The 287,486-nt window shown below is 47.5% G+C and overlaps 6 protein-coding genes, 1 long non-coding RNA gene and 1 pseudogene across 12 annotated transcripts; 4 read left to right on the top strand and 4 right to left on the bottom strand.

The window, feature by feature from the left end:
• Positions 1 to 12,214: 12,214 nt before the first annotated feature.
• Positions 12,215 to 12,837, bottom strand: LOC118607879. Its single transcript, XR_004952900.1, has 2 exons — positions 12,746 to 12,837; positions 12,215 to 12,582 (listed from the first exon to the last, which is right to left on the bottom strand). It is a non-coding gene; the product is annotated as an uncharacterized LOC118607879 (long non-coding RNA).
• A 195-nt stretch (positions 12,838 to 13,032) lies between these two features.
• Positions 13,033 to 17,611, top strand: RPS4X (ribosomal protein S4 X-linked). The gene is made up of 7 exons (XM_036226850.1): positions 13,033 to 13,112; positions 13,775 to 13,852; positions 14,272 to 14,452; positions 14,876 to 14,973; positions 16,127 to 16,298; positions 16,913 to 17,070; positions 17,437 to 17,611. The coding sequence occupies exons 1-7, from the start codon at positions 13,110 to 13,112 to the stop codon at positions 17,536 to 17,538; spliced, it is 792 nt and encodes a 263-aa protein (XP_036082743.1). The 5' UTR covers positions 13,033 to 13,109; the 3' UTR covers positions 17,539 to 17,611.
• Positions 17,612 to 21,545: 3,934 nt separating this feature from the next.
• PIN4 (peptidylprolyl cis/trans isomerase, NIMA-interacting 4) lies at positions 21,546 to 63,873 on the bottom strand. 2 transcript variants are annotated; one of them, XM_036226852.1, is made up of 4 exons: positions 63,723 to 63,809; positions 61,992 to 62,065; positions 59,079 to 59,198; positions 21,546 to 21,635 (listed from the first exon to the last, which is right to left on the bottom strand). In XM_036226852.1, the coding sequence occupies exons 1-4, from the start codon at positions 63,763 to 63,765 to the stop codon at positions 21,546 to 21,548; spliced, it is 327 nt and encodes a 108-aa protein (XP_036082745.1). In that variant the 5' UTR covers positions 63,766 to 63,809. The 2 variants fall into 2 exon arrangements, with proteins under 2 accessions (XP_036082745.1, XP_015986149.1); XM_016130663.2 differs by lacking the exon at positions 21,546 to 21,635 and adding an exon at positions 58,527 to 58,704 and having other exon boundaries at positions 63,723 to 63,873.
• On the top strand, positions 36,351 to 53,762 carry ERCC6L (ERCC excision repair 6 like, spindle assembly checkpoint helicase). The gene is made up of 2 exons (XM_016130648.2): positions 36,351 to 36,471; positions 49,739 to 53,762. The coding sequence occupies exons 1-2, from the start codon at positions 36,404 to 36,406 to the stop codon at positions 53,349 to 53,351; spliced, it is 3,681 nt and encodes a 1,226-aa protein (XP_015986134.2). The 5' UTR covers positions 36,351 to 36,403; the 3' UTR covers positions 53,352 to 53,762.
• Positions 41,498 to 41,613, bottom strand: LOC118607987 (annotated as a pseudogene).
• Positions 63,874 to 74,237: 10,364 nt separating the features above from the next.
• On the bottom strand, positions 74,238 to 203,925 carry NHSL2 (NHS like 2). 5 transcript variants are annotated; one of them, XM_016130677.2, is made up of 9 exons: positions 203,616 to 203,925; positions 187,334 to 187,402; positions 92,850 to 93,005; positions 89,960 to 90,087; positions 89,482 to 89,677; positions 87,640 to 87,771; positions 84,123 to 86,438; positions 82,677 to 82,809; positions 74,238 to 81,857 (listed from the first exon to the last, which is right to left on the bottom strand). In XM_016130677.2, exons 1-9 carry the CDS (start codon positions 203,635 to 203,637, stop codon positions 81,533 to 81,535), a joined length of 3,477 nt encoding a protein of 1,158 aa, XP_015986163.2. In that variant the 5' UTR covers positions 203,638 to 203,925; the 3' UTR covers positions 74,238 to 81,532. The 5 variants fall into 5 exon arrangements, with proteins under 5 accessions (XP_015986163.2, XP_015986173.2, XP_015986182.2 ...); XM_016130687.2 differs by lacking the exons at positions 187,334 to 187,402; positions 203,616 to 203,925 and adding an exon at positions 133,944 to 140,476; XM_016130696.2 differs by lacking the exons at positions 87,640 to 87,771; positions 89,482 to 89,677; positions 89,960 to 90,087; positions 92,850 to 93,005 and having other exon boundaries at positions 203,616 to 203,911.
• Positions 93,134 to 97,343, top strand: RTL5 (retrotransposon Gag like 5). The gene is made up of 3 exons (XM_016130724.2): positions 93,134 to 93,241; positions 93,392 to 96,389; positions 96,815 to 97,343. The coding sequence occupies exon 2, from the start codon at positions 93,445 to 93,447 to the stop codon at positions 95,116 to 95,118; it is 1,674 nt and encodes a 557-aa protein (XP_015986210.2). The 5' UTR covers positions 93,134 to 93,241; positions 93,392 to 93,444; the 3' UTR covers positions 95,119 to 96,389; positions 96,815 to 97,343.
• A 67,440-nt stretch (positions 203,926 to 271,365) lies between the features above and the next one.
• On the top strand, positions 271,366 to 273,321 carry LOC118607768 (uncharacterized protein CXorf49 homolog). The gene is made up of 6 exons (XM_036226577.1): positions 271,366 to 271,485; positions 271,640 to 271,802; positions 272,128 to 272,207; positions 272,417 to 272,462; positions 273,057 to 273,098; positions 273,200 to 273,321. The coding sequence occupies exons 1-5, from the start codon at positions 271,366 to 271,368 to the stop codon at positions 273,095 to 273,097; spliced, it is 450 nt and encodes a 149-aa protein (XP_036082470.1). The 3' UTR covers position 273,098; positions 273,200 to 273,321.
• Positions 273,322 to 287,486: the final 14,165 nt, after the last annotated feature.

The raw sequence follows: 287,486 nt of genomic DNA, 5'->3' as shown, positions 1-287,486 counted from the left end.
ACCTCTGGAAGTCTGTAGGATAGCGAAGAATTAAGCAACTTTGATTTTTAGAAGGATCCCGCTGATGGTGCACGGTTAGACCCATCTAAGGCTGCAAGCAGGGCTGGTGACGCAGCGGTGGAAAAATGATGAAGGAATGGAAGCCAGGGAGCTGGAGGGGAGGACAGGGCGGTGGAGGCCTCTGGTGTGTGTGCCGGACAGGCCAGGGCAGGATCCGGGGACGGGAGGAGGGGAGCTGCGGCCGCCAGGTGGGTTTCTGAATCTGGACAGCCCTGCGCCACAGGGCAGGCTCTAAGGCAGAATGGCAGGATGTGCAGGGGGCCTAGACTCCAAAAATATGGAGGGTTCCAGGGTCACTCCCCTGCTGGGGACTTCACCAAACATGATTCTGGCCAAGCGAAATAGTGGAGCAGGCACCGACCTCTGTGAGCTCTGGAGCCCCAGGGTGCAAGCCGCCTTCGGAATGGGGAGAAGCCCAAGCCAAGGGAATCTGAATGAGGAGAGAGGGCAGAAACTTGCGCACGGCAATCCTGCCTCCTGGTGCTGGGGCCAGAAGTGTGGCCAACCTGAGCAGCCTCGAGTCCAGAAGGCGGGGGGCGGGGGGTGGGGGGTGGGGGGCGCAGGGAGAGGCCAGGCTGTGCCCAGCTGAGGAGTGGGACGGCATGAGGCAGTGACCGTTGATTGCTGGAGAAGGCCCAGCAGGGAGGGCATGTCACAGGGCACAGCCGGGAAAGACAGGGAAGATGCCTGAAGCCGAATCCAAGCCTCTCCTCGAGGGCTAGGAAGCGAGGGTCCCAGGTGCACACAGGTAAAAGATGCAGCCTGGGACTGGGTGTCCATGTGTGACTCAGAGCGCCTCCTAGAGACCAGGCCCTGTGCCGCTCCCTGGGAACTCCCAGTCCAGTGGTGGAGTCAGCCATAGTCATGAGGGATAAACTGGATGTCCATAAGGCAGTGATGCTGGCGGGGGGCGGACGGAGGGGACAGCATAGCCTTCCTTGAAAGACAGAGAACTGAGAGAAGATGTAAGGTAGAATCAGATCTCGGGATGTTTCGACTTTATCCCGTGCAAGGGGAACCTATCATCCCACAAACATGGACCGAGCACCTGCGATGTACCAGGCTCACGCTAAGCGCCGCGAACATGTGGCGAGCACATTGCCTTTTAAGTTTAGCAAGGAGACAGCCGACAGTGGAGTAATCACGCAGATAATTACAATTACCAATCATGAGACGCGAAGGCAAGAAAAGCTACATACAGGTGCTGCGAAGGAGCGTAATAGGGGCTTAATGTCAATCGTAGTACATCAGGGAGGGCTTCTGCGGTCGGACCTTACATGAGGAAAATGAATCAGGCTGTAGTGTGCATGGCAGATTGAAATTATGGCGGCGCTACAAAGGTGTCACAGCGGTCCAGGCAAGAAGTAATAAACACAGGAAATCAGTCCGTGATGAAAAGGTAGTATTTCAACCGCGATTTGTTCACTGAGTATGGGGTTTGCAAGTTAAGGTCTAGAGATCCGCTGTTCAACAGTGTAAATAAGTTAACACTACTGAACTGTACACGTAAAATGGTTAGCATGGTAAATTTCACGTTATATATTTTTTTAACCACAATTTTTTTAAAGTATTATTTCAAAGTAAGTAATGATGGACTATTCAATAAATGCTTTGGGACAACTGGATACACTATCTCACGCTTTACACCAAAATAAATTCCAGTTGGACCAAAGATTTTAAAATAAAAAATGAAACCAGAAAAGTACTAGAAGAAAATATGGGGGGATTTAAAAAGAATATGTTGAAATGAGGAGGCCTTGCCAGGACTGACACAAAACCCACAAGCTATGGAAGAAATCGATGTATGCAACTTACATAGGGAAAAAAAGCATGGCAAAAAGTATCATCAAAAAAGGCAATGTCAAAGAAAAACCAATAATCTGGAGAAAACGTCTGCAACCCACAGCGAAAACAAAAACAGCTGTTACACATCAACGTGTCAAAGACCACCAGCCCACTGCAAAAAAATGAGCAAATAATGTCAACGGATAATATCAAAATGAAACAAAAAAAGAAATTAAAATGGCTTTAAAACTTATCAAAAGATGCTCAAATTCGCTCAGGCTAAAATAGTATTTTAAAATTATATTAGCGGTCTTCTGGTTCCAGAACGAGATGATATAGACTCAATTTCCCCTGCTCCTCTCCGTCAAATACAAATACATTCTTTAGAACTTATTCAACAGACAATGATGAAAGGACTCTGAATGCAAGAAAGAACAAAGTGGACTGGCTAGAAACTTCAGGGCTTGAGGAATGACAAAATGGTGAGTTTCCTTGGTTTTCTTTTTATCTCCCTCCCATATACTCCTAGACTGGGTGCCAAGGAGGCCTGCAAGCCAAAACCGCCAACACACACACACACACACACACACACACTGACTGCGAAAGGGGAAGCCAAACAGAGACCTATAGTCAGGGAGAGGTCATGCCCTGTTCCACAACCAGAACCCTAGAGGGTGACCCGATCTCCTTGCAGCAGCAAAGCCCTGACCTGCCTCAGTCCCTACTCCAGAACAGGGACACCAGCAGGCAGCCCCGTATCTCCCCACTGTCCACCCAGTGGCATAAGGAGACCGAGGCACGGTAGCTTCAACAACCTCCGAGTTCCTCAGAAGATCGCAGCAAAAACAAGCAGCTGAGGGAAGCGCCCTCTGCCCGTGCAGACAGCACCAGCAAGGATGGAGGGGGAGCCAGAAGGACAACAGAAGGATGACACAGGCCAAAATAACACTACAATGCCTTGGAAAATTCAACTATCATTGAAACCGCAACAGACAGAAGGAGACGTGAGCGTGCATGCTAAACCCAAACAGGAGACTCCCGATCCTAACACAACCGAAATGTCAAGGATATCATAGGAAACCACTCATTATAACGAGAGCCGGGAAAACCACAATTTGATGACAAAGGACAATCACCTGACACCAATACCAAGCTGGACAGATGCTAGAATTACCTGACAAGGGTTTGAAAGCAGCCATCATCAAAATGCTTCAACAAGAAATTACAAATTCACTTGAAATAAATAAAAAATGTATTTCGTGAAATAAATGAAAAATTGGAGATGACAGGACAGAATCGGTGAATTGGAAGACAGATCAATAGAATTTAGTCAATCCGAACTCACTTGAATACCATTAAGTTGTGATAAGTTATATACATTTATGATAATACTACCTATAGCAAGCAGTAAGAAAACTATACAAAGTAATACACCCAGAAGCATTATAAAACAATCTAATATAGAACTCTAAAATATGTTCAAGTAACTCACATGAAGGTAAGCGAAGTTAAACAAAACAATGGGAAACAGAAAACAAATGATAAAATGTCAGGCTTAAGCCCTGACATATCAATAATCACCTTAAATATAAATGGACTAAATATGCCAATTGAAAGAAAAAGATAGAGTGGATTTAAAAAAAACACAATCCAACTCTGTCTTATTTGCAAGATGCTCACTTCAAACAGCAATATAAGTCGGTTGAAAATAAAAGAATGAATAAAGATCAGTCGTGCAAACATTAATTAAAAAAAAAAGCAGGAGAGCTTATATTAATATCAGATAAAGTAGACTTCGGAGCAAAGAAAATTACTAGGGACAAAGAGGGACATTACATTATGTGAAAAAGATCAATCCGAGAAGGTACAGCAATCCTAAATGTGGATGAACCGATGACAAAGCTGCTAAGTACATTAAGCAAAAACAGAATGCTGCAAGGCAAAATATCCAGATCTGCAATTACATCTTCAGAGTTCAACGCGCTCTTTTAGCAATCAATAAAACAACTAGATGAATTCAGCACGGATATGGAAGAACTCAACAACACCATCAACCAAGAGGATCGAGTTGATATTTAGAGAACACTTCACCCAACTACAGAAAAATATATATTCTTTTCAAGTACTCATGGAACATTGACCGAGGAGATAGGCCATATCTTGGGTCATCGAACAAACTTAGTAAATATAAAAGAATGAAAATCATAGAGTATGTTCTCTGGCTATCATAATGGAATCAAACTAAAAACCAATAATATAAAGATAACAGGAAAATCTCCAAATGCTTGGAAACTGAACGACATACTTCTAAATAATTTATGGATCAAAAAGAGGAAAGGTCTCAAACCAGTCGTCTAAATTCCTACTTGAAGAGCCCAGAAAAGAAGAGCAAAATAAACCCAAAGAGGAAAATTATAAAGATAGGAGCTGAAGTCAATGAAATTGAAAACAGGAAAACAATGGAGAAAATCAATGGAACAAAGTTGATTCTTCAGAAAAAAAAATCAATAAAATCGACAACCCTCTAGCAAGACCGACACAAAAAAAAAAGAGAAAAAAACCCACAAATTACCAGTATCAGGAATGAAACGATGTGTGGGGTGGGGTGGGGGGGGGGGGTAACACAACTGATTCTGCCGCTGTTAAAGGGTTGATAAGGGAATATTACAACAACTTTAGGTTCATAAATTCAGTGTGGAAGAAAGGGACCAACTCCTCAAGAAAACTCTACCATGATGAAATGGATCCTCTGAATAGTCCTATAACCATTAAACAAACCGCATTTGTATAATTAAACAGGTTCCAGGAAAGAAACATCCAGGTCCAGATTTTTTTTTCACCAAAGAATTTTACAAAATATTCAAGGAAGAATTAACACTGATTTTGCACAATGTCTTCCAGAAAACACAGGAGGAAACTCCTCTCAAGTATTACCCAGATTCTAAAACCAGATAAATGAAGACAACTATAGACAAATATTTTTCCTGAACTTAGATGCAAAAATTCTAACCAAAAATTTTGCAAATCCAAGTGGGATTTATTTCAGGTATGCAGAGTTGGTTCAACATTCAAAACTTAATCAATGTAATTTCCCCATACCGCCAGACTAAAGAAGAAAAAAACATATGTTCATATCAGTTGCTGCAGAAAAAGCATTTAACAAAATCCAACACCAAATCATGATTTAAAAAAACTCACTAGGAATAGAGGGGGTTTTCTCAACTTCAGAAAGAGCATTTCAAAAAAAAAAAAAACCTACATCTAGCATCAAACTTAATGGAGATAAGCTAAATGCATTCTCTCTAAAATCAGGAATGAGACAAAGTTATACATTCATCGCTCTTATTCAACATAGCCCTGAAAGTCCCAGTCCCCACAGTAAGGCAAGAAAAAGAAATAAAAAACATACAGACCAGAAAAGAAGGAGGAAGGAAGGAAGAAAAAGAAGGAAGGAAAGGAAGGAAGGAAGGAAGGAAGGAAGGAAGGAAGGAAGGAAGGAAGGAAGGGAGGGAGGGGAGGGAGGGAGGGAGGGAGGGGAGAGAGAGACAGACAGAGAGACAGAGAGAGCAAAAGAAGAAGAAAGAAAGAAAGAAAGAAAGAAAGAAAGAAAGAAAGAAAGAAAGAAAGAAAGAAAGAAAGAACACTGTCCCTATTTGCAGATAGCATCATTGTCTACCTAGAGAATCTCAAGAAATCTACAAAAATGCTCTGAGAACTAATGAGTGAGTTCAGTCAGTTCGAAGGATACATACCATGCAAAAAGCAATTTCATTTTTATATACTGGTGATGGACACATGAACACCGAAATTTAAGACGATACAATTTATAATCACTATACATATATACTTAGGTATAAAGCTTGGTCAGGATCTGTATACTGAAAATTAGAAAATGCTGATGAAAGAGATCAAAGGACACCTAAATTGACCTAGAAACTTAATGCAATTTCTATGAAAATTTCAGCAAGGATTTTTTTTTTTTTACAGACGTAGTCACGCTTATCCCAAAATGTAGACAGAAAGGCCAAAGAACTGGAGTAGCTAAAACGATTTTGTTAGAGAAGAATAAAGTGGGAAGAATCACTCTAATTAACGTTGAGGCTTACGATATAGCTCCAGTAATCGAGACAGTGTGGGAGGAGGGACACAGAAATCAATGGGACAGAGTAGAGAGCCGAGATATAGACTCCCACAAATACGGCCCAGTGAGTTTTGACAAAGGAGAGAAAGCAATTCAAAGAAGGAGGCTATAGCCTTCTCAAAGAATGCTGCGAGAGCCACTGGACATCCATAGGCAACAAACAAACAAACAAACAAACTTCTGCTCTGTGAAGGCCTGTGTGAACAGGATGAAAAGACAAGCTATAGACTGGAAGAAAATACTTCCAAACTACACATGTGACAAAGGACTAGTATCCAGAATGCATAAAACATTCTCAAAAGTAGCGTATGTGAAGAATTTTCCAAACCCAGCAGTAAAACAAACAAACAATCCAATTAGAAAATGGGCAAAAGAAATGCACAGACATTTCACGGAAGAGGATGGACAGATGGCAAATAAGCACGTGGAAAGACGGTCAGGATCATTAGCCGTTAGAGAAATGAAAAATTATAACTCCAACGCGATAACGCTAACACATCTATCAGGAAGGCTCAAAGAAAAAACAGGGATGACATCAGATGCTGACAAGGACACAGAGAAACTGTGTCTCTCACACACTGCCGGCGGGAATGTGGCACAGAGTATGGCAGTTTTAATCTAAGTAAACATGCACTTATCATACAACCCAGCAATCTCAGTCTTGGGCATTTGCCTCAGAGAAATGAAAAAGTATGTCCACGCAAAACCCTCAGCGCAAATGTTCCCAGTAGACTTATTCCTCAGAGCCCCAAACAGCTTGGATGTGCTTCCAAGGGCTAAACAAACAGTGGCAGAGTCATGCGTTGGGGCACCATTCAGCAAAAAAAAGGAATGACGTGGATTGTGCTCGGTGGAAAACAGCTCAGCTCTAAAGGATACATATTGCATGATTCCATGCATGTAACATCCATGAAATAACATAATTATAGAAATGGAAAACCAATCATGGGAGGCTAAACTGTTAAGAGCATAGACAGAGGACGTGGAATTAGATTGGCTTCTAAACCTAGCTTCAGGAAGCGCTAGCGGGAGTTAGGTTAAATTGCTTAATGTCTCTGAGCCTTCATTTACTTGTGCATAAAATGATTTTTATTCATTTATTCAATCAGTCAACAAGCCTTTAGTTTTAGGTATTAAGGATAGCGGTAAACAAGACATACAAAATCTTTGCCCTCAACGAGCTGCCATTTGGGGAGGCGCAATAAACAAAGACACAAATTTACATACCAACAGAAATCTGCCATAAGGAAGAATGAAAGAAGGTGAGGTAATTAGCAGTATGCTAGTACTAAGTGTTCAAAAAATATCGGTCGTTAGCCCCTTATCAGAGATATTGTTTGCAAATTCCTTCTCCCATTCCGTTGTTGCCTTTTTGTTTTGCTAATGGCAAAGCAAACTAACTCACAGATACACACAAGGAAGGGCAAAGGGCTCTCCCGGAGGCCAAGGGGGTAGGGTGGAGGATGAAGGAGGTGAAGTGGCTGACACTTATGGTGACTAGACTGGGTGGTCGGCACACCCTGGAATACACAGATGACATATTATCCCGTCGTACGTTTGAAACTTGTATAATGTCATTAACCAATGTCACCCCAATAAACTTAATTTTAGACGTGTAAGTTGTTGTTACACGTTGTTATTCATCATCAGAAAAAAATGCTATTTGTAAAGATTTAAGTGTTGATAGAGAAAAGGAAAATGAATACTCTCCTGCGCAGTTGCAGGGTAATTTGGCCAGTCTTTTAAAAATAAAAACGCGCATGGGAATTGAACCCTGGAGCCAAACTGTCTAAATTCCAACCCTGGTTTAGCTATTCACTAGCTGTGTGACCTTTGGTAAGTTATTTATCCCTCTCTGTGCCTTGGTTTCCTCATCCATAAAACAAAAACAAACGTGGAGTTTGTGTGAATCGAGTGAATCCATGTATGTAAAGCATTTAGAACACTGGTTAGCATGTAATAAGTGTTTTATATGTGTTTGTTGCATAAATTCCACGTCTCAGTATCTCCCCAGAGAAACACTCGTGCAGCAAAACCAGGTCCACGGGTGCTCATCTACAGCGTTGTTTATAGCAGTAGAAAAAATGGAAACTAACCAAACAGGCATCAATTAGCCGGTGGCGGAACAAAGTAATGGAATACTAGGCAACAGCTAAAGAAAATGAGGTGGGTCGTTACATTCTGACAGGGAAAGAGCTCTGAGAGATGCTGCTATGTACCAAAAGCCAGATTCAGAATGATACGTATGTGATGATTTCGTAAATGAAACACGCAACATTTTAGATGCATATATACACACACGGCTGCTACTTTTTTTTTCCCCAGTGGAACATAAGAAGCGTTGGTGAAGATCTGGAGAAATCTAGGAGCCTCGTGCATTGCTGGTCAGAATGTAAAAAGGTGCAGCCGCTGCGGAAAACGATTTAGCAGCTCCTCAAAAAGTTGAGCATAGAATTACTGAATGATGCAGCAATTCCACTTCTAGGTGTAGGCCCCAAAGAAATGAAGGAAGGGACTCAGACAGATACTGTACACCGATGCTCACGGTGGCAGTGGCCACACTAGCCAGGAGGTGGAAAAGATCCAAGTGTCCATCGACACATGACTAGGTAACACCGTGTTTACCTGCAATGGAATGTTATTCAGACTTAAAAAGGAGTGAAATCGTGACAGAGGCTACGATATGGACTAACCTTGAAAACATTATGCTAAGCAAATTAAGCCAGATACGAAAGGACAGATATTGTATGATTCCACTTATATGAGGTGCCCAGAGTAGTCAAATTGAGAGACACATTCACATAGGGCCAAGGTGGGACAGAGGTCGCCAGGGGCTGCGGCAGGGGGAAATGGTGAGCTATTGTTTAATGGGTTTCTGTTCAGAAAGATGAAAAAGTTCTGAAAATAAATAGTGCTGTTGGTTACACAAAACTGTGAATATGCTTAATGTCGCTTAATTGTACACTTAAAAACAGTCGAAATGATAGGTTTTATGTGACATATGTTTTATTACAATGAACAATTTGTTTAAAAAAATCCGCTGACCTTAACAGGTGTTGGTGGGCATGTCCATAAAAGGACTTGTATCCAACTGTTCCTAGCAGCTTCAGTTACAATCACCCCAAACTGGAAACAATGCAAATGTCTATCCGCGGGCGAAACGATCGATTAATTGCGGTGGAGCCTGCAATGAAGTGCCACTCGATGATAAAAATAAACCGCCGATACAGGCAGCGACATGGGTGCGTCTCAAAATGCTTATGCGGGGTGAAAGGTGCTGGACAAAAATGAGTGAGTGTTGCAAAATTTCCATTTACTTAAAACTTTAAAAAATGCAAATGAATAAACAGTGAGTGAGGGGTTCCGAATGGACATGACGACACATTTGGGGGTGATGGACATGTTCGTTTTGTGACAATTAGTCCAACTATGTACTTTACATACGTGTCATTTATTGTATATCAATTATTCCTCAATAAAGCTGTTTCAAAACTAAGTTTAAGGAGGGAGTAGCTAGGAGCACTTGAGAGCTCGCTTCCCAGCATGTCATCTGCTTGGCTCAAATAAACTCAAACGCTCATAAAAATTCAAAAAAAAAAAGGGAAAAAAAGAAGAGAGCAGGCAGGGTGGCCAGAAAGGCATGAGAACACTAATTCATTAAATCACTACTATGTTCTACACCGTTGATACACCGTCTCTGATCCTTGTAGCGGACTGAGGCGTGGAAAGGCTACTCTTTAGATGGGGATCAGTGGGCTTGGACCAATCCGCTCCTGGCATGATTGATGACCATGAACCACTCCTACCTGTCCCTTCCCTCTGGTGACCAGGGGAGGGACGCTGGGGTTGAATGTCTCAGTTCTCTACTCACCACGGAGCCCGTCTCCCATGCCCACACTTACAGAAATAGAATCATGTGCTATATGATGTCATGTGTTACCTGCTAAAGCACTTCCTACAAAACAACAAAGAGAAAGATCATTCCATGTATTATAGTGAGAAAATCAGTCAGCCATTTGAAAAAAAATAGAATTTTCCCTGTCTATCTATTTATTCTATTTATCTTAAACAGCCCAAGCTGATAAAGAATTAAATGCACGTTATTAAATAGAATTGAGTATTTGGCAGATCTCTGAACCTATGGTAGCCTTCTAAGCTTTGAATTGACAAAGAATTACAGATTTGGCTACGTACAAATTTGAAACTTTGTATGTAGAAAAATATAACCGAAAAGAAAATAACCAAATGGTGAAAAACATATGCCCGAAGTGTGACACGAGACAAACCTCTATGGTCCGTAAAGCGCTCATGCAAATCAATCAGAAAAACATGTCCCAAGGAGATAAATGGGCAGATACAGTCGCACAAGAGGAAATGGAACTAAAAAAAAAAAGTGAGGCTAAATGTTCAACCTCACTAGTGATTTTTAAAGTGCAACTTCAAACAATTACATTAGTAAACAGGAAAAAGAAGTAATGGCCAGGCTGGCATGAGGGCAGTGTGCGTCGCTACTGTGGAAGTGTTGGGACCTTCCCCCCTGCACCCAGCACAGAGGCGCTAGTTGTCCTAAATGCGGGTCCACGGCCCGGGTCAGGCACCCCAGCTCAGACCTATGTGTACAGACGGCTGCAGCCCCAGGCCTCACACCGAGCATGCCAGTGAGCGCGCCACTGAGTCACCAAGCCGGACACCTGGGAATCGGCCGATTACCTCCCTGTCCCTCACCCCTGTATATGCGTCATTTCCAGTTACACCCTGCCAAAGCTCCATCCGCGATGTCTTTTGAATCTGCCCCTTCATCCTCCACCCCACATTGAGACCTGTGTCTGGCCCTTCTGTGTTTTGCTTGTAATGTTGAAATAGCCCTGACCCATGACTTCCAAGCCACTCACACGGCCTTCAAAGCATTCTATAAGGAGCAGACTTATCTCTCCACAGCGCAAAGCTGATCCTGTCCTCCTTAAAATCTTTCGGTGGCTTCCCACTATCTACCTCCATGCTAAAGTCCAAGGATCTCAAGATTTAGCACCTCCCCGTGTTCCAAAGTGCCTCGCCACCATCTTTCCTCTGATGAGCTTCTCCTGGCTTTCCGCCCCTCCCCCCAGCCCGCCTCTCCCATTGTAATGTGCATTCCTTGAGAGCGGAACTAGATCTTAATCATCTCTGCATGGGTTCGTAATACAGAGCTTGACACAGAGTAGGCACTCAGCAAGTGTGGGGTGACGGAATGCATTGAGTCTAAGAAATCATTCGATTGAACGGAAGAGCCACGTGAAGGAAACTGTTCACTGTGGCAACAGTTCATAATAAAGAAGTGCAGAAAACTAAATGTTGAACAATAGAGAACTTTTATTAATTGTGGGACATCCATTTAATGGAATGTGATGCAGCTGTTAAAATACTAATTATGAAGATCATGCAGCAACCGAGAAAGTGTTTGTAATATGATAAAAGCGGAACGGAACACGGTCTGTATCCTAGAATTAAAATTATGTAAAAGTATGCACGCACACAAACTGATCAGAGTGAAAACAGGAACAGGAACAAATGAATACGTATGATGTGTTTAGGGTGCTCTGGGAGGTACTGTTTGTGATTCTCTTAGCTTTTCCCAAATTCCCTTTATTGTTCTTAGAATGTCATTTGTACTTAAATACGGATTGACAGAAGAAAAAATATATACCAAAAAAGGTGCTTTGATTTCCTCAAATCCTTTGATAAGCTGGGGGTACAAAGCCAGACCACTGACCTGGGAGACCAGGAACCAGCCCCCCAGCCCCCACCCCTAACTGGCTGTGTGATCTTCAGCCCTAACCAGCCATTTATCTTACGCTCTCTAACCCAAAGTCCCGTGGTTATTCCCAAATCAACTCCCATCATTCCTGCTACAGCAGCAGCACCATCTTCCCAGCGCCGTGGGCCTGATGACCTCAGGACCCACCTTGCATTGTCGCATCGCCTCCTCGCTGGCTCTAATCCCCAGCTGCAATCAATTGCCCCTTCTTTTACAATAATCAGTTATGGACCTGGTCTTACTGAGACAAAGGAGCGCCTGCCCTCTGACTTGATACCGTCTGGGTGACAAAAGCTAGCACTGCTTGTCTCTTGCTCCTCTGCAGACTGCTGAGGGGCGAGTGGAGGGTAGAGATGGAGACACGGAAAATAGAAGCTCCTGAGTTAGGAGTCTGACCCCGTACCCTCGCCGTGGGAGTTCAGGCACAGGCTGGATAGTCAGGGATTAAGTTCCGTAAGACTTAGGACAATGAGTGGGTGTTGACTGAATTTATTCATTTACCAAGTGCTGGACACAATGGCAGGCTCTCTGTTAGGTGGCAAAGGAACCTCCAGATTAATTAGGGGAGGTCCTGTCACAGAGATGCTCACAGCTTGGTGGGGGACATTGAGTTTGAACAGAGGGCTCTGGGGCAAAAGAATGCGGGACCAACCCTCCCTGTGGGGCTGGGGACTCACAGAGGCAGAGGGGTCTGAGCTGTGTGTATCATCCAGGCTGAAGAGTGACGTTGGGGCCCAAGGAGGAGGTTGGGCTGTCCATGGCGGTTCCAAGCCGAGGAGTGATCAGGTCCACAGGCAGGGCGCTTGAAAGAGGGAGCTTTATCAGAGCAGCAAGGGTCTGGAGCGGCTTAGGCTCTGAGGTCTGGGATGCGGGAGCAATGGGTGCCTGGGCAGAGAGACCCGAGGGGACAGGAAGGAGGGCGAAGGGCACGTTCAAAATAGCATGACTGCATTAGCTTTAGATACCCGGACGATCTGTAAGGTCCCCTCTCTTCCCTGAGACGTTCTGATAAGTGCCCAGCGTGCACTTTGCAGCCTGCTGGAAGGCAGGGCGTTCGTCCGGCTCGTCTCGCCACTTCCAGCATCCCGGACGGAAGCGGGCGCCTCGGAGGAGGCGTGAGCGCGGCGCTGGGAGGAGACCGCCCTTTCTCCGCGGCGGTTCCGAAGCGCCGGACCTCGGACCTCCCACCAGCAGGTGGCAAGAGAGGGTCCCCGCGCGCGGCGACCGGGTGGCCAGGGCGGGGCTCCGCCGTCGGCGCGCGCAGCCTGCCACCCCTTTTTTCTCCGAGCACCGGAAGAAGGCAGTCCTCTTTCCGTACCCAGCGCAGCCATGGTAAGCCCTCTTTGCGAGCTCTTCGGACACATCGGCTTCCATCCTCCCGAGGCCGGGGCCGCCAGGGGCCCTGGGGCCCCCTCGCCGGGTGGCCGGATGGAAGAGAAGGCAGTGCCGCCTGCCGAGCTGGCCCGGGCGCGCTGGAGAGCGAGGGCGCACAGCAGCCCCGGAGGCGGGGGGGATCGGCGCCGCTGGCGGGAGGGCCTGGGTTTCTGTCCCTGCCACGCAATCTGTGAGCTTGACAGGAGCGGCTTTCTTCCCAGCCCGGAGCCGCGGGTGGTCCCGGACGGCAGACGATGGGCCGGGGAGGGTGGGCAGCGGCTCCGGCCGGCGGAGAACCGTTCTCTCCGCCATCGTCTCTTCGCACGGCCTGACTAGACTTAATGTGGCCGGTGAGCATCTGTTCACAGCCATTGGCGTGTCGCTGTGCCGAGGTCAGCCACGCACCGGACACTTAACGACGACAGAGTTACATCGGGAAAACCTTTCGATTGACAAGTAAAAGCACAGATTGGGTTCTGGTCAATTTCCGTTGCTGGCTGCCTATGTCCCAGGACGTCCGGCCCTGGCCATTTCACCAGCAAAGTGTCCTAAAATAAAAGCCTCGAGAAGCACACACTTTTAAGCAATAACATGAAAATACTTTAAAAACTGCCCCTTAGGCTCGTGGTCCCAAGAAGCATCTGAAGCGAGTAGCAGCTCCCAAGCACTGGATGCTGGATAAACTGACGGGTGTGTTTGTAAGTATCATGGTGATGTAAACATTTTATACATTGTATCTTATCTTTTCCTGCTTTACTGAGATAGTTACACATTGAGGGTCATATTTTAAACTGTTATTTGCGGGGGTCGCTGGCTACTGTATCCATAAATGTTGCGGTGTCCCGGGGGAAGTCCCTCCCTCATTGATTTCACGCAGCACGTGGTGCACTTGGTGAGGCCCACGTGTGCGCGGCAGGCCCCGCCCTCTGGAGGCAGGAAGTGCTGTAAAACTTTAGAAGGCTTGGAGTGGTTCTGTAAGCTTTAAACACCTTGCTGACCCAAACTGGGGGGCGATGGACAGTCTGGGGTTTAGTTAGTGCATGTCAGGACTTCGGAGGTGGCCTTAAGGGAATCGCAGCAATCACTGAAGATAATTTTTTTTTGGCTCATTTTACAGGCTCCTCGTCCATCTACCGGCCCCCATAAGCTGAGAGAGTGTCTCCCTCTCATCATTTTCCTAAGGAACAGGCTGAAGTATGCCCTGACAGGAGACGAAGTGAAGAAGATCTGCATGCAACGCTTTATCAAGATCGATGGCAAGGTCCGCACTGACGTGACCTACCCTGCTGGCTTTATGGGTGAGTGGCTGGCGGTGGCTCCTTTGATTCTCTCATCTCCTGCTCCAGAAGTTTGGTCGTGTTGAATACTGGTGGCCTTTTATCTTCCTCAGAGCATGGCTTTCCTCCAGGTGTTTTACGTACATACTGTAAGGCCGCAAATAAATATACGTTGTTTTTCAAAGCCATATTTCAATCCACTTTAAATTTGACATGTCATGAAAACAGGCTTTTGAAACATTACAACATTAAATTTACATTAGAGCATTAGCATTAACGATACATTAGAAGAGCAAAGCTAGCCATCATTAGTCTCAGGAATCGGTGTTTGAAATGGGAAGCACTTGGATCCCCGCCCCCCGAAACAGTGCTGTGGTGGTTACTCAGGCATGGGTTAGTGTGTGTATGTGGGCTCACTGTAGTAACCTTACTGTTTGGTTTCAGATGTCATCAGCATTGACAAGACTGGAGAGAATTTCCGTCTCATCTATGACACCAAAGGTCGCTTCGCTGTTCATCGGATTACAGCTGAGGAGGCCAAGGTGAGTGTTGCAGGCAGGCTGGGTCTTAGTCCAGGAAAATGACTTGGTTTGATGTTACAGTTCGAATCAAGTACAGGGGCTGGGCCATTGGGATGAGGGAGGTACATTACAGTTACTTACAGTCTCGTCCTTGAAAATGGCCAGTTAATAATTTGGTGAGATTCTATTTTATATGCATTTGGATATCTAATGATTGACCCCCGTTTGGCATTAATTTCCTCAAGGGATTCTCTTTTTCTGTGGCTGAAATGGATGCCTGTTATACAGGAACTTCCTGGTTGTCATTTTTAGAGGCAAAGAGTGTGGTTTGGGGGAACTTTATGAGTACCTAAGGGAAGACAATCCTTTAAGGATAAAGGACAAGAAAACCAGGGTCTCGTCCAATCCAGCTGGCCCTTTGTCATGTCTCCATTTGTGGGTCTAGCTTTACTCTGGAGAGGAAAGGTGTCAGTGGAGAGACTTCAGGTTTGGGGGGCACTAGTTTGAGATAGCTCAGGAAAAGCTTACCAGCATTGATTATTTAATCCACTTTGTTGTGACGGTTTTACACAAAGATTTAGGGCTTCTTGAATTAGTGGCTATAAATGAAGGTTAATTCAATTGGCTCCTAATTTCCTTAGCTTCCGCGCTATCAGAAGGCTGGAGGGCACGTCCGTGGTCAGGATGATCTGATTGACTTTAAGGATGTCAAGGAGGGAACAATCCAAATGTGAAGTGCTTTGCGAACTAGTTGGTCAGATGAACTTCTCACACGGTTGCAGTTTGAGACAACTCAGCTGCGATGTGGACGGAGTGATAGGGGGTGAGCTGGAGGGAGGGATCCAGAGGCCCCAGGAGGCGCGAACCGCCTGGGGAGAGGAGGGCGCTTGCCCTCGGAGCACGAGGACAATGGGATCGGACAATGGGATCGGCCCAGGAGCCTGAGGTCGTGGGGCCTTTGCTGCTGGGGATTTTCACAAGGAAAATCCACGAGGGTGGGAAGGACAATCAGGGGACACCCTTTGCAGTTCCAGAACCAGCTTCCACGTGGGGTATTTGAGGTGCTGGGCACGTTTATAAAAGCTGGTGGCTTTGAAAAGGAACCTTTTGGTCCACCTGCAGCATAGTGCGTGGGAGCTAGACTAAACTTTGGTCAACCCTTGTGTGTTTCTAGTACAAGTTGTGCAAAGTGAGAAAAATCTTTGTGGGCACAAAAGGAATCCCTCATCTGGTGACTCACGATGCTCGCACCATCCGCTACCCCGACCCCCTCATCAAAGTGAACGACACCATTCAGATTGATTTGGAGACCGGCAAAATCACCGAGTTCATCAAGTTCGACACTGGTAAGCAGCCTCCGCTACCTAGGCGTTCTCTTTCAAGCCCAGGTATAAGAGCTGTGTTTTTGCTTTTCTCTGCCCGCTTCTTTCCTTTATTTATCGAAATTTAATGGGGTGTTGTGACTTACACAGAGTTCGGCTCTGTGTATTTGAGCTCCCCCCCACACACACACACAATTTTACGGTACACGCGACTAGCGGCCAAAACTGGATGTGTCTGATGTAGCCATGGATTGGGAAGGGGGCGGCTCTCCGAGTTTTGAGAAGCGCACAGGGCACAGGGAGTGTGTGGAACCGGACGGTGTCTGGGTGGGCGTGGCTTCGGTGGCATTTAGCGTTAGAGATGCGGGTATGTTCTGAAGGGCAGGTGGGGAGCGGAGCTCAGCTGCGTGGCTCAGCGGGGTGCCATGAGAAGTGCAACAGGTTTATGTTGGGGTGGAGGGCAACAGCAGAAAGATGACACCCCTCTGGAGCTAGCGTCCTGGCTTAGGTGACAGATCTGCAGAGTAAATTCAAGTGGGAGATGGATGGATAAGCTCCCTCTGTCTCCGTCTCTCAGTACATCAGCGTAGGCATCCGCGCAGAGCCTTGCTGAGCACATTGTCCCCCCTCCTGCCTAGGTAACCTGTGCATGGTGACCGGAGGTGCTAACTTGGGAAGAATCGGCGTGATCACCAACAGAGAGAGACACCCCGGTTCTTTTGACGTGGTTCATGTGAAAGACGCCAATGGCAACAGCTTTGCCACCCGGCTCTCCAACATTTTCGTTATTGGCAAAGTAAGTCCATGTCTCCCTTCTCCAGCCCAGGGGACCCGTGAGGGCTGGCTGCACCTAACCCAGTGCGAGCCTCTTATGTTCTTCCTTTGTGTCGGGCGGGTGGGGAATAGAGGGGCTCACGAGTAGCCATGGGCATCATCGGAGTACTTCAGAGATGTTAATCACGAAAGACGTGGCGGCCTTCATCTACGTGGTGGCCGGTGAGCTTGGGACAGTGGCCCCAGGCAGTGAGTATTTCTGATCGGGCAGCATCTGAGTTGTCTGCAGATCGCCTGGCCACGGAGCGCGCTCGCAAACAGGCTTCTGTTGCTTTTAGTGAGGCGGCACGTGTGGAAGGTGGGATTTCATTCTCGTCGTCTCCTTTAGGGCAACAAACCGTGGATTTCTCTTCCCCGCGGCAAGGGTATCCGCCTCACCATTGCTGAAGAGCGAGACAAGAGACTGGCGGCCAAACAGAGCAGCAGTTGAAGTGATGTCTAGGTGACATGATTGGAAAAGTCTTCGTGCCTAATTAAATCTCAAATTACCATGATTGATGGCATTTTTCGTGTCTGAGGAGTTTTTGTTTTCATTTAGTTTCTTGCTATCTTACTTTATAACAGGACACGTGGGTTGGAGTTTCGGGCAGGCTCAGGTGTCCTGTGATGTAGGTCTCCCGGGCTGGGTTTGGGTGCCGTGGGTGGGGAGAGCTCCCTGGACTTGGCAGAGGGTGAGCAGCAGCCCAGTGAGAGCACCCCTGACGTGGCCAGGAGGACACCTAACCCTCAAGTCCTCTTGGCTTAAAAAAAATCCAGTGCACTCCTTTCTCTAGTCTCTCCTGCTCCTGCGGTTCTCAACTCTGTCCTCGGGACTCTGCAAAACAAACATGGAGAAAATTAACTGGTCCTGCTTGCCTGACCGAGTAGGGTCGGGTCAGGCTCACCTGCCAGTCTTGAGGTGCCCCTGCTGCGCGTGGCCAGCTCTTACACCTGCTCTCCACCTGCAGCCGCGGGTGCTCTCCGGGAGTCCGCATCCCTGCACCTTGTTTCCATCACCCTGCACAGTGGTTCTTGCCAGAAACCAGAACCACCTTTGCCTCGCAGCCGGGCTTCTCCACCTCCAGGCTATCGGGCCAGATAACTTGCGGGTGGCTGTTGCCTGTATCATGGAGGGTTGAATAGCATCCCCCACATCCCTGCCCCTCCCCAGTAGACCTCACAGCATGCCCTCCCTCCAGCTTTGCCCACTTGTGATAACCAAAACATTCCTGATACCACCAGACACCCCTGAGGAGCGCAGCTCCCTGTTAAGCATCGCCCTGTGGATGCTGCTGGATCTCGCCACCAGCTCCACGCAGACCCCCAAATGTACTAAATCGACCCAGTGTGACAAGTTTGGGGGCACACTTTTAGACATCTTCCACCTGGGCATGGTGAACCTGTGTAAAGTCATTTTGCACATCAAACCGGGCGCGCCTGCTGGTCCCTGGTGCCCAGGCCTGTGGCTCGGGGCAGCACCTCCACCCTCAGCTGGGTCCTGCAGCAGCATGCTGGTCTGAGAGAACAGAGCAGTGTCCACAGCTGTCAGCCAAAAGGCAGGTCCAGGAGCCACCGCAGCCCAGGTGACTTAGGCAGTAGGCGTGTCTGTGGGAATTGGGCCCAGCCAAACAAAGCTGGCGGGAGGGGGGTGCCAGATGCACACACAGCACATTACTAAGTGTCAGTTCAGCAGATGATGGAAATGATTTGAATTTCAGCTAAGGAACCAAAGCAAATGGGAACGAGAAGCCTCCAAGTTGGTCGCTTTCCTAGATGCCCGTTGGCTGGCCATCTCGCACAGCTGGGGAATTGGTGTTTGGCCGCCGTCTCCTCAACATCGGCAGAATTTTTTACAACAGATTTGCTTTGGTTTTGTATTTGTTAAATAAACTAGCACAGCCTTTTATTTTATTTTATTTTATTGGCAACTAGCCCCCATGTGGGAAAGATCGCCATCCTAACACCAAGTCGAATCGGGGGGGACTGAGCCAAAGCTCCCTGTGTCATCACAGTAAGCTACAAGTTTCCAAGTAAAATGGTTATGTCTTCATAGGGCTTTTTAAGGCTTACAACTTGATTCATCAAGTCTTAACAGCTAGAAGGGACCTTCCAGGCAGTCTCAGCGGGGACACGTGGCTTCGGTTCACGTCCGTTTTGCCTTTAGGGGCTAGAGCAGCACAGCTCCGAATGACAAGCAGAATACCAATGTGAGGCCTTGCGCAGTGCTTCACAGTTCACAGGAGTCATCTTGAGCTTTTAAATATCCAAATCCTTTGCTCTTATTGCTAAGCCAAATATTACAGAGAGAGCGATGCCCATCGTGCTGCCCCCTGACCTATGCCTGTCAGTTCTCACCAAGCCTTCCCCGTCTTGTGTCGTGACAAATTCCTTCTCACCACTTAGGCCGAACACTGGACATGGCCTTGATTCGTCTCCCTTTCCTCATGGTCCACACGTAATTCTATTAGAAACTCCTGTTGGCTCTACCTTCAAAATATAGGCAGAGTCCATATTTGGTGATATTGAGAGATGATGGAGTTTTTTGGTATTATAATTACAGAGTCCTTGTCTTGATACACAGAAGAAACGAGAAGCGGTCTGGAAGTGGCTTGAGAATCTAGTGGGTGCGCGGGCTTCAGTACACTTGTCACATTTGTCATTTTGAACATTTTTAATAATAAACGTACTAAGAAACAGTACAGTGTCTGCCCTTCCTCCCAAATAGTATTGGACCACTTCTCGTCACCTGCCTTGCTGCCACACGAAGTCCTACGAGGTCCCGACTATCTGGCCTCTGACCTCATCTACTCCCTACCCCCAGCTCCATCTGTTCCAGCCATACTGGCTTGCTCTTTCTAGAACATGAGAGGCACTCTGCTGTCTTAGCACCTAGCACTGACTACTTTTTAATATATGTAGTTTATGTTATGAACATTTTCAAATATACAGAAAAGTCAAGAGTACAGTGATCTGTGTAGACACCGGCTAGATTCAATAATTGCTTTATTTCTCTAGATAGGCATGTACACACATTCTGAACCCTTTGAAAGTAAATTGCGGACGTGACCTTGAGTTTCCTGGTGCCAAGAGATGGCAAGCGCTGGCTCGGGCTCCACCTAAGGAGTTAACTTCCTTCCATGTTACCTGGGGCATAAACTAGATCCCAAGACAGACGTTATCTTTTCAGGTAGGAATTTTCCATCCTGAATCCAATCCACACATCTGCCCCAGGTGGTTGGTCTTGGAAAATTCCTCGAATCCAAAGATCAGGCCTAAAGCCCAAAGAAAGGATGAAAAATGCAAAGGTTTGATAAACTCAGGCAGGAGTTGTAGGTTGATTTTCTCTACCACTGACTTCTGAGTGTGCTACCCTCAGCGGCATAGCTAATAGTAACAGAGTAGAATAATTAAGAAGTGATGAGTTTTTAGTGTTTAGTTATGCCCTTTGTAGTTAATAGAATTTACTTAATTGTGAGTTTATATATTAATTTTTTAAAAATATTTTAAATATTTATGTATTTTGACATTTTTCATAACGCCTTATTTTAACAAGTGGCTCAGAGAATTCCTGAAAAATGAACACTTGGCTCTCGTGAGCTGGTAGGCGGCAATGCCAGCATGGCACTATGTGCCACACTATAAACCCAGCACCTGCCAGTCCTCCCCAGTGTGGTCCTAAGCCGTTCTCGGTAGGACAGCAGAGCAGCCCCCGACTCCGATGTCCCTCTTTGCCACGACTACTTTCTTGGACATCAAAGCCACATAGTACCTGCCACCTGCACACCTCCTCTTTGATGGTCCCCAGAGGAGCCCACCCTTTTCCTCTCCCTCCCACCCCACAGTGCTTCTATTCTGATAGGCCCTGGTTTTGTTTTAGGGCCTCAGATTTACCCTGTTCCCGTCGCTGTTCACATTCTTTGGACAAGTTTTTTTTCCAGGAACTCTTTTATCCCCCATCCCCCTGCTTGCCCCTTCCCCTAACCTCTTTTCTAGATGATTCTCACCCATTATTTAGGTCTAAGCTGAGACGTTCCTTCCTCCGGGAAAGCTCTGGGAATGCTTGGGGCCCACAGCACACCATGTCTCTGTTATTCCCGTCATAGACTTTCCCACGCTGTATTAAAATTGTCTGTCGACCTGTCTGTGTCCCCCAGGTCTGTAGGGCTAATCTTGCTCGATGCTATATTACCAGTTACTGACTGACACATCGTGGGTGCCGAACAAATGAATGAGAGGTACAGCTCACGGTTCCCCTCAAACGCGGCCCTCTATATGTCTTGTCTCCTCGCCGGTCCCCAAACACATCTTCTACTTTTTCACTTCCCCAAAAGAAAAAAAAAAGCCGTAGTTTTTGCTTGTGCTTGAGGGGACAAGGTCAGAAAATGTCACCTTCTGAAATTGGAACTAATAGAATCAACATTGAATAGACGAGATCAGCCATCTGCAAAATAATCCACTTTAAGGGTTGTTTTGTAAATGTGGTACCAATGAGACAAGGGTGCTTCTCGGGTCTCTATGGTGACCAGCATGTTGCCACAGGCTGGGAATCTGCCAAATATAAAGAAAGCGATAATGCCAATCAATCGTAACTGGATTGCTGGAGATAATGCTGTATGAGCAGGAGGGCCCTTGTCTACACATTTACCGCGTTTGATCGTCATCAGGTGTGACGTGCAGCCCCCTGCAGTTTACAAAGCGCCTCCATGGGCCACCGCGGCATTTAAAGATGGCAAAAATGAAGTCGAGGGAGTTGAATAGGCTTGGCTTAAACCCTCCACACCCACACTTTTCACTAAGCCCACAGGGAGTGAGGCGGTTGTGAGCCCAAGGACAGAAATGCCTCCAGGGCGAAGAAAGTTGTGGCACGACCAGGTGGCCAGCCCTGCCGCTTTGGGTCAGGCCGGGTCTGTGCTCAGTGAGCAGCTTTCGCTGTGATGGGGTTCGGCTCAGGCGCGGGGTGGGGGCGAGGCCTGCTGCCAGGCCCGTCTCCCGCTCATTCAGCAGTGTCGAGCGCCTGGGATATAGTGATGAATAAGACACAGAGTTCCTTGCCAAGATGACGGCCTAATTCCAGGAGTCTGACAAGGAAACAAGTATAAATATGGTGCGATAGAGGCTCTGAGAAGGGAAGCATAGGCGATCGGGGGGCCTGTGGAAGAGGCATCTTCAGTGCCCCGGGGGACGCCCCAGGAAGGCTTCCCAGAGAGGTCCATGCCTGAGCCTATACGGAAGGGGCTAAGCAATCAGAGGACGGGGAGAGAACTTTCTAGGGAGAGAGAATAGAAAAGTTGGGGGGCAAGACTGTGTGGCAAGGGAATAGAGAGTCGGGCATTGGGCGAGAGAATCATCAAGTCCAAACGAATGTAGTAATAACGTAATACAATACAGCGAGATCCATGATGTTTTTTAATCACAGTAATTCGTCACTCGTTGATTAAGACGATGATAATTTATATGGCAGGCACCGATAACTTTATAATCAATCGTAAGCTCTAACATGCAGTGAATGACGAACAGTGACCTATGAGGAGATGCAGCCATTATGAAAAACAGTTTGGAGGTTCCTCGAAACGTTAAAAAGAGATCTTCCTTATCACCCAGCAATCCCACTTCTGGGTACTCATCCAAAGAAATCTAAAACACTAATTTGAAAAGATCTATGCACTACTATGTTCACTGCAGCATTATTTACGATAGCCAAGATATGGAAGCAACCTAAGTGCCCATCAGTAGGTGATCGGATAGAGAAGAGGCGATACATTTATGCAATGGAATATTACTCGGCCATAAAAAGAATGAAATCTTATCATTTGCTATGACACGGATGGACCTAGAGAGTATTACCCTGAGTGAGATAAGTCAGAGAGAGCCAGATGCCGTATGCTTTCGATTTTACGTGGAATCTCAGGAACAAAAGAAACAAACAAAACAAAAACAGAGTGATAGATACAGAGAACAAAGTGATTGGCGGATGGGAGGCAGGTCGGGGGGCCGGGTGAAAAAGGAGAAGGGATTGAAAAATATGAATTGCAAGTTACAAAATAGTCATGGGGATGTAGAGTACAGGATAGAGAATATAATCAATAATATTGTAATAACTACATATGGTGTCAGGTGGCTACAAATAGTGACAAAATAGTCATGGGGATGCGAAGTACAGCATGAGGAATACGGTCAGTACAATTATAATAATAACTGTATCTGGTGTCAGATGGGGACTAGACTAATCCGGGGGATCACTTCATCAATTATATCAATGCTCAAGCATTTATATACTGTACATGTGAAACTAAAAAACAAAACAAAACAGAACTGAAAACCTCCACCAACATTCACTAGCCGTTTGACACTGGACCACCGAATCCGCCTCCATGATTCGCAGCTCGCCCATCTGCGAAACGGGGATACAACTTGTACCAAGCTCACGGGGTTTGTTGTGAGGCCGAAATGAAATAGAACTTTCCCCTGGTAGGTAGGAAAGTCTGTTGAGTGTTTGCAGATCCTGGCCGACGAGAATGTGTCTGACTCGTTACAGTTTCCAAATCCACATTCTCCAGGACCCGATTGCTTCATAAAAATGCTTAGGGTATTCAGAAAGCAGGAACAACAACAAAAGTGTTTGGGAAAAGAAGATAATACTTGATTTTTCCAAGGACTCCATCAAAGTAGTCATCACAGGAAAAAGCCTGACTTGGTTGGACTTTCTTCCCCGTTTTACAGCTTGGTATAATTTCTAGTCTGACTCACCTAATGAGAGCGGTGCTATTGAGTGTGTAGCGCGGGCGGAGGGTCGAGGTAGACTCCGCATCTTTTCAGTACTTAGAGCTTCTGAGTCATAGTGTCAGATAATCCCATTTCAGCCTCTCATCAAGCCTGTGAAGGAGGTGTCATTATGTCCTTCTTTGTAGAGGTGGAAAATAAAGCTCAGAGAGGTCAAGAACACAGCTCGGTAGGGACAGGCTGGGTGGGAACCCAGGCAGGGTGCTGTCAGAGTGTCCCTTGGGGGGGGCTGGTGTTCCTGGTTCTGGGGGTGGGGTTCGTCGCCTGGGCCTCCTGCTTTCAGGGGAGGGGAATTCACAATATTACAACGGTGGGGGCGGGGGGAGTCAGGGGACCTGGTGACAGGGCCAGACTGGCTGATTCGGGCCAGAGGCAAAGACGGCTCTTGAGGCCTTTTGGAAAGTCCCCTTCCTTGGGGACCATATGCTCACACTCAGTGTGTGTATGGCTGGGGGTGGGGGGTGCTGTGTTGGCCAGTGGCCAAGCCAGATGTTATTCGTGTGACCGCACATAGCACAGAGCTCAGTAACCCCTCACCGTACTGGGCATTTGTGCACTGTAGTTACAACCAGCTCCATCCCGTAACTGAGAAGGTTTCCAAGGTCCTCAGGGCCCAGGCAGAGCCAGGGAGGCGGGACATTGGCCTCCCATCCCCTCCATCCCCCCTCTGGGGCCCTGCTCCTTGCACAGGACTCGCTTTCCCTGTAGTCCCGCAGCCTTTCCCCCTGCAGGACCTCCGAGGCCTGCCTGGCCACTGGCTTTGTCCCCCAACCACGCGTCTGCCTAACAAAGCCCCACAGGTTGTTGACGGTCCCCTCCAATATTCAGCCCTGCTGTGACTTCAGCTTCCGCAGAAAGGGCTAGGGGGACAAGGAGGTAAGTACCCAGACAGCGCCTCTCTGTGCCTGCGAGCTTCCACGGGTGAGGACAGCCCAGGCCAGAGATGGAAAGCAACTTGCTCCAGGCCACACAGCTGAGAACGGCAGGGCTGTAGCTCATTGGAATTCCCGAGTCCCTATGAACTTGAACCCTCTCCAGTTCGTACCATGCCGTCTGTCCCAAGATACGTCCTCCTTGATCACCTTTGACCCCTCTAATTTCATCTCGCCTCATATCCAATCCATCAGCAAACCCTGTTGATGCCGCCTTTGAAATATATCCAGAATCCAACACTTGTCACCATCTCTCCAGGTGTCACTGTGTAGTCTAAGCTCCCATCACCTTTCACCTGAATGAGTGCAATGGTACTGTAACTGCTCCTTGGAGTACCCCGGACTACTACATGTCTCTTCTCCATCCGTCAACCGTGCATTGCCTGTCATGTCACTTGTCCTTATGTTGGCCCGTGTGAACTGCGGGCGGTCCCCGGCTCTTTCCTAGCACTTTGTCCCCCGAGCGCTCTGCTCTGGCCTTCGTATGTCCTGTTTCTCCTGCCTGGAACATTCTTGGAGATCCGCGTGGCTTGCTGCCTCGCTTCTTCCAAGCCTTGATTCAGATGTGAGACTTTCGCCATCTCCCTGTCCCACCGACACCAGTTATTCCCAGTTTCCTGCTGGAGTCGAGTCTCTTGTGTGCACTTATCACCAACTGTGATGATTCATTTTGTGTCAGCTTGACCGAGCCACGAGGTGGCTGGGTATTTGGTTAAACATCCCTTCTGGTTGTGTTTCTGGGTGAGAGTGATATTTGAATCCATAGATGGAAAAGAGCAAATCGTCCCCCGCCACCTCCCATCCACCCCCCACCGTGTGGGCAGACGTCGCCCAGTACGTTGAAGGCCTGAGCACGATGGCAGGTGGGGTGAGAAGGAAATCTGTCTGTCTGTCTGTCTGTCTGTCTGTCGTGGAGCGTCACACTCAGGCTGCAACTTACAGCATCAGCCGTCCTGGGCCCCGCTATCCGAAAGGCCTTAAAGCGAAGAAGCATTTCCCTTAGGAAGCATCTTGCTAACAAATGCCGAAAAGAAAGAGGGGAGGGCAAAGATGCCCTCAGAGCCGTCAGCTGTGGCGGCCTCCTGCGGGGGTTTGAGTGTGGTTCCGGGGAGGGGGCTGGGCGGGCTCCCACTCAGGGTAAAAAAGGCCGAATGTCCTTTTTGCTTTTCGCCTTTTTTTCCAAACGCGAAAAGCCTTTTTGGATTTCCTCCAGTTAGCGAGGATAAGTACTAACATGGGTCTTTTCTAGAAGCAAAGTAGCAGAAGGCTGATTTTTGCAAAGCACAGGATACCCGGATTGTCCGCTCATGTTTTGGACTTTGCGGTCAAAGGTGCGTGAGCCACTTCCTTAGAGTAAATCTCTTTCTGTGTGTGTTCCTCTGGAGAGCCAGGCAAATATACTAGCTAACTGTGCTTGTGGTAATTCCTAAAAAAAAAAATCTGTCTTCATGAACTTCAGTGCTGTATCCTGAAGCACCATGCCTGGCATATACTAGGTACTTAAATACAGGTTGAATGAATGATGGCCCTTCTAATTGTACATCGTTTGAGTGTCCTGGGGTTTTTTGCCTCCCAGGACTCTGTGCCCCTCCACCGGCAGACCTGGCAGAGTGCCTGCTACGTGTTGAATGAACTGCCTCACTACGATCCATCCAGAGGGACATTGGAGTATGCAGAACGACACAGGGCAGAGCGCTCCTGAGCACCCGCTTGGGGAGGAGCACGTCTCTGCTGTCCCCAAGCCCCAACGGCGGGCGAGGACGGCCTGGGCGGGGAAGGGCGGAAGGCGGATATCTGGGGCTGGTAATTGTTGCGAGTAAATTGGAAGTGGCTTTGCACAGGGCTGAGTCTCACACAGGTCGATTTGTATGCTTCCTGGGCACTTGTGACACTCCAGAAATGCCATGGCAACGGGCCTGGCGCCGCCGGGCTCCCTGACGGCGGGAGATAACGCGGGGGGTGGGGAGCGGGGGACGGGCGAGCTCGCACCGAGGCGGCGGGCAGGGCGAGGGCACCGCGCGGCAGGGAGCCGCTGCCTGGCGGCCGCCACCTCTCCGAGCCTCGGGTCCCCCGTCGGCAGCTCGGCAGTAACAACCCGCACGCAGGCTGTTGTCGGGCCGGCATGAGATAATGGCTCCAACAGTTTGCAGGACGGTAAACCGAGCGCTGCCTGTTAGCAGCGTGACTACCCTGCTTCGCGGTTTTGTCTTCTTCCCACTTCCCCCCGCCTTCCTGCCGCCCCCCTGCCCGCCTCGCCCCCGCCCCAGCCAGTTCCTGCCAGATTCGCCGCTGCGGGAGCCCGCGCCTGCTGGCATCCTTTGTGCGGTGCAGAAAGCAGGGCCCCGGGAACACCTTTCAGCGACGAGGCCCGCAGAGACACCGCCAGCTCATCCCGCGGGGCCAAGCCACTGATTAAACTGTATTCACTCTGCTTTTCGGCCATTCACATCGGCTGGGACGAGGCCAGCTGGAATTAGTGACAAATTTGAAGCAGAGAATATTGACAAAGAAAGGCCATTTTATTGCCTGCGGTGACACGCGATCGTTCCAAGGAGTGTTTCCAAGGAGAGTTTAGGTCGTGAATAGATAAGACTTTTTTTTTTTTTTTGCTAATTATTTGGATAGACGCAAACCTCAAGTCCTTAAAATCAGTTTTATTCCCTTCCTTCCCCGATCACCTCCCCTCTTTCTAAATCTCGCATTCTGACCATGAGAAGGCCTTGAAAACAAGAAAGCACTATCAAACTATTCATTCATTGCAGATATTTTCAAAGCACTTATTAAGCACCAGGACTATTGTGGGCCTTGGAGCTACAGACATGCAGCTGGTGTTCAGGGGAGGAGCGCACACTTCTAAATCTAAAGGACACAAGCAGGATGAGAGGGGTGGGCGGGTACGTCAGGAAAGGTCTCACCGGAGACACTGCTGAGATCCGAACAGTGAGAAGGAGCCAGCCATGGTACGATGTCACAGAAAAGTGCTCCTGGCGGAAGGAATAGCAAATGCAAAGAGCCTGTGGTAGAAATTGTCCTGGTTGTCCGTAGAGGAGAAAAAAAGCCAATGTGCTTGACGTAAAATGAACAAACAGGGTGAGATTTGCATGGGCCGGGTCCCTGGGGACTTGGAAGCCACGGTACAGAGTTTGGATAGTATTTATTTCCACTGCATTGTGAGCACATTGAAAGGTCTTAAGCAAACGTGGGATGTATTCTGGTTTACATATTTTAAAAAAATGATTGGCTGCTGTTTGAAGAATGTATTCGATTTTCCTAGTCAGCAAAATGGACTGAGTGACAAGAACAAGGGTAGAAAAGCCACTGGTAAATGCCAGCTGGCTGAGGCTTGGGTGCTGGCAGTCAGGTGGGCAGAGATGGAGACACCCAGGATTTCTTTTGGAGCTAGATCCCGCAGGGTTTGGTGGTGCATTGGCTGGCAGACAGAGAAGAAACGACGTTTCGAGTTTCTGGGTTTGGGGCGTGAGTAGCTGGGTGGATGGTGGTGGCATTTATAGAAATGGCGAAGACTGTGGCAGAGCTTGATATAGGAGGCTGGGGCTCAAGCGAGAGACCTGCATCGAAGAAACACTCTCGACAGCCTTACTAGTCAGCTGAGTTGTTAGGATTCTCGGAGACTGGTTCGAAGCTAACTGTAGGCCCAAACGGCAATGTGGGGAGAGACCAGTGTCAATCTCTGCCTCCGAAACAACACCCTTGCCCTCCGCCCCGGACCTGTGTCAGTGAACACTCACTCCCAGGAGACATGCCAAATAAAACTGCGAGGTACGATGGCGCTGTAAGTTTCCATGAAAATGAAGAAAGACACATATGCTTTGACTGAACAATTGAGAAATTACCCTACGGATTTGCTCACATATACTCACAAAAATGCATGTCCCGGGGATACTTGCAGCTGGTGGTGTTTGTAATGACAAGAGGCTGGAGACAAATATCCATCAATGGGGGACTGGTCAAATACCACAGACTCTTACAATGGAATATACGCAGCCATTAAAACCGAGGAAGCTCTTGATTTTTAAAAATCGACATGAAATCACCATTAACATTACATTCACTGTTTCAAGCATTTTAAGTGGAAATTTTAGTGTCTTTACGTTTTGAAAGGAAATGTCCTCCAAGGCATATTGGTAAATACTCACCCTCAGTCACCTGTTCCCACCTGTCTACCTCTGCTGCTGAAAGTCGGAGGGACCTTTTCTGATGAGCACCTTTGCCAAGTGTCGGTGACACGGGAGGCTGTCGCTAGGGCAAGGTGGTGGAAATGTTAATCACTGCTTCTTGGAGCAGATGCACGAAGATTTAAAAAACGCCCTTGCCCAGGCTGCACCTCTGGAAATTTTGATTTAATTAGGTGAGGGTGAGGCCTGGGCACGATTTATTTTTAAATCGAGGTATCATTTACACACAGTAAAATCCATAGGTCTTAAGCGCATAGTTCAATGAAGTGTGAGAATTGTGGGTGCCTGCGTAGCCGCAGCCCCAGTGAAAACAGACCATTCCCACCACCGCACGCGATGCCCACACCCTGCCTCAGATTCGTTCTGATTGTTCTTCAGCTGCGTGTAAACGGAACAAAGCAGCGTGTGACGTTGAGGTCGGCGCCTTCACTCAGCAGAATGCCTTTGACACTCATCCAAAGCCCATTTCCTGAAGTTTTTGTACCAATTTGCACTCCCATCAGCAAAACGCGAGATTTCCAGTGGCTCCGCGTCCTCGCTAGTACTTTGTATTGTCTGTCTTTCTAATTGTCACCATTCTCACGGGTGCATAGTGGTATCTCATCATGGTTTTAAATTGCACTTTCCTAATGACTAAGTCTGTTGATCCTGTTTTCATGCGATTATCAGCCACTGACATATCCCCTCTCATGAAGCGTCTGTTCAGTCTTTGGCCATATTTTTGGGTTGTTATTTTATTGATTTGTAGGGGCTCCTTATATATTCTGGATACTAATCCTTTGTCAGATACGTGTATTGCAAATGTAATTATTGTTTAAAACATCCCCAGTGACTCCGACATGACTCTGGGTTGAGAACTCCTGGTTCACTTCAGAGCAGTCCTGGAGGCCCCGGAAGGCTGGCTCTTCACTCCACGCGAATGTCCTGGCTGTGGGGATTTTAGGGCTGAGGGGTGCCGTGTGCTCTTCCTCCTGTGGATCTCTCTGGCTTTGGACAGATCCCTTCAACTGGAAGGTTCTCTCAGCCTGTGACGTGAGCCCTTAGGTAATTCTTTCCTTGTCTCCACCCTAAAATTTTTCACGTGTGCGACTTGGCCTTATTGATCCATTCCTACCACCTGGAGATGGCGTGTGTCAAAGAGACAAAGACCTGTTTTCTCTTGGATGGAGCAAGTTATGTCCTAGGCATGGAAGGAGTGTGACTCCTCCCAGCCATTGTCCTCAGGCTGCCCTACGTGCTCACTGAAAGGAAGAATCGTTTTCCAGCAGCCTCAGCAACTATTCGCCAAGAGGCTGGGGAGTTGATGGCCCAGTGGTGGTCTCTGCGTGACGGAGCCTTGGCTCCTGCCGCTGGTAAAGGAGAACAGCACCTCCTCTCTCGTTAGGGAGGAAGTGCCCGGCAGAAAGCAGGTGTTCACCAAGCCAGCGGTTCCCTCTACAGGGCAGCCGGGAAGGCTTGGGCACGGGAGCCGTGCCGCTGGCCAGTGGGAGGCACTCCCTGCGTGGGGACTTGCCACGCCCTCGGTATGCTGCGTGTCATATATCTGCCCCTTCCCGCCACAGCTTCGGAGGCCCACATTGGCCCTGATCCTATGCTGTGTTGTCCTCACCCTGCCTTTCTTGGCTAATTTGAACAGAGCATCCCACGAGAGTGCCTAGATTCTTCAAGCTCAGAGCAGATGGCTGGGAAGCCAATTCTCCAGGACACACAGTTCCTGACTCAGATCTGGGCAGGGGGCCAAGGCCTTCAAAGAGCCGTGAAAAATGTAACCCTCATCCTTTCTCGAGAACTTGGAGTCTTTACTGACTATTTTAGTGTCAAAGAGGAAGAGAAAAGGATCACAAAGGTTAAGATCAGGTGCCCCTGGGAGTCCCTTCCTGGGCTGGTACCAGGCAGGAGACTCGACTCCATTCTTTGGGAGAGGTGCCCACGTGGCGTAGGAAGGGTTTATCTGCTGCTACAGGAGGAGGGTGAGGAAGCTGAGGAAGGACTCGTAGGGAACTCCCAGAAATGCCCTTGACCTGGGAAATAGGGGGTAAAGGGCATCCAGAGAGTCCACCAACACTAGGCACTGGCTGGAGCCTGTCCATCTCACGGCCAAGCACAGGTGGCTTTGTCCCAGCACAAGATTGGGGAGTGTCCCACTGCTGGGTGTAACTCAGATTTCTCTGAGCTATTTCCAGGTCTGTCTTGAGGCAGGTCCAAGAGAAAGACAGGAGCATTGCTGGGAAGAGGAGTGGCTGGGATGGGTATGCTTGGACCTTTCCCCTTCTCTGATTCCTGGTCCCCATTACTGCTTTCGATGTAGCAATCCCACCCACACCCTCATTCTCTCCATCCTGGTGCCCATTGCTCCCATTTAGGATTAGTACATTGATAAATCCATCCATCCATCCATCCATCCACCCATCCATCTGATAAATCGTTACTTATCAGCTACTATATGTAGGCACCATGCTAAGCTCTGTAAAGCTGCAATTGTGAAAAAGAGAGCTCTGTCCTTCACAGGGCTCACATGATCATGGGGGAGCCATATAGGTTACCAAAGAGCCAAATTCCATGGATAAAGTCCGCTGATAACGGCGGGGAGTGTCACATTGTATCGCAGAGGACAACTGTTGGCAAGAATTATAGAAGATCCCCCCGAAAAAGGGAGACGTGAGCTGAGAGCAGAGGAGTCAACGAGAGAGATAATGGGACACATAGGAAGGGAAGAAAGTCCACGCAGAGGAAACAGCAAGCAAGAGGGCCGAGGGCCACAATCTGGATAAGAAATGGTTCAGACTGAGGAGACTGGCGTGTGTGTGCCCGTGCGCATGTGTAAGGCCAAGAAGAAATGAGGAGGCAAGTCTTGATTTTGAGGGAGAGGAGGAGGCTTTGAAGGGTTTAGACACAGCCATGACATGACCAGATGGGTGTTTCTGAAAGATCACTCTGGTGGCTGGGTGCAGAGACAGTGGAAAGCAGGCACGAATAAAAGCAGAAAGTCGAGAGGCGAGAGATGATGGCGGCGTAGACCAGAATGGAGGCAGAGGAGATGGGAAGAAGTGTTTGGGGTTGGGGGGGAGGTATTAAGGATGTATTTCCCGGGCCTGCCAGACTGTCTCATTACATGCTCTCCGAACTCCCTGGAGTTTTCCTTGTGTGCCCTCATCACGGCTTGTAATTTTCCACAAGCTTGTGGGATTATCATTTCAAGTTAACACCTTTGCCCTGCCGTAAACGCCTTGACAGCAAGGACTTGTCTGTCTGCTCTGCTCGCCGCTGTCCCCCCACAGTCAGATCCTTGCCAGTCCATCATCTTGTAGAGGCTCAACAGATATTTCTTAAATAAAGGAATAAGTGAATGGGTGAATGCATCCCTCTCTCTATCTCAATAGGACTTACTGGCAGATTGGGAAGATGCCTCCCAGTTTCTGACTTGAATAATTGCGGGGGGAGGCGGCAGTGCTGCTCACGGACATGGGGAATATCGAGGGAACAAGTCCATGGTTTTGTCCTGCCTTGGTGCCGCTTCAGCCTAAACCTTGGGAGGCAGGTTTAGAAAGCAGTTATCGAAGACTGTGCAATTTAATGCAAAGACCCTGCAGATAATCGTAACTCTTGGCTCCCTGCTTCCCTCAGGCCCTGTCATCTCCACAGCATCTTGGGACGACTATTAGTTTCCAGTAAGATTTTGTCCAACCCCGGGGGCCAGGCCACCTGCCATTCTTAGGAAATTTGGTTTCTAGCTCCCTCTGCTGGCAGAGCTGGAGATGACGCATGGCTGGTTGCCGAGCAGAACGCAGCGCCCTACCCACTGCTTCCTGAGACAGACCCTCTCATCTCAAAAGAGGGGATGAAGACCTCAGCCCCCAGTCCCCTTTTCTACCTCCTAAAAATCCTCACCCTCTTTAGAGCCCTAGCTATAAATGAGGGGAGCCCAATTAGGTATACGGGGATCGAATTAAATTCTTGCTACTTCTAAATCACTTTCTTCTCTTTTCTGCTCCAAACCCACTCTTGACCTCCTTGCCTGCGAAGATTTCATTTGGTTACTTATAACTATCTCCAAAAACGCTCTCCCCTATCTTAGTCCCCAAGAGCAGCGTTTCGGTGACACCCAGTTGGCCTCCATCCTGAGAGGCAGGGAGGCGGCGGGCTGGGCTGGAAAGAGTGCTGGGCGAGGGAGTGGAGGGGCGAGACACCTACGTTTGAGTCCTGTTTCTGCCACTGATTCAGGGTGTCACCTTCGACCAGTCACTTCCTTCTTTCCCACTGACAAGCCCCTCGCTTGTGACACTGAACTGGACTCCAGAAAACCATTCCAAGTCTAAGGTTCTAACCTTTTTGGTTCTTCCCACATTGACCTCTCTTCTGCCTCAGGACCTTTGGCCATGCTTCTCCCCCTGCCTGAAATGCTCTTCCCTTCCCTTTTTTTTTTTGTTTAGTTAACTGTTTCTTATCTTTCCTCTCTCAGCTCAAATGCTACTTCCTCAGAGAACCTTTTCCCCAGGCCTGCCGGACTGAGTCAGGTACCTCATCCTATCCTCTCAGCAAAAAAGGGATAATGGTAATATACTAAAAGCCTTCTCAGAACTCCCTGGAGTTTTCCTTGTGTGTCCCCATCCCGGTTTGTGATTTTCCACACTCAGATCCTTGCCTGTCCATCATCTTGTAGAGGCTCAACAGATATTTATTAAATAAAGGAATAAGTAAATGGGTGAATGAATCCCTCTCTTCACCCATCATTTGCTTCCTATATCTAACTAGCAGATTCTTTAGAAGCAAAAAGTCAAAGCCAGGATGCCTGGGTTTGGACCCCAGCTTTAACTCACAAGCTGTGTAAACTTGTGTAACTTATTCAGTCCTTCTGTATGTCTCTTTATCTATAAAGGGAGGGTAATAATAATACACAGTACTTAACAAGGTCGTTGTGAGGATATATGTAAAGTGCGCGGAACAAGGCCTGGCATTCAAGGGCTACATTAGCAATAGCTATTATTCTTATTCTGCCTCATCCATCTCTCCATTTACCCATTCCCAACTCCCCCGTAAGACCTCATTATCTTATTTCCGGTCTATGAGTGTGGGTGACTCAGTGTAATTTGCAGAATAGATAGCAAAGGTTTTTTAAATTTGTTATTATGGAAAATTTCAAACATGAAGAGAAGTAGAGAGAAGAGGATAATGAACCTCTGTTACGAGCTTCAACAATTATCAACATTTTGCCAATCTATGTTCGTCTGTTCCCCCCTCATTTTTCTCCCTACTGGAGTATTTTAATGTAAATCCTAAATGTCATATTTTATCTGAAAATACTCCATTATGTATCTCTAGCAGATAAGGACTTAAAAAAATACAATACCATACTGCACTTAAAAAATTAACAGTAATTAGGGCAGGCTTTTCAAATCCCATCCCTTTGAGAGAAGCTGGGGGATGGAAGCCTCACTTCAGGGCAAATGTGAAGTGAGAAACAGCCAGGAGAGTTATTCTAAGTAAAAGTGCGTTGGACGGGGTCCGACAACACAAATGGGATATAGTAGTAGCTATAATTTCGATTCTCTTTTATTCTCTCCATTTATCCACTCTAAATCTCCTCCCACTTCTCTCTTATTTCCGGTCTGCAGATGCGTGTAACCATTTATTTACAAAGGGGGACTAGGAGCCCAGGGTGGTGAGTTTCTTGGGTCATTGGTGGCCCAGGGTGGGGTGGGGACTCCAGGGGGCTCTGAAGAGGGTCCAGAGGAAGCAAGCACTGTGGGCTGTGGGAAGAGAAAGAGAGCGGGAGGAGTTAGTGGGTTTAAAGAAGTGGGAAGTATGAAAATGGCATCCAAGGAAAATCCAGCAGCCTAAAGGCAGACAAGCAAGAGGTTGGTTCTTTCTTCCTAGTGATCAGGGCCTTTGGCAGCCAGGAGCAGGGAGGCGATAGCCCTGCTCCCGAGGGAGTTCCTTTCAGCTTTTCTCCACAGCCCGCAGATGGGCAGCTGTGTAAGACAGCGATCAGGGCTCTGCTCTGCTTCATTTTGAGTAGTCAACAGTTCCAAGGATGTAAGTGATGACGGCGGATCCTGAGCCAAAGCGCAACTAAAGATGGGCGACTCAAGATGAAGATTACCATGCTCCCATCTCTCTTTCCTTTCCTGTGGCATTCTCCCCACCAGCCCTTCTTCTCAGCACCCTCATCCTTTGGGCGCCCATGGCACCTGCGCACTCGACCTGCCCCAATCCCAACTTGCCGCCAGGAGAAGTGACTGCAGCGGGGTCAGCGAGCGCCTTCAAAGTGGCCTCCAACCACCTCATCAACCTTATTCTCCGTCGCTTCTCCCTTCTTTCCAGCACGCGATAAATGAGCACAGATTTGCGTCCATATAGAACTGGTATTTAATTCTGGCTCTGCCACTTCCCACCCAGCTCTGGAACATTAGGCAAAGTCACTTTATTTGTCTGAGCCTCAGTTTCTATGTCTGAAAAATGGGGATAATGGCAATATACTAAAAGGCCTCTTGAGAGAGGGCCTAAAGCCATATATAAACATATAACTTAAGGTCATACAAACCAGGAAAATAACCCATCTTCCCTAACAGTCTTTAATGCCTAATGGTCTGTGAAATTTCCAAAAGGTTAAAACTCTCTGGACAGATGGTATGCATATGACTGGGCCAATAGGTGACTTTTCAAATACTGAATGTTAATTAGTGCCTTAATTAATCTTAATGTCCATGTTCTTAGTAGTATAGGAACAAGGTCAATTTTTGTCTCACAACCACCTTAGCAATGCTGAAACAAGCCATGAAACTCAATCTCCAGGTTCCCAAATCCCTGAGCTCTGTCTTGAAAAACATGACTGCATCTCAGTTGCAGAAATGGTGACCATAACCACTGTGCTACTCATTTCTTAAACGAGAGCTTCGGCTTTGGTTCTTAAAGACCCTTCTTCAATGTGAGTTTAAGTTACAGGGACTATGATCCCCAAGGTATTTGAATTCAAAGCTTGCTCAGTGCCAGGCGTTGGCAAGCAAGGAAGGGAGGCTATTTGGGGTGCAGGCTGTGGAGGAGGTCTCTAGTGGCTAGTAAAAATAATCACTGAGATCTATCACGCAGTCTGCTAACTCAAGCGGATCGCACACGCACACGCACGGATTTGCCCGTGCATGATTTGGATTGGATCGAAAATACTAGAGACACGCCCGCTCCCGCCCGCCGCGGGATCTGGACCGCCTCTTAGCTCCAGCGCGCATCGGCGCAGGCGCACGACCTTCGTGGGCGGGGCCGGGCGGTGGCGCAGGAGCCCGCTGTAGCTGATTGGACAGCCTGGAGCCTGGCGGTTGGCGCATCACGCTTCATGCGCACGGCGCATGCGCAGGGCGGGAGCGAGCGAAATTCAATTCCCCGCCGAGATAAATTGGAGGCCAAGCTGCGGGTCATGGAGATGTCCCAGGGTTTAGCGGAGGCCCGGGTCTTAAGCCCAGAGCAGGCTGCCCGTTACCTGAGGTATGTCTGGGCCGCTGGGCGGGCCCAGCCGCTGGCCCTGGCCGGGAGTGGGTGTGGGGGCCCCGGACCCTCGCAGCGGCCCAAAACGCGGAGGCGGAGCCTTGTGAGACACGCGCCCGCGTTCTCCGACTAGGCCTGGGGATCTGCTCAGATTTCTCAGGTCGGGGGAGCCGCCGATGCCCCCCTTCATGGTCACATAACTCTGATATGAACTCCTTAAGAGCCAGAACTTTCTCGAGTCTTTCCAGCCTACCAAGCCCCAGGCTTAGGGAGCGGGTGGAGATGAGTCAAACGTTGGTTATGCTCGCCGATCGCTTTTGATCTAGCGCTGGAAAGGGCGAGGCTAGGTAAACATAATGTTAGGTCAGTGCCGTTAAGACGTGTAGTGTGCAAGGCCTGATGTGGGCGCAGACGACGGAACGGCCAGTGACAAGGTTCGGTGAGCTAAGGGAAAGCCTCACAAGAGGAAGACATATTTGTGTATTTGTGTTGAGAAATGAGTAAGGAAGCATTCGCCAGATGGCTGGGTGGGGCGCAGAGTGACCTGGGAATGAATATTGTGATAAAATGCACACAACATGAAGTGCACCATCGTCACCATTTTTCAGTGGCCATAAGCACATTCACATTGTCCACCCATCACCACCATCCCTCGCGCAGAACTAAAGCCCTGGACCTGTTAAACAACAGCTGCTCATTGCGCCCCCTTACCCCTGGGAGCCATCATTCTGCTTTCTGACTCTGATTCTGACTCCTCTAGGGACCCCACAGAAAGTATTTGTCTTTTTGTGACTGGATTATTTCACTTAGCATAATGTCCCCAAGGCTCATCCATGTTGTGTTACGTGACAGGATTTCCTTCTTAAGACCGAATAAATAATATTGCATCGTATCCAGATATCACATTTTGTTGCTCCCCCGATGGACACTTGGGTCGCTTGCTTCCGTTTCTTGACTATTGAGTGCTCGTGTGAGCATGGCTGCGCAAATATGTCTTTAGGATCCTGCTTTCAGTTCTTTTCGATAAAAACCCAGAAGTGGGATTGTGGGATTGTATGGTAGTTCTATTTTTAATTTCTTGGGGGACTCCGCACTGTCTTCTAGAGAAGCTGGACCAGTTCACGTTCCCACCAGCAGTGCTCGGGGGTTCCAGGTTCTCCACATCCTCGCCAACACTTGTCATTTTCTCTTTTGTTATTATTAGCCATCCTAAGGATAGTGAGGTGGTATCTCATTGGGGTATCAATTTACATTTCTGTAATGATTCGTGATGTTGAACATTTTATCACGTACTTGTTGGCCATTCGTTGGAGAAGTGGCTATTCAAGTCCTTTGCCTGTTTTTCAGTTGGGTAGTTTTTTGTCGTTGTTGACTTGTAGTTCTTTATATATTCTGGATATTAACTCCTTATCCGATATATGATTTGCAGATATTTTTTCCCAGTCTGTAGCTTGCCTTTTAACTTGGTTGTGTCCTTTAATGCATAGAAGCTTTAACTTTTCATGTAGTACAAAGAAATAAATTGGGGCATTGAATAGTTCTGTCTCCCTTTTCAAAAAAAATGTTTAAGGCTGTTGAAAGCCAAAAGGTCTCCTTACAGAGGGGTAAAAGTACGTGTTGGACCGTCGCATGACTTCCTTATGGAAGATTTGGGGAAAGCGGAGGGAGGCCATGCGGTATGGTAGAGTGCTGGCTTTGGGGTTGGGCCATTTGGGGTTCAGCTTTTGGCTCTGCCACTTGCTAGCTGGGAGACCTCAAGCAAGTCACTTGACTTTTCTGAACCTCAATTATTTTTCATCTGAAAAATGGTGATAATGAAACCCAAGTCCTTCAGTCCCTTTCCCCCGTTCCCCCCAGGCAGGCGGCCCTCTGACTTGCACCTGCTCCCCAATACTGCCTCTCAGCTGGCATGCGTCTCTCTCATTCCCTTCAGCAGTCACCCCTTTCTCTCAGTCATCTTCTGCTGCCACAGCCCCCACCTTCCTTTCCGTGTCCCTGTCTCCCCTGACATCCCATCTCACAACCCCTCAGCTGTCGTAAGTCCTCTGTCTCTCCTGATCCCTCTCAGTCTGTCCAGCCCTCTGCCAGGTCCCCCTTGCACAAAAAGCCTCGCCTTCTCTACCTTCTCTCCCTCTTGCTCCTCCTCTCCCCTTCTGTCCGTCTCCTTACCTGTCTCTCTGCCTCTCCTGCCTGAGAGCTGAAGGGAAACTTCGAAACTTGCTGTCACACACTCTGCGTAACTGGTTTCTTTTTCACACACCGTCATCTTCTGTCACGTATAGTGACTGTGACACACTCTCCCTTTGGGATGCCCGCCCACCAGCTCCTCTCTTGACCTCACTCTCATTCACTCTGATGCCCCCCATCGTCCCCTCTGTCTGGCATTATCTCTCTTCCTCCCTCTGTCTCTGTCACCCATTATCTCTTCCTCTGTGTCACCCACCTCTGTCACCCGCTTTCCCTCTCTGGCACTCATATCGTCTCTCGCTCTCTGTGTCACCTACCGCCCCCTTTCCTATGTCGCCTGCCTGTTCACACTGCCGTCCGCCTGCACACACGGTCGTCTGTGGTCTCTCACCCTCTTACTCTTTCTGTCTCGGTCGTCCTCCCCACTCTGTATGTCTGTCACCCATGATCTCTGTCACTCACTCTCTACCTCGGTCTGTCTACGGCCCATTCTCTCTATCACCCAGCCTTTCCCTGTCACCCACTTTTCTTCCTGTCACCCACTCTCTCATTCTGTCACTTACCCTCTTTTTTCTCTCCCTGTATCATTCTGGGTCCAATCAGGAGGTAGAAGCCAAATAGTGTATCAAAACATGAATTTTAACATAAAGAATTATTAAACTGATGAGTGACTATAAAAAATAAGGAAGCCACATTCTGGAACCCTAGGACTGGGGGTACCCAAGGGAAAACAGACTTGGAAGGGACCCTCTGTCTAGGGCCCGCGGCTCAGACTACTGTGGAGGGCGCGTAGTCCTGCCCGCTGGATGGCAGAAGGCTGTGCCGGCCGGCCCAGGCGGGAGCTGCTCTGCATCCCCCGGGCCAAGGGAAGCGACCTTCCAGAGTGTGAGTGGGGAACAGGCTGTCGGCCACCATGGCTGACATGTGCAGAAAAGGAGGAGGCCCGGGGAGCTGCTTCCCATGTAGTGGGGGCCGCAAGGTTATCTCCAGGCAGGCGCAGGCTCCAAGGCCGCTGAGGGACTGACTGCATGTCCTGGCTCTAACTGTGGGCCACTTCGCTGGCGTGTGCGGCAGCCGTGGCTTCAGGAGAGCCCCTTCCTCCTGCGGTATCCCTCGGGCGGCCTCTGCTGAGAAAGCTCAAGAGCGCGCTGCATCTGGACCTCTCTCCTGTCACTGCTGTGTCGCCGTCTCTTTCCATCACCCACTTCCTTGTACTCTATGTTGTCCGGTCTGTCTTGTCACCCATATGCTCTCTTTTGCTATTCTCTATGTCGCCTACTTTCTCTTACTACTCTGTTCGTGCTGCTTTTGTCAAGATCAGCAAGGAATTTTGTAGAACAGAACCAATGGGCAGTTCGTGGCGCTCGCCTCCCTCTGCCTCCCGGCAGCGTTTGATCACACGCTAATTCTTTGATATCAACTAATACACAGCCTATATTTATTTTTTTTTCAGATGGCCTTAAGTCTTTTTATAATCGGTTGGTTGGAATTAGGATCCAAGGAAGGTCCACACTCTGCATTTGATTATATTTCTTAAGCCTTTTTTGATCCAGAATGATCCCTCCACAACTTCTGCTTTCATTTCTATGCCAAAGATTTGGATTAGTCCGATGTCTTTCTTGTAGTGTCATTAGCTTGTTCTCATATCTCCTGTGATTTAAACTTAAAGGTTTGATGAATGAATGAATAAGGAAAATGTGGCCCATATACACAACGCAGTATTCCTCCACCATAAAAAAGAAGGAAATCTTGCTATTTGTGACAACATGGATGGACCCTGAAGGCATTATGCTAAGTGAGATGAGTCAGACAGAAAGACAAACACCTTCTGATCTCACTTATGTGTAGAATCTGAGAACAAAACCCACCTGACACTCATAGATACAGAGAACAGATTAGTGGTTACCAGAGCAGGGGGTGGGGTGTAGGGGGTCAAAAGGTATAACTTCCAGTTATAACATAAACAAGTCATGGGGCTGTGACATAGGGCAGGAGGGCTCCGGTGATAACTGTACTGCATATTTAATGAAAGTAATTAAGAGTAAATCTTAAAAGTTCATCACAAGAAACAAATTTTGTAACTATGAAGGTGAGGGGCGGTAACTAAACTGAGTGTGGTGATCTTTTCACAGCGTGTATTAATGTCGAGTCATGTCGTATGCCTGAAGCTAATGTAATGTCGCGTGTCAGTTATACTTCAATAAAAAATTAACAAGAAGCTATTGTAGAGGAAAAAAAGATTAAGGTTCAGTATTGTTGGCATGAATACTTCATAGTTGAGGCTGTGTACTCTGTTACATCATATCAAGAAGCATATAATGTCTGATTTTCCTACTTTTAATAATGTTAAGACTGATCAGTGGGTTCAGGTGGTCATAGGCTGATCACTCCTTGGCAGAGCTATGTTTTACCCTTTATGATGGCTAAATTGTCTGCCGGAGATGCTTCAGCCTAATGGGAATACGTGTTCCCTATCAACCTTTCATCCGTTGATAATCACTGCCCAAATCCGTTAATTCATTAGGGATTATAAAGTGGGCTTTTCTCATTTCCCCATTCTTTCTGTAATCGTTAGCTGGAATTCTGCAAATGTTCTCAATGTCGGGTGCCATCTGTTTAGTTTTGTTTTTAAATTATACTTCTTTCTTTATTGATCTTATCCAAGTCATTGGCTTTAAATCCCATCTTTACACTGAGAGTTTTCGTTTTTGTCTTTAGTCCTGACCCCTTCTGAAGGCCAGGCTCTTGCATCCAGCTGCTTACTTGACATCTCTACTTGGTAATAGACACATCAAATTTAACTTCTTTATTTTATTTGTTTATTATTTATTATTATTTACGCCTACAGCACCTGTTCTTCCTAAGTGGTCTCCCATCCAAGTACTAACCAGGCCCAACCCTGCTTAACTTCCGAGATCAGACATCAGGCTTGTTCAGGGTGTCATGGCCATAGAGCATGGACCGTGGCTCCACTGGGGCGTGAACCCAGGACCTTCTGCATGTAAAGCAGACGTGCTCACCGCTACACTATGGAACCACATCCCAAATTTAACTTCTTTAAAACCAAAGGACAAAAACCATGTGTTCATCACAGTAGGTGCAGGAAAAAAGTGACAAAATCTAGCACCCTTTAATAGTAAAAACATTCAACGAGCTAGAAACACAAAATAACTTCCTCAGCCTAATCAAGGGTATCTAAAAAACACCCCACAGCTAACATACTTAATGGTGAAAGATGGAAGCTTTTCCTCTTATATCTGAAAACAGACAAGGGTGTCTGCTCACGCCAGGGCAGTTAGGCAAGGAAAAGAATGAAAAGGCAGGCATATTGGAAAGGAAGAAGTAAAACTAGATTTGCAGGTGGCATGATCTGTTATGTAGAAAACGCTATGACTCCGCAAAAGTGTAAGAACTAATAAACGAGTTCAGCAGAGTTGCAGAATGCGAGAGCAATATTCAAAATTCACTTGTATTTCTGTACGTAGCAGTGAATGAAATTAGGAAAGCGATTTCATTTATAGTAGCACCAAAAAGAATAAAATGCTTAGGAATAAATGTATCCAAGTAAGTGCCAGACTTTCACACTGAAAACTACAAAACATTGTTGGAAGAGGTTCAAGAAGGCCTCAGTAGCGGAAGGACAGACCGTGACCCTGGATTGGAAGACACCCTGGGCGAGACGGCAATACCCCCGAAGCGCTCTACAGATTCCTGTGCCTTAGCTAGCAAATTCCCAGGTGTTTTTTTTCCTTTTGTAGAAATCAACAAGCTGTTATGAAAGCCTTAAGGAAGTGGAGAGGACCTAGAGTATCCAAAACAATCTTGAAAAAAAAAACAAAAAAACAAGCTGGAGAACTCACAGGTCCTCATTTCAGAACTTAGCCTAGAGCTGTAGCAGCCAAGGCCATGTGGGATCGGTGTAAGTACAGACGAGCTCAGTGGATTGGAATGAATCCTCTAGACTCTTTCCTGGAACAGCATAAAGTGCCCATACTTCAGGCATTAGTTATGTATAGGGGATTATGGTTATTGTTGTTTTGTGTTTTGTGTATTTTTTTTGTCCGCTCAGTAAGCTTTCATATCCAGTCTTCTGGTGGTAGATCTTATCCTCCAGCCACTACAATGGGCAAGTAATATTCGCTAAAACATATGTCCTGAATTATAAGACATATGTAGGAAAATTTATAAAACAAATATTCAGTGTAATGAATTATTATTGAAACCACAACCTAAGGCAATGTTTTGTTTTTAGATTTATATTCTGGTCTTAATGGAAGGTCTTGTCTACTTGCCCACCAAAGAGGCTGGAAGGTGAACTACAGGCACACAAGAAGGTTCGAGACTTTTCTCCAAACAACCATAGCTTCCTTCAAACTCTGGAATAAGTGCTTGCTTGAAGCCCTCGAGTTTTGCGCCCCAGTGTGGTGGTTATCCAGATAACCTTGGGCTGGAAGACGGGGCTGGAGGCACGAAGGTCACTATAAAAGAAGTTAGGATCGTTCTTGGGGAATTTTCATTTTTAGCTAGACTTTATTTCTAAGGACCAGTCAGGATGGTCGGCGGCAGATGCTTCTCCAGATAATAAAACCATTTTCCCTGCTGAGGAGCATTGGCTGGTATGATCTGTTTGGATGGCGAAGCACATCTACTGTGCCAGAAAAAAGGATAATTTTGGTTTGGGTGCAATTATTAATTTGCTGGTTTTTTCTGGAGTAATTAGCCAGCAGGTTCAGCTGCTTTCTGAGGGCATGTTGACATGCGATGCTGTCTTCCTGTTTGTTCTGGCAGAGGAGTGTTTGGCCAGTTCCACCAAAGTTACAATGGAGGGGACTGGGCCCCTGCCTGCCTCTTCCCACTTTGTTCTGGGCCTTGCTCTTCCTGCCCGCTTGTATTTTCTTGTGACAGGGTGTGAAGGACCTACCTGCAAGAGCGCTAAGAACCTTGGCTCTCACTGGGGCCATACGCTTTGGTCCAGATAGTTCTTGGCTGTGGAATCCGCAGGTAATAACAACTACAGAAAGCCTTATGCTATTTTAGGTGATTGATCTCACAGGTAGACAGTGTTAAGCCCCAAACCAAACCTTGTATAGGCTCCTTTGTGGAGAGCCTTCAGCCTCTTGTTTGTTTGTTTGTTTCAGAAGAAATCATTTGCAGAGGAGATTCAGGCAAAGTCATAGCTGAGATGAATCAGAGCTCACAAACCAGTAGCTCATGAGCCATGTTCACAGATAAGTTTCCTTCGCCCTGCCCAGTTTTGGCAAACATACACATGAGGTAGCATTTAAACGTCAGGATAATTCACATAAATTCATAATGCTCATTCTTCCCACTATCAGAAGAGCCTGGTAAGCCTGGACTCTTCCCCGCTGTGTGCAGGCACTGTCCAGGGGTGAATAGCCGCTGGCCCCCTTTCCGGCAGGGCAAACATTGCTTTTCATGCAGTATCTTCGCTCGCTTGCTTGCTCGCCGTGTCCCTGCTTAGGGGACAGTACACTTAGGGCGCTTTCAGCAAGGGCCGAACCCGGAGAGGTCCCGTAGAATTCTGTGAGGCTGGAGGCCCCCGGTGTATGCTCTAATAGCCCGTCATACTTTTCCTTCCTGGCCGTCTTTGCAGTTTGTAACTAGGTGATTTACGTGATCCTTTGATGAATGACAGTCCCCAGTACTACCAGCTGCATGAAGGCCATATCTCCAGTGTGTCGCACAAACCTTGTTAAGTGCTTAAGGCATATTTGATGGACAGCTGAAGCTTATTTTGGCCGCTCAGATGTCCTCCAACCACAGGTGATTATCGCAGGATGCGCAGCGGGACAGAGCTTTCTGGGGTGTCGCTTGGGGCTGGCGCCTCCATGCCGCCCGCAATTAGAGTTGATTCAGGGGCAGTTTTCTATTTTTCTCTATTCTATTTATGTTTATTTTTTATTTAACAAAACAAAATGCGTTAGGTTTGACCACTACGTATTATGTTTGCCATCCATCAGCTGGCTTCACAGTCCTTAGGATTCTGGAGGAAAGAGTGGGGTCACCACCTCCAGGTCCCTGCATCGCTTCAGTTGCCACCAGTGTGTTGCAACAGGTACATGACACTGGCTAACGGGGTCCGGGTTTGCTTTCGACAAGACTGCTCCCGAAAGCGCTGACGTTGTATTAAGTGACTCCCTCCGAATTCTGCGTTGTGTGCTGTCTCGACGGCCGCGTTTTATGCGCCGGGTCTCAGGCGTGGTGTCGTCTGCGAGCGCTTGGTCACTGGGAGAACTCTAAGGCAGCGTCCCTGGAGGGCCGCAAGGGCCCGGGAAGGCGAAAGCGTGCGCAGCGTGCGTGGGACGTGCGTTCTTTTATCTTTTGAGAATCGGATCTCACCATTTCATGCTTCAGCAAACGCTTGCTAAATGCCTCCCGTGGAGCAGCCCACACTGCCGCTCGCTGGAGATGCACTGGCGGAAAAGACACGTGTCCTCAGTGTGGTAGGGAAGAGACACGACGGAAAGTTTCCATCTGCTCCATATAAGTATAGAGGATACAGCTCTCATCCCGAATTCTGGGATTTGGGGTGAGTGTGAGTGTGTGTGTGTGCGCACGTGCATGCGCTGGATGGGAGCTGCCAGAGGAGGCTGCTTGGAAAAAACAGTACCGTTACTGACTTTTAAAGGACGAGTGGCAGTCGGCTAAGCAGCGGAGACGAAGCCAATGCCCTGGGAATAGCAGGCAGTTTTCTGTGCAGTGTCAGAAGCAAGGGGAAGCGTGGCCCCTTGAGGGCAGTGTGGGACCTTGCTGAGGAAAATGGACTGTGGACGCAAGATGGGATGCTGGATAGAGCAGTGGCTTTGGAATTTTCAGACGTCAGTTAAAATTCCGCTTCTGCCAAATCCGTCCCCTCCATCCACTTAACCAAATGGCGGATTCAACAATGCCGCTCTTAGGTACGTAGCAAAAGAATCGAAAACAGGGATCCACACAGCTGTTCATTGCAACACGATCGTCATAGCCAAAAGTTGGAACGACCCACGTGTTCATCAACAGATGAATGCATAAACAAAATGTGGTGTTTACATGCAGTGGGGTATTAGACTTAAAAAGAGAACTTGTGACATATGCTACAACATGGATAATGCTAAGTGAAATAAGCCGGACGCAAAAGGACAGATATTGTATGATTGCACTTAGATATCTACAATAGGCAATCTCACAGAGACAAATTGGGACAGTGGTCCCCAGGGACTGGGAGAGGGGGAATGCGGAACAGAGTTTCTATCTGGGGAGACGAAAAAGTTTTAGGACTAGATAGTAGTGATGGTTGCATAACATGGTGAACATAATTCATATCATTGGCACACAATTAAAAATGGTTTAAGTGGCAAACTTTATCTTACGTAGATTTCACCACCATAAAAATTCCCCAGAAATTGACTCTCGCATGGTTCTGGAGGCCCGAAGTCTGAAGTCGTCATGCCATTGGGGTTGGTTTCTTTTCAGACACAGAATCTGCAGTCCGTGGAATTCCTTGGCTTATAGCCGCATCGCTCCAGTACCTGCCTCTGTGTTCACATTCTCCATTCTGTCTGTCTGTCTGTCTGTGTCCAGATGTGCTTCTTATAAGGGCACCAGTCATGTCACTTGAGGGCCCGTGCTAATCATTTTGGCACGATCCCATCTGTGAGGACTCTCATTCCAAGTAAGGTCAGCTTCACAGGCTCCATCCAGGTCCGCAGGAAATTTGCAGGGATACCGTTCAACCCAGTACGAAGCGACTGCCGTGGATAAAATCTGGGGGTGGGGGAGTACGTGGAGCCAGAAGGGCGGTGACAATACAGAGGTACTCAGAAATGCCAGTGTTTGTACGGGGGCAGGTAGAGGGAGAGGAATTCAGGGTGCAGGCCGAGAAGGAATGGTTAGAGACGCAGGAAGAAATCCAGGGCAGTGGCGTGGGCCGCGGGACCAGGAGGGGACAGCTTGTGTGGGAGGCAGCGAGGCTCAAGGAAGATAAAGACCAACAGGTGGCTGTTGGATTTGGCATATGAAGGTCACTGGTGCCCTCGGTGACAGCAGTTGTGTTAGAGTGCTGGGATAAGAAGCCGCGCCGCAGCGTATAGACTCAGGACTCTATCCATTCTGTGCGCCCCCAAACAGGCCATACTCTCTGGGCAGAGTGGTCTTTTTTTTTTTCTTTTTGGATCCATCCCCCCCCCCAGATCCTGTTATTCATGTTTCAGTATACTCGTTTTATCACGCATCTGTCATCCTAATCCATCCGAGTTTGGGGATGCATTTCAGAGTAAATCGCAGACATCAGGACACTTCCTGCAGGCTCAGTGTACAGACCAGTCACGAGATTTCAGTATTTCAGGTCATTTTTTTTCTTCTGAAGTAAAATTTACATAAAAAGAAATGCACAAATCTGAAGTGTACATTTGCCGAGTTGTGACAAATGCAGACCCCCATCAAGATATAGAACATGGTCATCACTCCAGAAAGTTCCCTTACACCTCTTCCCAGGCAATTGCCACTCCCACTCCAGCTCCAGAAGCAGCCACTGCTCTAATGTCTTGCCTATTCCAGAACTTTAAGTGAAATCACACTGCTTCTACTCTTCTGCCCGGCCGTTCTGGCCCCACACGTTTTTGACATTCGTGCATGTATGAATTCCTGCCGTGCCACAGGGCGTTAAGCCAGACACTTGGGTGGTTTCCAGTTTGGGGCTGTTAAGAGTAAGCAATGTAGTTTTTGTTTTGGTTTTGGTTTTTAGTTTTTTAAAATGTTTAGTTTTCAACTACAGGTCGCATACAATATATTAGTTTCCGGCGTAGAGCATAGCGGTGAGACGTTGATGTCACTTACGAAGTTGTCCCCCGATGAGTCTCATCCCCACCTGGCACCACACGGGGTTATTACTGCATTACTGACCACATTCCCTGTGCTGTACTTCACATCCCCGTGACTGTCGTGCGCCTTAATCCCTTCACCCAGTCCTTCAGTTTGTTCTCTGTATCTCCGAGTCTCTCTGCTTTCTTCATTTTGTTCTGTAAATTTTTTTTGAGGTTTACATGTCCATCTGACAAATGGGGCAAAGCAGGGACGAGCTACTTGTTAAATAATCAGTAGTGCTTGCCGTTTGACTGAACTGTGAACCATAGTCTCTAATCTAGCCCAGAAGTTGCTGTTTAATAATATTAAGCTCATCCTTAGAAATGACTATGACAGACTGTTTTCCACTTTGATTAAAATGATCCTCCCTGGAAGTGAGGCCCAGGGGCGGCCCCAGAAGAACCAGGCTGCTTCTTCCATGACCCAGGCTTGGAAGCACAGGTTTCCAGCATGCAGGTCACCTGCAGTTCTTACGTCAGCCACACACGTTTTGCTGTTAGTGACAGAAACGGAAGGCTTGCCAGTTGTGTCTGAAACATGCACATCCACCTTGACAAGGGGGTTGCACACGCAGCAACCTGCCAGTGCTACGAAGAGCAGACCTCATTTGTCCCGGGCTCCATTGTAGGGAAGGAGTCTGTCCTAGGCCCAGCTTTGTGCGTGGGGCGGATAGGGGGAGGGGAAGTGCTGAGACGAGGTGTTGGGCCCGCTAAGGAGGGTGGACCAGGGACCGGGATGGCAGCTCGGCTGACTGCAGGGCCTCAGCCCAGCCAGAGAGTGGCGGCGTCCGCGGAATACTGTAAACTCGCATTCCAGGGAACCGGTAGGACCCAGCAATGAGCGTCTGAGGCTGCTGCTAAGAAGTCTGGTTGCCATTTAAAAGGTCGGTGTATGGTTATGGGGACTCTGCCCGGAGCTGGGGTGCAGGGGCAGCACTTCGCTGTCTGTGGCGGAGGCCTGGCTGCAGTTAGAAGCCTGGGCTTTGCCGGGGTCCGGAGGCCAGCTCGCTCTCAGGAATGTGCAGAGATTGTCCTGGTAGCACGGGACATGTGTTCTCCTTCAAGCTCCGGAACACAAACCGAGGCAGACACCGGTTATCTGGACAGAGGCACCCTGGGTTGACAAGGGCGAGGAGGAAGGGGAGGGCAGAGAATGGCTTCGGGGCCTGGCACTCAGCTGCATGAGTCCAGCGGTCGCCACTGTGGCCTCAGTGCAGTGACAGGGAATGGAACTTAACTCTTGACGCCCAGCAAGCAACAAATGCTCGTTGGCCATTTGTATGTCTTCTTTGGAGAAATGTGTCTTCGGATCATTTGCTCATTTTTAATTATGTTCTCTTAATTATTGAGTTGTAGGACTACTTTATACTTTCTAGGTACAAATACTTTATCAGATGCATGATTTGCAAATATTTGCTCCCATGTCTATGGCTATCTTTCCACTTACTTACTGCCACACAAATGGGGAGGCATGTTTTCAGACCTTGTAAAATAATGATTTTCGTTTGCGGTGAGTTGAATCTGAGGCGCCGGTGAGCCTTTCCAGATGTTTAGAAGGCAGTTGGATTATGGGTGTTGACTAGAGCTCGGGGAGTCCCGAGCACCGGGTGGGGTCAGGAGCTCTGGGACAGCCCGAGGAGAGAGAAGAAGGCCCAGGACGGAACCCGTGGGAGGAAGGACAGGAGCCCAAGAAGGACCCAGGAGAAATGGCCGGTGATGGGCGCGGAAACCAGGAGGAAGCTGTGGGATGCGGCAGAACGAGGGCGTGATCCGCACTGTCAGATGCGTCACGGGGGCACGAGGAGCAAGGCCCGGGCAGGGCCCTGGACCGTCCTTGTGCCCATGCGCCCGCAGCGAAGGTCGGCTGTTTGGTTTTACAAAACATATCAGTCCGTAGTTCTTATGGTTGGCGGTGTTTTTAATTTCGCACAACTAGTGCCCGAAGGCGTCGCCGGCAGTGTCTGGTGGGTATTTGTGTCTTAAGCGGTGCCGGCTTTCACTGGCATCTTCTGCGCTAATCTTTCCCACCCTGATCGTAGGATATTAAAAGCCCAACAGCTGTTTGCATTCCAAAATGGACTCTCGAATGTTCTTACACTGAATGTTCAATCTGTTTCCTTTCTTTGTAATCATATGTATATGTATGTGTGTATGTATATATGATGTATATATATATATGTGATATATATATGTCTTTTTTTAACCTTTTTTCCCCGCAGATATGTAAAAGAGGCCAAAGAAGCAACTAAGAATGGAGATCTGGAAGAAGCATTTAAACTGTTCAATTTGGCAAAGGACATTTTTCCTAATGAGAAATTGATGAGCAGAATCCAAAAAATACAGGAAGCCTTGGAGGAGCTGGCAGACCCCGGGGATGACGAGTTCACGGACGTGTGCAGTTCCGGCCTGCTGCTCTATCGAGAACTGCACAACCAGCTGTTTGAGCACCAGAAGGAAGGCGTGGCTTTCCTCTACAGCCTCTACAGAGATGGAAGGAAAGGCGGCATCTTGGCCGATGATATGGGATTAGGGAAGACTGTTCAAATCATCGCTTTCCTTTCCGGTATGTTTGACGCTTCACTTGTGAATCACGTGCTGCTGATCATGCCAACCAGTCTCATCAGCACATGGCTAAAAGAATTTGTCAAGTGGACTCCAGGAATGAGAGTCAAAACCTTCCACGGTCCTAGCAAGGATGAACGTGCCCGAAACCTCCGTCGGATTCAGCACAGGAACGGTGTCATTATCACGACCTACCAAATGCTAATCAATAACTGGCAGCAACTCTCAAGCTTGGATGGCCAAAAGTTTGTGTGGGACTATGTCATCCTTGATGAAGCGCATAAGATCAAGACCTCATCTACTAAGTCGGCGCTGTGTGCCCGGGCCGTGCCCGCCAGCAACCGTATCCTCCTCACAGGGACCCCGATCCAGAACAACTTACAAGAACTGTGGTCCCTGTTCGATTTCGCTTGTCAGGGGTCCCTGCTAGGAACATTGAAAACTTTTAAAATGGAGTATGAAAATCCTATTACTAGAGCACGGGAGAAGGATGCCACCCCAGGGGAAAAAGCCTTGGGATTAAAAATATCAGAAAACTTAATGGCAATCATAAAACCCTATTTTCTCAGGAGGACTAAAGAAGAGGTACAGAAGAAACAGCCAGGCGACCCAGAGGTCAGACTTAGTGACAAAAATCCAGGTTTTGATGCCGCTTATGAAATGCCTTCGCTTTCCAGGAAAAATGATTTAATCATCTGGATCCGTCTTGTACCTTTACAAGAAGAAATATACAGGAAATTCGTGTCTCTAGATCACATCAAGGCATTGTTAATGGAGACACGCTCACCTCTGGCCGAGCTAGGCGTCTTAAAGAAGCTGTGTGATCATCCTAGGCTGCTGTCTGCGCGGGCTTGTCACTTGCTAAGTCTGGGGGATGTCACATTCTCTGTTGAAGATGAAGGTGAGGATAAAGAGGCTTCAGATGTGGACCATATTGATCAAGTAACTGATGATACGCTGATGAAGGAATCTGGGAAAATGATATTTCTGATGGATCTGCTTGAGAGACTGCGAAATGAAGGGCATCAGACTCTGGTGTTTTCCCAGTCCAGACAAATTCTAAACATCATCGAACGCCTCTTAAAGAACCGGCACTTTAAGATACTGCGAATCGATGGAACAATTACTCATCTCATGGAACGAGAAAAAAGAATTAACTTATTCCAGCAAAATAAAGATTACTCTGTTTTCCTGCTTACCACACAAGTAGGTGGCGTTGGCTTAACATTAACTGCAGCGACCAGAGTGGTCATCTTTGACCCTAGCTGGAATCCTGCGACCGATGCTCAAGCTGTGGATCGCGCTCACCGAATTGGACAGAGAGAAAATGTTGTGGTTTACAGGCTCATCACTTGCGGCACTGTGGAGGAGAAGATATACAGAAGACAGGTTTTCAAGGACTCGTTAATAAGACAAACCACTGGTGACAAGAAGAACCCGTTTCGGTATTTCAGCAAACAGGAATTAAGAGAGCTCTTCGCAATCGAGGATTTCCAGAAGTCGGCGACCCAGCTGCAGCTGCAGTCGCTGCACGCGGCGCAGCGGAGGTCCGATCGCAGGCTGGATGAGCACATCGCCTACCTGCACACGCTGGGCATAGCCGGCGTGTCGGACCACGACCTGATGTACACCCAGGACCTGTCTGCCAAAGAAGAGCTGGACGTCATCGAAGAATCTCAGTATATTCAAGAAAGGGTCCAGAAAGCTCAATTCCTTGTTGAATTCGAGTCTCAGAACACAGAGCTCTTACTGGAAAGAGAGAGAGCTGCCCACCAGGGGCTGTGGCGCAGAGAAGCAGAGTTTCCTTCTCAGACCAAGGGGAAAGGCCTAGAGTCGAAGAAGCCGCAGGCCGAGCCTTCACACCCTCCAAGCGCCCGGCGCACATGGGAAGAAGAAATCAGCTCCCAAATGGCCAGTGTCGCCCTTGGTGATCTGCCCGAAGCAGGTGACAAGGCAAATGTGCCCAGTACAGAGATGAGCGTCATAGTCCTGCAAGATGCAAGCCTCCCGCGAGGCACTGAGCTCGGGGCCGACTTTGCAGAGGCCTCGCCCGCGGGCTCAGATAGTGTGGAGGACTTCTCATTGGGAGTGGCCGTGCTGCCAGAGAGCCCTGTGCAGAGTTCTCATTTGTCACTTAGCACGTCCGCCACAGCTGATCTTGCGCCAAATGCTGATGAAGTGCAGGATGGCACGGTCTCACAGCGCTCGGATCCCTGGGCCGCCACCCCAGTGACACGAGAGCCGCAAAGCACGGGCTCTGATGCCTCTGGCATGGATGTAGCCGCCACCAGTGAGTTGTCGGCGCCCCGCAGTGCGCCAGCCGATGCAGCTGCGGCCGGAGGGGAGTCCGCAGTGTCCTCACCACAGTACGCGTGTGACTTCAACCTTTTCTTGGAAGACTCTGCGGATAGTGGGCGGGATCCGTCCAGTCGGTCTTTGGAGCTTGCTGAGAAAGCAGGTGGCTCGGCAGCCCGTCCGGGAGCAGAGTTTGTGCATAGCCACACATGGCTGAGCGCGGGGCCCTCCGGGGACGATGAGGAGCCCGAAGAAGTGGTGACTATGAAAGGCGGGCGGAAAACCAGGAGAATCGTCTCCGACGATGAAGACGACAGTGACAGCTTTCGAGATGCTTCAGGCACAGATTCACTCAGCACATCTCCCTCCCGCTTACCTGTAAAACAGTTCGATGCTTCAACTCCCAAAGCTGACGTCAGTCCACCTAGAAGGTTCTTTTCCCCTCTGCTGAGTGATAGCTTAAATAAGTCTGTGAAGTCTCGAAGGTCCCTGGCTTCCCGGAGGTCTGTCATCAACTTGGTGTTGGACCACGTGGAGGACATGGAGGACGGGCTGGAGGGCAGCGCCGAGGCACAGGGAGCTGCGCCGGGGCCGCGGGCAGGAGCGGAGGGAAGCAGTGGCGAAGCCTCGGACTCTGCGGGAGAGGAACCTTCCAGAGAAACGCCGTCTCCAGAAAACAACTCCAGTTGGCCGACTGTGCCTCAGCCTGCTGCCCTGGTTGTGGAGGCCTCCCCTGGGGGTCCGGGGGATCCCGAGCCCCCCGCTGCCATGCAAGCGGTCGGCGGTCCTCAGAGTGACGCGGTGCAGGCTGCCAGTGACTACGAGAGCCTCGTAGCACGTGGGAAAGCGTTGAGAGAGGCAGGAAGGCTGCAGGAGGCCTTGAGCTGCTTCGTGGAGGCCCTCGACATCAAAAGTGCAGACCCTGAAGTCATGCTCATGACCTTAAGTCTGTACAAGCAACTTAATACAACTTGAGAATGTCTCACACAGACTACAGTTACGGTGGGACTGAGTACGAGGTCATCTGCTCTCATCCAACACTCTGTATGCGTGAAGTCTTCGGGCTTAAGGCCAGAGCGCACTCAGAAGGCAACTTTCTGTTTGGAGCTTTTCTGGAAATTCTGCCTTGATCCCCTGCTCCTGCCCCCCACCGCACTCCAATACATGGATTCTGGGATTCTAGGATTCTGAGCGCTAGGTGAATATTACTTGATTCAATTATTCTTACAGTTTTCTTATAGGCATGCTCCATCAGCTTAATTCTACTGTGTTATTTCTAGAGAACTTTTCATAAAATGATTCTGGCCATTCCTAACTTTATTTTGAGAAAGCGCTTTTGTCTATCACAGTTCAGCTGAAATTATTAAAGTTACTTTTCTCAAGCGCTTTCCTTTCAGTTTCTTTCACTGAGCTGGCACTGGCAAACGCCTGTGACACCCGCTCGCTTTCAGGAGCAGCTCATTAGCATCCAGGTCCCAGGCCTGTGCGTGACCATGTTTCTCTGCTCCCTGCCAGCCGACGGCCCAGGTGCCTTGCCCGGGTGTCGCTTGGCCACCACTCGGGTGTCCTTCCCTCAGCACCAGCTGTCATCTGAGGCCCGCGAGCATGCTGTATCTTTAGGCCATAGATGGAAAAGGAGTTTGCTTCCTTTGGAAGCAAAGCGCAGGACAGCGGATATAATGAAGGTTGTGGACGGTTCATTACTGGGCCGTGATTATCTAAATGGCCGGCCACAGGGGATGAATCCAGTCTCAGCTCCTCTCCCATGACTGAGGCCAGGGCCTGCGGCCAGAAGTTCCAACCTTCATTATATCCGTCTTTTTGGTGACCGGCTCCCATCCTGAAACTATCTAGGCCTCCCCTACCCTCACCAGTCACTGGTACCATGGAGAAGATGCTCTCGGTCACTGGAGAGTCCAAGGGTTCCAGGAACTAGGGCAGAAGCCCAGCTCACTCTGCTTGTTATGTCACACACATATAAAAGTTACTTGTATGTTGCATGTATATGCTGTTTAAAAATTTCAATTTCAAGATCTAATCGGCTTTATGAAGTGACTCAGGAATCGAGCAGCATCCCGCCCAGCAGGTAGGACAGCTCTGATGGGTTGGGCAGAAGGGCAGCTTCTTACGGGAGGAGTGGTGGGCAGGGGAGTTCTTAGCAAAAGGGAAGAAAGGGTTCTTTTCTACCAGGATGTCGTCTTTTTTTGGGCGGGGGGACAGGAAGGCAAGGGTGTTATTTTATACATTGTCTCTTTTTCCTGTGGGGGATGGAGGAGGCCCAGGTGCTGTCCAGAAAATTCCAGACTGGTTGATTAAGATTACATTTCTGGTGAAAGTCGAGACTTCAGTTCGGTCACCTATCAAGTCCGGGTTTGGTATCGTGGGCTTAGTACAAGTGATACCACTTTGGGCCTGATTTTCTCTAACGAGTCACACTACTGAGGCAGGAGTGGGCAAATTCCCCCGAGGGTGCAGAGCAGGCCCTGCACTGAGAGATGGGTTCTTGGCGGCGAGTGCAGAAAGAATTCCATACGCACACCACAGTCGGGGTCAGAAGGGAAGTTTGTTAGAAAATGGGTGACACTCAGAATGGGCGACACTCAGAATGGGCCCGGCCTCCCCTCAGAGGTGCGGAGTGGCAGCCTGAGGGGGACGGGGGGACAGAGGGGGAGAGCTGCCCCCAGTGCTCGCGAAGTCGGCGAATGTCGTTCTTCAGTTCTTGCCAGTCACAGTGTAGAGACGCCATGTACCGCGTCCTTCGCTCTGGGTGCGGTGCGGAGGGGAAGGTGAGCAGGCAGCCTGAACGCCTGCTGCTGGCTTCCAGTAGGTTCCCCAGGGTTCTCAGCCACAGATGATCAACGGATTTTGTGTAGGGTGCTACTTAAAGACTTTCCTGTTTTCTCGTCACCAGTTTGGGGAGTGGGCCTTTAGCAACCCCAGCAGGAATCCTCCTTTGTCCTGCAGGTGGCCCAGTGGCCCGGCTGCAGGGTGATCAGCATGTTGTAGTCTCTGAATGTGCTGACTTACCACTGGAGTTCTGTCGCCTCCTCCCTACGTTACTACCATTCTCATATGTTATGTGTATTGCAAAATGAAGTTTGAAAGAGATGAGCTGAAGTTTAATGACACGTTACTTATCAATAGTGCAAAATTTTGCTCTTACCAAAAAATTATTAGTAATACCTTAAGGAGGGTGATGTGATTGAATATATATGTCATTTAAAAAGTCTTGGTGGTAACACTGATTCAGCAATTCATATTCCGCATCTCGGCCAGCTCGCGGCTCCTCTAGGGGACTGAGTGGCTGGGCCGCCATCTCCGTTCTTCATTCCCTCCCATCACACAGACTAATGTTTGTGGAAATTCAGCTAATAAATTCCTCTCTCCCCTGATGTTAAAAAAAAAAAGGTGCAGCTCCACGTAATTAATTTGCCTGCTTCAGGCGTTAGGGGCCCACATCCATTTGATGGGAACAGTGATGCTTAAGTCCCAGGAGTACAGGCCTGTGCCGAGTCACTGCATTCCAGTCAACAGACTGCACCTATGACGTGGCCCCGCAGGATTGTGAAGGAGCCGAAAAATTCCTCACACACGATGAGCGCACCTTTCGCTTGCGTCACCTGCCCGTGTCGATTTCATCTCGTGGTGTTGCGTGAACCGCGCGGAGCCCAGCGTCGGGGCGCAGCGCTGTCCTGGGCCCTCGTCGCGCGCCCCCCCGCGGAGCAGCTTCCGCCCCGCACGCCCGGGCCCCGCACCCGGCCGCCGTCTGCGCCTTTGCCGCGGGGTCCTCGCCGCACCGCACCTGCTGGCACCTGCTGGCACCTGCTGCACGTGCGCACGCGCTGGGGGCGCGGACACGGCCCGCGGCGCGCAGCGCGGTCACGCGCCGGCCAGGCCGCCGGCCCCGGACCCAGCCCCGCGCTGCCCCTTCCCGCCTCGGCGTGGAGCGGCCTCCGCCAGCCAGGTGTGCGTGAGCGCGCGCCGCGCTGGCCACGCAGGGACGACGCTGCCTCCCAGCGCGCGTCTGACAATGTGTCCCTGTCACTCGGCGGCACGTGACTTTATTTCTCACTGACAAAATACTTCTTGTTTGGATGTGTATTATGACAGTTTGGGGAAAAACACACGCACATGGTAAAACAGTATCCAAGGCAGGGATTTTAAAACTGCAGTTCCTGGATGGAATTCCGACGTCTGTCTGAATGCAGGCAACACGCTGCAGAAGCATTAGCAGCACCTGTGACTCGGATTTCATAGGTATTGATTGCAGCTATCTGAAAATACTGCTGATATCACGACTACAAACTCACGGTGGTTTTTAGAGCTACCACTAGATCTTAGTAAATTAACAAAGATATATACACACAATTTTAAAACTATTTAGATTACCGTTTCAGTATAATTGGTGTCCTTCATAATCCTATGTTTTTACCGTATCCACTTAAAATCAACATTGTGAGAAGGGATCCATAGGCTCGGGCAAACTGCTAAGGGGCTCAGTGGCACACAACAGATTACAACCCCTGATCGAAGGGTATGAGGTCAAAAGTCTTACCTGTTCTGCCCCCAGTTCTGGGCTGCCATTCCAAGAGATAGTCTCTGTATCTGTAAGCACCAGTATATATCTGTATATATTTGTTTTTACTCAAATGGTAATATATAGTTATATACCTTAGTTCTTAATGCAGATGCATGATACTCCAGTGAGTAGATAGACCACAATTTATCACCTACTGATGGACATTGTTTCCAGCTGACGTTGTAATGAATATCCTTGTACCTTTTGCACATGTGATTACATCCGTAGGATAAATTCCTAGAAAGTTGCATGCATACGCCACGTGTGTAGATCTGTAGAAACCCTTTTTTCATTTATCAGTTCCTTCGGGACCGAACTTGCCAGTCCAAAGCTGACTTCCCGAAGGGCTGCGTGGCGTCAGGCCTGTGCCTGCCCTGCTTTCTCCCAAGCTGGCCACAAGTGTTCTCCTTGTGCCGCGGAAATCAGTTTGCTGCTTCCAATCCATCTTTCCAGCACTCCACCTACATTCCTTTGTGGGCGACATCCACTTAGTATCCTGGGTAAGCCAGTGTCCTTAGCTAACGACTCTAGCTAGGTAGTGTCTGCTGCATATAATAAAGCTTTTCAGAATTTTCTTCAAGATTTTCAGAATTTATAGCCCTTATCAAGAGACATTGCTGTGAACGTGGTTTATAAAGCAGTTTCATGTCACCTACTGTTCTGAACATGTCTGTACCCTGCGGCACACCTATCCCGGGGCGGCCTGTCTGCTCAGTGGGGAGAATCCCAGAGGCGTAACCTGATGGGGCGCTCAGAGGTTTCTAACATAGGGACTTAGGCCTCTGTGTAATGCTGCCACCATGCGGGCCGGGCCGGTCAAGTGCAGGCGAGAGTTAAGAATCACACAGTTATGTTTGCAAAGTTTTATTTTTTAGCACTATAGTATTTTTAATATTCCTTATTTTTCTATATTATAAATATGGAGTTATAAATTTAAAAAGTAGATTCATAGAACATTGGCCCCAGAAGGGACGGTCATAACGTAAATCATACATGTGAAGGTGACAGAGTTTGTTCACACTGATATTTCTCCCTTTAACCAACACTTGGCAAATGGCTGCTCAGTCGAGCACAAACAACCAGTGGAAGAATCGAGTGTCTCCTCCCCTCCAATAAGGGGAGTTATTTAAAAAGATGTTACTGTTGAATGGCCATTACGTGACATGCACCATGTTGAGACAATGGAGCCGATAATCGTCCTGGCAGCTCAGAGTTGGCTACCTTAGAAAACTAATGTCTAGGAACTTGTTTTATGATTTCCACATGCTGATCTGTCTTTGATGCCCACTTGCGTGTGTGCACAGTGTGAGTTGGCACTTGGCTTCCCTAGCGGTGATTTCTAAATTAACTTATGGGATGCACTGAGATTCAGGTAAGTTAGTTCTGGGAGGAATGGAATGACAGGTTCAAAGTAATCGGCCCGACTTGGTCTTTGAGAGGCAGCGACTGAACAGCTGCGGTGTGCGCTCACCTCTGCCCACCTGACCGTGCTTACCAACCCGCAGCAACAGCTCAGGGAATGCAAGGATGGTTCCACACCTTTTAAAGCAATAAGCAAAACGTATAAAACATTCGATCTTACATACAGTTTTATTTTCTCCCTTCGACCATAATAATATGATATCCAAATTTTGTCTTAACCGGAGGGTCTGTAAACACAGGCTTGTCCAGCCCACTTACAGGCAAGGCAAATGCTGCTTCTTGAAATGGCCCCACCATGGACCCTCTGGTCATCCAGCCCAGGTCGCCCTGCAAAACCCAAAAGGTGTGTGATGTCAAGTGGCCCTGAAGCAGGTTGTACTATAGCTGGAGCATTTCCCCATGTGAGCACTAAGGTTCCCAGCTTGGTTCCGCTGGGCTAGAAAGCAGGAAGGGACGAGGACAAGCAGGTGGAAGAGAACTGGGCGCTGAACGCGGCAGCAGCCACAGTGTCGCTGTGGGTCTATTAGCCATGCAACTCTGCTCGTGCCTCAGTTTAGATGTACGGGATTCACAGTCAACCATACACAAGTTGGACCCTGCTGCTCTGAAGATCTTTAAATGAAGATCTGGCAGAACATGGGAAGGACCCTCCCTCGCCTGTGTGTCCTGTGGGGACAGAGTCAAATGATAACAGCACATACCCCCTGCCTGGCTTTATCTTCACTGTATTGTGTGGCCACTTCATTGAATCTCATTCCGGACTTCAGCTTTTCCATGGCTTCCATGATTTTCCCGTGTTTTTCGCACAGAATGTGCCTGACCTACAAGGGAAAGGTATGTTCACGTGAGCCCTGGAGATCGAAGGGCTCATTTCCTCACAGGACAGCAGTCGTGCCTGGGCCGCCCTCACAAGGGAAAAAGCGCGTTAGCTCTGGGCGACTTCAGTCCTGGAAATCTGCCCAGTTAGGCAATGACTACAAACCCATTTCCTGTACCAAGACGAGCTCAGCACCCCGCCTGAGGTGCAAAACGGGCGCCTGGCTGTGGGAAGACCCCGTCTTTTACCACGTACCTCAATGGTAACAGGAAGAGGAAATGTGACAATGGCTGAAATGTGGGGTCTTGGAGTCAAACCCCAACTCTATCACCGTTAGACATGTTTTTAAACACCGAAGTGTTTCTCCCATTTGAGCGCTGGGGGAGGTGACTACAGTGCCGGCGGGTTCTCATAGGGTCATGAAGACTGCGATGACGCAGCTGGCATTCGGCACAGGCTGCTGCTTCATCAGCGTATTCCTCAGGGGAAAGGCCAGACCCTCCAGGAAACACTTTCTCCCAGGAAAGGCCCCACGTATGAGCCTCCACACGACTCCACTTCGAAAAAGTATCTCATGTTGAGTATTAAGAGCATGCAACCCATCCATAGTACTCAAATTTGACCCGTTTACATAAAGCCATGCATTGAAGAAATCGCTATCCTTAAACATGATTTTGTCCGCATACTGGTTGTGCAGGCTTTCCTATTTCTTATTCCAACAGAAGCTACGTGTTTCACATTGTAACTGATAGGTGGGGGTGGGGCTAAGGTGTCTCCCTTATAAATGTGGAGACAGACCCAGCTTGTCCTCAGAGTGTGTTCACCACTTTCCAGGGGAGGCGGGGACAGGGACGCTTCATCAGACCTCAACACTGCCTGGCTGGAACAGCTTCCTCCCTCTGGTTCGGTTCTCAGGACAGCACCCCTGGCATGCGTGGCCACAGGAGGGGTATCCCCGGCCCCTCTGGATCCAAATAAGCTGGCATTCTGCTCCAGACACTGAGGTGGGACACAGCAAGTGTGTTGTGCCAGTGGGACTGACCACTGGCACCTGTGTAAGACGCATCTTAGAAGACAGCCGAACTAGGCAATTTGGGGGCGATCTGCACGAGGGGGGGGGGAGAGGGCACCCAGGCAGCGGATGAGAATGAGGAGAGGCGGGAACAGGCCAAGGACGTCCTGGGAGAATGTGGATGCTCAAGCACTAAGCGGAGAAGGCCGCTTGGCCAGGCCAGTCCAGTCCAAGGTGGGTGCGGAGATGGCTGTGTCCTCAGAACCCGAGGCAAGAGGAAGCTTCCCGGAGGACACGACAGGGCCAACAGTGTTCAATGCTGCAGGGCCCTCAGGTGAGTACTGTGGATTTGGCTGGGGCGGGGGCAGGGGACAGGAAGCGGGGAGGGAATGTGCTAGACAACGCAAGAGCCGTGGCTCGGAGGAAAGGGTCGTGGCCGGGCACGCATCTGAGAGTCTGGGCTGTTTCAGAATGAAGGGACAGACGCAGTAAGCGGGGAGGGTGAAGCCAGAGCAGACAGTAGGTGGCGCGAGACGAAGGGGCAAGCCGTGGCACTTGGAGCACGGTGGCCAAAGTCAGCGGGGCTCAGAGGAGGAAGAGAGGATGGAGATGCTGGCGAAGAGAGCTCTGTCTCCTGTCGCAGGGGCTGAACAGCGCATGGGGTCCTGACCACAGGTCTGGTCTGTTTCCTTATGAGCATCAGAACGATACTTAAAGGTGACCGAGTCCTTGACATCTGCTGGGCATGACACCCAACACTGCACACGCGTTATGCCATGCAGCCCTCACACCAACGCTGATGCCAGGCCGCTGTTTCACCACCCTGGCGGCATGTCAGGGTCACCCCCACTGCTTCTAGAACTGTAGCAAGGTTAGGCCATGTTCCCAGGAGTCTCAGGTGGCCGGGGTGTGGCGGGCCCTCGGCCTGGGCAGTTTTAGAAGTTGTCCTGGTCACTGTGCTGTACACCGGGGTGAGGTTCTCTGCTGATGGGCAGGGTGCTTTGGTTGGATGCTATGTAGGAATGAACACAGGCCGCCTATGGAAGAGCAGACCCATGTCTCCCACCTGTCTCTGGGGCACAGGTTCACAGACTAGGGGCCGTCTCTTATCTGTGTTTTTAGTAACACCCAGAACTCTTTTTTTTATCAATGCCCTAACTTCTTTTTTAATAATACCCAGAACACTAAATCCTCATTGAATGAATGAATTGGACTATGGGACCATATCCTGACCGAAACACGGAAACTGCCTTGTTACACAGCACTAAGCAGTACAGTTTTGTTGGCAGATTCTATTTTCCAGGGCAGGCATTTCTCTGGGACTGGATCAAGCCCTCCGAGTAATTATTTACAGGGGTCTCCCACCCCCATTTTCACAGTCAGGCCCCTGGCTTGTAGCTCATGAGCAGGGGAGCTATCTAATGAGACGTGTGCCCTTGCCTGTGTGTCTAAGCTCTTGGTTTTACAAAATATTTTGTCCCAAGAAATAATTCATTCACTGACTGAAAGATCTAACTTAATACATTTTAAGAAACAATACTACAGTATGAAGAGATTCTGGGTGTCTGAGAAAGCATTTGAAAAATATTTAAAAAGGAATTCCTTTTCATAAGTGAAATTGGTCTATGTTTTCCAATTCTGTATGATCTGGGTTTTACATCAGTGTTAGACTAGCCTCTAAGAATGAGTTAAGCATAATGTCTTTTCCTTTTATGTATACCAAAAGAACACATGTGTGTATACGTTATTTATATTTATCATGGAAAAAAGGAACTAGTAACTCACCTTTACTGCATTGCCACCACCTTTGGGACCCTGAGACTTCTTGTCAGAACTGTCACTCCCAGAAGCTGCTCCCCCTTTAGAGAAGAGATGACAAGTACTCATTTCAACTGCACCTTGATATTTACAGAAAGGTCCAACATGATAGGAATTCATACTTGTCACAGCACCAAGCTTCAAAAGGCACCTCTGCTGGCCACATTACTACTCATCAAGGTAAATGAATGATTCTGTGACTCGCCTCTCTTAAAACAGGACATTGGTGCCCCATATAAACCCTTCAGAGAAAGAGAGATACAGAGGTGAGTGCTACTAGCTGAATGCGAGTGCAAAAGTCTGGCGTCTGGACCCAGTGTCATATCTTGCGTTCTGAGGGCGAACCCCCAGCTCTTGCATGATTTCTAACAAGCACTGCAATGGTGTATTCCAAAGAATTCCAATGTGCAAAATCTCCACAAATATTTTAAATGAAGATCAAACTGCCCACCACCCATATTTGGCTAAAGAATGCATTCATGTCCAAATTCCTGGAGTCTACTACACTGCCTTTTGATACTTTCTCCAGAAAAGTCACCGATAATCAAATTAACAAGCAGTGGCAGGAACTCCCATTTTACTAGTCTGTCATTTGACTACTATGTCAACTTGTGTCAATGGCAGCATACTTACCTGTTAGAGGTTGATGTTCCTAAAAACTACGGCTGGATTAAGTGTCCAGTTCAGTATCACATTTCCTACGTGTCTACTAAGTTCCAGGCACTGGGAACGGTAAGATGAACAGGCCATGGCCACCTCCTTCGGGGAGCTCATGTGCTACTAGGGGGACAGGTATGTACACAGACCACTTTGGAATGACCTGTGATCTGTGGACAGGGGCCGTGGGAGCAGAAGGTACATTTTAGGCAGTCAGGCAAGGTTTCCTGGATGAGTAGGCGCCGACCGGGTGAGGAGATGGTCTGAAGTGGGGGAATGGCGGGGTAGTGTAGGAAACTGGATGAAGCCACATGTGGGGAGGGAGTGCTGTGACAGGAGCCCACGGGAGGTGGCTGAGGGTTAGGGCATGAGAGCCTTTGGGCCCCATTACGGGACATGGAATTTATCTTAGAACAAGGAATCACGGAAAAGTTTTAATCAGGAGGCTCCATATTACTTGTCTCAGTATCTCCGACGCCTAACACAGCTCGAGAGCCGTACTCAGCCCCTGCCCCTCAGCCTTAAAAATCACCATTGCCTTCCACTTGACTGAGAAACTGAGGCCATCGGGTATGATCGCGTACAAACTGCAGCCCTCCCCCCTCTCGGAACCCGATTTTTACAACGTCTGTTTCACTGTCACCTGAAGCATCAGGTGTCCCTTCTCCTATTCAAAGCTCAGGGGCTCTACCTCTGTCCTGGACCCCACTTTCTCCTAAATCTCAGTCCTCTGTATCTTAACCTGTCTAACTCTACTGGATCCTTCATGTCAGCCTCACTCCCAAGTTTTCCCCATTACGAAGAAACAAAACGTTCTCTTAGCCTTTGTTCTCTTCTATCTACCATCTAATTTCTATGCTTTTTCCAATTAAAGCTCTCCAGAGAAGTCCGCGCGGATTGTTCAGTTGATCACTTCCGGGTCACTCAATGGCCACCGGCTGCCTCCGTCCCGCACCCGGGGGTTCCCCGGTCTGCTCCCTCCCCTCGCTCCTCACCCGACCGCATTCTCCCTGGCTGCTGTGGCCGCCCTGGCCACTCTACCTTTTCCCCCTTTTCCGGAACCGCTTTTTCCTTTGGGCGGCATCTTTGCAACGTGCCGTTGAACTCTCAACTGTACCGGTTGCCGTACAAAGGCCCTTCAGGCCCCGTGGGGCTGTCCTAAACAGATGCCTGAAAGCGGCACCGCAATTGACCGTCCTTACTGCGGCTCCGGAAGCAGGCATATCTTGGGACAGACTCAGCCCTGTGTCTCTAGGACCGATGGGGCTGAAGACGCCTGACCAATAAGAACCTTAGGCCGGGTAGGGGGCGGAGCCAAAGGTAGAGCGAGGTAGGAAAGTACGCGTCTGCGCTTTTTGTTACTTCTGGCACAGCCCTGAGTTGCGTCTGCTCCCCTGCTCCCGCGCTCCCTGCCACCGCCCTCCCCTGTACGCGTGCGTAGTGGCAGCCGCGGGCCTCTGCAGTCCCTCGGTGCCTGCTCTGCAGATCCCGCGGGGCCGCCAGACAAAGGGAAGAGCCACGACGGCTGCCCCCTCCTCCACACGTGCCCGCCCTTGCGGTTTTTCACGTTTAGTTTTACTTTGCAGCTGTAGCTGGTTCGATTCAAAAGATAGTTTAAAAAAAAAACAGCTGTCGCCCCTCGGCCTCTTGTAGAACTTTGTCCTGGAGAAAAATTGGAAGCAGTCTGAATGTCCTTCAGTAGAGCATAGCTTAAATAAATAATGTTTCACCCACAGAAAAGGATATGTGCCATTTAACGAGTTTAAGCTGTCTGTACAGACACGGGAAATGGCCTTAAGGTTACTAACCGAGGGGTAGAATATGATTCCTTTTCAAAAGTACACAGTGTACTACACGATATATGCACATAAAGGACAGGAACGCTGCCCGGCCAAACGCGACCAGTGGTGCTAGTACACGTTACGAACGTTGCTGTGTATTTCCAAAATTCCTATAATGGTGCAGCATAATACAGTAGTTGAAAACATGGAATTCTGGGGCCAGATCGCTTGGCTTCGGATCCCTGTTCCACCATCTGGACGCTAGCTTCGTGACCTTCAGGAAGTGACGTCATCTCTCTTTGGCTTAGTTTCCTCATGTGTAAAATGCAGTTGATGATTAATAGTACCTACTTATAGGGTGTTAAGAGAGTTAAACAAGTTCATATTTGTAAAGCACATAGAAGAGTCATAGATGAACAGGTTTTGAATTTGTGCCCCCACTCTGTCTCCCCTTACCTGCAACCCCTCTCCCCCCAATTTATATGTAGGGCAGGGCTTTTCCTCCACTTCACAGATGGCTGTTCGAGCTCACACTGCCATTCAGAACCTACAGGTGGTCCAGCACAGAGTTGACTTTTTGGAGCTAGTAGTGCTCAGCTCAGGGGGTCACAGAGTTCTGGGCCCATGCCCACCTGCAACTCAGACGTAACAAGCAGCCCCTCCATGTAGTGCCGCTGTGACTTCTGGACACAGCACATCTTGCGCATGCCTTATTTCAGATTGGGAGTGATCAGCTGTGGAGAACATGCACAGTGTGGAGGGAATCACTGGTCCTCCACTTCTGAGGTGGATCCCATTGTCCCCAGGTACTGACTCTGCAAGTCCAGCTGGGACATGGGGGTTGGACTTTGCTAATGACACTGTGGTCTCATGCTCTCCTCAGAGCTTTTCTCGCACATTCATTCACTCAACAAGTAGTTACTGGGTGTGTCAGATCCTCGGGTGCTGGGGACACAGCGGTGAAGCAGAGACAAGACCCCTGCCCTCCTGAAGCCTATACTCCAGGCAGCAGAGGCAGAATACGAATAAATACCCCAAATCATTCCAAATCACAGCGAATACTGTGACAGAAGTTAACAACGTGACATGACGGGTGGGAACTGGGAGAGGGGGCTGCTCCGGAGGGGTTGATCACAGACGGTTCTTCTGAGCAGAGGGACAGCAAATGTAAAGACCCGAGGAGGGAGAGAGTTTGTTGTTTTCAAGGACTAGAAAGAAGCCCAGCCCGGCCGGGGGACCGTGAGGGCGGCACAGTGACTACGGTAGGGGGCTGGTTTCTGCTCTAAGAGCAAAGGGAAGCCATTAGTGTGTCCTAGTAGGGGTTGCTGACATGATTTGACTTTTTAAATCCTACGCCGGCTGCTCTGTGCAGGGCAGATTGCAGTGAAGCAAGAACGAAGGCAGGAAACCAATGAGGACAGCGGCTCCTGCGAGGGTGGCGACCTTGCAGATGGGGAGGAAGGGGAGGATTTGGGTTGTATATTGAATACTGAGCCCACCAAGCTGCCTGGTGAGTCGTAAGCAGGTGACAAGTGAAAGGGAGGAATCGAGAGCCACTTGTCAGTTTGGAGTTTCAACAGCCGCATGGATCGTGGTGCCATTTATTAGGATGGTGAAGAGTCAAGAAAGAGCAAGTTTGGGAGGGAAAGAGGAATGAGTGCTTATGTTTTATATATATTAAATCCAAGCAGTGATGCCAGGCCAATCTCTAGAGATACAGATTGGCAGTTCAAGGCAATAGGCAAGGCTGGAGAGAAAGCTGGGAGTCCATGGCCTGTGAGGAACTGGGCTGCACAGCAGAACCTGAGCGAAGCTCCATCTGCATCTGCAGCCGCTCCCCAGCACCAGCATCACCGCCTCAGCTCCGCCTCGGATCATCATGCAGTTAGATTCTCATAGGAGCCCCGGTCACTGGTGCTACAAAGGTTAGGGACCACTGGTTTAAAGACTTGAGACTGGATGAGTTCACCAAGGGAGCAAAAGGAAATAGAGGAGAGAAGATGGCTCAGACTGAGCCTTGGGGCCGGCCAATGCTTTGTTGCCCCTTCTCTACTGGAGACCTAAGCATTGGCCAGTAGAGAAGGGGCAACAAAGAAAGGAAATTGAACTGTGAACTGACTAGAGAAGGGCTGTAAGCTGCAGTCCTCCCAAGCCTGCTTGATCACGGAACCTTTTTGACATGGCGCGGCTTGCGCTCAGTAAAACACACAGAGGGAAATGCTGGCTTGTGCCACAGTAGGTGGGAAGGCAGGCTACAGAACGGTTGGCCAACTCTGATTGCAGCCATGGACAAGCACGCACAGAACATGTCTGGCATGTGCATATTCACCAATGATACATCTGACAATGGTTTGCTATCCAAAATTCATAACGAACTCATACAACTTAATGGCAAAAAGCTAATATTCCAATACAAAATGGGCAGAAGACCTGAGTAGGTACTTCTCCAAAGAGGAAATACAGATGGCCAACAGACATACGAAAAGATGCTCAAGGTCATTTTCCATCAGAGAAATGCAAATTAAAACCACAATGAGCTGTCAGTACACATCTATCTAAATGCCTAAGATAGAAAATGTAATAAAAGAAAATGCTGTTGATTAGGTGGAGAAACTAGATCACTCGTACGTCGTTCGTAGGAATGTGAAATGGCACAGTCATTCTGGAAAAGAGTATGGCAGTTTCTCACAAAACTAAACATGCAATTACCATACAACTCAACAATTACTCTCTTGGAAATAATCCTAGGGAAACGGAAACTTGTTTTCACACACAAAAACCTGTTGACAAACATTTATAGCTGCTTTATCTGTCATAGCCCAAAACTGGAAACAACCCAAATGTTTGCAGCATTTGAGTAGACGGTTAAACACACCGTGGCCCATCAATGGTACGGCCCACTACTGACTGTCACACAATCGTTAGAGACAAGGCAAGCATGCTTTGGGGGCCCCGAGGGACACCTGGCCCAGCCTGGGAGAAGGCGGAGAAGGTCAGGGAAGGCTTCCAGGAGGAAGCAGCACCTGAGCTTCATCTTAAAAAGTAAGTAAGACTTAGCTAGATTGAAAATAGGGGAAGAGCATTCCAGACAGGGAGAAGAGCACGCGCAAAGGCACGGGTCTGAAGCGAGCACTATCCGTCAGAGGGCCTGTAACTGCTAACTCCACATGGCTGGAGCCCAGCGGGACTAGCACGGGATGAGCCTGCAGACGTCAGCACAAGAGCCCTCGGGCCTCCAGGCTAAGGGGCCTCTGAGATATCATCGGGGAGCCACTGAAGGGCCCTCACTGGGGAAGTGAGCATCAAATCTGTCTCTGAGAGTTCTCTGTCAGACGCTGGGGACAGTAGTTTGGAGGGTGGTGGGACTTCCGACTGAGAGACCAGCGTGGGCTGTGGCAGCAGGGAAGAGGGCAACGTGTTCCTTGTTCCTAATAAAATGACAAGGGGCAAAGGGCAAAGGCAGAATCCTCTAGACACGGAGACCAGCTCCCGAGGGTGAGGACACCCTCTTCCCCACTGTCCCCTCTCTGCCTTGGAATGCTCTGTCCACTGTCCCCACCCACGCCATGTTCCTGCTCCTCGCCTCTGTGATTCTCAGCTCACGAGGTCTGGCACAGTAGGCAGAGGTCCAGATCACCCAAAACCAGCGCCCCAATGCGTAAGCCAGAGGCACACTTATTTCTGTCCCCTTGTGAGGCCTCAGGTCCCTGGGACGCTGACTTGGAGAACACACACTCAGAACAACAGGAGCTGGGGTTCTCGGATTTCATTCAGACGGCAAAGCGTCACCTGTGCAGAGGGCGACAGCTCGCAAGTCAGGCCGACGTGCGTCCAGGCCCATCCCCGTCCCAGTCCCCAGCTCTGCCCCTTGCAGGCGTTTCTTCTTCGGGACCGTTTCTTCGGCTGGGAAATGGCAATGGCGATTCTCTGCGGTAGGAGCGCCCTGAGAACGAAGACGGAAAGCTCCAGGCTCATGCTACACACGCCATTTGTGTTGGTTGTTTCACATTGTCTCAAATGACCACTGCCCCCCCCAAATCCCCCTCTCTGGATACTGCAGTATTAATGTCCCCCAGACATTAATGTCCTCCAGCTCTCTTGCTTGGATGACGCTGGAGGAACATAGATAGAACGTTCTTCTCTGAAGCTCTTTCTAAACGCCAGTTGTTCAAAACTTCACCGTCTGAGGCTCAGCATGTCACAATAGCATGAAGAGGGACAGAAAGTTCTTCAACCGGTGACAAGGCCCCAGAGGCATATCTGTCCCATCAGCAATATACCCGCATCCATTTGCTACTTTTGCAGGTGGCTGACCCCATCCGCCATGAACTGATTTTTCGTGGTTTCAATTTCCCAGGATGACCTCTTCCTACCCTTGTTCCCAGAGGCAGGGGCCCAGAGCTCCCCATGCACTGACATCTCTGAGTGGGATCAGCTGGACCCGCTTCGTTGCCCCAAGCTCCCCGTTTAGGAGATGCTGTGCTGGGGTCTCAAACAGGAAAGAAACTGCACCCTCCTGGTCGTGGAGCAGGTTGGGCAGAGGCCTGCCAGCCTCCCTTCTTGCTTTTCCTCATTTAAGGAATGCAAGGAAGAATCAGACTGGGGATAATTAACACAGGACCGGCGGCCATTCCTGGCTCCGACCCACTCTACACTCCAGCAGCTGCTACCATGGTTTCAAGGCTGAAGTTTTCTCTTCTCTGGCCCCCTCCTGCTCTTCTCTTCACTCATCACTCTGCTCCACACTCCTCCACATTCGGCTCCACAGAATGGGGAAGACTTAATGCTGTGTAGAATGAATAATGTTTATTGCTTTTTTTTCTTGGAAAAAAATGCATGCCAGTAGATATGGACAGAAAAAATGAAAATTAGCCATTAACTCATATTTCAGAATACTTATGATTTTATCATGTTCCCTCCCCATTTTATTGTGATGCATAGTGCATACTTGAGATCAAAGATGATATTATATCTGTCTTTAAAGCGCTTTTGACTTTGAAAGTCCCTGCAGATGCATGCCTATCTTTTCTTCTTTGAGCTGCTGGTCTTCAGGCACTGCTTTGGGCAAATCCAACCTCTTGCAGAGGCTTGCTTATTATTGTTGCTGTTATCTGCTGGAATGTACAAAGCTCTCAGTGTTCCAGGCCTTAAGCATTTTCCAGGCTCATTAGCGATTTAATGCTGGCTCTTCACCCGGATCTGAACTCTGTGTCATTCCTGCTCTGAGATGGCCATAGCCAGTGGTTGCAGGAAAGGCTGTTCCCTATGAAAACACAAAAGTAAAGGTGTCTCCTGAACCTCCTAGCTATGGAGGTTCATATTTAAACTTCATATTTAAAAAACCTATGAGTAATGGGCTGTGTTTTGGGGAAAAATACTTCAGGAAATGCCAGCAGAAGTCTTTTGTTTTCCTGTTGCAGTGTAATGGAGGGAAAATAACAGAGGCTTCATGTTCAGCAGCTGTGTCCTCCAATCTTGGTTCTGCCCCTCAGTAGCTGTGTGATCTTTGGCAGGTTAATTGGCTTCTCTGAGCTTCGGTTTCTCCATAGTCAAATGGAAGTAACAACAAAAGACTTTGCAGGCGGTTGGATTCAACTAGATAAAGTAATACACTTAGAATAATATACGTCAAAAAGTATCACTCATTGTAATTGTGATTTTGACTTTAATTGTGCTTAACAAAGTTTCGTCCGTGGCTTCCTTGTCGAACAGTACTTGAGTCACTTCCAGACTCATTCATACACCCTGTTCCTTCCTTTGTCTCATTTTCCTAGCATAGACTCCCAGAAGGAGGATTACTGAGTAAAATGGCATGAGCATTTAAAATCTCCTGATGCATGCTGCCAGATTTTATTTTAAAGGGATGGTGTTTATTCACAGTGTTAGCAGCCAGTAACCAAGCATCCATTTGGTATTCTTTCCAGCCTGACATATTGCAATTTCTTCCACCTCCCCTCAATTTTTGCTACTATAATAGGCAAAAAATGGCCATTCAGTTTTTCAAATTTTGTATGTCTTTGCTCATTAAGGAGGAGGAGACATTTTCCCATATGTTTGCCTCCTAATAGTATTTCTTCTCATCTGTTTGTGGCCTCACTCAGTTTTCTCTTGCGCAAGTGTTTTCCTGTCACGGCTGCAAGGACACAGGCTGATGTGTCGTGCAGAGCAGGGGCAGATAGGGGCTGGTGCTGTGGTCCGCTCCCTTTTGGAAATTTGACGCTTCTCTTTGGTTTGCCATCTGCCCTGTCTCCTTCCTTCCTAGATTCCTTTTTCTGCAGCCTTTCCCTAAAATTTGGTGTAACTCATAATTGCATCTTGGGTCTTTAGAAAGATGTTCTTATGTAAGATAGGACACATACATACCTACGGATATGTGCTTAAAGCGAATGTACAGTTTGTTTGCACACTCATAAAAATAGTTACAAGCGAACACGTGGGACCACCACCTAGGTCCCCAAATAGAACCTTGTCAGCCCCTGAGAAGCCTCCCCCGTGTCCTCACCAATGACAGTTTACCCTTCCTCTTATAAGGAGCCATGCCCTTAACTTTTATGACAACGGCATCCTTGTTTCTCTTTAGGTTTACCTTCTATCTGTGCATCCCTAAAGAAGAATTCAGTCTCGCTCATTTTTGCACTTTATTTAAATGAAATCATACCGTACGCATTCCTTTGTGTCTCGCTTCTTTTGCTCAACTTTATCCTTGTGTACCCCATACATGTCATTGCATGTGCCTTAGTTTGTCATTGCTATGCAGTATTCCGCACTTTATTCATTTTCCTCTGGATGGACTGTTGGGTTGTTCCCAGTTTGGCCTGTTATGTGCAATGCTGCTTGCTGTGTGTTCTGTATGTCTTTCAGGCAAGATATGTACACATTTCCCTAGGAGTGGAATTGCTGTGTCCCAGGAGATATGTTTCTTCAACTTTAGTAGATAAAGACCAATTGTTTTCCCAAGTGAATAAACCAATTTAGGTTCCTACCAGCAGTGTATCAGAGTTTCCATTCCTATACACCTTCCTTACTTAACACTAGTTAATGTCGGACTTTCAAATATTTTGCCTGTCTGGTGGATGTGAAATGGCATTTCAGTGTGCATGTGTGTGTGTGATTGTGTCTTTTACAGCTTTAGCGAGGTATAATTGATGTACAACAAACCACATATTTAAAGTGACAATCTTATGAGTGCAACCAGAGCCACAATCGAGATGATGAACGTATCGTCACGCCCCTCACTCCTCATTTCTCTGATGACAGATGAGGTGAAGCACCTTCACCTGCTCATTGGATATTCGGATTCTTCTTTTACCATGAGCCCATACAAGCCTCTTGCCCTTTTTTCTATTGAGTTTTCTGTCTCTTTTATGACTAACTTGTAGGAGTTCTTTGTGTATTCTGAATACTAGTCCTTCGTCGGTTATATGTTTTGCAAATATCTTTTCCTTTTCTGTGGCTTGCCTTTTCACTCTTTAAATGGTTTTCTGATTTTAAGGTAGTTGGACTTTGTCATTTCTCTTATGGTTAATGGATCTTGTATTAGGAATCCTTTTCTACTGTGAGGTTGTGAAGATATTCTCGTACCTGATCTTCCAAAATCTTTATATTTTTACTGCTCATATTTAGATTTTCATCTACCTGGAACTGATTTCGTAGTATGGTATGAAGCTAATTTTTTTTATCACGTGAAGTAAACTAGAATGATAGGCTTCTCAATATTTACTGCACCCCTATGGCAACAAATAAAACAAGGAACAAAGAGATACAAGAGAAATTTACATGGGAGAACTTGCAAAGCTTATTGGATGTAGGAGAGAAGAGACAGCTAGGGAGATGCCCAGGCCTCTGGCTTGTGCAGCTAAGTGGATGGCGATACAACTCACCGAGGTAGGAAACGTGGGGGGGAGAGTGGGAGATGTGGATGAGGCCACTGGGGCACGCCTGACCACACGTTGCTCAAAGGAGGAGCGGCCGGCATCGCTGCCCTTTGCTCCCACCTAAGCCTGCTTCCTTACCTTCTGTCCCACAATGTTGACCCCTAAGGCACTCCTTAAGAAGCGGCCCACACTCAAAACTGCATCGCAGAGTCGGCTTCCTGGGAGCGCAGCTTGCAGCGACATCATGAAGCAGGGGTTCCGGCTCACATGCTTCAGGGGCCGTGCCGGTGTACACGTGGCTGAAGCCGGCTGGGTTTCGTGCAAGAGGGAGTGGTGGGGAGCTAGGCGAATTGGAGAGGCTGTGCCCCAGCCACATTTTTAACAACTGAAAAACAATGTTGTGTACTCCAGACAGTGTGTGCAAGCTCAGTTCAGCCCGCGGGCCTCCCATTTATGACCTGTGCTTTAAAGGTGTTCTCTCTGGTTAATGAATGTACTGGACCCTGCCCTTGACATGCCTGGTGAGTTTGGTCACTGTGAGTGAGACCCTAAAAGTATCCCCAGCTCATGGCATGGTCGCACAAGGAGGCTCTGAGCTTTACCTTCACACTTCACATCTGTTGCTGGCTGAGAGGCGTCGTGGCCTCGCCCTTCCCTTGGAAGCTTTCTAGGTTGTTTGCAGCTCTGTTGTGGCTCTTTGAAAGAGTGGTATGGTAGTGTCTGGGGACACTGAGCTAGCACGGGGCCGGAGATACAAGGATGCTGGCTGCAAGGCCCTTTGGATGGGAGTCAACCCTTGAATATAGCCTCCGCCAGCACCTGCACGACACACCCGCCCCTTTTTGAGGGATGGAAGCAATCTGGGCCACATCCGGTCTGTGCTTTTTGCTCCCAGCCCAGACTCTCTGGATTGCCCTGCTGGGTGGCTTCACCCGAGCCAGACAACAAAGAGAGAGTGCAGCCCTGAGCACAGTTGCCATGGCAACCTACTCCCCTCAGGAGCCTGGCAACTGCTGCCCACTTCAGCAGAGCCAGGCGTCCATGAGCACCAGGGCTCAAATCCCTGAGACCACGTCCTCAAACATGATAACCTGCCCGTGTGGCTCAGCTTCCTGGCTTGACGTGTCAGGTTTCTGCAAGACAAGGCTCCCGCATATCTGTTTTGGGCTCTCAGGGACTGGTGAGAATCAGATTCCATGTGTGGGCCCCACACTTGTGTGGTCAGTCAAACATGCTCACCAACTGGGCTAGTGTCTGAATAAAGGCATCGTTGCTACAATGAAAACCAGAGTGTGAAACAAAATGATTTTAACAGAAGTTGTTTATTTTAGGAAGACACAAACAGCACTAGCTATATAAAGAATACAGTTCAATTGCTGGTAGCAAGCCAGTAAGGAATGCTTTTGTTAAAAAAAAAAAAAGAGAAAGAAAGACAAGAAAAACCCTTTGTAGTATCACCCCAGAGAGGGCTCTTTTCCATTTTGTGCTGGAATTCTCGGAAGACTGGGTTTCTGATCTCTCCTAGTTTCTGCTGTTTCTCAAACTTTCTATCCAGGGACACATTCTCATCACTGGGCAGATTGACTTATCTCTGCCTTCCAGTTTAGGGTATTGGTCTGTAAGTTCCCGTCTCCCTGATTTTTCTTAAGTGCATTGTTGCCATACACTAACCATTGAACCGTAAGTGCTAACTTCACAAGAGTTCACCTCCTGACTATGTGTAGTAGGACCAGCCAATCCTCCTTCCTCATTTTGCCTTTGGCAAGTGTAGTACTTTTGCTGCCTTCAAGTCCAAGGCACAAGCCTGGTTCCCTTCCTGATCTGGAAATCCTAAACGAAAGGCGGAAAGAAACTGTTTCATGGATGCTTTCAAAGCAGGACATCCTGAAAGTAACTTGACTTTTTAAAATTTAGATTTCAGTAAGTGGGTAGATCCCTGGGCTCAAATGACAGAAAGCAAGCTAAAGGCCCCAAGAAGCGATTTGCTTAGACGGGAAAACGTGCACCCTGAGAGGGATGTCTGAGTGACCAAGTCCTTATTGAATGAGAAGTCACAGAGGAGCTTCTTCGAATGGCTTCCTGGGAGAAGCCAGCACAGGAGCCCCGACTATCCCCTTCTCCTTGACCACCCCATCAGACCTTGACCAGGACCAGAGAACTTCTGTGAGCACTGGATGGCGCGTGTGTGCATCTCTGTGCGTATGAGTATGCGCGCATGTGTGACAGAGCTACACTGGGGAACAGGGACTCACACTCCAGGCGGAGAAACCACGCTTGCACACATAGGCACGCCTCTTCTCATTCACTCAGATCCCCCCATGTTTATGTGAGCAAATGTGAAAATGTAACTCTGAGTGTTGGACCCCCACGTAGCATTAGGGGTAGAGATGGAGCAGAATGGAGAGAGATGCGAAGATGCTTTACGGACTCCATGAGGAGCAGGTGGCGGCAGTGTGCTGCTTGTGGTGCCGCCCGGGGCATCTCAAGGAAAACTGGGGGCACAGAACACCTTTTGTAACTCACTGGTTTTCTTGCCGGCACTGGAATCCTATGGCCTGGTCCACCAAACTTCCTGGAGACAGCCCTAAACTTATGATGGCAGAATGGGGCAGGGTGGGACAAATGACCCAGGGGCAGGGTCCTCAACTACACTTTGGGGGAATAATGATGACACAAAAGAAATAAGAAAGCTCAGAAATCCATTCTTCCCTGTCAGCTTACCCAAAACTCGAGGAAGCAGAGGCACATTGGATAAGCAAGACATGGGGTCTGAGGAAGACGATGAGGGTTCCTACACTGAGGTAGTCAGTGAAAATGAGAGACGAGGGGAGGGGAAGGAGAGAGAGAGAGACAGAGAGACAGAGAGAAGAGAGAGAACCAGACAGACACACAGACAGATACACTGGCTATAAAAGATTCTGTACCAGACTGCTCTGACAGTGCAGTAGATAGGGGGTGGGTCAGGGAGCCACATTATTCAGTACACAACCCAGTTAGCAGATAGGGTCACAGAAATGCTAGTCTTAGAAATGGTCTGGACCACGGGTTGGCAAACGATGACAAGCAGGCCAAATCCATCCTGCAGCTTTGTATGGCCCAAGAGCTAAGAATGATGTTTATATTTTTCAGGTGTAAAAACAACCTTTTCAAGGTCAAACGAACAACAACAAAGTAGAATTTGCTACTGAGGCCCTTTGTGGTCTACAAAGCTTAAAATCGTTGCTATCTGACTCTCTGCAGAAAAAGTCAACCCTTGGTCTCGATGATAGGGAAAATCCTATGAATATCTGAGCATTCCTGAATAGGGGAACCAGAAGAGGTCCAGGATAAACAAGGGGACAATGAAAATGACTGGAAATACCACTCCATAGGACTAATGCAGCCCTAAAGGTGCAGTGTCCGCGACTCCACAGAATAGTGAGGTATGCTTGAACCAAGGAAGGGAACCCAAGAATAGCTTAAGAGAGGGTCACGCTAAAGAGCATCACACAAAGGGTGTTGTGGAAAAGAGACCACCTGCAGAGCTCGGTACTGCTTAGGGAATGAATTCTATTATTGTTCCATTAGACGGAGATAGAGTTGGAGCCCAGGGATTGACAAAGTATCAACTAGGTGAAGTTTCTAGAACACAACTAAATATCTCATGAGCATCGAATAGTCTGAAAATACAAAGTTTAAGAAGGGAAGGATAAAGTAGATTCTAGGAAAGGCTATATTGGCTTGCCATACTTTAAATAAACACCAATTTAAAAAGCTCACACTAAAAAAAAAGGAGAGGCATTAGGGGACATTGACAAGAGGGTTCTTCGTTCTCCACTAGCAAAATGGAATTTGATCCCCAAGATTTCATTTTCCAAACAACTTGAAAGGACAACATCTATTCTACAAACTAGAGCACATATCTAGTTTGGAGGGCAATGAATGTTTCTAGACTAAAAATCACATGTCTTTGGATTAATGAACTAAAGAATTCTTCGGCATTTTTCCTTAAAGCATCAATATTAGTTTACTGAAATACCTGGGAAATTCATGTGGCATAAAAGTAGAAGGCGGCTGTGGGTCTTCGTAAATGTAGTGCTTTAAATGAAAAAACATGACCCAGAGGCAGGGGACCTGAGATTGAGGCCGGGCCCTGCCACTGTGTGACCGCGTGTAAGTTACTTGACCTTTCTGGGCATCAGGGCCCCATCTGTAAGGTGAGAAGTTGGTCCCTTTCAGCTCTAACATTTCTTGACTACAGATAAATATAGAAATAAGATAAATATAACAATCTAGAAATAAGAAATATTCCCCCAAAGTAAGCTTTGGAGGCAGTAGAAAAGAATAGCAATGAAATATAATAAAAAGAATAAAATTTTAACTACTAACCAGAGTAAATATATCTCATTTAAAAATTAATGAAGAGATTTGCAATTTACAATTGATCAGGAGAGGTAAGAACATACACGTTGATATTTCTTCACCATCATACATATGGAGGAGGAAATGAGTTTGGGTGCCTTGTACAGTGAGCACGATGCTGTGTTTGCATGCATGACATTTTATAAAATTAGATGTTAAAAACTCAACACCGCATAAGGAATAAATTTCTATAAAGCTCGGCATTAAAGAGAGGCTGAGAGGGGTTAATTGGTTGTTCCAGTTCATATTTTGTTTGTGGATTCGTTGATAGTAAAATCCAGTACCTAGGCAAAATCTTAAAATCGAATACATTTCTGCCAGAGCCCTTCTAGAGGACAGCCACCATGGTGAAGACAGGTATTTAACGGTTGACAACACTGAACAAACATAACACCTTTTCCTTTTTCCTGTTTGTGAATTTAAAACAAATTTTAAACCAGAAACAGACCAGATGTGCTGGGTAAGTGAAGTCAAATATTTTGCAGGTTGAGCTAGTTGATTCAATCTGATAATTTCTTAACACCAAACAATGTATACCTGACCTGACCAATATGACAATATACATCACTTAGCCGGAGGCTGATCACTGTAATGCTAGCATTTGGGGAGCCGTAGCTATAGTGATTCAGGGGCTTGAAGAAGTAACATCACCGGAATAGACAAACACTCACACGCACACACTTTGAGAACCAGTGGCTTAGATCTGGAGCTTTACCGAACAAAAGCATATACCTACTTCACATAACCCCTTACTTATGCAAATTCCTTTTTGCTAAAGATATTAAAAGTTTCTTAAATGTGTATCTAGAACCATTGACTACTGTATTCCTCTATAAATCTGTTTCAGAGTATTCTAAAACTTTCGTTTCATGTCACTGTTGAAATCAGTTTTGCTGTCCTTTGACAAAGGCAGCTCTTTGTACCTCCTTCTCACTCTCCTGTCCTTTTACATCCCTAATATCTTAGTCACTTATGGCAGAAATACACGCAAAGGCTTTGGAGGGATGGGGTGGTGTTGAATTATCACCACAAACACTGGACGACTGACGCTGAGCAGACGATACTGGACACTTTCACCTTTCACAAGCAGGACACATTTTCACGAACTCTTGAAATCCTTATGTTTTTAGTCAGATGATGAATAGTATCGATTCCATTTGTGTAAAAATGTTAATGTACAACATGAATGATCTAGGCTTTTTAGTGGCTTTTTAGTGGCCTTATGAAACAGCACTGGGTGTGAGGACAAGTCAATTGACTGTCGGAAATTTGCTAACGTGTTTCCAGGAGATTATGGTATTTTCTAGATTCTTGATACTTCTGCAACTAATTTGATGCCTAAAATTCTACAAGTAGAATTTCATTCTTTTGGCTTAAGGCTTTTCCCCTGTTCAACTGCAAAGGACTCTCAAAAGAGGCAGCATTAAGCCTTAGAACCTCAAAGTAAAGGAGTGTATCCCTTTCCTGAGAGCATGCTTTTCTTAGCTAGAAAGAGAACAAACCAGGAGGCACTCAGGAGAGTTGGTACTGGGAAGTAAGGTCTGGGGGAATAGAACAGAAAGAGGAGACTGAGCGTTCCAAGGACAACCCTCCAGCTCATTCACCGTTTTGCTGATGGGGTTACCCCTGTCAGCATCCCTTACTGAAATCCATGGGCGCTAAGTCACCGTATGGAGCAGGTTATCTAGATAGCAACCAGGTTTTCCGATAATGTTGAAGATTCTTTGATATATAGGCATAGAAAGATTTCTAGTGGTGGAAAAATAGATGGCAATAAAAAGTTTGGCGCAACAACAGATAGGGAGCTACCCCCGAATCAGAAGAACCATACTCGTTCGCAAGAAGATGAAATGACACTACCTTACGGGGCACAAATGGCAGGGCCGGGACCAGGGGAAGGCACTTGCACAGTCCGGAGAGTGGGTGCCTCCTTCAACTTTGAACCCCAGGCCCCTCGCTCACCTCACTCTAGTCCTGGCCCTGGCAAATCATAGTAAAGGGAAAGCTCGCCACTGTATTACAGACCTGGCGATAATGAAAGGCTGCACTGCTGAGGGCCAGAGCACAGAGCGTGAGCTTATCTTTTGGAGGAAGAGCTGGTTTACGAGGAGGACGGCAGGTGCACGGGCTCATCTGCTCAGACTGGTAGGTACAGCGGGATCGCACTCTAATCTGTGCTGTCTAGAGAGTTAAAATGGATGTCTGGTAAAATGCTTGTTGCAAGAGCCTTATACAGTCTCCTCTGTCTTTGCACATTCAAGGTGATGCGTCCAGATTAACTGGTTGGTTTGTGGTCATGAAGCTAATACGAACTGTTTTTGCTGCCTCTGGTCTTGCCACCTTAAAAGGTGAGCTGTCGGCTAGGGATGCAGTTCATGGGAGTTGGGGCCAAGGGACAAGATGGGTCCAGGTGGGAGGCCCAGGAGACAGACTAAGGCAGGCAAAGGAGAGGAGACGCCAGCAAAGGTTAAGATTTTGTGGAGAATAATTCACTGTCCATCCCTAACATCTGAACCACAAATACATAATGAACACCCAGCAAAGCACCCTCAGCTACCAGTCAGCCTCCTCCCTGGACAACACTCCCTCCACTCCCAACTGGAGCAAGATCAGTCTAGCAGAGCCACCAGCTGTTACTGGTTGAAGTCAGAGGCAACAAAGGGATAGAAACACCTTGAATTGGAAGCTGACCTCCTGGGACCAACTTCATTTCCCTTGAACCCCTTCTGTATCCCACCTTCAAAAACTGTTATCATTATTATGCACGCTAGTAATAATGGCAGTAGTGGGTTCTCTGAAAGCCTTCCTGGAGGGGCCTTCGGCCTCTCTTCTCCAGTCTCGGCAGAGTAGGTGCAGAAGGCAGCAAACACTATGGTATGTGCCTGAGTGGGAGAGAGAGTTGGTGTTACGATAATCGAGGGGAGGATGGAGGTTGCGACTTAGGAGCATGAAAGATGCTCAGTGTTACGTTCAGCGATGATTGCTACAAATCATAGAGTTGTTTTTTTTGTCTGCAACTAGGTCCACCTGTCACAAAATATTAACTGGATCTTTCTAGTCCTCAGTGTTACCTCTGACCATACAATCTCTGCCCAAAATCCTCTCGTGCTAATGGGAACACCTCTGGGTATTTGAGAGCCATACTGACGATGTAGAAGGCATTCTAAAAATTCCAGGCATACAGAGTAGGAAAGCAAGACTCTAGGTAATTGAAAATGTAAAGGTATCTGTCTGGGCATTCAACTCAGAATCTTTTGGGAAGACCACCAGAGGTAGCAGGGTGAACAGAGAGGCAAAACCCACTCCTCTGGGAGGGTGACCAGGGAATCTGATGGGTGGGGTGGGGTAAAGGAAGAAGGTGTTTTTTGTCCTCTTGGGAATGGTAGACAATTAACCTTCCATTATTGGTTGGCCAATTTTCTTTCTTCAATGCTTTGTATTCCGCCCACCTCCTGGCAACCAGACTCATGAAAATCAAATGGATCACCGCTCTTGCTTTGCTTAGAAAATTGAACTGACAAGAATAGAGACTATAAACTTTGGGTGGGGAGAGGAGAGGTCGCCATGATTGTTGGGGACTCCATCCGCATCCCATTTAACCAGTCCTTACACTTTCCCCCGACATAGTTAACTAAAAGTCGGTCAAACAGAAGACCCTAAATGGCAAAAAGTAGCCCTTTTTTTTGTGTTATGGGCCATGGCAATGTGCAAAGCTGCCTTTTAGACTCCATGTGTATCCTCTTAGTCTATATGTTCTATTTTGGACCAAAGTAAAACTTCTTTTAAACAAAACAAAAGCAACCACAAACCACAATGTGAACTGAATGGTGGTGGGCAAGTTACACTTACTTTCTCTCCTCCTTGAGCCTTTGATGATGCCAGTTCCTTCAGCTAAGTACCTCCTGTAATGAATACTCTATGCAAATGAAGTGAGAGTTCTTAGAATGCAGCATAAGCTGGGCATAGATCCTAGCTATTATTGTTGACAGACACTTGAAGGATCTCAAGGCGCTCGTGCGAGTTACCTCAGACAAACTGGAGCCAACAACGGCCACCCCGTTTGTTGTCCAAGCATGGTTCATCCAAAGCAACCCAGTCCTGACCTTTTCTAGCTAAGAAGTGGGGGGAAGGGTCTGCATGTTATTGAAACTCATCACCCTGATCTCCGTGTAGACAATCAAACTGAGAAAGGCATGAAGTTCAGGACAGAGTCACATTCACATTTTGCACGACAAAAGCCATCCAATCAACCCCATGCCGAAATAAGTGCACACCTGCAAACCTCTTGAGGGGAGAGTTACACCGTGGTTGAAGAGGCAGCCGACTCTTTCTGTTTCTCCACACAGGGCATCAAGGCCTCGCCAGGAAGGTGAATCATCAGCAATGGCTCCCTGTGCCCCCAGCTTTGGCAGTCCCCACTCTGCTCTCGCACTGTGCCCCTCGGTGACAGGAGCCAGGGATGGAGCAGCAGGGTCATTGATTGAAAAGATGGCACCTGTGCCCTTGCATCTGAGAATTTCTTCTTGGCACATACCACTGGGGGAAATGAGGAGAAAATCAGAGTCAGTAATGGCAAGATTTTAGGTATGAAAACGTAAGACGTCTGAGGATGATTAAAGTGCCTGATGATTTCAGTTCTAGATAAAGCGGTCTCTCTCTTGCTGTCCGGAGTATGAGTTAATGGACAAGAAATGGAGGCTCCTTTGTTATTTCCATGGTTTCTTTTAAAAACCCTTTCCCTTTCCCCTTCTCTACTCAAGCTTAGTAACTAGACCGTGCTTGCTTAACGCAGGGCTTAGGTACTGGCGCTATTGGTGCCGTCGTAGTCTTTTGAAAATTGTGCAATGATTCTCCGAGCCAGTGGGTTAGTGGTCTTCAGCAGTTCGGCCGCTGACGGGCGGGACCTTGGAGTTGCCTTACTTCCTTTCTTCTGTAACAAGGCCTTGAAGTCATCGTTTCTGCCAGCGTCTAGGCTGGCACTGCCGCTTGAGCCTGCGGAGGCAGCCGACTCACTGACTGGCGAATCAGCTGTGTTCCGTATTGGTGAGAGGGAGCTCGGTCTGCTGCCTCCGGCGAAGGCTTCGCTGGGTTCCTTCCAGCCAAGCAGCTTTCTCTTGGACCTAAAGAAGAGAAAGTTAGCTCTGAGTAAATCTGTGCAGCAGGCGTTTTCTAACACGTCACACAACTTCATGAATGCCCGTGGCGTGATCTGTGCGGTCATGCCAGCTTTCTCTCTCTCCACTAAGTCCTCGGACCCCCTTGTCTGGCCCCCTGTCCCTGCACTCCTTTCAGTACCTGCAGCTGGAGTCACCTGGCCTGTACCTGCCGGCTCAGTCACGCCCCGGTCCTGGGACCAAAGAATTTTTTTTTGACTAAAGAATTTAAGGAGTTGAGGCAAGTCGCTCAGTGACTCTGAATCAAGACAAGAGCCACTCCTGCTCTGATCCAATGCTCCAGCTGCAGTAACCAGGCTCTTTCCAGTGTCCTCCTCACTGAGTCCCGGCTTCATGCCCCTGTCCAAGAACTAGGTCCCCATCTGGTCCCCATGTGCCCAAGTTCCTGCTCTGATACTTGGCCTGGTGGCGCATATCACTTCTTGATAAGATTTTTTTGCTGCAAGGAATTCTGTGAAGGGTTAAATGTCTCTGACTGTAGACAAAGCTGTGAGAGAGCAGATGGAGCCACAATAGGCCTCACGGTTGCTAGGAAACGAGGGGCCTCTGACTGGGCACCTGGTCCTCCCTTCCCCACCCCTCCTCCACTCCACCCAAAGATGTCAGTGAGTCAGCCATGTGAGGCCCTGGGCTGCCTTCACACGTGTGGCTATCTGAACTTGAGTCTCCACTTTCAATTCTAATGATTGCTTAGACATAGCCATTTGTCTTTTGGTATAAAAAGGGCAGGCAATTACAATAAGAATCAAGGCAATTGTTCCAGACCTGTGTATCACGGTAAATAAATCTTCAGTTGTACGTGCAGCCACAAATACATCATCATCTTCTTCCGCAATCCATTCGGCTGTTTTATCACTGATTACACTTTTTTCTTCGGCGCCAGGTTCCACGGAATGCCCTAGGGAGAAGAACCAGAAGGAGTTACTTTGAGCGCAACAGAGAGGGCAAAGCACGTCCTCATCTGTGTTTCATCTCTTAATGTCTCCATCTTGCGCAAGAACATGGTATTCAGAAGGTTAATGACTTGGCCAAGGTGGACTGAGGATCAGCCTGGGGCTGTTTTCTTATGGCTGTTTCATTATAATGCGTTGCCTGAGCATTTTCTTGTTTTAAATGTGTCGCTTTTAAAAATCGAGAAGCTGAGAACAAACTATAACAATGACTCAGCCAGTGAGTGAGAGTGGGGGCCTATCCGAATCTCAGAGGGGGCCTGTGGAGTCTGAGGAAGAATGTTCTAAAATTACGTATGGCTTTCATTCGTTTATGCGTTTTAGCCACAATGATTTAATGTACGTCGGAAGTCTCGAGCGGCTTAAGGAAGAACATAAGACTTTGACATTTGGTGTTAGGGATTTAAAAAAGGATGAGAAACATGGATGAATGTTGAAGACATTATGCTGAGGCCCCAGGGTAGTGAAACACATAGACAGAAAGCAGAAGGGTGGGAACCAGGTCCGAGGGGCGGGCAAAGGGGAGTTAGTGTTTAGTGGGAACAGACTTCACTTTTGCAAGATGAAGAAAACTCTGGAGGTGGATGGTGGTGATGGCCACTCAATTCTGTGGTTGTCCCTAACACTTAAAAATCATTAAGATGCTGAATTGGACATGTGTATTTTGCCACAATTAAAACAAAAGAAAGAAAAAAGATGGGAACCATTATTTAGCCTAGTCTTACTGTTCCAGGAAGAGCTGGCCTCAAACCATTTAAGAAAGCGAGCTCCCTTTGGTGTCGCAAGTACTAAAAAAGGCTGCTGCTGGTAACGATGCCATTGCCCTGGAAGCCTGCAAGCCGGCCATGGCGCTTGCACTCAGTCTGAGAAGGTATGCATCTTGTGCATGAGACTAAGTTCAGTGCACCTAGTGAAAGGCCATGCACAGTGAGGTGGGGACAGGGATCCTGGGGCAGGGATGTGGGCCTGACTAGGTAGAGAGCTCCTATGTGCCAAGGTGCTAAGACCGAGTTGGAGTTCATTATCTCAGTACTGGGGTTTTCCAGGGTAGACCGGCTCAGTCTGGGCCTTGGAGACCTGCACCTAGGGCAGTCCCAATCCCAAGGGCAGCGAGGGTGCCCCGAACCCTCCCGAGGTGCCCCTACTGACTCGATCGTCCTGGGATCAGGATCGCGGCTCACTGGCTGCTGTCTCTAGCACTCCCTCCTCACCCTCATCTGTTCTGGGATTGAAAGGCGAAGCTGCCAGACGGATTACTAACCTGAAGAGCTGGCCTCCCTTTCGCTGTCAGCCTGTGCTGGCGAAGTCATCCTCATACCAGGTGATGGCAGCTGCCCGCCAGTGCGGGGACCCGTGGCATCTCCCTCCTGGGTGACGATGGGGCTGAGAGGCAGCCTTGGTTCGGCCGCATAGGCCTCCACGGGAGCGGCGGCCGAGGTGAGAGGCAGGTGCAGCAGGCTGGGCTTTTTGGGCACAGGAGGTGGAATCTTGCCTTTCTTCTTCCTGGCTTCATCCTGGCTCTGCAGGCTGATTCTTTCAGGCAGGCCTCTCGCCCTGGCCTCGTCCTCCAGACCTCCCTGCAGACGTCCCTGCCGCGTTCCCGAGAAGAGAGCACCAGAGGAACTGGCGAAAGGGGGCAGAGTGAGCGATGGGGTCGTCGTCGACTCGCCTGGACTCCGGGCCTCTGGGAAGCTGGAGGACTTCGGTTTCCACGCTGCCATGCACATGTCCGCAGGCAGTGGCCTCACATGCTGACTTGAGCTCTTAGGGGTGATAGCCAATGCAGGTGCAGTTAGTGGGTCCTCCTCAGGGACAGATGGTGGCTTGTGGACCACACCTGGAGGCTTCCAGGCCAGCAAGGGTTTCTCAGCTACAGGAGGTTTGATCTTTCTTTCTGGCAAGGTGAAGCCCTCTGCTCCCGATTCCTCAGCATAGTCAGGGCTCTCCACATCATCTTCTGGCTCAGACTTACTGACTGACCGCAGGCGAACAGAACGGAGGTCAGACTGAGTAACCATGGGCATGACTGGCTGATTGGGGCTCGTTTTCTGAGCCAGCTTGGTCCCAAAATTTGTATCTGAGTGGTGCCGGCTCACCTTGGTTTTGCTTCGGATGGAGATACTCATGCCAGACAGATCCAGGTGGGTCGAAGAGGTCAATGGTAGGTCAAATGACAGTCGTGACTTGGAAATTTTCTCCATTGGTGATGTTGGGGGTAATGACGACTTCCTCTCGGGTACCACTGGACGCACCCGGACACTGCCGCTTGGAGGAGGCAAGTGGCCCAAGGTTAAGGACATGGAGACAGTGGGTGTTGGTGTCTCCGACTGGCTGGAGTAGCCACTGGAGGGTGACATCAGCCCAGTGAGCCTCCCCGGGGAGGGCACCTCCCTGGCCTCTACCTCGATGGACAGCTGGGAAGGCGTGGTGGCTCTGGAGGTAGAAGGGGAGGCAAGAGACTCTGAGCTGCCCTGAACTTGGGCACACTCAATGACCGTGGTGCCGGTGGCAGTGCTGGAGCTGGACAAGGATTGGTAGGTGTCACCAGACTTCCAGTCAGTAAGATACCAGTGGTGAGAGAATTGCGTACCTTCTGGATCTTTGAAGGCTGGCACAGCTGGATGACCCTGGGGTGAGCGATGTCCCTGGTGTTCCAAAGACAGGCAGAGGCTCCGGGGCCTCTGGTCCTTCGGTAGCGGTGACCCACCTTCTGGCAAGACGCTTGGCTCATCTTTGACCAGTGACACACTGCGCGTTGGCGGGGAAGGCTTCTTTTTGGCCTTCTTGAGTGAGATGCTCTTGGATCTCTGCCTTCTGTGCTGTGCCTCCCACTGGGCACTAACGGGTGCACTGTTGTCAGCACTGTTACTGCCCTCAGAATTTGTAGTGGCATAAGGCAGGGCGCAGGCTTCGCTGGCCTTCTGCTCCTCGCCGTAGTCCACATCCGTGGTGCCCGCGTCTGTGGGCACAGACAGTGACCGCTCCCGGAACCTGCCGGTCCCGCTGGGGCCCATCTCCAGCCGGGAGGCAGCAGCGGTCAGAAAGCCAGTCTTGAAGGGCCGCTCCGATGCTCGCCTCCGATGCATAGGATGCTCAGAGTAGCCAGCTGGTCCACCGCATCCTGCTGGGTTATCACGAGTGACAAAGAGGGTAGCGGCTTCCTTAGGAACCAGTGGTGGCAGTGTGTGCGCAGAGACCCACGCATTCCCAGAGGGAGGATTTTTTCCATTTTCATTGACTGGGTCACTCTGACTGGTGGCACTTGGAGTCATGTAGGTAAAAGCGTCCCCCTTCCAGGAAGCAGAGAAAGTTGATTCTGTCGGTCCATTGCAAGAACTGGGGACGCTATACACCATCCCCATGCTCTCCATGCCAGGAGGCGGGGGGCCAGTGCACGCCTGCACAGGTTTGCCGGGATCACTAGAAGGGCCTCTCAGGACTGGTGAGGTGAGATTTGGGAGCCGAGCTTCCTGACCCACTGCTGCTCTTCCATAAACACCTTCTGGGACGGAATGACTGCACCTGATGTCTGAGCTGGCAGAGCGGGCCACCCTGTCGGTGGGGCTGTCGCTGTGACCTGGAGGACGGAAATAAAGATCATTAGTGGCGCGGCCAGGGGTTCCCCAGCAGCTCCCAAGACGGCAGCAGCTCATTTTTGCCAAGAAGTAATTGCCAACAGCTTGGTCAGAGTTCCTTGGTTCTTGAAGATGCAGGGGAAGTTGGGTCCTTGCCCATCGGCACGCGGTGAGTCACAGGGTGCCCTCCCTGGAAGTGTCCGGATGGCTGTCAAAGACTTTCCAGCTTTGATGATTCCTTTTACAGTGAGGAGGCAGGTGGGACTGCCTTGGGTTTGTCCAGGCTTTCATTCCACGCTCATGAAACCACCACAGACCTCAGCATTCACCTCTCCTGAGATGAGAGCCGAGGCTTTGAACTGATAAAGGACAGTACTCTGTGACTTGCCTCTCCTGCAAAGAATCTGGAGTATGTCACAGCTGGAAAGCCCAGAGTGTGGGTGCATTTTTGGCACGTGTCACTATTTAGCTTTGAAACATGAGAGACTTAAGATAACCTATGGATATGAAGGAACGTTTCAAACGTTCAAAATCCCGAGATCTCTCATACGCACAACAATGATTACTATTCTATCATCATCATCATTATTGCTCCTCCTGCCCCTCTGGCGATTTACAAAAACAGCCACCATTTGTCGAACATGTACTATGTACCAGGCACATAGTATGCAAATGATATACACTAACTTTAATTCTCACGAGAACTCTACCAGGTTGGTGTCATTATCTCCAATTTACAGATAAAGAAACCGAAGCTCACAGAGGTTATGTAATCTGGCCAAAGCCTCATGGTTAGTAAGTGCAGGGGCCAGGATTTGCATCCACACCTGTCTGGTCTGTGTGTTTGAACAGCATCCACTAAACAGCAGTGACCGTTGCGCTAAAGTTGGCATATCTGGTGATATATTTTTGCTTGCTCCCTTTGACCAAAGGCCCATGGTTGCCCTTAATTACCACATTGGCTTTCTCAGGCATCCAACACCCCACCCACCCCTGGAAAAAACAAAACAAAACAAAACAAAAACAAAAACAAAACCCAAAAAACAAAACAAAACAAAACAAAAAACATAACCAAAAACCAAAAACAAAAAACAAAACCCCAAAAAGCAAACCAAAACAAAACAAAACAATTATTCCTGGGTGGCGCGATTGGTGGGAGTGAGCAAGGGGAAGGGTCTGGGGAATCAGCTGTGGTGGGGTCACCTTGGTCTCGCTGGGAAAAGTTAGAGAATCCAATAATGGTCCTCCTCCGCCTCAGGGTGGATTTGGGGTTCACGGCTGTCTCTGTATTAAACAGTGAGTGTCGCAAACTTGCGTGCTTATCAAACTGCTGCCCTGTAGCCAAAATAGAGACACTTGGGTGCATCCTGGTTTCTGTTTTCAGTGCAGTGGAAATTGGCCTGAGGTGCAGAGGGGATGATGGCGATAGCGATGAGCATGAAAAGCATTCAGGCAGGTGACCCTTCTTCCACATCCCTCCCAACCTGGCTCCAGATACCCAGAGCCCCAAGGCGCGCATGCTGGCTTTCATAGGCTGCACCAGGGTCACCTGTGAGTCTTATGTGGACAAGAGCCATGGCTTTCAACCCTATATATGGGTAGCTTTTGAAACTTCAGTGCCCAGAACTTTTACATCTTGGGGACAAGAGCCCAGGTAGAAGGTTTTTCTCAAACTCCCCAGGATATTGATTATTCAGATGTAGAGCCTGCGGGCTAGAACCACTGATGTAGAGAGACAGGTTGAGACTAGATGTTGCCTGATTGTAATCTTTTCTCAGAGAAAGTCTTTATGTGAGCCAGAGCACAATGTCCCCGGGGAGTTGCCCCCGCTCCCCCAACCATCCCGGAAGCAGCCTCACAGTCTGTCCTCCAGCCACCTGATCATTTTTGTCAGGGTTCAGCCTGGGCCAGTTTCTGCTCCTCTGGAATCGCTGGGGCTGGGAGGTGACCTCTCCCATTCAACGACTGCCTAACAAAAACCCCCTTCTCAGTCCCCTGGCTGCACATGACCCCCCACCCCAAGGGACTCCATGGGCAAAGCTCAGGGCCAGCCTCACTGAAAATAAGACAGAAGTTTAGAAACAAAGTGCCCGCCACCGCCGAGTGAGTCTCCCCTCCAAGCCCTCACTCCTCTTGCTCTCTCTGTCTAGGCTGTGGGCCCTGTCTCCTGCCTCTGATTTCTTGAGACAATACTGGCACTGGGTGACCCCATGTCCAGGGAGCAGTACCACATGTGCCCAAAGCTGTCCTCATCACCTTCCTCAACTTCTCCCAGGATGGCACAGGCCAGCACTGGCTGACAGGGTGCCTCTGGCCCCTTTGGGTTATGAGGTCTTGATTTCATCGGGTTGCTAGCCCTACCTCCTCAAATGACCAACCCTCTCCGTCTTCCATTTATAGCTGCTGAAGTGTGGAGCACAACTTCATAACGCGTGTGGTATAAGGTGTCAGATGTCCGCAAAGTCGCAGCCAGCTGAGTAACATACATCACTTTCCCCACTGTCAAGGCAGTCCTGGGTCCCATCATAAAGACCTTGGTGCCTCCCGTTACTTCCCTTTTTGAACGCTTGCCACACAGGTTGAGCGAGTGTCTACATAAAGTGCCATTGGGCCTGTGGTCTGTGTCCTGGCTGTGACCCCCCTTTTACCACTAGTACCCTGAACGCCATGTTTCCCCTCCGACTCCTATCCAAACTCAGCTTCCGGTACACGAAGTTTTCTGTCCCCAGGCCACACATAACTCACACACTTCCAATTTCCTCACACATTCTAAAGAGCACGCATGTTGATCGAATTTTAGAGTTTCCTGCTAAGAACGTTTTGTTTGTGATCAGACGGTCTCAGTGTAGAGTGAAGAAAGAGCAGCCAGAGCCCCCTCTTCTGCATGCCTCCATCCCCTGGCAAGAGCCATGACCTTGGCAGTGCAGCGTGAGCCAGAAGCAAATGATGTCTCGCTCCCTCCCCGGCACCCGCTGCATTTGGGGAGGATGGTCTGTGGTCGGCATGGAGGGAAGCAGACAGAGAGGGCGTGCTAAGCAACTCTACCAGAGATGTTGATGGCCACAATGTCAGAGTGCGTGGAACAAGGCTGAAGCCACCGCTTGTCATCTAGGGTGGGCAGAGGGGAGGGGCTATCCCAGGCAGCTTGCTTGTCGGCTGTGGTAGACAGGCTCAGGGAGGCCTCGGGGGCCCTCACGCCCTGCGTGGTGGTCTCATCCTCACTCAGCTGCTGTTTTCTAGGCTGTTGGGAGAGAAGGTGATGGGAAGGGTGTGCTCCTGACTGGGGATGAACCACGCCCACAGGCCAGCTATTGTCTGGGAGGCAGGAAAGTGTGCGCAGGCTGCCAGGCCAGATACCTGCCGTGCAGGGCCTGTGCCAGTGGGCCTCAGGGTTGCTCTGCTGATGGGCAGAGGTGGGCAGCAGCTTCTAGTGGATAATGGAAGCAGCTCAACATCCCCTGTCGCTGGGTGCAGGGCGAGCTCCCCATGCTGGCTCTCCCAGGCAGGGGAAGCGGCGACTCACCATCAGTACAAACTCCAGACGCCTGGCCGACTGGGGCCTTGGGCTGGGGGTGTGCTCAGGGGCCTCATCGGCAGAGCGGAAGGTCTGCCCCAGCAGTCTGGCCTCCGAGTACTGTTCCTCATATTCCTCTGAAAAACAGCACAGCGGGTACATACTCTAGGGGGCCACGGCCAAGGCCAAGCGCTGGGCGGGGAGGGACCAAGCTGGGCTTCCCGCTCTAGCTGCCAGGCCTGACCAGCAAGACTTCTTTAAGGTACTTCCTGGTGTCTGAGCCTCTGGATTCAGAAATGGAAAAATGCCTACTCCCTGGAACTCTGAGAGCCGAGAGAAAAGGGAGCCAAGAAATTTGAGTTGTGCTGGTCCTGGGACCAGGTTCTTGTCTCATGGCCCCCACCTGAAGTGCTGAACTCAGAGCAGAGGCTCAGGGTGCAGAGTGCAGGGCCCTTTTGCTACTTTCTGCTGTAAGGTTCTCTGTCCAGGTTCCGCAACGCTACCCAGGAAGGGAACTGTGTGAGATGCAGAGGGATCTGCATGAGGAAGCCCAACGTCGCGTGCTGCCCTGGAGATCGAGACATCTTACGCAAGCCTCTGAGGGCCTGGCTTCTGGCCCCTTCGTCCCACTGTCAGTGGGCCAGGTCTGGGGAGGGAGGGGGGAAGCTAAGATGAAGGAGAGGGAAGGCTAAAATGGCACAGAAGAAATGAGAAGTCCGAAGCAGCGTCAGGAAATAAGAAGGATGAGTATGATTTGGATGGTTTTTTGTAAGTGATGGATTCGATGAGTAAATGAAGGAAGTAAGAGCGAAGAATCAACAGGCGGGCTCTATGCCCATTTGAACACAGACGGACTTGAAGAATCATAGAAACCTGGAGTCGGCTGGGGCCTCAGAGGTTCTCTGGGCTCAGACTACCCCCCTCAGCAGCCGTCCCAGGTGCCTCTTCAGCCTCTGCGCACACTTGCACAGGAGGGGAGCGGCCTTCCCCCAAGGCCGTTCATTTAGTCCAAGGACACCTTGGGCTGTCGCTTGTGTCAAGAAAGCTCTTCCTTATCTTGAGGTGAAATTTACCTCCCTCTAGGTTCCCCCATCCCCCCGTCCCAAGTCTCAATTCTCCCAGGGCAGCAACACAAAACACAATGACTCTTTGTTTGCATGGTAGCTCTCTGTTATCTGCATGCATGGAGGCTCAGGGTGTCTCTTGGAATGTTGTTTTTCTATGGTCACCACTGCCCTAGCAGGGAGGTGGGAGTTATGGCCATAGTCCAGTTTGGTGGCCACCTGCCATTTTCTTAGTTGGCATGGATAAACAAGCGCTGATAAGACATCTTTTCACATTTAATGTTCACTCAACAAATGTCTACTCAGCACTTCCTGGGGATCCAGCCCCGTGTCAGGTGCTTCTGGAAGCCCGAGACGTGTTTCTTTATGCTGACAAACTCAGTCTGCTTAAGTGGACAAAATATACACCCAGGACTAATAGATGAATGAGGAAATGAATGAACGAATGAAAGAAAAAGGAGTTCAGAACTATACAAGTCTCCTTGAACCGGATGTTGCAAAGTGCATCACAGGAGGGAACGATGCAAAGCGCAGAACTCGTGTTAAAGGTTGCCTTGCATGAGGCAAGAATGGAGCTTGAAGAAACTGTCAGCATTGGAGCGAGGAGGAGGGACGGAAGGAGGGCTTCTAGGCCCAGAGGATGAGTGGAGCTTATAACTTAGCACTGAGGCTTTATTTGTATTCTTTTATTGAGACGTAAGTTATGTAAAGTGTACAAATCTGAAACGCAGAGTCCAGCGCATGTGGACACATGCACGCCCCTCGCGACCTCCCGTCCGGTGATTTGTGGCACGCCAGTCATTTCTCTTGCAGCGCCGAGCTGTCAGGCTTTTGCCACTTACATTGGATGAGTCCCTCTGCTCAAAGCGCATGCTTTTCATACTGCAAGGTGCTATCAGGCATCACCTTGGTGTTTCTTTTATATTCACTTTAATATTGAGCTTGGCTCAGCCCCCGTCCCAAGGGACATGTACTAGGGGTTGGTGTCCCATCTTATCAGGGTCTCTTCAGCTGCAAGATAGTCTTGCTAATCAAGTTACATATGCCTTATTTTCAGTTCTCAGGAAATGGTGCCATGTGTGGTATCCCCATTTTAAAGATGACTGATTAATCTGAAGCTCAGAGAGGGTGGATAATCTGCATAATGGCACACAGCCAAGTCTGGGTTTTGTCCTTGTGCCTGATGGCTGTGGTCCAACTGCTGGGGCGCTCTGACTGGGCTGCCTGCGTGGGTGTGGCGGACCCGGCTTTGCGCAGCACGTGCTCCTGAGTCTACTCCAGAGACACTGGGACGGCCACCAGGGGTGCGGTGAGCTCTGGGCGCTGGGTCCCGGGCTTGCTGTGATGAGGCAGTAGCTAGCAGGACACACGCGGACGGGTTAGTGCAGAGCGGAGGGAGTGAGGCCCACAGCGCGAGACCCCGCACATGGCTCCTTTGGCTCTGGGTGCCAGGATTCCAAAGGCATGGGCGCTGTGGCAAGAGAAGGTCTGGAGGGTACGCGGGCCACACTGTGGGTGGGAGGCTCTCAGCCAGCTGTCTCTGGACATGGTCTGACCCATTGCCCTGCCTCAGTCTCTGTCCTTTCCTCCCCAGGAACTACTGAATGCCAAAAAAAAAAAAAAAGAGGCTGGTGGTAAACTGCCGTAGAAGTAGGGCCTTTTGAAGCATTAGTCTAGGAGGGGAAAGATGGAAAGTGTGTGTTTTGTTTCTCAGTGGGTTTTCAACGGCTCGCTCTGTCTGTCTCTCTGCTCCCTGTCCTCTCTTCGGTGCCTCCCTCCAGCCGCTGCACATGTGGCCTGTGGGGTCTGGCCGCGGCCCCCCTCCCTCTCGGTACCTTGCAACAGGCTCTGGAGATTGAACTGCGCCTCGCGAAGCAGCTCCTCTACACTCGGGGGCCTGCCCGAGGAGAGGAACACGTTCACTGGCTGTCGCCATGACGACCTCGAGTGGGCAGTCGCTGTCGCATTTTCCCGACCCGAGTTAGCTGCAGCTAGGGAAGGAGAGAGTCAGTGAGACGCGCAGCCGAGGGGGGCGCGGCAGCCACTGGGCGCCCGCGGTGCCCGAGGCCCCGCCCCCTCTGGGGTGGGGGGCGGGGCGAGGCTACGCTTAAAAGGCGGGGATCCGGCCGCGGCCAGATTTTCCCTCGACAGATCCTGCCGCAGTCCGCTCCCCACCGCTCTGCCTGGCCGCCCGCCGCCGCTAGCCGTGTCCGGCCCTCGGGACGAGGTAACGCACCCCGGGCCCAGCCGCCGCCGGGCCCCGCGCCCGGAGCGCCAGCCCTCGGTGCTCGGCCCGGTGGGTGTGGCTCGGCCTCGCCCGCCGCGGCGTTGGGGTCCCCTCCCGTGCCCCTTGCAGCATTTCGGCCTCTTTCCGCAGCCTCCAGCTCCCTGCCCGCCCGCCCGCGGACCCAGGGACCGGGGCGAGTCCAGATGTCCGAGGCGTCAGGACATCTCAACAGCCTCCGGATGGCGAACGTGGCCCTGCGAGAAGAATTAAATGCCCTTCGCGGGGAGAATGCCAACCTGGGCCTTCAGCTCGGAAGGGCCCTGGCCGAGGTGAATTCCTTGCGGGGCAATGTCTCCAGCTACATGCGCTGGCCAGCGCCCGTGGCGCCCGTCCTGGCCGAGGAGAACCTTGAGTTCCCGCTCAGCGAGGCGGACGCCGTGCCCGAGGGCGAGCTGTCCTTCCTGGGGTGGCCGCCCCCGCGCGCGGAGCCGGAGTGTGCCCCAGACGAGCAGCTGGTCGGCGCGGTCCAGGAGCGCAGCGCCTCCGAGGGCCAGTCCGGCCCGCCCGCGCCCCCGCCGGCGCCGGCCCCCGCGCCGGCGCCACCCCCGGCCGCCCCCAAGGAGCTGCCCGCTCAGCCAGCGTTGCAGCCCTTGGAGCGGCCGGAGCTGCAGCCCTTTGCAGGCGACGCGGTCTACCTGCCCGAGTTCCTGATGCGGCTGGAGACCTTCATAGCTGACCACGAGGACCACTTCCCGGGGGGCGCCGAGCGGGTGGCCTTTCTCATCTCCTTTTTCGCCGGCGACGCCAAGGACTGGGCCCTCTCAGTCACCCAGGAAGGGAGCCCCCTGCGCGCCAACTTCTCACGCTTCCTGGATGAGATCCGTAAGAAATTCTGTGGCCCCATCCCCCCCAGTGTGGCGAAGAAGGCCATCCGCAAGCTCAAGCAGGGTGACTGCACCCTCGGCAGCTATGCAGATGCTTTCCAGTTCCTGGCCCAGTTCTTGTCCTGGGACGACTGCCGCCTTCAGAATCAGTTCCTCAAAGGCCTGTCGGAATTCTTCCGCAAGGAGCTCCTGTGGTCCACCGAGATGGCCGACCTGGACGAGCTGATCCTCGAGTGTGTGGAGATCGAGAGGAAAGTGCGCGTCCCCAAGCCCATCCCGCTCCCTGGGGTGCGCAGCACCTTCTTCCCGTTCGCTGCAGACCCCGCCGCCGACGGCCGCGAGGACGAGCGCCACAGCGAGGATGAAGATGCGGAGGCGCGCAGGCGCAGGCTCTCCGACCAGGACCAGCGGAGGCGGGGGCGGGACGCGCCGCCGGAGATGCGGGAGCCGGAGGAGGAGGACACGAAGAAGAAGGAGGAAGAGACGAAGAAGAAGAAGGAGGAGGAGATGAAACCGAAATGGGACGAGGACGACGACGAGGACGAGATCGTGGTGGTGGACGACGACGACGACGAGGTGAGGAAGGAGGAGGGGGCGGCGAGGGGCCAGTGCCCGGTGCCAGTGCCGGACCCCGAGGAGCCAGAGCCGGAGGAAGAGACGGAGGATGAGGCCCAAGACGACGACCTCGATGAGCTGATGGAGGTGGCGCCCACCTTCGCCAACGCCTCGTCCCAGACTTCTGGCTACTACCATGAGAATTTCCTGGATCCATCGCCTCCCGTCACGCAGCCCAGCAGACGGAGGAGCCAGAACCGCGTGCCCCTGCTGGAAGGCCTGCCAGGTACCAATTCCCCCTTCTACAGCTCGCCGCCGCTGATTCGCCGGGCAGGCCGCCTGGGGCAGCGCCACACTCGAAGGCGCCCCCCTGTGCTGTTCCGCCTCACGCCCAGGCAGGGGGGCCACCGCGCCGCACGTGGTCGCATCCGCGTGTGAGTGCGGGGCGACATGGTCGCCCGGAACACACCCTTCTTCTGCGTCCCCGCCCCTGCTGTCGCCGCCACACCTACCCCGCTTGCTGTCCAGTGCTTAAGGGAGGTCCAGACCTGCGGAAACTGAACACGACCTGTAGAGCTCACACCGGCCTGCAGCCACGGCCGGGGAGGGACAGTGCCCGGCCAGGGTGCCCCTGGAGAGGAGGGTCGGCTGTCCCCTTGCCATGCCCTCTCCTCAGCTCCGCCACAGGCAGAATCCTGGGCCTTTTCCCACAAACAAACTGGTCGCTCTCGCATTTCCCCTCTAGTTGTTTCTAATCCTGTGTCCTGTGGTTTGATCCTCTGACTGGCTCACCAGGGCTTGGCCCAGTGCCTCAGTGGTCCTCCCCAGTGAGTGCAAAGACAGGCCTCACCGAACTCCTAAAGCCACTGAGGCCACTTACTAGACATAACCCAGGATGGCAGGCGGGTATCCAGACATAGGCCTGAAGCCTACCCCTTCTCCAAGCCACACCTCCAGCAGAAGGGCCCCAAAGAGGACAGACATCTTCCCCCGTGGGGGTGTGTGAAGCCACGTGTCAGATGGACAGCTTGGCTGACGTTTGTCCCTGGATCGGCTCATCGCATGTGCAGCCCTGTCCTCTTACCACACAGCCCATCCAGGCTTCCCCAGTGGCCGGCACCCAGAGTTCCAGGCACCCCGGCTCCTTGGTGTTGCTTGGAGGGTGGGGGAGGAGGAGGAGGAGGAAGCAGCAGGACTTTGATTGACATCGTGAGGCTGTCTCCTTCCCGAGCCAGGCCTTGGCCTGCGGCTCCTAACCAAAGGTCTTCACATGGCTGTCGCCGTCCTCGGGGGTCCACAGGGGGCCTCTTTGGCCTTTCCTTCCCAGACTGCCACAGAGAGAGGGCCCTGGGCCTGCTTTGTAACTTCAGCTCCTCCCAGGAGAGCAGAAGGTGCTCTCTAGAGACTGCACCCACTGCAGCCTCACGCGCAGGGTGACTTCACATCTCCCACATGGGGTCGAGCTATGGCCTCCCCTGCCCTGGATGCTGAGCGTCCTCAGTGCCCAGCCTCTGGGGCAGCCAGAGTGCCTGTCGCTGGTGGGAAGAAGGCAGAGTCCACTGAGCGCCCCGTTCCTCGCTGGAGTCAGATGACTTCAGCCCAGCTTTGACATTTTGAGCCTGAAGCAAAAGGAACGGGCCGGAAGCAGAGGAGTCCGAGAACCCCAGTCCTCTGGCTGGATTCTGGTGCGGTGCCTGCGTCAATGGGAGGTAAGAAGCCCTTCCGTCTGTCACGCGTTTCTCAGCCTGATCAGTGGGGCCAGCCCTGTTCACATCACCTGTTGCTACCTTTTAAAAAGGCTTCCCCTCCTCCAGAGACAAAAGCCGTGCATAATCATTATAGGAAATTTGGAAAATAGAGAACACTATAAGGAACCCCCCCCACACACACATTTAGAAGCCCGCCACACAGACGCAAGTACTGTTAACACTTTGCTGCCTTGCCGGTATGTTTTCGGTGCGTCTTTTCAAAGCCCTTGTTCAGCAGGCTTTAAAATGGCTGCCACCTGTGCATTCACGCGTGCTGAATAATTTAAGTATGCTCCTTATTTGTTGCACATTTCAGTTGCCTGGTTTTCCCCTTCCCCACCAGAGCAGGAGTAAACAGCACCATAAAGAAAATTTGTCTTTTTCAGCTATTTCTTCAGGAGGGAGTTCCAGAAGGGGAACTGCTGTTCTCTGAGGCCATGGACCTGGTTTGCTGATGGTCAACGTGCTGGCCCTGCTGCCCATGTCCCCGCCAGAGACGTGCCAAGGACAGCTCCAGGGAACCGTCAGCACTGTCCTCCTGGCGCTTCTTACTTTGAGCCCTTGTAGCCTCAGCCTGGGGAAGACCCGGTGAGCAGTGAGCTGGCTCCCGGCCCTCAGGGGGCCTGGGCTTCCCTTTGACCCTGTCCTGCTTCCCAGATCTTCTGTACTTGTTGTGATGTAACAGCCACAAGAGCTGAAAGAGGAACTATGGGCTTTGGGTGCTTTCTTGGGTTGAAAGAGGGGTGGGGGGTGCATGCAGGGTACGAAGGCAGCCCAAGGATTCCCAGAGACTCGGGAGGAAAGCTGCTGGAAATGAATGTGGTGTTGCTATTGTGTTCTTGTGCTGTGAAGATAAGAAATCCTTCTGTCTGCTAAAGCTTTCTCCTCAATAAAAATGCAAAGGGTGTGTAAAAACTGTGTCTGTCTGGGTCACTGGGCACGCGGGGGCATCGGGTCCTTCCCAGGCACCTAGCCACAAACCTAGCGATCCTTAGACAGGAAACTTACGGCCCAGGGAGGCTCAAGGGACCTACTTAAGAGTCCTACACGGTGGTGGCGGTGGGGTCGGAGCGACTAGGCATCTTGAAAAACAGCATTAGCTCCACTTACTGGGATTTACAGCTTTGGCCCAGCCGCACCATCCTCCACCAGCTCCCCCCGCCGGCGGGGAACACGCGCGCATGCCCACGCCCACGCCCAGACGCGGGAGGGAGGGCGAGGTGGGAGGGCCCTTCCACTGTCTGGCACTAGGTGGCGCTGTGGGACACGAGCCAGCCAGCTGGTGAAGTTCCGCGCACACTGCGGGGAGCCGTCCTCCCAAAGACGCCCCCGGCAGGATCTCGCTGCTCCTACAGGCTGGGGCGGGGCGGGGGGTGGGTCAGAAGAGATTGGAGCCCTTTCTGGGATTCACTCCGGTTCCCCAGCCACAAGCTGGAAACTGTTCCCGGTCCAGCGGGTGGGAACGTTTATGGGGCTCCCGCCAGGCGCAAGTGTTGAGCCGTGCACTCGACATCCGCTGCCTTTTAGTTCACCTTACCCTCATCTCACAGTTGAGGAAACAGGCTCAGAGAGGTCACGGGCGCGAGGTTTACAGCTGGGAAGTGGCCCTTTCACATTCCCACAGCTGCCCGGTTGTCAGCTGCAGTGACACTGGGCCTCTCGCGGCCTCCACTCACAGGCCCTACTGTCTCCTGGGTGGGCCCTGTCCTGCCTGCCCTCCCCCAGCTGAGATGTACAGCAGGGGACACAGGCTCAGGCACTTTCACCGACGCCATCTCGCTTCGCCACCGCAACAACTCAGTGTGAGCCAACGTACTCGACTCTCCGAGATGCTAGGTTCCATGGGGGACTCAGGCCGTGACTCCCAAACCCAAACTCAACTCGAGTCCACCACGCTGACTCCCAAGAAAGCCTCTGACGAGCTCAAGCCTCAACCTCACTGGACTCTGGGTCTCTGCGCAGGTGCGCCTCAGGCAGTGAGAAGCAGGAGGCACGTCTGCCCTGCGCGGAAGGGTCCGAGGGGTAAGGCTGGCAGTGGGAGTACGCGTGAGTGAGTGGCCGACTGCCCCTTCTGGGGGCGGCCTGCGCTGTGCGGCCAGCCGGGCCCTAGTTGCATCCACGAGCACTTGGGCTCCCTGTTTTGCCTCAGGGGGTCTTGCTATGCTGAAGCAGGCCCCACTGTTTGCTTATTCATTCTGCAAGGAAACTGGTGGCTCAAGGTCACTTGCTCCATTTGCAGAATTCAACTGTGAACTCCAGCAGTCTGAAATCCAGAAACCCGAACTGCCACCCTCCACTCACATCTGCACTGATAGAATGAGAATCTCCTGGAATTTCTATTTCTAAACACTCTAGGCAACTGTAATGCACAGCCCAGCCCAGCCCAGCCCAGCACAGCGCAGCACAGTAAAGAGCCGTGGGGACTAACTATCCCAGGGACATTTAAGAGCCAGTTTGGTTCGGAGTCTTCCCACAGATCTCCCCGAGGTGGGAAGCAGCCTGGAGAGCCCATACTAAGCACGTAGTAAGTGAATGAGAAACACTGGCGTGAGCTCGCCCCTCCTGGACAACTGCTCGGATGGCAGCTTCCGGACAGAGAGGTGCCACGGGGTGGCTGCAGAAGTCTGGCCCCAAGAGACCAGGTCCATTAGAACCTAAACCTTTACCCTTGACTCTAAGAAGCTACTCATGTGGGGCCTTTGCCCCTCCTAGGGGATAAAGACAGGCATTAACAAGGCCAGAGATTACCCCCGAATTTGGAAGGAGCTCCACCCCCACCAGCGCTTCCTACATCCTGCCCAGACTCAGGAAAGTTCTGCAGACTACTTCTCCCCTGGGCCTAAACAGACACAGAAACAAAGCCCAGGGTTCTCGGTTGCCCTGGTAACAGCAGGACCTACTTGGGAGAAAACAGTCTCTGAAAGGCTTAGGAGGGTGGATATTTCCTTTGACAGAGGGCGGGCTCTGACTTGTTCCTTGAGTCCCCTCTCCCCTTTGTGCCTGCCACTCATAGGGACAGAGCTGGGGCCCCTCGCCTCACCAACTGTCCTGGGTGGGGGCAGGTGATAGAAAGTAGGGCCCTGGCTTTTTATTCTGCTCTTGCCATGGGCTGGTAAAATGAGGAAGAGGCTGAAATGGAAGGTGTTAGCATGTGGATTCATGGCAACCGTCCTCTGGCCGAGGGAGCGCTGTGCCTCATACAACAGGTATTCAAACAAACCTGGGGAGGGCAAGTGCCCGCAGCGGTCATACCAGCTCCTCACCGCTCAGGAGACCTGAGCTGCAGAGAGCATCCAGAAGTTCTCCAAGCTCAGTCCCTCCTCTGTCTCACCTTGATGACCAAGGTGGCCTCCCTGCTGGTCTAAGCAGCTTCTAGGCTCTACCCCTTCTGCATGCCTGGGGGTAGGAGGGGGAGTATGGGGTCCTTGAGCACACAAACACGTCCCTGACATTCTTTGCTATCTGGTCACAAACTATGAATGGCCCCTCATCTGCCCATGCCATCCTTCTCCCCTCTTCCATTCAGTCCAAACTGTAGACATCCTTCCTTCCTTCCTTCCTTCCTTCCTTCCTTCCTTCCTTCCTTCCTTCCTTCCTTCCTTCCTTCCTTCCTCCCTCCCTCCCTCCCTCCCTCCCTCCCTCCCTCCCTCCCTTCCTTCCTTCCTTCCAAATTGGGGAAGAGAAAGCTCGTTCATTCCCAACTGAGCACCCTGCTGAGGGCTTCTGGCCCTTTGGGGACCATAACTCCCTCTTGTGGTGTGGTGGACAGTGACCTCCACTGCACTTGAGAGGCCCACAGACCCGGCTTTGAAGCCTGGCCTTACCGCTACCTGGTTGTGCAACCTTGCGTTGGTTATTTTCCCTAAGTCTCAGTTTCCTTTTTTAAAAATGGAGATAATAATAGGATATATTGGCGAGATAATCGACATGAACCAACAGTAATAAAAGTAGCTGATGCTATTTGTTTGTCACTAAGCGCTTTGCATTTAACTCACTGAATCATCCTACAACCCTATAAAGTAAGTAGTGTTATATTCCCCATCTTACATATTAAGAAACAGCACAGAAAGTTAACTTGCCCAATGTGATAGCGCTAGCATGCGAGTCACAGAGGGAAAGTTCTGAGGATCAGAAGTGAGGCCAGTGGGGCAGGAGAGCATCGAGATCCAGGGTCTTGATCCCTTTTAGGTCATAGATCCCTCCAGGAGTTTGGGAAACCTCTAAAGCCCTTCTCAGGATGTTTTGAAACACATAAAATAAAATACATATAATTACAAAGGAAACCGATGATATTGAAATACTTATAAAGTATTTTCAAGAAATTGTGGTCTTGTTATATTACTACTTTTATAATGCTTTAAATCACAAGATTTAGTGATAAGTCTCTAGATTGGAAGTCTTGAAGTGATGGCGGGTGCCAGTGACTTTTTCGAGACACAACAACTGTAAGGTGCCATGAGGACATTTCCGATCTCTATTGGGGATGCAGTCACAGATACTGCTAACACTATTATGGCTCGTTGCCTACATTCCTAATTTGAAGAAATGCCAAATTTCTGTTAGAGGTTAGTGGAAAAAAGATCTAATAAATTTCCCACCCAAGTTCATAGACCCCTGAAATTCTCTCCACATGGCTCTAGGAGGTCCACGGAGCCGCAGTTGAGGAGCCTGCCCTCGGGTGTCTGAGAAAAGACAATGGCTGCACTGTCAGTTGTGAAGAGAAACTGAGGGGCTGGCAGAAAGACAAGTGTGTTCTTTCTGTTTCAAGAACTGTTTATAGAAGTCACAAAGTCTGGCAGTTCCCTCTTCCTTTCTGTCCTGAGTCAGAGGCCCGGGGTGGGACCAAGGCTGTCACACTCGGTTTGAGTTTCAAGCTTACCACACACCCATCCCTAAGACTTGATTTGTGGCCATGTCCTTACCGGTAAAATCTTGGTGTGTTTTGCTCCATTTCAAAATTCGGACCTGTTTGCACACACAGATTTCCCATTAGCCTGGAAATAATCTTTCAGGGGACATTTTATTGGCTCTAAAGCATTTTCTGAGCTAATGGATGCTTCTACCCTAGCACCCCAGCCAGGCTTAGGGCTTCCGGAGATAAGGGGGGAGATCATCAACTGTGCCACGTACCTCAGAACATCAGTCAGAATTGGCACTTTTCCAAAATACCAAATGCTTTTTCCTGACTCCCTGACTTTGCCACCTGTCAGCTGAGTCCCTGCCAAGCAGGGCAGCACAGTGTTGGGTGCTATGGCCAAGGAGACAAATGGTCGGAACAGCAGTAGGCCTATGCTTTTCTAACTTGCCTCCGTTCCCATTCAAGACTCAAACAGAGCACTGCTCATAAAGAACCAGGACCCAGGTCTACTCACAACGCCTTGCTTGGGGATCCCAGCTGGCCAGGTTCCACTGCCTTCTGCTCTTCCTTAGGCCCTTATATTTACTCAGAAATCAGCAATACTTGCCTGGTGGCCATGTACTAAAAAGGCTGTAGCTTAATTTCCATAGCTAGAGGTGCGATGGTGATAGCCTTATGAATTATCGCCATTGGCTAATCAAGGGCTGGTTCAGAGTGAATCTACTTTAATTAGTCGAGGGAATAAAACAGTATGCTTTGGGGGTTCAGGCTGAGAGCTCTACATGCTGGAATGTGAAAAAGATTTATTTTTTTGACTGTAAAAGAAATATGTGTGTTCTTAGGTTGGCCGAGGCTCTCAAACATAGGAGACCGAGGACCAAAGGAGAAGTAAAAAGAACTTTGGTTAGCTAGATTGATCAAGAATATCAGAGCAAAGACCCCCATTACTAAAATCAGATATGAAAGAGGGGACATGACCATTGTCCTTACAGAAATAAAAAGGGTTATAAAAGGAATACTATGAACAATTGTATGACAATAAATTATACAACTTAGATGAAATGCATAAATTCCTAGAAAGATACAAACTATTGCAAATGACTGAAGAAGAAATTGAAACTCCAAATAAACCTATGACAACTAAAAAGATTGAATTAGTAACCCGAACTGCCCATGAATAAAAGCCAAGACATGGATAGTTTCCTTGGTAAATTCTACTGAACATTTAAGGAAGAATTAATATCAATTTTTCACAAACTCTTTCAAAATATAGAACAGGAGGTAACACTTCTCAACTCATTCTATGAGATCGGTATTATCCCGATACCAAAACTAGACAGAAACATCACAGGAAAACTACAGACCACATCTCTTATAAATATGGACACAAAAATCCTCAACAAAATACTAGCAAGCCAAATCCAGCAACAGATAAAAAGGATCATACACCAGAACCAAGTAGGATATATCTCAGGAATGCAAAGGTATTGTAGCATCTGAAAATCAGTGAATGAAAGACAGCATATAGATAGAATAAAAAACAAAAACACTATCATCTCAATAGAAACAGAAAAAGCATTTGAATTTCCTGATAAAAACACTTAACCTGAGAAATGGCTTCTATGAAAAACCTACTACAACATCACAGTGATAAAACACTAGATAGAAGCTTTCCCTCTAAGATCAGGAAAAGGACAAGGGAGTCCACTCTCACCACTTCTACTAAACACTGTACTGGAGGTACTAGCCAGAAGAATTTGACAAGATAAATAAAAGGCATTGGAAAGATTACGAAGAAAGAAGTAAACTATATTTGCTGCAGATGACATGATCTTGTATACAGCAATCCTAAGGAATCCAGTAAAAAAACCCATTAGAATTAATCAATGAGTTTGATGAGGTTGCAGGATATATAACCAACATGAAAAATTTGTATTGCTATATACTTGCAATGAACAATCTGAAAAAAATTAAGAAAACAATTCCATTTACAATATTATCGAAAGAATAAAATAATCAATTAAAGGTGGCGCAAGACTTGTACACTGAAAACTTACCAAACATGTTGAAGGAAATGAAAGATCGAAACAAATGGGGATATTCCATGTTCATAGATCAAAATACCTTATATTCTCAAGATAGTAATACTCCCCCAAACATGATCTACGGATTCAATGTAATCCTTATCAGAAAACTAGCTGGATTCTTTTGTAGAAATTGACAAACTGGTCCTAAAATTTATATGAAAATTCAAGGGGCCCAGAATGGCCAAAACACTAATGAAAAAGGACAAAGTTGGAGGAGTCACAATTCTTGATTTCAAAACTTTATACAAAACCACAGTAATCAAAATAGTGTGCTGCTAGCGTAAAGAGACATATATATCAATGGAACAGAATTTAGAGACCAGAAATAAACTCATGTGTCTGTAGCCAAGTGATTTTTGACAAGGGTGCAAAGTACATTCGATGGGAAAGAACAGTCATTTCAACAAGTGGTGCAGGGACAACTGGATTTCCACATGTAAAAGAGTGAAGTTGGAATTCATTCTCACACACAAACAAAATCAAACTCAAAGTGGATCCAAAATGGGCATGTAACAGCCAGAACTATAAAAGTTATAAAGAAATATAGATGTAAATGTTCAAAATCTTGGATTAGGCAATGGTTTCTTAGAGATGACACTATTACCACAGCGACAAAAGAAAAAAGTAGATAAACTGGAATTCATTAAAATTAAGAACTTTCATGTTGAAAATAATGCCATCAAGAAAATGTAAAGAAAGACAGCCTACAGAATGCTGGAAAATATTTGCAAAGCATATATCTGATAAGAGACTTGCATTCAGAATATATAAACATATCTTACAAATCAATAATAAAAGACAGATAACCCAATTCGAAAGTAAGAAAAGGATCTGAATAGACATTTCTCCAAAGAAGAAATACGAGTGGCCCATGAGCATACATAAAGATACTCAACATCATTAGTTATCAGAGAAATGCACATCAAATTACACCGAGATCCCACTTCACACCCACTAAGATGGCTACAATCAAAAAGTCAGACAAACGTTGATGAGGATGTGTGCAGAAACTGGTACTCTCTTACTTTGCTGGTGGGAATGTAAAATGGTGCAGCCTCTCTGGAAAATGGTCAGTTCCTCAAAATATTCAATATGGAGTTATCATAAGACCCAGCACTTCCACTCTTAGGCAGTGAAGAGAAATGAAAACACACATCCACACAAAAACTTGTGAATGTTCAGAGTTGCATTATTTACAACAGCCAAAAAGTGGAAGCAACCCAAATGTGCATCAACTCATGAATGGAAAAGCGAGTCAACAAAATGTGTGGCAGCCACATAGTACGATGTTATCGAGCCATAAAAGAGAAAGAAGCACTGCTACGTGCTGCAAAATGGATGAACCTTGAAAATATCATGCCACATGAAAGAAGCCAGTCACTAAATGCCACATAGTGAATGATTCCATTTATGCGACACGTCCAGAATAGGCAAATCCATGGCGTCAGAAAGTAGATTAGTGATTCCAGGGGCTGGGGAGGCATAGAATTTCTTTCTGGGGTGTTGGAAACATTCTAAAATTGTGGTATGGCTGCACGACGCTTTAAATATACTAAAATCTGTGGAATTGTACACTTTAAATCGGTGAATTGTATGGTATATGCGTGGTTTAGGTCTCAATAAAGCTGTTCTCAAGGGGAAAAAAAGTCTTGGTAAGTCATAAACATACCACAATATTGTACCCCAGTGTAAAAACGAAGGCCACAAACTGAGATCAGGGTAAACTGCAGAAATTCTAGTGCCTGTTAGTAGCTTCCGTAGTGACCATGCAGCAGTAGGTACGCTACCAATGAAAAGTCAACTGGTTACTGGATCGCAAAGAAATACGGTCGAGACAAGCGCCATACTCAGACCTTAGTAAGCTTTTACAGAAGTGTCTTTGTTCTAGGCACCATAGTTCAAAAGAGGACAATGGGGCTGAGAGTGGCACGTGTGGTTGGAGTTTCAAGCTTACCACACACCCACCCCAATAATCTGACCTGGATCTTCATCCTGAAGTCAGCAATCCTGGCCTTATGCGAGGATTTTACAGCCCAATCAGAAGTCCCCTGGTACCTAGAGATGTATAGGTGTTGATGCGGACCCACACGTCGCAGTTCTGTACCTTGAGTCCTCTCGAGCAGGCCTTACTTTACCTCTGCCTATTGGCTAGCCACGATCTGATGTATTTCTCTTGTCTGACAGAATTTATTTAATATTTTGACTCCAAAGATATATTCTGTTTAACCCATTTCAAAAATTTGTGATTAGAGAAAGAAATCACCCATCATTTTACCTCACCCATATGTCTACATATTTTTTATATAAGTACGATGACAATAAAGACACAATATTGTGCCTTAGTTTTTTACTTGTCAAATCATAGGAGCTTTGTGATCCTTTTTTTTAAACCTACAACCACTGTGGTGCCGAGGGAGCAGAGTCCTGGGCTCTGTCGCTTCTACAGTAATAGTTGCGAACATTTCTATCTGCAGCCACCCTAGGAGGCAGGTAGTGCTCATATTCATCCTCCATTTTGCAGATGAAGAAACAGAGACACTTGGAGGTTAGATGGTTTGTCCAAAGTCATTTGGCTAGTAACCCAGGCTGCCTGGCACCAGAATTTGTGCTCACAACTTCTTCAGTGGGTAGCAAACTTTAGGCAGTGTCAGAACTCACTGGAGGGCCAGTTAACACACATAGCTGGGCCCTGCTTCCAGAGTTTCTAGTTGAGTAGGAGATGCTGAGGCTGCTTGTGCAAGGGCCCCCTGTGGGAGGCACTGCCCTACATTGCGCAGCCTCCAACAGCCGCAGAGAGGTCTGAGATACCTGGACCCCAAACCAGGCCTTACAGTGGTCAGGAACAGGCCACCACTTGTCATCTGCCTCCTCTTGTCTTTCCCTCGATCCTCTGCCCTGGCAGGACCTCCACCAAGGAGTGCCACATCACAATGGGGTTGCCCAAAGAGAGGGCTTATTCATGCGAGATAGCTAAATGCCGTCCCATCCATTAAAAGGACTGATAAATCAGTCCCTAGCTGTCAGGCTGTTCCTGCCACTGTTGTCACTTGCCTGGTGCCTACGGCCAATTCATCTCAGAGGTTAAAAAGATTAAGTTAAGATTAACTCAGCAGACTGCCTACAGCCTTCCATGAACCCCTAAAGTGGGGAGGCTCAGGCTTGTTCTTGGTGCAAGAAACCTCCGCTCACCTCCTAAGGTGGCGGCTTGCTTGGAGAGGAAGGGCCACTTTGTGTTGCAGCAAGTAAGTCATATTTCAGTTCTTGATTTGCAGGAATGAGACCAGCCCATCTGAAAATTGATTGGTGGGCGTGGGAGGAAGAATAGATTTGTCCGTTTGACCACAAAACATATCACTTGAAAGTCTGGGCAGTTGTGCCACCGAGAAAGAGGCTGGGACCTGAAGTTGGACAGAGCTGGCTCTGTGAATCTACGCCATCACGAGCTGTGAAAGGGGCCTGGGACACAGAGCCCAGGGCAATGTTTGGGATCCTGGGAAGCATGCGAACCAGAAGCTGGCCTTTGTATGGTCCTCAGAAGTCACCTCCCGAGGAGACAAATTAGGAATGGACATCAGCTCAGAATGGTCAAGGGAGCTGGGCCTCTGAGTTCAGAACTGACGTATTCGCCTTCAAAAATCCCCCCAATGTCTGCCTATGATCTTGCCCTGCATGGAGGTCGCCTCCACCAGGCAGTCCCCTTGTAGCTGACACTGTGATGTGCCGCTCAGATCTCAGCTCAGGAACAAACAACTTACAGCATATGGCATTGTGCTGCCTGCCTCTTTCAGGATTGCCTTGTCCAGCGTCACATCTCCTTCCTGGGGTGGCTCCCTCATCGTAACTCAGGACGACGGGTGGGGGCAGTCTCAGCATCAGAGCCTTCGTCAGGATTGTGTTAGTTTACTTAATCCCCTCTGCACAGGCCACTTTCCATAGCTGTTGGTCCCAAGAGCCTCCCTAATAAACTGCTGCACACTAATCTCCCTTGGCAGAGAAGGCACAATTTGTAAATTTTAATTTCTTTCTTTTCTGCCTTCCTTTTTTATTCTTGTTACAAAAACAAAACATGTTTATCACAGCAGAAAATCAGAAAACACAAACAAACCCAAAGAGGAAAATAACACACAGAACTCTACACACCAGAGACAAGCACTTCTGACACCTCAGGTGTATCTTTCCGGAAATTTTCCTATGCCAAACAAATATGGGATCATACTGTAAATACTGCTCTGTGGTTTGCTTAAACTCTCACTCGCACGATAAATATTTTCAGCCAGCATTTTTTGGCTACACTGTGAAAATGGGGAAGTGAAGACCCAGAAGCCAGTGGACAGCCAGAGACCCTAGTCCAGCCCCTTTACATAACAGACATGTGGAAACTGAGGTCCAGAAAGAGTAAGGGCTTCCTCTCAGGCCTCATACTGAACTAGTGTGACAGGAGTTCCTCCCCAGCCACTCGAGGCCATCCAGATCACCTCCTGACCTGGCCCTGAGCCTGTCTTTCCAGATGTCTGAGTTGGTCAACTAGGTTCAAACCAGAAAAGGAGCAGGAAACAGGCTTCGCATGAAATAAATGCAAGAAAACGAGGACAGTATGTCAGTGTTCGCAGGATTGAGAGTGCAGCCCTCGATCAAGAAGCTGAGATTTCACATTTGGTGCCCAGTGGAGTCGGCGACCTTTGCACAGAGCACCCCTCATGGCAACTGTTATTCCTCCTCGGGCTCAGCACCCCAAAACCCTCCCTGCCTCCTGCCTGTTCCCAGCACAATGGCAGGAGGATTCATTCTCAACAGTCAGGGGTGAGACAATGCATTCTTAGCTAACACCCAAAGCACAAGTAACAAAAGAAAAGAAAAGAAAGAAAGAAAGAAGGAAGGAAGGAAGGAAGGAAGGAAGGAAGGAAGGAAGGAAGGAAGGAAGGAAGGAAGGAATTGGGCTTCATTAAACTTAAAAAAGTTTTGTGTTTCAAAGGACACTGGAAAAAAGTGAAAAGACAATTCACAGAACTGGGAAAATATTTGCCAGTTATACCTGATAAGGAACTCGAATGTAGAATAAAGAACTCTTACAACTCAATAATAAAAAGACAAGGAAATTCAAAATCGGGCAAAGAATCTGGATAGACGTTTTTACAAAGAAGATACGCAAATGATCAATACGCACATGAAAAGATGCTCGATGTTTTTACTCATCAGGGAAATGCAAACGAAAACCACAATGACATACCAGTCCACACTCACGAGGATGGCTAGAATCAGATAATAACAAGCTTTTGCAAGAATGTGGAGGAATTAGAACTCTTACACACTGCTGGAGGGAATGTAAAATGGTGCAGCCATGATGGAAAACACATGACCAGCAACCCCATGCATAGTTACATACCCAAGAAAATTGAAAACATGTGTACACAAAAGCTCGTACATGAACACTTATAGCAATATGTAGAAGTGATCCAAATGTCCTTCGACAGATGAATGGATAAATAAAATGTGATATATACACATAATGGAACATTATTTGGCAATAAAAAAGAATGAAGCTCTAATATAAGTTATAACATGGATGAACCTTGAAAAGCTTATGCTAAGTGAAAGAAGCCAGACATGCCCAGAATAGGTGAATTCATAGAGATGGAAAATAAACTAGTGGTTACCAATGGCTGGGGGTGGGAATCGAGGGAAGTAGGAAGTGATGGCTAATGAGTAAAGGGATTCCTCTGGACATAATGTAAACATTCGGGACTTAGACAGTGCTGGTGGTTGCACGTATTTGGGAATATACTAAGAACCATCAAATCACATGCTTTAAATGGGTGAACTGTATAGCATGCGAATCCTACCTCAATAAATCTGTTAATGAAGAACACGGTAAATCCCATCGTGTTGCTCCCCAGCACATCTTCCCATTGCTTGTCATCACACTAGACTAAAATGCGTCCTCGCTGTGAGCTGGCCTCCAGGCCCTCTGGTGTCATTGCCTACCAGTCTCCTCACGCGCTCTGCCCCGGTCACAGCAGCCTTCTTGCTGCCTCTCAAACATGAAGACCTTTGCACTGGCTATTCGCTCTGCCCGGAGCTATCTCCCACCCGACGGTCATGTTTTGCTTCCTTCTCCCATTTGGGTCTCTGCTCACGTATCACCTCCTCAGGTAGACCTACTCTGATCCTAGCTGTCCTGGGATCAGGACACACCTCTGCTTGCTTTTCTTCCCAGTGCGTCACCATTTGAAACTTTTCTGGTTGATTGATTTCACCGCTTACTGTCTATTTGCCCTACACTGAACCATAAACTCCCTGAGGCCAGGGGCTTTGACTTAGTCACCAGCATATGCACAGAGCCTAGAACACAGTAGGTGCTCAGTAAATGCATGTTTAGTGAGTAAACAGCTGAATCTCACTTCGGCCAACTGTCTTTGCAAATATCCACTCCCGATTTGGAGGAGGACTGAGCGCGAGTGTGCAGAGGGTTGGCACAGCCCCACCCCTGTGCTAACTTGCTCTCTTGGAACTGCTACCCTAGGCCCAGCACCCTAGCTTCAGTGGGCGCTGGTTGCCTGCTGACTTCCATCTTTTCCAGTGGTCAGGAGCTCCTTGAGGGGAGGGGCCATGGGCATCACTCCTGGTATTAAGGCTGAAAGCTTGAAGACCCAGTACCACTTCCCCCACAAGCGTGTCTGCCTGTCTTCTCAAATGGGTATGCGCCTGAGGGTGGACAGGGCTTCTCAATCATGCCTGCACTTTAGAACCATCTGGGGGACTTAAAATACTAATACCTGGGCTCTACCCACAAGGATTTTTATTTACATGCTCTGAAGTAGGACTCCAGCATGTGCTGTTTTCAAAAGCTCTCCAGATGATTCTTTCTTAAAACCTTTCATTGAGTTCCCATTATGTGCCAGACATTAGGTAAGCCCTGTACATACATTATCTCTAATTCCTACGACAAACTTCCATTTAAAAAACGTGAGAGGCTCTGTAAATTTCCCAGGCTCACAGGTAGTAAACAATACTCTTGCACTTAAATTCCAGTCTCTCTGACAATTTCTCCAACCCAGTCTGCAGAAACAGATATGATTTCTTAATCACATATCCCCAGGGGGCAATGGGTTTCTAACACTGAGCCAGTTGAGAGAGTCATAAAGCAGTTTTCTGGGTGCTTCTTCTGGCCCAGTAAGCCATGAGGAATGAGAACCTTTGTGGTCCTTAATCCCTCTGAGAGTCTCTGTTTTAGCTTCTATGAAATGGGAAAGAGCATCTGTCTCACAGTGAGCATTGAATAAGAATGGAGATGTCCAATTGATGGCAAATTGTACTCCTTTACTCAAATCTGCACAAGACCTCGCACATGCGCGTGCGTGTGCGCGTGTGTGTGTTGCAGGGGGCAGATGGCGTAATGTCTTCACTGGGTCTCCTGAGTACAGATGGACTGATGCCCCTCTGTGCTCCACAGTAACTGGGGTGCATCCCACTGGTGTTCCTCAAGTCAGGCTCTTCCTTAGGCTCTTGTTTAGCAGGGCCTCGGCCAATGCCGCCAACTGCGTAACACCAGGAACCTGGCTTGTAAGAGGGTGATGCTAACAGTAGTGTATTTGAGGTTAGAAAGAAAAGAGGCAAAGGGTTTCAGTGCTATTTATTTAATAGTAACTGGCCATGTCAAAAGAAGCAATGAATTTTGCTATATATTAAGAAAAGCCCAGAACTTGGCACACAATGGCTCAACTTAGGGGGATGAAGAAGCCTGCTTTTCCTAGAGGGCCCAAGATACATCAGAGCAGCCTCCTAAATTCTATGACTGCCAAGGTTCAGTGTATTGCCCACATCTGAAGGGCAGGAAGCAGAAAACTCTGCTGGGGCTGGTCCCTCCCTTTCTGATCCTTGGAGTATCAGGGATTCTCACCCCTTCCTCTGCTATCTGCAGCCACTGAACTCCTCTGCTTCCCACTTCGAGGGCCAGCTTGTTCTGTCTGCGGCACTTGGCACCCCTCCACCAGCCGCCCCGCATCTTGCCTGGGTCAGCCTGTACCGGTACTCGTCTTGCTGCAAGGTTTCTCCACCACTCCTCCCCGGACTGCTTGACAGCCAAAAGCAAGTGTAATATGTCTATACTCTACTCAGAGCTTGGCACAGACCATGTGCTCAATAAAGCATTTTAAGTTGAATGAATGAATGACAGCATAATACAATAGCCTGGTTTCATGTTTCAGCTTTATAGTCCTTTGACTTTGCAGGAAAGGCCACAAGTGGAGCCTAAGATTCCCACCCCAGCTGTGCACTTATTGTGTGACCTTGGAGAAGTCACTCCACCAGCCTTAGACTCAGTCTGCTGATTTGCAAATTTGAGATGACTGTCATGCCTGGCAGAGTTGTTGGGAGGATTGAATGCAAGCGTGTCAAGGACTTAGCTTAGTGTCCAGGACGTAGCAAAGACCCAATCAAGAGCGGCTACTGTTATTTCTCACAGTCTCTGCCCAGTGAGCTTCCTTTCCCACGTGTCCTCTATGACTTCAGCGTGCATCGCCACAGGCAGGTCCCCTGAGAGCAGCCTGCAGCCACCCTGCACGAGCCCACCCAGGCAGGACAGGCCAGTCCTCAGCTGACCCTCATCATCCTTCTCTGGGCATCACCAGGGAATGGGAACAAGGTCTCACAATTAAAAACTCTCAGTCCCAAAACATTGCACATAACCTCCTCGGCCAAGTTATTTTCCTAATCCCGGTTGCCATAACAACATGACTTAATGAAGGAGCTATTTTTTTCTTAAAATAATTCGACCCGTTTCCATATGAACAGAGGTTTATTTTGGTTCCACACTCAGCAAGGGCTTGGTAGCCAGCACCTGGCAGCAGCTTCTGCACCTCGGAAGGAACTTGGATTTCCAGGGGGCCATTTGAGAGATGACATGGGAATCGCGGAGGCTGCGTGTACTGAGGAGGCCATGCCTTCAGTGAGGGGAGCAACCAACAGAGCACGGGTACCTCAGAAGTTCCTCCTTGAGGTTTCTGGGGTGGTAGGATGAAGGGGACCAGCCTGCTCAGCATCTCGACCAAAGTCCGAGGCCCTATATAGATAAACTCCCTGTCACGGGAGCACAGGCTTGGAGGGAGTCCCGGGGCGGGGCCTCTGTGTGGGGCGGCTTGCGGGAACAGGCGTTAGCAGCAGGCTGAGCTGCACAATGTGTCTAGTACGTGATTCACCCTGCGCCTAAGCTATCTGTTTGTGGCAAGATTCCTTTACAACTTTCCTTATTCGACAAACATGGCCAGCTAGGCGTCTGGTGCTGTGCAGGGGCCCTGGGGTGACCCCCACAATACGCAATAGCCCTGCGCTTCCCAGAGAGCACCAGTCTGGCGATGAGCCAGGTTGCCCTCAGAGACCGAGGCTGGCCGCCCTTCTGTAAATTTTTGTCACACAGTCACTTGGGGTCTAGTTGAAATGCAGGTGTGAATCAGTAGGTGCAGAGGGGGTACGCGAGCCAGGATTCTGTATTCTTGACTGACTGCCAGGCACTGCTGTTGCTGCTGGTCCTCATATCGGTGGTTGATGAAGAAAATACACCAGGACCAGATGAAGATTGAATGAATTAATATTTGCAAAGTGTCTAATGCCAGTAGATGCCAAAAAATTAGCTCATTCATTCAACACATATTTATTGGGTCCTTTCTGTGTACCAGGCACGTAAGCATTGGGGGTACAGTGGTGACCAGGGCAGGCACAGTCCTTGCCCTCATGGATTTTGCATTGGTGAGACAGAATCATCCATGTGAGTGGAGGGCGGGCCAGAGAGCATGCGTGGCAGGAGCAATGGCCAATGCAAAGGCCCTGGGCTAGGAAAGAACAGCTGAAAGGAACCGACGGCTCTGGAGGACAGTGGGGGGCGGGGAAGGGCAGTAAGAGAAAATGTCCGAGGGTGGGTGAGAGACAGATTACTTTAGGCTGTAGCAGGTGGCCGTCAGGCGTTTGGGTTGGATTGCCATCGCAACAGAAAGTGACTGGAGGGTTAATGGTTTGGGGTGTTGACAGGGTGCGGTGTGACGGGACTGCTCTCATGCAATGCTGGGCTCCGTGCCTGCCTCTTCCCCACCTGGCCTCCATCTCCCCAAGTTTTCAGGACCTGAAAGCCTAGCTAATGTGCGGGCGGCCCGGTCTGTGTGCTTGGCAAATGCTCCTCTGGCTTGCATGGCTCTGGAGCAGACTGCATAAAGTAAAGTCTTGCTCTATCATTTACTAGCTGTGCGACCCAGGAGAGCCATGTCACTTCCATGAGCCTCAGTGTCCTCATCTGTAAAAAGGTGTAGGACCACCATCTACTTCCTTGAGCACTTTGACAATCCAATGACTGACCACGGGAAAAGCCTGGCACAGAGCAAGTACACCCTGGAGCTTAGTCATCCTCATGGCTGTGTAGGTGTCAGCATGAAAGCTGGGGACCCCTCGTCTGTGCTGTGTAGTTGTTTCCACCTCCTTTGAGGAATCTCCAGAACCTGTCGATCTGACCTCCTAAATCTTCCTTGAACACATTTCTTCCTCCACTCAAATCAAAGCCCCAGTGCTTCTCAGCTCAACAATTCCAAGAACCTCCTGCCTGTCCTTTCTGCCTCGGATCTTGCCCTCCACGGGGCCACTAGAGTGTCCTTCTAGTCACAGAAGTCAAATCAGCTCATGCCTCTGCTTCAAAACCTCCAAGATAAAATACCAGTTAGTTCCTCAAGCCTAGCTGACGAGGCTTCCTCAGTCCGGCCTTGACCCCTCTCTGCTTCACGCGTGCTACTGCCTTCAGAAGCAGCCCTCCCCGGCACTGACTGCGTGTGCTCACGGGCCGCTCTCCCTCATCCCCGCCCTGCTCTCCACCCGAGACATCCGTCTGTCCCACTACCACCTCGGTAGAGCTCCCCCAGCTTTTCCTGACCACACTTGTTGCTCCACAGGACTCTGTCTTTTCTCTCTGTTGGTGGACACGGCTCTGACGTGTGTTGGTTGGCGAGTCCAAGTCCCACATTAGGAACAGAGCCATGACACCATCCAGCTTCACTGAGTCAAGTGTTCACGACATTACAGAGCCCAGGCTAAGAAAGGAACAGGCTTCATGGGCCTGAGGTGAACCGGGGAGCCTCGTGCCCACCCACAAGGGGTCAGCACTCCTCACTTTTAGCTGATGTGCCCATTGTGCTCAGACATTAGGATTTTTTAAGTGAACTGTTTTCCACAGTGGCTGCACAGATTTACATCCCCACCGGCAGCGCATGAGGGCACCTTTTTCCCACAACCTCTCCAACACTTGTTATTACTTGTCTTGCTGATAACAGCTATTCTAACAGGTGTTGGATGATATCTCATCATGCTTTTGATTTGCATTTCCCTAATAGCTAGCAATGTTGAGCATCTTTTCATATATTTGGTGGCCATTTGTATGTCCTTTAGGGAGAAGTGTCTGTTCAGGTCCTCTGCCCATGTTTTAAATTGGGTTGCTTATTTTTGTTTGTTTGTTGAGTTGTATGAGTTCTTTGTATATTTTTGATATGGACCCTTATTGGAGGCATTACTTGCAAATATATTCTCCCATCCGGATGGTTCCCTCTTTGTTGTCTTCATGGTTTCTCTTGCTGTACATAAACTTTATTTATTAAACAATGTCACTCCAATAAATTTAATAAAATTTTAAAAAGTGAACTGGCAACTAACAAATTATTGTTTTTAAACTATGTACAACAACAACAGAAAATGGCTTCAGGCCACTCTTGGTCCTTTGGCCTATCATTTTACAAACTCTGTACCTGTTATTTGTAGAATAAATGAATAAATGAACAAATGAATGAATGAATGAACGAACGATTTTTTTGGTTTTCAGCTACTCTATATTTCAAAGTTTGGGGAGAATTTATGCTTAATCAGTTCTGCTGCTATTTGGTTTCCTTTTTTGACATAGACACGAAAGTCAAAACCAAAACTCAACTTTTTACATTTCTCTCTTTAAAAAGGAAGCGTAATCTCCTTTACTTGGCAGCTCGAGCAGTATCATTTCCTGGGCAGCCCACAGGCCCTGTGAGGAGGGCACTAACCTCAATTGTGACATCCCTTCTTTGAGATGTGGGTCACCCTAGAAGGAAGGAAGGTACACAGTAGCCACAAAGGCTGTTTCTACAGTGGTTGCTTTATTTAGCTTGGTAACCCCTTCAAAACAGACTGCAGAGGAAGGCAACAGTTCGGCTCCCTCCAGCTTCCCCCACCCCATCCCACCCAGCTTAGCCCCAAATGGGAGAGCATGGACGATACTGAGGACTCTGAATTGCAGGCATCAAAGACTCAAATTCCTCTCAGGCCCTGGCTCCCTATGTGCAGGAATCCTAAGCTGTGGGCTGCAGGATGGGACTTGCTCCAAGGCCTCCAGGCAGGTGGCCAGTTGCACATGAGCTGCCTTACCCTCCCATTCGGGACCAAGGCACTCTTTCCCCCAGCTGCCAGGGATGTTGCTGATGACTGACGGTTGCGTTCCTCTCCAAGGTAACATGCTTTCCCAGGGGGGTGGCCTGCATCCAAAGACTAAGTCAATAGACGGGGGGGGGTGGGGGCAGGGTGACTGAGGTAGAAAGGTCCAGCCTCAGTTAGGACCATCTGAAGGAGCATCCCGGCTCAGAGCTCCCCGTGGGACAGGCTGAGGTCTCCAGAGCAACTATACTGAAGTTCAGCTCTTGCTTTTGACCAATCCTGCTTCCCTTACTCCAACACAGGTGCTGTTCTAGAGGGAAGTCCCCCGACAAACCCACATGCAAATCTCCATTGCAGATCGGTCTCCCAGAGAAGCCAGCATACGGCAGTCCCTTGCCTCTGTCTCTTTTGTCTCACTGCCCTTTCTCCCTCGATGACTGCAATTCCTTCAAACACTTCCATGGCCGTCTCAAAGGACGACCTCAAAATCTTTCCTTGCCATTGCCGCTCTTCCCAGTCTGCCCACTTGCACTTCCCAGAGCTGGATGAACAACTTCACCTGGATGTCCATTTTTTTTTAGTCCAAAATTTAAGATATTTTAAGTAGAACTCTCTCCCGCTACCCTAATCAGCCTTTTCTCCTTACTTCTCTATTTCTATTAATGCCAGCACTATCACTGGAATCCCAGGCTGGAAACCTCAGCATCATCTTGGGCAACCTCCTCCCTAAAAACCTTTAGCACCCCCTCGGTACCTACAGAGCACAAGTCCATGCTGCCTGTCCTTGAACTTCAGCCATTCCTTATTGATCCCAACTCTCTAATCTAGGAATTTTTAACATATTTATGGCTTGGACTCCTTTGGCAGTCTGATGACACCTTGGGCCCCTTCTTAAAATGTTTCTATAAGCATAATATAAGATACATAGGATTGCGAAGGAAGTCAATGATATTTTAAGACAGTCGTTAATAGATATGTTTTAAGATTTGTGATAGAGTAGCATAAGTTTCACTATTAGCACATTAAGTTGCATGATCTAGTGGCGGGTCCAGCAACTACCATAATTGGAAGTGGTCACGAGTATTAATGATATTTCAAGGTGTCTGCAGCAACAGTAAGGAAGGCCCATCCCAGCTCTCTCTGCCATGGAACTTGAGTTTGTATCGGTAAATCATTTCTGGGTAGGGGCTGCCACAAGACATCTTGCTTCTTGCCTCCTTTGGTTTCTATGAACCAGTCTAGTCTCCAAAAAACACCTGGTCCCCATTTCCCAGGCAAAACTGCTCCAAGAAATGCCTGTAGTCGTGATTGGTGGAGGAGTGGCTGCTTCTGTTAGTATTCTGTATTCTGATGAAAGAGATTTGTCAGTTGCTTATTGCAAAAATAATATTCTGACTTTGAAATTATATCTCTTAAGAATAATGAATACTTACATAGAGCTACTTATTATAGCACTTCACACATTAGAAAGCACTTTACATATCAGGCTGGACCACACACAACTTCTGGCATTCAGCTATTTAGGGACAATTTCATAGGGTTGAACCTAATACATTTTCTCATTTATTCCTTAGCACAATTCCAGATACGTATATTTAGCTCCATTTGACACACAGTACTAAATCTTGGAGGGGAGAAATGACTTGTGACTAAGGTTACAATAGATAAGAAGTTGCAACATTGAGACTTTAACCCAACCGCCGTGCTTTTGATTCTTGATGATTCTTGACGTAGGATAATTCAGCCCAGAAGACCGTAAATGCAAGAATGTGAGGGGAGGGGAGGCAATGAGAACGTTCTCCCAGCAAGAACCCCTGTGTTGGCTGTACTTATCACGTTTTCTTAGTGGAGACTGGTGAGAGCCTAGGCGCCTGGAGTAGCAGGCACTGGGAGTGATGTGACAAATTTCAGTGCTATGGCTTTCAGAGCAAGTGGCACAGCAAAGACATTAAGGCATGTTAATATACTCATCATCCATCTGTGCATCCATCTATCCATCTGTCCATCCATCCATCCATCTACCCACTCATCCATCTAAGAGAACTCTACTGGGTTTCTCCCATGTATGTGCCAAGCTCTGCACTAGGTGGTAAGTTAACAAAGAAGAATCTTAATCGGCAGGGCTTCCACCCTTTGGCCAGCTGGGGGAAGAGGCTGGAGTGGTGGAAGCTGGGGTGAGACCTCTGCGTGCATATGGGATTTTGATTTGCCGTGAGGCTGTGGAGTATTCCTGATCCTTTTCCTCTGGCCCAGGCCTGACTTGTTGGGAGGCCCTAGCTTATGTGACCAGGCAGAAAGCAGCTGGCTTTTGCATGGTGCTCCAGGAGTCAGATACCCCTGAGAATTTCAAAGCCAGCTGCAGTGAGGTAAAAGAGGAATGCAACAGGAAACTGGGAGGTGGAGCTGATGAGGAAGAGCTCACTCCCAGGCTGCCACAGCCTTCTGTACCTGACTCTACTCTGAGACCTTGGCCCAGCCCACCACCCTGGGCTTGGTAGTTGTGGCTGGCCAGTGGGGGAAAGGTAGGCTAGGGTAAGGCTGATTTGGAAATCAGTCTGCAGTGGGCACGAGGCCACTACCTTTGCCCAGGGACAGCACGCTGCCCTGCGGGGTATAATCACATTTCTGAGCTTTCTGCCTACCCAGGGGCAAGCCCTCAAGCCTGCGGAGTCTAAATGCTTCCCAAACTTGGTCTGGTTTTCCTGTCCCTGGTGCTCTCCGGCCACCTTCCTCTCTGCACCGCCAGCACCCATCCCGGCACCAACTCCCACCATCGAGTCCCAGTGCGAGTCCCTACACAGTATGCGACTGTGCCCAAGCTCACCATTCCAGGCTCCGTGCGGTGCTGCCGCCATGCTTGTCACCACTGCCGCCAGGGACCACAGCAGCTCTGGGGCTGCTGGGCTAAGATCTCACAGTTGAGTAAGCCACAGTGTGGGTTCCTCCCACCACACCCTCCCCAGGGCTTTCCCCAGAGCCACATTGCCACACCGCTCTGCTTTTGAAAAAAAGGAAGCGGACATTGGGTTTTCAGTACAACCAGAGGTACAGCGAGAGGCTGTGAACAGAGGCACCTCTAGAGGCAAAAAAACAAGGAACCAGGGACAGGCACCAGATATTCGCCTCCTGAGCACTCAGGGCTCTTATTTCTGTGGGCAGCAGAGCTAGAGTTCACGAGGGTACAGGAGTAGGGTCTTTTGCGCTGGGCCAGTATGCAGTGAGTTTATAGGGATCCAGGTATTGAGGTCCCGAGGGGCCCCAGGATCTGCCCCAATTGTTGAAGCTGAGGTTTTTGTCCTTCTAATTTCTTCCTACCCACCAAAGAGACACACAGCTCGGGTGACATTGTGGACCTCTGCGTGCTAAAACTCAATAGAGTAGCCACCAGCTGCGTGTGGCTCTTAAGCAATTCGAAATCAGCTAGTCTTCATTTAAATGTGTTATAAGAGGAAAGTGCACACTGAATTTTAAAGACTTAATGTAAAAAAATGTAAAATGTCTCAATCATTTTTAATGTTGATTCTATGTTGAAATAATATTTTTGAAATATTAGATTAAATTGAATGTTATTAAAATTAATTTCACTTTTTTTTTTACTTTTAAATGTGGCCAATGGAAATGAGGGACACTGGTACGGAAATTGGCAAATGAGTGAATGAAATAAAATGGTCCAAAACAAACTTATGTGTACCTGGGCATTTAGAGTATAATAAAGGTGGCATTTCAAATCGGTAAGGGGGAAATGCGGCTATTACTAGAATCTTCAAATTTCCATAGGTGCCTTGCATTTGTGGTTTGCATTGTACTCCTATTAAATAGTCCTGTGCTGGACTTTTGATTTCACTTAAATTTCCATCAACAGGGATGGGTTCCACACAGCACAGGGCATCCATACGATGGGATGCCAACCATTAAGGCGAGGCAGCCATTAAGAAGAATGAAGCAGGTTTCTATGAATAGAAATGGGAAAACTTCAGAGAGTGATTGTTAAGCTTAAGAAAAAAATAAGCGACAAGAACTGAGCCAACATGTATAGCGTGATCTCATTTGTGCGTACAGAAAGCACATGTATGTTTCTATACACACAGAACAAGTCTACAAAAACACACAAGTAACTGCTACCTTTGATGGCTTCTGGGGTGTGATGAGGGCTTAGAGAGGGAGTGGGAAGGGCTCTGAGTAGCACTTTTCATTCTAAAGCCTTCAATACTATTTGACGTTTTAACAAGAGATGTGATACTTTTACAATACTAAAGCTATTACATACATTTATATTTTATACATTGGAATGTAATTTATTATAATAGTTTATATAATAGTATAAAAGTATTAATATTTTCAATAAAACATCAGTGTTTCTTTTATTCTTTTCATAGTTTTATTTCTACTTGTGTTGGCTCCTGTTCGGTTTGAACTTGAAGCTTGGGCATCTCCTGCTAACACCGTCTTCCCATGGAAGAGGAAGGTGCCATGCTGGATTCATGTTCAGCCACAGATACCACTATCTAAGAGAAAGCCTACTTAGTGGAAATGCACTGCACCATTTCTCCCGGGCAATTGTGCCACATTCACGTTCAGATAAGACAGCTCAAGATAAGAAAGAGAAAAAAGTACAACTTAGGAAAATGCACGTGTAATTTTTTCTTTCCTAGCTCAGGAATGAGTGGAGGCAGGGTCAAAGTGGTGGGCTTTGGAGAGAAGGCTTCGTCCAAGTTTGGGAAACCAATTTAATTTGCCATCTGCAGTTAAAAATCACTAAGAGGGCCAAGTGGTTTGAAAAGACAGCTATAGAAATTGGAGAGGGGAGGAAAGCTTTTGGGAAACAGGTAGAAGAAAAGATTTGTTTGCTCCAGGGCAGATGGGAATCTCAGTCCTTAGAGTGCCAGCCAATTGTCAGGCAGACAATAACTTCTGAAGGGCAGGACTCAAGGACCAGGAGATGAAAGCCCTGCTCAAGTGTGTGGAGGGGACAAGTGGTGTGGGAAAATACCAAATTTTCTTTTAACAATCATTCTCAAAGCAAATGGGATAGATTGCTTCAATTAAAAAAAAAGGCCTCGAATGTCTATTGGAACATTTTTATTTTTCGTGGAGAGACCTGCCCATCTCCCACCGAAAAAAATTAAGAACTTGGCAGCACGGTAAGTAGCAAAAGTACTATACCTGGGAGTCAGAACAGGGCTCTGGTCCTGATTTTCAAAATATTACAACAAGTAGTTGGTGTGAGTTTTTCTTTGAAAACTATATAGTTAACTATTGTTATGGAACTCGACCTAGTCTTTGGTACTTCCTGTCTCCCCCTTCCCCTTTCAGACCCTCTTCCAGTGTCTCAGAACAATGCTGAATGAAAGATTTGAAAGGCATCCAATTTAAAGAACATATACTGGCCCCCGAGGGACCACCTCGATAGAAGAATTTTTCAGCATGCTAAGTTAATGGAAACTAAGCCAGAATGCCAGATATTTGGCTTTATCATTTACACGAAAGCCAAATTGTGAATATTAGATGCTTATTTAGGAGTGAGCTGATGTCTATATTTAAGGACCAGAATCACATCGCTCCACTGAAAGGACGGCTTGCTGGCTCCAGCGGTCCATGTCCTGGGAACACAGCTAAGCTGCCTCCTTACCTCTTCCGCACTCCCAAACATCAGTCCACTGTCAAGTTCTGTTGCTTCTACCTCCAAAATAGATCCAAAATCTGACCACTTCTCACTGGCACTGCTACCACCCTAGTCCAAGCTTTTATCGCTGGCAGAGCCTCTTAATAGGTTCCAGCTCCCTCTCCTGCCCTCTCATGCTGCACGGCAGCTGGAGTCAGCTTTTTAAAAAGAACACCACTATCTTGTCTCTCCTCGGCATAGACCTAGATGGTTGACTCTCCTCGCCCTCAAACTGAAAGCTTCTTGCCAGCAGGGACCTTGTCTGTTTTGCTCACTTCTATGTCCCTGGGCCTGGCCTCATACCTGGCATGTAGTGGACACTTATTTATTGAATGAAGGAATGAACTTTAACAACTAACCATTTGTGCAAGCGTTAAAGGTAAAGCTTGATGCTGGATAGACCTGTGTCATAGGTATTACTGTTCTCATTTTACGGGTGAAGATATCGCCCAAATTGACAGATAATGTAGAGCATTTCGAAACTCAGGTCACTGAGGGTCAAAGTGTATGCCTTCTGGCTACACCTCCTAGAGAGCTACACACCACACTGTGTAGGGGTATCACATCCAGAGACACTTTGACATTTCTTGGCTGTGTAAGGGGCCACTTTGCTCAGGCTTTTGGCACCCAGGGGCAGGCCATGTGGAGATTCTCTGCTCACCAGTGAAAGCAGAGTGAATCCTCAATCGGCCTTTCCTGGATGACTTGGAGAGCTACTAGAACTACATAACCTTATTTTCTGAATCTCAAATCAGGATTCCTGGCCTGACAAACAGAACCAAATAGCTGAAACTGGGACTTCTCTGAAAAATCCAGGGCACAGAGTTGCTGTACTCGTAACACATGACAGCTACATAATGGGCACTTCTTGGCTAATTCTTACCTAGTCACCTCAAGAAGATTCCTTTAAAAAGCCCTGTGTTTTGGGCCTCGTGTTTCTATACACAAAATTCTTCCCACCCACTCTTTTTGTTTCTTTAATTACTTCTCTACTCTCTCTTATTTTTTCGGTTAACCATTTTCTCCCTGGTCTGCCTCAAAGAGCTCCCAGGTCTTGCCTGCTGATGGATGCCACGAAAGGTTGAAACAAACAATAAGCAAATGTTCTTGGGAACCATGGCAACAGAGGCAATGGCAACCGGACCAAGCATTGAGGATAGCCCTTCCTAGTTTCTGTTTTAGATCAAGTGCTGCAGATAACGCCTGATGGCCCCCATTCTGTCACCAAATCAGGACAATGCTGCTTTCAGGAGACATCAAGACCAAGTTCTAGAAAGAACTTTGCAGGGCCGTTGCTTCACTGCACCTTTGTTGCAACGGCAGGGTCATGGTAAAGGCTGTTGCTGAATCCAGGATCAGATCTAACATTTGCCCCAAGCGCTCATCATGCTCAGAAAACTCAGATGGGCAGGCAGGCTCCAGCATTAGAGTAATGATAGCAAAAATTCAGTGGTCACTTTCTTGGGCCTGGAAGCTATGGATCATAACACTACCCAAGCAATCTACTCCAAGGATTGATACTGGAGTTTGAGAGAGAAGTTGTTCTCAGTGAACTGTAGCGTGAGATCTCTCTGATGTCCTGGGTGCCACTAAACAACATGGCGGGCTCCAGAAGGGCCTGTGAATTGTGTGAACCTTGGTTTCCTCATCTGCAAATAAAGGAGCAGCAGGAATCTCTGCTCTGCTTTTCTTTTCTTTTTATTTTTAGATGAACTATTTCAAGCATACAGAAAAGTATGAGGAACAAACACATTTCCCCACATTTGTCCCTGAACTTTTTTCTGATAGAAAGAAAATTTTACAGGTTTAGCTGAAGCACCCTGTGTACCTTCCAAGTACCATACACTATTTGATCCAGACTGTACTTTAACAAAACTATGTTTACATTAATAGTCATACACGTACACATGGGTATATGTACAGAAATGCTTCTTGCCCCACTGTTAGTAATAGGATGAAACTGAAAATACTCTCAAGACCCACTCATGGAGAACGGTGTAGATGACTAACCCCAGCGTGTACCTTGGACTTTGGAAGAAAGCTGTATTAAGCAAGCCCTTTCTTACCTACTTCCATGACTCCTGGACTGAAGAAATAACATTCCTCACAGCATAGGGCCAACTACCAGGAAATGGTTTGTAACTGCATGTGCATTAGATGGAGATGCCCTCACTACTGCCACCTGGGGGCCTGGCCAGAGTCCCATGTCTGCAGGGGAGGTGCCTCTCCTGGCAATCAATTCCAATAAAGTAGGGAAATAGTCCAGGGGATAAATTAGAACTCAGGTTGTGGAACTATCAGAAGGAGACAGAATGCATACGTATTTGAAAGGAATGTTAGTAAATTGATGAGATGGCTTGCTTCGTCCTAAAGCTGAATGACCAGCAGAAAGAAAAGAAAGGCTTTTGCCTTTGGCAGTGAGCATCAAGAAGAGGAAGTGTTTATGGTGGTGTTTGACTTGAAAAATTCATTTACTGGGAGCTTGACTGATAAAGCTGGAGGTTTAACTTTAAAAATTACTTTACTAGTCGCAAGAGATAATACCTCTTGAATACCTTTATGTATTAGGTACCAAAGTGGGCACTTTGCAGTCTGTGTCTAGACTAGTTTACCTACAACTATGCAAGGTAGATATTATAAGGCCCATTTCATTGGTGGGGACACCGAGAAGTCAAGAAACTTGCCCAAAGCTGCAGAGTCAGTGATAGTCAGGATTAGAACTCAGGTCTGTCTGGTGACAAAGCCAGCATTCTTCTCCATATAACATATCACACCTCTACACTTGGAGACTGAAGTATATTAGAAAGCCATGTAATTAATTTGTTAAGTTTGCATTGAAGCTGAAAGTATTCGGGAGGACTCTTACAATGCTCTGTGTTCCTGCCTCACCCATAAGCCTCTTCTGAATGAAATGAACAAAAGTGTTTCCTTAAGTTTGGATTTCTCTTTACTCATTCAACACATATTTTGCTGAGTGGCCACTCTATGCCAGGCACTGTTATTTTGGTCAAAACTGAACGGACTAGGGAGCCTGTGCCTGAGTCAAGGGTAGTTACTTTCTGGCTGGGTCTGAGAGACGAAATGAGGACCTGGAGCAATAGGGATGTTCCAGACTGCAGGGTGATCTACTGACTGAAAGAGAGTCCTTTGCTGGGGAATGCAATGTGGCGTCTACGTATGGAGGAGCACCGCAATGGGGTGGCCCAGAAGCCAGAAGATGCTCAGGGAGATAGCAGTAAGCGGAAGCCACAGCAAGCAGGTGAAGCAGGGCTGCGGGGAGCAGCAGGAGAGGTTGAGACAGAGAGAAGCTGAGGGATGGAAGTAGCAGACACTTGCTCGTCTTGCCCAGCACTCCTGCGACATCACTTGTGAGGAGTAGCAGCTGCCAGAGATGGCTTGCTGTCGTTCAGTTATGCACTAATCCTGACACTAACGCCTCGTCACCTAAAAGAACTGAAGCACACCCCTTTTCTTGCAACCTTTAAGACTCTGACCAACTTGCAGTCTCTGGGAAGCCAAACACATGTGAGCTGTGCCTCACGAAGCCTGGGCTTACACTTCTGCCCCTGGGTCTTAAGCTCTATAGTCCACCTTTGTGTGTGTGTGTGTGCGTGTGTGCGCGCGTGTGTGCATGTGTGTGTGTGTACATGGGGACAATGGCTGAAAATACGCCTTGCTGGAGGCCCCATTCTCCAGCAGAATGCCATCCAGGCTTCCCAGTCCTTGCTGGTGATGTACAGAAGCTGGAAGAGGCTGGCAAGAACCAGAAGAATCATGGGTAATTCCTAGGTGGGCTGTTATGAGAGCCCCAACTCGTGGGGAATAACTGAGCAACCTCCGCCCTCTCTGACCATACTCTCCACTAACTCACGTTTCCACTCTGTTCCCCTGGCACGGATGAAAAAGTCTGATAGGAAAAGAGAATATGGAGGAACAGGCACTCTCAGACATGGAACAACTTCTTTGGAGGGCGATTTGGCATTATCTATCAGAAATTTCAATGCACATTCCTTTTTATCCAACAATGCCACTTGTAGGAATTTATACTAGAGGTAAAGGGCATGTGAAGATGCATAAACAAAGATAGACATTGTAGTACTGTGCGTGATGGCAAAACACTGGCAATTACCTCCCCCTCAGTACAAGGCAGGTTAGATAAATGACCATTCGGCCACACAGTGGAATACTCTGCGGCTGTCAGTAGGAATCACATAGCCAGAGTATGCACTGATATGTAATGCTCTCTCTCTGCCTCTCCCTCGGTCCCTCTCCACAGACAGACGCACACTCTCACACACTCTTATATCTGTACACATCATGCCTGGAAGGACACACAAGAAACTGATATCTGTGCTTGTCTCTTGAGAGAAGAGGTGTTAAAGTGGGGGTTAGGGGTAGGCAGAAGGATTAGATTTTTCAGTAAATACTCTTGTATATTGTTGCATTTCTTCTGCCATGCGCATATGCTACTTTAAAGACATAAATGTAAAAAATAAAAGCAAAATTAATGGCAGAAGTTATTATCAGTAGGGTATTGGTTAAATAATTTGTGGTATATTCTTATTAAGGAATGCTATATGGCCATTCAAAAAAGAGCTATTTTGCTATAGAAAGATTTTCACATACATATGAAGTTAAAAATCAAGGCTCTGCACAAAACATATAATAGAATCCTATATATGTAAAAAGGTATGTACACACAAGTATGCATATTCATAGGAAAAAATCTGGGATGAGTCACAGCAGAGTGATAACAGCCTTTGAAAGAGACTGGAATTGGCAGGGAGGGGTGTAGAAGCAGAAGGGGGAGTTAAAGGTAGACCTGCATTTTTTACTCTATTTGTTGATTTTTTATTTAATGAATCTATTTTATTTTGCGATAATGACAATGCATAAGTGGTAAATAAATTATGAGGAGAACAAGAAGTCTGATCTTAGAGGAATCTGCATTCTAAAATTTGTTTTCCTCACATACAGCTCCGTTCAAGAGCTGCGGGTGATTTGTCACAACTGGAAGGCCCAGCGCCTCAGCCTGGTACCAGACGCCTCAGTGGCGCGGGCCCAGCTCGCCATCTCTCGCGCTGCATCTTCGCACTTTCCTCTGCGTGGTCCACTAGGCCTCCTCACCAGCCTCAAGCGAGTGTCCACCTTTCTCCCCTTATTCTATGAAGTAGGCAAGGAAGGTACTATCACTATTATTTTCATTTCATTGATGAGGAAACTGAGGGGTAAGGAGGCTTCTTGCTCAAGAAAACATAAGTAGAAAGTGGTCAAGAGAGACCTAGGTCTGCCGGACTTGCCTAGAACAGCCGTTTTCATTTTCCCAGCCAGAATGTAAGTCTCTGGAGGACAGGGAGTGTGTTTTCAATGTTTCCGTGGACACATACAGGATAAAGGGAAAGCCATTGGTGTTCTGACCAGAACTTTGTGGAAAAAGACAGGATACTCAATCAAGCAAATGGCATGTGGTGGGAACCTGCCAACTGCTTAGGTCACTGCTGTGTGCTAGAGGGTCACCAAAGCGGTAGTAGCTGTCCTCAAGGAACTTACTATTTTCAAGTGAGGCCAAACACACCAAACAATTAGTACGCAATCGAGTATGAAAGAAACGTTATTTGGGGTGGTACACGGATGAACTTTTTTCTTTAAATAGCATATCAAACCTGCAGATCTGGGCAAGTAAAAAGTTTTAAAACAGATTCACTTTTTAAATTAGAAAATAAGACAGATAAACAAAACTTTTGACAGTGGTCCACGAATGATTGAACTTTGAGCCAGGGCCAGAAAGTGGGAGTATCTGCCTGAGCAAAGGGCTGGGACTGACGGTGATGAGACTTGAAAGCTTTAACCAGGCTATATTCCAGAGGCTTCTGCAAGCCAGTTGAGGAAGTGTGGGCTGGATCAGGAGTCATTTAGAGTCTTTGTGTGGGAGGGACACAATGAAAGTGTGGACTGAACTAGGCCTCCGAGTGGCCCAGGAATACTCAGAAAATGCCATCAAGGTGTTGATGCGATATGAGAGTCATGAGAGTCAGGCCTTGAAGCTAAAGTTAAGATTCTTTCATGGACACCCACATGGGAGTTGTAGTTTCTCATGTATTATTTCAGGTGCTATGAAAATTTAACCAAAACTTGACAAGTGCCTTTCCAGGAACATATGAGAGCATCGTATATTGCTCGACTATTCACCATTGATTAAGACCACTCTGTAGAGTTAAAAGCTAACTTGCAGAAGAGTGATAAGTTGCAAATGATTGTTGTCTCGTACAAATAAAAATTATTTCTGAACAGTAGAAAAGATAGCCCCAAAAGTTAGTTTTATTATCCTGTAGAACTACCTAGTTTTGTATGTAACTTAAAAATCATTCCAGCATTCTCTTGAAGTCTTTCATATTTTTGGTCTCTTTCTCTTGTTCTTTTTTTTTTCTTGTTACTATTTTTATTATGATAAAATATATATCAAAATTTCCATTTAAATCATTTTAAGTGTATAACTCAATGCCATTAATTTTAATCACAATGTTGTACAACCATCTCCACTATTTCCAAAATTTTTTATTATTCCAAACAGAAACATTAAGCAGTAATTTTCCATTCCTCCCCTCTTTTTAGACCCTTATAACTTCCAGTCTACTTTCTGTCCCTATGAATTTGCGTACTCTAGATAGTTCATGCAAGTGGAATCAAACATTATTTGTTCTGTTGTGACTGGCTTTATTCACTGAACATAATATCTTCAAGGTTCATTTATGTTGCACTATGATTAGACCTTCACTCCGTTTTATAGCTGAATCATATTGCATTGTATAAGATATAGCACATTTTGTTTACTTAGTTATCTGTCGATGGATATTTGTGTTGTTTCAACCTTTGGACTGTTGTGAATACCGCTGCTCTGAATATTCATGTACAAGTTTTTGTTTTCAATTATTCGGGGTCTATAACCAGAGGCAGAATTCCTGGGTCTTATGGTAATTCTGTACTTAACTTTTTGAGGAACTGTCATATCCTAATATCTTTTAAAAACCAGCTTTACCACAATGCTGGTTTCCTCATCAGAGTTAAACAAGTCTTTGATACATGATCGCTATGTATTTCAATGAGAATCATGTTTTTAAATGCTTTGAAAATTACGCTGTGGTAAGGGTGATTTATTTACCTTGCAAATCTTTAAAGCATAAAGTTGATCTTTATATTTCACTTTGGCCACCATTGCTTACTGCGAGCACCATATGAAGAAGTAAAAAAAAAAAAAAGAGTAGAAACGAGGGCTCCCTTGCTTAACGTAGGAGGTCAGCATGGTATTTTGGCAGTCATAAAGAGAACGAATTTTAATTATGGCACTGTGACAGTGATGGCACCATGAAGTCACACAGGACCAGGTATGGACACAGAGCGTGCACATCTTTATTTTCACTGGGAACATACGAAGACTTTCTCCTCTGGAATACAGACTGACTGTTGTTTCCTTATAGTGTGGTGGCTTCTGCTAGGCAGAAAGGTGGGCAGAGAACACAGCCTAGGGAACGAGGAGGGTTTTCAGTTGCCTCTAAGTGGCTTTTTATTCAGACTATACAACACCCTCCCCTAAATCTCTCTTAGAGTATTAATACACATAAAATCTTATGTAGTCTTGGTTTCATACATTTTTAATGTTTCAAACCAAGAAAGTTTTCCCTTTTTGAGTAAGACTAAACTTTTAAAAACAAAAAACAAAAAACATATTTTCTTCCTCACAGCTCAAAAGGAACTAACAGGATTTGATCATAATTTTCTCACTTTTGAGACAAGCTATGAAAGAACAGATGAGTATGATGGAAGAATTTCACAGGTGGTTAAGGATGTGTAGGAAAAAAATAATAAAAAAGAATGTCACTGTTATAAATATGATCAGAATATATCTATTTCTGAAAGCGTATCAGGCAGATTAAGAACATAAAGGTAAAAACCTACTTTCTTCTGAAACCCTTATTTTTCTGTGGTAAGATGAAAGATATGCAACAAGCACTTTGCATGCTGCAAAGGACTGCACTTGGCTTTGAGAGGGCCTAGGTGTGTAGAGAGAGAAGCAAGAACAAGGTGTTGTGGAAACATCATCTTTTGTACACATTGTAGAACTTGTCACAGTGTTCTGGAATAGTCTCTTTGCTATTAGTAAATAGTCTCTTCAATTATACTAGAAATTCCTTGTGACTTGTTCGTCTCTATATTGTCCTTGCCTCTAGGCACAGTGCTTAGAACATCATATTCGGCCTCTCGTTCTTTTAACACACATTTATTATGGCCTTCCAGCCACCAACCCATGAGAACCATACTCTTCCCTCCAAATCACTATTTTTTTCTCCCTGCCTCTCGGGCGCTGAAGCTCCAGGGGGTCTGATGAGGCCCCTGATGTGGACACGGTGATGCACCCTCAGGTCTCCCCAGGACTCAGTGCTGCTGGCTGACAGTTCTCTTTGGGGATTGTCCAGCCACCTCCTCAGAGGATGCTGCCATGCCCAAGGCCAGGCTCACTCCCTGGGAGCAGCTTGCATCTAAGCACTGGTCCATGTGGTGTAGTATCGATGTCCAGTCTCTTCATCCTAACTCAGAATGACTGTGAAGGGCCAACCCAGTTCCAGAACTCGTCGTGGATCAGTTCAGTATGTCATTAGGATCGTGTCACAGCCCAAATTCTCCCTTGAACCAATCTGGCCTCCTTTCTTTAGAGCCCAGGTGTTAATCCCAAAGGTACCCCAATAAACTTCCTACATGTGACCTTCAACAGCTCCCCTGTGGCAGTCCCCAGGCTGGCTTTGTGGCCTCTGTAGGCTCTGATTTAGCATCTGGGAAGCCTCCATTCCAAGTGATCCCAGGAGCTGTGACGGTCCCCGTGGCCCAGTCACTATGCATAGGCCTCACTCACAGTTACATTTTTATTCTTTTCTCTATCTCCCTTTTTCCCTCCCTCTCCACCCCTCAAGTGTTTCTTATCAAATGCATTTGGAACTAACAGGGTGGAACATATAGGCCTGTAAGCAAATAACTATAGCAATGGAAGATAGTATGCAAGAAAAATGAATGAATCTCATACTTAGCTGAAGGAAAGCTTCCTAGAGGAGGGGTCCTTTGAACTGAGTCTTAAAGGATTAGTTGGGGTCTTATGGGTGGAAAACGCATGGGGGAGAGAGAGGTATTCCAGACGCAGGGTACAGCATGCTTAAAAACTGGCAGGCTTGGAAGAGTGTAGGCTAAGGGAGGGAGGAGAATAAGGGACGTTAGTAGGGGCGGACCACACAAAGCCTTATAGGCCACACTGAGGAGCCTGGTGCCAAAGGAATGTCACATTCCAGCGTTGCCTAAGCTTTAGCCATTTCAGTGGTACTTTGCCGAGTTGTGCCATGAGTGAGCCCCGCCGCCTCTGTTTACTATTTGCTTTATCTTTTTCTCAAAATGATTAAATAAATGCTTAAATAATGCTTAAATAAATTTATTTTTAAAAAATTTAATATGGCAACAACAACAACAACAAAGGAGGATCATTTCTCATAAATAGAAAGTAACTGTAAAAATAAATACAAAAGAAACAGAACAGAATAATTAAATTCTGTGTAGATGCTGTTGTGTGTCAATGTCTTTGAGCCTGAGGCCTGCTCTAGCTTGGTTCCAAAAGATTAGCAAGCGTGATAGAGGTTGAAGAATAGCACCATGCTGAGACTTTCTCCTTGATGTAATCAGAAAGCTGAGAGGAGAAGGAAAGGAGGATCGTTTTCTCATCATGTAATTCAATGTTCTTTAAAGCCGTACCATGTACTGTTAAGATCACTCTGGAGTTCCCCACCTTACCACCAGCTGACTGTGAAAGCAGTTGGTAAACAAAATGTCCTACAAACATTGTTGTTATTACCACTCTATTGCTTTGTTCATTGACTCAGGGACAGTCACTTCTTTGTAACTGTCCCTTCATTAGCTCAGTGAAGATTTCCAAACCAGTGCCTGTGGCCACCTTTATGCTCCACCTTGTGGGGGAGAAAGCAGCAATGGTGTGCTGGGGACAGGGCCAGGACCCTGGGAATCCAGGCTCTTGGAACTTGGGGGCCCTTAGAGAGTATCCTATATTCCCACTTTATAGCTCGGAAACTTGGACCAGAGGAGGAAAATGATTTGTGCTTAAATAAATTTTTAAGTCCAAGCCCACAGAGGGGGAAGAGAGAAAACAAAGAATAGTCTAGCTTGTTGTTTGAAGCTACTTGTCCCAGGAGTTGCCATCTAAGAGGCAGAAGAGAAAGGATGTGGGAGCAGAGTTGGGGAGAAGTAAGTCCATTATGCCTGAGAGCACAGGGGCACTGTCAGAAATGAACCTGTTGGAGTCCTTAGCCATGGGATGAGGTTGCGAGGGACTGGGGCCTGTGTGTGGGCAGTGAGGAATGCGCATACGAGTGGCTTAAAGTGTTTGCAAAAGATACTCAAAGAAGTCAGGGAGGCCAGCTTATCAGAACTGCTCCAAAGGGCAGTGCCAACTCAGCTAGGACATCTTGGGACTGTGCAAAGCAACATGGGTTTGGGGTTCGCCAGACCTGAGTTCAATTGTAGTTCTGTCACTTTCTAGCTGTGTATGGCTTTGAGCAAGACACTGACTGCTCTAAGCCCATCTCCTCATTGGAGTATGATGTACGTAATAATAGTACCAACATCGTAGGGCTGTCATGAGGATCACACGAGGTGATATATGCAAAGCTTCACATACAGGGCCTGGCACGTTATTTAGTGGTATTTAATGTTACTTCCTCTTTCACTCTGAGAGCTCTGATGACACATTTTCTTTTCTCCTGACTCCGTCCGCTAACCCAGACTGGCAGCCAAGACCTTCTGGCTCTGTCCTCTGTCCTATTCTTGTGCTTAACTGGCTGTCCAACTTATTTGGTTAAGGAGTCTTTCAAGTATTTGCAGATAAGAAAGCTTAACGGGCATGCTCCAGAGGGTGGGATGGGGACCTCCTTCACCTAGACACTGAGGGGAAGGTGGGTGCTCGGAGCAGAGGGTTGGCTAAGCAGCCTGTACCATCCCTTTGGAAGAACAAAGAAAAAGCTGTGGTGTCCTGGGGCATTAGGAAGCAGTGCCTGGAGCAAGTCCCTTCATTAAAGGCTACAAGGCAGAAGGTTAAGTATAGCTCTTTCCAGTTGTCTAGAACATAGATTTATAAAATATTAGAGCTATGTTAGAGTGAGGAATGATCTTATGCCTGCTCTGTTTTAGAGAGTAGAAAGAAGGCAATAAAGAAGGGAAATAAATCTGGACTTTCACTAGAGGGTGGTGAGTGGCCACTGGAGGACTGTGAGCAGCTGGGTCTGTTTTTTAAACTCTTGCCCTGGCTGAAGAGTGCAGAACAGGCTGGAGAGGGGAAAAAGTGGGAGCAGGGAGTCCAGCAGGATGGAGCGAGATGGGGCGGGCGGCAGACTGGGTTTCAGCCATTGAGGTGGAAGGAGGGAGCCCACTGCAGGATGTGGCCAGGACTGCATTGCTCTTGAGGTGGGCGCCTCCTCCCTTCCTCCTCAGAAGAGGAAGGCCAGCTTGCTCTGTGACTGTGATACCCTGACCCGTCGTTTCTTTTCAAGGCAGACCTCACCTATCCTCTTCATCCTCAAAGACCTGAAGACCAAAGACCACATTCCCCTGATTCTTCTCCATGCCACAGAGCTTGCGGCCCTCACAGTATTTCGTTCTCAGTCCCATCACTCCGCTTTTTCAAACTCGTGTAGCTCAGAAAGTCCCCTTGAGCCTGCTCCTGCCACAAAGGAGCAACTAGAACACCTCCCCCGCCCTGGCCATCCTCTTCACAGAAGCCAGGGAGGGGTCCTGGTGTGGCTCCAGTTGCTGAACTTCATTTCACCCTACTGCCAGGAGTTCTGGCTTGGACTGTGATTAGGAAGCACTTCATCCCTCGATAGTAACCTGTGTGGACAGACCACTGATAGGCACCCCTTTCCTGCTCCATGGTTCGGTATTGCAAAAAATAAAAATAAAAAACAAAAACAAACGAAAAAACGCACACTAAAAAACAAAACAAAAACTCCCACCGTTTTTTGTGGAACTTCATGAGGTGTGTAAACCCCAAGATTGACTGATATGGTATTTTCCACCATCCAAGGGATAAGGTCTGAGAAAGCATGTTAAGTTGATCTACAGAAAGTAAGAGATGCAGCATCTCTACACATGCACACACTCACAATTCCTTGATCACTTTTCTTGCCCGTTTGGGATTCCAGCTTATCAAGATTTGGATGTGATCACATCCACCCTCTCCTCCCCGGAGCCACCCAATTTTGAATTCCTTTCATAGCACCTCCGCCAAGCGGCCAGCCTGCCCCTCCCTGCAGACCTCTAGTACTGGGGTGCCCCCCCTCCACATGGCCAGGCTGCCTCAGAAAAGCTCTGACTACAGAAACCCCCTCCCCAATTCCTTCCCATGACCCTCTCCGGGGAAAGCAACCCTAGCCTCCACTCACCTCCCCGGTTCCAGAAGAGGGTGATAGCCTGGGCTCTCTCCATCTGAGTGTTGCGGATGGCCAAGGCGCTGCATCCAGCAAATCCTCGTGCAAGGGGGATATGTGTGGTGGGCACACACAGTGGGCAACGAGCTAATGGGCTCTAAGTTCTTCTAAAGCCCGTCCCCAGGTTCCTCAGTGGCCACTCAGGGACTCTTCCTCATCCTGTTTCCCAGCGCCCTGGCTGGGTCACTTTGGCCCCATTGGTCACATGATCCGTTGCCCCGTGAAGTTGTCCCTGGGCTGCCTGGCCCAGGGAAAGTGATGCAGGATTCAAAAAGTGACTTTCCTTTCTCTCTTTTCCCACCCCCGTCCACCCCTACCAGCTGCCCACACCCACATCGGTCCCTTCAGTCCCGTTACGGCAGACCAGTGGGGAGCTGAGTTGCTCTTGTCTTTCTCTGGGTAGGGTTCTCGGCCAAAAGCCCGAGTCAGAGCCGGCAGAGGGCTGTGCTCCCGCTCGCCCAGCGGCTGTCCTGCAGCAAGGGGAAATGAGCAGGAACTGGCTGTCTGAGTCAGCGCCCCTGGTCTATTGTCACTGCGTGGGCCCCTTCCTTCCCAGAGGAGAGACGTGTACAAAGATAGGCCTTGTTTTTTGCGAGTCTCTCTTGCACACACACACACACACACTTTCTCTCTTGGCCTGCAAAGAGTTGGTGCACTACAGCTGGATACCATTCAATTGTTTCCCAAACTCCTAGTGGGTGCATGCAGCATCGTCACGACAAACAGTGGACTCAATGATGACAAGTCTGTGTGGCAGGAGGAAACCAAGGCTCAGAGAAGGAAAGGGGCTTCCCAAGATCCCAAACTGTGACAACAGTAAGATTTGGAGCCCAGCCTTGCAAAGGCTATTTCCCAGGGCACAAAGCATGAAAGAACAGTTGGCTTTAAAACTTTTAAAACATATCTTTTTCAAATTTGTTTCTGTGTGTTTAGAAGGACAAGAGACCAGGAAACAAGTCACATGTGCCAGCAGCTTATTACAAAGGGACTCCATGACCATACAGGCAAAATGGGCAGAGTCGGAAGAGAGGCACGACAGGTTCTTGCTCACACAGTGAAGAACCTTCTCTTTTCCTTTTTTTTTTTGGCTAGAGATGCAGAGAGACAAGGAAGCAGCTTGAGGAACCACTTTGTTACCTTGAGGCTTCCAAGCACCTCCTGTACTGACAGGATCCAGCTCCTGGGGCGCAGGGCCTCAGCTGGGGGTCTCTGGAGGCCACACAGGACATCCTTGTCAGCTTGGTACCAAAATCCATTGACAAAGGCTGAGATGAAAGTATCAGACAAGGAGGATGCGCTGCGCCTCCCCGAGGCCCAAGCAGTGAATATTCTCTGTGGCAAGATCAAGAGCAGAGCTTTGGCCAGGCCGCCTGCCCAAAGGCCGGACCACAGCAGGTTAAGGAGGGAAGTGGGAGGGGAGGGGGGACACCTCTCAGGAAGCTTGGCTGTGGCTAGAGAGGAAAGAGATAAGAGCCGATGCTAGACGGAGAGTCAGACCTTCAGCTCGGAGTTAGATGTCTATCAGGATGAGAGAGATGCTTCCACAAAAAGTGCCACTCACCCCACCCTACGTACTCCCCGCTGGCTGAACTTCATCTCAGGCCAATTAAACAGAATTTCTCAGGGGTGGAGCCCAGGCATTGACAGTGTTTTCAATCTCCCTGAGTTGAGAACCATGGCACTAATTCTTGGTAGAGACTGAAGCCCACTCTCAGCCCAGCTGATGGGTGGACAGCAAAGCGGGCCTGACTGCCTCAGTTCTTTCACGTTCGCAGATTAGCACGATGACCAAGAGGACAGACTTGGGAGCCCTATGGCCTGGGCTGGAATCCTAGTCTCACCCGTGTGCCCTTGGGCTAGATACCTAACGTTTATGAGCCTCAGTTTCTAATCTGTAGATCAATTGCATAATTTACCATTTCTAATCTATATACTCTCCTTAGGAGATAATAGAAGTACCTATACCATAAGGTTGTTGTGTGGATCAAATGAGTTGATACCTACAAAGTAGTGCCTGGCTCTACAGAAGCTGCCTCTGTCTTTGAGAAACCTTCCCGAATCTCCACCTAAAGCTCATGAGTGCCTCCCTTCGAAAACATTATCAGTCCTGCCCTCAACTTGATGTCTCATCAGCCATCATCCCCAGCCTGCCTCCAACGGGCCTGAGTCTGTCATTCCCTGGAAAGCCACTTGCTTGAGCAAGGTCCTGGGCTGGGTCAGAATAGTTCAAAATAGTAGTGGTGCACTAGAGATGGCATGTACCTTTTGCATCCTGTGTGGCGCAGGAGGTACTTCTTCTCTGAGGCCAACCTAAAAGGCCTAAACAGCACTCCCCCACCTCCAGGTCTACAATTTCCACAAAAGAAACTCGTGGAGGTGGCTCTGTGCCTCCCTCCCCAATGCCAGAAATGACTCAGAGAACACACTCTACCCAGATGGCAGGGAGCAGTTGGGAGCCTCATCCTGTTCCCAGGACCCCACACCCCTCCATCTATACTCTTGGAGAATTTGACAGGAGACTGACTTTTAAATGAAAAATTTGCTGTTGAGACAGATGAACGTTTCGTAAAAGACCATTAACTCCACAGGGATGCAGATGACACTTAGGAGGCTACACCGACTCAAATGTTTGAAAGTACTGCATGGGGGTGATGCAGAGCTGACTGTCAGCATACAGGACCCCCAGCCAGGGACATCTTCCCTTGTCATTTCAAGCATCTTTTTTGCCTCTTCTCAATGTCTGAGCCTTGCCTGGTTTCTCCCAGCTTCATAGTGGTTATATGTACCTGGCCGTGTGGCACAGGATGTCTCCACCATGGTGATGAGGAAATCCCAGAGGGCATGAGGACAACTCTTGAGCAGTGTTGATGGCAGTGTGTGTGTGTGTGGGGGGAGGTACAGAACAGCTGGACTGTGGCCCACATCTACCTCCGAGGCTGGATTACCTTGGGGACATCACCTTGCTTCTGTGGGTCTACAAAATGAAAGGTTCGTAGGAGACTAGTGGTTTCCAAGTGCACATCTCACCTTCGGTAAAATACCTGGGTCCCACCATGATAGACAAAAAGTTTGCTGTTCAATGTCGACATGCTAAAATACTACTACTACTCACTGTGCTTCCCCAATACTCTGTCCACATTCTTCTCGGCATCTGCTGAGAAGCTCTGGATCAGTAATCTCTAGAGACCCTGGTACTCTAACAGTTCGAGGCAGTAGTAATGACAGCACACCATGCTCTTTGCTCACGCTTCACACGCAGCACCTTATTTAATCTTCACAACCACCCTATGAGGTAGGCACTATGAATCCCAGCAGACCAAGGAGGTATCAGAGGCTCCCACAGCTTAATTCACTTGCCTAAAGCTAGTTAGTGGCCAAGTGTCTCTGAGAACCCAAGCAGCTGTAGAAGTTTTCCACATGTTCTTTATCAATTATTCTAATCTTCTCACCACAAAGCTTAAGCATTTTCGACGAGCAGGAAAACCCGCAACATTTCCCAAATTATTCCCCAACCATGGCTGAAACCAGAAAGCTTTAATTGCTTAATCAAATTTCAATGGCACCCAGCACTCAGAGCAGACAAAGTGGCTGCCACCTGAAGCCACCCAGCAGCACAGGCGCAGCTTGGCTTTGCTGTCAACTCAGTTGGGACAGTGTCAAACAGTACCTAATATTTTTATTTCAAAGTATTTGTATATATCCTACAATAAGGCATTCCAGTGTGCAACGCTTTACACCTGACGAAGCCCTCACAAACCTCTCGCGTCATTTGCTGCTCACCTCAGCCCTTTAAGGAGGTGGCAGTTGATATTATTTTCACATTGCAGATGAAGAAACCAAGCAGACAAGGGTGAAATAACTTCCCCCAAAGAACCAAAGTGAGGCTCAGAGCTTAGATTCAAACTCGAGGCTGCCCACACAAAAGCCACACATCTCCCCATTCCCTGTAGCTGCCTCTGTTTTGGCATTTCTGTCTTTCAAGTGTGTTCGCTAGCTCAGGGAATTGATACGATTTGGTCTCTCAGCTCAACAGAATGATTTGCCAGTGTAATTGTTCTATGTGTTAATGATTTTTATTTTTCATTGCACAAAAACAACATTATAACAACATTAATGGAAGTCTAAGGGAAAGAAAAAATCACCAGCGAGCCTGCCACCCGCAATAAATCACTTTTTGCTTTTCCCACAATTCCCTTCCAGTCCTTGCTCATGGGCAGACATACTTTCCACCAAGATTCTAAAGCTCTGCATAGATACACTTTTGTATTGTGTCTTTTGTATGTCATGCTTTGTCCACGTTACTCTACAGTCTTCATAATTGGCCCTTTAGTGGTTCTAGTAAAGTTGGACACGTCACATTTATTTAGCCATTTCCCTGTTATTTAACATCGGGATGGCCATTGTGCTTTTTCATACTCACTTTTTTGCTTCTTTCTAGTTCTGGCCCAGGGAACGTGGGAGTATTGTGACTGGCCTCAAGCCCCAGGGCTCATGTATCTACCTCTGACGCATCTCTCAGTGTGGGATGTGAGGAGACCAGGAAATATTTTGTTTGGTGGTCTAGAGTTTCAATTTCTTCCATATGGTCTCATGGGCTCATTATGTTAGGTTAGGAAATATGTCTTGGGGAGGAAGCCCCCTAGGCAATAGGGACCACTTCACTCCCTCATAAGCCTCTGCCACTTCAGTGTCTGTCATATGGAAATCAAGGATTGTGAGAAATGAGTTTGTGAATATGGTAAGGCCAGGTCAGGTATGAAGTACCATGAGATGATGTCCTCATTTTGTTTAGGCATAGAGAAGAGTAGACTCGTTTTCATCTTAAAACACGGGGTACGTTGCTCGCACTGCTGGCGTGGCTGCTTAGGGGCAGTGGAAAGCAGCATTATACCAGATCTTCCATCTGAAGCCCCTCTCAACACCTTGTTTAGGCTTAAATTCAAGAATCCCTCTACTTTATTTCTACCTCAGGAATCCTCATCTCTAGCTTCTAGACCCAACACAGAGCCTCCAACGAGTTGTTATTCCAACAACACAAACACACCATCAAAGAAACATATGGTGGGGCTTCTACAAGGTGGGGAATCGCAGTCCTGGTTGCCATAGAACCCTTTTCTCACCATACCCAGTCTCCAGGGTTACTAACTCCTGCCACAGATACAAAGATACTGAGAAGCACATGTCATGCCGTAAGAGGCACAAACTCGACAGACATACTGGGGCTCACATCCGGACTCGGAAGCTCCCTGGTTATCAGAGCATGGAAAAGCTCTCCCCCCGAGTCTCAGTTTTCTCATCTGTAAAATGGCATCAACTATCCCCGAGTGGAGGTGTTTTTGAGGGTTAAGTAGAGTTGTGGATGGAAAGTGCTGGCAGACTATAGGTGTGTTGCGTTGGTTCCCTTTCCCTCCTCGGTGGGACACTAGTTGAAACAGATGGTGCCCGTGTGCACAGGTATGCGCATGCTATGCAGTCATGGTGGCGTGAGTACACATCTTCCCCATATAGATTAACAGAGTCATAGGGCTACACTTCCCCAAGAGGTGAAAACGGGTGTGAAAGTTAGAGAGAAATCAATTCCAACTCATGCGCCTGGCAGGCAAGGCTTTGGAGCATCAAAGCAACCTATGTTCTAAGTCATGCTGGGCTACCACATGCTGTGACAACCCTACTGCTACCCCACTCCATCCATGCCCACTTGGCAGCTGCATTGGCTGCTGGGAGCAACTCAGCCTGGCTGTTTCCTGCGGTCCCCCAAATATGTTGGGCTCACTTCTGGTTCCATTCTCATGGCAAAACCCATGGTGTTTCTCCAACTGCAATCATAATTATTCTTGTTTCACTTGAAAATCAATTTCAACTCTCTATAAACTTTCCTAGCTATCTCATATCACATCTTCTCAACCTCCCTGGGGGTGTGTGCTAAAGATACCCCCTAAAGATTCGTAGCTTTTTATAGCTGAAGGATGTAGGTAGTGGAGGTGAATGACTTGCCTAAGATGTCACAGGCAAAGCAGATCAGAACCCAAGCCTTCTACGTTCTGCTCAATGGCTCTTTCCCACCCTTTGGTAAACAAGTTTTACCCTTGCCCTCAAAAAGCTCACATTTTACTAGCGGAGATAAGCACGCAACAACAATCATAAAACTGACAATGCCTGAAAGACAATCTGAAAAGGGTACAAACTGTATGATCCCAACTCTATGACATTCTGGAAAAGGCAAAACTATGGAGACAGTGAGAGGATCCGTGGGTGGCAGGGGTCAGAGGAGAAGGGAGGAGGAAGACGGGAGCACGGAGGGCTTGCAGGGCAGTGCAAGTAATCGATCTGACACTGCGATGCTGGACACACGTCATTAGACATTGGTCCAGACCTGTAGATCCTACACCACCAAGCGGGAACCCTGATGTCAGCCAGGGGCTCGGGGCGAGGACGTTGCATCCATGTAGGTTCATTGGTTATAACAAACGTGTTGTCCCATGGGGGACGGTGATGGTGGGGGAGGCTGTGCGTGCGTGGGGGGGAGCAGGGGGTGTATGGGAACTCCATGCGCTCTCCACTCAATGTTGCTGTGAGCCCAAAGCTTTTATATAAAATTAAAGTCTTAATAAAAAAGGCAATGTAAGCAATGATAAAATTACGTACAAGTTACTAAATTAGTACAGAAGAGGGAAGGATGAAATCCGTAAATATTTTATGGAGGAAGGAGGTCAGCCGGGGAAGGCTTTAGAGAAGACATGACACACAATCAGTGATTTGAAGGATGAACAGGAAATTGCCAAGAGAAAATAGGGGTTACAGTTGGGGGTGCATTCCGGCAGAGGAAAGTGCATCTGTGAAAGCACAGAAGTGCTGAAAGGGCACGGTGTGTTTAGAAAGCCCGAAGTCATCCTAGATGGCTGAATCATCAGGTTCAATAAGAAGTGACAGGAGGTAAGTTTGGAGAAGTAGGTGGGGTCTGAGCCTGGAAGATCTCTAAGTCGTGCTAAGGAACATATACTTTACCCCAGAGACTGGTGCTTCCCAAAGCTCAGGCAATCATGTCTCACATCCTCATCTTTTTTCTTTTCCATGTACCCCCTGTACTATTATTTATTTACTCGACAATTTTATTTTAAAAGATTCACCTTTAGAACATTTAATCTTGCCCTACTTAAAAATATATGAGAAACTGTGGGTTGAATTTACTAGCTACATTTCGTTCTAATATATATTAAAATATAGACAGAACTCTGAAAGGTAACAAAAATTTTCTCTATACCACCTTCAAATAATGCCCTGGGACACCAGGGGCAAGCAGGACATACTTTGGGAGCAATCTTGATCTCCCTTCCCCGTATTACTAAGGTTTGGGTTCACAGCAAAGAAGTGCACTCCTAGGCATGGCCGCGAGGAGGGCTAAGGTGGAGGCAGGGAACCTAGTTTTTTAACAGGCCAGAGTTAACAAAAGTCTGGACTCAGGCATTGACAAGCGACAAGAGGAAGGTCTGTCAGGTGTCGGAGGATGACTGAATAGTAAATACTTGTCGAATGGATGATGGATGGATGGGTGGATGGGCGTGTGAGTGAAAACGGAAAGTGTGATGTGAGGGAGAGAGAGGATTGGAGGATGGCTCCCAGGCTACTTGTTTGAGGTGCTGGAGAGATGGTGGTGTCACCAAGAGAAAATGGAAGACAGAAAGGGGTAGAAGTGGTGTGAGAAGATGTGCTTACTTGAGAATGAGGTTGTTTTGGGACATTTGGGGTGCAGATGGAGCAGCTGACTACATTAGTCTGAACTAGAGATAGAGATTTGGAGGCCAAGCATATAGGAGTGGTCTCTGGGGATGGCCTTGACCACCAGGGGACACAGTACACAGAGAGGAGACACAGAGCTCTGAGGAAAGGACATTTGCAAGTAAGGGTGGGCAACGTAAGAGATACTTTCTTTCTCCATGAACTTCCCTGGTAACCTCAGGACAGACCTACCTCTCATAGTCAGGGCCTCACTTCCTCCATTTTGACCATTAGCTGTTTCCTATGCTTGTCTCTTCAACTTGACCAGTCTGTGTGCAGCCCAGGGCTGGGAGACTAACCGGTCCCTCTGGATAGCCCAGTGGGGGTGAGTGATTAACCAAGGCTTCGGGGACTGCCTAGGGATGGCGAGTGAGCGGTGCAGTGCTGGGAGAAGGCGAAGGCTAGGAGGCACAGTGGGAAAGAGAGGGAGAAGTAGTCATGAGGCCACTTCCTGACGTTGCCAGAAGCTGATCCAGTACCTACTACCTCCAGGATGACCCTGGACTGTAGCTGGCACTGAAGATACAGAGCCATTTCTAAGAAATGAGATGGCAGCCAGTAACTGTCCTGAGCTGTAGCAGTAGCAGTTATGAGGAAGGAATCCTCCAGCTCCTGTACTGGGCTGTACGGAGCATCTCCATGTAACACCAGCAAGTCCTGAGACTCCAGCTATGATGGCCTTAGAGGAGCATGTACCCAAAGATTCCAAAGAAACCTCAACACCCAGAATCTTTGCCATTGGCTCAGCCCATCACAGGGGCCAAATTCAGCCCCTCTGGGAAATCAAAACAGGCTGTGCTCTGACAGGCGGGCCCCAGGGTTGTCGTCCTGCCCGTCAGCACACCCCAGGCAGCTTTCCTGTAGCCTTCTTTCCCCCGCCACACACAGACTATGTGAGACCCCCATTTGAAGGCTTCCCCTAGGACTAGCTGGCCCTGGACGAGTCCTGTCAACCACATGGCCAGCAAAGTTCCTAGCAAAACGCAGAGGCAACTCCATGGGCCTGGGCACGGCACGCTTTGGCAATCTAACAATCCATTTGTTGCTTTCTTATGGTAAACTAGAGTTACACTTGACAAAAACTTTCCCCTTTTTCCCACTGGCGTGAACAGCGGATGAGGCCCTCCTGAAGCACAGGGGCGCCGAGGACGGCAGAGAAGGGGCACCATGAAGATGAAGGTAGGAGGACAGGATGGGCGCCCTGGCCCTGGTGTGTGTTCCCTCATTGGAGGGAACAGTGGCGGATGCTTCCCAGCGGCCAGGGGACAGGCAGTAGAGAAAAGAGTTGGTGGGGAGTGAATGGGACAGAAGTTACATCCACATGCCCTTCCACTGCCTGGGAAGGCGAGCCCGGAAAAGTTGTTTCCAGCTTCTGTCTCCTTGCTGTCTCCATACCGTCAGCATCCAGTAAGGGCTTGTTGGGGCAACTATAGCAGCATCCTGCAGCCATATCTGAAGAGGGTCATGGGGTGACGCAGGACAAGCCCGCGGTGGGAGGGCAACAAGGTCAGGGTCGCCACACGCTCCTGTCATCCACGCAGTGGGGAGAGCTCCCGGCTGGGGCTGGGGCAGGGGTGGGGGCAGGGCATTACACAGCAAGAAACAGATTCATCTGGATCATTCAGTGCATGCAGCACAGGAGGGGGAGCCAGGAGAGGTGTAGGTGTACAGTGCGGGTGGGAGGTGGGCTAGGGGAGATGAAGGCTTGAATAACAAAGGAGGCTCAGAAAGGACAAGCCGTGCCTGGTTGCAGGTCTCTGCCTAGTAGGTCCAGACAGAAAGCACAGTCCTAGCAATAAACTTCAGTCCGCGGCACGTTGCTCACTTCCCTGATGCTATAGCCACCCTCCAGGGGCTGCACGGGTTGCTGGCAAAGAGGCTGGCCCCTGCCAGCTCATGGAGCTCTGACTTATGTAATTCAGGTTGGCGGGGGAGTGGGGGGGGGGAGCGGGGGAGCTCGGAGTTCACCGGCATCTCCCTCAGCTCTCTCCCCGCCCCCTGCCAGCTCCTGTGAGTCACACCAAGGGTCAGGGGCCCCGTGGCTGCAGCTGGGGAGGCCCTGGCTGTAGGAGCCGCGGAAAAAAGAGGGAAGGGAAGAGAGAGTACCTGTTGCTGAATGCATCCTGCTTTGGCTCTTACTCCTCGGTTGCTTGTGGTGAGAGTTGCCCATCATTCTGTTCTGGACTGGCAGCCGCCCCGTGGCCGCCTCCGTCGCCTCCGCCTCCTCCTCCTCCTCCTTTTCCTCCTCCTCCCCCTCCTCCCCCTCCTCCTCCCCCCTCCTCCTCTGTCTGTGCTCCTCCCCAGGTGCTTACATCACCTCAGCTTTGCTTCTCATACACATGGCTCATCCAAATCCCATTTGTGCCCCTGGCACACAATTGTCCAGACCTGACCCGCTCACTTGGACTAGAGCCTGCTAGGAGCTTCTCTCAGCCTCTCTCTCTCCCTCCGTCTCCTTCCCTCCCTCCCTCCCTTCCTCTCTGTCTCTCTCTCTCCCTCCCCCTCTCCCTTGCTTTAGTGCTCCACTCAGGTTGAGCAGCCCAGGTTCCAGAAGAACCTTAGCGAGCCCCGAGTGCGGGCCCCGCCTCATCTGTGTCGGCAGACGGGGCCAGCACAGGCATCCTCGGGGACTCGACTCGCCTGCCCTCACCATCCCAGGCTGCCTCTGCTCTCAGCACTGTCATTTCTGCTGCCACGCGCTCGCTCCGTCTGCAGAAGCTCACAGGAGCGAGGGGCCAATAACAGAGCCTAATCCGGGAGTGTGACAGGGACCAGTGAAGGAATGTGCTACCCAGGAATTCTAAGTGACACAGCTCCCTGCTCCATTGGCAACGATGGATCCAATTCTGTAAGTGACAGCTGCCAATAGACTCCGGGCTCCAGTCTCGCCAGAGACCTGGAGAAATCTGGGCAGAGCATGAGGCTGCCAGGCTGCATGCAGGCTTGGAGCTAATACAGCCAGATGTCTCCTGTATGCCCAATGTGGCCACCAGGCAGAACTGTCTCCTTGTCACACACCCAAAGCGTCACTCCACTCTCCCCTTCCTCTTCTGCTTTACCTTCCAGGGGGGTGGGAATGGAGGGGGCAGAGCTGGCAGCCCAGACATTCATAGACTTGAACTGGGACCCTTGGCAGCCAATAAGAGGGCTCCTTCCATGAGTCCCGCTGTAGATCCAGCTTTCTCGCTCTCTCTCTCGAACACACACACACTCACACACACATTCACAAACACACGCACGCTGTGTGCGCAGATGCGGCTGCTCACTGTAAGTGCTGCAGCCCTGTGGGATCAGTGACACAGGGCAGGGAAGCATGGCCACAGCTCAACTCTGCCAAAGCTAGACGACACGGAGTGACTTCACTTACTTAGCAGAGTTGCGGTACTGCCCAACGCTAATGTCATCAGACACCTGCTTATGTTGATAGGGAACCTGTCTGTCACAGTCACAGCCACAGAGAACTGTGGGTACAGGTTCAGCTACAGCTTCAGCCTGGCAGACTTGGGGCACTGCACCTCCCAGAAGGCACAGCTTTCTGACTTTGGGTTAACAGGTCTCAAGTGGATCCATCTGTCCATCTATCCATCCACTCACCCAACCAGTCATTTAGTCATTCTTTCAACAGTTTCTACCAATCTGCTCTGGCCAGGTGGGCCTTCTGCCTTGTGTTACAGACACAGACATGTAAGCCACAACCCAGGAAAGGTGACCAACATATCCACAGGCCATGACAGTGGAGTGTGATCAGCGCTTTACCACAGAAAGGATCCATATATTGTGGGAGCACCAGAGAAACTTGTTCGGTCCTGAAGGTTGGAGATACCTTACCAGAGGAGGCCACACTCGGACTGCACAAGAAGGATGATGACCAGTTGGCCAGACACAGAATAGGGAAGGGCACACTGTTAAATATTTGGGATGTTATTCCTGCTAGGGTCCTCTCATGCCAAGCCCCCAGCTGCCCAGGGTCTCTTCACTTTTCTTCAACAATTCCACACACATCCCTTCAGCTCTCCCACCTTGCCAGACCAAGGCTACAGAGGAAGGCAGACATCACCTTCGAGTCTCCCCAGCTTCGTGAGAGAGACAGGTGATTATGCAGAGAAGTCACAGAGGATGTGATCTATGCTGTAAAATGTGGCAGGAGGCCTTCAAGGGGACCTACCAGAGGCCAGAAGAGACAGCTTGCGAAACAGAAGTTACAGAGCAAGTGTGAAGGGCTAAGAGTTAGGTATCTGGGGAAAACAGATTTATGAATATGGTCAAAATCTTGAAAATTTAAGAACATGGCCAAAAACCTTGAAGATGAGGTTTGGGGAATGGTCAGTCCCTGCCCTTTATCCAGTTGTGATGGGTCCTAGATATGAGTCTTCATTGGTTCAAGGTTGTTAACATGTACAGCAAAAAGCTTAGAGAGGTTGGAAGAGATAGAACCATGATATCTTGAGATGGTTCTAAAATGCATATGACACCCTGAAAATCAAAACAGAATTGAACTAAACTGGTTGGGTACTTGGGACCCCAGATTATATTCCCGGGGAAAAGGTGAGGAAATTTGAATAGGAACAGGAGCGTTTAGGAAGTGTCTGGAAGGTAAGGGAATGGAAGGAGAACTGAGGAATGAGTGAATGTTCACACAATGATCACAGCCGTATGCCTGCTACCCAGGTCAAGAAGCTGAGCCTGACCATGACTGCAGAAGCCCTCCTCAGGGCAGCTGTTAGCCATCAAGGCAGACCTCACAGCAGCCCCGTGAGGAAGTGTAAATAGTTCAGTTCAGTTTACAGACAGCAAATTATTTCTCTTTAAATCGACTCATTTAATTCAGCATTGAATACTCAAGAAATGACCCATTTTATGCACTCGTTTTTTCCTCTAATTATTATTAGAGTCTAATATGCATTAGAATAAATACATAACTATTAAACCTAAAAAGTTCATCCATGTAGGCCTAAAATTATCTCTCATACCATTATTGCACAGCAAAATGTATACTGCGCTTTGGGGAATGTTGCATTGTACTGTGGGGATAAACACAAGGAGAAGGCTGTTTACATTTGGAGAAATCGGAAAAGGCTTGAAGCAGGATGAGGAGGCACATGCAGTGGACAGGACATTTGTGAAGAGGATATAGCTGTACAGAGCTGGGTTTGCTTCTGGCGCAAGGCTGACAGAAAGCTTCATGGAGGAGGAGGCTGGGTCTTGAAAGATTTTATGACTTTTCACAAGCAGAGATAGAGGCGGAAGAACAAGCATTCTAGGCAGAAGGAATAAAAAACAGACAGCACTTATGTGGGACTGAAAGAGAAGTGAGTACTTCAGGCTTTGGGGGCTGTGACTGCAGACAGGCCAGCAGAGTGACAAAGAACCAGGGTTGGAGTCAGCGTAACCTGAGTTCCAGTCCTAACAATACCATTGACCAGGTCCACTTATTTTCCTAATATCCATTTCCTCATCTGAAGAATGAGGCCTAAAAACCCACAGTCACGGGGTGGTTGTGAGGGGAAAGTGACAAACTGGATCTTGTCCCAGCTCTTTGGCTCTGGGGTACAGTCTAGAAATAGTACCACCCTGTCCACCTCCTCTCCCAATCCTGAGTACAGCTGGATATGGCTGATGAGGTGACAACAATGAGCTTTAAACACTAACACTTTGGGAAAATAGACCCCAGAGTTACTTATTTCAGGCCTCAGACTTCTTTGTCCCCTGCCCTGGCACATCTAAGGCACTAAGTTGAGTGAAGGGCCAGCCGCACAATGAGGTCTGACCTTCTTTCCTCAATAGACATGACTCCCCCAAACTCCATAGGAAAACAGCACAGGGGACCCACGCCTCTCCTTAAGCCACTGCACCTCCCCCCCACACACAATGCTCAGAGCAAAGGGTAGCTGGTCTGCTTAGCACATTTTCACAGACAGTGGTTGTGCATCAAAACAGCTATCACTAGCACCACACACAGCCTAGATGTCTGTTGTGATGAACAGAAAGGGATATGAATGTTTTGAAAGGACTTTGGGGTTGGTGGCGGCATGTGGACAAGTGTGTGGGATTTTTGGAGTGATTGTCATGGAGCGAAGGTGTGCACGGGCAAGGTAGCTTGGCCCATGCTGATTCACAGCAAGCACTGAGGCAGCCTCAGTGCCAGGCCCTGTGCAGGACCGATTTAAAGAGCTAGACTCCAACCCATTCCTTGAGGAACACCCAAGGTGCCGGGACAGCTATGTTTAGGGACAGGTGAGTGGGTGAGACAACCAAGGTAGAACGTACCCAGAAGAGGGGGTGAACCCTGCAGACTGGGTGGGTGGTTAGACAACTTTCATGTGATGTTGGGGTTTGAAGCTTGAGGAGTTGTCTGATTTGGAAACAGTAAAAAGAGAGAGTGAGAAGGGGATGAGAAGTACTTTTCAGCAAGCACCTACTGCGTGCCTGATGCCGGCAAGTTAGATGTTTCCATCGCCCATTATACAGATGAGAAAAATGGAGGCTGGGGAAGTTACCTTTGCAAGGTCACACAGGGAGAAATGGCAGAGCGAGGATTTGAATTCAGAGTTCTCCGACTACAAAGCTTTTCCCGCCTTACATTACCCTGGAGTGATAAATCATAAGGATGAGCTAAAGAACAGAATCAGTAGCCTATAGACTGACTAGGCAGAGGGGTTTATGTCAGGGAATAAAGAAAGAAGGTGAAGAGGTCAGATAGGGGAGATTCTGAGTATCCACTAGAGAGCCTGGACTTGACATTTTCAACAACAGATCATTGGAAGGTTCCAAGCCATGCACTGATCTGTTCCGGTTTATGTTTGTAAACACTCAGTCTGGCTGCTGTATGAAAAATAGATTATAGGACACAGCGGTGGAAGCAGGGAGCACAGTGAAGAGCATATTCACTGAAGTGGTCCAGGGGAGGGATAATGGTGGCTGGGACTAGGGCGAGGGAATTGGAGGTGACACTGAGATGTGCTTGGCTATGAGACAGTTCTAAGAAACAACTTGCGGAGTTCAGTAAATGGCTAGGGGCAGCAGAGGGAAGTGTTAAAGACATGCAAGGGCATCCCCATCCACTTTATGTGATAAGAGGGATATGGTGGAGATAATACCGAATTTGGAAAGAGAGAGACAGGGGTTCCAATTCTGCCTGCCCATGTACTGGTTGGGTTCATTTAGTCAAGAAGCGTGTGATCCCAGTGGCAAAAAGAGCAAGGAAGCCCAAGAAGACAAGATGCTAAAGAAGCTACTGCCTGTGGCCATGTCAACACTGGTGACCGGGTGAGAGAAGTTCCAGCTGGGGTGGGGAGGATGGGGAGCTGCAGTATAGCCAACAGACAAAGGGAGGTAAAGCCATGGGACCCAAGGTGTAGATTCCCCTTGTGAGATGCTCAAACAAGAAGAGGAGGGAGGGGAATGATAAGGTAGAGGGGCACAGAGAGAAAAAAGTGGTTCCGTGTCTGTTCTTCTCTTTTGTTGGTTTTTCTTCTCTGGGAGCCACCTGAGTACATAGAAAAGCCCCATGGGAGAAGCCAATGGGGACCTTGGCCAAGGTGCCCCCCTTCTGTCAGCCTCAGTTTTGGTGTCTGTGAAGTAGAGTAAATTTACACTTCCTCACAGGGCTGCTGTGAGGTCTGCCATGATGGCTAACAGCTGCCCTGAGGAGGGCTTCTGCAGTCATGGTCAGGCGCAGCTTCTTGACCCGGGTGGTGAGTACATGGCTGTGTTCAGTCTATGATCATGCAGCAATGTGTACACTTTTGGGTAGGTATGTTAATTGCCCATAAAAAGTCTAGTATAGTAAGTGTCTACTCAAGGGGACTTGAACGCACTATATTTGGGGTGATGATGTCATTAACATCCAAGGAATGGGAGTGTAGACATATAGAAAGTGGGTTTACGGAAGGCAGGAAGCTGTGGAACTGTAATTCAGGGCACGTTCTCTTCTTTGGCCCCTGTCCCAGTAAGAAACCCATGGTGCCTTCTGAGAGCTGGTGCTTTTGAATAGCAGGCCAAGGCCAAGGCCATGGAGGTGGACCCAGCTAAGACTTGGTTCATAAATGAGCATACATCCCAAGGACTAAGTGTTGGTTGGCTGCTTTATGACCTTGAATGGGTCCTGAGTCGCTCTGAGCTCCATTTAGTTTCTAACAGGGCAATGAAAAAATGGACCTAATTGGTCTCTGACAGTCCTCTCAGCTCAGACATTCAGAAAGGAGTTGTCCTATGCACTGATATTAGTCAACAAATATGTCCTCAAATAATTTGATCACCCATTTCTGTTCTAGGCACTATTCTAGTCACAGAGGACACAAGAATGAGAAGCCCCAGCTGCTGCCCTCAGGGGGCTCGCAGGCCTTGTTTTTTTTTTTTCACATCCTGCCCATAGTGGTAGACTAGCATCAAATTGCAGAGTGGAATTGTCTCTAGAGACTTGAAAAGGAAACTGCAGCCAGACTTGGACATGCACATGCCTCTGAAGGTCAGGAAGGGCAGGGAAATTCATGATAGAGGCTAGGGAAGCAATAGTGGGTAGCAGAGTACTGGAGTGTGCATGTTGCCCGCCCGGACCCCAAGGCACTCAACCTCCAATCTGAGAAAGCTCTATGCTGGCCTTCCTCAAGCTATTCGTGGCCCACGGGTTTCCAGCAGCTTGCCAGTTTGCCTCCTACCAGCTGTGGTCTCCAAGTATATTTGAGCCTATTCCCCGACATATGTATATTTATGTATAAATGATGTACAGGTCATACTGTGCTGATTAATTGTATAAACTATAAAACAAACAAGTGCAGAATTTAAGATATGATAAAAATGAGTATTAATAGAAATTTTAGTATTTTCTTCCTGCTCCCCGATAGATTACGTACCCACTTTGGGGGCCATGGGTCCAGTGAACCACCCTCCTCTACCCTACAGCCAAATGATGGAAGAAGGCCAGAAGAAGGGGATAAGCATGGGTTGGGCTCTGCTATGTTTCAGACCTATTTCCAGTTCTCCGCATGCCTTAGTCATCCACTCATTCAAGAGATTTCATTGAGCCTATTATATCTAGGCCCTGCGCTGCATTGAGGGATAGAAACGGACAGGACAGACATAAGGAATTTACAGTCCAGTCAGAGAGGACAGACAATAGTAACCAAGGTTGCGCCATCTTGTGAGATGTAGAAGTACAGTGAAGGAAAACAACATGGCGATATGATAGTGAGTAATGGGCCGGAGGAGGGTTGCTAGTTTGGATAAGTGGTTGGCAATGGCCCATCTAAGCTAAGAACTGAGGATGACAAGGAGCCGGCAGAGGGAACCTAAAGTGCCAAGTCCAGGAGGTGAAAATGATCTTGATGTTTCTGAGAAATGGGGGTGGCAGGATCTGATTTAAATTTTTAAAGGACCACCATGCCTGCTATGTGGACGATGGACTGGAGGGGGTTCAAGTAGAGATCGGGAAGTCAAAAAGCTATTGTACTTGTCTGGTCAAGAGATGATGGACTAGGATCAGGGCAATGGAAACAGGAGAAGTAGGTAAGCATAAAGATATATTTAAACCATGTAACAACCCTACATCTCCATGGCACATAGTAGGAAACTGAGGCCAAAGAAGTTAAATAACTTGTCCAAGATCACACAGCTTGTAAGTGATAAAAGTAGGATTCATCCAGGTCTGCCTGGCTTCCTTCCCATCCTACTCAGAATTCTAATTATGTTTCCTGCTCCAAGGAATCATTCATCAGGACAATACAGTGTCTTCCTGTTTCAATCCTGAAAACCACTGGGCATCCTGAACAAAGAAAAGGGAGTTGAAGACTATTTGACCTAGCAACAAGCCAAGGGTATATAAACGATTAAAAGAGTCCATTTGTCCTGTTTTTCTAAACATGCTGAGTTCACCCAAGCTCCAAGGGAAAAACCATTCTTTCCTTTGGAGTGGGTGTGGACAGGAGGGTGGTGATGGTATATTTGGAAATAGAAAAATAAAAAGCTGCCAACTTGTGCCTTCAAGGAAAGCCCAGGGGCGCAGGCCAAGACAGAGGAAGTGACTTGCCAAATCCCTCACAGCCCCCAAAGTTATGGGTGTTAAAAAGGCAGAATTGTTCCTGCCAAAGACATGAAGTCCTTTACAGAGCACTTTGTTAGGAAAGCCTAGCATCCCTGTCACTATGCAAAGCACGTTGGAATGTTGCCATGGCAACAGTCAGCTGGGCACCTGAATCAGCTCAAGGCCTGCCTCAGCAGAGAGGCCCAAGCCTGTGGGGGCATCTCCCAGAGGCAGGGGGCAGACGAGGTGGGGGGTGGAGAGATATTTTTCGTGTATGTTGATGAGCAACCCTGAGCTCCCTTCCAGGTTACCAAGGTCCAAAACCTGTGTCCTCAGGAAATATCTCCTGTTGACACATATGCCTAACTCCACAAAATATGGCACCCCAGTTTGGCATGACCTGGCCCTTTTTCCTGGTTCTCTCCTGGTGGGTTTTTCTTCTTTCATTTTTTGAGTGGCTGCATAATGAGAGATAGATGGAAACATCCACTAGCTGTAGAACAAAACTCCCTAGCGTTATAAGTATAGGAAGAAACCAAAGTCCAGAGAGGAACAGGGACTTGCCGAAGGTTGCACTGCCTTCATTGTGCCAGAGTCGGAGCACAGCCCCCTGACTCCAGAGGCAGTGTTAGTTTCATTTCTTTCCCTGCACGCTGGGCAGGAAGGAAAAGGAATCAGAACTGATGGAGACCATCTGTGCACCTAATACCGTGATGGAATCTTTTGCATTCCTCATAGATCTGCACTGCAAACCTGTACAGGAGCTATTATTATCCCCGTTTCAGGTGTTAGCATGCCGAAGCTCAGAGAGGTAAAGGGACAGGGTGAAGGTCACACGGCTAGACAGAGATGCATTAGACTTTGGACTGGTCTCTGCACCTCAGCACATGGCCTCATACTTCCAAAGTCAAATGCACTTCTTTCCCCGCTATGTGAATGAGAGACGCAATTGAAAGATGCCGCCCTGCTCTGCCACTTATGGCAAGAAAATGTTCTGCCATAAATCAACAAGCTGTCACTCAGTAAAGACCAGCGGCTGCTGATATGTGTCTCTGGGCCTCGATTTCTTCATTTCTAAATGAGGATAATGCTACTTTGGGGTTGCTAGAGGAATGAAATGAGAATGCATATTAACTGCGTGGAACAAGTTGCGGTGCATAGTAAGTGCTAAGTAAATGTTAGTTACTATTAAGATTGTTTGCTTTAGGGACCAGCTCAAATTTTGCCCCCTCAAAGGCCCCTGCCCTCATTTGATCCAGTTGTGTCATTCCTCAGTCACCAACTGAGTTGCTGGTTGCCAGACCCCTGAGTTGAATTTCTTCTGCCAGAGGAAGGGGAGGCCATCAAAAAAAGGTGATGTCGAAGCCCCATTTACATTAAAATGATGGTTGGAGAGAAGACATTCTAGGTAAAGGAGACATTCGGAGCAAGAGCCTAAGGTGTGAAGGTACTTGGTGTTTGGGGAGAGAAAGGAGTGGTCTTATGCACTTAGGTAAACGTGAGGTAGTTCAGACCAGACCATGGAGGCCTTAAGTGTCATAAGGGGCGTGCATGTCATCTTGAAGGTAACAGAGAACCCAGAGATCAGCGTGGGGACTCGCATGTGAAAGGATGATTGCAGAGCACTGGGAAGGCTAGTCAGCAAATGTGAAGGATGTGGGCGCCAAGTGACGATGGCTTCCGTGGGAGGAGCGATGGTGTAGAGAGGAAGAACAGGCAGTGCTGGGGACATGGGGATAGAATGGGCCCTGCCACTCGTGCAGTTCAGGAGTGCTGGAAGAGAAGCAGGTGCAGGGAGACGAGAGAGCACAGCTTGGCCACTGTGCTCACGTGCACGAGACCTCTGGGCACTGCTGACCAGGAGATGCGCACCGGAAATACGCAGTCTAGATGTCACAGTAGGTCATGGCTGGAGATAGAAACAGAGCAGTCATCAGCTCTCGGTCGGGAGTATCTGAAGCCAAAGACTGGATGACGTGGTCCAGTTTGAGTAGAATGGGCAGAGAAGGGAGCACTGCTGTTTATGCCTTGTGCTGTGAGTTTTTAGGTCTCTTCCTGGCTCCGCAGTGGCAGCCATCCTGATGTGTTAGTCTGACATATTCATGAAGCTTCCTGACATGCACAGCAAGTGATTCTGGCAACTCAGGGAACAAAGATGGTGTGGGCTCTCACGCATACAGTCTTAGCAATCCACGCAGGCAGCTGTCATGGTTGACGTGAGAATTTTCTGGCAGAAGGACTTGATCATCTTAATAGGTCATAAAGAATTGAGGGGCAGACAGAGAAACCTTGTAAGTATTTGGAAACTGTCAAGCTGATGGGGCAGATACACGTTTTCCAAAACTCTATCTTTTGCTTGAAAGTTCAAGATTCATCTTTGGTGACAAACACTGTCAGCTGCTTTCCTTGATGCGACAGGCTCACTCCGTTCTTTTTCGAGAAAACGTCCGCCAGGTCCCCAAGTCAGAGTAACGCGAGTCTGTCTGCCAGTCGTTCGCTCAGTGGAAATGCTGGTCGTGCGGACAGAGGCCTGCCGAGCTCGGCCCTCGCCCGGCCGCGCCGATGCTCTCCCGGGGGCCACCGTCACGCTTCCGCACGCGGCGCGAGGGCGTCGTGCGTCCCTCCCGCCCCGTCACTCGATAGTAAGAAGCGCTGAACGCGAGGGCCGAGCCTGCGTGGAGGGATCGGTTTTGACTGCTTCGTCGCAGTCGTGCTTAAGCAAGACTGGCCTGTTCTACTGTGAGTGTGGGGTGGTGAGGTGTACGGTGGCCACTATACAGGTCGGCGCCACTGCATTTATTTGCACAAAAGTGCCAGCAGTATTACTCTTGGTGTAAACATCAACCTTGTGAAAAAGAAAAACGATGTCTTAGTATTATCTTGAAAATAGCTCTCACCTTGTACACATCTGATAGGGTGTTGGTAACCCTAGGGGTTCTGTGGATCATTTTTTGAGAACTACTGGTTTAGAGAAATTCTTCCCCAGGTCCACGGGAGCAAGTTAAAACAGGTGTATTGCAGCATTATTTGTGGTTACAGTGAGTTGGAAGGACCAAGATGCCCAGTCTCAGAGGAACAAAGAAGTAAACTGTGGCAGATGCATGCCATATCAGAAGTGATAAACTAGACGTACATATAGACCTCAAAAATAGTATCGAGGGAAAAAAATAGAATATGATTTATGAATCAACACCACTTACGTAACTTAAAAAGCACATATACATAAAACACTATATCTTTTTTAAAGACATCTGTATTTCCAAGAATACATACCAACCTACTAGAGAGATGATGGAAATGGGGATTGGAGATGAGAAGGAAAAACAAAATAAGACCAGAAAAAATTTAAACCGCCTTGCTTGGACAGATAATAGTGTGCAGATGAGTATAGTTCACTGTGCTCTTGAGTGCAAAGAATGTCAGAGTAAAAAGGAGGCAGACAACATTTTACTCTTCCAAGAGCTCTGATGGTGAAAGGAAGGGGAGGTTGCTGAAGAGACGTCCAGAGATAGAAGAGTGTGGGATGTCTGCTTTTTGCCTGCTGTCAGTCTATTCTACAAGTGCTAGCTGGGGTTACCATTGGCTTGATTTTGAAGCCCCCAGAATTAGGCCCAGAAAGGTATGGGAGGGCACGGGAGGTGCTCTGACTTGCAGGCTCCTATTTTTTCTGAGTAAGGGATGAGCTCACCTCCTGGAGGTAGGAGGTACTATGCTGTCAGGGCTTGAGGAACTGGAGAAGATGTGAGACAGCTGCTACAGAGACTAGACGGAAGGCCCAGATAGAGACTGAGTGACATTTGAGATGGATGGGAAGCAAACTGCCTTGATTTTTCATTCACTTATTTAGTCAATTAGTCAATAACTATTTATTGTTTGTCCATTATGTGCAAAAAACCTTGCAAGGTACTTAGGATACTGTAAGGAGTAAACGGGCATAGTCTCTAGCCTCATGGATCTGCCAGTTGTGTGCATGTGTGTGTGCGTGTGTGTGTGTGAAGGGTGTTAAGTAAGCATGCAAAAACAAATATAATTAAACCATGACAACTGCAATGAAAGGTACAGGGTGCTGGGAGGATAGTAGTGAGACTTGATGCAGTCTGGGAGGCCTGCAGGTAAACAGACACCCCCACCTTCATGTTCAATAGTTGCATAGTGCCCCACTGTTGGCAGACTCCATAATTTACTCAGCTAGTCCCTTGTTATAGGACATTTAGATGGTCTCCCTTCTCTCCACATCATAACCAACATTTTGATATGCATATTTGTATATGCATCTTTGGGCACTCGTTTAATTCTTTCCTTAACATGTGTTTCCAAAAGTAGAATTGCCAAGTCAAAGGATATGAACATTTTTAAGGCTTTTGAAACATACTGTCCTGCAGAAAGCCTGTACCAATCTACATGGGGATAAGTTTGCTTTAAAAAAAAATAGGGCTAATAGTAGTCAGATCTAAGTGGTAAAAATTCTGTCATATTTTTCTTTTCTAGATTTTCTACATTTAAATTCCCCCACTTCTCCACCTCCTAACTACTCTTGTATGCATATACCTTACTCATTTAAAATATTTTTAGATTAGTTAATGCATACACATGGTAGAGGTATTCAGAGAGTACAAAAGGGAATCCAGAGAAAAGTGAGTCCCGCCAAAGGTGTTCTATGGATATACAAGAAATTAGACGGCGGCATCACATTATACACAGGTTTTTGTGCACCTTACACTTTTCATTTAACACAGAGACCCACCTCATTTTTTAAGGCTGCATAGTATTCTATTGTTATTTAGTGGTTTCCACTCTTTTCCCATTACAAAGAAAAAATGTGTATTACTTGTTTAACAATGATAACAACAAAGGTGGAAAAGGAATTAAAAGGACTATCTACTGAAGTTAGACTATCCCTCCATTTGTTCAAGTAATATGCGGGGTGATAGGAATAAAAGTATAAGAAATTTTCGTTACAGTCTTCAGAAAAAAGCAGATTTTTTAGTCTCAAGTTTTAAAACACTCGTGCTTTTATTAAACAGTTAATTTGCTTTTATCTATGAATGTTATAACTGACCATGCCTTCTCGTTCTGTTATCTTCCATGAAAGCTTAAAGCCAAATTTTGAGACTCACATTTTTCAAGGGACTTCCTGACATTCTCCTTGTTTTCCCCTTGCCGCATCTCTCTCTCTAATTTAGGCTCTCTCCAAGTATCAGGTGTACTTCATAAGTCACCTTAAATCCTTTCTGGAATACATCAACGTATAATAATTTTTTATATAAAAATTGAGTTAAATACTTGGCTCTCTCTGGAACACAATCCTTAAGCGGGATAGGCAAGATGCAAGCCAAAGATGCCTCGAGAAAACAACAAAAACCTAATTGGAGGTCAATTGATTTCTGGGTTACATGCGTCAAAGCTGAGGTCTTCAGTTTCCAAACACACAAAGCAATTTAGCGCTGGAGTTCCCATGGCAACGGTGCCTGCTCTAAGGAAAAGGGGCAGGAGCCCAGCCTTGCGGTTGCCGGGGGGGGGGGGGGGGGGGGGGGGGGGGGGGGGGGGGGGGGGGGGGAAGCTCTGGCAGCTGGCCACATGACTTCGCTCAAGCCCGAGCGTTTAGATGCAGGGATTCTTCTTTAATGGGGAACACTGGATTGGAACCTAATTGAAATGTAGTTACTGAGGAGAGGTGAAAAGAATACACTAGAGACGAGGTGACAGCAAGGTTGCCCTCCAATACTGTAGTTTCAATTTTTCTTTTCCTCCTTCTCTCCCCTCTGCTAAGAAGGAGGGTAGGAAGTAGGAGATAGAACATCATCAGTGGGAGGGATCGCACCGAGCTGTTCTTTCTCCAAGGGGCTGAAAGAGTGCCGGGGTATAGACCGTGAAAGGGTTGACCTCATTAGCATATTGAAAACCTGAGCTTAATTGACTGTTTTGGCCTCCACTGAAGAAAGTTTGTGTTAGCCGCATGGGGAGGGGCTGCATGGATGCTGGAAGAGAGAAGCCCAGAAGGACTAGAATGAGGCCAGGCTGGTGAGTGTCCCCCTCACCACTAGGGGGAATGTGCATGAGCATGGATCTGATCTGGAAGGACGTAAGACTTTCTAGGTATAAAAACCACAAAGGAAAATGGCAACATATTGGGTAACATCATTAAAAAAATAAAATGTGAGCACTTCCCAAAGTACAGTAAATCCAAAATTAAAGGCAAAACAGAAGACAAGGAAATAAAAAGATATTTGCAGCACAGGGAGGAAAAAGATCATATACCATCATTAAATGACATTTATTCCTGGGATGCAAGGTTGGTTCGATATCTGCATATCAATCAATGTGACACAGCACACAAATAAAATGGAAGATAAAAATCATATGATCATAGCAACAGATGCAGAAAGTTAAGAAAATAATGTTATTTACAATTGCATCAAAAAATATCTAAGAATAAATTTAACCAAGCAGGTAAAAGACCTGTACTCAAAACATTATAAGACATTGAAGGATGAAATTGAAGAAGATACAAATAAATGGAAGCATATAAGTGCTCATGGATAGAAAGAATTAATATTGTTAAAATGTCCTTACTACCCATTTAAGTCTTCAATCCATTTTGAGTTTATTCTTGTATATGGTGGAAGAAGATGGTCTAGTTTCATTTTTTTTTGCATGTATTAGCCAAGGTATGAAAGTAACCTAAGTGTCCATCAGTAGATGACTGGATAAAGAAGAGGTAGTATATAAACATAGTGGAATATGACTCAGCCATAAAAAGAATGAAATCTTACCATTTGTGACCACATGGATGGACCTAGAGGGTATTACACTAAGTGAAATAAGTCCGACAGAGAAAGACAAACACCATATTACCATATGATGTCACTTATATGTGGAGTCTAAAAAATAAAATAAAGGAACATAGAAAGCAGAAACAAGGTCATAGGTACAGAGAACATTCTGAGGGTTGCCAGATGGGAGGGGGAGTCAGGGATGAGTGGAAAAGGGGGAGGGATTAAGAAATACAAATTGGTGGTTACCAAATAGTCACAGGGATGTAAAGCGCATCATAGGGAGTCTACTCAATAATACTGTAATAACCATGTATGGTGTCAGCTGGAGACTAATCGGGGTGATCACTTTGTAAATTATATAAATGCCTAACCATTTATACTGTACACCTGAAACTAATATAAAGTAATATTGAATTTTACCTGAAAATGAAAAAATAAAAAAATAAGAAGAAACACTGAAATAAAAACAAAAAAGAGCTTTAAGTAGTAAGCTCTTTAGCAATAAGTAAAAAGACACACATTTTGCTTTTATAATCGGGAAAACCGCCTCTGTTTAAGAGGAGACCAGAACATGCCACCCTCTGAAAAGGAAGCTATTAAGAATCACAGAATGTGGATCCGCTCTGACAAGTGAGAAGTGGTCCAAGGAGGAAAGAGTCTGAAACTATCCTGCAGATTGCACTGGAGAAATGGGAGTGGGGGCCTCCTAAAGCGCCCTGCACCCATCTAAAAGCAGCTGATTTGGAACAACCGGTCAAAGTAGTAATGGAACCAGTCAGTGACCTGGCCCGGAGTAAGAAGGTGCTCAGTGAGGCCTTGCTGAAGGGTCTCTGAGGCTCTTCACGATGACCAACTCGTTAGGTGGAGGCCCTGCTCCCAAGCAGATTGCAAGGGACTCATCCAGGGGAGAAGACCTCTTCTATGTTTCTGTAGATGGCAAGAACATCAGTTCTCCCACAAACACTGTCTCTGACCTGTTATGTGCCAAGCATGAGACAGAAGTGGAGGAGCACACCCCCAAATGAGGAACTTATTACAAAGAGTTCCTGCTCTATTGGGGGAGATGATATGCAACTTGTGAAGGGAGAGGCTTTTGAGATGAGCTTTGAAGGTTGGGTAGGAGTTCGGTTGGCAGAGATACAGTCGGGGAGGGCATGAGAATTGGGAGCAAAGGTGAAAATGTGAGTGGGCGAGAAGATCTCTCAGGCCCTTTTCAGCTCTGGCAGCCTATGATTCTGAACTGCAGCTTCATCCTAAGCAATAATACCTCTGTGGAGTCATGGATTTGATACGCTGCTTATATTTTAATGAATGCCAGTGGTAGAGGTTTCATGTTTGGGAAAACTGTAGCAAAGGTGGTAAGAAGCCACTGAGGCTCTGCCTCTAGGATTGAGAAGCTTGACGGGGGAGAGGATGGAGGCAGGCAAAGTGAGAGGTGTGGAGCTCCCAACTCAGAGGCCTGGAGTGTGTAGAAGAGCCTGACCGGGCTAAAGAGCAGGCTCCCGATTCCCGCTTTCCTGTACTCAGATCCTAATGGGGCAGGGCTCACATTTCATTCTTCTCAGCATGGAGGGTATTGTTTCCTATTTCCCTTCCCCAACTCAGGACACATTGTTATGGGTGTTTAAACATGGTGCCAGTCCGACTGGGCAATGGCAGGAAATGTTTTCCCACAGGAAAGGCTCGCATCAGATCCCTGCTGCCTTTTACAAGTGAGAGTCAAGTCTCTTTCTGCAGAGGACGTGAGGCCAGAGCTCGGTCGCACCTTCAACAGGTGTTAATAAGAGAGAAAATTCTTCTTGGTTAGCAGCCTGGGGATGGAGTGGCTGCAGAGAGGCTGGGACAGTGAGCAGAGACTCATGCTAAGCTCTGCTGCCTGAGCGGCATGCAGTAAAAGCCCTGAGGAGGGGGCCTTCCCTCCTCACACACAGAAGAAAGGACAAGTTTGGAAACCAGGAGAGTGCCTGGCGCTCCTGGAGGAATGAGAGAGGGACGGGGAAGATGGATCCCGGCACCCCCAAGCCCACCTCCTTCAGTTGAGAACCTTAGCCTTGTTCCAGAAACTGTGTGGCCTCCCAGGCCACTACCAAGGAAGTTGGCTTAGAGGCCTCCTGGCACCTCCATGACCTAACTGAACCATGCTTCTCTCCCTTTGACTCTCCAAGCCTTTCGATGCCTGAGCTTTCACACCAGCGAGCTTTCCCTCGTCCCCACTCAGTGCCAGGAAGCGGGGATACACCCTGAGCATCGCGCACCCAGTCCGTCATGCCTCAGAGGTCCAAGGCGCCAGTTTTCTCAGAGGATAATAGGCTTGCGTGGTGCCTTTTGTCCCATCGCATGAGGAATGCCTGGCCCAGACTGTGCATACCATATATATTAGTTCAATTCTTTGAAGGAATTCTAAACAAGGGGAAACGAGATCTACGTCAGCCAAACTTACTTTCCAAGCAAGAGTCAAGAACCTTTATGTCTTATTTTGTTCAAGCTGCTGGGATAAATACTGTACAAAAAGCAATGGGGACCAAGATGAGGCTTTGCCGGAAGGTGTCCGGGAAGTCTTCCAGAGGTATCATCGAGGCAAGTTTTCACGAATAAATGAGGTTTTCCAAGGTGCAAATGAACACCGTAGCTAGGTGTAGAGAATGGTAGCACGGCCGAAGCTGTGTGTGGTTGGAGGCTTGCAAGTGGAAGGCTTAACTGGAAGGAGACAGAAAGAGATAATATGGAAAAAGTTGCCGGACCCACCCCTAACTACCAGCTGGAGGAATAGATGGGGAACACATTGTGGACAAGACAATCTTAACCAAGACTGGCCTTGCACCGATGTGGGAGAAACAAGGGGGAGTCAGAGGGTCGGGTAGAGCATGATCACGTCACAGTGCCTGGGCCATGAAGTCCCTATGAGAACAGACAGGAGGGCAGAGTGTGAAACAGCAATGACAAAATAAGTCAGCTCGTAAATTAAGCGCGGTGCGGTAAGTTGGCACAGCCATCTTAAAGAGCAGTTTTCCTGTATCTGTACACACCCCTCAAGCCAGCAATCTGACATTTAGGTATGTGCAGTTGAAAATTCCCATGTGTGCATGGGGAAATATGCACAACAATGTTCACTGCAGCATCATAGCTGGTAATGGTAAAAAAAAAAATAGAAACAACGTAAGTTTCTATGAGCAGGGGATTAGAAAAGGAGATTTTATTATTCATATGCTGGTGTGCCATGTAGCAGTTACTATGAACAACCTACATGTATATGTGCAAAAGGAATAGAGGCCAAATATTAAATGTACAAAAACTACTACATGCCATCTATGGACACCGAAACATGGCCTGGATACATCTCATGGTCAAGACCATGGTCAAGACCATGTAGAGGACAGCACAGGAACTTCAGTGGTACCTGTAATGTGTTATTCTGTGACAAAAAGTTCTCAGGCAAAGATGGCACAAATGTTAACATTTGTTCATTTTCAGTGGAAGATGCATGAGCATTTGCTACATTATCCTCTTTTTTAAAAGCATTTTTTAAGTAAAAAAAGAAAAAAAGAAAAAGAGGGGAGGTTTGAAAGACACATAGACTTGGCTATTACAGCAGCTAGCGACTCGAAGCCCTCAGACCCCTACTGAAGGACTCCACAGCTACGATCAGGAAAAATAACAGGAAAATGACCCCACAGTTCCTAGTAAGTGCTACATCACAGAGCCTGGGCTCGCTGCCACCCTTGCTGACACCCAGCTTCACTGGCTTTCAGTCAAGAAAACAATAAATAAACAGTGTGCAAAAGTAACCCAAGGTGGAGGGTGACAATTTGGAGCTTTGGTCAGGGATGGATGTGAGGGAACTTGGACAGCAAAGTTAACAGATGTTCCCCACATGAGAAATTGCTCATCCCTGTAGGATATTCAAGCGACATAGCCAAAATGTCAGGTCTGGCTTTTGCCAGGGACCAGGCGGTGGCCTTCTGAAGGGTGGTGAAATCAAAGGGAACGAATCTGGCTACAACCAGAACTTAATCTCCTGGAGCATTGATTCGTGCCTGCTGTGTCCCCAGTACCTAGAACAGTGTGTGACACATAGTAGATACTCACTATGCATCGAGTGAGTGAAACGGAGCAGGGAGGTGGTTCGCGCGCCCCCCAGCCCTTCATCATGCTGACTGCTTGAGTGACCAATTTCAGACGTGCCAAAGCAGATACTTGCAGTGTTTCTAGTGAATTTATACTGGTGCCCGAGGTAGGGGCTGAGGACTAGGACGGGGGCTGTCGGCAGAAGGGAGGGCACAGCAGCCACAGACAAGTGAAGTCCTAGCAAGACAGAAGAGCCAGGAGGCTCAGGCAGGAAATGTCCTTACAAAGTGAAAAGCTTCACAAGTAGGGACAGGTCTACGGAGGGTGTTTTGGAAGTGAAGCGAACGCCAGAGAGAATAAGGGAGGGAAGAAGGGCCTCACTGCATTGGCTACAGCTAGCTCGTCAGGCACTTTTGTGCAGATTGGAGAAAGGTGCTTCCTCTCACTGGACACAGAAGCTGTGGCCTTTAGAGAGTTAGAGTAAGGTGGCCCTGGCCAAAGATCAGCATTCCTGACAACTGGGTTCTTCCTAGTCTCCCATCATTATTCAGCCTACCGCCACCTACTCAGGGCTCTGCCACTACTATAGCTGCCATCCCAGTTCCACAGCTTCTGCCCATCCACCCTGCCCTGGACCACAGCAGGACCTTCCCTGGCAGGAAGGACCATTAAGTCAACAGAGAAACCAGTTGTCAGGTAAATTTTGAATATTATTCTACATGCAAGGAATGCGTTTTACTATCGTGAACATCTTCACTGCCTCCGTTAGGGAGTTACACACTTCTCTACCCTCCCAGCAGAGGTCAAGTCCAGTCCAAGGAGCCAGAGACCAGAAATAACCTGATGCACCCCCTGGTGTCGCCTAAAGGAAATGGTGATGACATTTCTTCTGTCGCTCTGGAGGAGAAATAAAAGGCCTTCGCCACCATCCCCAGGTGAGTTTTTGAGTCTACGAGTAAACAGTGTGGATAGAACCTGATCAGCACTCTCCATAAGACTCTGTGGGGTCATGTCACTCTTTCTCAAGCAACAGACTATAGCTTCCTAATTCTGAGAAAGTGGCACTCAGCAGATGGGAACTGTCACTCTGCCCTTCCAACCAACAAAGTGATCTGCAGTTGCTTTTCATGAGCTCCTTCTTCCCCAGGATGATAAGTTTTTCAACTTTTCTCGGGCTACCCTTGCCCATTCCACCCTGGATTGCATCCTGTCCTACCTTTCCTCGTACCCAAGTGTGGGAAAGTCACTGAATCTCTTTGTGCCTCTACTTCCTCATCTGTGTTATGGGGAGAAAATGCAATCTACCTTATAGAGTTGTTGTGAGGACTGAGTGAGTTAATCCACCTAAAGTGCTTGGCTTAGTGCCTGCCCTTTAGTAGGCACTCAGTAAATGTTGCCTATTATTGCTGTTCTTGTTATCAGGAGTGTGAAGCACATAGTTAAGGGCGATTAAATGTTAATGGCACGAAAACATTTTGGAGAGCCAGGTCTGGGCTGGCTAGCTCCGAACACAGGGTTTGTTTCAGGACGAAGGTCCCACGAAGAAGGCTGCTGGCCACTGCCAGGCCGGACTCCAAACCCTCAGGGTGTGTTCCTCTGCACAGCAGAGTTGGTACCCTTCATTCCCAGCAGTCCTAGTTTCCCAGCTTGCCTCCTCTTTGCCCTATTTAGACTTGCTCGCCTGATGTGAACTCAGTGGGCAACCATGAGGGCTGCTAGAAGCCAGCCTCAGGTGCCATGTTGCAGCACGGGACAAGGTACACTTTCTCCATGCCCAAGCCAGCACACTGGGTCTCACTGCAATGGGGAGAAATCTGATGGCTTTTTATCCTGAGCCACTTGGGACTCCCTAGAACCAAATTGGGGAGACAACTAATGACCTAAAAACCTTTCAGTCAGGACCAGGCTCAAGATAAGCAGAGATAATTTAGGGAGTAAGAGAAAAATCCCGAAGTGGCTCCCATGCCATTCAGTGGCCACTGCTGGAAGTTCCAGCGTTAGAAGGCTTCATTCTGCATCTACAGCCATTGTTCTTCAGTGGACCAGTTTACAGAGCGATGTCTGCAACACTCAGAAACGCAACAGGTGCCAGCCCTCTATTCCCCCTGCTCAGCCTGCCAGTCCCACTGTGGCATACTCAAACATGGACAACGGAGGCGCGCTGGTGGACACCCCTCAGGCGAAGCGTGAGGGCAACTAGGCTCCTGGGTGTGGTCTCAGGATGGAGGGCAAAAAGGATGGTGAAGGGAGGGAACAAAGGGAATAGCCATGTTTCGACTTCATCACCTACAGGGCAAATGACAGCTGAATGTATGCACGTCACACTGCATTTTGAATTGAACCAACATAGGGTTTTAGTCCCAGCTCTGTCTCTTACTAGCTGTGTGACTTCGGTGAAGTCACTTAACCTATTGGAAGCTCAGTCTTCCCATCTGTGCAATACGGATAATAATAATAATAATAATAATAATAATAATAATAATAATAATACCAAACTGGTAATGTTGTTCTGGGGCTTAAATGAGAAAAGATGCCCAGCGCCTGGCACAGGCGAACTCATTTATTTGTTACAACTGAATTTTGCTCTAAGCCAGCAATAGGGCTTTGCCAACAATGTAAAGACGCCGAACCCTCTTTCTGCAGTATCTGTCCTTGAAATGTCCCCAGAGAAGAGAGCATAATCCTTAGCCCGGGATTTGGGAACCAGAATCCAGATGGCATGGCCCATTTATCAGTGCCACCAGACTCTCGACTTTAATAAGCTTTCTGCATTTGCAGCCACAGGAAGAGGAGGAAGTGGGCCAGATTCCTTAGTGACAATGGGCACTGCCAGCTCACTTTTATCCTGGGAAAGTGCAGCAGGATCACTCTGATTAGTTGGTTCTCACATCAGCCCTCCAGAAGCACCAGAGTAGTTTTCTCTTTGTTTAAAGATGTGGGAATTGGGTAGCACAAAATTTCTGCCATTTTCAACCCCTGGTCTGATCAAATTCCTTTCTGAGTATATGGAGTTACCTTATTGCTATTAAAATTTTAGGGATGGCTTTTTACGGTCCAGGGCCATTTGATATTTTTCCAGGAAGATAGGCGGCCTGGTGTTGTCTAAGAGACTCTGGCTTACCTATCATTTGGGGCTGTGGGCAGGCCTAGCAGCAAAGAAACTCCAAACCTTAAAAGGTTAGGAATGCAGGGCCCTGAGAGGGAGGGGAAACAGGCCAATGAAAGCACTTAGCAACATCCAAGGACCAATGAGGGGTGAGCCCCTGTGTTTCCATGAGGCAGCCTTGATTTTCATTGGCCATGAACATGAAACCGCTCCCTGAATGAGGGCAGGGGAGGAGGGGTCTCTAGCTCTGTTTAGGTGCTTATACCTGTCCATGGAGGGGCCTCAGAATACTGGGGAGAGCTCCCCCTCAAGCCTTTGGCTTCTGTAAGTTCTCAGTCATTTCAGAAAAATAAAAGCAGTTTTTAGCAGACTTCTGCTTTTGCCAGGTCTGCACACATGCCAGTCATGTAGGCCATCAGCATGCGGTCTGTACACAATATAAAATGGTCATCTCAGATCTCTGCATGAAGGAAAAGCTTTTTATATCAGTCCCTTCCCATCCCAGGCCTGTCTCCATCAGAAGAAATCTAAATGTCTAACAACTGGAGAATGGAAAAAATAAATTGTGGTGCAGCTATTTATTACTGGAATAGTATATACAGCAATAAAAATAAATACATTATAAGTCATATATTAGCATGGATAAATCTCAAAAGCATAATGTTAGAAAAAGAAAGCTGTAGAAGGATGTGTATAAACACTATGATCTCATTTACATAAAGTTTAAAAACATGCAAAATAATATATATTGTCTATGGATGCATACGTATGTGGTGAAAGTATAAATACATGCATAGGAATTAGAAACAGCCAATTTGGGATACTGGCTTCTTCTAGGCCAGGATAGGGTGGGGCTCAAAGCTAGATGTGTAATGAGTTGTTTCTTAGAAAAGATCTGAAGCAAATGTGGCAAAATGTTAAGATTTGACATTTTCTCTCTACTTTGCTGTATATTTGAAAGATTTTAGAATTTTGAAACTGTGTGGCAAAAAGGTGTTCCGGGCTGTCCCTGCCTCATCCTTTGTTGAGGGCCTGCTTCAGCGAACATGGGGCTGGGGGTCTATCACAGCTCTACCACAGACCACAGATCATTTAAACCTTCTCACAACCCTGGGAGGGAAGTGTTACTTTTACCTCACTTTACAGAGGAGGCAGTTGAGGCTTAGAAAGGTGAAGTAATTTTCCAAGGACAAGAAGTGTGATTAAGTTCCAGGCTCCCAAGCCTCCTTCTTATAACATGCATCTGGAAACATTAGTTCTATCCTGCCAGAGCAAACTGTGATTCTTTTAAGCTTTCTGGTGGTTTTGACTCTGTTAAAAGGGATTGATCAGCATTTCTGAACCCTTTACCTAGTGGCAGAAGGCAGCCTAGGTCCAGCATCTCCCAGCCCTCCACTCAGTGACAGAAGGCAGCCTAGGTAGGCCTTTCCTTCCCTGGAGGCACTAATGGAGGTTCGGTGGGAGCCCTTTTGGCATTGATTTTCCCAGAGAGTTGGCTGGGTGAGGCACTCTCTGCTTTGTAGCCTGGTACTTCTCACCGTTTTCCAGGAAGAACTCAGTGAGAGGCCTGGAGAAGTACCTTCTGCCACAACTGGGAGCACCAGTAGGGATCAAGTCCCACGGGTATCTGGCCTGCGGAAGAGCTTTTATTCTTCACGAGCCTGGTATCTCTCATCCCTACCTAGCAGTATTAATCCTGGGAAAGTGCATTCTTCTCCTCTGGGAAGTACCAGTAGGGTGAAGAAAGCAGATCAGAATAGCGTTGCAAGGGCTCTGAAAACCAAAGCCCACAGAAGTAGGCCATGACCTACCAGTTTAACCTAAACAGAATGACTGCCTATTAAAACAGAAGACTGAAATAGTACCCGAAGTCTCCTAATATCCAAAATGTCCAAGACACTCTTAAAAAATCACACATCATACCAAGAACCAGGAAAATCAGAACATGAATGAGAAAAGACAGTTGACACATGCCAACACCAAGATTAATTAATGTTGGCATTACTGAGCAAGAATTTTACAGCAGCCATCGTAAAATGCTTCAACAAATACTCTTGATAAAATTTAAAAAAATAGAAAATCGCAACCAAAAGCAATAGAAGATATAAAAAGAACCCAATGAAAATTGTAGAACTGAAAAATACAATCATAAAAACTCACTGAATAGGCTCGACAGAAGAAATAATATAACAGAAAAGGAACAGTGAACTTGAAAATAGAACAATAGAAATTATACAATCTGAACAGCAGAGAGAAAATAGACTGAAAAAGCATGAACAGAGCATCAGAGACATGCAGGACAATAAGAAAAGGTCTAATATTTTTATCATCAGAGCCCCAGAAGGAGAGGAGAAATCAAGTGAGACTAGAAATAAAGAATGAAAACTCCCCAAATTTGGTGAAAGGCATAAGCCTACAGATGCAAGGTTAGCAAATCCAAATAAAACATCCCCCCAAAAATTAACATCGATACAAGTCATAAATAAACTTCTGAAAACTAAAGACAAAGGAAAAAGTCTTGAAAGCAGTCAGAAGAAAACAATCCATTACACACAGAGGAAAAGCAATTCAACTGACAGAAACTGTGGTTTCATTAGAAACCATGAGGTTCAGGGAAAAAAGTTACACATATTCCTTCCTTCCTCCTCCCCTCCCCTCCCCTCTCTTCTCCTTTCCTTTCCTTCCTTTTCTTTCCTTCTTTCTCTATCTGTTTCCCTCTCTCCCTCCCTCCTTCCCTTCTCTCCCTCCCTCCCTCCCTTCTCTCTCTCTCTCTCTCTCTCTCTCTCTCTCAGTAGCACATTTTTTAAATGCTGAAAGAAAAGAGCTTCTAATCTAGAATCCTATAGCCAATGAAAATATCCTTCAGGAGTGAAGGGGAAATCAAAGCCTGCTCAAAGGAAGAAAATCTAAAAGAATTTGTCATCGAGAGACGTACCCTGAAAGAATAGCTAAAGGAAGTACCTTAAGCATAAAACCTGAGCTCAAAATTTTAAAACTTTCCAAAAAATAATATCTCCATGCCCAGATGGTTTCACTGGAGAATTATTCCAAACACTGAAAGAAAAACGAGCACCAATTTTACACACACCCTCTTACAGAAAACAAAAAGGAGGAAACACACCCTTTATTTATGAAGTCAGCATCACACTACTACCAAACTAGACAAAGATAATACAAAAATAAAACCTACAGATCAACATCCTTTATGAACGTAGACACAAAAGTGTTTAACAAAATATTAGCAAATAGAATTTAGCAATATAGAAAAAGAATTAAACACCATGACAAAGTAGATATTTTATTTCAGTGAGGATTTATTCCAGGAATGCAAGCCTTGTTCAATATTTGAAAAATCAATGTACTCCAACATATCGACAGGCTAAATAAGAATTATATGATCAGATAAATTGATAGAGCAAAATTATTTGGCAAAATCCAACACTCATTCATGATAGAAACTCTTAGAAAATTAGGAAGAAAGGGGAAACTCCCTCAACTTAGTAAAGAACGCCTCTAAAAAAAACTGCAGCTAGCATTAAACTAAAAGGTGAAAGACTGTTTTTCTCTAGAGATCAGGAACAAGACAAGGATGTCCACTCTCACCACTCTTATTCAACATAGTACTGGAATTTCTAACCATTGCAATAAAGCAAGAAAAATAAATAAAAGGCATATGAACCGAAAAGGAAGAAATAAAATGGTCCCTATTTTCAGATGACATGATTCCATATGTAGAAAATCCTAAGGAATCTACACAAAAGCTTTTAGGACTAATGTGTTCAGCAAGGTTGCACTATACCAAATCAAGGCAGAAAAGACAATTGCGTTTCTATATACTAGCATTTACCATGTGGGAACTAAATTAGAACCATATATCATTTATAATTGTTCCAAAGAAAATGAAATACTTATGTATTAAACATAGAGGATCTCTATGCTGAAAATTACTAAATTCTCAAGAAAGAAATCAAAGAAGACTTAAATAAATGGAGAGACATACTATATTCATAGATTGGAAAACTCAACTTAGTAAAATATCAATTCTTCCCAAATTGGTTTATAGGTTTAATGCAATTCCTATCAAAATTCTACAAAGTTTTTTTTTGTAGATCTAGACAACCCTATTCTAAAATTTATGTGGAAACACTTTGGGCCCTAGAATAGCTAAAAATATCTTGAAAAATAAGAATGAAGTGGGAGGAATCACTCTACTCAGTGGTAAGGCCTGCTATATAGCTACATTAATCAAGACCGTGTGGTACTGGTAGAGGGGTAGATATATAGATCAATGGAATAGAATAAAGGACCCAGAAATAGACACACGAAATGTACCCAACTGATATTTGCCTAAGGTGCAAAGCATTCTCAAAACTCAACAATCCAATCAGAAGATGAGCAAAAGCCATGAACAGACAGTGCACTGAAGAGGATATACAGATGGCAAATCAACTCATGAAAAGATATTCAACATCATTACCATTATGGAAATGTAAGTTATCACAGTGTGATACCAGCCCTATCGGAGTGGTTAAAATAAAGGGAAAAAAATAGTGACCACGACAAATGCTGGTGAAGATGCCAAGAAACTGGCTACCTCATACACTGCTGGTGGGAATGTGAGATAGTATGGCCTTTCTGAAAAAATGCTTGACAATTTATTTAAAAGTTAAGCATGTGATTGCCATATAACTTGGCAATTGCACTCTTGGGCATTTATCCCAGAGAATGAAAACTCAGATTTACAGACAAACCTGTTACATGAATGTTCATAGCAGCTTATTCGTAATAGCTCCAAACTGGAAAGAGCCCATGTGTCCTTAAACAGGTGAATGGATAAATGAACTGGTCCATTCGTACCATAAAATGCTACTCAGCAATTAAAAGGAGCAAACTATTGATAGATAAGACAACTTGTAAAGATTTCAAGAACATTATGGTGAATGAAAAAAGCCTGTCTCTAAAGGTTACACATGCTATGGATTCCTCTACATAACATTCTGGAAATAACAAAACCATATAGATGTAGAATAGTCTTGGTTGGTGGGAGTGGGTACTGGGTGGGTGTGAATAACAAGAGATGATTGAACAGTTCTGCATCTCGATTGTGAGGAATGGTTACACAAATCTACACACGTGATCAAATTGCATCCACACACGATGTATACACATACTCACATATGGAGTACCCGTGAAACTGGTGAAATCTGAATTATACCAACATCAGTGTTTGGGTTTTGATATTGTACTATATATAGTTACCTAAGATGTGAGCACTGGGGACTAGTGGCTGAAGTGTCACAGGACCCCCTGTAGATTTTTTTGCAACTTCCTATAAATCTAAAATTGCTTCAAAATAAAAGTTTTAAACAGTGAGGTTGGTCAATTACTTTATGTGTTTATTTCCAGATATCAGACTTGGCCGTTTTTGGGTGAACATGTAAGTCAGTATATCCGGAAGCAGGGAAGGGAAGAAACCCAGCATTTGATGGGACCCTGCTCTGGGCCAGACAATTCACATACATGATCTCATTTAGTCTCAAGAGAACCCCAACAAGGTTGGCATTTTATTGTCATTTCACAAATGAAGAAAATGAGTCTTGGAGAGGCTCAGAGCTTGTCCAAGTTAGTAGTTAATAATTCCTAACTGAAGCTAATAATTAGTAGATGCTTATGTGTGCTAAGTACTATACATGGATTATCTCATTTAATACTAAAAAATGATGTAGGGAAAGTACTACTATTATACCCCCATTTTACAGATGAGGAACCTGAGGCTCAGAGATGTTAAGTGGCTTTCCCAAGATCACACAGAATTGGAAGAGGTAGAATCAAAATCCAAGACAGGCGTGTATGAGTCTGAGACTCTTTCTTGAACTTCAATGTACTTCCTGTGGTAAAGTGGGGTAAGAAGTACATTTCAGATTTCAAAGCAGAAATGAACCCTGTGTGGGGCCCTCAATAATTCCCACATGGTCTCTTATCCCAGCCTCTAGAACGTTTTATTGCATATATACACCAGATGTCTGCCTCTTCCTCCAAGTGTTAAATTATGTAAGCTCCTTGAGAGACAAAACCATGGTTCACTCATATTTGTGCCCCTACACCTCGCTGCGACGTAGAGATACAACTGATATCTGGTGCATGGATGATGGAAATTAGAGAGTACCTGAAACCCCGTTGACATTTCTCTCCTCAGTAAGGGGGCTGGACCCAGAATGTGCGAGAGCTCACTGGGCACAGCTGGCTCTCCTTGATGCCGTATCACAACCATAGCTGATGGTTATGTTCTCCGAATTTTACAAACCCTCATAAAACTGTTCATAGCTTGAAATGTGCCATGGTGGGCATATTTATGCCACAGACACTGGCAAACACTGCAAAGCAGGGCACCCCTGCTTTGTACACTCCAGAACTGGCTGTTAAACTTTCCTAGCACATCGCTGATTACAAACCTTCGGCTGCAGCAGTTTGGTGCATGTAAATAAAGAACTCCCGAGTGGATGGGACAAAAGTGGGCCCTCTGGGATACAGGAAATGTTCTATATGCTGATCCGGGTGGCGGTCACACACAGATGCATACGTGGGTGAAAATTCATCAGGCTGCACATCCACAACTAATGCGCCTTACTCGCTAAACTCTGTTTTCCTACATAAAAATAATTTTCTGACTATACAAAGAGCTGCGGAGTGATGTCGGCTGCCCTTGCAGAAACCCCACTTATCAAGATGCACATCATGCCCAGCTGTATTGATCTGCATCACAGATGACATAGCTCAGTTCGGCGCATTATCTGTTGTGCAGGAGAGGGCAAAGGTGGTCCAAACAGCTGCTGACATCAGGAATGTAAGTCCCTTTATGCCTTTTCTTCCTCATGGCTGCTGTCACCTCACCTACATTATTCCTGGCTCTGTGGCTAAGGATGGAGCCATTTGCTGACAGGCAGCCAGTGTGACTCACTACTTGGTGGGTTATTTTTCTAATTAAGTGGAGAGATGGATGGATATTTTCCCATACTTGGGCACAAGCCTCACTCGCTTGGATCTTTTTACTGGAATTACTCAGCTTTACATTTAAGGAGTGATCCTCTCCACTTTAAAAAAAAATAGTACAAAATTTTTAAAAAAAAAATAGAAAAATAGTACATAAAATGTATTTCCCACAGATTCGTAGAGAAAATGGAGAGGAAAGTAAGCATCTCTAAAAGATGTACTCACAAATGAGTGGAAACTGCCTTTACTGAGCTTCTGCCATGAACTTGCTCCAGATGGAAAGGCCTGCCCCTTGTTTTATCTCTAGGATGTTGGCTGGCACTTGACCTTCCTGACACAATGTCCCTCTTTTCCTGCCCCCTTCTATTGGGCCACCCAGCTAAACAACTTGCTCGAGGCAACTGATTCATTCTGCGAAGCAATGACAGGCCGTTGTAGGCAGATACCATGGTCCAGGAAGTGATAGCCCTTCTTGGGGACACTGAAGGGTGGACAAGGATAAGTTTGCTGAGTATTACTGTCATAGTCTCAGGAAATCACAAATCTCCCCTCCAAGCTCAGAAATAACCCTTCAGATAGGACCAGAGCAAGCCCAAATGCCTAGAATGCAATGTAGACAGATATTGCTATGAGGCTTTGTTTTTAAGTAGGGTGGCGGGGGCTCCTGTCAGTTGCAATCAGCCCCCCTCGGCTGACGTCAGAAAGCTCACCCACCTACCCAGCCCCATATCATTTCTAACCCCCAGGGCAAGCTGGGCCTGGTGTTGGTCTCGCAGCTCTTTCACTGTAGTCATTGGGCCCTGGTGCAACCTGCTGGTTATGATGAGTCCAGTCCTGAATCCCAAGCCCACTTGGAAAGGATTCCACTTCCTGCCTGGTTTTTGCCAGGCCTTTTCTCCTAAGAACTACTTGCTCTCTCTCTGTCTCTCTGTCTCTCTCTCTGTTTCTCTCTCTCTCTCTCTCTCTCTCTCTCTCTCTCTCTCTCTCTCTCACACACACACACACACACGAGCCAGTGTGTGCCATGCTTCAGCCTTCTACACCCAGAAGACCACCCAACAACCAATATTTCCAACCCCACCCCTCGCTTAACAGCCTAGGTGGCTGAGATCCCAGCATGCCTCCTGCCCAGATTATGACAACTTGCTTGAGTCACAAAGAACAAAGTCCTCAGATAATCTTGGCAAATCCTATTAGTGCTTGGCCCACATATGAGGTTGAAGGCCCAGTATCACTCCTAATGTCCAAAGGAGGCCCAGACCACCCCCTCTGTCTGGGAGGGTTAGGCTGAACTTGTGTGTCCCTGTGGGTCCCTGACTTTCAAAGTCTTACCCAGTGGCTGAGGTCATGTTTGGGGCCCAGGCCCAAGTCTCTCAAGAGGGACTGTTGTCAGGTGAGACGTAGCCACTGTGGTGCCAACAACGTCAGCACTTATCTTGCCCTCATTCAGGTCACCTGAGTGCACTGGAAGCTGGTGCCTCTTCCCCTCTCCAATGGGGCAGAATGTGGGTGAAAGACGGGAGGAACGGAGACCTGGGGAAGGAGGGCAGGTGGGAGGGTCGGCTGACATATTGGGTTGCGAGTTCCCCAATACCAACAGTGGGCGCCAATAGGCATTTAACAATAAATAGATAGACGAATGCATGGCTAAATCCTGAAGTGTGTACGGAAACATTCTCGAGCTCACAGAAATCTCTATCACCGGCCATTTGCCTTCTCTACCTCTTTCTTTGTGCTTCCCCCTTTCAGCTAAGTAGCATCCTCTGTTTCTCTGAAGTATAAAATGAAGTCCTTAAAAACTAAGAGCCTTGATTGGACTCATCCCACAAAGTCAAAACAAGCCCAGGAAGACTTTGCATGCCTCCTAGCCCACCACCCATGCAACCTGACAAGCTTGAATCTCATTCGCCTCGTCCAAGAGGTTGCATGCACCCAGAGTGTCAGGGACAGGCCCACAGATGGCTGGGGCTGGACCTGTTCCCATCTGCTTTCTCACGGGTTGCTAGCACCCCTCCGGCACCAATTCCTCGTATAGCAGCAGCACAACCCACATCCCACGCTCCTAAACTCTCACCCATCAGGGGTTGGGTAGGCAACTCGCAAGACAGGAACGGGGTGCTGGGGCGCTGGCAGCACAGACCAGGCCTCTTTCTGAGCCGACAAATGCCTGAACACAGAGCCCTTGCTGGAGTCACTAACAGGGAAGTGACAGCCATGATTTTGGAGGTCCTGGGGGTCCCCTCCCACCTCCCACCAGGTCCATAGCAGACGCTCCCCAGACCTCACTGATGGGGCAAAGGTTTAGATGTCCAGAACACGTACCTAATCATTCCAGCAACTTGCCCAGCGGTCCTCCAGATCGTGTGCTCGGGAGTTGGAGGAGGGACAGGGTGAGAGGACAAGGCTGCTGGGGAAAGCCCCGGGCTCCAGAACCTCCTGGCCAAGTTAACTGAATTTCCAGACTAGGCTGGAGGAGGGACGAGCAAAGGAGAGAAAGGAAAGGAGGCAGGACCAAAGCTAACCCCTTCTTTTTTCTTCCTAAACTCAATCCAGATTGCCTCTGAGGGCTGCCTGAAACTGATCCCCGCGGCTCTGACTCGTCCTTTCTTAAAGACATAGTCTCCACTTTGGAGGGGAGTGATCTCGTCAGGCTAAAATATGCCCCAAAGCAGAAGACGGGGGAAAGGCAACATGAGCACAAGGCCCCAGGCGCGCCACCCCTTCACTCTCAATCCGGACTCAGAGGTGGAAGTGTACCTGAGATCCCCTCAGAGCAGGCAACTCCAGATGTCTGCTGGGTGACGTGACAGATCCTGTTAGAGTCACAGGGCCATGGCGGAAAATGGGTCAGTTTTCTAGGACTGGCAGATTACGGGCCAAAGCTGAAGTCTGCAGGGGGTGGAGGTTGGAAAAGGAGCACCAGAACAGGAGTCCTGCCTATGACGCTACTCCTTGTGTTACCATAGGCAAGTCTCTTTCCACCTCTTGGCCACAGTTTCCTTTCTTGATACATAAAAAGATAGCAATTGCAGCCCTTCTGACCCCCCAGCTCCTGTCATGGAGAAGGCCGCAGCCTGGGGGCCTGCCGTCTGTGCTGTCTTGCTCCAGCCACCAGATATTCAGCAGGATCAGAGTTGGGCTGTTCTGCTGGGCTGGTCAAGGGAGGAATCTGTGTGTGCGCTTCTGAGCGGGTCATGGGGAGCCACTTCGTGCATGTGCCAGGGGAGGAGGGGGGACAAACGGTCTCCCATGCTTCTTACAAGGTATTTACAACCTGGCAGTTGCTATGCTCCCTCATCTTCCCCTATCCACAGTTCCCAGCTCCTTCTGCAGGAGAAGCAGCTAGGCTGTGGGCTGAGCATGGCCTGAACACGGGTCTGGCCCTGCTGGCCTCCGCCACTGTTTGTCCCTACCACAGGCTGCAGCCCCTTCTCCTGAACTTCTAACCTCCTCTCCGGGCCTGGGCTTCTGTTCCTATTTATCCCGTCTGCAGAGCAAGGCATAGTCTCCATGCTTCCTCCTCCTTCCTTGTTGTGCCAAAGAGCAGCACACAGCCCCGTTTCATTTTCAGGCCACAGCTCTCATCTGTGTCCACCTTAGAATCTCCCAAGCAGCTTTGGGGAATATGCTCTGATTCTGTTAGTCTGTGGTAGGCCTGGGTGCTACCATTGTAAAGGTGCTGGGCATGATTACAATGAGGTCCAGATTCGGGGGTTCCCCTGCTACCCATATGAGGGAATCACAGCAAAGGTGACTAGATAACAGATATGTGGGGGGACCAAGGGTCAGCATCTCCCAGTGTTTATCTGGAGGCCTTGGGATTCCCCCATGTGTCACTCTTTCAGTAAAAGAGAATGGCAATGGCTCACAGCATATCGCCAAGGGCCCGGCGTGTGCAACCATCCTAGGAGCTGCCGTTACTGTCTTCATTTTACAGGTGAGTACACTGAGGCATCAGGAGGTCAAGCCTGAGGCTGTCAGCCATCACACCACATCCCCCTACCTGCCAACCATCAAACCCGGCACTGCTCTCAGACGCTCTTCCCCTTCCTGGAATGGTCCTATTCTATACTCCAGGTGTAGACATGCACTGGGGATGAAAAAATGGTATCACCTGTGCGCATTCAGATGTCCTTTGTCCTAAGGGGGTCCGTCGTCTTTGAGGGAACTGCTTTGAGGGCTGGCACTCATATTCCAGAGGGGACAGAAATCTTGATACACATCCCACCTTGGCCACTTACTTGATGGTGACTATAGACAAGGCGCCTCTCCTTGCTAGCCCTGGTCTCCTCGTGAGTCAAGTGGCATAGCCACAGCATGCTTCCAGGGCTGTGGGTGCACTGAGAGCACATGGTCAAGCGAAGCACCTGGCACAGAGCGGTGTTCAGTGCGCATGCCTCCCAAGCCTTCAGCGCGCCCTATGTCAGAAGAGGCTCCTATGGCATGCTGTGGACCCGTTTGGCAGTCTGGTACTATCTATCGATCCTTTCTCAGGGGGGAAAATGCTTTTAAACGCATTAAATAAATTACCCGGGGTTACAAATGAAACTGATTACCGTATACTGAAATGCAATCGACAATCTTTTCATACATGCTTGTTGATGAACACATTCAATATAGTAAAATCTAGCAGCAGGCCTAACAACTACCATAATTTTGAGATTCCTGCAACAACTGTAATGTGACATGAGAAGAGCTGTCATTCTATAGGTGACAGTCACGGACACTGCTAATAGCACAGTGTTTTCTTGCTCTGAAGACAGGTCTGCTTGCTCCTCCACTCACTAGCTGTGTCATCTGGGTCAACTTACAGAGCTTTCCTGTGCCTGTCTCCTCATTGGCAAAATGGGGTTGCTCTGAGGATGCAGTGAGTTCTTGAGCATACACAAAGCACTTAGATCAAGGCCTAGGAGGTAGCAGATGCTTTCTGACAAGTTAGCTCCTATTGTTATCTGCAAATGGCCTTCTATAGATCAGGGTTCAGAGTTCATTTATTCAAACGCTGCGCAAAGCCCTATCTCCAGCTAAGTTCCCCTCAAATGCAAAGATGCCTGAACACCATGCGCAATGCCCTGCCATTTGTGTGCTCTGGGGACCTAGCATCTTTAAATGTCTTCTTTAAAACACTGCTAGAGCCAGGTCTTCTGACACCAAGAATCAAGCGCCTTTTCAGGGACAGCCTGCCATTGCACTTTACCTCAGTGGAGTCTGCAGGGCCTCTCGCTATAGTCCCACACCTGACCTGCCCCACTACTCTTCCCCCATCCAGCTGTCCAAGCCACTACAAGCACTGAAGCCTCTGCCATGTCCCTGGGCTTTCCATTTAAGAGTCTGGAATTCGCCTATAAGCTTCTAACAAGCCACAGGACGATTTGGAAAACTGAAGCACTCCCTAACTTATTGTAGTTGTCATGGCTTAGGGAGGCGTCTGGGAAAAGTCAAAGCCATCCCTTCACTATGCAGGTGTGACAACTGAGGCCCAGAAAGAGGTAAGAACTTGTCTAAGACCACATGGCAGTTTGCTGGCAGTGCTGGGCCTCGGACCCAAGATTCCCTTCACTCGGTCCTCCTGGGTTGGACCAAAATCTCCATCTTTTTTCACCTCTCCTTCTTCCTCACCATCTGATCAGTTGACAGTTCCCGCCAGTTTCATTTTCTCCTAAATATGTCACTAATCCATCAGCCCCTCTCCAGGCCCTATGCCTGTGCGGGGTCAGTCCCTTTCCCTTTCCACCCCTCACCCACCTCCCGACTCTAGCTTGCTCTGCTTCTCTTCCTGCCACATGCCAAGAATGTCAGGAGCTCAGAGGAAGCTTACAGTCCACAGATCCAACCGCCTCATACACCGCCCTCCTCCACATCCTGCCATGTCAGACAGCAAGAAACAGGCCATACCAGGGGAATGAAGCTGGCCAGAGGCTGAGGTGAGCACAAGGGACAGCTGGCACTGAAGCCCAGGTCAAAGGGTTGTGGAATCTGAATTCTAGAGAGAAGTTTAGTTCAATGCTATTCCCATTACATCACCCGCCTCTCAGAATTACACCCCCGAATCCTATTGTTTCAGGTAACAACTGGAAATATTGTTTTTGTCAAGACCGTAATTGCTATTTCCCCTTCTATGTGCTCATTTTGAAAAAAAGCAGACAATGCTCCATCTCCTACTTCTCCTCAAGACCCCTAAGGTAGGACTCCATTAACCGCCAGCCAGAATTTCTTCCTTATCTGTTCTAGGCATGGGCACACCCTGCCTGTTCACAAACCATTTCACAAATATTTCCACTGGCCTGGGCTCAAAATCAGTTCACCAATCTCATATTATTGAACTTTCCTGTTACCTTTAATCTCCGAGAATATACTAGACCATGTCTCCTTCCCTTCTGCTGCCCCAACACTTGGTATTAGGCCTAGCATAGAATAGACATTCGGTCTTTGAGAAATGAGTGAATGAAAATGCTGGTGTTGCCAGAGATAAAGAAAGCAATAAGACACAGATTGGCCTTCCCTCTAGGAGTTTACAGTTTATACTTATGGAGACAAGATAAAGTAACAGAAATATGTGGATAGAGAACTGGGCTGCCATGTTTGACTTTCCCTGCAGGCAAGGTCCTGGGACACTGTAACCAGACTGGAATGCTTTAAGTAGTTGGATGCCAGGGTGTGGCAAGTCAAGTTATGGAGGCAGCATCTTGGATCAAAGGGGGCAGCAGGTGAAGACTTTATTCTGAAGATAGGTTGAGTCAAAAGTCAAAACCTGAGTCTCTTGGACTGCAAAGCTGTCCCCCACCGGTCGGGCCTTAACCTGGGTAACTGGATTCATTTCTAGAATCAGACAATCTTAGAAGTAGAAGAATAAAAGAGATTAAAAGGCTAACCCCGTCCTTTCCTTTTTACAGGAGGGGACTGAGGCACAGACAGGTGGGGACACTGGGCTCTGTATCTCGTCATAGGCTCTTCCCTCTGCCCCATACGCCTTGCTAATACCCACTTTTCGTCAAGACTTGGTTCAAACACCACTGCTATCGGGGGTTAGGTGACCTGTGTGTGCCCATGAAAGACTCCATGCATTCTTCTACCATTCATTTGACAAAGTATTGAGTACATATTGTGTGTCAGACACTGTTATAGGCACAGGGGACACATCAGTGACAAAAAAATCTGTTCTCTAGGGCGCAGTCATTAAGTCATAGCATTTATTCGCTCAGCATAGATTTACTGATCATAACCACCTGTGTGTTGGGCTGTGTGTGAGGCATGACTTGTTTCAAGGTCAGGGTAATTGTTTGCAGTTTTGGCCCCCTCCCTCTCCTCCATTGTCAGTGACTGGTGGACATAGTGAATGTTTTATTAATGAATGGATAATGAAATGGTGGAGGTTACAGAGCTACCTGGAGATGGAGCGAGCGCTGAAAGCCTGGTCCCCTAATAGGTAGAGCGCTTCCGCCAGCCCTCAGCTGTGGTCAGCCCAGATCTCAGCTGGGGAAGGTCAGAGAGACGAAGAGCAAGGGCTGGGTCACCAGGCAGATTGATTTGGGGAAGGGGACACCCACCCCATCAGAGACTCTCTCTGAGGAGAGTGGGGACATCTCCAGCTTCCCACATCCCTGCTTAAAGCTCAGGGTGAGCGAGAAGAGGAACTCTCTGGCAGAGCCCCGTGGCCCATCACTCTGCACAGGGACCGATCATTTTGAGACGCATATCATTTCTGATGCAGAGGTAGGGCCCGCCTTTGGCAGCTGGAACAGCTGCACTGCAGCGCCCTCTGCCGGCCACACAGAGGCAGGCGGGCGGGGTCTGCTCGCATGGCGCAGAGGGATTGTGACTCATCCCGCCGGCCGGCAGCAGCTGCCCCCACAGTCTCGGTGATGCACCGAGTGCGCGGCGGCTCTGTGCAAGAAAAGCAGTCCCCCGCTGGCTCCCGGCTGGCGGCAGCCGTGCCGCAGCACCCGCTCCACCAGCCCGGGTCTCAGCTGGTCTGAACCCCTGCATTGTGGAAACTTCTGGCGCTGGAAGCCCCACTCCCCTCCGCTCTTACTGAGTCTGCGCCACTAACCTTGACTAGGGGTCATTTTGTAACACCACCTGAACAGAGTGGGAAACTACAGTCTAGAGAAAGGCGAAGGGAGGGCCACGGTCAAGCAGCTAAGAAGCAGAGGAAGGACTAGATTAAGCAATTATATCTGACCGTGAAGTTCAAGGAAGGCTTTTCACAGCATCAGGCTGCGCTATGCTCCGATCCGTGGTGTGCGCGCGCGCACACACATACACGCAGAGTAATGGAAAACCGGATCACATCATAGAGGACATCGAAAGTAAAGCACTATAACAAACATTTACCAGGTTGGAAATGAAACAAAAGCTATAAATGGCATTTAACAAGAAAGTCAGATGGGTATTTGGCTCGATTCTGTAATGATGTTTTATCATAGAGCAGAGGACATGATCAGAGCTTTGAGTTAGGAAGATGCACCAAAGGAAAGTAAATGAGAGAAGTGGTGCCTCAGGTAGTCCGGTAGCACTCAGTACAGTCTACACCGGTCATGCTGGACTGAAAAAAAAAAAGTACAGATCCAAGTCACATTAGAGCAGGAAAAGACTTAATGAGACATTGGATTTTTAAAAGTGGGATAAGTCAAACCCACATGGCACTTTGTACCTCTCCTAAGGTATTTACTGCTATCAGTTTTGCGTTCTTTATTAGAGTGATGTTTCGTTGGCCTTGTTATGTTCTAAGATCCAATTTGTAGCATGTGTGCTGCCAAGGCAAGCACAGTGCGCTAAGGTCCATAGATGGTGCTGGTGGCTCAGGCCCCACTCCTGCCTTGCAGACCATGACCTTGTCAGGGGAGAATACACATGTCTGCGGACAGTATCCATCCTGTCAAATGGATGCGACATAGGTGAGGGCAGAGCTGCTTGCCCAAACAGTATCTACACATGTCCAGGAGCACCTAAACCAGTTCCTACTTTCTCCTTGAGAAAAGATGGAGGGCTCCAGCTAAACTCCAAGATGGACACATGAAAGAGAGCCCTCTTCTGGGAGTGGTGGTCCCATAGTTCCTAAGGACCCCACCCCATGGACTTCCCTTCCCATCATTCATACTTATTGTCATTCTGGGCTCTCCTGGATAGAAAACTGTGACCCTACTATCTCCTAAAGTCACCCTGTGCTGCTCGTATATTTCATCCTCTCCTCACTCCCTTCCTTGAAGCCCACCAAAGTATGTTTTCAAGCCAGAGTTTTGTTTGTTTGTTTCCGATCAGGAAAAAGAGTTGACCCCATTTTGGAAATGCCACCGAACAACGGATCTAGTGCCTCGAGACCATGTTTCTAATAAATACTTACCATTGGAGCCTCAAGTGCAGCCTTTCACAAATACACAGAAACGAAGGTCTGTTTGTATGCACATGTGCACAGGGGTGGGGCTTGTGTGATTTTTTTAGCTCCTAAACATCTTTTATGTGGCCCAGTTTGAGTGGAGAGAAGATGTTAATCCTTCCTAAAGTAATCTATAAACTCATTGCCATCCCAATCAAATCTCCATAGGAATTTTTCATAAAACCTGACAAACTAATTTGAACATCCATCCACATGAAAGAGAATATGTATAAGAAGAGCTAAAACAATTGGGGGGAGGACAATGAAGGATGATTTATTATACAAGGTATTGGAAATATCATAATTAATAATATGTGGTATTGGCCCAGAAATAGACAAGTAAATGACTGAAGGAGAACAGAGAGCCCCCAAATCAGCTCATATAATAAAGATATTAAATAAATGACTGCCATTTACAAGCCAGTGGTGAAAATATGGGCTATTCAATAAACAGTGTTGGAAAAATTGGCTTTCCATTTGGAAATAACTACATTAGATACCTACTTTACACAACATACACACGTGCATGCACAGAAAACCAGCAAGGATATAGAAGAATTCAACAATACCCTCAACCAATAGGATTGAATTTGACATTTATAGAATACTCCATCCAACAATAGAAGAATATGCATTCTTTTCAAGCATCCATGGAACACAGACTACGTTAGACCATATCCTGTGCCATAAACAAACATCAACGAATTAAAAACAATTGAAATAAAGTTCACTATATTTTGTGGCCACAATAAAATCAAGCTAGAAATCAATATTAACAGAAAGATAAAAAGAAAATATCTAAACACTTGATAACTAAATAGCATACTTCTAAAAAATCCATGGATCAAAGATGAAATCTCAAGAAAAACTTTAAAGATACATTGAAGTGAATGAAAATGAAAATACAACATAGCTAAATGTGTGGGATGCAACTAAAGCAAACAAATTTGTAGGAAGCAATTTTAAAGGGAAACATATAGCATAAAATGCTTATACTAGAAAAAAGGTCTTCAATCGGTAATTTAAAAAACTAGGAGAATAAGAATAAAGCTAAAATAAAATAAATTATAAGTAAAATAAAGCCAAAGCAAACAAGAAAAGAAATTAAAATAACAGCAGAAATCAATAACATTGAAAACAGGAAAACAATTAGAGAAAAATCAATGAAACAAAAAGTTGGTTCTTTGAAAAGACTAGTAAAATTGATAAACTCTAGTAAGACTTACAAAGAAAAAAATACAAATTACTAATATCAGGAACAAAATGAATATCACCACAGACATTTCAGACATCAAAAGGATAATAAGGGACTACTAAGAACAACCGTACATGCTTTGAGAATTTTGATGGAACTAACCAATAGTTTGACAAACACAAACTCCCAAAACACTCGATAGGAAACAGATGCTTTGAATAGCTCTGTAACTATTAAGAAAATTGAATTCAATTCAATTCAAATCTCCCAAAAAGAAATCTTCGGGTCCCATGGTTTCACTGGAGAATTCTACCAAACATTTAAAGAATTAACAGTAATTGTACAAAATCTCTTCCAGAAAATGGAAGAGGAAAAAAATACTTCCCAACTGATTTTATGAAGTTAGTATTATCTCGATGCAAAAACCAGATGTTAGTCACACAAAAAGAAAAGTACAGACCAATATCCCTCATGAATATAGAAGCAAAGCTCTTCGACGGAGCAGCGGCAAATAGAATTCAGTAATGTGTAAGAATGATACGCCATTATCAACTAGGAGTCTACTCCAGGGATGCAAGACAGTTTTAATAAGTGAAAGTAAATCAATTTAATTCACCATATTAACAGACTAAAGGACAATCACATAATCATATCAATCAATGCAGAAAAAGCACATAACAAAAACGCCCCACGCACTATGGTAAATAAAAAACTCTCAGAAATAGGAAAAAAAAAGAATCTTCTTAATTTGGAAAAGAGCATCTACAAAAAACTTATAGCTGCCACTAAACTTAATGGTGAAAGACTGAATGCTTTCCTCCTCAGACTGGGAGCAAGGCAAGGCTGTCTGCCCTCACCACTCTAATTTAACATAATGCCGGAAGTTCTAGCCGGTACAATCAGGCAAGAAAAGGAAATGAAAGGCATAAAACTGGAAAGGAAGAAATAAATCTGTCCCTATTTGGAGATGACATGATAGTGTATGTAGACAACACCAAAGAACTATAAGACAATTCCTAGAACTAATGAGTTCAGCAAAGTTGCAGGTTACAGGGTAAGCATACACAAATCAATTGTATTTTTATAAATCAGCAATGAACAAATGGATGCCAATTTAAAATAGAATACCATTTACAATTGCTCCAAATGAAATGCTTAAGTGTAAATATAACGAGATATGCATGAGACTTATATGCTCAAAATTACAAAATTCTGATGAAAGAATTCAAAGAAAACCTAAATAAATTGAGAAATATACCGTGTTCACAGATTAAAAGACTAACATAGTAGAGATTTCCCCTAAATTTATATACAGGTTTACTGCAGTTCCTATCAAAATTCCAAGAAGATATTTTAGACATGGATAAACTTATTCTAAAATTTATATGGGAAGGCAAAGGAATTAAAATAGCCAAAACAGTGTTGATAAAGGAGAATAAAGTAGGATCACTCTACGCAATTGCAAAAATTATTACGTAGCTACAAAAATCAAGATTGTGTGGTTTTGCTGGAGGACTAGACACATAGATCAATGGAGCAGAATAGAAAACCCAGAAATAGCCCCACACAAATATGCCGAACTGATTTTCAGTAAAGATCCAAAAGCCATTCAATGGAAGGAAGATGGCCTTTTCAAACGGCACCGGAGCAACTGGACATAGGCAGAAAGTGACTTTGACTTGTGCAATGGATGGAATAGTAGCCCTCAAAAGATATGTCCATGTCCTTATCTCCAGAAACTGTGAATTTGACCTTCAATGGAAAACATGTCTTTGCAGATGCAATTAAGTCAAGGATTTTGAGATGAGGAGGTTATTGTTGGTTATTCGAGTGTGCCATAAGTCAAGTGACAAATGTCTTTATGTGATAGACGCACAGAGAAGAAGACACACATAGGAGAGGGTGATGTTAAGATGGAGGTAGTTATTAAAGTGATGTGGCATACAAGCTAGATCTTACAGTTGACAATCAAAACATGACATGAAAACACAATTCACTGAAAAGGATATATAGATGGCAAGTAAGCATATGAAAAGACGCTAAGTCACTTGCCATTAGGGACATGCAAATTAAAATCACAGTAAGATATCACTATGAACCTAACAGAATGGAAAAAAACAATAGTGACCACACCAAATGCTGCTGAGGATGCCAAGAAACTAGATACTTCATACACTGCTGGTGGGAATGTGAGAGAGTATGGCCATTCTGGAAAACAGTTTGCCAAGCACCTTTAAAAGCTGAAGTTGCAGCTACCAAATGAACCCAGCAATTGCACTCTTGGACATTTATCCCAGAAAAATGAAATGTCTGTCTACATAAAAACCTGTTACAGGAATGTTCGTAGTGGCTTTATTTATAACAGCCCCAAATTGGAAACAACCCAGATATCCTTTGACAGGTGAATGGGTACACTTTCCATGGTCCATCCAAGCCACAGAAAGCTACCCAGCAATAAAAAGGAAGATTATTGACACACACAACGAAGTGGATGAATCCCCAGATAATTATGCTGACGGAAGAAAACAAACAATACTGTGTGATTCTATTGACATAATATTATCGAAATGACATAATTTTAGAAATAGAGACAGATGAGTGGGTGTCAGGGGTTAAGGAGAATGTGGGGGTGGCAGGGAAGTGGGATGGCTATGAAAGGGCAGCTCAAAGGACCCTTGTGGAGATGGAAATCTTCTGCGTCTTGATTGGATCGATGTCATTATCCTGTTTATGACATTCTACTACAGTTTTGCAAGAGGTTGTCACTGAGAGAAACTGGGTGAAGGGTAAATGATACCTCTCTGCATTATTTCTTAAATTGCATGCGAATGTACAATTATTTCAAAATAAAAAAGTTTAATTAAAAAAGAATGTGATCCAAGTGTCCTAATACGGCAGGTTTTCCAAGATATATTAAGTGAAAAAAGCAAGTTACAGATCAGTAAGCACAGTATGATACCATTTATTTTTAGATACCCGCACACAACCAAATTCTGTACACATAGAAAAAAATTGGAAGAGGGCATGCTATGCTGGTCACAGTGGTTACCTCTGGGGAGTAGAGTCGGGGACGCAAAAGTATTTTAACTGTAACTGGATTGAATTTTTTTTCACAATGAGAACATATTCATATGCTACATATAGAGTGAAAACATTATCCTGGACACACCTACAGTGTTCTAGGAATTTGAACTTGTTTTTGCTTGTCGTGATGTGACCCATTCCTGTTTCGCCAGCACTGTGGCTCACGCCCCTGTCCTTGAGCCTCAAGGAAGTAGCTCCTGAGGCCTACCTGATTCAGAAACAGGGCCACCAACATTACCACTGAGGTATGGAAGTGCCATCTGGAAGTGCCAATGTTCCCATGGCTGTGAATCTACTCACTGCTTCTGATAACTTAAAAAACACAAAGCTCAGCTCATGCTAATCAGTGTAACAACAGTTTGCATAAGGTTTAAGTTGATAAACTGTCACGCAAGTTTCAATGCTGGGGGCCACAACGGCCTCCCCATCCTCTGCCCTGAAAATATGGCAGCCATTTAGTTTCTTCGGAGGAACCAGAGAACAGCAGGCATGAATAACAGTCGGACATCTATACCCATTTCGGCCTGGCTGAGAGCAGACTCACTCTAGGGTGGCTCCTAAGAATGCAGTCATTCGTTCACCATATATGTATTGAGCACCTACTACGTGTCATATGCTATTCTAGGCACTGATAACAGCAGTGAATAAAATCAAGTTCCTGCCCGAATGGGGCTCCCATTGTAGTAGGAGAGCAAATGACGAGCAAGATAAATTGTATGTTAGGTGGTAGTAAGTACATGGAAGGAAGATATAAGGCGTTGCTTTCGGGGGGCTAAAATTTTAGAAATGCTGGCCGGGGAAGACCTCACTGAGAACAATCAGATCTTTCGGTAAAGATCTGAACGAAGTGAGGGAGGCGGCTAGCTACAGAGCTATCCAGCAGTTCTGGATATTTTCCATGCGCCCCTCCAGATCTTCTTTACCCTTCTCCACCCAGCTGTGTGCCCTGGTAGGCTGACCTTTGTGGAATGCATCAACAGGTTCCCTTGCCCTCTGGCTTCGGGTGAGGTTTGACCAATGGCAGGCACCTGCAAGGAGATCAGAAGGAAAAACAAAATAAGATTTTCATCAGCTCTCTCTGTGCAGGGTCATCATGAGTTGGCCACATCCCTCTACCTAAGACCACAGCTCCTGTCAAGGTAGCCCATTCCATATAGCAACCCTACCCCAGTTCCCATAATCACTCTCTTCCAGGATCCTGACTGACACACTGGCAGAAAGAAAAGCAAGTACAAAGCTGAAAGTGCCTGGAAATCTTAAGGAATGATCAGGAGGCTTGTGTGTCTGGAATGGAGGAGGCGATTGAAGGATTTGTAGAGATAATGTCAAGGAGGTAAGAGCAACCAGAGTATTAAGGGCCTTGCAGGCTACCATACAGACTGGCTTTTAATATGAGTGACATGCGAGCAATTGGAGGATGTTCAACAAAAGACTAACATACTCAGACTATGTTTTAACAGCATCTCTTTAGGAGACTGGTGATAGGCAAGAGGGGATGATGGCTTGGACTCGGGTAGTAGCAGTGGAGGTGGTGAGAAGTGGCTGGATTCCAAATAGATTTTGAAGGTGGTGCAGAAGAATCCTGTTCACTAAAACCACCAGAGCAAAAGCCCAAACCTGAAACTTGTTACCTCGTTTGTCATTGTACATCACTGAAAATGTTATTCAACAGGATTTCAGAAGGCCCCACAGGCACCATGATAACCCTAAGACCCCATGACTTGTGTGGGAAACACAACTCAAGCCCAATGGCCCAACCCAAAATGTTCCCGGACTGTACTTGAATCCGGAAGACTATTGTCATTGACTTTTCTAGCCAACCGTCCCCACTCTAAAGCCACAACCCTATGCAGGTCCTGCTGGGTGCCATTTTGCCCTAATTGGGTCCAGCTGCTCTACTTCCATTGGCTCCTCCAATGAGCTGGCTTAACCATGTCGCATCACAATTCTGGAAAACACTGTCCGCACCTGCCCTGTCCATACCGCCTGTCTCCTGCTTACAATCACTCACAGACTGCCAGCAGATGGATCACATCCACCAACTATTGAGTGGATAAGCATGGGTCCGAGGGGTGGTCACAACACAGTGTGGGCAACAGCTCAAAGGTACCACGATTTTGATAAGAATTTTTAAATTTGCCTGGGAAAGCAGGCAACCATCAACTATAGGCAGATCATTGGGATGAAAGATAAAATAGAAAACTTGGCCCCATAGGTAGAAAGCCCCCAGCCTGAAGTATCTTCTGGGAACCAAAAGCGCCCTGGCATTTTTGGGTGTACATTGTTAATTCTCAGGATAAGGCCTGTTGCTTCATATTTGTGATCCACCAGCAAAGGCACCCAGCTGGAAACTAGAGAACACCACATGATTCTGAGGGTTCATTCCAGAGCCAGGAAAAACTGATAGTATTTCGTTTATGTTCAAAGAAATTAATCCAAAGAGGTCAGCCCCACAGCCCAAGTCAGTAAGACTGGAAAACAAATTTTGCCAATCTAGGAGGGGATGGCCTGCAGTGGGATCCTAGGTCCCAGACTTTCAAGGTGTGTGCACTTGGGTAAGATTCTTAGGCATCCCCCACCAAGATGTCAATTTTCTAATCTATAAAATATGGACAAGACACACCTCACAGTGATGCATTAAGGATAGAACGAGCTCGTGCATGTAAAAGGTGTGTGCATGGCCTCTGGGATACTAGTCACCCACATGTTGGTTTTTTCTTACGTCCACTTTTCTTTGGTAAGAGCCGGGCCAGTGGTGTGGGGCAACCATGGGGCTCCAGTGGTCCCTGGTGCCTTTAAGAAGAGCAATCTGAGGAATTCTTCACATCTTTCATGCCAGGGTTGTTTTCTGCTCTTTACTGAAAAGGAGTTCTGGTTAGCTGGCATTTGATCCCAGCAGGACACGGTTCCATGCACAGCTTGGCCCTGAGGGACACTAATGCCTATTGATTAGCCGGACATTCAGCTGATCTGCCTAAGCAGTGGCTTTCATTTTCAGAACCTCGAATCTGTTCTTATTTTATTGCAGGTTTTTTTAATCTCTTGTGTATGTGAGCTGCGGACGACTTTTCGCTGTGACTTCCTCTTTCATCCTTTTAGCCTCTCATCTCCATACTATTGCCCGTGCCTATTCCTTGCCTGGGCTCTCTGTCTTTTTCTTTCTCTTCTTTAGGTCTTTCACAAACGCTCTTCTGAAGACAGTGTTTATGGGAAGAGCAGTTAAAAGTGTCTCAAGTGGATTCATGGTCCGCTTCTCTTTGCACTGTTGTACCAGCCCATCTCCAAGCCCACTTCCCACGATTCCTTCCATGCGGCTGGGTGATGGGATTACAAAGCCAAATGAGACATCGCTGCTGCCCTCACAGAGGGAGAGACAGACAGCCCTATGGAGTGTGCAAAGATCTGGAGCGGGTACAGAGGGGTCAGGGAAAGTTTTATAAAAGGGAGACTTGACCTGCATCTTGAAACCTAAACACATTTTTCCAGATGGAGAGAGGGTTAAAGGGCATCACGGGGAGGAGGTGGCATGGTAGAGAGTAGAGCTGTGTGTGTGGGAGTCTCTAGCCAGACGGGAAGGTATGGTGGGAAGGGACGTGTTGAAAGCTGTGTCTTAGAAAGATAATTCTGGAAGGCAAAGACCAGAAGAACAAAAGCAACCAGTGCTCAAGTCACCAACCAAAGGTTCGCTTTACACAATTTACGGCAAACATAATCTCCTGGTTGTAAGCCACTGATTTATATGTAGACTTAAAGGACGTAACACGTTCACATCTTGGGGAGGGCCTTCTTTCACTCACTCACTGTCAAGTTCCTCAGTGGTGACCTTCAGCCAGGGCTGGATGTTTCTGGCCCCAAGAAATATTTGGAAATGTGTAAAGGCATTTCTGGTTGTCACAATGATTCCAAGGTACTAGTGGCACCTAGGGCCAGGAGTCAGGATGTTAAATTCCCTGCAATGCACAAGGGTGTCCCACACTGCAAATGACTGTCTCACACAAAGTGCCGGTAGCCCTCTTGTTGAGAAACAGTGTGAGTACAAGCTCAGTGAGGGCAAAGACTGTGTTTTGTTCTTGACTGTGCTCCCAACACCTCCTGAGCACTACCCTTGGTGCCGGGAATGGAAAGATGAACAAGACATGGGCACTACCTTGGCATGTCAGCCAGCATTAACAGGAATGGGTACAGAGGATCCTGAGATGGAGGCTAAAAGTGAAGAACGCCACCCCTTCCCTAACCACTATGGGGCCTCTGACTCACAAGGGGGACGTACTTCCAGTTCAACTCATAATAGAAAACCTATTCATTCATTCAAAGGCTTGAATAGCACGTGAAAGTTTTCGAAGCACTTTCTCAGACATGATCTTGCTGGCATTGAGCTGCGAGGAGAGGAGGGTTGGGCAGGGGCTGGCAGCAGAGTTGGGGCTGAGAGGTTCCTGCCCTGCTCCAGCCAGGGCTGGAGCAGACAGGCCCAATCAGACAGTCTCCTGGGATAGAGGCGGTCTGGTGTGAATGGAAATATGTGCCACATGGCCTGAATTGCAGGGGCCGGCCGCGCGCTCCCATAGCCCCAAACACTTCCAGATGGATTTGTTTATAACCTCCAAGCCAGAGGCAGCGCTCAGTTGCTTTTCCTCACTCCCCTCCCCATTCCTGGAGCAAGCCTTGGCCGCCCCTTTCCACTCCGGAAGCCAGCAGGAGACGGGAATGTGGTGTTTTGCTCAGCCACAGCCCAGCTTGGGCTCCTGGTCCTTGCTTGTCCCCTAGGTGGCAACAGCAGCTCACGGTGTCGGCATACTCCCGTCCATCGAGCCCACCTGGGCTCTCTCTAAATGGGGAGTGTGAGCCAAGGGCATTCACTCTGGCAAGTTTCTGTTCCAGACCTGCCTCCACCTCATAAAGCTACAAGCACACCCATGGCTTCTTATTTTCTGTCTCTAGAACATTCTGAGCTCCTTCCACTCTACCTCCTCCCAAAGGATAGGCTGCCAGAGACTTTGGGCTCACACATTTTCTAGAAAGGAAACTGAAGCTCAGAGAGGTTGAGTAACTTGCCCAAGGCCACACAGAATATTCAACAGCAGAGCCAGAAGCCTGAAGCCCCAAGCTCTGTACCTGACCCCAGTGCCTCCTAAGCCTCGAGTTTCCTCTATGGGGGGTAGACGAATACTCGGCAGGTGGTCTGGTTAGTAGTGTCCAGAGCTGTTCTGCACGGAGCTTGTACTGGTTCTGTCATTATTAGCTGGATGACCTTTGGTGAGTTACTCTTCCTCCCTGTAACTAGATTTCTTTTTCTTGTAAGGATTAAAAAGATAATGAATTTAAAAGGCTTAGCATCCTGTCTGGCCCAGAGTGAGCCCACAGTGAGCGACAACCAATGTGAGAGTTCATTGCTCAGTTGCATCAATCTAGAGCTCAGAGCTCCCATCTCTTGAAATACAGGCCAGGCTCCAGACAAACATCACCTCATGACTGCTTGCACACACAGAGAAAGAAACTTTAGCTTAGAATGATTAACTGACTTGTCCAAGGCTAAACTTGGTAGGAATAGAGGAGGGGCTCGAACACAGTTCTGAGTGATTCCAAGGCTATGGATTCCATGCTTCCTATAGAATCTGAAGGACAAAAGCCCCCATATGTACTCTCAGCTGAGTTTCTGTGCTGCTTCCCTCCCCGCGCCCCTGCTATCCCCCTGCCCTACCTTGCCTCCTTTAGGCCCAAGAGCTTCCTCCTTCCCCAAGGTTCAGCCTACCCAACTGAACCTGAGCATTTTGGTGGCCCTAAGCAAGGACTGTCAGCACATCATGCTTGGAGGATCCTGATGGCCCTGGGGTTGAAGCCTTTCCACCTCCCTCCTCTCCTAGCATGGCTGGAACTGGTGGTGGCTGGAGGCAGACAAAGGCTCCAGAGTCAAACTCCTAGATGCATCAGGTCCATTTCCTGTACAACCTCTTTGCCCTCAAAGTTACTTAGAACCAAAGTCTGGTAAACACACCACTCTGCATTCAAGGGTCCCAACAAATTTTCCTGCAGCTGTTTAGCAACACATGACACCAGATTTCTGGCCCAGTGGGATTCTTTGGTATTCTCACATTCCTTTCTGCTTGCTGCTGTGCAATTAAACACGCATAATTTCTCCATGTTTTCCCATCTCACGCCACACGTCAGTACCACCAGTGATGGTGTGAAGGAACAGCACAATCTCCATGCCCAGACAGGCAAGGAAGTCAGCAGACGCTTCTCTCAACTGAACGTGACTCACCAAATGGGCTCCAAATCCCATCAACAATTAGACTCGGTCTATGTACATTGCCCTCATCTTTTCAGTAGGACGCCAGGATGCTCAGAATCCCTGATAGTCCAAGAATAACTACAGTAATTGGATAAATGCCCAGCACAGAAAGGCATTTAATAAATGCTCAATTTCTATCCAAATAAAGTAACTCTCAGAATTTGTGCACAAGTGTTACCAGAGAGTGCCAGGGGCAGCGCCTCTCTGCTTCCAGCACTGATGCTTAGGACAGCTTCCTCATTGAACATAGGCATTAGCCTTCACTTATCCTAGAAACTACCAGATTTATAGCCCCAGCCCTATTTTGTAGGCTCTCTCTGAGCATTCGTTTCCTTCTCTGTTGTTCTAAGGCATCTAACACTGAGTTAGGCACATGGTACTTTCTCAACGAATATTTCACTTACAAAGCTTACCTTGTAGAAAAGTAAATTTTACACATTCTAGAATCATCCAGAGGTTGACTACTCTTTCAGGAAATTCTTCAGTCTCTCAACATTTATTGGACATCTACTATGTACAGAGAAGCATGGGAGAAACAAAATAAAAGCAAACTGGAATTTCTCTCCTCCAAGAAACTGTGATACAGCTGGACACTTAGGCGAGCATAGAATGTATCAGAATTTCAGAATACCTTTAGGAGCCATGCAAGAACTAACAAGGAGCGAAGGAGGCTGGGGTGATACGATAGAGAGTTGGTGGGGACTGTGGCGAGCTGGAGGACACATGTTCCATGTAAAGGGGAAGCTGTCAGCCTATGAGAATGCAGAGCCAGTATTACTAGACTTTTATATTTTTCAAGGAAGCTAGGAATTCAGATTATATGGAAAGATTACTGATTCTGTCATGTTAGAAAGTAATTAAAAAGATACAGACCATGTGTAGGCCAAACAAAACAGATCTGTGGACATTATTTGGCCCACCAGCCACCACTCTGCCATTTCTCCATAGTGACACATGATAAAGTATCAAAGCTAGAGTTACTGGCGATAACTTCTGAAGGTGCTCAGAGGAGGCACGAGTCCCAGGGCTGTGCTGCTGTGGCGTTTTCCTCAAGGAAGTTAGGGTCTGAGTGGGCCCCAATGTGTGGGTGTGAATCTGAGAGGCTGAAAGGAGGGTCAAAGGACTTTTGGCAAGTATAGAAGGGGAAACAAGAAGGTTTTAGTCAGAGCTGGAGGTCGGTCTGGCTCTTGTGAAGGCTTCCTGGGAGGAGGGGCAGTTCCTGGTCATTGGTTAGTCTCTGTGGAGGAGGTTTCCCATGACCGTGACCGGAACCAGGGGTCTCCATGTGCAGGAAACAAGACAAGATGGGGAACTACTACTTAGAGTGTCTGATTCTGAGAAGCCAGTCAGAGAATAATATTAAACCCAGACCGACAGACAGACGGACAGACAGATACCTCATCGGTAGGTATGGGAAAAGAACATGTTGCTTAAGTCCAAAGATTTTTCTAGAATACAGCAATATAAGACTCTGTGAGATGAGCACAGAAATGATGCGCGACCCTGGCTGGTGACTATAAACAGGTCCACAAGGTGGAAATGGATAAACCATACTACAGTGAGACCAGCCATAGAGAAAAATGGGCTCTAACCCCATACAATTACTGGGGAAAGGGAAAAATGAACAAGAGCTTTGATAAAGCCAGCAATGCACAAAAATCCTGGAAATTATTTTTTAAATATGTTAGCAAGAGCAAAGTTAAAATGTATGTCCAGGATTAAAAGTCCCAGGGACAGTGACTGAAGGAAAGGAGGCACCTTACCCCCAAGTGGAGAGCAGAGGACGTGTGGCATGCAGGTGTCAAGGAGAAACATGTCAGCCCTGCACTGGCCTGTGGAACCACACGACAAGAGGCGATTACGGGTCATGAAACAAGCACAGGTGTAGTCGGCAGAATTCTGCCCCGCTCCCAAAGATGCCCACATCCTAAATCCTTGGAACATGTGAATAATGTTAGGTTAAATGACAAAGTTCGGAAATAAGGTTTGTAGATGGAATTAGGGTTACTACTCAGCTGGCTCTGAAATGGGGAGAGTCTCGTGCACTATCTGGTAGGCTCGGTGCCGTTGTAAGTTTCCTTGTAAAGTGAAAGTGTGAAGAAGGAGCGGCCGAGTGACAGAAGGAGATGTGAACACAGAAGCAGGTCAGACAGACGGGATGTCAGAAAGAGTTCACTGGCCATTGCTGGTTTTGAACACGGAGGAAGGGTGCACAGCTGAAGAACGCAATTGTTCCCTAGAACCTCCAGTAGTAACGCATCCCTGATGACACCTTGATTTTAGTCCAGTAAGACCCATTTTAGACTTCTGCCCTCCAGAACTGTGAGATAATAAAATTGTGCTGCTTTAAGCCACTGAATTTGTGAAGATTTGTTACAGCAACTACAGGAAGCTAATATAGCTAGCTTTGGACTTAGACAGATGTAGGGTTTAATCCTGGCTCCTCTATATGCCAATTAGTTTACCTTAGTCCAGTCACTTAACCTCCCTGAGCCTCCATATCCTCATCTCGTCCTCTTAAACAGTGTCCACAATACTCATACTTCACAGAGTTCAGGGAAAGAGCAGCCGAGATGATGAACGTGAAGAGACAGCACAGCCTGACACAAAGAAGGTGCCTGGTAGTGTTCTTTGTTTTCCATCAACACATTTGATGAAATAGTAATTACTACTTAGGACCAGTGGTATGCAGGTAAATGTTAGCAACCGTCTCTCAAAAGAAAATGAACACATATATTTACACATATATAAATTTACTTATAAGGATGGAAAGCAAACAATTTATGAATAATAATGAAATATATAATGCTTTTTATGGCAAATTCAATATAGCCAATTGATTTTCATATAATGCTTTCATTGAATTGGCTGAATATCTATAATAGAAGAGCGAGCATAGTGGTGATATTTTCATTTACGTTAATGAGCAGGAATAAGGTAAAACCATAAAAAGTGTTGGAACTTGACAAATTCATTAATGATTTAAACGACTTCTTTGCTGAATCAGATAATGCTTTTCATGTACTAGAAACACACTTCCTCAATTTTTTGTGTGCTATTCACAGAGTAGCAGCTACAGACATGACGCACTTTTAAGTTTAATGCTCATTAACATTTTCTCCACTTTCTGAAGTCTAGAGTACAATGGACAAAACAAAAATCCAAGCCCTGATCCGTAGCATTCCCAGAATTCCATGTGTTCCCACTGTGGCCTATTTCGAGCTCCCTTAGCGACATCACCTTTAGTGACATCAGCAAGCAGAAAGTGGGAAAAGATTGACAGTATCACATCATTCAGCGGCAATAGCTATAAATCAGCTAACAAGCATAGTTCATAGCAAAATAATTAGGAAAAGGTGAATTTTAAGTATTTACTATTTTTGTTTTTAATATAACTTATTTAATTATAGGTTTATATAATTTAATATTTTTTGCCCAACAGTTAATTTTTTATTTTGAGAAAATTTTAGACTTCTAAAAGAGTTGCAAAAGCAATACAGAGTTCCCCTATACCCTTTGCCTGGCTCGCCCTTACATTGACATCTTACATGATTTTAAAACATTTATCAAAACTGAGAAATTAACCTTGAAACAACATTATTAACTAAAGTACAAAACTTATTTGGATTTTATCAGTTTTCCCACTAAAGTCCTTTTTCTGTTTTAGGATCCAATCCTAAACGCATTTAGTTGGTCATTTTTTAGTAGAACGTCCCTCAATTTCGGCTTGTCTTCTGTTTTCTCATACACTATAATTTAACTTTTTCATGTGGCAGTGTTCAACAATTGGCTCACCAATGTCCTAAATATTAACAAGTGGCCCTCATGTGCCACAACGAGCCATTTGCAGCATACCGCTACCTAGGACACGCTAAGGAAAATTAACAATTCTTTTTCTTTAATTCCACAAATACTTATTGAGCGCCCTCTAGGGGTTAGTGCTGGGGATATAGGGATCACCAAAACAGTCCTTGCCTTTCAGAACACTACAGGTTAGGGAACCTGCGACAGCAGTAGTAGAAAATACCCCTAGAGGAATCAGGGTTACAATAGTGAGAATAGAATGTGCTGGAGCGCTCAAAGACGGGAGAGTCAAAACCTGCCTGGGGAGGTCAAGGAAGGCTTCACAGAGTAAATAGAGGATGAATAAGCACTCCCCATGGTGGACGTACGGAGATAAGACGATGTGTGCGCTAAGCCTCGATGCGTGAGTAGGAATGAGCCAGTCAGCTCAGGAAGCAGAAGGAAAACAGTCGCCCCTTTATTCTTTCATTTGAGAAGCATTTATTAGGCATCAGTTCTGTACTGGGCTCTGGAGATTCCCAAACATTTAATGAATAAGGGCGCTCAAGTATGACACGGCTGGTGATGGCATGAGGTGATCCCTGGGATGTGTGTAAGACAAGACGGTGTTCGCACATGTGAAGATGGTGCCGCGCATGAGCTGGTCATGAGAGCACCAGCCAGACTCCTTCTCCCTAGGAGTGCGGAAGGACCTCAGGACAGCACTCAGGCCACTAGTATTATCTCTCCTAGCACAACCAACAGCTTTTGCCAGAGGACAACTGGTGCCGGAACCTTCCTATGCAGGTATTGCATATTCACAGCTCCATTATCTTCGGCCCCTCACGCCCAGACGCCCATGTGCTGACCCCCGGGAGCTACACTTAGCAACCGAGTCCTGCCGTGGGCAGACAGCATATAAATGCTTGCAGGATGAGGAAGATCTGGCAACATATCAAGGACCAAGTCAAAGCAGGGGCCCTTGACCTGTGACCAAGGCCCCCAGAAGAGCTGTATGTCACTTCTTTGGCCCCTCTGCACACATAACCCAACCACTCTCTATGCCACTGAACTGCTTTATTGTCTTCATGCACTTATTTCTATCTGAAATTACTTGTCTTTACAGTTGATCCTTGAACAACACAACTTTGAATTGTGTGGGTCCACTTATATGAGGATTTATGTCAATAAATACTGTAAATGTATTTTCTTATGATTTTCTTAATAACAAATTTTTTCTAGCTTACATTAGTATACGAATACAGTATATAACACATATAACATACAAAATATATGTTCCTTAAGTGTTTCTGTTATTGATAAGGCTTCTGGTCAACAATTGGCTATCGGTAGTTAAGTTCTGGGGGAGTCAGAAGTTATACATGGATTTTCTACTGTGGAGGGGTCGGAACCCTTACCCCCATGTTGTCCAAGGGTCAGTCGTATTTCCTTTGGTTGTCTCTTTCCACTAGAACCTCAGCTTTTCAAAGGTTGAATCCTTATTTGCCTTATCATCAATATATTCCCCAGCTCCCAGCTCAGGGCCTGGCCCTTAGGTCTACTCATGAAATATTTGTTGAATGGATAAGTGAAAGCATGAATGAGTGGATGGATGCTATCACTCAGGTGTGAAGGCTGCATTCCTAATCCTCTGGGCCCCAAACTGTCTCCCTAAACTTCAAATCTGCTGCCTACCTTCCGTGCCTTGACTCAGAACTTGAACCTTACACGGAGGAAGAAAACTAACGTACATGAAATTGAGAGTGTTCCTCTTGGAACTCTAGTGAGTGTGAGAGGTCACAACAACCACCACAACCAACATCTATTGTGCTTAGTAAATTCCAGGTCTCATTCTAAGCACTTTATGCATTCAATATATATTTGTTGAGTCTCTACTAAATGCCAGGCACTATTTAGGCATTAGGGATACAGCAGTGAATAAAAGAAAAAAAAAATCTCTGCTTTTACAAAGCTGAAATGTTAGCTCAGTTAATCTGAAAACAACCTTAAAATGTAGATTGCATTCTCATTTGAAAGATGAGGCGCAGAGGCTTGCCCAAGGTCACACAGCTATGGAATGGCAGAGTCAGGCGGTCTGGGCCCTGAGCGTGTGTTCTTAACTAATAGGCTATCCTGCCTCCTGAAGAGCTACTATAGGGAAGTGCTTGGGAAACTGAATGACTTTGGCAGATTTGAGTTCTTATTCCTCTTGGTGGGAGCGTAGTGTGTTTTAGGGGCAGGAAAGAAACTGGATCAGGGTCTCAGAGAACATATAAAGAGCCGTGGTCCTGGAGGCACCTCTGGCACTTCTTGGGCCAGAAGAGCACTAGCTATGCTGTACCTCTGGGGTCTCACTGGCCACGTGCTGGTGACTGCCTCACTCAGCAGACTCACGTGAAGCAAGGCTGCACAAAGGAGGCTCCGAGTCCTCCCCACCAGCACATACTTAGCTCTTTGTCTCTTTTTTTTTGTGGCTGCAGTCCTGTCCTGCTCCCCCTTCTGCTGATTTGTTGCCCTTAAGGAGGCCCTGCCCCACCCCCTTGCCTAGCCCTCCCATTCAGCCTCCCAATCCAAGAGGACAAAGGAAAGTTTGGCCAACCCCTACTGGGCTTCTCTGGTTTTCTGTTTCCATTGGAACAAACAGCTCACCAAGTGCTCTCTGATCTTTGGAATGAGAGAGAAAAACGGTTTATCACATGGAGTACCCTGCACACACTGCCCTCGTTGCTCACTGGTCTCGGCTTCTCAGGACACCCAGATTCCTGGCAGGGCTGGGCGGGGAAGGCGCCTCCCTTCTGCTCAGCCCTCAGGGAGCCGGGAGGGAGATTGATGACTTCCATCTGTGCTGGCCTTTTCTCCTCCCCTCGGGCTCCACCTGTGGCCTGGATGGAGCCAAAGGCAGAAGGAAGCTTCCTCCCTTCTGCCTCTCACAGCTCCAACCATATGGAAGCACCTCCTAGGCCTCAGCCCGCACATTTCCAAGTGATTTCTGCAGAAGGAGAGGTTGTGTGAGACCGTGGGCAAATCTCCTAACCCCTCAAAGACTCAGTTTTCTCCTCTGAGAGATGGGTCTGAGAATGCCTGTTTCATATTATTATGAGGATTAAAATTTTAAGTGAGAAATGCTTGAAAAAGGCTAGGCCCCAGCTAGACTAGGTAGAAGAGTTTGGTCTAGGAGAGGAGATGGGATGACCCCCCAAGTGGTAGGCATGGGAGATGTTTTTGCTGTAGAAACGGGGATGGGACATCCCAGCACTGCTCTCTGCCAGACTTCTGCCCTGCGACAGGCTTTCTGGCCAGAGCCAGACACACTTCAGGGAGCACAGCTGGCTTGGCTGAGTGCAGCTGATGGGCAGCCACCCTTTTCCTCCATCATTATTTCAACAGCTGTAATGTGGTATTTTTATAGATTTGGGTTAAAAATAAGATTGTGCATTGGAAGAGATCGAGAAACAAAAAAGGAATAACGAGGGGTGAGGACCTCTGCCCTCATGCCCATGGGGCCTGAGCGGCAAGCCCACTTGGCCAGGCCATCACCTTGTCCCTCAGTGATCATCACATCAGATCCCTCACTTTAAAAATGAGCAGACTGAGAGTATCGGCGAGCAGAAGGGACTTGCCCAAGGTCACCCTGAGTAAACCTGCTAACTCCTATGGTCAAGTGAGCTTTCTGCTTCTCCTATATAATCTGCTTCTGAGACTCACAGGCCATGTGGCCCAGAGGTGGCCCAGGGCAACCTTATTGATCCCCACAGTCTACCTGTTTACTCAGTAAGTCCTTATTGATGCCGACTATGTTCCAGGCACTCTTCTAGGCAGTAGGAATACAGTAGGGGCAAAAACAGACAAAAATTCGTACTCTCATGAACCTTTCATTGTGGCAGAGGGAGACAGACTATAAATAAAGTGAATGAGTAAAAGTGCGGAAAAATGAAACAATAGAGGGGCTCAGGGAACCAGCAGAGCTTTGGGTGCTGTTTTATAACAGGATGGTCGAAGGAGGCTTCATTGAGATGGTGACATTTGAGCAGAGATGTGAATGAAGTGGGGGAGTGAGCCACACAGATACTTGGAGGAAAAGAATTTCAGGCAGAGAACAGCAAACACAAAGACCCCGAGCTGTCTGGGGAACAGCAAGGAGGCCAGTGCGGCTAGAGTGATGGGGATAGTGATAGGAAGTGAGGAGATCACGCGGGGGCCTTAGTGAGCCACTGTAAGGACTTAGGCTTCGGGCCCAAAATAGAGATGCAATGGAGGGTTTGAACAGAGGCGGGACATACACGGACTTGTGTTTCATCAGGATCAGTCTGGCTGCTGTGTTGAGAGTAGACTGTACACAGTCCAAGGTGTAATCGTTTTATATAACAGGGCAGTGTGGTAGGAGGCTGTTGCAAATATCCATGGGAGAGATGATGGCACAGACCACGGCGGTGGTAACGAGCGGTTCGAGTCTGGATACTATGAAGGTGCAAACAACATGACGCGCTATCGCAGCGGATGTGGAGTATGAAAGAAAGAGAGGACTCAAGAATGACTTTGAGCAACAGGGAACTTGCCATCAGCTCAGATGGAAAAACTGCTGGAGCAGCAGGTTTAGGGGAACGGCCAGGAGTTTGGCTTTGAACACGGTCAGTTTGAGATGCCCAGGAGACACCCAAGTCGATGGCGAGGAGTAGCGTCCCCAGCAGCAGCTGTACACATCCCGTCTGACACCCGCTTCTTCAGGCACTGGGGATGCAGCTCTCTGTCATCAGCCTCGTTGCCCTCCTGTCCACTTAAGACATACAGGCTCCAGTGTGGGCATTCCAAAGCCAAGGTCATACCCATCACTCCCCTGCTCCAAGCCTTCAGCTGGCTACCCACTGCCTTCAGAGTAAAGGCCAAGGTCTGTAGCCCATGAGGCCCTAAATAGTCCTCCCTCCCCATTTCCTGCCCTTCCCAGGCCCCCATTCCTTATACACCAGTCACAGAGCCACTCACCAGAGATCTGCTCAGGGCCTTCTCTGGAGCAGGAAAGACCTGATCCCTCCTTGCTTTACTCGTTTTCTTCCTCCAGTACCTGGCCAACGCTCATCTCAGCCAAAGTCTGCCTCCCTCAGCTCTCACACTATGAGAGGGAGCCTCCCTCAGGGAGCTCTGAGCCTTTACACATTTGAGAGTCGGTCCGTCTCTCCCCACACTGAACTAGTTGCACCTTGAGGGCAGGAATTGTTTCCTATTAATTCATCTCTGTAACCTCAGCACAGCTCTTGCTAAAGTATTCAATAAAGGTTAAATGAAGGGATGGATGAATGAATGAGTGAATCACCTAACGTGCCATGATAGAGATACTGAGGAATCAGACAGAGAAGTATCCATTTGGCCTAGGGATAGGGGGTCAGAGAAGTGTCACAGAGATGCCATTTAAACTGGGTTTGAAAGATCAGGAAAGATTTCACCAGGCAAAAAGAATTCTCAGCAATGTGCAACTAAATTTTGCATGTCACACGGGTCACAAAGTGGCAGCCGGGAGGCTGCGTATGGCTTGCAGATGCTTCTGATCTGGCCTCTTTGTTTTGGCCCGAACACTGTTTTTAAAAGTAACGTGAGGAGACAAGCATTATGTTTCATCACCCCACAGGTCGTCCCTGTTACCTGCCAGTGCTGGGTGGAGACTGCGGCCCTGCGTGCATGTGAGTTTGACTCCCCTGGTCGGGGGTTCCCAGTGCCTGCTCAACGGCCAAATTTCTTACTGCTAAGATGGGAACAACTTTGGCTCATTCAGGCAGTGTCCCCATGCTATGAAAGCCACATGGCCAGGGCAGCTCGATCCATCTGGTTAGTAGCCATGGGGATGAAGACCCAAATGCCTCTCAACCACAGGACCATCATCTCTACGTCCAAGACTCCTAGGTGTGCAATGGCAGGAGGGATGCTGGGTTTGGCTTGCTCTAACCAGTCCCCCCTCCCTGGCTCCAAACTCAAAAGGAGATGGCATTTCAGCATGCAGCCTCACTAAGTAATAATAAGCAGCCCTTAAATGAGTACTGTGTGCAGGTGCAGGTCTGCAGCCAAGGGTACAGCCTCATCTCCTCACCCTGCTAATTTTCTAGGGCACTGGGGAGGTTTAGTGTGCCAAACATGGCACAACTCAATGCATGGACTGTCCCAGCTTCCAGCTGAAATCCTGCAGGCCAGTTAGAGAAGGCACGAAAGCCTTCCAACATTGGCAAGTGCTGCCAGTTATTGTGGAAATTCAAGTGACAGCGGTTCATTCCACACCCATGTAGTTGACACTGAGCTCTCTGGATTTGTCTCTCATGTTGTTGGTTCCTATCACTGACCAGAACAACCTGATTTCAACCAGCATGCAACAAATCCACACACAACAACTACAGCCAGTTCTCTCAGTCACGTCACAAACATGCACATAACACGCAGCACACCCACAGTCCCAGAACCTACCCACTACGTCCTAATGTGTGCATGGTCTTCTGCTCTGGCCATAGTGAGCACCGCCCAGCCAGCCTCTCCTGCCCTTCAGCATTGGCACTGCCTTGCACTTCCCCAGGTAGGCGTGTCTGCTTGTCCTTGCAGACGCGACTGTCTTAGGTGTCTCACCCAATGCCTTGCTGATATGAGGTAGTTGCAATCATGCAAAGGAAACCAAGACCATGAAAAAAATCCTAAAACTCTTTTTCCTGGGCTTTGAGATGTGTTCCGTGAAGTTTATTGGCAAAGTTTACCTTCTCCATTCTATTGGCTTTGAGCAACAGTCCTAGGGAACTGAGGCCCTAAGCTCATAAGCCGCAGAGCAGGAAAGGACAGAAAGAAGGAGGCGACAGCATGCAGAGGCAATCCCTTTCACCCCAGCAAGCTCTCCGGGGTTGTTGCAGATACATGAAATGGATTAGTTAGAAAGTCTGTCTGTGTTCTCCCCTCTGCCTGCCTCGCCCTCCCTGCCCCCACCCCAGATGCCTGCGACCGCTACATCCAGGCTGGTCTCGCCATGTGTGTCACCCAGCAGAAAAGCCCCTCTAGAGCCTCTGCATTGAGTCTGGGGGAAGCCAGGCTATAGGTACCCCAAGTCACTGCAGCTGTTTGGCACCACTGGCCATCAGCAGTGCCCAGCGACTGTGGCCAGTGATGAGCACGTACACCCACAGCAACCCTCTGCCCATCCTCGGTACCTTTCACCAAAATGCTGCCCATACATGTGAGGCTCCACTGCTGTCCCGGCGAGTGCCTCCCGGCAGCTGCTGTGTTAGTCTAGCATCTCCCAGTGAACATGGTCTTGCCAGCCTGGGGCCGGGCAGATTTACAGCTTGTGTGGTCCTTGGGACTGGCTATGGCTAATGCAAAGGAGCCCAGAGGTGACAGTGCTGTCCCTGACATTCCCTACCCACCCCACACTTCTCTGTGGTGTCTCAAAGCAGACAGGGCCACTGAGAACCCGGCAGAGGGTGACAGCAACTCCTCCCAGCACATGCTCCACATTTAGCACTTTGTCCCAGAAAGGACCCTGCCAGGACACTTGGGCTGAATTCATACTTTGTGCCTGTGACCAATGCCCCTGTTTGTGCCCAGCTGGCTGCCAATGGGCAGGCTGTGCTTGATTCTTTCTAGACTATAAATGGGCACCACTTGTGCTGGGCTATGTGAAGACAATCACTTTCAATGGAATAACAGCTCCGCTGCAGCTGACTGCCGAAGTCAGAAACACTATGGACACATACCACTGTTCTTTGGTGGCCTGCTTTGGGAGGGCGAAGCCAGTCAGGCCTGGCTGCTGTATATTAGATGACATTGGAAACCACTTAAGCAAAGCACTTGGAATTTTCTTTTCAAAACAGGTCAAACAGAGAATCTCTGCCTTGCCAGAGTTGAAAGGTACGTAAACAACACCAAATCCAAGGGGCACAAATGTAAATACCCTTAGGCACCGAGCAGCTAATGAAAATGGGAGAAGAGGAGGGGTGTGAGAAGATGGGAGAGGGACAGGGGTTAGAGCTTACGTGCCTTACAAAAAGGCGTTTCAAATCATTTTAATGTGCCAGCCAGCAAAGCACGTCTGCAGGCCTTTAGGACCTAATTGCTGTAGGACATACAAAGCCCAGAGAGAGGAAAAGACTTACCCAAGGTCACTCAACTGGTCAGCGACAGGCCCTGCACAAGTATTTGGCAAACTGAGTCTTGCGATATCTTCATCTTGTTCGTTCAGCAAACAAGTCATGACACCGCCCCCCCCCCGCCCCCGTCCTGCAATGTCCTAGGCATCCTCTTGTACTGGCAGGGCCTCAGGAGTGAACCAGACTTATTCTCTATCTTCAAGAAGGCCTCAGTCCAGAAAGGAAGTGGCAAGAACTGAACCTTGAAATCGCAGTTGAGAGCAGGGAGCATGAGATTTTGAACACTGAGCCAAGGCCTTTGGATTTAATGCTGCAGCGTCAGAGAAGCTTTTGGCAAGTCTGAGCAGTTCTCAGAAAGCTGTTCTGTAGGAAGATTCCTCCAGCAGTGGTGACAAGATGAATTGGGGCCCTGTCATGGAGTGGGAGGTGTAACTGGAGAGACGGAGAGTGGCTGAAGAAACCAATAGTCTAGGCCTGAGGTAATGAGGTTGGGGGTCACTAAGAATAGAGCGGAAAGGATGGATGTGTGAGACACTGCGAATCAACAGGCTGGAGCTTCTAGGGATGTGAGTGCATGTGTGTGTGCGTTTGCATACATGGGTGTGTGTGAGTGTGAGGGGATGGGCTTCGGCTGAAGAAGATGGCTTAACAAGAGGCAAGAAGAAGGAAAAATCAAGATGTCTCTCAGATAGGGTAGATGGCTGAAACGCCAACAGAGAGGAAGAAAGCAGGGACCTGGATTCGGGGAGAGTGGATGGGTGGGGATGTCTGAATGTTTCTCTATAATGGCAGTCCCAAGACCAATAAATAGGAAGAATGTGGGATTGCCTGTTTTATGTTACTGTAGCTTCTCCTTCCTCAGAATGGAAAATTGAGCCAGGCCTCTTGACCTCTCGACTCTTCCATATGTCCGGAAGTGACCCCTGGGGAAGTCCCATTCGGTGCCTCTGGTTGAAATGGTCCAACGATTTAACAAATACTAATCAAATAAATAACTAAAATACATTCTCCACCCCCGGCCTCTTTCTGTCCCCCACTCCAAAACAGCTCTGTGGGAAAGTCAATTTGGGAATTTCCCACATGTGTCTATGACCGCAGTGCCAGAGCAATGGTCTGAGTCAGCGACAACCTTTCAAGATTCTGTATTTGCTTTTCATATCAAAGACAGTATGCTGGCTGGGAGACCCCTGGTGATGCTGTAAAATAATTCCCAGGAGGTACCTGGGACTTCTGTGCTGGCTTCCAAAGGACTTGGCCGCCAGGAAGAAAAAGGCCCGCCAAGCACGTGACTGAAACATCACGCCCCTCTGGATGATCTGCTTGCACACGCACCCCATGGGGATGGCCCATTTGCCTCCCATTCCCTCTCAAGTCACCCTTCCTTTCCTCTGTGGGAAGAAGGTACAGCGTCAGTGAATAAGGTCTAATCACTGTGGGGTTCCAGAAATAGATGAAGACTTCCAGCAGCCAAAGCCTTGACCACAGGAAGGGGACTTGAAAAGCTGCAGATAAAACTGAAGCAGAAGGATGCATGGGACTCTGGGAAAAGAGTAGGTGCTTCGAAGCCCGACTGTGGTTCCAGTCTCAGCTTGCCCTCCTACCAGATGCATGTCGTCATGGTTTCCTGTGTGTAAAAGTGTAATTATGATATGCCCCTTTCAGAGTTACTATGAGGATTAAATATGATGATGCATGCACAGTTCTTGGCACATAACAAATGCTCAATAAAAGTTAGTTTCATCTTTCATATCTTCTGCTTTTGAAGACGAGATCTTTTTCAATAAGAACTGAATGTTATACCAAGATACCACCTCCTGAGAGGGGAGGGTGGGTTGGAGAACAGAAGGGAAGGAAAAGGGTGCCAATATCTTATCTTACCAAGAGAGGATTCAAAAGATGCAGCTGATAATTGATAGAACAAAAACATAAAACTGTTAGCATACTAGATATCTAGCATAAATTACTAGATTAACCAATAAAGGAATAAAAAATTGTGATGTAGCTACATAATGGCGATAAATCCTCAACTAGGAAAAAATCAATAGATAATTTTCAAAAATTGGTAAATGAAGGAATAGAAGAAGTGCTTTATTTACAGAAACGAGGGGACGCACAGTTAGGGTATAAGCATACGGTGATTTGCTGGACCTGGCAATGCACAATAATGGCCCGAGAGGCTATTCTGAGCAGAGTCCTGGCTGGGTAGCAAGCACTCAAGGGCATGGGCTGCTGGGGAGGGGTCTGGCAGCAGTCACCTCCTTCTGCAAAGTTATATTAAGATTTCAGAAACTTTCCACATCCTCCCAGTGAGGTGTCTGGAGCACTTTGAAAAGTTTGTAAAGATTTATCAACAAAAGGTGTTGTCACGATCAGGACTGTACTTTCAGTTATTGGAACAAGTCAAGAAAGAGAGATCACTTAACCCCTAAATTTCCAATGCCATGTAGTATGGGCGCACCATTTGGAAGGACAAATACTAGCTTAGATTTATGAAGGAACTTACTGTGTATGAGGCATTATTCTTAGAGCTTTCACGAACGTTTTACTTACTAATCGCAACAATCCTTTGAGCTAAGTACTGTTACTATCCTCCATTTTACAGATGAGAAGATGAGACATAACTTTTCCAAGGTTACACAGATAAGTGGCAAAACTGACGTTTGGACCTCAGTAGTCTGTCTCTAGATCTGGGGCACCTAAACCGCTATGCTTGAAGCCATCTTGCTAAAGCCAACATATCCTGGCCCCAACCCACCCAGATACTCTTTTCTATAGGTTTATCACAGAGAAAAAAATAAGGCCATATGATTTTCCAGAGGGAAAACTGAATTTCAAGTACTATATAGGAGGTGGGAGGGAGGGCCGATTATCATTTATTGATTACTTATTCCAGGTTAGGCCTGGTTCTTCACTAAACCTTCACCACATGCCTATGAGTCAGTGCTATACTGTCTTTCCTATTTTACAGATGCAAAAACAGAGACTGAGAAAAACTAAGTCACTTGTCCGAGATTGCGCCACTCGGAAATCTATACAGCTGGACCCCAGAGCCACTCCTTGAACTACAAGGCTCTATTATCTGGAGGTAATGAAATCAAGCAGGGTTGCGCATAGTAGACAAGGAGGAAGAGCAGAAAGCGGAGGCCACCGAGGAGGCATTCCAGCCGTCCAAGCCAGGAGGCCAGCGAGAGGGAGGCAGCAGTCTTCTAGAACTGGGCCAGTGAGCTAATGCAAGAGGCAGGGGGGTTGGCTCTCTCCCAGAAATTTAGGGAGTTCCTCACATGTTTTTGAAAAAAAATAGTTGTCAACATTTAAAAACAGGAAAATTTACATTCATGTCTGCATTTCTGCCTTCTCTTAAGGAACCAGAGGATCTGGTAGCTCTGGGCTCACATTCCCACAGGGCAGCAAGTGGGCTAGGACCAAGCAGTAGCTCTCTTGTTGAGACAGAGGTCATGGCCCAAGGGGCCTGCTTCTTACCTTCACATTACCTGGCTGGCCAACGGGGGCCCTGGAGTCACTAAGCCCTGCATTTTGTCAGGCTTGCAAACCTGGATGCTGGGAGGAATGGTGATGGGGGAAGGAGCTAGTTTGGGAGAGGAGAAAAATGCTGTGTCTGTAATTAAAGAAAGGCCACAGCTCAGAGAAGGAGGAGGGAAAGCAGCTAGGGGGAAGGGGGCAGGGAGCAGGCCTAGAGATGACAAGTGCCATGACAAGAAGGGACAAAGGTCAAAGAGGGCGAGGGTACCACAGGGTCCAGGCTTTTAGAGAAGTATTTTAAAGCATTTACTAATGCGGAGAGGGGGAAGGGGGAAAGAGAGACAGAGAAAGGCAGGAGTGGGGAAGGCAATGTTTAAAATCCAAAGGTTCTGGCAAAAGCTAAGTGGCCACACTGCAGACATGCTGGGAAGCTGTGGGAGGAGAAAGGTTGTGCTCAGAATAGAGAATTAAAGAGGGATATACCTTGATAAAACGTGTGCATGGATGATGGAGACAGTAAATTGGAGTTCAGAAGGCTAGGAAACTGAGAAGTGAGGGCACTGCAGTGGTCATGATCTCAAAGTAACCATTCCTCAGTATGTCCTCGGGGAACAGATAAGTTGGTACCTGCCTCTCTAGTTCTCTGACCCTGCAGCCAGGGCATGAGGTTGTCAGCTCTGTGCACAAAGTAACAGTGGCCCCCTGGAATCAAATCTCACATAGGCTAAATGAAAGGGGAATTGAGAGATGCTATAGCTGCCTCTTCTCTTTGGGGTACTGCACATCTTTAAAAGTCACCATTCCCTTGATAAAGTGGTCAGGATGAATATGCCAAGAAGGGACACAATTGGGGAGTGGGTGTCATTTTAAAGGAAGATATCTTTCCTCAAGGTATAGCCACATCACAATTTCCATCGAGGTAAGAGTTTCCCAGCCTGGCTAGTGTTCAGGTCTAAGCCACAGAGGGAGAAAGCAAGGTGGAGAGAGAAGAGAAATGATCTTTCCCTGACAGTCAGCATGGAAGGGATCGCTAAAGCAATTAAAAGTCACAGCAATGTCACGGTCAGCTTTTCTGCATTTTTGGAAGTAGCCTGTATACTTCTAGAGACAAAATGGCGCCTATGTTGTGCTCTCGTCAATATTTAGTGAAAATAGTTTTTTGCCTTTTTTCCTTATAAAAAAAATCAAAATGAAATTTCAAAACCATAGCTGTATCAGCAGTCATCTGACATGTAAGAACCTTAGAAGTCACTACTCTATCCTAACAAGTAAAAAAGATGTTTAAACTGAAAATCAATTCTTCTTAGATCTATCAGAGAAGTGAGGTCGCAGGGCAAACTGCTGCCCCATGCCCCAAATTAGAAAGACAGGTAGGCAGAGACAGAGAACTGCAACTTACAGGAGCAGAAATCAGCACTGGACTGGAAAAAAATCTGAACTGTAATTGACAAATTGTTGGAGGCTCAGTGTGGACAAGTCTGAGAGTTAAAAATTCCAGCGGGACGCAGTTGTAAGGAGGGCCTCACGCTTTTCCGAGTTTTGCCTCCAGGAGTTCTATCAGATTTGTACAGTGAAGATCACAAAAAATCTCCCAGTGCTTCAAGCAGGGGGACGAGAAATGAAACCATTTTGAAATATGTTCTTAACAGGGTCTGCCCTCGGGACACATTATTTAACCAGAGCCTAACCTGCTGGGATCTCAGCAAAGCCTAACCTACCTGGAGGAGGGAAATATCCAACTTTAGCCAGCTCTAGTCTTCCGCGTGGGAAAAGGGAAATACCCGACTCCGACTCCGGCTCCACAATGATGCAGGTGTCAAGTCCCCGAGAAGTTCACGGTCCAGGGGCACGAGTTCGCCAGAAGACCGAGACCTACTCATAGGACTGCAGAGCACTTCTTCTCATCCCACATCTGTCCACCACTTTACTAAAGGCCTAGTTGCCACAGGTCCTTTTAACCGGTACATCACGTCCACCTTCCAACTAAAGAATTGTAAGGCATACTTAAAGGCAAAAAACACAGTTTGAGAGAATAAGTATCTGAAGTAGATTCAGATATCATAGGAATGCTAGAATTAATTATCAGGCCAAGAAATTTTAAACTATGATTAATATGCTTTAATGGAAAAGTAGACAGCATGGAAGAATATATGGGTAATATAAGCAGAGAGTTGGAAATTCTAAAGAACAATCAAACGTGCTAGAGACCAAAAACACTGTAACAAAAGTGAAGATTGCTTTTTTAAAATCGGAATCCAACTATTTATTAGGGGCTTTTGATAGGTTCATTAGTACACTAGACAGGGAAAGAATCTCTGAGCTTGAGGACATATCAATAGAAATTTCCAAACTAAAGAGCAAAGAGAAAAAAGACTGAAAAAAGTCAAAACAGAATATTGATCACAGGACAACTTAAAATGTGTACTATATATGTAATGGGAATACCAGAAGGAGCTGAAAGATAGGAACAGAATGAATGTTTAAGCAATAATGACTGAGAATTCCCTCCATAAATGGCAAACATCAAACCATGGATCCAGGGAGCTAAGAAAACACTTAAGCAGGAGAAAGGCCCTCCAAAACCTACACCTAGACGTATCATATCCAAACTGCAGAAAATCAAAGATAAAGAAACAAATCTGAAAGAAGTCATAGGAAAACATAGCTTACCTTTAGAAAAGTAAAGATAAGAATTGCATCTGACTTCTCAGAAACCGTGCAAGGAAGAAGAGAATGGGGTGAAATATTTAAAGTGTTGAGAGAGAGAGAAAAAATCTATTGAACTAGAATCTGCACCCTGCAAAATTATTGTTCAAAAATGGTGAAAATCTTTCTCAGAAAAACAAAACGGGGGAATTTGTTTCCAGTAGACCTGCCCTGCAAAAATAAGTGAAGGTAAAATAAAAACTCCTATTTTTCATATTCTAAATTGATCTAACAGATAGCAGTTCAAAATAACAATAGCGACCATATATTAAATTGTGCATGTTCAGGTGTATATATATTTATGAGTCCTTATGTATAAGTGAAATGAATGGCATCAATTATACAGAGACAGAAGGGAGGAATTAGGAAAGTTTTGCTATTATAAGGTACTTGCATTATCAGCGAAGTGGTATAGTGTTACTTAAAAGTGGATTTGGATTAGTTGTAAATGTCTATTGCAAACCCTAGGGCAACCACTAAAGAAGGAAGTATAACTGATATGCTAAGAAAGAAGAAAAAATGGAATAATATAAAATGTTCAATTAAACCCACAAAAAGCAGGAAAAGAGTGAAAGATAAAAATAGGAACAAAGAACAAGGGCAAGAAATAGACTACAATAATAAATATGGTAGATATTACTCAACTGTATCAATAATAACTTTTAACATCAATGGTCTAAATACACCAATTAAAAGACAGAGATTGTCAGAATGGATCAAAAACGAGACCCAACTATATGCTGTCTATAGAAAACACACTTTAAATATAAAAACACACATAGATTAAAAGTAAAGAAATGGAGAAACACATACTATGTTAACAGTAATTAAATGAAACCAAGAGTAGGTCAAACAGAGCAGACTATAGAGCAAGAAAAGTTATCAATGATAAGAAGGAGTATTACTTAAAGATAAAGTGGTCAATTGTCCAGAAAACATAATCCTTAATATGTATGTATCCAAGAACAAAGCATCAAAAATATGTAAGGTAAAGACTAATAGAACTGCAAAAATCAACTCTTCTTAGATCCATCAGAGGAAATGAGGTCATAGGGTAAACTGCAGTGACCTCATCAAAAAATAGATGAATCAACAATTATAGTTAGAGATTTCAACACTCCTCTATCAGAAATGGATAGATCCAGCTGGCAGAAATTAAGTAAGGGTATGGTTGAACTCAACAGCACCATCAATCAACTGGATATAATTGACATCCAACAACAGCAGATTATACATTCTTCTTAAGTTAACATGGAACATTCACCAAAATAGACCACATTCTGGGCCATAAAACACACCTTAAATTAAAAGAATAGAAATCATATGATATCTGCTCTCAGATCACAATAAAATCTAATTAGAGATCAATAACAGAAACGATGTTGGAAAATTCCAAAATACTTAGAGATTAAACAGCACATGTCTAAATAGCATATGGATCAAAGAAGAAATCTCAAGACAAATTTTAAAATGTTTTAAATTGAATGAAATGAAAACACAACTTACCAAAATTTGTGGGTTGTAGCAAAGGCAGTGATTAGAGGGAACGATTTAAAAACAATAATCTAAGCTTACATTTTAGGAAACTAGAAAAAGAAGAGCAAATTAAATCAAAGGTAAGCAGAAGAAAAACTAATAAAAATTAGAGCAGAAATTAATGAAACCGAAAACAAGAAATCAAAAGAGAAAATTAACAAAACCAAAAGCTGATGTTTTGAAAAGATCAATAGAATTGATAAACCTCTAGCCAAGCTAACTAAGAAAAAAAGAATAAAGACAGAAATTACTAATATCAGAAAGGAAAGGTGACATTGCTATAGATCGCACAGGTATCAAAAAGATAATAAAAGAAAGCTGTGGACAATTCTATGCCCGTGAATTTGATAACCTAGATGAAATTGACCAATTCCTTGAAGATGCAATCTGCCAAAACTCACTCAAGAAGAAATAGGTAATACGAATAGGCCTATATCTATTAAATTGAATCAGTAATTAATAGCCTTCCAACGCAGAAGACACCAGGCTCAGATGGGTTCACAGGTGAGTTCTATCAAAAATTTAAGGGAGAAATTATACCAATCCTCTACAGTCTATTCCAGAAGACAGGAGAGGAAATACTTAGTAATTCATTCTACGAGGCCTGCATTCCCTAATACCAAAACCAAAGACATTGTAAGAACTGAAAACTACAGACCAATATCTCTTATGAACATAGGTGCAAAAATTCTCCATAAAGTATTAGCAAATTTAATCCAATAATGAATACAAAGGATTATATATCACAACCAAGTGGATTTATCTCAGGAATGTAAGGCTGGTTCAGCATTCGAAGATCAATTAATATAAACCATCATGTAAAGATGTCAATGAAAATTTACATGGTCATATTAATATATGCAAAAAGCATTTGGTAAAATCCAGCGCTTTCACGATGAACACGCTCAGCAAATGAGGTATAGAGGGGAACATCCTCAACTTAATAAAAAACATCTACAAAAAGCTAACATCATACTTCATGGTGAGAAAGTCAAAGCTTTCCTAACAAGATCAGGAACAGGGCAAAAGTACCTCCTCACCATTCATTTTCAAAATTTTACTAGAAGTTTTACCTAATGCAAGACAAGACAAGAAAAGGAAATAAAAGGTATATAGCTTGAGGAGGAAATTAATTAAATCATACAAATTAATTAAATTAATAATTAACAATGTCTTTATTCACAGACGACATGATCATCTATGTAGAAAATCTGAAAGACATGACCAAAAAAAAATTAAAAACTCCTGGAACTAATAACAATTACAGCAAGGTTGCAGGTTAATATACAAAAGTCCATTGTTTTCCTATATACTAGCAATGAACAAGTGAAATTTGAAATGGAAAACACAAGACCTTTTACATTAGCATCCCCCAAAATGAAATACTTAGGTATAAATTTAACAACATATATACAAGGTCTATATGAGGAAAATTACAAAACTGATGAACGAAATCAAAAAAACTAAATAAATGGAAAGATATTCCATGTTCCTAGATAGGAAGACTCAATATTGGCAAGATGTTAGTTCTTCCCAATTTGATGTATATATGCAATGCTGTCCCAATCGAAATCCCAGCAAGTTAACTTGTGGATATCGACAAACCGATTCTAAAGTTTATATGGAGAGAAAAAAAGACTCAGAATAGCCAAAACAATACTGGAGGGAAAAACAAAGTTGAAGGACTGACATTTCCCTGCTTGAAGAATTACTATAAAGCTACAGTAATCAAGACAGAGTGGTATTGGTAAAAGAATAGACGAATAGACCAGTAGAAAAGATTAGAGCCCAGAAATAGATCCAAATAATATAGTTAACTGATATTTGGCAAATGGTGCTGAAACAACTGGACACTCACGTGCAAAAAAGATGAATCTAGACACAGACTTTACATCCTTCACAAAAACAAACTCAAAATGGATCGTAGACTTAAATGAAAAACACAAAACTAGAAATCTTCTAGAAGACAAAACAGGAGAAAACCAGATGAGCTTGGGCATGGCAATGCTTTTAGTTCAAGCACCAAAGGTACAATTCCTGAAAGAAATAACTGATAAGTTGGATTTCATTAAAATTAAAACTTCTACTCTGCAAAAGGCAAGGTAAATTAAATGAAAAGACAAGCCATAAACTGAGAGAAAATATTTGCAAAAGGACTGTTATTCAAAACGTACAAAGAATTCTTAAAACTCAACAATAAGAGAAACAAACCAATTTAAAAATGGGTCCAAGACTTTAACAGACACCTCACCAAAGAAGATACACAGACAGCAAATAGCATATGAACAGATATGTTCCACATCTTGTCATCAGGGAAATGCAGGTTAAAATGATAACAAGATACCACTACACACCTATTAGAATGACCAGAACCCAGAACACTGACAACGGCAAACTTCAGTGAGGATGTGGAGCAATGGAAACCCTCGTTCATTGCTGGTAAAAATGACACATCGTACAGCCACTTTGAAAGACAGTTTGGTGATTTCTTACAAAACTAAACATACTATTACCATATGATCTAGCAATCATGGTCCTTGAAATTTACCCAAAGTAGCTGAAAACTTACGTTTACACAAAAACCTACACAGGGATATTTATAGCAGCTTTTTATTCATAATTTCCCAAACCTGGAAGCAACCGAGATGTTCTGCAATAGGTAAATGGATAAACTGTGTAACAACCAGACAATAGAATATCATTCATAACTAAAAACAAATAAGCTATTAAGCCTTTAAAAGACATGGTGGAAACTTAAATGCATGTTACTAAGTGAAAGAAGCCAATCTGAAAAGGCTACATAGGGTATGATTCCAACTATATGACATTCTCGAAAAGGCCAAACTATGGAGACAATAAAAGATCGGTGGTTGCCAGAAACTGGGATCAGGGGTGCAGGGAGGATGACTAGGAAGAGAAGAGAGTTTGGGGAGCAGTGAAAATACTATTATGTATGACACTACAGTGATGGATTCATGTCATTATACATTTGTCCAAACTTACAGAATGTATAGCAAGGTGAAGTCAAGGTACTGGCAGGACCTTGCTCTCTTCAAAGCCTCTAGGGGAGGATCTTTCTTTGTCTCTTCCAGTTTCTGGTAGTTCCAGAACCCTTCGCTTGTAGCAGCATTACGCCGATCTCTGCTTCCATTTCCACATAGCTGTCTCCTCTCTTTGTGCCTCTGTCCAAACTTCACTCTTCTTTTAAGGATACTAGTCATGTTGGACAATAGGCCCACCTCTCTCCAGTATGACTGCATCTTAACTAATTATACCTGCAATGACTACATCCCAAATAAGTCACATTCTGAAGTACTGAGGATTAGGACTCCAACATATCTTTTTAGATGACATAATTCGACACATAACAACTGGTAACTATAATTATGTAATTATGGAAGACAGTAAAAATGCTTGTTTCTTTTATCTTACCTTAATTGGTTTTAAATCTATTTTATTAAACAATATATATATGAAGAATTGTTGGGACTATAACATTTAGACATGTAATTTATTTGTCAATAAGATCACAGAAGAAATGGGTGGGGGCAAGGCTATATTAAACCAAGGAAAAGATTCAAGATGGAAAATTAAACCCATAGGAACAAACGAAGAAAACCAGAAATGCATTGATTTTAGGGTTACAAATACATTTTAGCAAAGAGCAAATTTGTAGATTTGGAATCCATGAATAATATGAATCAACTTGTACACGGGATTTCTGGTCAAGATGGCAGAGGAGGTAAAAGCTGTGCTCCCACAATCACATCGAAGTTACAACCATCAGAGAGAACCACCTGAAATCTAGCTGAGCAGAAGTCCTATAAGGACACACTGAAGAAGCCACCTCAAGACTGGTAAAAGGAGCGGAGATGTGGAATGAGCTGGCCCCACACCCATGCTGCAGCAATTAAGAATCGGGAGGGATGTCTTGGCTGCAGAGATCCCCACTGAGGAGTGACGGGTCCCAGCATCACACCGGCCTCCCAAGCCCAGGGTTCCAGTGCTGGGAAGAGCAGTCTCCACAACTTCTGGCTGCGAAAACCAGTGGAGACTGTGTCTGAGAGACATGGGGGCAGCTGGAGTTCTAGGCATTCCTCTTAAGGGCCTGCATGGACTCACCGCTGATGGACTCGCTCTCTCACTCTGAGCTCCGGCGCTGGGGCAGCAGCTCGAAAGGCACCAGGGACACACGGGGAGGGACTGAGTTGTCTGGCTTCAGTGCGAGGGCTGGAGGGGTGGCTTCCTCCCAGACAGAAGCGCTGGCAGGAGCGACTGTTCCTTTGTTGAGCCCTTGTTGCCCTGCCCAGTGTGAATACGCAGGCAGCGCCATACCTGAGTCTCCATCCACCTGCCTGGCTCCATTGGCCCTGCCCTAGTTATTCCCTGAGACCCCGTCTCTCCCAAAGTGCGGGCCCACCCAAGCCAATTCCAGTGGCCTTTCCATACAAATAGCCTGTCTTGGCTCGTGCTGTGGACTTTCTTAAGATCTCTCAAAGGTTCATAAACCCCAAACAAGCACCATCTGGCCTCAGCATGCCCCATACACCTTGGTAAGCAGCCCCAACTCTAGCACTAGCAGAAGCCGGCCTCAGTTTGCAAGTTAACCTCCCTCAGTTGTAGCCAAGGCCAGCAAAGGTGGCTACCACTGCAGATTACTTTGTAGTTCATACCAGGTGGTCCTGGGAAGTGCACAGGCAACCACTGATCTGGGCCTGCACCAGGGCCCATCCGATGAGGCCCCAGAACCAACACACCTCATGGCCAGCTTCAGACCACACCAGACCACCACCAAACATGTCCACAAATGACATGTCCACAGAGCAGGCCGGCCAGACACCAGAGCCCCACTAAAGAGACTCCTGCTCCATAGGATCAGCCCCTGCACAGCGGCTCCTCCACTGTAGTCATGGCCAGTCCTCACAGCCAGTCAGCCCGAGGGTCAATGCTACCCAGCGATATGTAAACAGAAGCAAGGCTCAACTACAACAGGAGGGCACACACAACCCACACGAGGGACACCCCTGGAGCACCTGGCTCAGGTGACCAGGGAGACTGTTCCTCTGGGCCCCACAGGACACCTACTACATAAGGCCACTCTACTAAAACCAAGAGACATAGCAGCCCTACCTAACAACAGAGAAACAAACATAGAGAGGCAGTCAAAAGACAAAGAGACATGTCCCAAATGAAAGAGTAGGAGAAACTGCAATTTTTAGTACATGCTGCCAAAGCAAGCACAAAAGAAAAGTTCAGAAAAAGAACTAGATGGAATGGAGGCAAGCAATCTACTGGATGCAGAATTCAAAACACTGGTCGTAAGGATGCTCAATGATCTTAGTGAGAACTTCAACGAAGAGATAGTAAACATAAAAATGGAGATAGAAAACAAGAACCAATTAGAAATGGAGACTACAATAATTGCAATGAAGAACACATTAGAGGGAATCAAGGGTGGGTTAGATGAAGCAGAAGATCGAATCAGTGATTTAGAAAGCAAGGTAGTAGAAAATACCCACTCAGAACAGCACCAAGAAAAAACTTTATTCTCTGGCTCATGCCTATGGATAGCACAACCAGAATGTTGCTATCCAAATCCTCATGTGTAGTTTGGGGAGAACCCAAAGAACAATCTCATACAAAATAAAGGCCCTTCGTCCTGTCCCCACTTAGCCCCATTGCTGTCCACATTAAAGTGGCTCATCTCAGCTACTTTAATAATAGGTAAATCAAGTCAGCAACAGTTGTTCCATGCATGGCCTTCTCCCAGAATCAGGGATCTTTATTGTTTCTAGCAATGCGATGAGCTGGGAAGGAAGATTTTCATGAGGAAACTACTACCAAGCCACCAGGACTGGGCTAGCCAGCCCATGAGGCAACAAGGGCCCCAGCTAAATCCATTTGGCTACTTGGGGCCTCAGATCAAGGCATACAGGCAAAAACTTTCAGCTACACTGAAGCTCTGGGATTTATCAGTGCCTTGTAGTTCTCTGTGCTCCCTGGGGACATCCTCAGGGAGCTTTCTGGCACTAAGCCAGCTGCTGAGGCCTGGAATGTAGCCTACCCTTGCTCCCCACCCCCACCACATAAACATTCATATCCACTATAGAAACTCTAGTCCGTATTCATTCAAGATCAGCTCGAATGTCACCTCAAGCAAAAAGTTTTTTTTCTAGAGCCCCTTCCCCTGCCACTGCCAGATGTGAGCCTCTCTCCTCTCAATCTCTTCATGGTTCCTCTCCTAAGGCATTTATCACACTCTGTCATGTGTAATGGTTATTTATGTGTTTGTCTTACTCGTCCTTCTCTACTATAGCCAGGGACTGGGGCCAGTTCATCTCTGTCCCCCGACAGTGCACAACACAGAGTAAGAGTTAATTCATTCAGTCAACAAATTTTTGCTGACCACCTACTCTTAGGTACTTGCTGAGTACTCAGTACGTAGACACCCTGGGCCTGGGCGGAACCCTCCTATGCCCTCAAGTTCACCTAAGCAGAGACTTGTCCCTACAGCACACCTTTCCCACCTTCCGATGGGACACAGCAGGCAGGCATGAGCGAGCTCTATAAAGAGGGGAAGTAACTGGCTCTCCTCCCTTTTTTCCCAGAAACTACAAAAGATACAGCTGTCGGGAGCACATGCTTGCTCCAAAATGCCTGTGTGAGGCTTAACCCACAGCAGGTCCCCTTGGAGGGTTGTATCCTTAGAATAACCCATGATGCACAAAGTACAAGGTAGAGCTCCCTCCGAATCCCAAATTTCCATCCTTTCCTGCTATCCCTCTGCTCCCACCACCAGGGCTTATTGAACATTTGCTCGCACATGGGCCCAGGAGGTGGCATATAATAATTTACATGCCGTGTGAGGCTCTTATACTATGACCTGATTTGATGCTTTAGAAAGGCGAGGGGGATACTTTTGCCACCTTAGTTGTACCACAGGCCTGCAGATGTGAACTACGCATTCCGGCAGGACCATCTGCTAGATGCAAGGACCCTTACTCATGTCGGAAATGTGGAGAACTAAGCCTGCACGCTTGGGACTATTGTCTTTGAATAGAGTGCAGGCCAGTACTCAGAGCACAAGGCTCTGATCATCTTTCCTTTCTGAGCCTCAGTATCCTTATCTGTAAAAAGCAGTTAATAACCCACTCAGAATCCTCAAAGACCCACAGCACTCTGGTCATCAGCCAGGACCCTGCCAGAATGTAATTTAGGGCATGAGAAAACGAAGATAGATTATACATTTTTTTGTGCTTTTTAAAAATTCCTGGTTAGAAAAGGTTGTCATAGAAAAGTCCTGTCATCCACGCTGACAGGAACCATAGAGATATTCTTGTCCAACAGTCTCATTTTATTGATGAAAAAACTTAGGCCCAGACAGGGTAAGGTCTGCTTCAGGTCACTGAAACAATACAGTGCCAGAGGAATGTCTCTATAATAAGCACCACAAAAGCTGCCTTTCACAAAGAACTGCTTATTGAGGCCCTGCTGACCCCAGTACCCCAAATCCAAGGCCACTGACCCTGAGAGTTTTCTAATCTGAGAGCCCATCACCAATAAATGCATGTAGATCCTCTCAGTTCAGGCTGTGAAGAAAGATTAAAGGTGACCAAAAAAGGACATTTGAGGGACAATGGAAATGTTCATTATCTCAACTGTGGTGATGATTTTACAGGTACATACACATATCAAAACGCATCAATCTGTACATTTTAAGTGTGTGTAATTTATTAGAAGTCAAATAAATGTACCTCAAAAACATTGTAAAAAGGAGCAGAAAGACCCAGACATTGAGCGGAGGAAGAATATTGCTAACGTGGCCTCGAGGGAACTTTGTTGTTCGAGATCAGCATTCTTTCCACCTGGTGTCATGGAGGCACCAGAGGCAACTTTCCTCGAAGATGTCCTGTCTGGGCCTCCCATAGCCCGAAGGCTCCTCTCTGCTGCTCAGCCTCCACAGGGATCGACTTCTGACTTCTTTCTCCCTAAGCGTTCGTGAGAAACCTGAAGCCTGAATTAAATGAAAACTGAAAAAGTTGAGGACTCAATGAAACTGGTTAATTTAAGTTATTTGAAAGGTTTCCATCACCTCCCTCTTTAGCCATCCCAATCCCATCCCCCTGTCATTTTCCCTTGCCTCACAGCAGGGACACATATGTGGTACCTGAGATTAGTTTCCAAGTCACAATTGGCTTTTCCCTTTTTGCTTCTCCGGTTCAATAAATGTTTGAGAATTTACTATGTGCAAAGCTGGGCCATGTGGAAAACAAGGATGCCTAAGCCACTTCTCTGCCTCCACATAAACTCTCAGCTTTGGACACAAATAACTCTTGTGCTAAGCAAAAAGCATGGGATGCCATGAACAATTTCCGAGTGCTGCACCCAGGGCATGGGGGGGGGCACTTAATGCGGGCAGGAACATAGAGCCAAGCCCTAACATATAGACCAGCGACCCTTAACGATAACGATAAGAAATGGCACTGGAGTGGTGTTTTACATTTTATAAAAGGGTTTTTCTTATCACTGTCTCATCATCACAACCATTTTAAAGGTAGCTAAGCTAGCATTAGCCCCATTTTATTTTTTATTTAATTTTATTATTTGTTATTATTAGTTTCAACTATACAGTACATTGGTTAGACATTTATATACTTTATAAATGATCCCCCTGATTGCTCTTTCTCTCCTTGGGCCCTCCACCTAGCCATCACATTACTGCTGACTGCATTCCCTGTGCCATACTCCCCAAGCCCGTGACCATCTATCAACTCCTAATTTGTGCTTCTTTAACCTTTCACCCCATTCTCCAAGCCCCTCACTGTCCTCCCCTCTGGCTATCACCAGATTGTCCTCTGTATTTGTAAGTCTATTTTTCATTAGTTTGTTCTTTTTGCTCCTTAGATATTAGCCCCATTTTAGAGAGAAGTAAACTGAAGCTCACAGAGCATAAGCCTCATAGGTACGACATTCAATCCACAGCTCTAGTGTCTAACTCCTCCTAGTACTCCAGGAAGCTGCTTAGATACAGGTAGGAGGTGCAAGGAGGCCAGAAATCCATGAGGGCCATGGTGGGCATTTTGGCCAGCAGGAAAATGAGGACTGTGTAAGGAAGCAGTGAATTATAAGACTGGACGGGCTGCTTGGGGCCCATTTGTTCGTAGCTTTAAATGCCAGACTAAGGGTCTACATATGTGTCCCCTATACTTAATAACAATAGAAATGAATGTTAACCAGACTTATTGTGGTGATCATTTTGTAATACATGCAAATAACAAACCATTATGTTGTACACCTGAAACTAACATAATTTTATATGATGTTAGTCAATTATATCTCAATAAAAAAAGAATAAGGTTAGAATTAGTGCTTGGAAGGAAGGCGGGGGCAAAACCAGTGATGTACATAAGGAACTGCTTTTGCTTTGCTTTTAGGCCTCCAACGAAACAAACAACACTTAGGGTGACCCCATTCCCCCTCCTCCAGCCATAAGTAGATTTCCAAAGAACGTGGAATAACAAAAGCCATTTCCTTCTGAGCAGCTTGCATTATAGCTCCCATGAAAGGGGGCAGCGGGGTCAGGGAGCAGAAGGCAATGGAAGAGGATAGGAAGATAAAGGCAGAGTCAGGAAGGGAAGTCAGGCTCCAGTCCACATCCTGACAGCCCCTGGGCCCAGCCAAGGCTCTCCGGAGATGCTCTGTACAGTTCCCACTACCCCAGCCCTTACCCTCCTAAAACAGCACATGGGACACATTCAAAAATGCTGTTTGACCTAAAGAAATCTACACTAGGATCAGCTCCTTCTTTCTGCTTGTGAGACAACTCCTTGATCCACTGTGTTATGGGCACTTCCTGGTGGCTGTTTGAGGCACAGTAGGAAGAAACTGAGTCCCTGCTGGAAGCGAGGCACTGCCCCAGGCCAACACCTGATGCAGCTCTTCGAATTCTCCAACCAGACCAGCAGATATCATTTGAAAAATCCTCTTTTTGCAGGGTCCAGGCAAGGGGTTGAGGTACACTATTGAACGGAGAGATTCCGCTAAAGCAGAGTGATTCGAAGTTTACTCACTACTATTTCTGCTTTGGATTTCCACAAAGAAAGCATTAGAGGAAACTAATGAGGAAATAATGAAGAAATAATGAGGAAATAAAACACAGTCAATGGCCCAGTTATCCATGCTCACCAAGGAGACAATTAGTAGATCCAGCAGATTAATAAATGTATTCTAGGCTTTCCTTGCCCTCACCACAGATCCAGAAACAAATGCTGATAATTTCTGTCACACAGCCCTCCTGGCAACCGTCTGCTTATAGGACTCTTCTTAGACACACGGGTCACTCTAACACAGTGTGTCCCAATCTCCAGTGAACTATGGGCCACTTTCTTGATTTTAACGTATCCACTATTGACCCCAAGAAGAATTTACCTGCCAAAAAAGACTCCTCTTGGTTAATCGCCCACTTGGGGTTGCGTGGACACTTGAATCATTGAGAGGACTGCAGGAGGAAGACAAGACTGAAGAAATGTGTCCCTTCCCTGTCTGGAGGGCCTCCTACTGTAATTTTTGTCTGCTAAGAACTTGGAGGGGTTTCCTTTTGGGTCTTACTTTTGTTTTCCATGAAGGTCACCAGCTCTTTACATTCAGAGATCAAACAGCAAAGGAAATTCCTGGACAACATTTTTAGTTACAAACTCAGGCATTTTTATAGTTATCCTTTCATAGACCCATTCTCTATTCTTCATCTTATATTCTTGGAGAGTAGGCAAGTTTCTAAGAAAGCACAGAACTTCTTGATAGACAAACAAAAGTAGGCTTTCACCTTGGAGAGAGGGGTAGATTTATATATTCTTTTTACCAGAAAATGGGTGCAAAGAAATCTGCTACCTCCTGCCTTTTCACTTCTTCTCCATCCGTTGAGTTTTTCCTCTCCAGGATGGCCCGTTGGCTGTCACGGTAGGGTGGGCCTATATGGGTCGAAGATTATGGAAAACAGAATCAAAGCAATCCTAGGGCTTAGTGAAGGCCAGCTCTACAAGCAAGGGGAAAGAGTAGCGAAAGGCAGCAGGACCGACTGGCTTTACAGAGGTAATTGACCGTACAAGAAAGACTTAAATCCAGGTAATTCTAACCTACAAAGCAATGGGCATTTCCAGCTTCCAAAAGCATGTGGAAAACAATGCTCACTGCACAGCCTCATAGGCATGCTATAAACTTAACTGCCCAGCACATAAAAGATGCTCAACATCACTAGTCATTAGAAAAAGACAATTCAACACCACAGTGAGATACCACTTCACACCCACGATGATGAGTATAGTAAAAAAGACAGACAATAACAAGTGTTGGTGAAGATGGAGAGAAACTGAAACCCTTGTGGTGCATTGCTGGTGGGAATGTAAAAATGGTATGGCCATTGTGGGAAAACAGTATAATGGTTCCTCAAAAAATACCCCCCAAAAATTGAAAGCAGGGACTGGAAGAGATATTTGTACACCCGTGTTCACAACGGCATTACTCACAATAGCCAAGAGATGGAAGCAATCCAAATAGCCATCGATGGATAAACAAAATGTGGTGTATACATGCAATGGAGTATTATTCTATCTTAAAAATGAAGGAAATCCTATCACATGCTCAAACATGGATGAACCTTAAAGACATTGTGCCAAGTGAAACAAAACAGATACAAAAGGACAAATAGTGTGTGATTTCGCTTTTATGAGGCACCTAGTATAGTCAGTTTTATAGAGCTGGATGGTACCATAGTGCCTTCTAAGGCGCTGAGGAGAAGGGGGAAATGGGGCAGTACTGTTTAGTGGATACAGAGTTTTAGTTCTGGAAGAGGAAAACTTTCTGGAGATGGATGCACAATAATGTGAATATACTTAACTGAACTCGACACTTAACAATGATGACTGTGGTCAATTGTATGTTGTGTATGTTTCATCACACACCTATGCCTACTCAATAGTAAAGGCAAATGAAGAGAAAGGACGTGGAATCATCTTGGCCCGCTAAGGCGTTCACTACAGCGTATAATGAAGAGAGACATCTAGGGGTGGGGGTGTACCACTCTAGGCGCTCACTGGAAGGGGCCATGAAGCAAGGAAGAAAGCAAGGGCCGCCTGGGTGTCCGAAGGGGCAGGCAGTATGGCTCTAGACAAGGAAGAAGGTAAGGAGAAGAGAAACCAGGAACTAGTGAGCCAGGAGAACTGTGCCCAGGAGGGGAGGGCTCCTGGGTAGGGGGTAGACATGGTGGTGCTGCTGGTGGACAAGTACCTGTTCTCTGAGGCTTCCAACAGACCTCTCGATCTACGAATACCCCAACGAGGAAGGAAACCATCCAATTCACCAGCTATTCTATGAGTGGCAATTTAAGTGCAGGGTCTGTGCTAAAGGCTGGTGGTGTCCAGAAGGAACTCGAGATAAAATGTGCTTTCAGGGGACTCATAGACTTATAAGGAGAACAGCCAAACACACCGCTCACTATGACCCAAGGGAAAAGGTACCAGAAGCCCCAGAACAAAATCAAAGTAACACTGTGGGTAGGATGTAGAAATGCTGAAAGAGACCGAGGGCACCTCATGTAGGAGATGGCCTTTAAATTGGGCATTGAGAGATGGGCAGAGATGGGTCTGACGTTCCTCAACCTATTTCTTACAGCAAAGCTTTATGTCTAAAATCTTAGCGATAACAAATTAGTTTACATAGCCTAGCAGTGCAGGTAAAACTTGGACATGTGACTGACATGTGACCACAGAGACACCAATTACTATATCAAATATTGATCATACGAATATATTTAGAGACAGAGAAATGGAAATTGTCAACTAGTAAATGAATTTACACCACACCATTGTCTGTGAGATGCCAAATACATCAGTGAAAACTGAAAACATTTTATATACTATCTATGTATTTTTTTCACCATGATGCCAGGTATACAGGTATTTTGGTGCCAAATATGTGGCAGTGGAATGTTAAGTACTGTAAAAAATTAATTGTTAAAGTCTGAATACCAAGCTCAGGAGTTCGGACTCGACTCAAATGCCACCATCAAAATAAGCATTAATCCCTCTCCCCATCACAGCTCTTCAATGTCAGAGTACACCAGAAATCAGTAGGCTGTGGCTGATGCCTATAAGGCGTGTGCCACTTCTGGGCATTTACAGTGGCAGGGACTCCTGGGAACATAAGGGTATAAGGACCTCTCGCTGTAGCAGCCACCCTGCTGCTAACTCGAACTCCAGCAGGAACGGAGGCACGAAGTCCGGTCCTACAGTTTTTAAATCCCTCGTCCTCAGGCTCACTAACTTCTCTGCTATTTGTTCCAGTCCCACTGCACCAGCAGGCAAAATACCATGGCGACCTGCCCCGAACAGGGAGCTGGGGATGCTGAGGTCAAGCTGGGCACTAGGACTGGCTGCTGCTGTAACCCCTTTGCCTCGCCTTTTTGCCTGCCCATACAGGCTTCCATCTCCTCCAGAAGCTGTCCTTTGCCTCTTGCCTAGGCCAGCTGGGCAGCCGGCAGGTACCTGGCATATGCTCCTGGCTGGACAAACTAGTGGCTGCACCTACTGGCCGAAGGATCCCAGGTGGAAAAAAATACTCTGATGGATGGAACAGAAGTCTGGAGAAATCTAAACAATGGATAATCCAGACATACCACTTGGAATGTAAAAGCGCATGCTCAGGTAGCCACACTCTGCCCCTGTGGACTGGCCCGGCCCTCCCCTAAGCCTGGGGCCTCCTGCTGCTGGCCTGCAGGCAGTGGTGTGATCTGGAGAGGCCAGAGGTCACGCAGCAAGCCCTGGGGAAGTTTTCCGCCCCATCTCCACCTCCAGGCCTGCCATGAGGCATCCTGGGGAAAAGATTCAGCCCCACCCCCTACCCCCATTCCTCATGTGCAGAAGGGGAGGGGGAACCTTGAATTTCCCATGAACTTGTGTGTTCAGGCTGTGGGACCTTGACCTTCGTGCCACAGAGCTGAGTGACTCCTTCTTTACTAAAGCTGCAGGGGAAATACAGGAGGTAGAAAGTAAGCCAAGTCAGAAGGTGACTTGTGGATTTGATGTGGAGTGTGGCAGCTAGTGAGCAAACTGCAAGATACAGCCACCTTTGGGTTGTGGTAGGGGAGCTCAGTTACTGCCTAATAGAGTGGCCTGGGGGTGTTCAGCCCCATCTGTGACTCGGGGAGTCTGAGACAAAGTGACTCAGCCCTTTGCCCCAACACCTCTGGCAAGGGCACTTCAGAGTTACTAATTGGCTGAATGGCACTCAGACCATGTGGCTTCTCATCATGGCTCAGATCTGCAGCCTTCATCCTCCTTAACTCATCTCAGACCTCTCCTCCAGGAAGCCCACCACAAAGCCCTCTTCAGCCAAGCCTAGTCCAGGGTCCTCGGTCTGGGCACCTTGTGCTTCCTCTGTCAGAGCAGTGCTAACATTTTAATTGATCGAGTAAAGGTTTTTTTTTAAAAAAAAACTGCCATTTACTATAACCAAGATTTCAGAAACAAGAAAATGTTTTAACATCAAAAAGTTGGGATGATAATTTCAGAATTTTAGAAACTGAAGACATATGGCTTTATGAAAAACTACATCATCATTTGTCTCGTTTTTAACTCAGAAGAGTGAAAACTTTGCGAAGGATGAGCATCCATTGGCATTTGGGAACTATAGGCCTAAACGGCAATTAGACACAGAAAAGGCTGGCTTGGAGTACATGGGAGCACTTCCTGCTCATCTGGACCACAAGCCCTCTGTACGTGCTCACAACACCCTACCATGAAGGTATCATTATTCCCATTCTACACATGAGGAAACTGAGGCTCAGAAAAATGAAATCACTTGCCCAAAGCCATACAGGTAGTGAAGACCCCAACTTCTTGTTTTTCTTGGCCAAGCTGCCTCAACACAACAGTGTCTACAATTCAATTTAAGACATATTTATTGAATACAGACTCTGTGCTCTACCAGATGCAAACTTGAAGATGGCTTATGCCATATCCTCACAGAGCAGCAGGAATAATCCAAAACTCAAATAACATCACCTCCCTCTCATGGTCGTACCAAGAAATGAGACAACTTATGAAGGTCCTCAGCGTGAGGCTGGGCATTCAGTAGGCATTCAATAAATATTAGTTTCCTAACTTCCTTCCTTTCTTTCTTCAAAGCATCAGGGAGTGGTGTGGAAAACAGCCTCGGTGCAGTCTGCTTGAGAGCACAAGAAAGTGCCGGGGTCCCCCTGAATTGTGTCTCTTAACATGCGATACAGTTCATCCCAGCCATTTTGGTCCAGTACTGTGAGAGTTGAGGGTTAGTGCATCTGAGAAACGAAGTTAGGAAGGGAGAAGCCAAGAGTCAAGGACCAGCTGGAGTGAGGAGGGGAAAAGTTCTGGCAGGTTGGTAAGGGGCAGGAATTTTTCACTCCTGGTATATGACAAGGCTGAGCATGGGATGGGATAGAGCAGATGAAGGCAGCATTGTTCAATTTTGCCAGAATGGAATGGAGGGAGGCGAAGGAGCAAGAAATAAGAAAAGTGAGGAAGCCTGAGTGCTCAGACGAAGGATCTGAGGCAGCGGATGGACATCTGCCGAGTCCTCAAGTCTCCGGTGAGCATTCCTGCTGAGACCAGCTACCATCTGGGTGAATTTCTGGCAACCTCTCTAAAGACAATGCAAATAGAAAGGAAGGGCTGATGGTGAGTTGTACCCTATGCTGGGTCCTTTATCACACGGTCAGTTTCCATGGGTTTCACAACTCTAGAGCAAGAGATGGTATTAGCCCCATTTTCCAGATGAAGAACTGAGGCCAGAAGAGACCCGGAGGCTTGCCCAAGGTCACATGGCTAGTGAGCAGCAGAATGGGAGTGAAAGCTTTAAAGTCCATAGTCTTCTACATAAGCTCTCCGCTCCAATCAGATTATTTTACTCACCCAGTTATCCAGTTAGCAGAAAATCTGTAAATGACTTTTGAGAAAGACTTGAGAAACAGATAAGTTGTGGACATTATTTGAATAGACCAGATATAAAACAATATTGACTCAAACCAAAGCAATGATAATAGAGCTGCAAAGGACGAGATGTGTCTTTTTTCTATCTAATTCATGGCATTCACCGAGGTTTGGTTCTAGGCCTTACACTCTGGACAGCCTCCATCAAACACCCAGTCGAAACCCCGGCTGATCACCACTGAATGTGATCTTTAGCCACTGGTGTCCTGGTAAACCAGCTGGGACAGGGGTGTAGAGGGGACATCACTTTGTAGCATTTACCAACTTCCTTCCTTGCTATAAACACTTTCATCATCATCAATTTGAAGTAACCATTGGTTTGATAACCAGCTCACAAAATTCCTCAACATTTAAACAATAGGCTGTCAGCAACCAGTGAGAGCTGCCTCCAGAACAGCACTGAATCTGGCCAGCCTTGTCCTCTAAGCCCCGGGTCCATATATTTGAATAGCCTGCTGCACGCTTCAACCTATGCTTGAATGTTAAATGGTATCTCAAAGCTGACATGCCCAAAACTGAATGCATAAACATTCCCCATGAAACCCAGTCCCTTTCTGGGTTCTGCAGAATACAAGTACCACCTACCTACCTGGATGTGCAAGGCAGAACCTTAGGCGCCTTTCCTCAAGGCTCGTTCTTTGTCTCTTTAATCCTCACACTCAGTCTGTCCCCAAACTCTGATTTTCCTTCCTCGGTAATTCTTCAATCCTTCCATATTCCTGACAATACCACCCAAAGCCAAGCCGCCGCCCCAGAGCTCTCCCCCTGACAGCTTTCCTGGCATCCTTTTGGCCCCTCGAACACGCCATGCTCCCTTCCACCGCAGGGTCCTTACACATGCTATTTCTTCCGTCTGCAATGCTGTTCTTTTCCTTCTTGGTTTAATCAACTCCTGTTCATCCTTCGAATTTCATCTCGACTATCACCTCCTCAGAGAAGATTTCTCTGACCTCTCTGCCTAGGTCAAATTCCCTATTTTAGGCTCCTGTAGTGTGTACACATTTGTCTGTGTGATTTTTTGGCTAATATCTGCCTCCTCCACTGGACTGCGAACTCCATGAGGACAGAGACTGAGTCTGGTTTTTGTGGATCATTCTACGTTTAGTTCTTAGCATATGTTATACACCCAGTAATTACATACTGAATGTGTGAATAAAGGAGCCAAATGAATGAACGACTCTGTGCACAAAGCAGCATAGAACTCTGGAGTGAGACTACCTGAGTTGGAATCCCAGCTCTATCACTTACCAACTACATGGCCTTGATCAGGTTACTCATTTCTCTGTGCCTTATTTTCCACTTCTGGAAAACTGGGATAATAAAAGTGGTTGTTATGAGAATTAAGAAAATATTTGTAAAGCACTTAAACAGTGCTGGGCATATGTATAAGGTGTTTTCTTAAATAAATAAACAGACAACTTCTGTCCTGTCCCACTGGATCAATAGCGATCAAGAAACGCATTTGTTTTCCAGTGGTTCCAACATTCCAGGTCTCAAGTCTAGCTGCAGGAAGCCCTAGACTTCAGACTGCTTTGGCCAAAAAGGAAAGCTGAGCTCTTTGGAGCTTAACTGGCTTGACTTGACTCTACCCTCCTGCTCTCCCCTACCTCGAGTCCACCAGAAGTGCTGCCACTCTGCGTGAAACACAAACCCCAAATGGTCTCCCTTGGTTCTATCATCCTGAGCTAAGTCCTCATTGTCATGTCCCCGGTTCCACTATTGTTCCCTTACAACCCCTTCTCCATCTACTGGCTAGACTGAGCCAAAGAGACTGCCAATAAGGTCTCATCACTCCCTTCCTCAAAGCCCTCCTCTGGCTGTTCATCACACCCAGAGTGCAAACCAAATGCCCGTCATGGCTTCCAGGGCCTTCACCACAGGCCCCTCCTGACCTCCTCAGTTTCTCTCTCAGCTTTCTGCAGCCATATCCAACCGCACTCAGGACATCCTCAAAGCACTGTGTGCTGCCCTCTGTTTTGATCACTTTTTCTGACCATAGCCTTCCCTTGGATGATGCGTACTCCTCCAATCCAGTCCAGACATCTCTTCCTCTGGAAAGCCCTTGCTGACTCCTCACCTCCTGCCCCTGGCTGTGATGAGGGTCCCTCCTCCGTGTTCCCATGGCATCAGTTTCTTCCCCATCTGAGCATGTGCCACCCTATACTACCTCTGCAATGCCCCTGCCCATAGCTCCCTATGTTCACAGCTGCAGGTCCAGCACCCAGCACAAGGTTTGCCGTAGAGTAGGTAGTTCAATGAATGTTTGTTAGGTGAATCCTGACTTCACCATCCCTTGGGTAAATGACCTTGGGTAATTCCTCTCTGAGCCTGTTTCCCCATCTCTAAAATCGGGGAATGAGATAGCATGCATAAAGCACACGACACAGAGCGGGTGCTCAATAAATGGCAGCTATTGTTGGGTAGCAACCGGCCAGAAAAAGAGAGAGAAAAACAAGTCTCCCCTCCCTGCCGTCTCATATACACACCCATCCTGCTCCCCTCTTGTCTCCAGGCTCTTGAATAAAGCTGGAAAACCTGACCCAGCAAAAATAATCCCCTTCGGTAAACTCATGGGAGAGAACTATCTTCTGTATCAACAACACGCCCTTGGCTCAGACTCCGGTGGACCAGCTTCAGGCTGGAGGTCTGGCTTTTCTTTACACCCTATCCAGATATTTACAGTGTAAACCTTGGATGATGGGGAGGGGAACACGGCCGGTGCCAAGAAACCTCAGGAAGGAACTCACACTGGGTAACGCACACTGTTCTGGAATGGGTGTGCAGTCTTCCATCCAAATGTTTTGTTGGCAGTGAGAGAGAAGAAAGGGGTTGTCTCTGCAGTGAGGTGGACATGCAGACGCCAAATATCTCTCTCCAAACTCTGATTATAGTCAGCTCTGTCCAGTAGGGAAAAGGCCCACTTTCTAGTCCAAGTTCCTTATTAACCTTTCTGTCTTCATTGTGAAAGACATGGCCCACCTCCCACTTCTAAACTTCAGCTGAACTGGAATCTCCAATTAATAATCCCCATCTGCCTCAGAGTTGGCATTCAATGTCAATAAATATGTATTAATTTTCTAATGCCTCTTAGACTTAAAATTGGAACGTTGTCCTCTGATATATGTGACATACACATTTTATACAGTCAATATGTACCTACTATTCTACTGTCTTTTTCACTTAACATTGTTCCATATGAATATTTTCTTGTACCAATAGAGTTCATAAAGTTGTCAAATTTGGTGACCATATTATAGACAAATATATTAAATTTCTCAGTCTCCCTAGCCAAAACCCTATAATTGGTTGTTTGGGTTGTTTCTATTTGCTGCTATAACAAATAGCAAATAATAAATAGCACTTTGTACAATTTGCTTTGGGAAATGTCTTCTACATTTTTTCTCTGGATGCAAATTCAATTTCAGAAGGGAATGGGATAGAGAGAGAGAAGGATGAAGACAGGAGACAGAGAGAGAGAGAGAGAGAGAGAGAGAGAGAGAGAGAGAGAGAGAGAGAGAGAAGGCTTTCAACACAGTCTAAGAAGTCAAGAAAAGGAGATGAGGCTTTTGGCTTTGATCTGTTGGGATGATAGTTATAGTTAATTCCCAAAGCAGAAGCCCCAAGCCGGGTATGGGGCAGAAGAGGCAACATAAATTTGGTTAAGACCAGTAGTTCCCAAACCTTCATGATTTTTGCCACATGCTTAACAACTACACTACTAGCTACTTAATGTTTTTCTTTAAATCAACTTCCTTTAAAAAAAAAACTTCAGCATGATTCTAAGCAATAATATCCTTGAAATCAGCAATTTTATGTACTAATTATATCTTTTCCAAAACACATTAAAATAAGTTCATGACTATTAAAGGTAAAAATGCTCAGCCATATACCACCTTAAATGTCAGGTACCCCCCAGTGGCCTGCCCTCTACCCTTGGGAAAAGAGTAGGTCAGACACAAGTCATCAGGGACCTATTTCTTGAGGGGGGTGCACTTCTGAGAGCCCGATCTCCGAGCAACAGGCCTCTGGAATCCATTCCCTTCCCCTACGTCAGCAACTTGCATTCTTTTCTGCAAAAAAAAAATTATTCAGAGATAGAGAGGAGACATCCTGACTGCCATAGTGCATGGGGAGGTTTTGCTCGCACACCAGGCATCTCTGGCCACACAAACCAAGTGAAGGGCCCCTCCAGAGCAGTCTGGTCACAGCGGGGCCCCAGATTTCCCTCCTAAAACTTCAGCTTACCAACAACATCAGAAAGAAGCTCAGATGCTGCCTTCCTCCTGCTTTTCATCCCCGCACCCCACCAGTCACACTCCCCCAGCCCCTTCTAAACCTTAGCTGGGCTGACCGTAAGAGGAACGTGATGTACAGAAACCAAAGACAGAGGTTTGGTAGCCAGGCTGCCAGGACTCATCCCCAGCCGACCATGGGCAGACCTGGCAGCTTGTCCTCAGGCCATGGCAGACTCAGTAGTCCAAAGGCTTTGGGCCCTTAGAGCCCACAGGGTGACAAACATTGCCTGAGGGAAAGTCAGAAACCAGAAAATGGCCAATTGCTCATGTGCGGGAAAGAAGACTGTGCTCAGTCAATAGTGGTGGGGTTCAAATCTCGCCTGCCCTGTCTTGTCCAAAAGTCTACTAGGCCATACGTGCCTGCCTTCTAATAATAAAATAATCACAACGACAGTAGTAGTAGTAGTAGTAGTAGTAGTAGTAGTAGTAGTAGTAGTAGTAGTAGTAGTAGTGGTAGTAGTAGTAGTAGTAGTAGTGAGTAAGTAGTAGTAATAGTAGTAAGTAGGGAAACAACTGTGTGCGAGGTACCATGGTAAGTCTCACTATGTATTATCTTATTCCATTCTCAGAAAGGCCGGATGGGGCAAGTATTCTTATCGAACCCATTTCAGAAATGAGAAAACTGGGGATCAGTGAATTGCCCGAGGTCATAAGTAAGTGGGATAGCCTGGTTCTAGAGCCCAAATTCTTAACCATTCTGCTTGTCTTATCCATGACATCTTATGAAGAATGCTGATATTACATATAACTGGCTGGACCACACATAAATCCTTAACTCAGGACCGAAAATTCAAAGGTTGGCCAGCAGCCTAGGGGGCAGTCTGAGCTATCTGCCGAACATGGAAACTAATGACTAATGGAATCACTCAGATAGTCTCGCCTATGGAATCTGAACACGAGACATGGGGAAGGGCCTCAATCAATACTGGGTGCAGAAGCGTGTGTGTGCACACACGCGCACACACACATGCATGTTTGTGGGGTAGAAACCATGAGGCAGTGTAAAAGGCTTGAGTGAAGCATAAGCTATAAAACAGAGTGAAGAATACAGGGAAGTTATTGGTGGCAGCAGGAACAGGAGCTTCCGAATTGAACAGCGGGAGGATTATAAATCGCTCATTTCACTACTCACTTGCCAATATCCTCACCTTTCTGACACTATGTCCATCCATCGTATCCATCTTGCAAATCCCCAAGCTTGAGATCAATCCAAATGTCTATCCTTAATGCTCCTACCCCAAGACCACTAAGCACTACTTGGGAAAAACACCCAGCCTCACAGATGAGAAACATTATAAAATCACAGTCTCTGCTTCCATTGGGCCTTCAGTATGGCTGGCCAACCCTTCCCTCATCTCTTCCATTCTCTTCAGTGGCTCTCTGAGCACCATGGCCTCCAACATCATCCACAAACTTCTAGTCTTGCCACGTCCCCTGACCTGATTTCACAGAAAAAGAGAAAACACCAGGCATTAAAATTCCTTAAGGAAATCGACAAGGTCACTCACCACATCCACATTTTTGTCCTTCCCTCTTGTGAACCCCCCTGCCTGAGACTTACCTCTTCACTTGTGCCCTGCATTCTATCTTCTTCCATCTCAGGGAACTGACACCTCAATTATGGCCTCTCTCACCTGTATCTTCCATCCCTCCCTCTCTACTGTCAGCCTCCTCCCACTGGCATTAAAGGATGCCCTCACTTCCCCTGTAACCCTCACTCATCTGCTCTCACTTCACTTTCACAGATAAACTCCTGGAAAGAGCTATCTACACTTGCTAGCTCCATTTCCTCATTCCCACTCTTCAACCCAATGTAGTCTGACATCCAGTCCTACCGGTCCACTGAAACTATTGTCACCAACAATCTCCTCGTAGCTAAATCTCATGGTAGTTTGTCAGATCTTCTCTGGTATCAGCCTCTCGGAAGCATCATTGCCCACTGCCTCCATCTCGAAACATTCTCTCATCTTGGCTTCTGTGATGCTATGTCCTCCCCGGATTCTTCTCCTGCCCCTCTGGCTGCTGCTCAGCCTCCTTGTTGGGCTCTTCTATCTCTGTTCATCTCACAAATGTGGAGGGTTCTCAGGGCTTGTTCCTAGGCCTTCTTTTCTTCTCTACAAATTCTCCCTGCACAAGTTATAAAATTTCAAGTACAATCCATAAGCTAATGACTCAAATATATGTTTCTAGCCCAAATATCTCCTGGGCCACAGACTCATACAGCCAATGTCTACCTGAGTGTTCCATAGAAAACCTAAAGTTGGCATGCCTGGAACTGAACTCACCATTATTTCTATAAAACCTATTCCTCTTCCTTGTTGCCTATAATAATAGCACGGAGAATTAAGGAACTTATCTGAGGTCACACAGCTAATTACTGGAAGATCTAGGACTCAAAACCATGCATTCTAGTTTCCGAGCCACTGCTTTTAGCCTTCACACTATATTCCTACCACCGCTAACCAGTTGTCCAGGCCAGAAACCTAGAGATCATTATTGACCCCTGACTTTACTATCCACATATGTCTATTCAGATTGTCTGTCTACCTTCTAAATGTGCCTCAGATCCATCCATTTTTCTCCAGCCCCATTACAACTATCTTAACCAAGTCACTAGCACTCCCAGTCTCCAATGCCACCCCTTCCCAACCATCTTACCTGCTGCTTGTACAATGATGTTTATGAAAGGCAAGTGTGACCCAAATGGCAAACCATTCCATAGCTCCCCACTTCCCTCAGGATAATGTCCGAGCCCCTCCACACTGTATGCATGGCCATTCATAATCTAGTCTCTGCCTGCCTCTCTAGGTTCAGATCTTCCCACTCCCTTCTACCTCCTAACTTTCTGCAACTTTTTTCTCCACCTGCCTTCACCTGGCTAACATCTACTTATCTTTCAGTTCTCTGTTTAAATGAAAGACTACTCCTTAAGGAGGCCTACCTTGACTCTCCAAGACTAGCTCAGGGGCCATTCCTTTATCTCCCCGCACTCACCCTTGTCAGAGTACTTCTTGTGCCCTATAGTCTTTGTTTAGTCATTTTCTTCCCCCATTAGACTATAGGTTCTCTAAGGCCAGGGACGCTGCCTGTCTTTCTAACCTCTGTGCCCTACCTAAGCCTAGCACGGTTGGCTAAATGCCGTGTACTTACAAACCATGCCAAAGCTCTCTCTTCCCTCTCCTTTCTCCAGGTTCCACTCAGTGGTCTGCGGAAACACCCTCAGGAGGCCAAGACATGCCTGACACAGGTCCTGTGCTCAGAGGTCAAGGGCACGTTTTCTGGGCTATCAGGCCATACTTTCCTTTTCAGAAGTAGGGCCAAAAGCCAGTGCCCTTTATTTACTCCTTTTCCTGACCACATTTTGCATTATGAATTTCAGCTACCATTTGGCTTTTAGGACTAGAGTCTAGCTATGTCTTAGTTACTGACCATTTAATAGCCTTGTGAAGTCGATGGGAATGCAACAGAAGAAAGAATGATAAATCACACGGCCTGTCTCTTCCCTGCTAACCACTCTGCACAAAATCCAGTCCCACCATTGTCAACTCAAGTGCCACTGTAGAGGAGATAGTAGACGCTCCTTGATTTTTTGAGCAACCATGCATGGGAAGAGAAGAACCTAAAGTCAGACCTCACGTAACATGCCAGTCAGACTCTGGCGAAACGCCCTACTGGGCTTCGAGTCTGTGAAACAGGTAGATGGGAATGGGTAGAGCAGAATGAGAACTTCTAAGGAGAAACGGGCTCTGGTTGGGAAGTGTGTACAGAATGGGGCCGGCTGCCTCAACAGTGTCATCCAATGCAAAATGGGGATAGGCGAAACCCAGGTGGTCTTCCTCAACCCTGCTCATGCAATCCCCTTCTTCCAGAACTTTCTCTGACAGAGGAACGTCATATACACCTGTTCTATAACAGTGGGTAACTGAGTTGTGATGGTCACGAGCACCATTCTCTCAATATCCTCAGTTCTGTGCTTTTCGGGTATACAGTTGCATAGCCAATTGTGCCCAAAATGGTTGGGTGGGAACATAGGATGAGTTCTTCAATGGCGCAGAAGTAAAATGTCATGTCCACAAAACGACCACAAAACATATTTAGCACACTGGTAAATAAATATAAGTTCTCAGCAGTGTTCTAGATCATGGTTTGAGTGGTGAGTGGTGAGTTTGTGCATCTTTGCTGTATTATTATATTGAAAATAGATAAATTGATAAATGAGGGCAAAACACTACCACAAGTGTGATGATCTTGAGGTGCAACCAGCAATTCTGAAATAAACAGCATAGCCCAAGAGTTTAAACTGATTCTGTGAAGGACATGAATCCTGAGAGGCTTTGATCATTTTGTCCAGGCCCTTCCTGACCCTTCTTGGCCTACCTCTGAGTCACCAGCCCTGTGGCACTCCTAATTTCCCTTCCCGTTCTCCAACCCTGGCCAAAGTCCCCTCTCTCAAGTCCCCTAATAACTAAGAACATGAGTCCTGCTTCCTGGTTCTCCAGAAGTGTTCCCAGGTCTCTGTCTAATGTCAAAATAAGGTGCTACATGTCCCTGGTGCCTCTCTGGCTGTAACTCCTCTATCTTCTTCTGGGAGTAAGGAACATGCTCCTAACAGGGGAGGGTGTGGGTGTGAGACTGTCTTTATTTTCCTCCTTTCCTTAGAGTCAAAACTGCTCCCCTACACACACACACACACACACACACACACACACGCCACCACCACCACCACCACCACTACCACTACCAGTGAATACCTTTGTCCAAACTTTTCTCTCGTTCACTGTTTAGTTCAGGGGCTTTACATTTTTATTTTGCTTGTTTCTGTTTATTCGTTTGTTTTTAAAATCAGCACCTTTTTGCATACAAAATCCCTTACGGTTCTCCAGTATACAAGACAGGTTCAGAACTGCTCAGGGCAGCCCTTGAAACACCTCTCTGAGGTTCCCTAAGTCTCATTGGATCACACACTAAAAACTGTGGGTCTATAGAATGTCAGCGCTGGCAGGCCCTTTGCAGGTCATCTGGATGAGAAATAGGTCCATGGATTCAGAGACTTGTTGGTTCCCAGGGCTGGAAAAAAAACCCCAAAAGCCACCTAGGCCCCAAGCTGACTGACAGATGATCAGTGCAGAGCAGTGAGGGAGCCAGGCCTCCAACTCCCATCTCTAGGCTTTGAGACCACAGCCTGCCGCTCAGCATGCCTAAGGAGGAGAGCATCACATAATCAATGCCAAGAGCTTGAGAATCCAGATTGGAAGCCCAGCTCAGCCACCTGGTACCTGCGTGGCTTCAGACAGATCACTTCCTCTCTCTGTATTTTCCCTTCTCCCTCTCCATTTTTCCCTGTTTAAAATGGGATAATGATGCCTATCGCATAGCAGTTGTATATAACCACAACGTCTTTACTTCTGTCAAAAACTCTTGTGACATTTGGCTTCAGAATTTCTAGGAGGAAGGCAGACAATGGTGGTGGGAAGGAAGAGAGGGACCTCACACATTTTTCCTTTTCCTGGCCAGAAGGGAGACTCCGTCCCTCTGCAGAATCCTGATTCCCACCTATGAGAAACCTCTGGCCTCTCCCCACCCCCAGGCTGTTCCTGGAGAGGAGGCTGTTTCCCAGTCAAGGACAGGGCCATAGGCTCAGGCGCACCCCTCCCTGCCCTAGGCACTCCTTTCGTTCCACTTCCCCTGAAGCAGGCATTCAGAAGGACTGCCTTGTTGGCCTTTTTCCGAGAAAAAATTTTGCAACCAGCATCTGAATTAAGCCCATTAGTACCTGTTTGTACCACTCATGCAAACTCCTGCCCTGAGGCCCTGGAAACACTGAGCTGTGAAGTGTACCTCAGTCAGAAGTAACTCTGCCCAGAACCCACTGGTCAGTGGCCAAGACTCACTCATTTTATTTCTAGTTTTCCACAACTCCCTCCCCCCTGTTTAATGAGCTGCCCAGGCAACAGGCTGCACATTTAGTTAGCAATTATATTTAGCCACAGACTGCTGCTTTGGACAGTGTACATTTGGTTTAATAAATGTGCTACTGCTATGGTTTTCACAGTTCTAAAGGCTGGAAACCACTTTGACAGGGTGAAATGTCCTTCAGACCAACTAGGTCACTTGCTGCTGCTGACCCTTTCCCAGGAACAAAACCAAAGAGGGCTGCTACCTAGGATGAAGTCCCAAGAGGGCTGAAGCTATCGTTATTGTTTTAGAAGTAAAAACCATTAGGAAAATGATCACTGCTATCAGAAACACAAATAGTGACAGGGGCATGGTAGAGACCCTGAAGAGCCCTTCAAGACTGCTGCTGTGTGAGATACAGAAAGAGCGGCCACAGCGATGAGTGTGGTGTGTGATGTATGTGTGTGAACATGTGGAGGGGTTTGTGCGTGTAGGCACGCGTGCCCATTATCAAACAGCTCTCCTGGGAAACAAAACAGCTGGAGAGGCACCTTTAAAGAGCCCCAAGTGGAGGCTCCTGTTAGTTGTCATTGATGTACACGTTGACACATCCAAGGATTCTGCGGCTTCAATGTCAGGTAAGAATGGACACCATCCGCCCACATGTTCAAGCCAAAAACCTTGCAGTCATACTCAGGTCTCTTATTCTCATTCCTCTCCATACCCATTCCATCAGACAATCTTGTCCACTTTACTCCAAAATATATCCCAAATCCCTCCACTTCTCCTCACCTCTACTGCCATCAGTGTGGTTCCAGTCACCATCTCCTCTGGGCCAGACCAAGCCTCCTCAACGGTTTCCCTGTTTTCGCCCTTGCTGCCCCACACTCCACTCTCTACACAGCAGTCAGGGAGATTGTTTAAAAACATACGCTCTTTTTCCTCTCACAGCTGACCTTATGGAAGCACATGTTCAAAACAGAACCTCCACCAACCTGGATCACTGAGTGACTATGATAAACAGAGCCCTCTCTCCTGGATCCACCTTGGACAGTTCCCAGGAGTGAGGATTTGATGCTGTCTGTTACTGCTGCATAACTTAGCCTATCCTGACTGAATTCATGTCTCTCTTGGGGGCAAGCATTATGGTTTCAGATGATTCCTAAAGAAAACTTGGATCCCAAAGGATACTCAACCACTGTTCTAGAGGGTACCAAGGACAGGCCTCAGACAGGGGCATCATATTACTGAAGTGAGTCAAGCAGGCAGACTGCTCAGCAGTCAAGCAATCTGTACCTAGACTAGGATAGAGGATAGAACTTTGGTCCTGGGTGGGTGGTACTAGAGTATAAAGCAGGCTGACTGCATAGAACATGGGAGTAAGAATGAACCCCAGGAGGGTGTGGCAGGGAAAGTGGAAAAAGAGAAAAGGAAGAGAAAACAACTTAGTTGTAACACAGATTTCCAAGGGTCATTCATGGTGGTGCCTGATCTCAGATCAAACTGGCAGCAAGAAGACCCAGAGACCAATGCAGGACACCAGTTCTTTTCGCAGGTTCTGCAGCTCCTAGGTCTGCTGAGGCCGATGGGCTATTCCATGGCTAGTAAGGTGAACCAAGTTGGCCAGAGTGAACCTGCCTGGGAGCAGCTGGGGGAAGTACAGGTGGGAAAAATGAGGAGTGGCTTATACAATCATAATAACAGCTGATGGTTTTCTAGTGTTTTTCATGTGCCAGGCACTGTGGCAAGTACGGTACATGCAAACACTGTTCATAATCCCCATAAAGTTAGTACGATTTATTAGTACAATTTATTAAGTAAATTGCCTAAGATCATACAGCTAGTAAATGTCAGAGTCCTGGTTTGAAAGTAGGATGTCTCCTCCCCAACCCTTGAATTGATGTATATGTTGCCCTTTCTCTTAGTTTCTCATCCCAACTCACTTTCTTCCACTTGTTCATTTCCTTCTCCTCATACTCTTCTACTTGAAATGAAAAAGAAATTGAGTACACCTTGACTTGACATCCATTGTTAATTTTTCAGTCGTCCATCTTCTGGCTCAATATCTCAGCATTTTAGTTGTCCATACATTGACCACTAGCAGGTTATGCTTGTCTATAACTACAGAGTCTGTTGGATATCTCTGGGACTAGTATATGAGAGCAGAGAATCAGGAAAACCTTTGGACATGGTGACCCCCACTGGGAAAAGAGGCAGTGCAGCTCTCTGGGCACAGACAGCAAATCTGAGTAGAGGTATCAGGTACTTGGGACCTCAAAACACTCCTGAAGGTGGGGCTCGGTAGCAATGTTGTGGAGGTGATAGTTGTAGGAAGGAGGCTAAAGCTTCCCTGGAAGCACAGGCTTTGATATTTGGGAAACACACGGTGTGTCGGGTGGAGGCCCTAGCATTGATTTTCGCTGATTATTTGAAAGTTTTGGGGATGGACCTTTCTAGAGAGTCACCTCTGGTGTCATAGAAAAGAAAGAGCACAGGGTTGTTCTTAGAATAATGGGATTCTGATCTAACTTTGCCACTTACTGGCTGCCCAGCACTGGGGCAAGCCATGACAGTCTCTCTGGTACTCGGTTTCCTCATATATGAAATTAAGACAAAAATTCTAGACCTTCCTCATAGGGGTGATTTGGAGTGGGCATTAAATAACCTCATGACATCTACCAGGCACCTCAAACTCAGTAACACTGATTCCCTTGTCCCCAAAGCTGCCCATGCTCCAATGTTCCTTATCTTGGTGAAGACCATCCCTCCCACCACTGTCATTTAGGCCAGAAACACCATCTTTTCCCTAACTGAAGGCTGTCTCTAAAACCTCCTCAATTTCTTATGCATTCGTGAATATGTCCAATTCCTCTCCAGACCCGCCATCACCACCCTCCTCAAAAGCACCATCATTTCTCTCTCGGACTACAGTAATACCCTTCTAACTGGCTCTGCTCTTGCCCATCCCTCCAGTCCATTTTTGCATAGCAGCCAGAGCAAGCATTTTATAATCAAAATCAGATCATGTTACTTCTCTGCTTCAGTGGCTTCCTGTTGTTCTTAGGATAGAATCTCGGGACTTATTCCAGAGCCCTCAAGATCCCAGGGGCTTGATCATCCTCATGCAGCTCTCCCTCATCTAGTGCCGATCTTTCTCTTGTTCCCTTGTGCCTCACCACACTTGCTTCCCTCACTTACTGGAATGCATCATGCTCCCTCCAGCCAAAGTGCCTTCATACATGGTGTCCTCGCTGCCCGGAATACTCTTCCCAAACCCCCTCCTGCTCCAGGCATCTTTGCGATTGTTAATTTCTCCAGGAAAGATTTCCTCAATCTCCTGAGACTGTGTAAATTCTTTCTATTATTCATTTTAAATTTCTTTTGGTGATTACTTGATTAATGTCTGCCTCTCCCACTAGATTCTTAGCTCCCTAAAGGCAAGGGCCATGGATACTTTTGCTCACCATGATGTACCCAAGCACCATGCCTGGCACATGGTGGATGCTCAATTAATATTTGTTAAATAAATGAATGTGGATATCTTTAATAAATAGTAAAGAGCTGTACAAAAACAAATTAGTGTTGCAGAAATGGACAAACTGATCTTTAAATTCACATAGAAATCCAAGGGACCCAGCATAGCCAAAACAATCTTGAAAATGAAAAACAAAGTTGGAGGAATACTTCTCAATTTCAAAACTTACTACAAGGGTATAGTGATCAAAACAGTGTGTTACTTGCATAAGGACATTCATATAGATCAATGGAATAGAATTGAGAGTCCAGAAATAAACCAATACATCTACGGTCAACTGATTTTTGATGGGGTGCTAATAATGTTCAAGGAGAAGAATAATCTCTTTAGCAGAAGATTCTGGGACAACTAGATATCCACATGCAAAAAAAAAATGAATTTGGACCCTTACCTCACACCATGTACTAAAGATAATTCAAAATGGATAAAAGACCTCAATGTAAGAGCTCAACTATAAAAACCCTTAGAAGGAAACATAGATGTGAAAATGAGTGTTTTGGGATTAGACAAGTTTCTTATGTACGACACCAAAAGGACGAGCAACTGAAGAAAAAAATAAGTAAATTAGACATCATCAGAACTAAAATATTTTGCGCATCAAAGGACAATATCAAGAAAATGAAAAGTCAACCTACAAAATGGGAGAAAATATTTACAAATCAGATGTCTGAAAAAGGATTAATATCCAAAACACATAAAGGACTATTATAACTCCACAAGAAAATCACAATCCAATTCAAAAATGTGCAGAAGACTTGGATAGACTTTTTTCCAAAAAGATACGCGGATGGCCAATAAGCACATGAAAAGATGCTCAACATCATTAGTCACTAAGTGCAAGTCAAAGCCCCAATCAGACATCTCTTCACATCTACTAGGATGGCTACCAAAAAAAGGGCGGGGGGAATAAGAAGATGCAGAGAAATTATAGCTCTTGTGCATTACTGGTGGGAATGTAAAATGTATCATTTTCTATTCTGTGAAATATAGTCTGACAGTTCCTCAAAAGGCAAAACAGAGTTACCATATGATTCAGCAATTCCACTCCTAAGTTAACACCCAAGACAAATGAAAGCACGTGTTTACAGAAAATTTTGAAAGTGAATGTTCACAGCAGCATTATTCATAATAGCCAAGAGATAGAAACAACGCAAACGTTTTCCAATGTATGAGTAGATAAACAAGCTGTAGTATAGCCAATCAATGGGATGAAGCACTGACACACACTACAGTATGGGTGACCCTTGAAAACATCATGCTAAGTGAAAGAAGCCAGGCACAAAAGGGCACATGTTGCATGATTCCATTCATAGTAAATGCCCAGACTAGGCAAATCTATAGAAACAGAGAGTAGTTTAGTGGTTATCATGAGCTGGATGGGGGATGAGGAATTAGAAAACAGTGGGAAAGAGGAGCAGAGTTTCTTTTGGGGGTGATAAAAATGTTCTAAAATTGATTATGGCGATGGTTACACAACTCCATGAATATACTAAAAGCCACTGAATGATACACTTTAAATGGGAGAATTGCATGATATGTGAATTATATCCCAACAAAGCTCTGATTTACAAAAAAGGTCTTAAAATGGAAGAAGTCTAAAGGTCAAGAACGAGCAGGTCACACTAAGATTTGAAGGACGAGTGTTCCATCCAGACGAACAGCTCGTGCAAGGATCCTGAGACACGGAAAAGCTTGGTGAGGAGCAGAAATGAGGCCAGTGCAGCTGAAGTGGACCAGGGTGAAAGCAGCAGGAGCCGAGGTCAGAGAGGCTGGCAGGACACACGTACACACAATCTTGAATATAGTTTCAGGGTGACAAAGTCTCTCCTGGGTTAGTTCCCAGAGCAAAATTAAGACCCCACACTGGGTTGGTTCTCGAGCATCTGCCTTGCCTTAAGGCAGGGATTCTTAACCTGGGGTCTCAGACCCGCAAGAGTTACATGAAAGGAGTTCAAGAGGCTTGTGAAAAAGTGCCTCTTTATTTCCACAAAGCTCTAATTGAAATGATGAGTGTAGACAACAAACCACAGAAGTGTTATCAGTACTGTGACTTTACCAGCAACAGACATCACAGATTTGCATATCATGACAGTTGTCAGAGGTATCTCAAAATTTCACTTACATTCATTCAAAATTACAGTAATTATTATACCTGCTGTTAGTTCTTCTTATAATTTAAAATGTGTTAGCAAAAAAGCACAGATACTATCATATCACAATTTAAAAAAAATTTTTGATAACTGTATTTCAGTACAATTGTTTCCCTTTGTAAGTCTATGTATGTTATCGAATGCACCTAAAAATAATATTCTGAAAAAGAGTAAGAACTCCAATGTCTGAGGGGGTGATTGTCATATCAGGTCCCTGCCCTGTCTTCCTCTCAACTCACCCCATATGGCCTCCAATGGTGGGTGTGCCAAGCCTCGTGTTTCAGTCTTAACCTATTACAGCACAGGAAGTAAAATAAAGCAGAAATCTCGAAAGAAAGTTCTGATGACAACCTCTGGGTCTAGAGGAGCAGACTTGGGTGCTGCTAAATCATATCGTCAGTCAATGGCCCAGGCTCTCTCATGCACTGCTGTATGGCAGAAATAGTGGCCTAACAAAGCTTACCAGTTTGCTTCTGGCTTGCTGGGGCTGATCCTTTCACCTCTCTGGCCCTCAGTTTCCCTATCTGTGCTGTGAAGAGTTTGGTCTTCTTATGGCCTGTCCAGCGATAACAGCCTGAGATTATGCTTCTGCACTAATTGTTTCCGCAACATCCCCAAAAAGAGCCCCAGCAGCACTAGGTACCCCCTCACGTTAGTGCTGAGTTTGAGGGGCCTCCCAAGGATTCCCTACAATATGGTAGAGGAGAAAGGGTGCTTTCCCCACACCCCCCAATGTCATCCACAGCCTAACCTCCTTATCTTTGATTACATAGTTCCCTCTGTCCAGAACATCCTCCCTGTATCTGTCAATGATTCAATCCAAAGCCAGACATCATGACAAAACTGTCACTAGCTACTCTCTGAACTCCCCTGGCACGAAGCATGAAGCACGTTTTATTGCAATCTTCTTACACATATGTCTGCTATCCCTAACTACAGCATAAACTCCCCTAGGCAGGACCCAGGTTTCATCCTTTACAGTATCCCCAGGGCCCGATTCAGTTCCTTTATCAGTGGATATCGAAATGAAGATACTAGCTTGCGTCATTACTCAATATAGTCCTGTGGTCGAGTGGTGTGGATGAAAACAGGGCTCTGTAACAAATCTGACCAAAAGTAACCTCCCAGGGTGATCTGATCATAAATTCCTAACATGGCAGGTCACAGTGGGCAGTCACACTCCGGGCATATAACTTCTTTAGCAAAAGGTTCTCTTTGCCTTAAGCCAGCCCTGACCGTTGTTCTTGCGCATCTAGGTTCACACACTTTTGAAATGTCAGAGTGATCTTTTTCAGACCCCTCAGAGGCTTAACCACTCTCAAAGGAGCACATAATCTTGTTAAGTCTCCTGAACCTTGCTTTCTCCCACCTTCATGTCATCTTCCTTAGGTTCCCCCTTAATTCGAACAGTATAAAAGAAACTGTTAGGAACATTTGAGATCTTGCTTCCCAGCATGTCATCAGTTTGGCTCAAATAAACTCATAATAATTCTCTATAGGTTTGGACATTTCTCGCATTGACAATGGGTGCTAAATCAATCAGTTTCCTGGGGTCAAATCCTGGCTCTGTGACTTACTAACTAAGTCACTTTTTCCAAGTATCAACATCTCTGTGGCTAGATTTATTCATCTATAAAATTGGCAAAATAGTGCCTACTTCATGGAAAGTAAAGATTAGGGAGCAAACACAAGTAGAGTGCTGGACACTTACTCAGAAGCATTATAATTTTTGTGTAAAAAATATTTACTAGGTAATAAGCTTATGATATCCATGACATACTTATGAAATGGGTATTATTATAATGAGGCCCAATTCACTGATAAGGAAACCGATGCAAAGAGACGTCAGGCTACCTGTCCAGGGTCATAAAGAAAGCAAGTGGTTAAGTGAAGATACAAACCCGGGGTGAGTGGCCCCTGGGTCCAAGCGCCTAACTACTAAGCTAACATTGCCACCTGTCAACAGCTACCATTAGAATCTTTCTTTTGCCAGTGCAGATCAATTACAGGTGCAAAGAGAAGCAGGCCAGTGGTAGACTCACCTTCTCGGGCTCGCTGTACGCTGCTCTCAGGTGCTTTTAATCTGCAAGGCACGCATTTTTGTTTCCTCTTCTCTCCGGCTGATTTTCACAGTCTAACCCTGTTGAGTCCTCCCCTCCGATCCTGCCCTTGTATGTCCACCTGTGTTGCCCACTCAGTGGTCAGCAAGATGGAGAAGGAGATGAAAGAAGAAGAGTTCACCCACTCCTTGTAGGCAGATTGCCTAACATGAGAAAAAGACTCGCCCACACATTATTGGATTTTCATCAACTTCTACCTCTTGAATGGAACATACACTACTATCGAGAGGACATATAATGAACCCATGTCTCCAAGACTGAGTCCTCTGAGCTGTTAACATTCCAACTCAAATCTCACTTGTAGAATTATAGACCGAGCTGCAACAAGCCTTGGAGATGAGCGAGTCTGTCACACAGGGAAAGGAAGGGACTCACCAGCAGTTTAGGAGATATGGGATAACTATTTATTGCAAGAATGAAAAACCAGTGATCCAAAGGCTTTAGAGCTGAGGGGAACTGTCTGAAATCATGGGACCAAGTCGTTCTTTATCCCAAGTGCATCACGCAAACCTTACTCTCTGAACTCAGTCACACCTTTTGAGGAACACTTTAAAATACAAGTGTCTAGTGGAACAGAATCGAGAATCCAGAAATAAATCCATGTTTATATGGGCAAATAATTTTCAACAAAAGAGCCAAAAACTTATGGTGGAGAAAGGAAAGCCTCTTCAATAAATGGTGCTGGGAAAACTGGAAAGCCACCTGCAGAAGAATGAAACTAGACTGTTGTCTATCACCACACACCAAAATTAACTCAAAATGGATTAAGGACCTAAATATAAGACCTGAAACAATATAGTGCATAGAAGAAAACATAGGAACTAAACTCAAGGACCTTGTCCTTAAAGAGGATTTTATGAATTTGGCCTGAAAGGCAAGGGAAGTAAATTCAACGAATGGGACTACATCAAAATAAAAAGCTTCTGCTCAGCAAAAGAAATCATCAGCTAGGTAATGAGTCAATCATCTGAGTGGGAAAATACATTTGCAAGCAACGCCTCTGATAAAGGCCTAATATCCAAAACATACAAATAACTCATACAACTCAATAACAACAAAAAATAAACGATCCAATTAAAAATTGGGCAAAGGACCTGAACGGACACTTTTCCCTAGAGGACATACAAATGGCCAACAAATACACGAAAAGATGCTCAACATCACTAGCTATTAGGGAAATGAAAGTCAAAACCACAATGAGATACCATCTCACACCTGTCAGAATAGCTATAATCAACAGGACAAGTAATAACAAACGTTGGAGAGGATGCGGAGAAATAGGAACCCTCACACACTGCTGGTGGGACTGCGAATTGGTACAGCCACTATGGAAAACTGTATGGAGGTTCCTCAAAAACTAAGAATTGATCTACCATATGATCCAGCAATCCCTCTACTGGGTATTTACCCCAAAGACTTGAAAACTCATATCCAAAAAGATATTTACACACTGATATTCATAGCAGCATTATTCACAGTGGCCAGGACATGGAAGCAACCGAAGTGTCCTACGATAGATGATTGGCTACAGTAGCTGTGGTACATATATACAATGGAATATTACTCAGCCATAAGAAGAGATGAAATACTGCCATTTGTGACAACATGGATGGACCTTGAGATAATCATGCTGAGCGAAATAAGCCAGGCAGAAATACTTGAAAATCACATAATATTACTTATATGTGGGATATAAACCTAAAAGCAACAAACAAACAGGACAAACAGAGACTTGTAGACATGGACAATAGACTCGTGGTTACCAGAGGGGAGGGTGCGGGGGAGGTAGATGGGGTAAAAGGGTCAAAATGTGGTGACAGAAATAAATCTAACTGTGGGGGGTGAACACACAATGCAATATATATATATATATATATATATATATATATATATATATATATATATGCGCCTTATTGTTAAAGTGTACATTTGAAACTTAGTGGATTTCATTAACCAATGTCACCATAAAAAATTAAGTAATGAAACAAAAAAACATCTTAAAAAGTAAAATACAAATGTCTGCTTACAACAGTAGAGATTCTAATTTAATTTGTCTCAGAGGTGAGGCCCAGACATTGGTATATATATTTTTAAGTTCTCAAGGTGATTGTAATGAGCAGCCAAGGTTAGGAACCACTGCTCTGAACCACTGCTATCAGGCTTGACAGCACAACAGAGCCCTCTGGAGCAGGTTTAACACACACACACACACACACACACACACACACACACCAGTGCCTGGGCTTCACCCCTGGAGAGTCTCATTTAATTGGCATGGAGTGGGACCCAGGCTTCAGTGTTTTTTCAAAGTGTGCCAGATGATTCTAAAATACAACCAAGCTTGAAAACCAAAACCAATATCCATTAATTAACAGAGAGAAATTTAAAAGAAATAAAACATAGTTTATCTACCTTGTAAGGTCCATGTGGACAAAGAGTTTTGTCTGTCTTTTTCACTTCTGTGCCCCTGGCACCTAAATCAGTACATGGTACATAGTAAGTGCTCCATAAACATTTCTTGAATGAATGAATGGAATGAATGAATGGTTTCTTGGCCTTCAGAACCTTCCCCCTTGCCACCATGGGCAACTCAGTTATAATCATTCTGAGTCTACTTTTTTCATTTCTCAAATAGGAGTAAAATCTCACAGGGCTGTCATGAGGACTACATGAGACAACACAGGTCAAAGTGCTTCTTAAATTAGAAAGAAATGCAGAAAGGCTGATTAATTTCACAGAGAAAAGTTCTGTTTTCTGTTTTCTTTCTGTGGCTCCTCCAAGAAATTTTAATTTACTTTTTAGTCCCATCAGATACAGTCGTGATGAATCTCCCAGGTCCCACCGAGAACCACTCCCCTCTGATCTTACTCCAAGCTAAGCTTCCCCTCGATGGGGCCAGAAACATATTCCCTTCCTGCTCCTTACTTTCAGTACTTACTCCCCATTTATTGTTCCTGAGAACATGTGTCAGGGGTTCAGATTCTTGATCCTCAACTTATTCCACAACTCTTAATCAAATTATTTACTCTTCTCTGAGCCTGTTTCCTCAACACGGCAGTAGGAATAATAATGGTAACCATATCATGGAATTGTTGTGAGGAATAAATGAGTTCATGATTCCTATAATGGCAGGCACACAGTAAGTTGTTAAAAAATAATAATAAAAGCCATGGATCTTTGTCCAAAGTTTCTTTAATTTCAAAAAAAGGGGATCATCTCAACACAAAAGTGAGGTGGGGTAATCTAGTTGTTACATTTGTCACTTTCTGATATCTGGAGTTGATCTGGCTGGCCAAATAGATGTACAAAAACATGCTACTCCCTCTCGCTATCAGTCAGGCAACAAATATATGTTGAGCACTTCCTGCATACCAGGGCAGTGGAGGAACACAAATATGGATAAGATACAGCCCTCACCCTTGAGGTGTCTAGTGGAGACCTGGGCTCTTACAAAAAAAGATCATCGTGTAGGCATCATTGTCCCTTTGCCAGCAATATATCCTGATGGCAGGCAAAAATGCCTAGGAGTCAATAAACTATCTCTTGCATGTTGGGAACTTCAGACTGTTGGTAATTGCAGAAATTACAGAATGGCTAAGGGTAAGCAGTAACTAATATGGCCAATGTATTAGATAATATGGAAAGATTTAAAGAAATACAAACACCTATCTCCTACTAGGACACTTAGTCATTCGACAAACATTTGCAGCATGCCTACTTCCAAACTAGATGCTAGGGAAAAAGAGATGAGTCAGCCACTATCCTTGTTCTCAAGGATGATAATACACAACGTTTTGGGTGGGGTGATATTTTGCTTACAAAGCCTTTTTCCATGCAGGATTTCATTTGATCCTCCAGCAAATAGAAAACAGAGGTTGAACACTGAAATTACCCCCATTATCAAATACTGGAATTGGGCTTATCCCTAGGGCAAAATAAGCAAAGTGAGCCAGACTCATAACCAGGGCTTCTTTCTACCTCAAAAGGATGTCATTGGCCCCACAGCCACCTAATATAACTCTGATTTCCCTTGCGGTTAAGGGAACTCTTCAAACTCATCTAAACATATCAGGATCTGAAGGCTCTTCTCCCCTGTTTGCAAATCTGCACTACCTTTAATCCAGGCTTTGTCATCTAGAGACAGTATGCTAACTTCTAGTTTCCAGTTCTTCTTAGGCCCAGGAATGGCCAGGCTGTTCTCCTGTGTTTCAAAGAAGAGGGTCGTGTTACTCTCAAGTGGTAGTAAAGGAAAAAAAATAAACATGAATACAAGAAGGGTTGATACATATTTGGTAGTTTGTGTCAACTATCTCCTCCAAAGCTGAGCCACCTGGAGGAGCCAAGGGTTGCAAAAGTGAACAAAGCCCAGCAGGAACATAACAGAGGAAGTCAGAAAGGGATGTAAAGAGGAGGGAGTGTCTGAATGGGAGTTATGATGCATGAACAGGAGTCTTTAGAAAGACAAGAGAGGCCTTCCCTGCCTCTAAGCTCTGTGCCTTTCACATAAGACCCAGCAGTCTGCAGTGAGGTTGTCTCCTTCTAAACTGTCTTCCCAACTGTTAAGACACGAGAGCAAAAGGTAAGTCTACCAAGTCAGTGTCACCACTACCTGGCACAGGGCCTGGCACAGTCTTAGGACAATGAGCTAGGTAGGAATTAGCCCATAATGCCAGCTCTTAATCACCAGATTAGAGATAAACTGCTTTCCTTTATTAAAGAACATGAAAAAGAGGGAAAATCACCTCAGCTGTGCCCAAACTCACCATTCAAAAGCACATTTAAACACGGGTTTTAAACAGATACTGAAGTGTAACGTTATGTCCATATTTTCCCATCTGAGACTCATAAGCGATGCGCCCTCACGGTAAGCAATTAGTCCTAGCTGTTCATTGTAAAGATATTTAGCCTGGAGCTGCAGACAGGAGCAGCACAGCACTATCCAACAACAGACAGCAGCCCATGCGTCTGCAGGGTAGACATTTTGTCATCACGGAGAAGCTCTGCTGAGAGGGATGGAGCTTGGGTGGAGCTGGCGGCAGATGGGGTGAGTTAATGAGGGTGGGGATTAAGAGGGGGAGTTCTACGAATTCCTCAAGAACAAGGTCTAGCTCTTACATAGATCTGATAGTACGCCTGGGGCCTGGCCCAGCTCTGGGCACTGCAGGATCTCCTGTGCTTCTGTGCGAGTTGAATCCCTACAAGGGCACCATGCCAAGGAGCCTCAAGTTGGGGCCAAAATTCAGAGAAGCCCAATGCCCCGTCTGTCTGCACATGGAGGAAGGGGCACTATGATTTGATTATTATGCCTAGAGAAGGTGACTTTAAAATTAGTCCACCAAGAGGATGTTCTAATGTTTAATAGTTCTGACCAGAAAAGAGACTTTTTCTAATTGCTGTGCTCAGAGAAAGTGCCTTTGTCTAAAGGTTCTACCCAAAGAGGTGGGTTTCCCTCGTGAGTCCATCCAGGGGAGGCCCCCTTTTTGCCACCTCTCTACCTGAAGGGGACACCCATTTGCCATATATGCTACCGGCTCCCACTGGCATGTAACAAAAGTTCAATATATGCTGATTAGAATGAAGAGGCTCTTTGCCTTCACCGTGTCCTCCTCCTCCCTCTCTGGCCCCTCCCGTGTGCATCTGATAGTTTTGCAAGTACAGGCACAAGTCTGTGCAAGTCGATAACATTTGTTTCCTAAATCTACCACTTTCATTAAGTCGGAATTATGGTAAAAAAGACTTCACGATGGGGAGTAAACTTATGTAACTCATTATTCCAAGACGTAATACAGGCTAGAAATTGGAATGCAGTGACACTTAGCTATCTAGGATCCTCCAGACATGACTCTCTCTTAACAAAGTTTTTCAAGAGTTGGACTCTTCCCCAGTTTTTAGTATTGGATGTTTTCTTTAGTTTTCACCATTTTCAGTGGAACTCCTCCAGAAAACATACTTCTCAGGCTTCAACAGAATCCTCTGAAATGCTGCTGCCTTTACTTGACTTACTTACTTTGCTTTAACGCGTATTTCTTTTTCTTGTTGAGAAAGTAAAACGGCTTCATTTTTCTAATTTTCCAAGTTAAAAAGTATATTATCTAACTTGGTGTTATTGCGGCTTACAATTAATTCATCTGTGAAACCATTTCTTGTCACTTACTTTAATCTAAGCCTGCATTATATATAGTTCATGATTATTATCCACAAAAGATATTATAACTTTTCGAGGATTATGTGGCCCAATAAATTTACGGACCTCTGGGCTGCTCTCTTTCAGCTTTATCCATCTGTACCTTAACCGTGGTTCTCAATCCTGGCTGCACATTAGAATCACTTGGGGACCTTTTAAAAATCCTGATACCTGGATCTCGTGCCCCAGAAATTCTGGTTCTGTTGGTATGGGTGGGGCTACAGCATTACTAATTTTTCAGAGCTCTCTCAGTAATTCGGATTTGCAGCCAGGGTCTATATTTTTTACTGTAATTTAAAAAATGAAAAATGCCATCAGACAAGCAGTGCGAAGCACTCCACCCTGAGAGATGACTGAATTGCATGCTGCAGCCACTGCCAAGGTGTTCCCGTGACCTTGAGGCTGCCTGGCTCTAAGATCACGGCTTACGTGCTCCAGACCCCTGCTGGTGAGGGTTAGGCCTGTTGGACCCTCAGGCAAATGGCCAAATGCGTCACTGAGATGACCTTAGGCACCATAAGTTTGGTGAGATGAAGGTGTTTCTTCACCCGAAAACCACCCTGCATCTGTAAAACTGGTGAGCCAAGGCAGGAGCAACGCAGACAGCCTGAGGAAAGAGGTAAACGGAGAACCCGCAGGACACTTGGAAGGGAGCCCTGCCCGAAGGCAGGGGACACTGCCTAGCTGTGTGGCCTGAATCCACCCTCCACTGCTTCATTATAACCCCTCCTTGGGGCCCAGCCTGGCAGGCGTGGTGATCAGCCAGCACCACCTATTATTCCCAGTGACAATAAGTATTTCATAGCTGCAAGGACTCTCAGTGGTGCCTCGGCTTCAGTTCCAAAGAATGCTTTCCCCTTTGGTAGACGAGGCAGTGAACAGATGTCAGCGGGGGAGAATGAAGAGAGGAGTCAAAGGAAAGGAAAATCCTTGAGTCGGGAGAGATGAGCTGACAGCCTCAAAAGCTAGATGCTCCTCTGTGGGCATACGGGCATTCTTCACAACTTGAGAAAAGGGAAGAATGGTTGCAACTCAGAGCTGTCTAGGAAACACTCTTATTATAACTTCATCCTGACAGTATTCCCACCTAGGGATATCTAAAGGCTTCATGGAATATCATCTTAGTAGCTAGTGAGCGTGGCGTATGTGTCGGGGTCTCACATACACTATTTTGGATGCTCGCTACAACTCTCTGAAGTGGAAACCATTACCTCTTTTACAGATGAGGGCCTGCGGCTCACATACAGACTGGGCAAGTGAGACTAAAACCCACAGCTGCTGCTCCCGACTCTGAAGAGGTTCTGTTTATTAAAACTAATACATGTTCACCTAGGAAATTTTGAAAAATACAGAAAAGTCTAAGGAAAAAAAAACCCCACTCCTATAATCCCATAGAGATAACCACTGTTGTCCTCATTACCCAGTACTGTGTGCTTTATTTTGAATAATATTGTATTATATGCAATTTCATACCTTGGTTTTTCACTTAGCACTATTTTATGCATTTCCACATATCCTTATGTATTTGTTTCAAGCACGATTTTTCGCGGCTGTATAGTATTCTATCACACAGACCTGTCAACATGTATATAACCACACCCCTATTATGAATCTTTAAGTCACTTTCATTTTTTCCGGTTAATATAAATAACCAAAAAAATGCAGTGAGCATCCTCAAATATTTATCCCCACAATATGTGATTATTACTTTAGCATAGGTCCTGGAAGTAGAATTACTGGGTCAAAGGGGACAAGAGAATATAAAAACGCCACTGGAGTTGCTGACAACTGTGACACATGGCTTCCTGCAAGAGCAGAGAGAGCCGAGGCCCGCTGATGAAGGAGACCTCACTCCCCTCAGAGCCTGCAAGTTGGGGAGGATAATATGAGTTTGGCTATTCTGCAGATCCTGAGAAGCAGACTATAAATTGCCAGGCAGTTAATTACACTGTTCTCAGAAGCAAACGATTTCAGTTAAAATAAAAACAGCTGAATCATTTTTTAAACTGATCTCTTCGAGTCCATTTTCCAAAGAAAAAAGTCTTTTTCTGATTTTCCCCTAGATGAATTACAGACCATTCTTAAGAATCTATGCTATGTAGAAAGAAAAAAATAAATAAAAGAGACAGTCAAACCTCATATGTCCCCACTCACCAAAAAGCGGGGGCTTGAATAATATATTTAGCCTTGGAGTACAACTGGACACACAGCCAGGGACAATCAGACAGGTAGGCTCTTGCTCTCTCTCCCTCTTTCTTTCCCACTGTGGCTTGGAGCCGCTCCTGGACAGGACTTCTTAGGGGACCCAAGACCTGACTCTGCAAAGCATGGAGAGGCTGAGGTCACCCAGGTCTTGTCTGCCCAAGGATAATGAAAACTTGAATATACATCAAGAAAATCTGCAGTTACTATTACAACTTCATTTTAGCCTTCCCTAGACTCTCCAGTATCCAGCTTCTTGGCAAATAAACAGGATGTAAGAGCCTCCCCACCCCACCTCCACCCTGAAGGCTCATTCTGAGTCAGGAGGCGCCTTGCACCCTGTCCTCCTGAATCACTTGAGTTAGTTCCTCCCCCACATTAGCCCTCTCACATATCCAGGCCTTGCACAGGCTGCTTCCTGAGCCAGGAATTCCCTCCCCCTCCTTCTTCAACTGGCTGGCTGGCTCCAGGTCATCCTTCAGAACCCAGCCATCATTGCTTCCTGGAAGCTTTTCCAGGCCTCCAGGCTGAGTCAGGTGCACCTCAACTGCCTTCTCTTGCCCCCCAGGCTTCCCTCCACAGCAGTATGATGATTTAGTGCTCTCCCCACTGGACTGTGGGGCTGCATTCTAGCTTGGCTCCGTACCCCCAGAAACCAGCACAGGACCGGGCCCAGTCAGGTGCTCGACAAATGTGTGATGGCTAGAAAGAAGGGAGGAATTGAACTTCATAAGTATTTACTAAGTGCCTGTTAGGTGACAAGCACTATTTTATGGCTGGAGAAACAGCAGTAAAAACAAATGGAGATCTCAGCCCTCAAGAAGCTTATGCTCCATTGAGGAGCTTATGTTTTAAAAAGAGAAAAAAGGAAGAAAGGAAGGAGGGGAGGAGAAGGCAGAGAGCTGGCCAATGGCTCAAGCCTCCCATGATCAAGGTCCAATGCCTTGTAGTATTACACACAGTCAGACCCACTTGTTTTGCACACAAAGCATCTTGCTGCACACCTGCTCGTGCAAACATAGTCAGTACACTTCCTGTTTGTGGCATTATTAACATAGCCTTACCATTAAGATATTGTCATTCTGCACACTCGGCTTTTCTAAACGAAATCACAGAGTTCCGCAGAGCAGGGAAGCAATCAGCTCAAACCAGGAAAGTTAGGCCACTGGTTCCCAACTGAAGGTAGAAGACTCTAGAGGGCCATAGAGTTATCACGAGAAGTCCATGAGTTTGCAGATCCACCAAGTATGGTTCCATTACTGAATAAGCACTACTCTGTCTGTGTGTGAAGATAAGGTCATCAATTTTAAATCTACAGATTAATGTAAGTACATCGCTGAATTCCCAGAAGCGTTCTGTCTTGTCTGGTTTTTATTTTCCTTTTTACCATAGGGGTTTCTAAAAGTCTCAATTCTATCCTTGGACCCCAAACTGGACTAAATGGAAAATCCTCTGAGGTGTGAACCAGGGTCCCAGTTCTGGTTATCAGCTCTCTGCTCCCTGGAGAAGGAGACCCGAGGCCCAGGCGTCCACACTTGCAAACTGGGAGCCCTTTGAAGGGAAAGAGTGGGTCTGATTTAACTCTGGGTCTCTAGCACCCAGCACAAGGGTTCGGGGAAGGGGACAGGGTCCAGACCAAATTGTGCCTTCTCAAGGCTAGGAAGTAATGATCCGAAGTAAAGATGATTTGAGGCCCCCAGAAAGGGTATATAGAGTAGCAGAATGTGTAAGCCTGTTAAGCTACTTAAGCTTTAAAGAATGATAAATCCATACTTTGGAAACATATGCTAAATACATTTTTAGTAATAATTTTACTTTCTCATTCTAATAAAACTGCCTTTAGAGGTGCCAACCAGGCTCTGCTAAAATAACAAATGGTCAGGAGGTGGTTCTGTGACAAGGAGTATCCACAACTGGATTAAAGCTATAGGGAGGATACCAGGCCTGAAGATGATAGAAAGATTATGATTGAAAAACCCCAAAGGAAAGGTAGCTTCAGAGAACAGTATCAGGGGCACGGGTCCAGCCATCCCTTCTCTCCTGAAGATTCTTTTCCCAAAACTATTTCCCACTCAAAGCTTAAAGAAGACTATGTTTTGTTCAAAGAAGAGAGTCTGCTGCCTCGCATCTATTATCTAAATGATGCAGGGTTGAACTTCCTTCCGCCTCTCCACCTCCAGCTCACCCCCAAGTCCCAGCTGCAGAAGCCATATGGGGCCTATTCTTTAGAGCATTCTTCAGTTCCCAAAGGTAGCAGGAGTCATTCCTCATACTGGTTAAGTTCCAGCTAGAAAGAAATGCCAGGGCAGTGACTCTCAATGAACAACTGACTTCAAACCTAGCATCACTACAGAGGGCAGAGCACCACCTTGGATGTGAGAAGGCTTGGCTTCTAGATCAAGGCCTCCTGCCACTGACCTGTTGTGTGACCTAGCTAGTGCCACATTCTCCAACAGGTGTATTAAGTACACACATAGGCCACCAACAACAGGAGTACCAAAGAGAGAGAATAAAAGAATCTAATAAGAAACCATTTTAATTTCGACATACATGTGGAACTTTGAGTGATTCCAAAACATAACATTCTATTTGAAGGTATAGTATTGATTTCATTTGGAATTATGTGTAGGAAGGTACTATAATCTTTTCAGCACTTGGAGCTACTACAGGTCTTGATCCAGCTGGGTCAAGTCTCTTCCCTTTTCTGGGCCTTGGTAGTCGAGTGTTATAATGCCCATAATGGTTACTGACCGAGTATTTGGTGCCACGAAGTATAAACCAACTCCACCGAAGCCAGAGAAGTACAAGGGCAAATAGTGCAAATTCTTCACTCTCCTCCTGACACCGAATCAACTTCATAAAGGTCAAATATGAGCCCAAGAGCTTTAACTTGGATCTTCTCCTATTACTCTAGTATTCTGTTGTCCTGGCACTTTTATCACTTTAGCAATTCCTGTGTCTAAAAAAAGGAGAAGATTAAATTTCCTGTTCTTAAAGTGGAGGAAATTCTAGTGGACATTTTGATGTCCAAATTTCTAGGAAAGATGTTTTCAACACATGGAAATACCATGAAGCAGACTAAGAATTTCAGGATATTTAAAAGAAAATGAACCTGCTCTACCTCGCCACTCTGTCCAGCCACTGTCCCGAGGGTCCCTGCAGGGAAAAGGTAAGACAGAGACAAAGTGAGCCTTGGCAGAGTGCCTGCTCCAAGTCCCCAAAGTTCCCCCTGCTCCATTGGACTCCAGCAGGCCCTGTCCCCTCCTCAGTGGCAATGACAGTCAGATTTAGGGTCTACAACACCTCACCTAATGGTAAACCGGCTGCAGTCTAGAGGTGCAGCTTTCACTTTTCACCTCCATATAGCTTTGCAATAGTCTCCCCTCTCACTGAAATTATGCTTTCAACATAAATGAACCAGCTGTCCTTTATGATTTGGAGCCAGAGTTGCCAAATCTGGAAAATCAAGAGGCAGGAATTTTACATAAAGATGAAGAGAGAGCTTCCACTATGGGCCCAAATGGCTGTATTCAAGCCAAAATCATTGCAAGAGGGACAGAGCATCTTCTTGCCCACAGCAAGTTCATGGGCTAGTGTAACATGATAGTTCCCCAGTGTTGTTAAACATACCTAGAGGTGTCTAGTGCTTCAATGACTTCCTTCCTCGCACAGGAGATATTAGACCCCTAGGCCAGGGGTCTGATTGCTTTTGTAATTATCGTCTAAGCACCTGCAAACATTAAATAGATCTCTGAGGGAGGAATCTGAAAGCCTGAATTAACTCAGCATATGGCGACAGGCAGGGAGCTATTTCCCACTGGGTTTGACCATGCCATTCTTGAGATGAAGAGCACAGAATACAGGACACAGATGCAATAAAACAGGTCACATGCAATGCTAGATATGAGGAAAACCTCAAGTTATATAGGAAGGACCATGCCAAAGGTTTGGCGCAGTCACAGATCCACAACCAGAGGAGCCGAGTGCAGTCCTGTAGCATGCCCTCTCCTCCTTCCGACCCCATCCCCCAGCCCACACCAGTTATAAGAGCTTCTAGGGCAGTCTCAAAGGGGTTCAAGTTACCAAAGAACAGCCTTCAGTGGAGGAGACGGTGTTGCCAGGCAACCAACCCAGCCCAAATCTCACCCTTGTACCCTCAAAGACAGTGAGGGCGCGACCCCTGATTGTGTACAGCGGCACTTTGGACCCCTTTAGCATCGACTTTCTCTTCCTCTATTTCTCTCCCTCTCCTCTCCCTGTCCTCCCCCTCTGCCTCCCACGGCCCCTGGCCAGCCTACAGTCTGGTCTCCACAAGCCTGAAGGCTATGGGCCAGGCTGACTTGCCATTACTCAGTCTGTAGGTGGCACCAAGCTGTCCCTGCAGGGAGGCTACAAGCTGCTGGCCTGTCAGTTGTCATTCACTCTGGCCACGTTGCTTCTAAACCTTCCTCTGTCCTTCCCAGGTCCTTCCTGCCACCACGGGTCAAAGAAATAGGTAGAGAAAGAATCTGAGGGAAATCCAGCCAGATAGAGGATCTATAGGGTGAAATGCTGACTAGGGGTGCTGACCCCCAGCAAAATGGTCATTATGGAAGTAGGAAGTAGGAGGAAACGATACAGGAAAGAAAAAAGGGCAAGACCTGACAATAGTTTACAAAAAATTTTTAAATGATATTTACTTGGGTTTGAATATAATATACAGCCTGCTGAACACCTTCTTGAAGCTTATGCCCGAGCAACAAGGGGGTGACCAGATGGTGCACTGACGATGCTCCCCAACTCTCTTTGAGTTTGGCATTTATGCTCAGATCATTGCTGAGAAGGCCTAATTTAACTGTTCCGCACTCAAAGCTCCTGAAGAGAAAAGTTTACAGTGGAAACCTCAAGGGGAATCTAGGGTAGGGCATTCATTAGACCAGAAAATGAAAAACCAGACCTTCCTGCCAAATTAAGGGAGCTGTGTCCCATGGATGCAGTGGGCTCCTCAGTGCTTCTGAGCCCAGAGACGAGTACGTTTTCAAAGGCAAGTGGCACACCAAAGATGAGAGATAGGGGCTCTCTCAGCTCCTGCAAAATTCAGAGAAGCCAAACCAATGCACTTTATCCTTAGAACTGCTCTCTTTCTTTAAGAGACTGCCTGAAACCATGTCTTTCTAACCCAAGAGATCACTGAAAAAGGTTAGGTCCCTCACCTGGAAAGCCCTCTCTAATCAGCAGGCAGAAAGGTACAAGTTGGAAGCACAGAGCCTCCTCGTCTTTAACTTACCCTGCAGAACTCACTTTGCGGCTTTCTGTAAGCTGTGTGGGGAGTTTGAAAACTATCCCACAAGCAGCCTTATCAAATTTCTCCTAGGCTAATCCTGATAGTTGGTGGGACCCCAGCAGAAAAAAAAATCAACAATGACCTTCTTGCCCTCTTTGTTAACTGAGAACTGAGCAGACCTAGGGCCCCAGCTCTCCTGGTCCCCTGACAAGCAGAGGTTTCTGGTCCCGTGTTCACATTCCATCTGGGAGTCATCTGTATCTTCCACCTTCCTTTCCTCAAAGGACCTGGTTCATTTTTCTCTCACAGTGCCTTCCATCATCTACCGCAGAGGTCAGATACCTTTTCTAAGGGGAGTGCCAGGGCTTCCCAGTCCTGTCCTGCTGGGAGGGACATGGGCAAGGTGGGGTCTACAATGGAAAGGGGCCAACCGGGAATTTTTTTTCCTAAGGCAGCTAGAATCTTGTACTCAAAAGTCAGCCCGTGGCCGTCTTCTGCATCCATCTGAAATTTTCTGGCACACTACTCCTCTCCCCTAACTTACTGGTGCTGCCACTTGGCTCTGGTAACTGGCATACCTCAGCTGTGGTCAGCATTTCCAGCACATTCAGCGAAAGGCCCACACCCTAAGGGACCGCTGCGCTTCCAAGGAGAGGATTCCCCAAGCGAAGTGTTGGGGTCCAAACTGGTAAAGGTCAAGGGCTCACCTTGCCCTCCTACCCTCCCCCGGGTCCCGCGCACTCAGCCCGGGCACCACTAGTTTCTCGGGCACAGCTGATTCCTAAAAGAATCACCAAACTGATGTCAGTCGCTTTAAACGGTTCTCTCAAGAAAATTTGGGCAGCCGGACCCTAGGGGTGGGGGTCGCCGAAGCTGGGGTCAGTCCCTCTTTCCCTGCATGGTCCCCTGGCCACTCGCGGCGCAGCGGCAGGATCCCGCAGGGAGCAGCGGACACCTGTGAGTGCGAGCAGCGACCACGCTCCCGCGCCAAGTCGCACAGGTTTAAAGCTGGTAGGCACCGCCACCAGGCTCCCGCAGTCGCGGAGGTGGCAGGCCGCCGGGACGCGCTTTCCAAAGTAGCCGAGCCCCTGGACTGGAGCAAAGACTCCAGCGGCGCGGCCATTTGGTTCCCAAAGCCGCGAAGACGAGGACGCCTCGGGCTGGGGGGCGGCGCTGAAGCTGTCCGACCCCAGTGGCTCCCACGAAACCCGCGGGTGTCGCCCCACCCCCACCCCTCCGTCCTCCCCCAGTTCCAGGAGGCGGTCACCAACCCCGGGGCCGGGAGCCCCGAGGGCGCTGGGCCACTGACGACGGCGCAGCCGGGTCCAGGGACAGGGGTTTCCAGCGGGAGAGCGGCTTGGGGCTCAAGGGCACAGGGTCCCCGCGGTGCCTGAGGAGGAGGGACACGCGGGGCGGCGGGGGGGGGGGAGCAAGCGCCCACTGGCGCCCGCGGACGCGGGGTAGCCGCGGGGCCGCGAGCCGCTCAGGCGTGGTTACCTAGCTCGTCCTCGTCGTCCTCTGGGCCGAGCAGGCGGCAGGGCAGGCGGCGGCGGAGGCGCGCGGTGCGCCGGACCAGGCTGTCGGTGCGGCGTCCCAGGGCCAGCAGGTGTCCCTCGAGGTCCTCGAGCAGAGCCAGCGAGTGGCCACAGAGGTCGGCGAGCTGCCGGAGCAGGCTGAGGGCGGCCAGGTGGCTCACGTCGCGGAGCTCGGCCAGCGGCTGCCGCGGGTCGCGCGGGCAAAGGCGCTGGGGCACCACCGTGCGCCTGTAGAACGGCATCGCGGGCGCGGGCGCGGGGGACCAGCCTGGCAGCGAGGCCCGCTCACCCTGAGCGACGCCCCGGCCCGAGCGCCCCTGAGCGGCGGCCCCGGGCGCGGGCCTGCGAGAAGGCGGGCGCTGCAGACGCCGAGCGGGGGCGGGGCGCGGGCGGCCGGGTCCCCAGCCTGCAGCGCCGGCTCCCCCCGGGGCTGCACTCTCTCCCGAGCCACTAGTCCCTCCGAGTGGTTCGCCGGGCTCCTCCTCCTCCCCGCCTCTCTCCACCTCCTCCTCCCTCACTGCTACTTCGGGATCCCCCCACCCACCTTTTTTTTTTCGGTCAGAGATTCGCAGATTAACGCTTGATCCCGGAGAGGAGGGAAGGGAAGTAGGAGTAAAAAAAGCGAGCTGGAGCGTGAAAGAAGGAATGTCCGCGTGAGTTGGGCGTGTGCGTGATGTTCCGTGCAGTATGTGTGCCCGCGTCCTCCTGTGGGGCTCGAGTCCCAGCGCGGAGGCTTTAAGTTGTGTTCTGCTTCGTTTTTTTCACTTTGACTTTTTCCTTCGTAAATAAACATTCAAGCGCACCGGCGCCCATACCGGCGAGTAACCAGCTGAGCCCCACGGAATAGTGTGACTTTATTCATCCAGGTTCCCTTCCCCAAACGTGCACTGGGTGCCACGCACCGGCTACCAGGCTGAGTGCAGCCTTTTGGCACCCATGAGCTTGGAAATGAGGGGGAAAGACGCAAACAGCTTTCCATTACTCGGGAGGGCAGTGTCTCTGGGGTGTCCCAAAGAGCCTGGACCAGGCTCTGAAATAAATGAAGGGAAACAAACCCATTCTCAGGAACAATACACTAAGTTCGGGTGGAGGGACGCCCCTCCATATTTTAGGCAAAAAAAGAACTCAGAGTCTGCATGGTGGAGCAGGGTGCAGGAGCCAGGGTGTGCTAGCGGCCCTGTGGTCACGTCCTGATTTCTTTCCACTAGAGAAGGCAGCAGAGAGGGGGACACTAGTGTCCTCAGAAAACCAGAGTGCCTGAATGTGTGTTTCCACTCAAAACACGTTTCAACACACCAAGCTCCCATCCGATTCTCATCTAAGGCAGCCTCTGACTTTGGTGTGCTTCCCTTCTTTCTGGTAATTCATTCCTCTCTCCTCCTATAAAGGTTTGAATTCCTGTAATCTCTTCTAAATCTATTAGTAAAACACCTTGAACAGAATATATGTGGCTGCACTGTGGGTCTGAGTGTGGTCTGTTTTCATTCATTCCTTTACACAATTGTCCTTTAAGCAGTTCAAGAAGGCTCTACACCTCGTTAGGAGTAATCTGATTACCCTTTTCAGCCAATCGATGTTCCCTGTTCAGTACATGGATACTGGAAAATTTGGGTTCTAATTAAAATAAGAATAAACAAAAGAGCAAGAGACAAGCCCTTTTCTGAACTGTGAAATAATAGTTGCAGAATGAGGACCCAAAATTCTCTATTCAGCTAACTCAAACCTGGGCCAAGAGAGGAACTAACAGGAAGTAGGGACTTGGCTGGACTGTCCCGGGATACTTTTCCTTGACCTATGGGCTGTTTAGACTGATCTCTGTTCCAGAGAAAAGAAATGAGGTATGAGCAGATCAGAGGAGACTGTGTGGGCAGAGCTTGGCGGCCTGAGGGCGGCAGGCCTGGGCGGGCCTGGTGTCTGAGCCGCCCTCACTACCCTGATTCCTGAAGCTGATGGATCTTTCAGGGCTCTATAATAACAAGCTCAACTCCAGGCAAATCAGCCTTGGCCCCACGCCCTTCCCCCAGCCGAGTCTGCTCACTGCAGCCTCGTCAGTGCCCTGGCCCTGGCTTTCATCAAGGAAACATCAAGGATTTGCAGTGGGGCCACCTCAGACTGAGCCCCTCCTCCCTTCCCAGGCTCAGGGAAGGAGTGTAGAAGTCAAGGGAAGAAGTCCAGGGAATGTAAATTTTCACCTTCTCTCTTATCTCCAGCCTCTTCCCATCAAGAAAGATGAGACCTCGAGCGGGAGGCAGGCTAGGCTGTAGAGAGCCTCTGAAGAAGACACACAGAGGCCTGGTTCTGATCTGTGGCAGGAAAGTTGGGCTTTTAAAAATGCCAGACCCCAGCCAAGCTATCCGGGGCGGGCAAGCAGCCAAGTTGAAGGGTCCTGTCCCCTGTTCCCATATCTCCGTCCAGCACAGGACCCATACAGCCATCTTCATTTAATGGTAATAATATTTTGTTTGTGCTAACACTGTCTCTCCCCCTAGACCGTTAGCTCCACAAGGGCAGGAACCAAGTCTGTCTTGCTCGCTGCTACATGCCCAGCACCCAGCACCCAGCACCCAGCACACAGTAGGCGCTCAGGACATGTATACTGGTAAATGACTGAACCAAGCTGGTTTACAGGCCAAGAGTGATATGGGGAGCCTTACTCAAGGGTTTAACTTGGCCTAAGGGTCAGTAGGGAGTCATTGTGGATTCTGGAGCAGGACACTGCTTGAGGTGGGGAAGGACACACTTGCGAACTTTTCATCTGGAGGCAGTGGGAAGAGGCAAATGTGGAGGGAAAGGCTGCTGTGCCAACACCCACCCACATCCCTAGTCCCAATTAGCTAGGAAGTACTCCGTGAACCGAACATTTGATTGGCCTATAAACTTTGACACTGCACATTCAGAAGGAGACAGAAGTTGCAAAGGAGAGAAAGAAGAGGGCGCTAACCACCAAGCCAGACCTGAAAATGCTGGGTGCTCCCTACCTACCCAGCAACTCCCAGACCCCAAGCCTATAACAACTCATCTGTCACTGGGCTAGGAGTTGCAATCTGAGCCAGAGCTGGGCCCACCTATGGAATGGGATATGGGTTTACCCTAGAAACAGAGACTAAGAGAGTGGCCAGAGGAATAGAGGGGAAACAGGGAAGTTGACCACTCACAACCGGCAAGGCCCCTGCTTTCTGTATCACCTCCTGTCCTGCCTAATTAGCTGCTGCTAAGAACTTAGCATTTCAATGAAAACTGAATTGGAAAGAATAACTAGCATAGTATATGCTATTTCTTTTCCTCCAATCTGGTAGTTTCCACAGCTGCAAAATGAAAATTGAAGAGCAAACCTTGTGCAACCTGCCCAGCTTCCCAGGACAGCCTGCAGTCTTATTTCAGGATGAAAAACAAGAAAACTGCCACCACGTTGCTACCTTGCAAATATACTCACATAATAAGCATCTTGGCAGCTAAACAGAGAGGCCAGTTTTCTCTTTGACATTGCTATATTGTCAATTGTTTTATCTAAGTTGTAAGAATATACACTCTATCCCACATTTTCCTGCCATGAGAGTCAATAAAGATGCTTTCCTTATGAATAAAATATACACAGCAAGTAGGGGGATAAAAAGGCTGCTGCTGGATCTCCACTTGATTTTTCTATTGTTCTCTGGTAAGTGTCTGTATCAAGATAAATTAACAAGAATTGGCAAATACTAGCTTGACTCTCTTTTAAAATGTCATTCAGTATTTGGCATTAAGGCTTGCTCTGCAGTTAAGAAAACTAGTAAACTTTCTCTCCTCAGACAGCCCCAAAGAAAGCAAACCAATTAGAACAGAGCCCCAGATTTAATCAACAATGAAGACAAAAGCCATGCTGATCAATGGCTACTCCGAAAAGAGTGGGAGCAAGGAGTGGAGAAATGCTATAAGATTTGAGAGGAGACAGCAGGCTTCTGCCACTGAGGCAGCAGAGGCTTCAAGCGGGGGAGGGGAACGCTCCAGAGCCTGGGCCTCCAGGGGCTGACTGGAAACTTGCACAGCCATCAATCACCGCCTCGGCAATAGGCGTGTAAGCCCAAGATGGCTAAGGGTCCGAAAATAAATTCCTTTCAGCCCAGACTCAGTGCTGCACACACGGGGAAGGGCAAATGCTTCAAGAATTCCATGAGGAAATAAACCTTTATTTCAAAAATAAACGTTGATGTTGTTTGAACTTTGCCCCTGAATCTGAGCCCAGGCTGACACTGCGAGAAAACACTTGTGGCATTTTGAAAGAAACTATGTGAGATTTCAGCGGAATGTGAACAGATTTTCAGTCCCTCATCCTCATGTCCTGTGTGGCTCGCCCTTCAACACCAGTCCGCAGCCTCCCATCTCACCATCGGATTTTCCCTACCTATCTCCCTTGTTAGGATGAGACTATATAGGAACATTCAAATGTTGTTGCATTCAATGGGTAATTTCATTTTAACATGCATGCTTCATTCAGGAGAAACCTTATTGGGCCACTCTGTGCCCCTTTTGACTCTAGGCCTAACGACCACCACCACCGCTCCTCTGCACTCTCCTATACGCCCCCAAATCCTAAAACACAAAGGAAAAGTCCTTAAAGGTTCCAGGATGGGCTATACCTGCCACAAAGGAACATGTCTTCTTTGCGCTTGATATTGAGGGTGGATTTGGGTAATAACCACTTCCACGTCTACACATCAAAGGGGGGATGTTATACAACTCATGGCCTTGGATTAATTAGAAAGAGTACTGAACATGAATGAGTAATGTTCCAGCTTCATCAAGCACCAAAATACGGTTGGGCATGTGGTCAGGCTCTCTCCCACAGCAGAAAGATATGCAACACAACACAGTGAAAACAGGCAAACTCGGGCTTTAAAAATCCAATAATGTGAGTTTAAGTCCTCCATTCCGTTGATGGCTGGGTATGTTGGACAGGTTACTTAAAAACTCTGTGCCATAGTTACTTCTTTCAGAAAAAAAAAGTCAAATTTCTTAAAAAAAAAAAAGAAAGCGAAAACATAAGCCACAGACCGGGAAACACTATTGGCACAACACCCTTATGATCAAGGACTTGGAGCCCAAGGAGAGAAAGAACATTCGATATTCAAAAACACCCCCATCAGTTTGAGCAACAGATCTCAAACTGACACTATTCTGAAGAAGACGAGGGGCGGCCGGTACACTATAGAGAAGACGTACGACCTCACTCGTCATGAGGGAAACACAGATTGAAGCCACCATGAAATACCACAGCGTACCCGTAACCGTGGCAAAAACAAAACAGGCAGCCATTGCTGAGCGCCAGAGAAAGCGAGGAAAACCACAATGCTCATGCACCCTTGAGGAGGATGCGAAGTGTTAGAGACACTCTGGGAAACAGTCTGCGCATTTCCTATGAAGCGAAAAATGCGTTTACCAAAACAAAGAAACGAACTAACAAACAACAGTGCACTTGCCACTGCTCCAGCAAGCTAAGGCCTAGGATTGACCCCAGAGAAATGAAAAGTCACGTTCACGCAAAACCTGTATGCAAATGTTCCTAGCGGCCTTCTCAGCTGCTCAGGTGACTGCACACAGAGACTGGACGAATGCCCAGACATCTCCGGGACGACTGGACACAGGGCGTGAGCTGACGTCAATCCCTGAGGCCCAAAGTGTCACGATGGGTGGCCTGTTAAAGTGGGGCTTATGAGGCCCTGGTTATCAAGGGACCAGGGGATAGAGGCTGCTTCCCAGGGCGCCAACGGGGACCCTGGATCAACACAGCGGTCATCTCTCCAGTCCCCAAGTTAGGCATGGTAAGTGACAGACTTGGCAGCCGGAGTAATAACCCGTGAGGGCCACTGGACTGTGGGGTAAGAGCTATCGTGGTGGGGAAGGCCCAGTGAACCCACTGGTACGGGCCCCACCCCGGGCCAAGACAGTGAGTCAAAAGCAATACCGATGCTGGTGAGCATGGCTGGTACGTGGTGGCGGTGGCGGTGGCAAAGACTAGCGACATTATTGGGGACCTATAAATGCAGGGGAGGAGGAGGCAGGAAGATCCGGGTGTGAAGAGAGTAGAGAATGTGTGAAGAATTCCAGGGTTCTCTTCAAGGGGGCTGGGGGTGGGTAGGAAATGACCAGAGGGATGCCAGAGGCTTCCACTGGATGGATGGCTAATGGTTCCTGGGACTGGGTCGGGTACAGGAGATTTTGCGCTGTCCTTTGTTGTTCGTTTTAGCAAGTCTGAAATGGCACACTGTGCCTTTAAAAGGCTCTGGGAGAGGTGGGAGGGGGCGTGGTCCGCACACAAGCAGGGATGTGGGGGGCTCACTTGAGGAGGGCCACGGAAGATTCAGAGTGCACCCAATGTCCTCACTGGGTCACCTTCTCCAGCAGACCGGGAGAAACTGGGCCTTTGAGAATCGGCAGGCAAGAGGTGTTCAGACACCACAAGCCTCCCCTGGAGCTCAGCCAGGGTGGGATGCCGGAGGGAGAGGCAAGGGCAAGACAGACGGGTATGGACGGTGAAGAGAGGAGGAAGGAACGGCAGGAACAAAGGGCTGCAGTAGGCATGGGTGGCAGGCAAGGGACACGGTCACCCTCGCGGGCCTTATGGAAACCAAAGGAGGACGGGTCTCCAGATGTCAATCGCTCAGCGCAGGGAATCCTGGAACCAGTAGTTGCAGGTAAATGGGCGAGATCGCTGGCGCCCTATTGCCACCGCGACCACCGCCGCTGGTAAGCATTGGCCGGGAGACCTTCCAGACCTTTAATACATGTCTGGACGCACAGCTATCTATACCTATTCGAGATGTCCTGCTGCGTTTGAACTTACAAATGTGTAACTTGCTGTAACTTGCTGTATGCAGTCAGAGGGATGCTGTTGGAATCTGTGACCGAGGCCCCACGCGTCCCTCCAACTGCCGCATTTCAACCTACTGGTCACACAGGCCTCGTTGCGTCCATCCTTTCCGCCCTGACGGGCATTGGGACTGTCTCCCGTCGCCCACAGCCTTGTGTCTGTGTCCCGATACACTACACGGACCGGCGTGTCTCCGGAACGTGTACCCGGAGCTAGCCGGGTCATTGGGTGAATGGGAGCTTTTCCACTGTTAAGATTTTCCGCTCAAAGCGAAGGATCTGGAGCAGGGCTGCCCACATTGCATCCTGCCGCTCATCGCGATGAGCCAGTTGACCTTGGGCCGGTGGGTGAACCTCTGGGTGCCGGTGCCCTCCCCTGCAAGAGGGCTGTGATACCGGGCACTTTGATCCTGGGACGGTAGGGGGATGTGCTTCTGTGTATCCGCGGCGCTCAGGAGAGCGCCAGGCACCGAGTCGTGTACGTTTCTTCCCATGGAGTCGGCCGAATCGGCCTCCCACATGGGCGCTTTGTGCCGCAGCCATGCCACGCACACACACCGCCCCCCGACCCCGCCCCCACAGCCGGCACCATTCCCTCCAGCAGAGGGCGAGGCACAAGTTCGCTCTAAACGCCCTCCCCTCCCCTCCCCTGGGACTGTTAAGTCTTTGCCTGTTGCCAAGCGGGCGTATGTAAAACGCTTGGCTCGTGCTTTTAGTTCACGTCCCGGAAACCGCGACCGTGAAGCGTGCGCGCCGGGCATCGGGGTTCCCGCGGCTTTGAATGGACTCGGTGGGGCCGGGGCTGAGGGAGCGGCGTCAACCGCGGCCTGTCCGCCCACGCCCTCCGCCCGTCACGCTCCCCGGGCCCCATGGATCGCCCGCAGTGACGGTCCTCGTCGGGGTGCGACAGCGACCGCGCAACCCGTAAACACGACCGCGTTTGCTCTCGGGCCCTTCACGACCATCGACTGCGGGGCTCCCGCGCCCTCTTCCCCAGTGGCTTTGGGGGGGGGTTGGGGTGGGAGGTGGCCAGTCTCGCGCCGGAATGGAAGCCGGCGGGTCCTTTGTGCGCCGGGTGCTTCCCCTCCGTCCAGACCGCTCAACCCCACCAGCCCGCCCCCAAATGGCTGCCGTCCCCACCCCTCCCCGCCTCGAAGATGGGAAACGGGGGCCGAGTGCGGCGACACTGGTCGCAACGCGGGTCCCGGGCCGACAGAGGCAGGACAGGAAGTGATGGGCGCAGAGCCCCGACGACGGACCACCGACCCCCGCCACACTGCGCCCTGCCGCCGCGCGCTTCCGGCACCAGCGACCCGCAGCCGATTGGCTGGGGCCTGGGGGGCGGGCCCCCGAGGGGCGCGCCGGTTGGCGGGCTGCGGGCCAATGAGGAGGCCGCGGCGCGGGCGCCGAGGGCGCGCGCGAAGCCCAAGCCGCGCGGTGTTTGAGGCGAGCTCGTGCGACACCTGCGGTGACCGTGCGCGCCGTCAGAAGGCGCCCGCGTTCCCGTCGCGCGCGGCCGCCCGCTTCCTGCGCCGCCGTGCCCAGGGCGACCGTCGCCCCGGAAGAGCCGCGATGAGCGCCTCCGACGAGGGGTCCGTGTGGGGAGCGGCGCTGAACCCGGACGGCGCGCCGGGCCGCCCCCGATTCCCGTGGAGTGTCGCAGTAGGCCGCGATCGGGGGGCGCCGCGCAGCAGCGAGGGCGAGGGCGCGTTCCCAGACGCCGAGGCCTTCGAGTCCGAGTGGGACCGGATGGAGACGGGCGAGCGGGTGCTCCGCGGCCGCGAAGGCCGGCCGGGCTCCCCGGCCGACGCCGAGGGCCCCACCCTCGGCTACCTGGCCGACGAGGCCACGACGGCGCTGCTGCAGCAGCTGACCGACCGCGAAGCCCTGCGCGTGCGCAGACACCCCTCCCCGGAGAGCCTGGCCACGCGAGTGTCCTCCCTCTGGGTGGACGTGGAGGCAGGCGCGGCGGGCAGAGGCGTGCCGGCCCCGTCCTGGGCGGGGGCGCAGCTGGCGGCCGCCGCCCCGCTCCACCCCTGGCCGCCCCGGGGAGGCCGCGCCTGGGGCTACGCGAAGAGGAGCGCCATGGGCAGGTCGGCGCGCACGGTGAGGCGCCCGCGGGCCCCCGGCGCAGGCCCGATCCGCCGGCCTTCCGACTCCGACTCCTCCGACGAGGTCGCGGAGATGCAACTGATGAGGGTGCGCATTTGCCGCCGAGAGGCGGGCCGGGCCCGAGGCAGCAGCCCCGAGGCTCCCGGGGACGCAGGCAGACAGCCGTGCTTGCCCCAGGCGCCAGGCCCTTCCCCGGCCTCCGCCGCCGCCCGGGGGCTCGGTTCGCGCGCCGAAAGGCAGGCGGCGGGAGAGCTGGACGCCTCCCCCGAGAAAGTGCCAAGTGCCGTCTGGGGCAAGGCAGGGGGCAGGCCCAGCTACGCGGGCGCCGCGGGCGTCCCGCCCAGGGTCGCCGCGAGGAGGAAGGCGGCGCAGGAGAAGAAACCGGCCGGGGGCGCCACCAGAGTCGCCGTGGGGAGAAGCTTGCCTTCCTGGGGCCAGAGAGCGTCGGCCGCGCCCCCGGAGCCCGCCACCTTCCCAGCCATCACCGGCGTGCGGCTGCTCAGCAGGGACCAGAAGCACCTGCCGGCCCCCCCCGCCGTGGAGCGCCAGGCAGATCAAGCTGTCGGGCGCGGGCCGGAGGCCTGCGGCCTGCAGGGCCCGCGAGTCCGAGCCCGTGGCCGCGGAAGCTGAGGACCCGAGGAGAGAGCCGGCCGCCCAGGGCCAAGTGAGTACCGGGCGGCGGCCGTGCTCTCTGCCCACCCTCACCCTGCCCCAGCAGGCACTGCTTTGCCCCCGCGCCGCCCCCGCCCGGCCCTCGGGCAGGGCTCGTCCCGTATCACTAGGAGGCCAGAGCAGGGTGCCCCTGGCGGTGCCATGCCTGAAGAGAGCCAGCCCTTGGGGCGTGCGGGCCCCATTTTCCCCGCCGGGCCCATTTCCCACCTCCTCCAGCAGACAGGGCCCGGCTGGAAGCGAGGGCGGTGGCGGCCCGTGGGCATGGCGGCAGGGCTTCAAAATGTGGGCCGCCAGCATCGGGAGTGCAGAGCGGTGGCCTTCCTGATGCCCGCTTCCTGGCAGCACCCCAGTCCTCCTCTGCACCGGGCCCGGTGGCTGACCGCAGGAGAAAGAGGGGACGACGCAGCGGCCTCCGCCTGCCCTCCCGCTTCCCGGCCTCGCCGCAGCCCCTGTGCGCACACGGGTGCACACGGCCGCGTGCGCGCATCCCGCGGGCACGTCCGTGAGAAAGTTTTCGTTTTGATCTCCAACACAGGAGCCAGGGCCGTCCTGCCAGTGCCTGCAGCATGGAGGGCGTGGGGAGCGTGGGGAAAGCAGCGGTGGCGACTTCAGCGCCACAGCCCCCCAAACTCCAGGCCGCGCTGGGCCCAGGGCCGTGAGCCAGGTGGACTGCCTGCCCAGGGGGCCTGCCCCCTCCAGTGAGTCCTGGGGGTTTCCTGGGAATGGCGGGGGGAGGGGCCCGGGAGGGAGGCCTCTGGCTCTAGCTGGGGCCTAGGCTATGGGGGGCGGGTTAAGGGGGGTGAGCCCACTGCCTCTCGCCTCTCCACTGCCCACATAGCTTTTCCCACAGGAAGCGGCCTGTCCACAGGGCTGGCCTCAGGCCGCCTCCTCCTCTGCGTGGGGCTTGTGCGCAGGGGCGGCTTGCTGCCAGCAGAGGGTGGTGCGGCCTCACATCTGGCCCTGCTAAGGCCCTGCCACCTCCCCCAGAGCTCTGCGAGGCTGCATTTGTTCCTTTGCTCTCAGGTGACCAGGAGCCAGTTGGCCATCCCCAAAGCCTGGAAAGGGAGCAGCAGCCACCTCCTGGAGCACCAGATTGTCCCAGGGTAAGTCTGCTTCGTCTGGTTCCTCGAAACACAGGCCCCAACTGGCCCATGGGACCCGTGTCCGGGTTAACATTGCACGTGCGCCCTCCGTTGCGCACCCCCTTTCCCGGGAGGAGCCCGTGCCGTCTAGCCCCGGGGGTGAGGGCTTGTGCAGGAGAGAGGAGGCCCGGGCATGCTAATCCTTTCTCCTCCGGTGTCTGCTGGCCTAGTGCCTCGAGCTACAGAGAGAAGTAGACGACCTTAAAGAGCAGCTCGGTATGAAGACCCTGAGACGGGGTTGGGGCGGGCCCCGGGGGCCTGGGGCTGGGGTGAGGCATGCTGCAGGTGCCGGTGGCCTCGCAGGGACCGATGTCCCCCTACGGCGAGGAACCAAGCATGCCGGGGACTGGGCCTGAGCCCGGGCCGCAGGGCATGATCAGCGAGGGTGCGTGGAAAGGGCAACGTGTTCTCTGAGGCACAAGCGCACTTTGCACCCGAGAACAGGCCCTGGAGATGTCCTGCTCTCGGGACCTTTAAGGACACCACGGTTTAGTTCCCTTTAGCTGCTGCTTGCTCTGGCTTCCACGGGCCGTGTGTGTGTGCGTGTGCGCGTGTGTGTTTACGTGCCGAGTCCCGAATGCCTGTGACGTGCCCCGAAGCCTGAGAACTAGGTCTGTCCCGTTGGGATGGCCTTGCCACGTTGAAGTCAGGTGGTGGGCGAGTGAGTCGGACCCAGGGCTCCTTGTGTGGGGCCGGAGGGGTTTCCGGTGGCCGGCCTCGCGGAGGTCGCCCACGGGGACGGCGGCGGTGGGGGGGGCGGGCTTCTCCGTGCCTGAGCCCGCAGGGCCTGCCTCTGCCTCTCTGTTTCAGCAGCCATGCAGTCCCTCGTAGGCAAGTTGGAGGGACTCTGAAGTGAGTGTCACGCACAGCACAGCCCTCTGCACGGGTGGGCCGTGGGAGTGCGTGGGCCCGCCCCGCGGGGGGCTCGTCCCTGACTCTGCTCTGTTTGGCAGGATGAACCCAGCACCTTCGGACCAGCGGGGCAGCTGTGAACGCTGGGAGCCCCGAGCCCCGCCCGCGGGTCACCTCCTGTTCTGCCTCCGCCCGGCCTTCCTCGCCCCTCTTGCCTCCGCCCCAGCTCTGTCCACAGTCGTTTTCAATTAAAGTTTCTCTCTTAGCCTGTGGTCTCTCCTGGAGGATGTGCGGGGAAGAGGGAACGGGGTGGGGTGGGGCCGGGAGCTGCCCCAGTTCGGGCCCTTTCCGAAGTCGGAGTCTCTGGCTCTCCGTGGGCCTCCTCCCTGCGGGCGTCTGGACCAGCCTCTGGCCTCCTCCCTGCGGCCAGGCCACCAGACGTCCCGGGCCTAGGTTCCGCATGCCTGGGTCTGGCCCCGTGGACCTCTCCTCCCTTTCCCCTGCGGGTCATCTCGGTGTTCAGTCCCGATTCCCTGCGTTGTGGGGTGTCTCGCGGTTGCCACCCTCGCCCAGTTTCCTGTCCCCTCTGACAGTAGCCCGAGGTCTCCTTCCCGAGCTCCTTCCGGCCCCCCTCCCCGCCCGGGGCTCCCGGCCAGGCCAGCCTGCTTCTCCGTCTGAGCATCCTCAATGTCTCCCAGGGTTGCCTTGAGGCGGCCTTCCCCGCACCTGTGCTTTTGTGGCTGTGAGCACAGTTGAGCTCATCTTCCCCCCTCCCCGGGCCCTGTCCTCTCTGTGGTGTGCTCAGGTCCCTCCTCTGCCCCGGGACTTCAGACAACTCCCCCGGAATCCCTCGGGTAGGCCTCTGCCCTTTGGCCCTCCCGTGGACCCTGTGTCAGCAGTGTGGTGGGTTTCCGTCCTTGGTTTCAGGGTGGGCGCAGATAGAAGTCCCAACCCAGGGGGTTGCGGAGCAGAGGCGGAGGGTCGGGGAACGCACGGAGGGCATGAGGTGGGCAAAGAGCGCGGGTTACTGTCCAGCCCGAAGGTCAGGGACAGGGTCTGTGGTCCTGGCCGCGAACCAGCCATGGGGAAGCGCCTGTCCCCACTCCTGCAATCGTCCAGCTTTCCTGGCCTTGTCACCCCTCCGACCTGCCAGCCACTGCCACCCACCCCCGGCCGGGGGCTGCACGGCCCTCGCTGGACAGGGGCTGGTCGGTAGCTGTGGCGAGGGCAGTTGACAGGTGTCACTGTTCCTGCGCGGTCCCCTTTCAATCCTCTTCGGCCACCCCTGGGACACAGATTTTCCCAGAAAATAGTTTTGAGTCCCCGCCCGGACTCCAAGCCTGCCTCTTTCGGTCGCACCAGGGTGAGTCTGAGCTCCGTTTGAGTCCCACTCGCTGAGGCTGGGGAACGGGGTCCTGTCTTCCTCCGGGACCCAGAGGGACACACAGGCGCCTTGCACGACGATCGGGTGCGGCATGAAGGCTGTTGCTGACTCAGGAGGAGAGACTCTCACCCCTGTTTGCCAGGTTGGGCCAGGCCCTCTGGGTAGCCAGGGCGACCATGTGAGCTGTGCCTGCCTGGTTCCGGGGAGCATCGTCTGCGTCTGCGGGGAGCATCGTCTGCATGACTACTGGGCGGGTGATCGCCGCCCCTGTGCTCCTGCGATGTTGAAATCCTGGTGAGGGCCTCTCACGTGAAGGTGCGGAGCGTACCAGTCACTTTGGAAGCCTCCTTTTGCCCCAGGCCAATCACTTGTCCGTCCCTAGTCCTCCTGAGCCCATGGCTCTTTGATCCGTAGCCCTTACGGAGATAGGACAGATCAGTTATATGGGGTCGGCCTTAGGCACGTTTGTGAAACACGGTGTTCATGTTCACCATTTTAGAAAGCGTAAGCGGGAAGCGATCAAGCCACATCCCGCTACCCAGGTAAAGCGAAGCTCCGTTGCACCTGCCTGCGCTTCCCCACACATGTCCCTTTCTGTGAAGGGAGCCACATGGAAAACTACCTGCGGCATGATTCCATCACATGACACTCTTGAGAAAGCCGTCCTATCCCCGCGGAAAACTGGTCGGCGGTTGCCAGGCTCCGGGGGCGGAGGGAGAGCAGGGGTTTAGAGCAGGAAGGAATTTGCGGGGTGGTGAGAAAGTGTTTTCTGTTCCGATCGTGGTGGCGGTTCCCTGACGCTATGCGCTTATCAGGTCAGGTCTCACAGACAGACCTCGTGCGGAAATTTCATCTCAATCGTCTCAACTTTTTGAGACAGTTGTAAAGAGTGCATCGTAAATGGATATTTATGCCCGGCAATTGTTTTTTCTGAGCGCGAGGATCACAGCTTCCTCCCGTACTCTGTTCTCGTGGAATGTTTTACGACCTTCCTTTCTGAAGTTAGATCCAGTTTGTACTCCTGGGATGAGTCCAGATGAGTCGTGGCATCTTATGCACTTCCCTTGTCATATCCTGTAGGAATCTGTTTGCTAACATTCTGCTTCCGATTCTCGTTTCTGTGTGAAGAGCGTGTTTGACCCCCGATTTCCCTCCTCAAACTGTCCTTGACAGGATCTAGTGTGAAGGTTATTCCTGCCTCACGAAATGAATTGAGGAGTGTCCCTCCTTCTCTATTTTTTAAAGAGTTTCTGAGAAGTTGCAAACATTTGTGCCTAGGACGTTTGTCAGAAATCCATGGGGAGGCCTGCAGGAGGGTTTTTGTTTGTTTGTTTGTTTGTTTGTTTGTTTATTGTTTTTGTGAAAAGCATCTTTGGCTATTGGTATATGTGTTTATGGTCATGGAATGACTCAGCCTGGCTCTTTCTTCTTGGGCCACTTTTGGCGAGTTATGTTTTTCTAGAGATTGGTCCCCTCTTCCTAAGTTTTCATATTGATTAGAATAAAATGGCCCATAATATCCTCTTCCTCCAAAAATTTTACTTTTGAGAGTATTTGCCTTTGTCATATTGGGAAATTCTCAGTCCTTACTTATTCTTGGAAAAAAATTTGTTTACAGTTGACATTCATTATTATATGAGTTTCAGTTCTACAGCATAATGTTTAGACTTTTTTATAATGTACAAAGTCATCCCCTCAGTAATTCCAGTTCCCATCCGACAACACACGCTTATCACAGTACTGGTGACTCTGTTTATGCCGTACTTCACATCCATGACCATCTCGTAACTGCCAGTTTCTACTTCCGAATCCCTTCACCTTTCTCACTCAGCCCCTCAACTTCTTCCGATTTGGTAACCGTCAGTTCGTTCTGTGTCTATAAGTTCCTTTTTCTTTTGTTCGTTCTTTCATTTTGTTTTTCAGATGCCACATATAAGTGACATCACGTGGCACTTGTCTTTCTCTGGCTGACTTATTTCACTTAGCGTTATACCCTCTAGGTCTATCCATGTCGTGGCAAATGCTTAGATTTCCTTTTTAATGCTGGCTATATTCCACTGTATATGTACACCACCTCTTCATTATCCAGTCATCTACTGATGGGCCCTTAGATCGCTCCCATATCATGGCAATTGTAAATAGCACTGCAGTGAACATACGGGTGTGTATATCTTTCAAATTAGTGTTTTGAGTTTCTTAGAATAAATACCCTGAAGAGGGATTGCTGAGTTTTAAGGTAGTTCCATTTTTAATTTTTTGAGGACCCTCCAAACTGTTTTCCATACTGGCCGCACCAATTTGCAATCCCGCCAACAGTGCACGAGGGCTCCCTTTTCTTCACACCCTCGCCAACACTTGTTGTTTGTTGATTTATTGATGATGGCCATTATGACAGGTGTGAGGTTTTATCTCACTGTGGTTTTCATTTGCATTTCTCTCATAATTAGTGACCTTGAGCATCTTTTTGTATATCTGTTGGCCACCCGTATGTCCTCTTTGGAGAAATGTCTATCCAGGTCCTCTGGCCATTTTTTAATCGAACTGCTGTATTCGTTGTTGGCGGTGGTCTTATGCTACGTGTGTCCTTCGTATATTTTGAATATGAGCCCCTTATTGGATGTATCACTGGCAAGTATCGTCTCCAATTAAGTAGGTTGTCTTTTCGTTTTGTTGATGGTTTCCTTCGCTGTGCAAAAACTTTTAGTTTCAAGTAGTCCCATTTGTTTTTCTTTTGTTTCCCTTATCCGAGGAGATATATAAGGGAAAAAAATGACTAAGAGCCGTTTTGGATGGTTTGCTGCCTATGTTTTGTTCAAAAGTTTTACGGTTTGGGGTCTTACATTTAGGTCTTTAATTCATTTGGAGTTTATTCTTATGTATGATATGAAAAGATGGCCTGGGTTCATTTTTTCATCTTGCGTCTTTCCAGGTTTCTCAACACCATTTGTTAGACTGTTTGTACCCCGTTGTATATTCTTGACTCCTGTCATAGAGTAACTGACCAGATAGGTGTGGACTGATTTCTGAGCAGTCTATTCTGTTCCATTGATCTGTGTGTCTGTATCTACACCAGCACCATGCTGTCTTGATTACTATAGCCTTGTAGTATAGTGTGACATTAGGTAGTATAATATCTCCAACTTTCTTCTTTCTCAAGATTTAATCAGCTATTCGGGGTCTTTTGTGGTTCCATATAAATTTTAAGATTATTAGCTGTAGTTCTGTGGGAAATGCCATCGGTACTTTGATAGGGATCGCGCTGAATCTGTAGATTGTTTTGGGCAGTATAGCCGTTTTGATGATGCTCGTTCTTCCACACCGTGAGCACAGTATGTGCTTCCAGTTATTTGTATCTTTTTCATTTTCTTTCTTTAATGTCTTATAATTTTCTGAGTACACTTATTTTATCTCCTTGGTTCAGTTTATACCTTGGTATTTTTTCGATGCAATTGTAAATGTTATCGTTTCCTTAATTTCTCTTTCCGATAGTTCATCATTGGTGAATAAAAATGCAACTCATTTCTGAATATTAATTTTGTACCCTGCTACTTTACTGAGTACATTTATTAGTTCTAATAGTTTTTTGGTGGACGCCTTAGGGTTCTCTCTATATCGGATCATGTTATCTGCAAATAATGATAGTTTTCCCTCTTCCTTTTCAATTTGGATGCTATTTATTTCTCTTTCTTGTCCGATTGCTATGGCTAGAACTTCCAGTACTATGTTGAATACAAGTGGTAAAAGTGGACATTCTTGTCTTGTTTCTGATCTTAAAGAAAACTCTTTTAGATTTTCACCATTGAGTATGATGTTAGATGTGCGTTTGTCATGTATGGCTTTTAGTATGTTAAGGTACGTTCGCTCTGTTCCCACTTTGCATCTATTGATATGATCGTACGATCTCTATCCTTCATTATGTTCATGTGGTGTACCACTTTAATTAGTTTGTGGATATTGAACCAACCTCACATCTCAGGAATAAATCCCGTTTCATCATGGTATATGATGTTTTTAACGTATTACTGAATTCAGCTTGCTAATATTTTGTTGAGGGTTTTTGCATCTATGGATATTTGGCCTAGAATTTTCTTTCTGGAGTGTCTTTGTCTGGTTTTTGTAGTGGGATAATGCCGGCCGTGTAAAATGGGCTTGGGAGCCTTCCTTCTTCATTTTTAAGAATAATTTGAGAAGGATATAGGTGTTAATTCTTCTTTGGATGTTTGGTACGATTCGCCTTTGAAGCCATCTGGTCCAGGACTTTTACTTGTTGGGTTTTTCTGATTACCGACTTGAGTTTGTTAGCAGTTATTGGTATGCTGAGATGTTCCGTTTCTTCTAGATTCAGTCTTAGAAGATTGCGTTTCTAGGAATTTAACCATATCTTTCAGGTTTTCCAGTTACTGCCATGTCATTGTGCTGTTTTCTTATAACCAACGCTTTGTATTCTGTGGTGTCGGTCTATACTTCTCTTTTATTTTTGATTTTATTTATTTGGGTCCTTTCTCTCTCTCTGTCCTTTTTTGTTGTTGTTGTTGTTGTTGATGAGTCTAGTTAAAGGTTTATCAATTTGATTTCTTAGTTCCATTGATCTTTTGAATTTTTTTACACTATTTCATTTCTTTCTGCTCCCATTTTTATTATTTCCTTCGACCTGCTCCCTTTGTGCTGTGGTCATTGTTCTCTATCTAGTTCCGTTAGATGCAAGGTTAGATTTTTTTATTTGAGATTTTTCTTGTTTCTCGAGGTAGGCCTGTGTACTATTAATTTCACTCTTAGAACTTCTTTGGCTGTGTCCTACAGATTTTAGGTCATTTTGTTTTTGTTTCCATTTGTCTCAAGGAATCTTTTGGATTTCTTTCCTGATCTTCTTAACCCATTATTGTTCAGTAACATGTTATTTATCCTCCGTGTGTGTGCGTGCTTGTCAGTTTTCCTCTTTTAATCGATTACTAGCTTCATACCATTGTGATCGGAGAAGATGCTTGGTACGATTTCAATCTTCTTCGATTTATTGAGACTTGTCTTGTTGCCTAATGTGTGGTCTATCCTGGAAAACATTCCATGTGCACTTGAAAAAAATTATATTCTTCTGCTTTGGGGTAAAATGTTCTAAAAAAAAACCCCAACGAAAGCCGTCTGGTCTAATGTGTTATTTAAGGCCGCTGGTGCTTTTTTGTTGTTAATTTTCCGTGTGGATGATCTACCCATTGATGTCAATGAGATGTCAATGTCTCCTACTGTGACTGTATTACTGTCAATCTCTACCTCTATATCGGTTAATATTTGCTTTATGTATTTAGGTGCTCCTATGTTGGTTTGAGTGTGTAGGTGTTTACAAGGGTTATATCCTCTTGTCCGATTACCCCTTTATCATTGTGTAATGTCCTTCTTTGCCTTTGATTGTAGACTTTGTTTTAAAGTCTATTTTGTCTGATATAAATATCGCTACACTAGCTTTTTCTCTTGTTTCCGTTTCCACGAAATATCTGTTTCCATCTCTTTACTCTCAGTCTGTGTATGTCTTTCGATATGAAGCAGGTCTCTGGCAGGCAGCATGTGTAAGGGTCTTGTTTTCTTATCCATTCAGCCAACCTATGTCTTTTGAATGGAGCATTTAACGCATTTACATTTAAAGCAATTATTGCTAGGTATGTAGGTATTGCTATTTTATTGTTTTCTGATTGTTCTCTGTTCCTCTCTTATGCTCTCGCTCTCTTCCCTTGTATGTTGATGAATTTCTGTAGTGTTGTACTTGAATTCCTTTCTCTTTATTTCTTTTATATCGATTGTTGATTTTTGATTTCTGGTTACCATGGGCTCTATATATACCAAGCTATGTTTATAGCCGTCTATTTTAGGTTGGTGGTCACGTGAGATCAAATACATTCTAACATCACGACAATTTGTACCAACCCCTCCACGTTTATGTTTTTGTCATTGTTTGTTACTTCTTTAGTGCGTGCATTTGTGCGTATCCCGTAATTTACTGTCGCAATTACGCATAGTTTTCCTACTTTTGCTCTTTAACCTTTGTACTAGCTTTATAGTTGGTCGGTTCCCTACTTTAATTATATATTTACTTTTATCAATGAGAAGTCTCTTTTTCTTTGCAATAGTCTTGATCTTATTATTCATATCTTTATCTTTTTTCTCCTTCTCCTCAAAGAAGTCCCTTCCACATTTCTTGTAATACTGGTTTGGTGGTTCTCAACTCATTCAGCTTTCTCTTGTCTGGGAAGCTCTTCATCTCTCCTTTAATTCTAAATGATAGCTTTTCTGGGTAGAGTAAGTCCTGACTTTTCATTACTTTAAATATTTCCTGCCAATCCCTTCTGGCATGCAAATTTTCTGTTGAGAAATCAGCTGACAGTGTTATGGGAACTTCCTTGTAGGTAACTAACTGCTTTAAAGAATCTTTCTATATCTTTAACCTTTGGCATTTTACTATGATGCGTCCTCATGTGGGTTTCTTTGGGTTCATCCTGTTTGGGGACTCTCTGGGCTTCCTGGGCTTGTATGTCTATTTCCTTTTGCCAAATTAGGGAAGTTTTCTATCATAATGTCTTCAAATAGATTTTCAGTTCCTTGGCTCTTTCTTCTCATCCTGGTATCCCTGCGATGCTAACGTTGGGACACTTGCTGTTGTCCCAGAGGCCCCTTCAATTATCGTCATTCTCTTGGTTCGTTTTTTTTTTCTTTTTGCTGTTTTGATTGAGTGTTTTCCCCTACCTTGTCTTTGAAATCACTGATTCAATGCTCTGCTTTATCTAATCGAATATCGATTCTATCTAATGCATTCTTTATTTCAGTTGTCGTAGTCTTCATTTCTGATTGGTTCTGGTCTGTGGTCTCTATTTCCTTGTGTAAGTTCTTACTGAGTTCATCTACTCTTCCCCTAAGTTCATTCCACATCTTTATAACAAGTATTTTGAACTGTGGATCTGGTAGATTGCTTGCCTCCATTCCGATTAGTTTTTTTTTTTTCTGGAGTTTCCTCATGATCTTTCATTTGGGGCATGTTCCTTTGCCCCCTCATTTGGCTGCCTCCCTGTGTTTGTTCCCATGTGTTAGGCAGGGCTGCCGTGTCTCCCAGTCTTAGCGCAGTGGCCTTACGTGGTAGGCGTGCTGTGCGGCCCAGTGGTGCAGTCTTCCTGATCACCTGAGCTGGGTGCTCCAGGTGTATCTGCTGTGTGGGTCGTGCGTGCCCTCCTGTTGCAGTTGAGCCTTGGTTGCTCTTGGCATGTCAGTGGCTGGAATGGACCCTCAGGCTGATTGGTCGTTAGGACGAACTGTGACCACAGTGGAAGAGCTATTGTGTGGAATGTGACTCCATGGAGCGGGATTTGCTTCAGTGGGGGCTCTGGTGCCTGCCTTGTCTATCCTTTGGGTGTGTAGTCTGTGGAGCTAACTGTGTGGTGCTCTGGTGTGGTCTGAAGCTAGATACTGCATGTATTGGTTCTGGGGCCTCTTAGAAGGGGCTCTGGTGCAGACCCAGGTCAGCTGCTCCCTGTGCCCTGCCTGGGGCCACCAGTTGGAGCTACAAAGTGCTATGTCGTTGGTGGCCGCCTGTTCTGGGCTTTGAGGCACCTGGGAGTGGTTATGCTATGAACTGAGGCCAGCTGCCACTAGTGCTGGGCTTAGGGTCACTTAGTAAGAGGTACACAATACACCAAGGCCAGCCCCGACTTGTTTGGGGTTTGTGGGCATTTGAGAGGTTTTAGGAAAGTCTGCAGCATAGGCTGAAACTGGCCCCTTTTGTAGAACAGATGCTGAAGGCAGTTTTGGCTGGGCATGGGAGTTTGTTGGGGCAGGGTCTCAGGGAATAACCAAGGTGGTTGGAGCGCTGTTAGACAAGTTAATGGAGACCCGGACTGGGCACCTTCTTGCACCTGCTGGTTGCACCGGGGACGGGCTCAGTAAAAGAACAATGGCTCCAGCCAGCACGTCTGTTCAGGTGAGACCTGCGCCTCCAGCCCTTGCCCTGAAGCCAGATAATTCATTTCCTTCTCGTATATCCCTGGTGCCTTTCGAGCTGCTGTCCACTCGCTGGAACTTCGGGCAAGTGTTGGTGAGTGAGCCTGTACGTGGGACCTTTAAGAGGATGCCTGGGTCCATAGCAGTCCTTCATCTCACCCGGAGGGACAGAATCCCTGCTGATCGTCACAGTCAGATACTGTGGGGCCTCCTCTTCTCATCACAGGTGCCCTGGGGTGTGGAGACCGGTGTGAGGTTGGGACCCCTCGTTCCTCAGGGGGGAACCTCCACACCGAAGATATCCCTCCCGATTTTTAACTGCCGCCTGTAGGTGTGGGCCCAGCCAGATACATGTCTCTGCCCCTCCTACTACTAGTCGACTTCAGGTGTTTCTCAATGATCGTTCCGTAGTTCAGCTGTAATTCTCATGTTGCTGTGAGAGGAGACAGTGTTTACCTACCCTGCCATCTGGCCTGGAATGTTCCTTTCTTCGCAATACTTTCTACCCCTTTTGTGTTCTCTTCTTCTAGGGCTCCGATACTACATTATTTCCCTTGACGGTGTCCTATAAACTTTCTTCATTCATTTTCATTCTTTGCTTTCTTTTTTTGCACCTCTGATGAGATCATTTCAATCGCTGTGACTCCAAGCTCACTGATTCCTTCTTCTGCTGGGCGGAGTCTGATATTAAAGCTCTGTATTGAATTCTTCAGTCCTCTCATATTGTTTATCTCTAAAATTTCTGCTTGGCTTTTTGTTTTTTATCCCACCGTGGAACCTTCATTTTGTTCTTTTATTGTTTTCCTGATACCGTTATATTGTTTATCTATGTTCTCTTATAGCTGTATAAACCTATTTGGAACAAGTATTCAGAATTCTGTCAGGCAATTCCTGGATCTTCATTTCTTCGAGGCCAGTTACTGGAGGTTTACTGTATTCCTTTAGTGGAGTCACCTTGTCCTGATTATTATGATCCCTGCAGCCTTGCGTAGGTTCCTGTGTTTGAAGCAGCAGTGATCTCTTCCAGACCGTATGGACTAATGTCTGTTAGGGAAGCCTTTCACTCATGGTTGGGGGCACACAGGAGCATGCCGCGGCCTGCACGCAGTGGGACAGAGCACCAAGTATGTGGGCATATAACAGCACCGGGTCCAGGGCTGTGCGGTATATCACTTTGCCTGAGAGCACCGAGGTCCACAGTATCGGCAACCGTGTGGTCTTTGCTGAGCACTGGGGGAGATCTGCAGTGGCTGCAAGTTCTGTTAGGGTGTCAACGGCACCGCTTGTTCTGGTGGCTAGGGACGAGAACGGGCAGCGTTGCTAGCAGGAGCCAGTGTTGTGCACACACTCAGCGGTGGGGGACAGCTTCAGGTACCTCTGCAGTGGCAGGGGCCAGGTGCAGACATGGATGGTAACGGGGGCCACTGATAGCTGCAGGGGCCTCGGCTGTCAGCATGCTCTTCCATGCCTGCACTCTCTGCTGCCGGTCATGCACGTTACAGTACAGACTGCTGGTAGGTTTCAGGGCCGAGAGCAGGCAGACGCACAGCCGGAGGGTGTGGTTGGCCAGCCGGTGACTGAAGGCAGGGCCTTATCTTGGCCCACAAGCAGGCGCGGAGACCCTGGCTGTTAGTGTCCTCTCCTGTGGCTGCGTTCTCGCCCGCGGGACGTGCACACTGCAGTGGAGGCCGGCGATGGGCATCAGCCTGGTGGTGTGCAAGCGCACAGCTGAAGGGGCTAGCCGCGCGCAAACACGCAGCAGTGGGGCCCAGCTCGAGACCGTAGGCTGGCATCTTGTACTCATGCAGCCACCGAGCCCCAAGCTGGCTGCCAGCATGACTACTGGGCTCTGGTGGGGTGGAGGGGAGGCGACACGAAGGGGCTCGGGCAGCTGGCATCGGTAAACGCAAATATCTGTAGGGCGAAACCTGCTCTGCTGCTCGTTGGTTTCGTCGGCAGTGAAATCCACTGAGTTTGTCTGCAAAGCAGGTCACCCCCTCATCGTTCCCACTGCATGTCTGCTAATAATAACCCTTGCTTTTCGTCCTTGTTCCTAGCCATCTCTATATGACTCAGTTTTGCTGGTCTAGGTGGGGAGAAACTGCAGTGAGACCTTTGTGTGGTACCCTGAAAGGCTGGAGAAGCCGGTGGCTCCCTCCACTCTCCTTTTCCTGGTGAGGGGAACTCGTTCTATCTGGGAAATTCCTTCTTGGTGTCGAACAATGCCAGCTTGGGAGGTAGGATGATGCAGGCGACGTGAAAGTGTCTTCCTTATCTTTTTATGAGATTATTCTTAGGTTTTTTCCCTTCCATTATGTTGCTAAAACTTCTTAAGTGGCATCTAGAGCTCTCTCAGAGCTATTTTTTTCTTTGTGGACAGCTTCCAATTGTTGATCTTTGCCTGGGATGTCCTACATCATCATTTTCGTCTTCTCTGGTCCAGATTGTTTTACATTTCTTTATGATTCCATCTTGGTAGAATGTATGTTTATAGGAATTTAGCCATTTCTTCTAGGTTATCCAATTTATCGACATATAATTGCTCATCGTAGTCGCTTAGCATCCTTTTTATTTCTATGGAACTCATTTTAATGCCTCCTCTTTTACTTTTGATTTTTGTAATTTTGGTCATCCCTCATTTTCTCCTACTTAGCTTATCTTAGAGTTCGTCAATTTTGTTTACCTTTAAAAAAAACTCTTAGTTCTGTTGAGGTTTTCTACACTTTTTCTTTACTCTATTGGGCTTATTTCTGTCGTAACTTTTATTATTTCCTTCCTTCTTCTAACTTTGGGTTCAGTTCGTCCTTCTTTTTCTAATTTTTTTTACCCCGAGATGTAATATTAAGGGTTTTTTGAGATCATTCTTAGTTTCCAATGTAGGTATTTACTAACTACGAACTTCCTTCTGACTATAGCTTTTTCTATATTTCTTAGTGTATTGTGTTTTCCTTTTCATTTGTCTCACATACTAATTTCCCTTGTGATTTCTTCTTTGACCAGTTGGTTCTTCAAGAGTCTGTTTAATTTCCACACTTTGGCGAATTTCTCAATTTTCTTTTTGATCTTGGTTTCTAGTTTTATTCCATTGTGATCAGAAAAGATACTTGATATGATTCCAAATTGTAAAGTTTTAAATTTTTTTCATGGCCTAACAAACAGTCTATCCTGGAGGAGATTCTGTGTGCACTTGGGAAAAATGTGTAGTTTGATGTTATTGGGTCAACTCCTCTGTACATGTCTGTTAGGTCTAATTGGCCTATAATGTTGTCCGAGTCCACCGTTTCCTCATTGATCTTGTTTCTCATTGTTCTATCCAGTTTTCAAAGTGGAATATTAAAATCTCCTATATTATCGTATGACTGTTTCTCTCTTCACTTATGTCAGGGTTTGGCTCATACAACTGGGTATTCCGATGGTACGTGTGAATATATTTATGCTTGTTATGTTTTCGTGGTGAAACAATAGAGATAATAGATAATTAGAAAATGCGAATAGAGAAAGGAGGAGTTCTTGGCATGGACGTTGAGAATAGATGTGCACGAAGGTGTCCGAGTACACGAGGAGTTACTGACAGCAAAGACGAGTCTCTTATACCAAGGTCGTCGTCACATAAAGCCCCGTGCGATGTGCCGGGTCTCTGCCACAGCCAGGGATGGCTGCCCTTTCGGACACTCAACTGGCCTCCTCACTCCTGTACCTTCCGCCCTACATGGACTCTGTGGAGGAGACAATCTACTTGGCCTGCAGAGTTTAAGGTCATGAATCGACATGAAAAATTGAGAGCCCAGGCCTATGACACATGTGGAATTCGGCTAAGGGCTTCAACACCACGGCCGCATCACGACCAGGCACATATGTCCACAGATCTCCAGAGCCCCGCACAGCAGCAATTGAAACATTATCATCCCCGACTGCATTACATTGCCATTACGGTCATAACGAATTACTACAAATTTTCTTAAAAAGCACAGTGTGTTATTATGATAGTCCTGTAAGGCAGAGTCAGCCTGAAGAATCACGGGGCTAATATCAAGGTTTCCCCTTCGGGAGGCTCTAGGTGTTATCAGCTTCCTTGTGTTTCCGGCACTAGAAGATGCCTGCATTCCTTGGCTATTGCCTACATTTGCCATTTTCCAAGCCAGTGATGAAGGAGAACGTCCTTCTCAGATCACATCTCTATGACCTATACTTCTGCCACCCGACTCCACTCTTACCCCCATGGTATGACACTGACCTTGAGCGAATAGTCTATGAATATCGCCCTACATTCGTGTCAGTGGAATAGCACAGTAGGCCGCCGGTAACCTTCACCCCGCACCCGATTGCCGCGCAAAGCAGCCTGGCATCCGATTCCGCGAAGTAGGACCTGGACATCGATGGGCACCGTCACTGTGCCCACCGCGCTCAGCTGCCTCTCCGGCGCTCACCACCGCCCAACTTCCCTGGGTGGCCAGGGCCCCGTCCAGGTCCGGAAAGAGCCGTTGGCTGGTCGGCTGGTCAACGAGCTGCTGGCGGGCCGGGGAGGGGTGCGCCCAGGCACGGGGCAGGGAGCCGAACGAGGCAGGCTGGGCCCGAAGCCCCCCCGGGTCAGCCACCGCTGCCTGCCAGCATGGAGAGGGGCTCGAGGGGCGGGCCCAAGGGGCACTCAGACTTAGGGCGGGGGTCTGACCTAAAGAGGCAGGCTGGGAGCCTGGGCGGGGACTCAAAACTGTTTTCCGGAAAAATCTGTGTCCCGGGGGTGGCTGAAGAGGACTGGAGGGGACCACGCAGGAACAGTGACACTTGTCAAGCTCCTCGCCAAGCTACCGACCGGCCCCTGTCCACCGAGGGCCGTGGAACTTCCACCAGGGGGTGGGTGGCAGGGGGCTGGCAGGATGGGAGGGGTGACAAGGCCAGGAAAGCTGGACGACCGCGGGAGTGGGGACAGGTGCTTCCCCATGGCTGGCTCACGGCCAGGACCACAGACCCTGTCCCTGACCTTCGGGCTGGACAGTAACCCGCGCTCTTTGCCCACCTCCTGCCCTCCGCGC

This window comes from Rousettus aegyptiacus, unplaced genomic scaffold (assembly GCF_014176215.1).
Source record: "Rousettus aegyptiacus isolate mRouAeg1 unplaced genomic scaffold, mRouAeg1.p scaffold_m13_p_9, whole genome shotgun sequence".
NCBI classification, from domain to species: Eukaryota; Metazoa; Chordata; class Mammalia; order Chiroptera; family Pteropodidae; genus Rousettus; species Rousettus aegyptiacus.
The sequence above is the reverse complement of the archived record's forward strand: the minus strand, read 5'-3'. Positions and strand labels throughout refer to the sequence as shown.

Excerpts from the sequence above, each read along its gene's own strand:
- NHSL2 (XM_016130677.2), bottom strand. The coding sequence starts at position 203,637 with ATGGGCAGCATTTTGGTGAAAG. Across the intron at positions 187,403-203,615 it reads GGGCAGCATTTTGGTGAAAG|GTGCCTGCCATTGGTCAAAC; the intron begins GTACCGAGGATG and ends ATCTCCTTGCAG. Across the intron at positions 89,678-89,959 it reads GTCTGGAGTTTGTACTGATG|CCTAGAAAACAGCAGCTGAG; the intron begins GTGAGTCGCCGC and ends CTCTCCCAACAG.
- ERCC6L (XM_016130648.2), top strand. The coding sequence starts at position 36,404 with ATGGAGATGTCCCAGGGTTTAGCGGAGGCCCGGGTCTTAAGCCCAGAG. Across the intron at positions 36,472-49,738 it reads CAGGCTGCCCGTTACCTGAG|ATATGTAAAAGAGGCCAAAG; the intron begins GTATGTCTGGGC and ends TTTTCCCCGCAG.
- LOC118607768 (XM_036226577.1), top strand. The coding sequence starts at position 271,366 with ATGGCGGCAGGGCTTCAAAATGTGGGCCGCCAGCATCGGGAGTGCAGA. Across the intron at positions 271,486-271,639 it reads ACCGGGCCCGGTGGCTGACC|GAGCCAGGGCCGTCCTGCCA; the intron begins GCAGGAGAAAGA and ends TCTCCAACACAG. Across the intron at positions 272,463-273,056 it reads CGACCTTAAAGAGCAGCTCG|CAGCCATGCAGTCCCTCGTA; the intron begins GTATGAAGACCC and ends TCTCTGTTTCAG.
- PIN4 (XM_016130663.2), bottom strand. The coding sequence starts at position 63,765 with ATGCCGCCCAAAGGAAAAAGCGGTTCCGGAAAAGGGGGAAAAG. Across the intron at positions 59,199-61,991 it reads GTGGTGGCAATGCAGTAAAG|GTCAGGCACATTCTGTGCGA; the intron begins GTGAGTTACTAG and ends TTTCCCTTGTAG. Across the intron at positions 58,705-59,078 it reads AAGATAAAGCCAGGCAGGGG|GGCGACCTGGGCTGGATGAC; the intron begins GTATGTGCTGTT and ends TGGGTTTTGCAG.
- RTL5 (XM_016130724.2), top strand. The coding sequence starts at position 93,445 with ATGTCCGAGGCGTCAGGACATCTCAACAGCCTCCGGATGGCGAACGTG.
- RPS4X (XM_036226850.1), top strand. Across the intron at positions 14,974-16,126 it reads TTACAGCTGAGGAGGCCAAG|TACAAGTTGTGCAAAGTGAG; the intron begins GTGAGTGTTGCA and ends GTGTGTTTCTAG. Across the intron at positions 17,071-17,436 it reads ACATTTTCGTTATTGGCAAA|GGCAACAAACCGTGGATTTC; the intron begins GTAAGTCCATGT and ends CGTCTCCTTTAG.